At 44.7% G+C, this 288,358-nt stretch overlaps 2 protein-coding genes across 7 annotated transcripts; both read left to right on the top strand.

Moving 5' to 3' along the window:
- The first annotated feature begins 15,217 nt into the window (after nt 1-15,217).
- On the top strand, nt 15,218-34,697 carry TSSC4 (tumor suppressing subtransferable candidate 4). Of its 5 annotated transcripts, none has more exons than XM_030201207.1 (4): nt 15,218-15,357; nt 16,064-16,166; nt 28,683-28,755; nt 32,578-34,697. In XM_030201207.1, the coding sequence occupies exon 4, from the start codon at nt 32,661-32,663 to the stop codon at nt 33,681-33,683; it is 1,023 nt and encodes a 340-aa protein (XP_030057067.1). In that variant the 5' UTR covers nt 15,218-15,357; nt 16,064-16,166; nt 28,683-28,755; nt 32,578-32,660; the 3' UTR covers nt 33,684-34,697. The 5 variants fall into 5 exon arrangements, with proteins under 5 accessions (XP_030057067.1, XP_030057068.1, XP_030057069.1 ...); XM_030201208.1 differs by having other exon boundaries at nt 16,064-16,179; XM_030201209.1 differs by lacking the exon at nt 16,064-16,166.
- Nucleotides 34,698-59,369: 24,672 nt separating this feature from the next.
- ANO9 (anoctamin 9) lies at nt 59,370-274,883 on the top strand. 2 transcript variants are annotated; one of them, XM_030201205.1, is made up of 24 exons: nt 59,370-59,896; nt 141,157-141,225; nt 152,075-152,188; nt 159,340-159,479; nt 159,798-159,856; nt 161,009-161,067; nt 167,173-167,258; nt 168,521-168,655; nt 171,167-171,263; nt 180,523-180,583; nt 189,649-189,731; nt 196,214-196,318; nt 198,537-198,701; nt 203,281-203,317; nt 218,415-218,526; nt 219,345-219,402; nt 219,523-219,620; nt 225,098-225,261; nt 232,879-233,031; nt 234,738-234,885; nt 257,054-257,164; nt 259,546-259,639; nt 260,363-260,475; nt 272,901-274,883. In XM_030201205.1, the coding sequence occupies exons 1-24, from the start codon at nt 59,891-59,893 to the stop codon at nt 272,926-272,928; spliced, it is 2,295 nt and encodes a 764-aa protein (XP_030057065.1). In that variant the 5' UTR covers nt 59,370-59,890; the 3' UTR covers nt 272,929-274,883. The 2 variants fall into 2 exon arrangements, with proteins under 2 accessions (XP_030057065.1, XP_030057066.1); XM_030201206.1 differs by lacking the exon at nt 59,370-59,896 and adding an exon at nt 115,716-115,769.
- The last annotated feature ends 13,475 nt before the right edge of the window (nt 274,884-288,358 follow it).

The following is a 288,358-nucleotide window of genomic DNA, read 5'->3' as shown; positions in this document are numbered from 1 at the left end:
CTTGAGCAAGTGCAAACCTGGTGATGCCAGGTCCCTCCTTTTCTCCCCCCTCCCGCTGGCTCCGTCAAAAAAAAAAAAAAATTTTGGATGTCCTTTAAGGGCGTTTATTTCAACGTTTATATCAGCGTTTATTGCAGCTGCTCACTGGGACACCAGTTCGTTACAGCTCGGAGCGAGAAGCAGGTAATTTTTACCTTTGGTAGCGGGCAGGGGGTTCCCCGATCGGTCTCCATGTGGCTTGTGGCGTCGGAGGGCGAGGGCGCAAAGAATCGCTCCCCGGACCGCGTGTGCGCGTCTAGTGGAGATGCGGGGGTTTCAAAGCCTGAATCGCCTTTTTTTGGGCGTCAGTTTGGAGTCTGGTCAGTGTCCCGGTTCTTCCTCCGGTGCGGTGGTTTTTCCCGCCATAAGCGCCCATCCCCCACTGCCCCCCCCCCCCCCATTTTGGCCGGCCACTCTGCTCGGACGGCTTCTTCTTGGGCCGCCCTCGAAGTGGGAGACGTTAATTCTATGGTCGCCCTTGATTCGGGCGACGGCAAGAAAGTGGCAAAAGTTAAGCGCCGTTCTTCCCGCGCGGCTTCTCGGAGTTTCGCGCCGGACGCCATTTTGGATGTGCAGCATGTTTCTCCCCCGCTCTTGCGAGCGCCGGTTGAGGGTGCATCTAGGGCCGTGGCCCAGGCTGCAGAAGTGCACAGTCTGGGGGGTTTCTCCCCTGAGTTCATTTTGCTGCTGCATCAGGCTTTTCTTATGCAAAATGCTGCCCCTGCTCCCCTGTCTGATAAAGGGGTTGAGGCCTCCGGAAGCAAACGCCCTCTGTGGATTTCCAGGCCCTAGAGGACTCTGTCTCCTCTGATGTAGATGAGGGCAGCGTATCTGAGTTCTCCCAACGGTCCTTTGGGGATTCCTTGGAGGAGACGGATTCCCGCTCGGATGGAGCGGATGACCCCTCTGCAGCACGGATCTTTCGCTCGGAAGATTTGCCCAACCTGTTAGTGCAGGCCATGAGCATTTTGAAGATTTCCACTCCGGAGGACGTCTCTCCCTCAGCCTCTGCTGGCTCTGCCATTATGCTGGGGACGAAGCGCCCGCCTAGAACCTTCCACGTGCATGAAGCCATGCACACCTTGATTTCGGCTCAATGGGATTTCCCAGAAGCGAGCCTTAAAGTGGCTAGGGCTATGTCCCGCCTCTATCCTCTGCCTGAAGGCGAATGGGAGGCCTTTCTTTGGCCTACCATGGATTCCTTAATCACTGCGGTGACTAAGAAAACGGCGTTGCCGGTGGAAGGTGGCACGGCCCTAAAGGACGCCCAAGACAGAAGATTGGAGGCGGCTTTAAAGTCGTCCTTCGAGGCGGCTGCTTTAAGTTTGCAGGCCTCAGTTTGCGGCTCCTATGTGGCCAGGGCGTGCCTGACGATTGTGCAGTGGGCTTCCCCCTTGGATCCTTCCTTGAGGGCTGATTGGCCGGCCCTGGAATCGGGCTTGGCCTACTTGGCAGACTTGCTATATGATGTCTTGAGAGCCTCGGCTAAAGGTATGGCTCAGACAGTCTCTGCTCGGCGCTGGCTTTGGCTGAAGCATTGGTCTGCTGACCACGCCTCTAAGTCTCGCCTGGCTAAGTTGCCTTTTAAAGGCAAGCTGCTCTTTGGGGTCGAGCTGGACAAGATTGTGACCGATCTCGGCACGTCCAAGGGCAAGAGGTTACCGGAGGTCAGGGCTCGGGCCAGTGGTGCCTGCCCCGGTTCCTCCAAAGGACGGTTTCAGTAAGCCCGTCGGTATCGCCCGGGCAAGTCGGGGCTCCTCTGCCCCTTCTTCCTTCAAGAGGAACTTCTCCCCCAAGCAGCATTCCTTTCGCAGAGACCGCCGTCCCGGAGGTGCGTCCTCCGGTCCTCCCCCAGGGTCTCGTACCCAATGACGGGGCCCTGGTCCATGGCCCAGAGCAGATTGGAGGACGCCTATCCTTGTTTCTGGGCGAGTGGACCAGGGTAACTTCAGACGCTTGGGTGCTGGAAGTCATCAGAGACAGCTACAAGCTAGAGTTCTGCCGACCCTTAAGAGACGGGTTTGTGCACTCTCCCTGCAAGTCTCCGGTCAAAGCTGTGGCAGTGCAGCAGACTTTGGACAATCTGATCCGCCTGGGTGCGGTTGTTCCGGTGTCAGAAGATCAGCTTGGCAAGGGACGTTACTCCATTTACTTTGTGGTACCAAACAAAGGAGGTTCTGTGCGGCCTATCCTCGACCTCAAAGGGGTCAATCGGGCCTTGAAAGTTCGACACTTCCGAATGGAGACTCTCTGCTCTGTTATAGCGGCAGTGAAGGCAGGGAGCCCTTCCTGCAGTTCACTGAGGCAGGAGTGTCTATTCGCATGGTGCCTTCCTTCCTGGCCAAGATTGTTTCTCGTTTCCATGTGAATCAGCAGCTCTGCCTACCCTCCTTTCGTAGGGAGGACTACCCAGAGGAGTACTCGGCTCTCAAATATCTAGATGTGAGACGAGTCATCATCAGATACTTGGAAGTGACCAATGATTTCCGGAAGTCGGATCATCTGTTTGTGCTGTTCGCAGGTCCTCGTAAGGGTCTGCAGGCATCGAAGCCTACAGTGGCACGATGGGTCAAGGAAACCATTGCAGCGGCTTATGTGGCCGCGGGGAAGATGCCGCCTATCCAGCTGAAGGCTCACTCCACTAGAGCACAGGCGGCCTCGATGGCAGAGGCCGGGTCCGTCTCCTTGGAAGAGATTTGTAAGGCGGCAACTTGGGCATCGGCTCATATCTTCTCCAGTCATTACCGCTTGACTGTGGCTGCCTGGGCGGAGGCCCGGTTTGGAGCTTCAGTGTTGCAGTCAGGGATTTATATGTCCCGCCCTGGGTGAGTACTGCTTCAGTACATCCCACCAGTCTATGGATTGATCAGCATGATGATATGGAAGGTAAAATTGTGTATCATACCTGATAATTTTCTTTCCATTAATCATAGCTGATCAATCCATAGTCCCTCCCAGATATCTGTACTGTTTATATTCTGATTGCATTTCAGGTTCAAGTTTAGTCTTCAGTTCCTGTTCAGGAGGATCTTCGTGTTCAAGTTTTTTCGATTGAATTCTTCTGGAGTTGAGACGATTTTGTGTTACAGTGAGCTGCTGCATTCCTCTCCCCTCTGTTTTACGGGGCTGGATTGAGACCTAAATTCTGCCGGCGCTCCCTCCCGCTTCGTGCGGCAGTAGGGCAGCCTTATATCCCTCCCGCTTCGGCGGTGTTAGGGTCAGCCAGCTCCTCCCGCGGTTGCGGTCGCAGGATAAGCCAGATCCCCCTGCATCGGCGGGTGTGGTGTCCCTCCCCCGCTCCGTGGGGATGAGCTGGACGGATTCCCCTCCCCCACTTGTGTGGGGATGAGCTGGGTTGATTCCCCTCCCCCGTTTTGGCAGTGGTGAGCTGGGCAGAGTGTCCCTTTGTGGGTGTAATTCTCTAAGTGCTGAGTCCTGCGGATGGAGCTTTGATATCGACATACTGAGGAGTTTCCGGTAGCACATGACCACATATAGGGAGGCAAAAGGATTGCTCTCTATCTCCACCTGCTGGTAGATGGACACAACCCACCAGTCTATGGATTGATCAGCAATGATTAATGGAAAGAAAATTATCAGGTTTGATACATAATTTTACCTTTTTTTTTTTTTTTTTTAATGCGGTAAAAGGGGGCCTCAGTGTGCACCAAAAACACGCACTGATGCCAGCACAGGCCCCCTTTTGCTGCATCTTCATAAAAGGACCCCTTAACTTTTAGTGAATGCTAGCTCTATAGAGCGCTTCTGTTTTGCTACTGCTTCATCGGGAGCTTAGCGATGCTGCCAGTCCTAAAAAAAAAAAAAGGGCATTTTGGTGAAAATACCATTCCATTTAGGATATTCCTGAGTAAATCTAATCTCTAAATATAACATTACCTATTGCCTGGGTCCCTTAATCACTATCCAAACTGTAGTTCTCTGTGTTATCAGTGTTGTATGTAGTAGCAGACTCTTTGAGCGCCATTTTAGCTATTACTTACAACATTGAGAATGCAGACATGAACTTCAGTTTGGAAAGACCAGTGGCGTAGCTACGTGGGGCCTGAGGGGGCCGGGGCCCCCGCAGATTCACCCCAGGACCCCCCCTCCCGGCGAACCCGCCGCTGCCTACCTTTACTTTTGCTGGCGGGGGATCCCACTCCCCGCCAGCCGACGTCTTCTCAGTCCTTCCTGCTCTTCAATTTGTTTGCTGACGTCCTGCACGTAATTGTACGTGCAGGACGTCAGACTCAGAGAACAGCAATTTTTTGTTTCCTTTTGGTAAGGATATTAAAGAGAATTCTAAGGAACTGCTGACTGTCATAATAGTTCATTTCTTTTCCACTTCATCCAGAGTGTGTGAGTGGCCAGGAACACAGACCTGAAACACCTGATGAACTGTTATGGTTGACATGCTTCTGGAGGTCGTTGGTGGTTGAATAGCTCTGGGTCCTTCAGAGCAGAAGTGGCAGAGGACACTCCCATGAGTTAGCTCATGGAAGGCCTTTGAACTTGGACCCTACTTGTCTTGGTAGGGGCAGCGAGACACTATTCAATTCGTATAACTTTATAGTTCATGTCCCCTGTTCCTAAATTCTTGGTCTATTTTATTTTGAAAATCTCTGGCTAGCTCAGTAGCTGTTGGAGAGTTTTCACACCTTGTCAGTGTTGGTGTGTATAGCAAACTGTTTACCAACCTATACACTTTTTTTTTTTTACATTACTATAACCTGTACCAATTTGTTCACATAAAATTGAAATTTAGTTTGCCTGAATTTGGAAAATAGTTATAAAAAGAATATATTTCCATACTATATTATCCTTTGCCATATTTTTCTGCCACTCATTCTTGTCTTCTAAATGCCCTTTTCATTTCACCTAATTCATTATTAAAGCAGGGCCCTGCCTTCTTCCTAGTCAACTGGGGTCATCAAAACACATTTATAAAGAATACAACATGAATAATGAGACACATATCAGATGTACAAATACAGGCAGGAAGGAGAAGACTAATTGTAAGTGCAGCTGCCTGAGAACCAGCAGAACAGGGTTCAATTCCCACTGCAGCTCCTTGTGACTGGGTAAGTTCCTTAACCCTCCACTACAAAATAAGTACCTGTATCTAATATATAAACCGCTTTGATTGTACCACAGAAAGGCAAGAAAACAAATTTCATCCTCTACATTATATATATATATATATATATATAACAGCCAGATAATCCATGAAGGAGACCTTAAATAAAATTAAATTTCAAAAAATGAACAAAGGGTTAATAAGTGAACCAATAAGAAACGCTATACAAGATTACCACTTCATTCTAAATAGTAAAAGCACTTCACCTGGAACAAAGCATTTAACAAGCCAAAAGGTTGCCTTGAGTGAGCTCCCACAGCTCAAGGCACTGTGTAGAAACAGGATGCTAAATGATTCTGTGAACTTAATGTATTAGAAATACAATAATAGCAGCTATGTCCCCAAAGATGCCAAACTGTAATTTACATGGTCATTTAGTAGTGACCTCATATGATGCCCATAAGGAAAAACAAGATGTACATAAGAAAACAAAAAGCCACAATTATTTCTAAGTGAAAGGATCAGCTGGTACCATTTAGAGAATGACATGGAAATGGGGACAAACTTTATCCTCATGACATTCTGTACTTTAAAGGCTACTAATGAATTGGACAGTTATTTATGTTCGAGTGGGGCAGACACCGATGTTTTACTGATAGAACTGAAAAATGAACTGGCAGAACTATTAGTAATATGTAATTTATCTTTAAAATCGAGCATGGTACCAGAAGATTGGAGGGTAGCCTCTGTAACGCCAATATTTTAAAAAGGTTCTAAGGGGGATCTGGGAAATTATAGACCTGTGAGCCTGACGTCGGTGCTGGGCAAAATGGTAGAGACTATTATAAAGAACAAAATTACAGAGAATATTCAAAAGCATGGATTAATGAGACAAAGCCAACATGGATTTAGTGAAGAGAAATCTTGCCTCACCAATCTATTACATTTCTTTGAAGGGGTGAACAAACGTGGATAAAGGCGAGCCGGTTGATATTGTGCATCTGGATTTTCAAAAGGCGTTTGACAAAGTACCTCATGATAGACTCCAGAGGAAACTGGAAAGTCATGAGATAGGAGATAGTGTCTTATTGTGAATTAAAAACTGGTTAAAAGATAGAAAACAGAGAGTAGGGTTAATTGGTCAGTATTCTCAATGGAGAAGGGTAGCTAGTGGGGTTACCCAGGGGTCTGTGCTGGGACCGCTGCTTTTTTTTTTTTTTAATTTAAACAAGAATCTTTATTGAATAAGTAAGACAAAATGTAGATACAGGCACAACAGTAAGCTTCCAGGCCTTAGTACATATTGCAAAACCTGGAACTTGTTTCTTCAATACTCATTCATTGAGTAATAAAACATTCAATATGCTTGGTGTTTTACATATTTTCTTCCCCCTAAACAAACTGCAACAAAACATGTCCACGTTATTGGTCAAAATACCCTCCCATTCCCCCTACCCCTTACAGTGTCTAAGGTAACAACAGTAATTCAACATATCAAATGTTTCTCTATAGCTCATTGCATCTTCGGTATATCCAAAGGTTCCTAGATCTTAGTCCATTTCGACAACTGGTGTCTCTCTTTTGCCATCAGTCTTTCTCTCTCTGCAATGTTCCGCAGTAGGGTCATCCATTGGACAACAGACGGGCTATTTTTTTGCTTCCATGAGCGAGCAATAAGCAAGCTTCCCGCACATAAGCAATGTTTGATTAACACTTGACCAAAATCATTTACCCCCACGATAGTTTTATGAAACAGAAATACAGCAGGGTCATATGGTATCTCAACTCCCACCCAGTATCTAATCCGGGCTTGGACAGCTTTCCAGAAGGCTTTTATTTTGTAACATGTCCACCAGATATGGCCCAATGTACCACGCTGGCCACATCTACGCCAACAAGTCGGGGAAGCTGTTCCAAACATATGATTTAACCTTACCGGGGTCAGATACCAACGGTATAATACTTTTGTTAAATTTTCTTGAACATTAACAGCTGGAGAAATGCGTACGGAACGCCTCTCCATTCTCTGCCACTCCTCAGCTGAGTAACTGACTCCTAATTCTTTCTCCCACAGCATCCTGTGCTTATGACTAACACATGTTATCTCGCAAGTGCCCATAGATCAAAGTAATAAGGCCCCGTGTCCCTTGTTCTCGAACACAGAGTTCTTCTAAAAAGGTCACGTCGCTCATTAAATAGGCACGTTTGCCTTCTGATGACAAAAAATGAATCAATTGAGTGTAGGCATATTGGTCTGTAGAGGATAACCTGTATGTATCTGCCAATTCCTGGAATGATATGAAGGTATCTTTATTAATCAATTGCCCCCATAAATCTAAGCCTTGCTTTTTCCATCTAGTGAAAACTGAGCGTGTGCAGCCTAATGGGAATGCTAAATTACAAACAATAGGTGATAACCGAGAGCAATAGATTCGTTTTAAGCGTTCCATTTTATCCCAGCATTACAAAGTGAACTCAATGATCGGGCTCACCTCCTCCCCCAAGCGACGATGTTTAGGCGGCAACCAGAGTAAGTGGCCTAATTTCAAAGGGCTATGCAGTATATATTGTTCCATCTTTACCCAAAGTTTGTGAGGGGCTTCTTGAAACCATTCCACTGCTGATTTAACCTGAGCCGCTGTATGATATAAGTCCACTTTAGGGATCCCTAAACCACCTTTGGTCTTACGGTCTGTATACATTATGGAGGGGTGGATTCTAGATTTGCCTCCTTTCCAGATGAACTTCTCTAATCGTTTCTGCAAGGAATAAAGCACATGGTCACTAATAGGGAGTGGCAAAGCCTGGAAAAGATACAGTAATCGCGGTAATATATTCATTTTCACTGTGGCTATTCCCCCAAACCAAGATAAACCAAGGGGCTCCCATCTTTCCAAGTCCTCCCTGATGTCTTTCAGTAAAGGAGTATAGTTAGCCTCATTAATGTCTTGCAATTTAGCAGTGAGGAAAACTCCCAAGTATTTAAGACCCTTAGTTACCCACCTCAAAAGATATAATTGCTTACAACGATGATATTGTTCCTCTGTCATACCCCCTGCCATTGCTTCTGTTTTCTCATAATTAATCTTAAATCCTGACACCTGCCCATAAGTTTCCAATTCACTTATAACCTGGGGTATAGAATCTAAAGGCGAGGTAAGGGTCAAAAGGACATCATCTGCAAACAATGCCACCTTTGATTCCCAGTCTTTCACCCTCACTCCCTTTATCCCTGGATGGTTCCTAATAGTCCATGCCAATGGTTCCATTACTAAAGCAAATAAAAGTGGCGATAGAGGGCACCCTTGACGTGTCCCTCTATTCAGCTCAAAGAAGGCGGATATCTGCCCATTAATTTTTACCCCTGCTTTCGGCTGAGTGTATAGTTCTTTAATCCAGTCCCTAAAATTAGAACCAAATCCAAACTGTTGTAGAACCTGGTGCAGGAATGGCCAATGCACCCTATCGAATGCTTTTTCAGCGTCCACACTCGTAGGCAATACGGGGTTTTACTCTGCCGGGCAATATACATAGCATTCAGAGTTCGTCTAATATTGTCCGAGGCCTGTCTATTAGCAACAAACCCCACCTGATCTGGATGTATTAAGGTGGCAGAATTTCTGTTAATCTACTTGCTAATACCTTAGCCAGGATGCGAACATCCACATTAAGTACAGAGATGGGGCGATAAGAAGAGCATTCAGTCATCTCCTTTTTAGGCTTCAGGATCACTGCAATCCATGCCTCTTTCATAGTTGGCGGGATATTATCTCCTTTCACTACAGCATTAAGCACATCTGTCAACACAGGTGCCAAGGGGCAAATGTTTTATAAAATTCAGCCGTATAGCCATCCAATCCCGGTGATTTGGCGGTTTTCAAAGTTTTTATAGCTGCTAGGACCTCACTCATGTCAATAGGGGCATCTAGCATTTGTTGTTGTTCTGGTGTTAAGGCTGGTACAGCCATTTCTTGCAAGTATGATCGAATACTCTCCTCCTGTATATCCCCATCTCCGGTATAAAGCTTAGCATAATATTCATTGAAACGGACTCTAATCTCTGGAGATGTTCGGAGCACTTCTCCTTTGGATCCCTTAATACGATAAATATTATGATCTGCTCTTAGTTTTCGCAATTTAATAGCTAACTGCCTACTTATCTTATTTTTGGTGGTATATGTGTGAAGCTTTAGTCTTTCGTTAATATACTCAAGGTCTTGAGCTAGCAGGGCTTCTAGTTGTATTCTGGCAGCTTGTAAAGCTCTATATATCTTAAGAGAGCCTGTGGCCTTATGTTTACTTTCTAATATTCCAATTTTCTCTCTTAACTGCAAGGTAGCTTGCAACCTCTGTTTCTTAAGCTTTGCAGCAACCTTAATAAAGTGACCTCTGGATACTGCTTTAAGAGCTTCCCACACTATAGCAATTGAGGGCCCTGAGGTTACATTAAAAGACAGGTATTCCTTCAGGACCTTTACATACTCCTGACATACTGCTTCCTGTTTTAACAGTCCATTATTTAATGTCCAGTGCCCTACCCACTGTTTTCCTGTCTGCCAATCTAGTTGTATCACACAAGGAGCATGATCAGATACAGTAATATTATTTATATGCGCTTTTGTGAGTTGATCTCCTAATAGCTTATCAATCAACAAATAGTCAATCCGTGAGTATGTAGAATGTACTGGAGAATAAAAAGAGTAATCACGCTCAGTGGGGTGCATGTCTCTCCAAGAATCAAAAAGTCCCATATCACCAACAAAAGTGTTAAAATGTTTGGCCAAGACTTTGTCATTACCAGAGTTGCGTCCCGATTTATCTACTTCAGGGCAAACAGTGGCATTGAAATCACCACCCAGTATAAGCTGACCTCCCAGCACTGTGTGTATTTGTTTCTTAAGTAATTGAAAGAAAGATGGTTGATTAGTATTTGGCCCATATATAGATCCCAGAGTAACCTCCTGATTTTCAAATGTCCCCCTGAGTAGAAGATATCTGCCCTTTGGATCTCTTTTCACCTGATGGATTTGTATTGGCAGGTCAGACTGGAGCAATATCGCTACCCCTCTTTGTTTCTTATCAGATATATCTGAGGCAAAATAAATCTTAGAGTAATAAACATGTCTAAACAAATATTCATGCGCCCTTTTCAAATGAGTTTCTTGCAACATAACCACCTGGGGTTTATGTCTATTTATCTCTTGCCAAATCAACTGTCGCTTTCTAGGAGCATTTAGGCCTTTGACATTGAGAGTCATAATCTTTAAAGTAACTGCCATAGAGTATACTTAACAGTAAGATAATGAAAATTCATTTGCATATCTAGATATCATCTGCAGACACTCTAGTACCCTTCCCTCCCGTTTCCCCTGAACCCATCCCCCCCCCCTAGCCTCCCATCTCCTTTCCTCCCCTTTCCCTTTCATAGAGTAGCAAACTTCCACCGGAAACAGAATTCCCCAGAGGAGTCTACTCACTCGCTTCCTGGCAAGATCAACCCCCGCAGTATACAACCCAACCACACCACCTCCGCCCAGCCCCGCATGACATCCTCCATATACCCAACAGACTTATCTCCGCCATAAATGTAGAACATAAGGAAATAAAGCAGAAAATGTCAGGCTTTGTGTACTCTTTCAGCATCCTCACTTTAGAGTACAATTACAGTCAGGTGTTGCGCATAGTCAGCCGTTGTTTCTTTGCCTTATTAAAAACTTGTTGCCATTGTCGCACTTTGTCTCTCTTGTCAACAGTAGTCTTCAAGTGTAGTTCAGTAGTCGGTCCCATCATACCCGCTGCTTGTAGAATCTGCTGTGCCGCCTCCGGGGAGCGAACTTTGTGTAGCTTTCCAGTAATAGTAAAGCATACTGCAAAGGGAAAGCCCATCGGTATTTTATGTTATTTTGTCCTAGTACCTCCAGTATCGGTTTCATATTTCGTCTTTGTTGTAAAGTATAGGCTGATAAGTCTTGGAATACCGAAATAGGTGTGTCTTGAAAACACAAATCCTTTTGTTGCCTAGCCAGGCCATATAGATGTTCTTTCTCTGAGTATTTCCAGAAGCGGACTACAATGTCCCTGGGTTTATTAGGGAGCGACTTGCCTAGCGCTCTATGGGCTCGTTCAATTTCTGGGACCTGTTGATCTGGATCTCCATTCAAAATATGCTTACATACTTCATGTACTAGTTTGGGAACATCTTCTTGATCTCCAGCCTCTGGAATGCCTCGAAACCTTAAATTATTTCGTCTCCCTCTGTTCTCGATGTCATCAAGTTTGTACTGTAATTCCTCCATTTGATTAGCAAGTCCACCTCCTTCTCTTTCATTTGGTTCATCAGATCCACGTGTTCGTCCACCCGGCCTTCAAGATCCTCCACTCAATTACCAATTTCCTTGATCTCACCTCGCAAATTTTCAATGCGTTCCACAACGTCTGATTTCATGCGAGCTAAGTCTTTGCGGAGTTCTCGAAGCACTTTGGTGAATTGTGAGTCCTTATTGTTGCCAGTATCTTCGTCGGAGTGATTCGAATCAAAATCTGAGGCCTCCTCTTCCCGAGATGACGCACGACTGTTAGCGGTTTTAGCATTATGGAGGCTACTTCGTACTCCTGCTTTGGCGTCTGCGATTTTCGATTTTTGTGACATTTCTTTCCTGTAAGTACCATTTATATATTCTTCCTGCCTTCGTTTCGCGGTAAAGTCCGCCGGTTATATAGCGAAAAAGTAGCGATTTTAGCGGGGCTGAGTCGGAGCGGCGAGCTCAGGCTGCCATTGAGGTTGCTGACGTCACCGGAAGTCCCGGGACCGCTGCTTTTTAATATATTTATAAATGATCTATAGATGGGAGTAACTAGTGAGGTAATTATTTGCTGATGACACAAAGTTATTCAAAGTTGTTAAATTGCGAAAGGATTGTGAAAAATTACAAGAGGAGACTGGGGCGTCTAAATGGCAGATGACGTTTAATGTGAGCAAGTGCAAAGTGATGCATGTGAGAAAGAGGAACCCAAACTATTAGCTATGTAATGCAAGGTTCCACGTTAGGAGTCACCGACCAACAAAGGGATCTCGGCATCATTGTTGATGATACATTGAAACCCTCTGCTCAGTGTGCTGTGGCGGCTAAGAAAGCAAATAGAATGTTCAGTGGCGTACCAAGGGGGGGTGGTGGGGGCGGTCCGCCCCAGGTGCATGCCGCTGGGGGGGTGCTGCGCACCTGTTGGCTCTGAGTCCGCTCGTTCCCTCCCTGCTATTCCCTCTGCACGGAACAGGTTACTTCCTGTTCCGGGGCAGAGGGAGCAGCAGGGAGGGAACAAGCGGACTCGGAGCTAACAGGCGCGCGGCACCCCCCCAGCAGGTAAAAATGCACCCGGGGGGGGGGGGGGTGCATCGGCGATCCGCCCCGGGTGTCAACCAGGCTAGGAATGCCACTGAGAATGTTAGGTATTATTAGGAAAGGAATGGAAAACAAAAATGAGCAAGTTATAATGCCTTTGTATCGCTGCATGGTGCAACTGCACCTCGAATATTTTGTGCAATTCTGGTCACTGTATCTCAAAAAAGATATAGTGGAATTAGAAAAGGTACAGAGAAGGGCGACAAAAATGATAAAGGGGGTGGAATGACTTCCCTACGAGGAAAGGCTGAGGGGAGATATGATAGAGGTCTATACTACTACTACTATTTAGCATTTCTATAGCGCTACAAGGCGTACGCAGCGCTGCACAAACATAGAAGAAAGACAGTCCCTGCTCAAAGAGCTTACAATCTAATAGACAAAAAATAAATAAAGTAAGCAAATCAAATCAATTAATGTGAACGAGAAGGAAGAGAGGAGGGTAGGTGGAGGCGAGTGGTTACAAGTGGTTACGAGTCAAAAGCAATGTTAAAGAGGTGGGCTTTCAGTCTAGATTTAAAGGTGGCCAAGGATGGGGCAAGACGTAGGGGCTCAGGAAGTTTATTCCAGGCGTAGGGTGCAGCGAGACAGAAGGCGTTGGCAGTAGTGGAGAAGGGAACAGATAAGGATTTATCCATGGAGCGGAGTGCACGGGAAGGGGTGTAGGGAAGGACGAGTGTGGAGAGATACTGGGGAGCAGCAGAGTGAGTACATTTATAGGTTAGTAGAAGTTTGAACAGGATGTGAAAACGGATAGGGAGCCAGTGAAGGGTCTTGAGGAGAGGGGTATTATGAGTAAAGCGACCCTGGCGGAAGATGAGATGGGCAGCAGAGTTTTGAACCGACTGGAGAGGGGAGAGGTGACTAAGTGGGAGGCCAGCAAGAAGCAGATTGCAGTAGTCTAAACGAAGTCTATAACATAATGAGTGGAGTGGAATGGGTTTACATGACTCATTTGTTTACTCCTAAAAATACTAGGAGTAGGGAGCATACAATGAAGCTACAAAGTAGTAAATTTAATACGAATAGGAGAGAATCTTTCTTCACTCAATGTGTAATTAATCTCTGGAATTCGTTGCCAGAGAATGTGGTAAAGGCGGTTAGCTTAGCGGGGTTTTAAAAAAGGTCTTGCCGGCTTCCTAAAGGAAAAGTCCATAGACCATTATTAATTTGACTTGGGGAAAATCCACCGCTTATTTCTGGGATAAGCAGCATGAAATGTATTGAACCTTTTTGGGATCTTGCCAGGTATTTGTGTCCTGGCTTGGCCACTGTTGGAAACAACATGGTGGGCTAGATGAACCTTTGGTGTGGCCCAGTGTGGCAACACCTATGTACTTATGTTTTCATTGGTTGGAAAAACAATCAAAATTGCTAGCCACAACTGACAAAACTTGCATGGGGGATCCAGTGCATTCCTGCTACCAGCAGACCTGAGAAGGCATTTTCTATTGAAGGAAGAATTGTGGAAGACAGGCGAGCAAGACTGAATTCTGAGTTGTAGGGCATATTCCTCCCCCAGTAGCGTATACAGAGTGGGTTATATTTTGTACCCCTGTACATTTTAACAGGGTGCTCTGGGGATAGTAGAAGTCAGCTATTGTTGGGGTTGGAAGGGTAGAAGGTGGTAGTGGGGTTATTATAGCTGCTTGTTGTTACTGTTTTCTATCTATTTGTAGGAGTGGCCTAGTGGTTAGGGTGGTGGGCATTGGTCCTGGGGAACTGAGTTTGATTCCCACTTCAGGCACAGGCAGCTCCTTGTGATTCTGGGCAAGTCACAACCCTCCATTGCCCCATGTGAGCCTGCTATGAGTGGGAAAGCGCGGGGTACAAATGTAACAAAAAAAAAAAAATTGTATTTATTATGGATTTATTTACTGCCTTTTGAAGGAATTCAGTGTATAAGAATAGATCAAATGTGAGCATAGTATACTATTTACAATGACAACACAATAAGTAATAAAACATTTTAATTGATACTGAAGGGTAAAGCAAAGATGGAACATATAGATAGGTAAGAGAGTAAGAAGTGTTATAAAGTAAGGTGACTAATTTAAAGAGTGTTGCACATGAGGTCAGCGAGATGGTAAAATATTATCTCAGCTAGGGTAGAAGTGGATAAACGTATCCTGCTGTAGTATGTGCAGACCAAGTCGCTCCTTCTGTGTGTGAGTGAGACTAACAAGTTAGTTATTTCTTCCATTAAAGGCCTGGTTTCTGAAGTAGAGATAGTCTTGTGTTGCACAGAGCCTTTCAGGAAGTGTATTCCAGTGTGTGTGTGTGTGTGTGTGTGTGTGTGTGTGTGTGTGGGGGGGGGGGGGGGGGGGGGGCTGGCTATTCCGGTTTTTATAAACAGTTGCACGGACTATTCCGTAATAAAAAGATTTAAATACAAAATCATAAGTGTTTGAGGCTTCTGCAGATGAAGACATGAGCTACGGGGCCATTCTCTAGTACAGATCTCATATGGGAGAAGCAAAGGAGAGCAAGAGGATAAGTAGCTTGTATTTTTTTTAATACTGTGAAAATACAGATCCCTCATGACACGGCTCATCGTCCTCGAACTATGGCTAGTACAAAAGCGCATTTCCCCACAGGTTTCCCGTAAAGCAGCTAAACTGGTGTCCTGTATACTTTAGAGCGCTACTGCATCCGTCAACCACCGACGCCTGACCTGTGCGCCGCCGCCGCCGCGCCAGTCTTCTCCTACGCAACTTCCTGTTTCCGGCAAGGCGGGATGAATGCAGAAGATCGAGAGAACAGAAGTTGTATATATCTTAAGGGATGGGATGTTGGGACACCGGAGAAGGAAAGCGTGGGATTGTTAGTGGGTGATCTCAGGTATGACGGGGACGGGGGGGTTGAGGAAGAGGTGCTGTATCGCGGACAAGGAGAGAGGGAAAGCTGGTAGATCATGGGGAGGGGAGGCCGATCCCCCGATATGCGTGTGGGTATTACAGTCGAATGCATCTGCCTTTATCTTTGTTATTATAATAATAGTATTATTTCAAACAGAGCTTAATATATAAAAGTATAATGTTATGCATTTCTATAGGATTGTTCTCAGAAGGGTGGCGTTGGAGTTTAATTATCAAACCTCACTGAGATGTCCTTAGGCAAAAATTGAGAGGCACAAGGCTGAATATTTTCCTAAGATGCTTAATACGCTTGCTTCTTGGATATGAACTTTATACCCCCCCCCCCACCCTTTCCCGCCGCTCTTCTTCTGCCCATCCACAGCTGTTCTACGGGCTGTTGCTCCCTAGCCCACCAAGTCTATCAGTATTCTCTTCCTTTTTTGCCTGATACCTGGAGATTTTGGTATTTCCTGAGATCCGGCAATCTATGCAGATTTGCTGAGAGTTCTCATGTATTGTATTCCTGATGTAACTGTCATATCAATTCGTCCTGATGGTGGCCTAGTGTGTGCTTTGGGTCATCTTCTTCTTCGTACATACGGTACTGTGCAGGGCATGCAGTTTTTTTTTTTTAATTTTTTTTACATTGAGAGTGAACAGTCAGTTTGGTGCTTCTGGGTTTTGTGCAGGTATACTATATAACTTCAGCAACATGGAAGAGGACCGTATCGCCACACAAAGAGCTGCCATCTTGTCTGAGTTGCAAGACATTCAGACAACTACAAAGTGCTTGTAAGTTTGATGGGTGAGTTTTTGAACACTCATGTTGACATGATAAATATCCTGTTACTGGAGAGGTTACAGACTGTTTGGCCTGGCTTTTATTTCTGTACAAAAATATCAAAGTAGGGACATCAAACAGCCTTCCAAGACAAATTCAAAAGGAAACTCCAAAGGTAAACACAAAAGTCAACCTTTATTCGAACATCAAGTTAAACCAGGACTCGACACAGAGGCGTGTTTCAACATGCAATGCCTGCCTCGGGAGTCAAAGCTTATTTGATCACTCCTCTGTAAGATGCTAGCAGGTATTGCAACAAGAAGAAGCAACATGTATGTACATTAGTTCCACTGGTTCTCTCCAAAGACTCTAAGCAGAGGTCAGCTTCCCCCACAGCCCTTGCAGCAGTTGATATGATATATCATTATGAAGTGGATGTGGTAATTTTCTACATTTTTTTTCTTCTTGCACATTGGGAAACTAAATATTGATTGATCAATAATATATACCCCATAATTTCTCAGCTGATCTGGATTCCACACGTATTTAGAGTACCGACATCTGTTGGCTTGAGATTCCCGATACAGGCCAATCAGCTGAAGTACGGCTTGTGTCAAGTCCAGTAGAAGACCATTATCTTTGCACCACTGGTGTTTTGTTCTGTTGGTCATCTCCACTGTTTCCAGTGTAGCATTGAGGGGCGTGTAGTTTTGTTTTTTTGTTTTGTGAACAATCACTGTGCAGCATATGAGGTGGCCAATAGACCAATCAAACAGAAAAGGAAGCATTACCTAAAACAAGTATATTTGCCATGTCTATATTACATTCACATATCTAATGAAGATTATGGCCCACTTGATGTACAAGCAAAACCCCATCACCACGCTTAACCTCCCTACAGGCCCAATCCCAGGACTAGCCAAAGGGACAGCACTGTTGGCCAAAGAAATATCTGCAACAGTGAGCCATGTTTCACTGATCTCCAGGAAATTAACAGCAGATTGTGGAATAAAGTCATGAATCAATATAGTCTCATCTCTCACAGAACCTGTGTTCAACATACCTATCCAAAGTGTGAGGGTTGTGGAAGGTCCACTTCTTTCTGTTGTAAAATTCAGTAAAACAAAGATCTGTTCTGCGCAAAAAAAAAAATTATCTGACTAATAACAGATAGTAATGCCCACTTGACAGGTGGCATATCAAAGTTGAATCATGATTTATGTAGGCAGGCAAAAAATTCAAAAATTATTTTCATGATAGTTTTGCAGCTAGGGATATTTATTTTGTAACCTGACAAACATTTGCTTTTGCCATTTTTAAGCTAAATGAAAGGTTGTTTGTGTTCAAGGATTGTTCTAAATAGACAGTAGCATGAATATATTTGCTTGGGAGAAGACATCGGTCTGTCATCTCTCTTAAGACCACTCTCATTTGAGTATTTTGAGGAATTTTGTTTTCAGTATAACACCAAACTAACTGGTTGAACAGAAAGTACTAGCCTCTTTTGCTTCAGCTTGTATACTCATGGTCACACAGAAACTGGAATATTATAAGGAACTCATGGCCTCAAAAGCTCAGATACTTTGATATATATGTGTGTGTGTGTATGTATATATATATATATATATATATATATATATATATATATATATATACACACACACACACACAGTGCAGTCCGCTTAAGTGCAAGGGTCTGGGACCAAAGAAATACAAGCAGTTAACCGGAGCGTGCACTTAACTGTTGTGACCCAAAGAAACTTGACATCTGATAAACATATGTACAGTACTGTTTATTATACGTACAGTATACAGTCTCCGTTTACTGACGTTAGGCTTACTTGAAGTAATCAGTGATAGTCCTCTGTACACTATTGTGTCTGTGAGTTCCATAGACTACGTCTGCCAGACAGTAAAAACTGTCATAGCACCGACATCCAGTGGCCTCCAGATAGGCCTGCACAGTGTTGAGCCTCTCCAGCGCTCTCGCAAAAGTGACAGGAGGTTGTTGAATTTCGTCAGCATGTGCCTTGCTGCTCATTTCATCATCTGTTTCATCATCAGCCATTGTTGCCTGCGTGTAGGCGCATATCTTGACATCAGTGTTATCAGCTGTTTGTAGATCGTAATCAACAGCTATGTAGTGATGAAACTCCTCTTCAGTAACACCGGCTAGGATGTCAATAGTCTGTTCATCTGACACGTTTGCAACAGCTGCATCTGTTTTGTCCCTCTCCACATCCTTAACAAAGCTTGCCTGCTTGTATCAGTTCACAATGGTTGCCTGTGCAACACGATTCCAGGCTTCTTTCTGCATATGTAGGGAATCCAACAGTGATAGATTACAAGCCATTTCAACATCACGTTTATCTTTGCCAGTCTGGTGATCCATAACGCTCATCAGACAACGTAGCAGAAGAGCCCGATAATGTTTTTTGAAATTGGCTATTATGCCCTGATCCATAGGTTGGATCAGAGAGGTAGTGTTTGATGGCAGGAAGACCACCTTGACGTGTGCAGCACAATTATCACAAAGCAACAAAATCTGATGCTTTTGTGCCCGCATTCTAGTGTCTAACTTCTTTAGCCACTGCTTCCAAATTTCCCCAGTCACCCATGAATTTGCTTTAGCCTCGTATGACACTGGAAGTCGCTTAACATTCTTGAAGCAACGGGGCTGTTTGCTTTTTCCAATGACGAGTGGTTCCAACTTCTCACTCCCATCCATAGTGCAGCAAAGGAGGATCGTCAGTCGTTCAACGTTTTACTTCCTGTAGTTTCGGCTTGTTTGAATGCAAGTGTTCCATGAGGAATCGCTCGCCAGTAGAGACCATTTTCGTCAGCATTGAAAATGTCACGAGGGGCAACCTCGTTCAAGATGGTAGGAAGAACTGAAACAACCCAATTTTCAGCACCAAAGTCATCAGCGTCTTGTTTTTCACCATGCTGTTTCTTGAATTTTATGTTGTTCCTCTCCTTCCATCTTTCCAACCATCCAACAGTGGCTTTGAATTCAGTTAGTCCAAGACTTTCAGCTAGCTGATTAGCTTTCTCCATAAGCAGTGGACCACTGACAGGAAACTGTCTGCTCCTGCCTTGAGAAAACCACGGAAGAAGAGCATCTTCTACATCCTCAGTTTTCCTGCCCGTTTTCGTTTCCTGTGTGGATTTGTATTGTTTTGCCAGTCTTCCAGAAGCTGATCTTTCTGCTTCAAGATACATGAAATTTGACTGAGATTGACACCATATTCTTTAGCAATAGGTGCTTGACTTTGTTTTCTTATTTTTTAAGAACTTCTATTCGTTCAGCCAATGTTAAAGTCTTACGGTTGCGCGATGACGACGACTCCAGTGTACACTCTAACAACTTTCTTTCGCTTATTCTGTCTGTGGCAGTTAAGTGAGATTTCAAATTTACCGGCCCTTTGTCACGTGCCAATTGGCTAACAAATTCTGTGCGCGCGCTTATGTGGCTTCTTTCCTGCAGAGGAGTGGTCTTAAACCACGCATATAAGCGAATCTTGCATTTATCAGTGGTGTCCCCATAGAAATTGTCCCCATAGAAATTGATGGCGCCAAAAATAGGACCGAAGTACAGCATACAATTAAACAGAGCATGCGCTTATCCGACGTGCACTTAAATGGAGTGCAGTGTGTGTGTGTATGCATGTGTATATATATAATATAAAGATGCCCATAGCAATATAATAGGTATCTTATCATTTAGCACATTCTAAATCCATCAGCACACTTATGTAGGAATGTGGTGTGCTCTGAGTTGTGATTATAGCTTTGGACGTGGCAAGTTTACTTTACCCTTAGGGTTGTAATGTAATATAATATGACTCCAGTGGGATTTATTTTGGAAATTGATTGGGCTTCATTGTTGTAATGTGGATTGTTGAGTGGGAGGAGTTCCATATTGTGGGATCCTGTCAGAAAATGGATTTAAAGAGTGTGATGTTATTGACGTTCATGCATAATTACTGAAGAAGACTCCAAAGTTGTATGGCATTTTAGTTGAGGTAGGTGGGTTGTCTTGTTTGTAGTTTTGTATATTTGGAGGGGTTTAACTTACTGATATTGCATATTTTATTTTTAGTTTAGACCCTAGCCCCAGCGCAGTGTGGCGAAACATGGTCCATGTTGGCGTGAGTTTGATTTATGTTGAAATTTAATGAAGATTATATGAATGAAGATGTTTTAAGATTTTCTAATGATTAGTTGAAGATGTTTCATTAAAAATTTTCAAAATCGGACTACTCACCTATGGAAGATTTTTTAATAAACAAATACAGCGCAAGGGTGATGTATACATCTGTTGAAAATAAATATGTTTGGTTTAAAGGCATTTGGTTAGACAGCTCTTCAGTTTAAGTTCAGAGCTGGTTTATAAACCTTTCCTCCCAAATTCTGTATAGGTCACTCGAAGTTAGATGTATAGTTTTGGGTGCAGATTACAGATCTGCACTTAGAGTAATTGGATAAATTTGTGATAATAATTGACCTTAATAAGCACTGATTGACACTAATTACTGGTTACATGCAAATCTGTGATCATGCCTATTTTGTAACCTGTGATTCCAAAAGGGGCATGGGAAGGGGAGGAGCATGGGCAGGTCTAGGAGATTCCCAGGATTTGGGCTGGAATTACAGAATACTTCCAGTTCTGCACCTAACCAACAGTCGTTAGGCTTGAGCATTTACACCAGCCTAAAGTTAGGCACAAAAATGACTGAAGCTAATATTCTATAAAGACAGTTCAACATGGAACTGCCTTACAGAATTTACACTTGGTACCTGTATTTGGGTGTCATTTACAGTGGGTGTCATTTACAGAATCTAGCTCTTTGTGTATTCATTTTCATCAGGGAAAACAAATCTTATAAATTACAAAGAGACCATCAAGAGAAGAACAATAATCGTGTCTATTGAGACATCTAAAGAAGTATATCTCATCTAGACTAAAAAAAAAAAAGAAAAAGTGATTTTTAACCATTGTCTTTAGTTAAAACAATAAAGAATAACTTGGACAACAGCCACACAGTAATGTGGTTGATGGACAACAGAAGAGACAATGAGTAAATCCTTTGATTGGAGCAGCATGGACCTTTTTAATACTTGATAAACTGTCCAAGTGACTAGGGGCCCTGTTTAGTAAGCAGCGCTAAAATGTCTGTTGGTTTGCATTCCTTTTAGTGGTCTCCCAAGTAAAAGCCCAATCCAACCCTGTGTAGTCAGGAACTTACTTTTGGTGGAATTCTGCGCGACGCAGAATTTGCACAGAATTCCCCCTTCTGGCAGAATTTTGGAGTTATGTGCAGAATTTGGCCAGCTGCTGGGATCAAAGAACATAAAAGCTACAGGGCTCCTCACCAGTTCATTTTTCTGCTTTCCACAATTGCCTCTTTCTGCAGCGTCATCTTTTTAGTGCAGGGAACAACTTGGATTCAGGCACAGCATGGCTCTCAGTTTGTTTGAGTCTTGCAGTGCTTGTAGTCTCCCGCTATTCTCATGAGAATGAAAGGAGAGCTCAGCTGGAGAATACAGTTACCCAGTGAGAGCACTAAAAAGAACACGCTGCAGTGAGAGGAAAGCAGATGAGAAGCTCTGAGGCTTTTATATTTTGATCCTGGCAGTTGGCTGCTTTGACTAGGAACTGTCTGCTTCTTTAGTCAGGGGCCTTTGAGCAAACTGGCTACGTGCTTATCAGAAGGTGTGGGAAGGAAGCCAGGCTTACAGACTTCTTGAGTGGGAGAGCAGGCAGGTTATTTGAGGAAGGAGAGTTGAGGCTGGATGACTGGTTTTGGGTCACAGATTAGTTTCTGGCTATATGATTGGTAATGGGATGGGGAGAATAGGCTGGCTTGTGGGGATGATTGCCTGTCTTGGCAACCCTACTACCGGACTGGGAAAATACTGGTGAGGACACAAGCTGAGCATGAACAGGGAGTATTATGTGTGTTGTAGAGTGGGGCGACCAGAGAGCATGGGGATTAGGGCTTCTGGTTTTTCTGGATTTTTATTTATCAATTCATGGAGCCTGAGAGAAGATCTGAGCTGCCACCAGCATCCACTGACTTCGTGAAAGGACTCCAAACCAGGAGAGAGTAGAGGTTGACCAAATGATGAGGCAACTTAGATGTTGCTGAGCTAAGCTAGAGCCGCTAGTTATGTGACTGGTGCAGAAATGCTGGTAGACACTATAATATCAGCAGGATATTTGATGCCTGCAGAGCACTAATACAGATTATTGTTGTGACCCATGAGGCAGGTGGCTCCATCTGCTGAAACACGGCCCGTATCGAGTCCTTCTCCCAGTGCTTTGAATAAAGGATTTGTCCAGCAACATCTCCTGAGTTGGCCCCTCATTTGGTCAAGCTGTACTCTCTCTCCTGGTTTGACTTGCTGTCACGATTGTGGTCGTGACCCCTCTCAGACTCACCTTATTTCCGGCTGTCAGCTTCTGAGCTGGCTTCTGTCTGTTCTTCCTGAGTTAGTTCTGTCTCTGTCACTGCGTGCTGGCTGCTTCCAGCATGGCTCTGATTACTCCACTATACTGCACCTGTGTGTGTTAAGCCTCTCTGTGCATCAGTATGCTTTCTGCCTGTGTTTTGGTTTGTGTTCCTCTTGCCCTCTGGTGGCCAGAACCGGTGGCTGCGATAGACTATCCAGACTTTCTTTCTGGTCCGGTCCGATCCAGATATTCCAGCCCTCCAGACTTGGTTTGAAGTTTGGCAGCTAGCCTCACCCGTAGCTGCCTCATGATTGCTGCAGCTGAGTGTTTATTACCACCTGGAAACCTTCTGAGTTTGCCTTTGCATCGTCTAAGGTCCCTGGTATGTGGGTGTGCTCTGTCCACTTCTGCCTAGTCCAGTTTTATTCCGAGTTCTTGCCTGGTTCTTGTTTGTTTGTGTGTAGTTAGCTTTGGTTTTATTGTTTAGTTCCTAGTCTTGTTTCTGGTCTGCATTTCTTTGTCTTGTGTCTGTGTTGTTTATTAGTGGCTGCTTGGCAGCTTTTAGTCCTGACTCCCTCCTGTCTGTGTTTCTGTCTTAGTGGCTGCCTGGCAGTTTGTAGTCTTGACTCTTGTGTGTTTCCTGCTGGTATCCAGTTCCTGCCCAGTCCGGTAAGTCCTGCCGGCTGCCTACACCCAGGGGCTCAACTCCTGGGGAAGGGTGGTCAAGTGCAGGTGAAGCCTTGCTCCAGTCCTGTGTTCCAGTCCAAGTGTTATTGTCCAGTGTGTTCCTGCTTTGCTTACCCCTGTCTGCAGTCCCTGCTTTGTGTGTGTGTTAGCCCAGTGCTGGTTGGGGTGGTTTTGCCTGCCACTGCCGCTCCTTGGCAGCGGCTCAAGGGCTCACAAACCTAGTTGCTGCTTTGAGACCTGACACTTGCTTCTCTGTAGAGGTTTCCTTCCTGTTTGCTGTAAACTTTGTGAAATTACCGCCATTGTTACTGCAAGAATTAGCAACTCCAAGCTTTCCTCAGGCTCTACAGATTGATAAAGTAAGAGCCCCAATAAGTTATGATGTGTATGATGGGTGTTCTTAGGGGAATTATGCCCTAAAGCCTTAAAAATCCTGTATATTTGAGAAATTACACTTTTGTTTTGCTATTGCATTTTAATTAATTATGGCTCAAGGATAGTAGTTTTATTGCGTTATTGTGACAAAAAGAGTTGCAGAATTTTAAAATTTTGTGTGCAGAATTTTTTTTATGCGGAGAATTCCACCAGGAGTAACTTATAGGCTATAAATAGAGAATATGATTTGTAAGTTGAAGTAAATCAAGGCAGCAATGGGTCAGCATTCAAACAAGACTTCAATGTGACAACTCTATTTCATTATAATAAGAGCACATACTGATTTTGTTACTTCCAACCAGGATACATCGGTCTCATCCTCTGAAAAATCCTTCAGTATGCCCGGTGCATATTTATTTCTGTTTATTGTCCGACAATTATGTGGTAGTGTCATATACTTAGTAAATATAGCGTGAATGATTTTTCTGATGCATTTCATAAGCTTATTTAGTGATTCCCACGACTAATATATTCTTGCAATACTCACACTAAATTACAGTATTACAGTCTCTAATTTAATTAAGGAAAAAATCCAAGCAAGAGAAGTTTTCCACAATAAGCTTCTGATATAATCTAATCTGGAGTTTTGAGTATGGCTGCCGACTAGGGAGGTGGCACTACAGTGTGCTGAGCATCCTTGCTGATCCAGACCTTCCATAGCCGGCGACCCAAGCACCCCAACTCATACATCCCAGTACCAATAGTGTATACGAATGGACGCTCAATAGCAAACAAGTCAGAAATTGTGAGATCATGGATAGAGGAGGAACAATTAGGCTTACTCTTCATCACAGAGAAATGACTATGCAGCAATGACCAGCAGTAAATGACATATGCCCTCCAGGTTTCAAATTGATAGACTTGACAAGAAACCTAAATAAAAAGGTGGGGGTGAGGTACTTGATGCGTGTGTCCCTGGTGCTTTTCCCTTCAAGGAATGGCAGTTCAGCCATCTGACAGCAGGGGGCATTGAACCTGCTGTGTCCCTGGCTGAACTGCAGAACTACTAGGGCAAGATCCAGTCTATTATGGGGAAATGAGGCTGGCTGGCCCAAAGGCAGTGGCTTTAGAATACAGGAAGTTAAAATGAGAGAGCAAGATGAGAGAGGCCCCATGAGGAGCAAGATCCCAATACAGAGATCTTGGCAAGAGAAGTCTCACGAGGAGGAAGGTCCCAATATAGAGACCCAGAGGAGGAAGAACAGGAGCTCAGAGTGTGACCTGCCTGTCTGTATTGTGAGCTATGGTGATTTGGCTGAGAATTACTGTAAGATTGAGTACAAGTTATGCTGTGTGGCTGGGGTAAGCTAGGAGGGCATGTGAATGCTGTAAAGCTGGGACAAGCCAGTAGTTGTGTGGAAACTGGGGAACTGTACTATATAAAAGTATGGGGACATGGGTACTGTTTTGCTAAACTGTGCAAGATTACTGAACCGCTGGTGCTGCTTAACTGACAGAGTGTCTGAGGTCAGGCTTGAGTTTAAAGCTGACTCCCGGCTTAGAAGTGAAGGACTGTGTTTGAGGCGTGGCAACCCGGCAGCCGCAGACTGTGTTTAAGCTGTCTCTAGAGGATGGCTTATGGCTGCTGCTGAACCACAGATGACTAGCCTTGCTGTGACCTGGCCCTGTGAGGTAACAGGACCGAGACTACTTGTTCTGTAAATAATCACCTCTTATGTTGCACTTATACCTCCTCTCTTGCTGTATTATTGCTCCAGTCATGCCCAAAACCCGCTCTGTATCTTACAGTGGGGTAGCAATTATATACAAATCAACATCAAAATAATATCTGAACATAATACACCCGTCTTGGAGATCGTAGCATGCACCATTCAAGATACATCATGCCAAGGACAGCTCTGTAGTATCCTATTCTACCACCCATCTGGTTGCTGGCAAAAAAACATAAAAAGACTTCATGGACTTCATCTCCAACATCTGCACCTCACATTCGAATGTATTACTACTAAGAGACATTAATATTCACCTAGACAATCAAGCAGACTGTGACACTAAACAAGTTTTAGACTTCTTAGATGCCTGGAATTTCAAAATATGTGAGAGCAAACCAATGTACTACAGGGGGCACCTCCTAGATCTCTTCGCATTCAGACTGTCAGACCACAATGACATATGTGTGGAAGATAGCAGCAGAGCACAAATACCTTGGTCTGACCATGGAGACAAACAAACTAGGGTCAAAATCAGTGCAGTCACTTTCTGGGACATAAGTAAAGAATCCATAGAAATACTCAACCCAGAATCAAAGGAATTCATGAGAACATGGGATCTAACTAGTAGGACTATGCTGGACAAGATTGCACCCGAAAAACTCAGGAAGAGAACCTCAAACTGAACAACACTATGGATCAACCAGTAAATACTAAATACCAAATGATTGTGCCATAAATTAGAAAGAAAATGGATCAAGGATACAATGACAAAACAAGAGTACTGGAGAAGAACTAAGATCCTACAACAAAATCATTAAACAAACCAGGAGGAACTACTACGAACTATACATTGGAACAGAACAATCTAACGCATAACTTGGTAAACAAATTGTTCGATATCCGAGCGGTAATATCCACAGTGAAAGACCTTCCAACTGCAACTGTCCTGGCCACACATACTTTGAACAAAAAATTTGAAAATACCAGATCTAACCTGACACACCCCCACATCCCCTAGTGAAGACTATATAGACACTAACAGAACACGAGAGCAGACAGAATATGGATCTTCCTTTCAACCACCATCAAGACATGAGATACTGGATCACACTGTATATTCGATGAATGTCCTGATACCATTCTAAAAACACCACCTGACTGGTACGTGGAGCTACTAACAAAACACCCTGCCTTTCTCCCAGACAGGAGGCTTTTCCCTAGCAGCAAAGGAAACATAATATTAACTCCACTTCTCAAAAACACTAACTACACACCAGTGGCATCCATCCCCCTCCTTGGACCATCACTTTGTGCTCCATAAATCACAATCTGGATTCAGACTGAATAGCACTGAATCTGGCCTTATGTCCTTTTGTGAGTGAAGTAAAAACAGAACTAAGCCTGGGCAGATCTGTCTTAATCTTGTTTTTTTGACATGGTGGACCATGACATAATGCTATATCTGATGGATGTCATATGTGCACAAGTATTGCCATACTGGGACAGACCAAATGTCCATCAAGCCCAGCATCCTGTTTCCAACAGTGGCCAATCCAGATTACAAGTACCTGCAAGGTCCTAAAACAGTGCAGAAATAGTTTGAGGGTTTTCTCAGAACCAGATCCTACCACGTCTAGAAGTCAATGAACATCTCCACATAGTCCCTGATGTGTTGAGTACCTCAGGGATCACCACTATCCCCCATCCTCTCCATTATTCTAATGGCTCCATTAGGCAAGAAACTTGATACTAACGGCTTCAAAGCATACATTTATGCAGATGACATAATGATCCAAATTTCTTTCACAGGAGACATGGGAATAAGAAATTAAATCCAGTCGGGGCTGGATATTTTAGAAACTTAGGCCTCCTATATTCAAATTAAAACTAAACAAAAAGAAGACCCAAGTTCCTATTAATAACAAACCTACACTGCTCGATCAACAAACAAGACCTACAAAATAGACAAATACCCCCGGGAAAGAACCTGAAAATACTGGGTATCCTAATAGACCGCACGTGACACTCAAACAACAGACATCAGCGGTAATCACCAAAGTTTTCCGAACACTCTGGAAATTGAGGAGACAAATCTTTTCTCCACTTATCATTTCAACTTCTGATGCAATCACTGGTGTTATCCCAAATTGACTACTGCAATAGTGTATATACAGGATGTAAAGAATCGTGTCTAAAGAGACTACAAACAGCACAAAATATGGCAGCACGCTTGATATTCAAAGTATCACACAACGCACACAACCCCCCCCCCCACACACACACACAGATACACAAGCGTTCCACTAGCTCCAAGTAAAGGCAGGAGTCCAGTTCATGCCTATCGCCATCAGTTTCAAAATTCCGAGTGGAATTGCCCCAGAGTACATGTGCTAACTAATACCTACCTCTACGAAACCTATCTCTACGAAATACCAAACGGGGAGCAAGAAAGTATCTGTGACTGCACCTACCTATATGCAGAGGTGTGAAATACAAGACCATTTAAATATCAGGATTTCAATACACAGTATCAAAGTAATGGAATGCCCTTCCAACAATCATAAAATGAACAACCTACCTGAACTTCCGCAAGGCCCTCAAGACGCAACTCTTCAACAAGTTCTTGCTAAATAATTATACTCCAAATAACCAAACAAACTTTGGTCCAAGAATCACTCTGTTCTATATGCAATATACTCTTTCTACTCGGTATGTAACTTACTTTCATAACCTGATCTCTCTAGTGTCAAACTACCTGAGACTATGATAGCCTACATACAGGTTCCAGATACTACAATAACCAGGTCCCAGCACAGTCATCTCGCCAACCTGATCACACTGACCAACTTGACAGATCACTTAATGCAACTAACAAGGACAGTTCTCCAATCAACCCTGCATCCCTCTTCCCCTCCAAATATGTAGCTTACTAGGTTTATTAAGATGCTTTACTTTGTGTTTATGTTCGAATGTAATTAGTTCCATGTAATAATCACTGTTACTTGTACCCATATGGTTATAATGAAAGCTGCATTGAACTGGACACGTATTTGGATAATGTGGGGTATAAATACAAAGAAATGGAAATGGAGGGGAAATGGAAATAGAGGTTGGCTTATTTGGGCATCTGAGCCAAAAAGGCATTGTTTTCCCTAGATAGTTTGTTTGTGTATGTAAGATGGGATAACATATGTTTCTAACTTTCTGTGTGCCTCAGATGCCTCTGGTGAACTTATCACCTCTCCTATTTTTTGTGTGTTATGTATTGTGTTCAGGGTGACTGAGCTGAGATCCTTAGTGGATTTAACAGACCCAGAGAAGGGGAAACTTATTCAGTCCCAGGACAAAGTAAGTACACAAGGCTCCTTATCATTTCACTGTATACCCTCCTACCTACCCTTTGTCAGGGGTGGGCAACCACAGTCCTTGAGGGCTACAACCCAGACAGGCTTTCTAGATTTCTATAATATGCATGAGATCGATTTGCATTCAATGGAAGCGGTATGTGCAAATCAATCTCATGCATATTCATTGTGGAAATCTTGAAAACTCTACTGGGTTGTAGACCTTGAGTACCGTGGTTGCCCACCCCTGCTTTATGTAACGGAGAACAGGATCCACTTTTAGGATTCACTGAAACTGACTTAAGCCTGGGTCATTGCAGTGCAGTTTTGCATGAATGGTAACTTTCTGTATGATAGTGTTCTAAAGATCATACGTGTGCTAAATTACCAAGTTTTTCTCTATTCAACTGCACCCTTGATATATATTATAGGAAGGTATTATTTCCAGCAGGTCTTAATTGCAAAGTACCAGCTGCCGCCTACCTTTTTCACCCCCTAAAACCAAGATAAGGACTTACCCCTGGATTCTATACATGGTGCCAAAATTTGCGCATACATCAAAGATGTGTGTTAATTAATTAGCTAACAAGCCATTAACTAGCAATAAATTGATGTCAACAATTATTGTAGTTAATTGGCAGTAATTAGATTTTGCACACACATCTTTCTTTGCTCTGTTCTATAACCCTGCCTGCCTAGATCCCATAGCATGCAACTCAAAATGGTGTGGTAGGAGCATTCCAAAAAATTGCGTGTGGAGTTATAGAAAAGTGTTTTCCGAAGTCCAGTCCTAGAATACTCCTTGCCAGTCAGGTTTTCAGGATATCCACAATGAATATGCATGAAAGATTTGCATATAGTGGAGGCAGTGTATGCAGATCTAATTCATGCATATTCATTGTGGATATCCTGAAAACCTGAGTGGCAAGGGGAACTCCAGGGCCGGACTTGGGAAACACGATTATAGAAAGCCGCCATTCCCATGCCTGAATGCCAGGAGTTGGGTGCCGGCATGTACACCAGATTTGAGCTGGCATAAATACCAGCGCCCAAATTTGGGTGGGGGAATGGGCTCAAAGCACCCTCCATAGAATAGTGTTTTGTGCCAATTTTTCACCATTTACTGAATCTGGTTGTTCCTGACACTTTTTACGTTGCTGGAGCTCTATAGCCTTGTACCAAATGTTGATCAAGATGAACCTCTGGTAGAAGGTATTTTGTTAGTATTTTTGGACTGGATTCTACACCCTTAGACTCTATAGTAGGTTTGGACCAGATACTATAGGTCAATATTAAAATGATAAAAAGATCAAGGTGAGTGGTAATGCTCAGTTTGTCACTTAAAATGTTTTCTCGTGCTGGGTTTTTCTTTTTTGTTTTTTTTAATTGTGCAGTGTTTTGCACTTTTTGTTAAAATGCCTCACATAGGTTTGAATTGGTTCATGTGGTGATCCTTGGAGGTCTAATTTTTTGGGGATAGCTGCAAGGAATATGACTAAAAAAATGTATTGCATAGTGTTAGGATATAAAAGTAGTGCTGCATTATCATTTTTATGTTTGGGGGCTAGGGGTGAATGTAATTTCTAGTTAATCTTTTCATTGATGTTATTGACTTCTATAATCTATCCCCTGTTGCATTGGGTCCATGAATAGATTCACCATGGCCTAGAGCTGTACCAGGGTGTTTTCTTCACCTAAACTGTCTGCAGCAGCATCAGTACTACCATCATTGGTTTTAGTATTAACTAGTAAAAAAGGCCCGTTTCTGGAACGAATGAAACGGGCGCTAGCAAGGTTTTCCTGGGAGTGTGTATGTTTGAGAGAGAGAGCCAGAGCGAATGTGCGGGTGTGTGACAGAGTGAGATTGTCTGTGTGACAGTGTGTGTGTGTGAGAATGAGAGTGTGTGACAGGGCCCCCTCCCCTGTTCCTAATGCCCCTCACCCCGTTCCCTCCCCTCCTTTTCCTCCTCCTTCCCACACTTTGGGTTCCTTAAGGCTTTCAAAAGTCTTATGTACCCCCGTGGCCCTAACGCCCAGTATCCGGATACCCCACCGCTTTTCTCCTCACCCCTCCCCCAAGATGTAATACTTTCACGTACTTCATTTTTTAAAAAAAGTGTCCTATCTACCCTGTGTACAAATGCCCGGCATTCAGATTGTGTTCCTCTCGTAAATTTTCATTTCTTTCATTCATTCAGAACTCCCCCCCCCCCCCCCCCCCCAAACACTTTTGGTTCCTTCAGTCTTTTAAAACTCTCCTATCTACCCTGTGTCCTAATGGCCAGCATTCAGATTGTTCCCAAATGTTCATGTCTTTCAGTGGTTCAGAACTCCCCCCCTCCCCCCATTTAACACTTTCGGTTCCTTCAGTCTTTTAAAACTCTCCTATCAACCCTGTGTCCTAATGGCCAGCACTCAGATTGTTTTGCTTTGCCAAATTGTCTGTCACTGATGTCACTGAGGTCAGAGCATGCCTGCCTAGCAGACCACTTCCGGCAGGCACGGTCCCAAGCACATCCTGTTGGAGGTGAGAATTATTATATAGGATGATGTGCACCATTTTATCCTTAGCGGTATGTGGTCAGGATGAATTTATCATTTTCTTTTTTTTATGCTTCAGTAGTAGCCATCACATGGCTGAAGATGCTAGACAAAACTTTGCAAGAGTAATTTATTCCCCCACCCCACCCCCGCACCTCCCTTAGAGCTATCCAGCAGTTCACCAGCATTGCTGCTGGATTTTAAGCTGGGCTCACAGCAGAGAGTACTCATTAAATAATGTCTACTGTGACACCATTGTGAAACATGGGCTTATTGTTTCTAGTAAGTGTGACATAATTTGTGAGTCTTATTTCCCTCGCTTCTCCAAGAGTTTCAGCAGGATTTACTGGGAACTAGATTGAGGATTTTAAAGACAATTTTATCAGTGAAATTTTGAAGTGATACAGGCTGAATATTACCCACTATGGGCTAGATTTTATATATCGCACCTAAAAAAAATCAGTGCCGAATAAAATATGCCTAGGTGTATTCTATAAACCGCCTAAATTTAGGCACGGTTTATAAAATACGCCCAACACCTGTTTTCTGCAACTATATTTAGTTTCAGCCATTTATGCCAGTGAAAACCTGGTATGCCAATGCCTAAATTGTGTGGAACGGGCATATTTTGTAACAGTGTGCGTAAATTCTAGGAACGCCCATGACCCATTCATGGCCACCCCCCACTTTTCAGATCTGCATCTTAGAATTTATGTGCATCACTTTATAGAATATGCTTAGACATTTGTGTGCGTAAATTTAAATTAACGGCAAGTAGTGTCAATAATTGCTTAAGTTCAATTATCGGCACTGATTGGTTTGTTAAGCTAATTAAGTTACATACACAAATCCAGAATACAACCAGATTTGCACACTCTATATAATCTGGGGATGTATGTAGTTTCCAAATATACGGTTCACAGAATGACTGACATTCATGCTAATTTTAAATGCAGATCTATGAAGGACAGTGAACTATACTGCTATTACTATTAAACATTCATGTAGCGATACATAAGAAATGGTCCCTGTTCTGTGGAGCTTATAATGTGGTCAAGACAGACAAGATCAATAATATTTGGGTTAAAATCAATACACAACTACTTTGTTTGTCTTTAGCTATGAGACTGTGTTGGGAAGTATTACAGGTTGTGTCTGTGATTCTCCTCTACCTTTTACATTTTTGTTTTGGGGGTGGGTTTAGTGATGTCTTGTTTTTGGCACTGGAGTTTAGCTCACATCTTGGTGGTTATGTACTAATTGCTCGCGCTTTTTTTTTTCCCAGGCTTCAAGTTCTCTAGACATTTGGAAATCCTTGTTTGCTGCTGCCAGCCCCAATCCACAAAGTGAAAATTAGTGACAAGAAAGATGGCTGACAAAGGTGAGAGGGAGCCCCCTGAGGATACAGAATATGGGAGACCCCTCCAATTAGACACTGCTTCACTGAGTGATTCTGACCCCGAAGAGGTAGGCCTCCCTGATGATGCTGAAGTGGACACATTCTCTCCAGATGAAGAAGAGGGGGAAATAGTTCATCATTCACTGAATGATGTAGAACATCCCAGCCTCCTTGGCAATACGCAGAAATCTGCAGTGCAACCTTTCCACCTAAAGGGAATGAGCTCAACCTTCTCTTTACGAAGTCAGAATATATTTGACTGCCTTGAAGGGGTGGCACAACGGACTGTGCGTTCTCTGAGCGAGGATAATGTGGTAGATGGGCAATTCAAGCGCCCTCTTCCCCCTGCATCTGTCTTGAATAAGAGTACACAAGGAGGTGTGACACAGGAATGCAAACCTCCAGAAGCAAGAATTTCTCGTGCAGTTCCTGATTATGTAGCGCATCCTGAACGCTGGACCAAATACAGCCTGGAAGAAGTCCCACAGTCCAGTGATCAAACCAATAGGGCGGTAGCCCTGGAGTTCCTTGAAGACTTACAGAACAGAAAGGGAGGAGGAAAAAGCCCAGCTGGTCAAGAGGGCTACACTCCATCTTTCAACCAAGACCCTTCAAGCTGTGGAGTTGGAAGAATCATTTTCGCAAAACCAACTAAGGTAGGCACAGTTGTAAAAAATGAAGAGAAGAAGGATGATTATGAGAGGAAATCCAGATTTAAGGGAGGCTTAAGCGGGAAGTCTCCAAAGAGGGCCAATGAATGGAGAGATGAGGAGGAAGAGGAGACAGGATCAGGTCACTTGGAGTCTCGGAGTGGAAATGAGTTGAAGGATGAAAACACTGGGATTAAAAAAACAAAGGTAACAAATGCTGTGATACAGCCCGTTCAAGAAGTACAGGAGAGAATATCAGACACAGAATTCCACAGCAGCAAAAAGAAGAACAGGAAACATATCAGAGCTAAACCAGATCCAGAAGAAGGAGACTCATCTTGAGAGACAAGACCACTAACAGCTGCATAAAAGTCACAATGGGGCTCATTTTTAAAGCACATAGACTTGCAAAGTTCAGTAGGTTCCTATGTAACTTTGTAAGTCTAAGTGCTTTGAAAATGCACCTCAATGTTACTGAACTTTCCTTATATGTCCTTTGTAAATTATCTTGTATCAGCTAGCACTCATTGCTTGTATACCTAACAAAAATTGATCAGTTCAGAGGCCCTTCTCTGCCATATACATGGAAACTCAGTTTCATAATTTTAAACCATGAACCAATGTAGTGATGATATTCCAGCTCTGGACAGGAGACCTGCACTTTAGCCTCTCTTTACGATGTAGAGCTAATGAGAAGCTGGTGTACAGATACAGACTGTTTACATATAATTTGGAAGATCCAGTTTGATGTGGATCTTCTACACCTCAGGTTGGCTGGAGATGCCGTAGAGGCAATGTTTGCAGTCCCTGGTGGAGGAGAGGGAGTCGGAAGCATTAGCACCACATTTAGAACCCCTAATACAGAGTTCCTGAATGATTCCTGGCTTGTGGTTCTCAGGTTCAGGATAGTTGGTGCAGTAACCCACACTAGGAACGGTGGGGGAAGGTGAACCTATTACAATACAGAAAAATTCACCAGGTAGCTGTGAGTAAATATCCATCGTACCAGAATTCCAATACTGATTCTGTCAGAGTTAGGAAAATAAAAATGTTGTAAAAGGGGAAAAGATGTACCTGTTCAAAAAAGCCCAAACATTAGAAGAAATTCAGCTCAAGAAGGCAAGCTTGAGAAGATGCTTGGCTCAACTCCGTATTAAGTGTGACTGCTATGTAGAAGTAATTGATCCTGTGATTTACAGCTGATTGGTTTTAGCAGTGATCTGAGAATAATCTTTCCTGGGAACTGCCTTTTAGAGATGCAGTTTTTCTTTTGCTTGGTTTTTATTATGTTATGGTTGAATAACTATAGTCTGTCCAATAATATTTTGTGAATAAAAGTCCTTTTGATTCCTGGTATTCAGTTTTCTGTGATTTCAGGTCCTGTGTGGCTCAACTTTCTGGAAATATCCTAGTTAGAAGTCTGCCTGCTTTAAGTTATGGAATCCTAGCTTTACTGTTCCTATTTATTACGTAATCATTACTAATAGGCAAGAGGAAAATCACAATTCAAATCCAAAAATTTATTTTAAGCTGTGAAAGGCAGCACAAAAAGGGAAACTGCTAGTCCATTTATGAGTAACTTCCCTGAAGTATAATAGTGCAGCTGATTTCTGATGCCTTCAGAACATAGAATGGCTTATCAACCTAGTGGTTGATCAGTATACTGCCATGCAGAAGGTCCCCAGTTTAGTTCCAGAATTGGGTCTTCCACTCCCTGTGTGAGATAGAGGACTGCAACTTAACCAGGTTAATTTCCATATCATCATGCTGATCAGTCCATAGACTGGTGGTGGGTTGTGTCCATCTACCAGCAGGTGGAGATAGAGAGCAATCCTTTTGCCTCCCTATATGTGGTCATGTGCTGCCGGAAACTCCTCAGTATGTTCTCTATCTCAGCAGGTGGTGGTCACACACAGCAGCAGCTCTGGCTAGGTCTCCAAGCCTAATTCTTAGGTTTTGTTGAGTACCTGGGGTTGAGGGCTCTTCTTGAGCAAGTGCAAACCTGGTGGTGCCAGGTCCCTCCTTTTCTCCCCCCTCCCGCTGGCTCCGTTAAAAAAAAAAAAATTTTTTTTTGAACGTCCTTTAAGGGCGTTTATTTCAACGTTTATATCAGTGTTTATTACAGCTGCTCACTGGGACACCAGTTCGTTACAGCTCGGAGCGAGAAGCAGGTAATTTTTACCTTTTGTAGCGGGCAGGGGGTTCCCCGATCGGTCTCCACGTGGCTTATGGTGTTGGAGGGCGAGGGCGCGAAGAATCGCTCCCCGGACCAGGTGGGCGCGTCTAGCGGGGATGCAGGGGTTTCAAAGCCTGAATCGCCTTTTTTGGGCGTCAGTTTGGAGTCCGGTCAGTGTCCCGGTTCTTCCTCCGGTGCGGCGGGTTTTCCCGCCATAAGCGCCCATCCCCCGCTGCTCGCCCCCACCATTTTGGCCGGCCACTCTGCTCGGGCTGCCCTCGAGGTGGGAGACGTTAATGCTATGGTCGCCCTTGATTCGGGCGATGGCAAGAAAGCAGCAAAAGTTAAGCGCCGTTCTTCCCGCGCGGCTCCTCGGAGTTTCGCGCCGGACGCCATTTTGGATGCGCAGCATGTTTCTCCCCCACTCTTGCGAGCGCCGGTTGAGGGTGCGTCTAGGGCTGTGGCCCAGGCTGCAGAAGTACACAGTTTGGGTGGTTTCTCCCCTGAGTTCATTTTGCTGCTGCATCAGGCTTTTCTTATGCAAAATGCTGCCCCTGCTCCCCTGTCTGATAAAGGGGATGAGGCCTCCGGAAGCAAATGCCCTCGGGTGGATTTCTAGGCCCTAGAGGACTCGGTCTCCTCTGATGTAGATGAGGGCAGCGTATCTGAGTTCTCCCAACGGTCCTTTGGGGATTCCTTGGAGGAGACGGATTCCCGCTCGGATGGAGCGGATGACCCTTCTGCAGCGCGGATCTTTCGCTCAGAGGATTTGCCCAACCTGTTAGTGCAGGCCATGAGCATTTTGAAGATTTCCACTCCGGAGGACGTCTCTCCCTCAGCCTCTGCTGGCTCTGCCATTATGCTGGGGACGAAGCGCCCGCTTAGAACCTTCCACGTGCATGAAGCCATGCACACCTTGATTTCGGCTCAATGGGATTTCCCAGAAGCGAGCCTTAAAGTGGCTAGGGCTATGTCCCGCCTCTATCCTCTGCCTGAAGGTGAACGGGAGGCCTTTCTTTGGCCTACTGTGGATTCTTTAATCACTGCGGTGACTAAAAACGGCGTTGCCGGTGGAAGGTGGCACGGCCCTAAAGGACGCCCAAGACAGAAGATTGGAGGCGGCTTTAAAGTCGTCCTTCGAGGCAGCTGCTTTAAGTTTGCAGGCCTCAGTTTGCAGCTCCTATGTGGCCAGGGCGTGCCTGACGATTGTGCAGCGGGCTTCCCCCTCGGATCCTTCCTTGAGGGCTGATTGGCCGGCCCTGGAATCGGGCTTGGCCTATTTGACAGACTTGCTGTATGATGTCTTGAGAGCCTCGGCTAAAGGTATGGCTCAGACAGTCTCTGCACGGCGCTGGCTTTGGCTGAAGCATTGGTCTGCTGACCACGCCTCTAAGTCTCGCCTGGCTAAGTTGCCTTTTAAAGGCAAGCTGCTCTTTGGGGTCGACCTGGACAAGATTGTGACCGATCTTGGCACGTCTAAGGGCAAGAGGTTACCGGAGGTCAGGGCTTGAGCCAGTGGTGCCCGCCCTGGTTCCTCTAAAGGACGGTTTCAGGAAGCCCGTCGGTATTGCCCGGGCAAGTCGGGCTCCTCTGCCCCCTCTTCCTTCAAAAGGAACTTCTCCCCCAAGCAGCATTCCTTTCGCAGAGACCGCCGTCCCGGAGGTGCGTCCTCCGGTCCTCCCCCAGGGTCTCGTACCCAATGACAGGGCCCTGGTCCATGGCTCAGAGCAGATTGGAGGACGCCTATCCTCGTTTCTGGGCGAGTGGACCAGGGTAACTTCAGACGCTTGGGTGCTGGAAGTCATCAGAGACGGCTACAAGCTAGAGTTCTGCCGACCCTTAAGAGACGGGTTTGTGCACTCTCCCTGCAAGTCTCCGGTCAAAGCTGTGGCAGTGCAGCAGACGTTGGACAATCTGATCCACCTGGGTGTGGTAGTTCCGGTGCCAGAAGATCAGCTTGGCAAGGGACGTTACTCCATTTACTTTGTGGTACCAAAGAAAGGAGGTTCTGTGCGGCCTATCCTTGACCTCAAAGGGGTCAATCGGGCCTTGAAAGTTCGACACTTCCGAATGGAGACTCTCTGCTCTGTTATAGCGGCAGTGAAGGCAGGGGAGTTCCTGGCATCCTTGGACATCAAGGAAGCTTACTTGCATATTCCCATCTGGCCTCCTCATCAACGCTTTCTGCGTTTTGTAGTCCTGGGCCGACACTTCCAGTTCAGAGCCCTCCCGTTCGGGTTGGCTACTGCTCCGCGGACCTTCTCCAAAGTAATGGTGGTCATCGAGGCCTTCCTACGCAAGGAAGGAGTACAAGTCCATCCTTATCTGGTCGACTGGTTGATCCGAGCCCCCTCTTATGCAGAGTGCGGCAGAGCTTCAGACCGGGTGATTGCTCTTTTGAGCTCCCTGGGGTGGATCATTAACTGGGAGAAAAGCCAGCTGCGCCCGACTCAGTCCCTGGAGTATCTGGGAGTTCGATTCGACACCCAAGTGGGCAGAGTGTTCCTGCCGGACAATCGGATTGTCAAACTTCAGGCTCAGGTGGACCAGTTCCTAGTAGCCTCTCCGCTTCGGGAGTGGGACTATGTGCAGCTGTTGGGCTCTATGACGGCCACGATGGAAGTAGTGCCCTGGGCCAGGGCTCATATGAGACCACTACAACACTCTCTGCTGCAGCGCTGGACTCCGGTGTCGGAGAATCATACTGTGCGCCTTCCCTTGGACCCAGCAGTGCGCAAGGCGCTGAGCTGGTGGCTGAAGACAGACAAGTTGTCTGCAGGGATGCCTCTTTTGACCCCGGAGTGGGTTGTCGTCACGACGGACGCCTCTTTGTCGGGCTGGGGAGCCCACTGCTTGGGAAGGACAGCACAGGGGCTCTGGTCTCCTGCAGAGGCAAAGTGGTCTATCAACCTCCTGGAACTCAGAGCCATTCGGTTGGCGCTTTTGGAGTTCCTCAGTAAGGGTCCTGTCGGACAATGCCACGGCTGTGGCCTATGTCAATCGCCAGGGAGGTACCAAGAGCGCCCCTCTAGCCAAGGAAGCCATGAATCTATGCCAGTGGGCGGAAGCGAACCTGGAACAGCTGTCAGCTGAGTCCTGCGAATGGAGCTTTGATATCGACATACTGAGGAGTTTCCGGCAGCACATGACCACATATAGGGAGGCAAAAGGATTGCTCTCTATCTCCACCTGCTGGTAGATGGACACAACCCACCACCAGTCTATGATCAGCTATGTTTAATGGAAAGAAAATTATCAGGTATGATACATAATTTTACCTTGACGTGCTTCCTGCATGTGTAATATTAACATCTTCTGTAAATAATTCAGGATGGCTAACTCGGCTGGCTTAATGCCTGGTAGAACTTCCCCCAGAAGGTGTCCTCATCTTAAATGTTTTTACATACCAATGCTTTACAGAAGTCCCATGTAGAAATATTTCAACCTGTGTACTTGTGCATAACTGTGAAAATGATTGATTACCTTTGCACCACTGGACATATTTTGAAAAATTGGTGTGGATCAAACACCAAACAGATGATATCATGGGACCCATAAATAGGCTAATACTTTATATGCTTCATGGGGTCAGGGCCTGGACCAGCAGAGCTAGAAGGCTGGCTAGCACTTTAATCCACACATTCACCATGCCACTATCAGTCAACAAAGCAGTCATAAGAACATAAAAGTTGCCCTACTGTGTCAGATTAAAGATACATCTGGCCCAGTATTCTGTTTCCAATAGTGGCCAATCAGCCCACAAGAAGCTAGCAGGAGCCCAGAAAAATAGTTTCAATGCTGCTTACTCCCAGGGATAAGCATGGCCATCCCTGAATCAGCCTTAATAATGGTTTATGGACTTTGTCTCCAGGAGTTTGACCAAACCTTTTTGAAACCCAGCTATATTAACTGCTTTTACCACATGCTCCAGCAGTGAGTTCAGATCTTAAATATATTTTGAGTGGGAAAATATTTTCTTCTATTTGTTTAAAATGTTTTCCTATGGAGCCCTTTTACTAAAGCTTAGTGTGCACTATATGCTAAGAAGCCCATGCGATAAGCTTTAGGTAAAGGGCCCTTATGTGCCTTGGAGCATCCTCTTGTCTGTGTACATTTTGAAAGAGTAAAAATCAAATTTGCATTTACCCGTTGCACTCCATGATGGGGTTTTATAGATCTGTATCAAATCTCCCCTTAGCTGCATCTTCTCCAAGATGAAGACCCCTAACCTCTCTAAAGCTTTTCCTTATATGGGAATCATTCAATGGCCTTAATCATTTTGGTCACCCTTCTCTCTACCTTTTTTCAATTTCACTATATCTTGTTTGAGAGGCAGCAACCAGAATTGTACGCAGTACTCAAGGTGCGTTTTCACCATGGAACAATAAAGAAGCATTATGTTATTCTCTGTTTAACTCCCTCTCTCTGCCCCCCCCCCCCCCACCTCCGGTCTAGTTCCAGAAGGCCAGGGTTTTTTCCCCCTCTTTTCCTTACATGGGTAGGGGCTTTCCCATTGGCTGATAGACAACCTAGGTAGTCAGAGCTGGAACTTCCCTATTAGATAGCCAACCTGGGCTAAAGATATATCCTGCAATACCTTTATCTACAGAGAGCCTCTCTTCTTTTTTCTAAATTTCTGTCACTCTACTTTAGGGCACTTTGTTTTCAGGTCATTTTTTCCTGATTTACTGACTTTTTATGCAAGACCACTGCAAGCTGTGCAGAGATCCAAGGATGGGCACAATGGACTTTGAAATTTACTGTTCCAAATATGCTTTACAATTGATTCCTGACATCTAAGCAACCTCAAACCTGTATACAGAGACGCATCAATCTCAAGTATGCAAGTAAAGCTAAGTGGTTCTATTACCTATACTAAATATTGTAACTGGGTTCCCCTTCCAGGACCCAGCCAGGCTCGACCCTGCTTAGCTTCCTTCTTCACCCGATTGTTGCCTCATTCTCTGGCAACGAATTCGAGTTTAATTACATGAGGATACTGGAGGATGTGCTAACAGTGGTTAGCATAGCTGGGTTTAAAAAAAGGTTTGGACAAGTTCCTGGAGGAAAAGTCCATAGTCTGCTATTGAGATAGACACAGGGAAGCCACTGCTTGTCCGTGGGATTGGTAGAAGGAATCTTGCTACTATTTGGGTTTCCGCCAGGTACTTGTGACCAGGATTTGCCACTGTTGGAAACAGAATACTGGGCTAGATGGACCATTGGTCTGACCTGGTGTGGCTATGTTCTTAAGTACAAGATGACACTCCATGAAACTGACCAGTAAACTGAAAACGAATCATAATTAAACTGTGGAATCTGTTGCCGTACAATGTGGTTAATGTGATAATGTAATGGTTTTCAAAAGTGATTTTTAATAGTTGGAGAAAAAAGTCCATATAAAATTATTTAGCAGGTAGACTTGTGAAACCATTACACATCATTGAAATGAACTATGAGAAACAGATGTACTTCAGGACTGGTCCTTGTGACCTATACTGCCCACTGTTGGAGGCAGGATGCTGGGCTCGATGGACTTTGATCTTATTCAGCATGGCTTTTCTTATGTTCTTATGAAAAGACTGAGAAAACAGTCCAACGTAGTGGAAGAACACTGTGATCCCACGAAGGTGTGAACAAATATCGAAAACAGTGGGAATTGGAGTTGGCTTCCCAGGGACAAATGACGAGAAGTCCAAAATTTCAAATACTTTATTGATGATTGTAGACTCGACATAGTACTGTGGTTCGGCCAGAAGGCCTGCATCAGAAGTCTGATAAAAACATACGTAAAACCATAAGAATAAAATTTAAAACAGCCTTAAAACGTGTATATAGGAATAAAATGATAAAATACATGTATAAAATCATACCAAAAAACTAATTATGTATATAAGAAAATATATAAAAAGATGAACAATATAAGTAACAGGTGATCTAGTGACCCGAACTCCCTCTTCCTTCTAGCGTCACCTTCCAAAGGGTGCCCAGTGCATCCTGGGATGTGCTAGAGGGAGCTTCCCTACCATATATGGGAGTTTCTCCTTTATATGGTAGGGATGCACTGGGAAGTGCATTTTGGAGGTGGCACTGGAAGGAGGAAGGAGTGCTACTCCCTCCTCTGTCATCCTAAGGTACTGGGGGGGGGGGACTACTAGACCACCAGGTGGGGGCTGGAGGTCCTCTCTTCTGTTGGGAATTGGGGGGGGGGGCTGGTCTGAACCTCTGCTGGGGGAAGCACATGCTAGACCACCAGGGCCTCTGTTGGTGGGGGGGGGGGGGGTTGGGGGTCCACCAGACCTCCAGATCCCTGTGCCCTTGTGTTGGGGAGAGGTTGGGGGGCTGGAGGCCCACTGGACCGCCATCCCCCGTGTTGGTGTCTGGGGGCCTGGCAGGTCTTTGCCATTGGAGTGGTCGGGTGTCCAATGGACCCCCAGAACTGTTAGTGGCAGCCTGGGCTCGCACCAGACCCCTCCGATCATCCCGTGCAGGTAAATGCAGGCGCTAATTCAGCGTTAGTGGCCTCTAGTGCCTGCTTTTGATCATCGGGTTGTTCATGTGAAAGGATACTAACTCTTCCACACTGACCAAAAGATTCCTGTAATCGTCTCTGTCATCTTCTAGAGTCCCTTGTCCTGCACTGAGCTGAAAAAAGGTACTTTCCACTCAATTTAGCTACAGCGAGAAGAGGAAGAGTGGCTGCAGCTGAACCCACATTTGAGGGCAATCACAACTCAGTCCTCCACTCATCTCCACTCTCATTCCCACTCCTGCTCCCCAGCAGTCCAAGTGGTTTCTGCAGCAGGCAGGGCTGAATTTACATCTCACATATCTGTAGGACAGTGGTTCCCAAACCTGTCCAGGGGGAACCCCTGCCAGTCAGGTTTTCAGGATATCTGCAATGAATATTTATAAGATTGATTTGCATGTACTTCTTCCATTGTATGCAAATTTCTAAGGTTTGGGAACCATTGCTCTAGGTGCAAGATCTTTAGCACCTTTTCTCTGCCTATGTCTGACCTTTATGATTTTCCATTAAAAAGAATTCTATTTTCCTCTACTGGCAGCAGGCAGGACAGGATGTGCCTAGAGTCCAAACATTTAGAGCAGAGCTTCTCAGACTGTGGGTTGGGACCTCAAATGGGGTCATAAACCTGCCTTTGGGGTCACAACCTAGGTGAGCTCTCCAAAGGTGTTTCATTTTTCTGCACCTCCAGGGAGGCACACTATTTTATTTGGCTGCAATAACGGGGTCACATCCACGAAAAGATTGGGAAGCATTGATTTAGGGAAAAGGGGCCCTGTCAGATGCTCAAAAATCCAGTGCTGTACAAAACAGTGCTGAAATTTTACCACCACAACAGCGCTGAGGAATTACCATGCTCGATGCTAATAGCATGCAAATGATATGCACACTATTAGCTTCAAGCATGAGGAAGTAAAAGCTGGAGGATGGTGCCTGGCACATGCACTGAAGAGATGTGCATCAAGCACAGCTCTTCATGCGAGAGGAGAGGAAGGAAGGAAGAGCAAGAAGTGCCAGCTACAGTGCTTCTTGTAAAGGTATTTTGGAAAAAGGTATCGATTGAAATGATGTGTGACTGAGTTCTGAGCAGTTGCAGTAGCCAATCCACAAGGGCTTCAAAAATAGCAGCACAGGAAATGACCCAAGGAAAAAGGTTCTGGCTTAGTCAAGTGTAGTCCAATTTTAAAAATATGTCATCTTATTTTCCTTTTTTTTTAAATTTCTATTTATTACAAATAAAAGACCTTTTGGTGTTTGGCTTAACAAACAGGAGATCATTATTTGAGAGTGCATAAGTACATAAGTAGTGCCATACTGGGAAAGACCAAAGGTCCATCTAGCCCAGCATCCTGTCACCGACAGTGGCCAATCCAGGTCAAGGGCACCTGGCACGCTCCCCAAACGTAAAAACATTCCAGACAAGTTATACCTAAAAATGCGGAATTTTTCCAAGTCCATTTAATAGCGGTCTATGGACTTGTCCTTTAGGAATCTATCTAACCCCTTTTTAAACTCCGTCAAGCTAACCGCCCGTACCACGTTCTCCGGCAACGAATTCCAGAGTCTAATTACACGTTGGGTGAAGAAAAATTTTCTCCGATTCGTTTTAAATTTACCACACTGTAGCTTCAACTCATGCCCTCTAGTCCTAGTATTTTTGGATAGCGTGAACAGTCGCTTCACATCCACCCGATCCATTCCACTCATTATTTTATACACTTCTATCATATCTCCCCTCAGCCGTCTCTTCTCCAAGCTGAAAAGCCCTAGCCTTCTCAGCCTCTCTTCATAGGAAAGTCGTCCCATCCCCACTATCATTTTCGTCGCCCTTCGCTGTACCTTTTCCAATTCTACTATATCTTTTTTGAGATACGGAGACCAGTACTGAACACAATACTCCAGGTGCGGTCGCACCATGGAGCGATACAACGGCATTATAACATCCGCACACCTGGACTCCATACCCTTCCTAATAACACCCAACATTCTATTCGCTTTCCTAGCCGCAGCAGCACACTGAGCAGAAGGTTTCAGCGTATCATCGACGACGACACCCAGATCCCTTTCTTGATCCGTAACTCCTAACGCGGAACCTTGCAAGACGTAGCTATAATTCGGTTTCCTCTTACCCACATGCATCACTTTGCACTTGTCAACATTGAACTTCATCTGCCACTTGCACGCCCATTCTCCCAGTCTCGCAAGGTCCTCCTGTAATCGTTCACATTCCTCCTGCGACTTGACGACCCTGAATAATTTTGTGTCATCGGCGAATTTAATTACCTCACTAGTTATTCCCATCTCTAGGTCATTTATAAATACATTAAAAAGCAACGGACTGTAGGAGTATTTCCCTGTGTGTCTCACCTTGCGGGCCTTGGCCTGTATAATCCTATGACAGCAAATGGAGGCTGTACACTCTGACCCACACATCTCTGTGTCAGCAAGTAACAGCTTTGCAGCTTGTGGAAAAGTACAGCAGAAGCTCAACACCAAGGACATGCTGTGGGCAAAGCAGGCCCCCTTATCTCCCTGAGAGGCTGGCTCCAGCAAGGCGGGTGAGAAACAGAAAATGCATACCAAAATGTAACAACTTGAAGGTCAAGAACAATGAACTGTTCTTGCCACGCAGTGAACCAAGGAAGATCCAGTTTGGTTCCTGCAGCCACCGGACCAAGAGGCACGGAGGAGAGCGGGAACAAAGAGAAGAGTGAGTAAGAAGCCTTGGAAGAAGGTGGAGGTAAAAAGAAGACCAGTGAGACCTAATAAGGTCCACCAACTGATGAACTGTGTATCTGGAGGAAAGTATCGTGGTTCAGCTGTACCTACCCTGCTTGACCTGTGACCACCTTATCTGCTGCAGAGTTCCCTTCCAGCTGCGACTGAGACTCGCTGTGAATCCAGCTTGAGTCTGTGAGGTGTCCCGTGCCAGCTCCCAAGAGACACGACCCTGAGGTCTGGTGAGAAACACGGAGATTCATTTCCTACTAGTCGGGGGCTAGTTAGTGGTATTTACCTGAGCAGAAGGCTGGTGCTGTCGTACTTGTGATTAGGAGAAGCTGCTAATAACTGTACTACCTCGTAACATAGTGTGACTGATCAGTGGTGTAATTTTACCTGGTAACCAATAAGAATTAGTGTTTAGTAGTGAGACGTATGAGTGTAATTTTTATCAGCCAGTAAGTTTGTAATCAGCCAAAGCTTGCAGATTTCTATTTTGTATACCTTAGCTCTATTTTCTTACCTGACATACTATAATAAATCTAATATATATATATCAGCCTACGGTCTCAGCTACAGTTCTTTCTAACGGAAGTATTTGGCTAGGTTCCAAGGTTCCCACCCCTAGACCTAATTCAGGATTATTTGCTTGCAGATAGTTCTGCTTAGGGGAACCTGGACACAGGTAATTTATTATCTGTGCAATTATCCTACAGATAATGGGGGCGTCGTCCGGGATCTCATAAAGTTGAGAAAGTATTCCGGTTTGTGTGTCTTCAGTGAGAGAGAACTGACAGGCTGGGGATATTTGCCTTCTGTAATTTTTCGTACTGCTTCACTGATTCCTTGCTTTCTGTGTCACTGAACTGTGCTGTTAAAGTATTTCTTAGAGAACTACGAAGAGGGAGGATCTGGTAGCTGAACAGTAAAGCTGCTAGTTAAGATTTACGGCTTAGAGATAGCAGCGAGACATTATTGCAGTCAGCCCAGCCAGCCACGATGACGTCACACACTACTTCGCTCACTAAACTAGAGTTGAATGTTTTTGAGATTCTTATTGACGTTGCCCAAAGCCAAGAACAGAAGAGCTACTCCATTGAGTCATTGCTCTCCCTATTTAGAAAAGAATCTGGTGCCAGCCAAGCAGCATATACCTCAGTTTTGACCAATATTGTGAAAGGCAAGGCTAAGCTTGCTCTAACAGATCTAGCAGAATTAGTTTGCACCCTGCTAGCTATCAAAGAAAATGCTATGAATAACTGTTCCTCGCTACAGGTAGCCCTGCAGCGATCGCAGGAAACAGTGACTGCTCTGACCACAGAAAAGGCTGAATTGCAGCGTTCGTGGGCAGACAGACTGGCTCAGGCGACTGCTGGAGGAGATAGGGAGTCGAGCAGTACCCAAGGTCAGCTAACATGTGTTAATTGCCCAGTACTGAGAGATAAATGTGCAGCTCTAGAAGATCTGAAATCCCAGTGTGAAAAACAAGTTTGTTCCCTACAGTGTGAGCTAAGGCAGAAAGATGCTGTTTTGGGGTCTAAAACACAGCAGCTAGCTGACGTTGAAGAGACTCTTGATTTAAGGTGTCAAGAAGTTGTTAGATTACAATCCTTCCAGCAAGAAGTGAGAGATAGATCTGAGGGTGCTATGTCTGCTCTGCGACGAGAGTTGCAGCAAGAACAGGAGAGGTGCAGCTTTGCTCAAGAGGCATGGTACAGTGCCAAAGAGGAGCAGAATGAAATGTGGGAAGAGAATAAATCTCTCTCGCAGCTGTTGGACAAGGCAATACAGGAGAAAGATTCTTGCGTGCAGACATTAAAGCGATGCCAAGAAGATTTAGATGCCGTGCGTCGAGAAGTGCGAAATATATGTGATGACCCTGAGTCACTGCCCATAGATGGTGATGGGGGGGGAGAGACTGGGGATGCGGATAGGCCCTCTAGCCCTGCACGGGAACCTAACAGTGTTTATGTAAGTCCCAGAAATCCCTCCACAGCTCCTCCCCGGTACAGTTCCCTAACCCCTGAAGCCGTCGACAGTATGCCGGAGCACAGACTCCGCCCTGTCCGGTCACAGGGTACTGTACCACCCAATGACGGCTACAGTACAGCTGCATCTGGGCCACGCCCAGGAAGGTCACAGTACACTGCACCCGATGAGAACACTGGTACAATTACACATATGCTCCGCCCACGAAGGCCACAGCTCTCTGTCCTGCCTGACGGGGACACTGGTGCCCTTGGGCCTGGGTCCCGCCCAGGAAGGTCACAGTCCTCTGCCCTGCATGATGATGTCACCAGTACCAGTGGGCCTGTGCTCCTCCCAGGAAGGTCACAGTCCTCTGACCCACCTGCTGACATCAGCAGCCTACCCACACCACTGTTCTCTTCTCCTGCTGGTGAGCAGCGGTATTACACTCAAACACCCAAAGTTACTCCTTTATCTAGAGATCAGCACAACCAAACCATGAGAACACTTCGCTCCATGATTGTACCTTTTAAAGAGTCTTCAGGGGTAACCATACACGCTCACCTGGATAGCGTGCGTGACCTTTTTGAAGAATTACAGGTTCATGCCGAATCAGATAAAAGAGCTCTACTGAAGTGGACGTTTGCGGCTGAGTGCCAAACATATTTAAAAGCTATTTTAGCCGAGCATAATGACCTATCCACAGTGGAACAGGCCCTGAAGAAGCGGTATGGACAGTTCGCGGATCCCACAGAGGCCAAAAGGGCAGCATATAATATGTGCTGTGGCCCGAATGAGAGTCCACATGAATGGGCCTATCGCCTGAAGGAGGTATTTTACGAAGGGGGGGCGGATCCAGATACCAAAGACCTTGAATTTGGAGATTTTAGGACCCTTTTCGTGAAAGGCCTGCCCAACCACGTGAAAGTGTCTTTAGCAGGTTACAAGAAAGAACCTTTCGCCGTTCTGTTGAAGCGGGCAGAGGAGGTTTTTGATATGTGTCGCACAACACCTGCGGGGGCAACACCCAGACCCGCATCAAAGAACCGCAGCCCGGGGGCCCAACCCAGTGTGTGTGCTGTTACGTCCACACTTTCTCTGGAAAACAAGGGGGCAAACCCACCTGCCCAGTCCCGTGGTGGCAGTAACCAATCACACCAGCCGAAGGACACAGCGCCTCCTACTGCTCACGAGGATCAACCCCATTTTCGGAGGAGGCGTCATAATCAGAGACAGTGGGCTCAGGAGAAGATCAGGAACTTACAGGCACAGCTTGATCAAACGATAGCTAAGCATCAGATTCCCGATCCGGAGGAGAAGATTAGGGCCCTAGAAGGCCAAATAAAAGCACTGCAGGCTAAACAGCAGGGTTCAAATGCTGGAGCCTCGCAATATCCCTCATCTTCTCATAAGAGAGGAAACCCTTACCCAGGGAACAAGGACCAGGTCCCCGGTCCGACAACTCAGACCGGGCCCAGTGTCAAGTCCGTTGAAATCTCGGAACACCCGGAATCTGCAGAAGTAGAAACAGCATGACTAGGCTTGGCTCCGGCGTCACCTGCCAACATGCCCACTGTTCATGTTGATGCTCTATCATCCGTCAGTGAGGAGCCCTCGTTGCCCAAGGCTGATGCCCAGCCCGTGGACCAGGAAAGGCCTCTGTTATGTGATTCTATTAAGGAAACCAGGTACTTGATGGGTAAACTTACTCCTAAAGGTTCCAGATATACCATGGATGTGTTGATTCAACAGACCTTTTCCTGTCCGGGTCTCCTGGATACAGCCTCAGAGGTGACCTTAATTACCCAAGGCCTGTTTCAGAAACTAGAGGAATCCCTAAAGGGGGGTGGGGAGACGCTGCATGTCACCCCATGCAAATTCTCCCTGGAGGCTTATGGCAAACAGAGCATTGGGACTGTAGGTCAGGTGTGGCTTTCCTTACAGCTTGGTGAGATGAGTATCAAACACCCTGCCATAATTACTACCTGTGCGGGCGAAGAATTCTTAATTGGAATTGATCTTCTGAAGAGATTGTGGGTTGATTTGGATTTTCACCATGAGGTTATTTGGGCACAAGTCACTGAGCCCCTTCCATATGGGAAAGTCCAGCAGATGAGCAGAGTCAGCGGCTCCAGCTCCGTGGGACTTCGGGATACCCCAGGTCGAATTAAGTTCCAGAACTCAGCTGACCCGTTCACCTGGGAGCTCCAGTTGCGTGGCGGACCAGGGGGGGACGAACAGAGTGGTGACGTCATCCGCGTCCAGACAGATCGGATAGCTGATATGGTTCTAAATGATGACAACCTGGAGATTATTCTGAATGCCTCGCCTACGGCGGAGAACTCCCCTGATGAAGCTACTGACATGTCGCAAGAGACCCTCGCTTCCATTCCCAGTCCTGATCCTTCTCATCCTCGTAGGTTGACCGACATCCAACAGAGGGGTGATGCTTACACGGTTCCTGTCCAAATAACTGACATCCAAATACTTCAGTCCACGTTGCTGCTGCAAAGCGACGTCTCCTTCATCAGTGACACCTTGTTTTACCGTCTTCGCAAGTCTGTGCCACTTCCCTTCAGTAAGTGTTCTTCCATTTCGGTAGAAATACCTGGACTAGGTACCAGGCCACTAGTGGGAAAGTGCAGTCTTCCTTTGACGGTGGGACAGAAGTCGTTCACCCATCACTTCTCTGTTGTCAAAGGCCTACAACAGCCCTTATGTCTGGGCTCCGATTGCCTTGTGCGACTGGGAGTTTACGTGGACTTGGTGAATCTTGTCCTGTGGAGCAGACTGGACGGCAACCCAGTGGAATCTGAGTCGACGCCTGTGAGCTTAAAGTCTGGGCAAACCATACCCCAGGTCTGTGAAGTAGTCTGTGACAAAGAGGTGACCATCCCGGCAAGAGTGAGGGACTTTTCCATCCAGCTCCGCCTTGCACAGGGACAGCGTCTGTTGGATAAAGTGGTGTTCTTCAACCCTCACTCTTACTTTCGTGACCTAGGGTTGTCCACCGGTGTTCTGCCATGTTTGGAGGTTACAGATGCACCTTTTCACGTGTTGGTCACCAATCCGCAGTCAGAGGAAGTTGTGGTGTCTAAAGGAGACCCTTTTGGATTTTTGGTGGGAGCGTCTTTTCCTGATGTCGAGGTAAGTTTGCCTATTATTGGCAGGTTGCCCTCCATTTGGAACACCTGCCAGGGGGGGGAGACAACTGAATGTCTGTTTACCTCTCCCAGAGGCCTCATATCTGTGGAGTTCATCTGGCCATATGATGCAACGGATTCACAGGTGCAGCTGGAAGACGAATTCTTGATTTTGTCCAGAAGGATGCCTTTACCCCAGAAGTCCAGACTGGTGAATTCTGTTGAAACTTCATCTTTGCAAGAGGAGATAGAGGAGCAAGTGGAGATTCCATCCAACCAGCCTTGCTCAGAGTTTGATGCTATGGTGAAAGAGCAAGTTGAACAGGCTGATGCATGTACTACTGACACAGAGAAGTTGCAGTTGACTGAGTTGCTGTACAAATACAAGGAACTTTTTGCTGTTGACTCATATGACTGTGGCCATACAGACCTGCATGTCACCAGAGTGCCTACAGATCCTAATAGTAAGCCTGTCTTTGTGCGCCAGTACAAGATCCCATTAGCTTCCTACGAATCCGTGCAAGAGATTCTCAATACTTTGGAGGCCAGGGGCATCATTAGGCAATGCAACAGCACATACAACTCCCCTCTGTGGCCTATCCTGAAGAAGAACAACAGCTGGAGAATTGCACTGGACTACCGTCAGCTGAATAAGCGAGTGCCGTTGTCCAGGTGGCCGATGGCTCCGCTGGATCAGAGTCTTGCTACAATTAAAGGGGCTAAGTATTTCACAAGCTTAGACTTGGCATCAGGATTTTGGACCGTACCTGTACATCCACATGATCAGTATAAACTGGCCTTCACCTTTGGGAAGAAACAGTATACGTGGAACAGAACTCCCTTTGGTTTTCTCAATTCACCTGCTGAGTTCAACATCTTCCTCCATAAGGCACTTCCAGATGCTGAAGCTCGAGGAACTGTGGTCTACGTGGATGACATTCTGATCAAGAGCCCTACCTTTCAGGATCATGTGGCAGAGATTGAGCATGTTTTCAGACAGTTGACAGATGCTGGAGCTAAACTAACACTACCCAAAGGACAATGGTGCAGGAAATCGCTGAATTACCTAGGGTATGAAATTTCTGCAGAGGGTCTGAGACCGCAGAAGAAGCGAGTACAGGCCTTACAACAGCTGAAACAACCTACCAATCTCACAGAACTTCGTTCCTTCCTGGGAATATGTAATTACTCCAGACAGTTCATAGAGGAGTATGCAGAGATCACTAGACCCTTGGTCAAGTTATTGAAGAAAGATATGCCCTGGTCTTGGGGTCCAGAGCAGGAATCTGCTATGCAGGAGCTGAAGGAGCAGCTTAGCCGCTTTCCATGCCTCGCGTACCCTGAGGGGGGTCGTGAGTTCTACGTTGACCTGGGTTACTCCAAGCATACCATGAGTGCAGTCTTGTATCAGAAATATGATTCCGACAAGCGGGTCGTGGCCTATGCTAGCAAAGGCCTATCTGATGTGGAAAAGAAGTATTCAGACTGTGAGAAATCCTTGTGGACCACGGTATGGGCTCTGCAGCATTTCAGGAGTTACATCCAAGGTGAGAAGCTAATCGTGGAAACGTGTCATCAGATTGTTAGTTTCCTGGGGAGCGACCGAATCAAATCCGGTCAGGTTTCCAACAGCAGGATAGTATCCTGGACATTGGCTCTCCAAGGATGGCCTTTAGAGGTAAGGTATGCTCAGAAACATCGCAATGTAGTAGCCCAAGGTATGGCGGACCTGCATGACTGTGCAGGCCATGATTCCCTTGCAGGTACTTCTGAAACAGATGTTCCCCCACAGGAGAAAGAACCTCATCTACATCATCTGTATGATGAAAAGATCTGTGAGACCATGCCTAAGGTCTATGTGGATGGTTGTGCCTACCGCCGTGATACAGACCATGAGTTGGTTGCAGGTGTGGGAGTGGTATGGAATCCAGCCATTCCTGAAGAGACTTTGAAGCACAGCTTGGGTTCCCAGACAAACCAGTATGCTGAGATAGTTGCAGCCTTGGTGGCGGTACAGTCTGCAGTTCAGAGAGGACTTAGGGAACTAGTCATATGCACTGATTCAGATTATGTGAGACAGAACTTTGTCTCTCATCTGCCCATTTGGAAGCAGAACAACATGCTAAATTCTAAAGGGAAACCAGTACATCATGGAAATTTGATTCTGGCTCTGGATCAACTGGTACGAGACCATGACATGACCATCTATTGGAAGAAGGTCAAGGGTCATGCAAAAGTTGATAGTCCTGACAAGATAGGGAATGATCTGGCAGACCTACTCGCGAAGGAAGGTGCGCTCACCGGAGAACTATGGCGGTTCTCAGAACCGGATGCATTGGCAGTTCAGGCTGTCACCAGACGGCAAACTAAACAGCTCTGTGAGACTCCAGTGTTCCAGTGGAGCAGTGAAGTCCCATCCTTTGATCTTGTCACGGCTCAGAAATCAGATCCGGTGGTTGGAAGATTTTATGAGTACATCCAGAATCCACAAGAACATCCATTGACAGAAGAGGAGTGTCAAACGGAAGAACTGAGGATACTCTATACATCTAGGGAGAAGTTTGAGATCCGCCAGGACCTGCTTATTCGGACGAGTAAGCATGGCATTGAGCAATGGGTTGTGCCTCAGACGTATCGTGGCATCATGTTGCAACATGCTCATGAGGAACCATGTGCAGGACATAGAGGAGAAAGCATCACCTATGAGACCTTGAAGCAAGTGGCTTATTGGCCCCATATGCGTCAGGATGTGAAGCTGTATACTCGAGGTTGTCTGACCTGTTGTCGTTTCCAGCCATCTTCACCATCCCATCGGGCACCCCTCAGGAAGAAGGGTATTGCTATGCCCTGGTCAGATATCCAGATTGATTGGGTTGGACCGGTGGTTCGATCCACCCGAGGCAACAAGTACATGCTTACTGTCACCTGCCTGTTCACTAAGTGGGTGGAGTGCCTTCCTGCAACCAATTGCACCGCTGAGACTACGGCTACTTTACTACTGAATCATGTGTTCAGCCGGTGGGGCTTGCCAATGCGAGTGGATTCAGACCAAGGATCTCAGTTTACTGCCGAAGTGATCCAACACATGTGGAAGATGCTAGGAGTGAAGAGTAAACTACACATTGCCTACCGACCGCAGTCCTCAGGACAAGTGGAAAGAGCTAATCGTACCATCATCACCATTCTGAAGAAGTATGTGTCATCTTCAGGTAAGGATTGGGACATGAAGTTACCATTGGTCCTCATGGCCATCCGTGCCACACCTCATCGGTCTACAGGAGTGTCACCTTTTGAGATGATGACAGGTAGGGAAATGATATTACCAATTCATTTGCTTTACAGGACTAATGATGTGAACTTGTCCAGTGCTACTTCCTCTCATGAGTACGTCACCCATTTGCGTCAGCATTTGCAAAGTGCCTTTGCCTTTGCCCAAAAGAACTTGGAAAGTAGTGCTAGAGGTAGAAAAGCCTACTATGATCAAGGGACTACCTCCAAAGAATACCAAATTGGCGACAAGGTATTCTATTTCAATTTTGGCAGAAACAAGGTAAAAGAGAAGAAATTTCTGCCCAGTTGGCATGGTCCTTTCCCTATAGTGGAAAAAGCTTCACCTGTGGCTTACCAAATTCGCCTCAGAAAAAATTCTCAAGGTGAAGATAACCTTAAGTGGGTCCACATCAATCAGCTGAGACCATGTCATCCCAGTCATTTGGTTCCAGATACATGCATTGTTGAAATGACCCAAACTAACCATGAAGCAGAATAGCTTCGTTTTCTTTTGTTTTTCAGCTACAGAGGAAAAAAAAACAAAACCTTGAAGATTCGGTGCAGTTGCCAAGCAGATTGATCCTGTTTCCGTTCCTGATGTCGTTCTTCAAGATGTTCCTGACGCTCTGCTTCCTAATCCATTGGTGGTTTTCAACATTCCTTCCCTTTGTCCCTCATGATTTCCATTGTTTAGTCATGACTGTTGGATTTTCTTTTCCCAAGAATCATTCTTCTTGTTGGGGGGGAATTTGTTTGGTTTTATTTTTATTTCAACCAATCCAGTGGTCCTGAAAGTGAAGTTTTGGATGTGTTTGTTTGTTTTTGGGACATTTCATTGACTTTCTTTTTGAACTGTGTCCAATGCTTATGTTTGAAGACTTTCTTCATCAGCACCATTACGTGGACCATTTTGTTCCTGTTTGATGTCTTCTTGATGTGAGATTTACACCTCATCATTCATCATGGTCCACCCTATTGACTTTGGTTTGGACATTATGTCGTTTTACAGTCTAAAGACTCTCATACCATTGACTTTGTTAGACTGTGTGGAGGTCAACCATGAGTAACTCTCCACTATGCAACATCTTAGTTTACATTTTCATATTCTGTACTAATTTGCTGATGCTTTTGCTATGCATTTTATTGTACTGATGATTTAATGTTGATTATAATTCCATGTGTTAAGACATAGCTGCTAACACCCTAAGAGTGTTCTAGTATTAGTAGTTTGCTGTATTAGTATTTTGAAACTACGTTTGAACATTGCATATGATTGTATGAAGTATTTGCTTCTAGTTATCATTGATAGTGTGTTAGTATTGAGTTAATGACATTTACTGTTTTTATGTCCTCAGTCTTGACCATGAGTCTGACTTAACCAGTCTAGCTGTCTTACTAGTTAGATTGGAGAAGGCTTTTACTCCTTTGTAGTAAATTCCATCTCCAAGGGGGGGAATATGTAGGAGTATTTCCCTGTGTGTCTCACCTTGCGGGCCTTGGCCTGTATAATCCTATGACAGCAAATGGAGGCTGTACACTCTGACCCACACATCTCTGTGTCAGCAAGTAACAGCTTTGCAGCTTGTGGAAAAGTACAGCAGAAGCTCAACACCAAGGACATGCTGTGGGCAAAGCAGGCCCCCTTATCTCCCTGAGAGGCTGGCTCCAGCAAGGCGGGTGAGAAACAGAAAATGCATACCAAAATGTAACAACTTGAAGGTCAAGAACAATGAACTGTTCTTGCCACGCAGTGAACCAAGGAAGATCCAGTTTGGTTCCTGCAGCCACCGGACCAAGAGGCACGGAGGAGAGCGGGAACAAAGAGAAGAGTGAGTAAGAAGCCTTGGAAGAAGGTGGAGGTAAAAAGAAGACCAGTGAGACCTAATAAGGTCCACCAACTGATGAACTGTGTATCTGGAGGAAAGTATCGTGGTTCAGCTGTACCTACCCTGCTTGACCTGTGACCACCTTATCTGCTGCAGAGTTCCCTTCCAGCTGCGACTGAGACTCGCTGTGAATCCAGCTTGAGTCTGTGAGGTGTCCCGTGCCAGCTCCCAAGAGACACGACCCTGAGGTCTGGTGAGAAACACGGAGATTCATTTCCTACTAGTCGGGGGCTAGTTAGTGGTATTTACCTGAGCAGAAGGCTGGTGCTGTCGTACTTGTGATTAGGAGAAGCTGCTAATAACTGTACTACCTCGTAACATAGTGTGACTGATCAGTGGTGTAATTTTACCTGGTAACCAATAAGAATTAGTGTTTAGTAGTGAGACGTATGAGTGTAATTTTTATCAGCCAGTAAGTTTGTAATCAGCCAAAGCTTGCAGATTTCTATTTTGTATACCTTAGCTCTATTTTCTTACCTGACATACTATAATAAATCTAATATATATATATCAGCCTACGGTCTCAGCTACAGTTCTTTCTAACGGAAGTATTTGGCTAGGTTCCAAGGTTCCCACCCCTAGACCTAATTCAGGATTATTTGCTTGCAGATAGTTCTGCTTAGGGGAACCTGGACACAGGTAATTTATTATCTGTGCAATTATCCTACAGGACCCAGCACAGACCCCTGCGGGACCCCACTAACTACCCTCCTCCACTGAGAATACTGGCCACGCAATCCTACTCTCTGCTTCCTATCTTTCAACCAGTTCTTAATCCATAATAATACTCTACCTCCGATTCCATGACTCTGCAATTTCTTCAGGAGTCTTTCGTGCGGCACTTTGTCAAACGTGATCAATAGAAATAAAATAAAACAGAAAAGAAAATAAGATGATACCTTTTTTTTATTGGACTAACAATACATTCTTGATTAGTTTTCAAAGGTAACCCTTCTTCATCAGATCAGAAATAAGCAAATGTTGATAAATAACAGTATATATAAGTGAAACATCAAAACATTTCAGTGACAGTCTCACAGGATGAGGGTGGGGTGGGTTAGGGACAGGGAGATATGCACGGTGATGAGGATGACAATGCAGTAGAATTTTATGGTTTATAATGGGCTAAAAACCCCAGATCTTTGATAAATCCTGTCTGGTTGGTGTCAAAATATTTCATCATTCTGACTTCAAAGGTCTTAATTCCTGGATTGTCTTAAAGTTTGAGGGTGAATCTTTTCTCCCTGGCTGGGCTGGCTTGCCGGGCTGCTTCATTGCTTGCTGGGTTACCTAACACCAGCTCTGAGCTAGTGTAAGTTTCTCGGCAGTAAGAGTGCCCTTATTCAAGCAGCAGGAAGAATCTGTAATGTGCATGTTTTCCATGCTAATTGCGGTATCCTCTAGCGCAGTCATTGTTCCCTGTGCCAAAGTCCTCCAAGCATTCAGCGAGAGCAAATGCATGTGCTAGTCCAGCACTAATGGCCTGTAGTGCCCGCATTTGCTTAGGAGCATCGGGGCCAATGTTCCTTCTAAGCTGAGCGCATGAACGATTGATAATATAGTTTAGGAGCATCGCTCACAGATTTTACATGGTTGCTCACCACAAATGGTTTTTGTGCTATATACGGAAATCCATTGGTAATACTGGTGCTGAAAAAAAATGTTGGTTTTTAAAACTTGTTGCTCACACAAAAACAGGCCACTCCTTAGAAGAAACATTGATCGGGGCCTCAGTGGTTCCAGCCCTGCTATGCCAGCTGTCAGCAGAAAAGAGAGTGGGGGACAGGCCAGAGCCATTACCACCCACAGAAACAGTCTTCCCACCCACTGTGCATTGTCCTTCAGTGCCTCTTCTTGCTGCCTCCTCCTCTGTTGGCTTTGCTTTGCAGTCAAAGCCACCATAGATAGTCTTGCAAGACCAGCCCACTGGCAGAGGAGGTAGTAACAGATAAGAAGCACTATTCACTGATTCCTCTTGGAGTGGATCAAGCATGGAAAGGGAGATGATGAAGATGGCACCCTGGCAAAAAAGCCCGGTAACAAAACAGCCCTTGACAAAATGGCCCCTCCAACAAAATAGCCCCCTAGAATAAAATGAAGTGCCATATTCTGGGCATCCTGATCAGGCCCTTTTGTCAGGGGGCTAATTTGTCAAGGGCTATATTATGGGCAGGCCATTTTGACAGTGACTGTTAGGGGCTATTATGTCAGGAACTTTTTTTGTTGGGGCCATTTTGACCGGGTACTGATGAAGATGATTATGATAAAGGCTAACATACAGGTGTGACTGTATTTATATTATAGTGGCGTGCCTAGCGCCACCAAAGAATTAATCCTGTCCTGGCAGCAGGAGACCAGTATGTCTTATCTGCATCTGCTGCCTCTTCTGCACGGCCTGTGTAAGGAGGGTGGAAGGCAGCCAGGGCACTGCCCTGAGCCCCAGGACATAGGAGCACCCAAGCTGCCAGTTGAGGCCCCTTTCTAGGTTTCTTCCCTTGGTTATAGTATATCTTAACACTGGCCTAGTTCTTCTGCTTCAGTTTGAAGTGGGTTCCTAGACTCAGAATCAAGCCAACATGGGAAGAGATGGGTGTACATAAGAAGTGAAACTCTTCCTGTTGTGACATGGTGTCAAAGGGTGGGCCCCCCAAACTTTTATGGAATCCCATTTAATATTACTGGTGAGTGTTTATAGTTTAGAAAATAAGCTTACCTGTCCACTTTTAATTCATGATGCCCCATGCAGGGCAGAAACCTGCAGCCATGTGCAGGGCTGGTCTTAGCAAGTGCGGGGCCCTGTGCAGACCAATTTGGTGGGGCCCTATCCTAGTCCCGCCCCCACCCCACCCTAGCTCCGCCCCAACCTAGCTCCACCCCATTGAAAAGATTATTCCATTTTTAGAACATTTTAAATGTGACTGATGAAGTGACAGGGGAATCCCTAGTAAATTATTTATATTGGGTAACTTGGTTGTTTATGAGACCACCTGCTGTGTAATAGTCAATTTCTTTGCAACCTTCTATTTGCTCTCTAATGCTCTACCTCTACTAAGTGCTTCAAGAAGTAATTTACAGTAACATATAAAAGCAAACTGTATGCCATCAAACAGAAGACTGTGAAGCATCAAAACACAGATAAAATTGCATATAACCCTTTCTAGACTCCAAGAAATGGAGCACTTGTCACATTAAGCTAAAAAACCATCATGCACAAGCTTTGATCTTCTGTAATAGATTCCTTACAACTGATTATATTAACCTGAAAATTAAAATGGCTTACTGGGAAAAGCACGGCAGCATAGTTCTGTTACAGAAAGGTTAATCGTTTGTTCTACCTGAGTGATGAAGTTGCCGTCACAAGCATAAATCATAAGTTTCTTTATTTTTTAAGTCGCACTCACACTGGTACCAGGCGATGGCTCACCTCCGACCACGCTGCAGCTCCTTTTCCCTTCCCGCTCAATGACTCCCGCCCGCCCTTGCAGAAACAGGAAATACCTCATCAGAAGGAGACGGGACATTGAGCGGGAAGGCGGAAGAGAAAAGCTGGGGTGAGCCGTCGTGCCTGCAACTGTCTGTCGGGGCCGTGCCGTCGCTGCAACAGTCATTGTCCTTGGACTGGGAGGCGGGAGCTGACAGCGGGCTCAGCGGGGGAGGGGGCACCGGTGGCGGGAGGCGGAAGCGGAGCGATCATGATGATGCAGTCCGGAGCGAGCGCGGGATCATGATGATGCGGTCCGAGTGAGCGGGGCTCAGAAAGGCAGAGTTGAGGCGCGCCATGCGGGGCCCCCTTAAGCGCGGGGCCCTATGCGGCTGCCTCTGCCTAAGACCGGCCCTGGCCATGTGTCTAATCTGGACCTGGCAACATGGAGCAGCAGCCTGGAGAGGAGCCAGTGAGTGCTTTTTTTTTGTTTAGAAAGGAAGTAGAGGAGAATGGGCAAGTGGGAACAAAACACCTGGGAGAAAGGGAGAGTGTCCAGAGGAGATTTATGCTTTCTGTTCACCTGTGACCTCTCCTCTGGCTATTGTAGGATTGACAGGAAGCTAACGGTCAGACCTGAGGAATCCAAAAGGAAGGAAAAGCAAAATGGAAAGAAAGGAGGTGATGGGAGGGGAAAATAATCTGAAAGGGTGGGGGGGGGGGGGGGGGGGGGCACTACTCAGAGCTGCCACCAAGTTAACCATTCCAGAAGGAAGACTTTTCTTCCTGTCAGGATTTCTGCCAACCTCATCCTACTGCATTATGGGACCTGTAGCACTGATTTCAGTGGGTAGAATCATGGACTACAAATACTACACTGCTCTGGGATGTAAATTAAAAACTAGGACGGACTAAAAGTCGCTCTGTTAGAAATGGGTAACTTAGAAGCTCTAACTACCTGACCCAGAAGAGAAGTGAGAAACATTTGAAAGAGAAGAGATTTTGTTGGGTGGCTGGAAAGGACAAAGGGCAGAAAAGGAGGAAGAAAACAAAGATGTATAAAAGTCATGCAAAGTAGAAAATTTGCCTGGTTAAAAAAATGATCAGGGAAAAAGTAAATGATGCTGTTAAACCTCTGCTGTGCTGCTCCTAAAACAAAAATAAAGTAGATGAAGAAATCACAGGGAGCTTCGGGAAAGTGACGATCTGAAAAGCAGCAGAGTTTTAAAAAGACGCTGGTACAGAGCTTCTTCCGGTCCCTGCAGCTAGTCTCAAGTCTGAAAGCTCGCTGCGCACCTGGGAGGGAGGGAGGAGAGGACAGGGGCAGACACGGAAGTGGCCCTCGGAGAGCAGCCGGCATTGTCACCCCTCACCTGTCCCGGCCGGGGCTCCCTAGATGTGATCGGAGTCGTCGTGGCAGCACAGCCAGCACTCCATCATGCAGGTAAGCAAAATCCGTCTCCCGAATGGACACCGTGTACAGGTCCCATCTTCTGTCTGTTTTGCTCTTACTTTTCTCCCTTCTTAGATGAGGAGGCAGCTAAACCTTTAACTTTTTAATCTTGGCTAGTGAAACTGACCACAAGGTTGAACATTTCCAGGGTAGCCTTTAGGCTGGAACTGTGATGGTTCATATTGTGGTCAGTCCTTTCCTGGTACAGTCGATGATAAGGAGCTTGGGAGAAATGGAATCTAGTTAAGAAATCAGAAGCTGTGTTTGATCACCCCCCCCCCCTTTTTTTTTTTTAAAGTTTATCTTCATGTTTGAAATATCTTTAAAGCTATTATAACTTCTGTTGCTGACCTGTTTCGTTTGGCGAGTTATAATTAGCCTTAGTGATGACTAAAGCAGGTTGAAGTAGTGGTTGCTGAGTTAGTCCACTTTAATGCATGGAAATATAGGTTAAGGCGTTAAAAACAAGAAATACAAGTTACTACCTTTCTGTAGGGCTTAACCTAATGCATTTTGTAACTAGTCTTTGGGAGCTAATATCCCCTTCCACTGAACAACATGAGCAAAAGAAAGCAAAGGGGGAAAAACAGAGGGGAAAAGATGGCTAGGTGCTCAAAAGGTGACAGTAGGGAGGGGGGGGGTTGGTTTTTGTTTTTGCTATAAATAGGCTAGAAAGTTCAGTTAGACCATTCTTAGTTTAAAAATATTTGATCAGTTTTAATTTCAAAGGCTTACATTCTTGGATTGTTTTAAGTTTCCTTTGAATATCTGGATCATAAGGTCATTGATGCAGTTCTCCGATACCAAAAATTGCTCCCTGGCAGAGGTGTCACCTTGTTCTGCTTTTTGTATCATATCTAAAGTCTATGTGGATTGATTTTTGTCTTTAATATCTGGCCTGCTTCTGTAATGTAGCATCCTTCTTCACATTTTCTGAATGGAATAATATATACTACATTAGAGAAGAAGCATTAGTTTTGGACATGGTGCTAGGGATTTTCTAGTATGTGAAAGGTCACTTGTCTTGCATAAAGATGTTTGTTGATGGCTATTTTTGATAGCAACTTGTGGTGTCAGGAAAGTTTATCTTTTTCTGTGGGACAATCAATCTTGAATCTGAATGAAGGACGGAATGTATTAAAAGAGCTTATTTATTTTTAAAATTTGTAGGTTACTATTTCTAATAATTCAATGTGGATAATAAATGATATACTTGGAGGGGCATTTCCAATAGTTCAATAAGTTGGACTTTGGACATTTTGCGCTAACAGGGGGGTGATAAGAAGCAAACACTGGCGCTAGAGGCTGTTAGCGCCATACTAGTGCCGGCGTTTCCATGATCAGAGCCCTCATGCATGTGAAACAACATTCTCAAGAGCTCTGAACGCAACTAGCATGCAAATGCATGATAAGCAGGGCTAAACATATTCATCCCCAATGATCAGCGGCCAGCACACCAAAGATTGGGTCGCTGGCCGTGGGAAACCCAACGCCAGCTCCAATTTGACGTTAGGGTTTGCAGATCATTGGGAAGGAATGGTGAGCCCTGTGCAACATGCATTTGCATGCTGGCAGGCCCCCATTCCCCCCAACAGCAAACCTGCCAGCGACAGGGGCTGGAGGTCCACCAGACCTTCGGTCCCCCTGACGATCCCCCCCCCCAGGCTCAGGGAGGGCTGGAGATCCGGTGGGTCTCCAGCCCCCCCTAACCCCCCCACCAAAAGGTCCCTGGTTGCCTAGTGGGCGACCAACCAAACCCCCCCAGCCACAGGGTGGGCTGGAGGTCTGCTGGACCTCCGGTCCCCCCTGATGACCCCCCCCCCCCAGGTTCAGGGAGGGCTGGAGATCCAGTGGGTCTCCAGCCCCCCCAAACTCCCCCAGCAAAAGGTCCCTGGTGGCCTAGTGGGCGACCAACCAACTCCCCCCCTGGCAATAGGGGGGCTGGAGGTCCGCTGGACCTCTGGTCCCCCGATGATCCCCTCCCCAGGTTCAGGGAGGGCTGGAGATCCAGTAGGTCTCCGGTAGGTCTCCAGCCCCCCCAGTTCCCCAGCAAGGGGTCCCTGGTGGTCCAGTCCCCCCAACCCCCTACCTTGTGTGTTGGAGGGTAGCCTGCCTCCCTCTTCTTCCTGTGACACCACAAAATGGCGGCGCCCAGCCCTGCCCAGTGTATCCTGGGATGCGTTGGGCGGAGCTATACACCATATAAGGGTCAATTCAACCAAGCAGCGGTGAACTATTAATTTAATGTCTGTTCTATCCTACCCTGTCAATAATGGTATTCCTTTCTTTTAAATATTTGATTTATTGTAAACAAGAACGTAAGTATTGCCATACTGGAACAGACCAAAGGTCCATCAAGCTCTGCATCCTGTATCTAACAGTGGCCAATCCAGGTTACAAGTACCTGGCAAGATCCCAAAACAGTAAAATATATTTTATGGTGCTTATCCTAGAAATAAGCAGTGGATTTTTCACCAAGTCCATTTTAATAATGGCCTATAGACTTTTCTTTTGGGAAGATAGCCAAACCTTTTTTAAACCCCGCTAAGCTAACTGCTTTTATTACATTCTCTAGCAATGAATTCCAGAGTTTAATTACACATTGAGTGAAGCAATATTTTCTCCGATTCGTTTTAAATTTACTACTTTATAGCTTCATTGTATGCCCCCTAGTCCTAGTATTTTTGGAAAGTGTAAACAAGCGATTCACATCTACCCATTCCACTCCACTCATTATTTTATAGACCTCTATCATATCTCCCCTCAGCCGTCTTTCCTCCAAGACGAAGAGCCCTAGCTGCTTTAGTCATTCCTCATAGGGAAGTTTTCCCATCCCCTTTATCATTTTTGTTGCCCTTCTCTGTACCTTTTCTAATTCCACTATATCTTTTTTTTGAGATGCAGTGGCCAGAATTGCACACAGTATTTGAGGTACGGTCATACCATGTAGCGAAACAAAGGCATTATAACATCCTCATTTTTGTTTTCCATTCCTTTCCTAGTAATACCTAACATTCTATTTGCTTTCTTAGCCGCTGCCGCACACTGAGCAGAGGGTGTCAACGTTTCATCAACTACATAGAAGAATGTCGATATGTAGTATATCAAGTATTAATAAATTTGAATGTAAAACAAAACACAAAAACAAGGCAAAGAATAAAAATAAAAACATTAAAAAGAATAAATTCACATTACAGGTACAAATAATACATGAGGCTCCTGTCCACATTAATCATTCTCAGCGGGACAGTGGCTTATATTCAGCACCCAAGTTCATTGTTCCAGATTAGAGTAGAATTGATTCACCATTCAGCTTTTTCCTTTTGGTGCATTCACGCTCTGGAATTCTCGTTCTCCTGAGCTTAGGACTGAAATCTTTTATCCCAGATTTAGGGCTTCTCTAATGGCTCATCTGTTTACCCAGGCTTTGGGCAGCATTCCATAAGCTGGTGGACTGCAACTCAATGAGGTGTTCTCCCTCCCCATCTTCCCCTCCCCCCACACCTCCTTTTTGTTCTCTTTTCTATCATTAGTTGGGGGTTCCTTTCTTTATTGTGTTAATATTTTATTTACTATTTGTAAATTGCTTTGATTCTTGTTTTGAAAGGCAGTATATCAAGTTTCAACAACTGGGCAGAGCCACTGAACATTGGCACTAACTGGCCAATTTAAAAGTGAGAAGGAGAGGGGTGTTGCAGAGGTGGAGTTGGGCAGAGTTGCATAAATAGCAGATTATATCTTTGGTTTCTTAGCTATGCAGGTGTCAGCACTAAATATTTGCTGGCATATGCATAACTGTCAGTGGTAGTCTGCATTTGTCACACCTTCTCCTCTTTCACCAAACACTCCCCCCCCCCCCCCCCCCCCACAACATGACTGGAACCTTCCTGAACCCCACCATCATTAGAAGCTTACTTCTGGAATCTCACCACCATTACAAGCCCCCCCTCCAAATCTAAATAGGGCTCCTCTAGGTCTCCCTTAAGCTCTCTGGTGCTTGAGTAGGTCATTGGACCAGGACAAACCCCACTCACTCCTGTCCCTATGTAGTTGCTGCTGTAAAATGGTGGCTGCTACTCTAATAGTAGTCTTGTGGTACCAACACTAGATGTCCGCACTCCCTATACTGTACAGCTACCATGGATTTTTGCAGCCTAAATGCATGACCCTGCATTTCTAGTACTAAATCGTAGCTGTGAAATTCTAAATAATTTTCAAGCATCATTAGTTTCTTCCTCATGTGATGCACACATTCCAGGGTATCTACCCCAGACCTCCACAAATTTGGTTTGAATTTAGCAGCCATCCTAAAAACAGGCACCAGCTATATGAGACCCCTCCCCCGAATGTCTTCTACTCTTTCTCCCCCCCCCCCCCCCAAAGGTGACCATAGCTTCTTTATGACATGAGTTGTTAAGTCTGTTTTTCCATTCTGTATCTATAGGGGGGGCTGCACAGTGCCAGGCAATGGTCCTCTCTACCCATCGCCGACACTCCATGCTGTCAGCAAAATGAGTAACTTAATGGGTAGAGCAGCAAGCTAAGAACCAGGAGAGCACAGTTGAAATCCCACTATGATCTTTTGTGATTTTGGGCAAGTCACTTAACTTTCCATTGCCTCAGGTACAAACTTAGACTGTGAATCCCCTAGGGACAGGGAAAATATCTACTGCACCTGAATGTAACTCACTTTGGAAAAAGGAGTGAGCTATATGCTTAAATTTGTGCTCAGGACCCTTACACCCAGTCCTCTCTCTCTTTCTTTCTCATGTACCAGTCCCAATCCCTTATCTTTAATCAGCTATCCTTCCCATTTCCCAGGCACCTCCTCAGTCAATCACCCTGCACCTCCTTTCCATCTTCCCAGGCACTCAGTCAGCCAACAGCATCTCCAGAAAGAAAGGTGACATGTACCTTACATCCATCACAGCTCTCTCATTAGTTTACATCATGTGGTGCAGAAACTCCTGTGCAAGTCTCACAGTCGAGGCTCATGAAATTTGCACCAGATGATCTTACACTGTGCAGCTTAAAGCTAATGATGGCCATGATGGATGAATGGTCCACGCAGCCTTTCTTTCTTTAGTGGTGGTGATGGCAGTGGCAGTATGAAATCCTGGGAGACAGGGTTCAATTTTTCAGCGTCATGATAACCTGGCACCTAAAGTTTCTCAAGCCATGGCCTACCCTATTGCAGATTTTAGAATGATCTGCAAAGAGGCAAAATTTATGCTTTTACCACTGTGTCTCGACAGGTGAGGTGACAGTTGGTGACAATCAGAATAAAGTTTATTTGTGTTCCTCAAGTCCATCTAAAACAGCTTGCTGTTGTCCCACATGTCAATGTGCTGCCCCTTCACAAAGAGCTGCAAACCGCAATTCTGTGGAATGTCTTGGCAATCTCTGTGCACCCGTGAGCCTGGCTTCATTTTGCTCTTTATGAAACATGACTTTAGTGTTACTGTTACATGAATATGAATACACAGAATAGGGTCGACTCAACCTAATAGGCAGTAAAAACTTGTTGTAACGAAAATGTCATTAATCAAAGATAAGCCTGTAACAGTTTCCTCTTGCTGATTGTATACTCTGTGCTGTCAGAGAGGCGGGTTCAAGGGTGTGTGTGCAGGGAAATGGTAATTCTTGGTAAGTCTGTCCAGCAGTTGTTAGCTTTGAAGTTTGATCAGTAGTTAAAGAACTGGCCTCATCTCCTAGTAGCATCAGGGTAGGATTAACCCTTTGGTGAACCCTAGGCAAATTGAGCTTGGATTGGGAAGAGATGAATAATAAATTCATAAACCAGATCCAATTTAAAGTGTGTTGGGCCTTCTATCTTAATATACATAAGGACATAAAATATGCTATGCTGAGTCAGCAGGGCTGGCTTAACTAAGGAAAATAAGGCCGTTGTCTAGGGTGGCAACTTCAATGAAGCAACAAAGAGCAGCAGAATTCAAGGCAAACCAGTAGGCCTTGAAGCAACATAAATGGAAAGAACCATCAACATGTACATTTATATGCAGGGAGGATATTTTTCAGATAGCCCATTTGTCTGGATAAATGGCCTTTGGAAATCATCCTCATGGAGCAGGTGTAAGTGTGTCTGTGCCTGCAAGGTAGACATGATTTCTGCTGCTTACACTAGTATTTAATAAAGACACGTATGCATCAATGTTGTATCTATAGTACCTATGTAGGCACCAACTTGACCTCTGAAAATCTTGGGGGAGAGGGGCAAAGCTCCTCGAGCTCAGCATCTTGTCTCCAATATTGGCTAGTGGTCACAAGTACCCAGCAGATCCCCAAAAGTTTAACATTCCTACAACCAGGAGCGTAGCCAGACCTCGGCAGGAGGGAGGTCCAGAACCCGAGGTGGGGGGGCACAGTTTAGCCCGCCTCCCCAGCCGCAGACCCCCCACCGACCTTCCCCCATTGCCGTCAGATACCTTTGCTGGGGGGGGGGTCCCCAACCCCTGCCAACTGAAATCTTCTTCAGCGCCGTTCTCGGGCGCCTTCATTGATCTGTTTCTGTGAGTCCTGACTCCTGATGTCCTGCATGTTACGTACACGCAGGATGTCAGGAGTCACTCAGGACTCACAGAAACAGATCAGCGAAGGCGCCGGAGACCGGCACTAAAGAAGACTTCGGCTGGCGAGGGTTCGGGACCTCTACCAGCAAAGGTACCTGGCAGCGGCAGGGGGAATCAAAAGTGGTAGGGGGAGGGGTGGTGTCGGCGGTGGGAGGGGGGGTCGAACGTAGAGGGGGCCAGGGCTAAATCTGTGGGGGCCCATGCCCCTGTGAACCCACCTAGCTACGCCCCTGCCCACAACTAGTATCCTGCACAGTTATGACTGCAGAGGAAACCTGGCAGTGGAGAAGCAGCAGGAAAGATGTACTGCTCACCACTAACTTGTGTCAGCTGAACGACAGCTCACAGGTATGGAGAGATCAGAAGATCTCTGTGGGCAGCTGTGGCTCTGGTTCTCTCCTTTTCCCCTCTTCTTTTTGCCAGCAATCTACTTACCAGGGTAAAAATCTACATTGGGAGCCACTGAATTAGCATGTCTGAAAGGGCCTTCCTAAATGAAAATGAAGGCACTATGGAGCCCTTTACTAAGCTGCATTAGGCACTGATGTGTGTCTAACACAGCTTAAAATAGCAAACCATGGGACATTCACAGGCGCCCATTTTTTCTATTTTTTGTGGGAGAGGGCGTGTCAGGGGGCATTCCTGCAGTAATCAGTTAGTGCAGCTCATTACCACTTACAAAATGGGTGGTGGTAAATTATTTTTATTTGTGACATTTATATCCCACATTATCCCAAACAAGTTTGAGTTCAACGTGGCTTACAATAAACAGTATAGGATACATAACAAAGAATAATGCATAAGAAAGTAATTTGTTGTAAAAATCCAATTTTACAATACAGTATCATAAACATACTGGGATAGCTATGGATGTTTAACATTTAGAAAATCTATTATGAATGAGAAATTGTACATGAAGCAAAACATTAATGATAAATAGAGTAATAAACAATTCAGTTGATAACTGTTTGAGATATGGTTGTTCTTTGTGAGGGTTTGTTAGAATAGGAACGATTTGAGGATTTTGGGGAATCTAGTTTATTCCTGTATATTTCTAATTTTGGGTGGTAAGGAGTTCCACCATTTGGATCCTAGGTAAGTGAAGTCTGCAGAGTGGACAGTTTTTTGTAGATCACTTTTTTGCAATTTGGGAGGTGTAGTCTGAGATAGTTTCTTTCTTTTTTTTTAATTTTACATTTTTATTGAAATATTAATACTGTGGAACAAAACAGCTATTAGCCCATTAACACAAGTTGCCTTCAGCGGCCCACAATGGAGTCATCGCTTACAACAGCCCATAACAGATCCCCATAACCTAATTGTAACAATACACATAGCCTGAGCTCCCCCCATCAACCCCTCCGTTTTATTTCTAATATTCTTTTCCCCTAGAGCCGAACATCCCAATTCCCCCCCCCCATCTCCCCACCACCCCCAAACCACACACCCGCTTCCCTTTTCCCCCCTTCACCCCGGGGGGGGGGGGGGGCACTGTGCCTTGATAACTGTGGCTTAGTAAAAGATCCCCTTAATCACCAGTGCCCTGGGCCAGAGCCTCACCTGGTCCAGTGGTTAAGCCGGCCCTGTCTCTTGATCACTGAGACACCTTAATTAACCTTTCTTTTTTCTTCAGTTTGCTCAGAGCTTGAACAAGGCATTTTCTAGTGGAGGGAGTCATGCAGCCCAAACTACTGTGTTTTATAAATAAATCACAACACAGAGAAAAGCAAATGGGAGGGGAAGGGGTTATGCTAAGGATCAACTATTCATGTGCAAATGGCAACAAAACAAAAGGGAGATCAAGTGAATGAAACAAACATTGCTTATCTTTTAAACTAGGAGAATGACATTTGATTGTGGATTGCTGGAGTTATCAGTGACTCATAGTGTCTTCCATCTGTGGTCTATGCAGGGGCGTAGCCAGACACCCAATTTTGGGTGGGCCTGGGCCCAATTTGGGTGGGCAGAAGAACCCCTCCTCATCCCACAGTTGATGTGGTCTCTCCTTCTCTCACCTGCATGCCTTATGGTCCTCTCAAATATCCTCCCTCTCCTGCATACCTTTTAAATAGCAGATTTTCACCAGCAACGGGCAGCAACTAATACACACTGCTGATGTTGGCTCCATACCCTTCCCTGTTACTGCCTAGGCAAGAATACATCAGAGCGAAGGCTGTGGGGCCGGTGCAAGCAGTATGCATCAGTCACTGCTCACTGCAGGCGAAGATCTGCTATTTACAAGGTATACAGGAGGGACAGTTGTTGGGAGTTTTCGGCTTGTGGGGCTTGGGGATCCCTGCCAGCCACATTATAGCTATGCTGGTACTGGGTGGGCCTGGGCCCACCTAAGCCCACCCTTGGCTACGCCACTGGGTCCATGAGTTACTTGAATGCCAGGAAACTCTGGCCTCTGGGACTATATCAATTCTTAGATCATCAAGGTCCACAAACTGTAGGCTGGACCCTTTTGCAACTTATTTGCCAGGTCAGGTTGCATGGGGTATTATGCCTTTGTTGAAATCTATAGGACAGGTGCTTATCTTGGGACAATTTCTGGACTGTTTAAAACATCTATAGAACTGCTGTGCATGGCTGTGAACTCAGGCCAGGAAGTGATGCTTCTAGGGAAGAGTAACCCAAATTATAGCTCCTTGATGCAAGGCTCCACATCAGGAGTCACCACCTAGAAAAGGATTTAGGTATCATTGGTGATGATATGTTGAAATCCTCTGCTCAGTGTGCAGCGGTGGCTATGAAAACAAATAGGATGTTAGGAATTATTAGGAAAGGAATGGAGACAAAACTGAGAACTATGTATCGCACTGTGGTGAGACTGCACCTCGAATATTGTGTGCAATTCTGGTCATCACATCTAAAAAAAGATATAAGATTAGAAAACGTACAGAGAAGGGTGAAGAAAATAATAAAGGGGATGGAACAACTTCCCTATGAGGAATGACTAAAGCGGCTAGGGCTTTTCACCTTAAAGAAGAGATGGCTGAGGGAGATATGATAGAGGTCTATAAAATACTGAGTGGTGTGAAACAGAAAACATTCACTTGTTTACTTTTTCCCAACAATATAAAAATACAAGGACAAGGGGGCAAGCAATGAAGCTATTATGTAGTAACAAATCAGAGAAAATATTTCTTCACTCAGTGTGTAATTAAACCCTAGAATTTGTTGCCAGAGAATGTGATAAAAGCAGTTAGCTTAGCAGGGTTTAAAAAAAGACTTGGACAAGTTCCTAATAGAAAAGTCCATAAACCATTATTATGATGGACTTGAGAAAATTCATTGCTGTGATAGGCAGCATAAAATCTGTTTTACTCTTTTGGCACCTTGCCAAGGACTTATGACCTGTTTTGGTCACTGTTGGAAACAGGAATTTGGGGCTTGATGAATTTTGGTCTGTCCCAGTATGGTGATGCTTATGTACCTCTGAATCTGCCTGCTGTTCACTGGCAGGAGAAAGTGCCTTCATGTTCTTCCTTTTCTTGCTGATCCCTTTTAACAGCATTGTAAATGTTTGCCTTTCGTTCTGTTCCTTTTGTCTGTAGTTTCGTCTTTGCTCTTATTTGTACCTTTCCCTTCTCCCCATGTATTTGAGATTGTAAGTTGCTTAATTACATTTTTGATTTGGGGTATGTCAAATATATTGAACTTGAAACACATAACTTTATAGAAAGCATTTTAGAGCAGTTTGTAGGTTGTTTACAAAATTTACTTGGGAGGGTTACAAGTTCAATCCATTAGAAGAGAAGTTGTTGACTCTCTGATGTACAAAATGTTTAAAATATTTATATAACAGCTATAGTTCTTTCTTGGCTGCAATTATCCCTAGCTCACTTTTTCTTTTGTACCATTGATATGTACTTTAGAAAAATAGTAACACTTTGAATGATTCAAGTGTAGGCAACTGTGCACGGCAGCTCGATGCCAAAATTTCCTCCATGTGGGATCATCTGGCTGTTAGAGTTGTAGCAGAGCTGGCAGAGCTGCAAAACTCTTTTTGGGTTGTTGACAGGAACGAGCTGCTATTTAAACAGATGCCATTCTGCGGTCCTTCTGGGATCATCTGGCTATTACGGAGTTGGAGCTGGCATTTGGACAGGACCGTGGACACCCTTCGGTGATTGAAAGCAAGTAGCTGCTACTTAAGCAGACTGTGGCTGTGGTAGTGGGCACATGCCTGAAGGGTGTGACCAAAGGGACAAGCCACACCCCTTTGGAGCCCCTTTGGGAGCACTAAGGAACAAGGAGCATCTGTTATCATCTTTTGGCATGGAGAAGAAGAGGAAACAGAGAGGGCAATCTGTGATTGTGCTGGTTAAAGGCCCAATGGACCAATATGTGAGATCGCCATCTGCACTTCCTCTCTTTTAAATGTGTTGCCTGACGGTTTGCTCTTTCTTTGTGAATCAACCCCTCCCTCCAACCAGGGAAAAATCTCTAGGAAAGGATGGCGTCTCCAGTGCAGATGCCTTCACCAGAACAAGCTACCATATAGGATGTATGGCAAGCTGTTTCACCCATAGAGAAAACATTTCAAAGTACTACTACTTTTTTATATAAGTTTTCTCAAGATACTGCTGCCAAATTGGCAGAGTATGAAGGAAGATTAACTAAGCTGGGCCCACAAGTACTTAAAGTTCAGTCATCTGTTACTAGTTTGCAATCAGCTGTTGTGTCTGATGTTAGAGATAGTTTGAGGTACTAGAAATTTGAGACTGCTGAATTTTTCCAATTACTCATTATTTATCACCATTTGAACTCTTCAAAATGTACTTGAAAGATATTTTGCAGTATCCTCAAGGAGACTCTATTGTCTTGGCTAATAGTTTTATGTTCCTAGAGGTGTTTAAGTTACTGATGAAGCAGCTCAGTGTGATCAGGTTTCAAAACCAGACAGTCTGGATGTTTCTCAGTTCTTAGAATCCTTACAGAATATTATTTCCACCTGAGCTACTTTGCTAGTGACATTTCAAACTGAAGCAGAAAAGAGATATTTTGAAATTGTGTTTCTCTAAAAATAAAGTTCCCTTTTGTGGTCAAGCAATAACTATTTTTCCTGATGTTGCACATCAGACACAGAGGAGATGGAAGGCTTTTTTGATTTTACAGCCTAAAGTCTTGGCTGTGGGTGCCACTTTTTTTTTTTTTTTTTACATTTTCCATGTAAATGATTAATCACATATGGAGTGATTAGTTTGTTTTTTTAGAGAACTTTCCTAAAGATAAGCCTGATCTTCAGAGCAATGTTTCCTAGATATTTTCAGTAATGGAGGTAATAGGACTTTAAAACTAGCCAATATTCAGCCCATGCAGGTTGACTAAGGGCCAGATGCACTAAGGTCCTCAGAAGAGCCCTTCCCTTACCGATTCCATAGCGAATCGGTAAGGAACGGCCATGCATCAAGGAAATAGAATGCAAATGAGCTGCTCGTTGTAGCTCATTTGCATTCTCTATTCCCTCAGAAGCCAGTCGGCCGGTCGAGCATGCGCAGAGCAGTCTAGCGTTAATGCTGGCTGTTCTGCGCATGTCAAGGACGTCCTTTATGGATGTCCTTCACTAAAAAGACAAAAAAAAGGACGTCTCTGACGAGCAGCCAAGGACGTTCTTTATGGATGTCCTTCACTAAAACAACTTCCTGGGAATCCCTTTGGCGGAGCAGCAAGAAGCAGGAGAGAGACACGGAGCTTACCAGTATCAGCTAAACACGCTGTGATTGGCTGAGAGAGATCTGGAGGGAGGGACATCCAAAAAGTTTTGATTTGTGTCCTCGCACATCCCGATCCTGGGGGGGGGGGGGGGGGGGGCAAACTGAAAACTGCTTAAGCGTCGCTTGCCTTTGTGCCAGGCTGAAAGAAAATAAAAACCAGCTTTTCTGGGCTGGAAGGTTCATGTGAGAAAGAGACAGACATGGCAGCATCCAGTAACTCCAGCTTGTCAGGCTCCTCAATATCGTCAGGTTAATTTTTATTCTCTTGCCTCTGAACTGTTTTGTCTTTCCTGAATGGTATTTTCTGGCTTATTTCTTAGCTTCTAATCTTCCCATATGCAGGGCTAAATCCTGCAGTGCCCCACGCTCATCATTAGCCTGCAGATTTGTAGATTAGCTTGTAGCCTGTAGATTTGTCCGATGCCCCTCCTCCAGGTCTCTCTCAGCCAATCACAGTGCGTTTAGCTGTCACTGGTGTCAGCTAAACGTGCTATGATTGGCTGAGAGAGAACTGGAGGAGGGGCATAATCGGAAGAGACGTCCAACTAGTTTTTTGATTTGGACGTCCTCGGCACTAGAAGGACACCTATAAAAAAAAAATCTGGGGGAAAAACGTCCCAAGTGCTCGTCAGGGTCGTTCTTTTTTTTTTTTTTTTTGATTTTGTGAAGGACGTCCATGTTAGGCACTTTAGAAGGACAGCCCTGACGAGCACTTGGATGTTGCTAGGCAAAGGTTTCCAGCTGGTTGTTTTGAGTAAAGGATGTCCCTGACGAGCACTTGGACGTTTTTTTTCCTGATTTTTTTTTTTAAATTTATAGAAGTTTTTAGAGCCGAATAAATCCCGCGCAGCCCCAACGAGAGGTACAGACCTATGTTGGGGGCGCTCTGGGGGTGGAGTCAGCACTTGGCCGCTTAAGTGCTGATATTCAGCTCTTAAGGGCTAGATTCTATATATGGTGTCTAAGAAATCCATGTGGTAAATATTTCCAACTAAGTGTGTTCTATAAGCGGTGCCTAGATTTAGGCACAGTATATAGAATATGAATAGTTGATATCCCAGTGCCTAAAACTATGCACCTCCATTTATACCAATGAAAACATGGTGTAAATCCCTGGAACGCCCACAAAACGCCCATTTCCTCACCCATAGCCACATCTCTTTTAAACTACACACATTAGAATTTAGGCTCAGTTCATCAGAATATGCTTAGCGAGTTATGCATGTAAATTCTAATTATTGCCAATTAGTGCTCATTATTGCTTGTTAAGTGCTGTTAACACTGATTAGCTTGTTAAGCCAATTAAGTTACGTGCATTGTTATAGAATATGCTTGGATTTCAGCACAGAACGCTAGAGGCGATATATAGAATCTGGAGGTAAGCAGCCAGGTTTATCACATAAATGGGACAGCATAATAGTCTGTATGTCTTTTGTGCAGTAATCCATGGCCACTTAAGTGATGAATATCAATTTAAGAGGCTATGTTTTAACTGGCTTATAAATAACTGCATGTTTAAAGCCAGAGCCCACACAGGTTCCAGCTTTGAATATCTGGTAACAAAGCTGTGGACGGTGATAGGCCATACGGGGGTCAATAATCAGCTATCTAGTCTGCGCATCCATCTACTCTCTTAGAAATCCTATGTACTTTTCCAAGCTTTCTTGAATTCAGATACAGTCTTTGTCTTCATCTCCTCTACTGGGAGACTGTTCTATGAATTCACCACCCTTTCCATGAAGAAGTATTTCTTCAATTTACTCCTGAGTCTGTCTCCTTTCACCTTCATCCTATGCCCCCTCATTCCAGAGCTTCCTTTCAACTGAAAGAGTCTCATCTCCTGTGCATTTATGCCACCAAGGTATTTATGGGCATCCTATCTGATTTACCACAGGACTTTGAAACAATTCAGGATCGTTTTTTTCATTCTGCAACTATTCCTATGTGGAAGCCATCTGGTCCTAGTGTTTTATTAGTGTATTTATTATTGGACTTTTTCAACGTGTGCAGTTTATTTATTAACTGAAGGGAGCAGTGATCAGTAAGTTTAATCTTTCTAGTCTCTCTCTTCATGTCTTCCCATAAGTCAGTGACAAGGTATACAGCACAATTCAACAGATATTTGGCTGGCTGCAATGAGCAAGGTGATTATAATTGCTATGACAATTCCCTTGAATCAGCCAATCCTCCTCTTTGGGGTAATGGTGTTCTGAATGAAAGAGCTATACTTTTTAACTCCATGGAAGATTCAATTCAATTCTTCTTATCCACTAATATCCCCTTTCCAGGATTCAGTGCGGTTTATATTATAGGTGAGACAAATGCAGATAGTGTTAGTGTAAGGTATGTACATAAGCAAATAAGTAATGCCACACTGGGACAGACCAAAGGTCCATCAAGCCCAGCATCCTGTTTCCAACAGTGGCCAATCCAGGTCACAAATACCTGGCAAGATCCCAAAAAAGCTCAATACGTTTTATGGAATAGCATTACGGGACTGGGATTCAGCAAAATGAGATGAGCCAAAATGCTAAGTAGTTGCTCATTATTTTGTTTGAAATAAAACACATTAAGGAAGGTTTTTTAGCCTATGATGATAATTTGTACTCCAGGATATTAATGCGTTTTGCCTCGTAAAGGAGTCAGATGAGGCTTTTTCCTTCCTTTTTATAAAGTGTATATATATATAAATTAACAAAAAAAATATTGAAAAAATCATCAATATACTTGATTTGGGAGGATTATTGGATGTAGATACCAATATCTCTCCCACATCTTCCTCAGTGAAGACCAAAGCAAAGAATTAATTTAATCTCTCCGCTATGGTCTTGTCTTCCCTGAATTCCCCTTTTACCCCTTGGCCATCTAGCGGCCCATCTGATTCGTTTGCCAGCTTCTTGCTTCTAATATACGTTTTTACTATGTGTTTTTTTTGCCTCCAACGCAATCTTCTTTTCAAAGCCTCTCTTGGCCTTCCTTATTAGGGCGTTTCATTTGACTTGCCATTCCTTATGCTGTTTCCTATTGTTTTCATTTGGATCTTTTTTCAATTTTATGAAGGGTTTTTTTTTTTTTTAGCTCTAATAGCTTCTTTCACCTCACTTTTTAACCATGCTGGCTGTCATTTGGCCTTTCTTCCTCCTTTTTTAATACATGGAATATACCTGGCTTGGGCTTCCAGGATAGGATTTTTGAATAGCATCCACATCTAATGTACATTTTTTAACTTTGCAGCTGCTCTTCTAATTTTTTTTTACACCGTTCTTCTCATTTTATCATAGTCTCCTTTTTGAAAGTTAAATGGATTTCCTATGTGTACTTACTCCAGAGCTTATATCAAATCCGATCATGTTATGATCACTGTTATCAAGCAGACCTAGCACTATTACTTCCCACACTAGATCATGTGCTCCACTAAGGACTAGGTCTAGAATTCTTCCTCCTCTTGTTGACTCCTGAACCAGCTGCTCCATAAAGCAGTCCTTGATTTCATCAAGGAATTTTACCTCTTTAGCTTGCCTTGATGTTACATTTACCCAGTCAATATTGGGGTAATTGAAATTGCCCATTATTATTATGTTCCTCAGTTTGTTAGCCTCTGTAATTTCTGATAACATTTCTACATGTCTGTTCATCCTGCCCAGGTGGATGATAGTACACTCCTGTCACTTCTCGTCCATAGGGATTTTAAGATGTGTTTCTTGTCCTGCAGAATTTTTAGTCTATTTGATTCAAGCCCTCCTTAAGAAATAATGCTACAGCTCCACCAATTCGATCCACCCTATCACTGCAATATAATTTGTATCCTGGTATGACAGTGTTGTACTGGTTGTCCTCCTTCCACCAGGTCTCAGAGATGCCTATTATATCTATTTTTTCATTTAGTGCGATATGTTCTAATTCTCCCATCTTATTTCTTAGGCTTCTGGCATTTGCATATAGACATTTCAAACTATGTTTGTTCCTATTTGCTTCTTGCTCAGCAGTTGACAGTGATAACTTTTGGTCAGTTGCATTCTGAGGTGGCTCATCCTCTTGATGGACAAGTTTCAAATGGTAGAAGCTGGAATGATCAGAAAATTTCCCTCTGGAAGCTGGGTCAGTTGGCAGCTTTGTAATTGTGATGCATTCCTACAGTTGTTTTCTCGTGAGGTAAGATCTCCAGATAGGTTAATTGTGCACATGCCGGTGACAGTAATGAACTTCGCTCATAAGCCAAGGCACATGGAGCAAGATTTAAGTCTCTTAAATTTACTGTTAATGTTTTCTGTGTATTTCCTCCATCAGGTCTCCAGAGTTGCTGCTTCTGTGCTTGCAGTAGCTCAGTAATATCAGCGGATGAGCATGACAGAAAACAGAGATGATCCCTTTCTTGCTGTCCCTTCATTATAACCTATTCCCAGTGTTGGCTGTCAGTATAGTGCCTGTGAGTTGGGAAGGTTCACAGGTCCTGTCCTTCGTCCTGTGTGGACTTCCCTTAGACTGGAAACCCATGCAGAATTCTTGGGTCTTTGAGCGCACATTAATACAGGGTCCTGTGCTAATGTTACCACCATCATTTCTGCTGCTAGTGGGGGAGGGGGAGAAAGTAAATAAAAGAGGGCAATAGGGGTTTACTATTTTGTTATTATCTAGGTTACATGAAGTATTAAGTGTTAAAATAGGGCTATCTAATATAATAATTTGCTCCTGCAATGTTCCAATGAGGCTACCTGGGTTTGTAACCATCTCCTGACGTCACTCTCCCACAGTAGATGCCTGCGTGCCTGATGTCATGAGATGTTACTGTGGTCGCCTCTGTCTCGCTGTCTTCGGACTCTGCCGCTCTCCTCCGCAACCCCACGTCCCTCTCGCTTCCCGCTCAGGTATCGGTGCCGGTCGTTCCATCTTCACTTACCAAGTCAGGGTTATGGCGGCTGCCAGCAGCGGTAAAAGGCGTGCAGCCTAGGCCCTTTTCTCTCTCTCAGCTGTGGTCCCACCCTTGCGGAAACAGGAAATGAGGGCAGGACCACAGCTGAGAGAGAGAAAAGGGCCGAGCCTGCATGCCTTTTACCACTGCTGGCGGCCGCCGTAACCCCAACGAGGTAAGTCAAGATGACTTACAAAATTCGTACGGAGGGGGCCTGGAACTGGAAGGGAGGGAGGAAGGGAGGGATGACAACCCTGGAACTGGGAGGGAGGGGGGACCCAGGAACTGGGAGGGAGAAAGGAAGAGGGAGGGAGGAGATGACCCTGGAACTCAGAGGGAGGGAGGGGACGACCCTGGAACTCGGAGGGAGGGAGGGAGGGGACGACCCTGGAACTCAGAGGGAGGGAGGGGATGACCCTGGAACTCGGAGGGAGGGAGGGGATGACCCTGGAACTCGAAGGGAGGGAGGGGGGGTGGCACACACTCTCAATCTCACAGACACACTCACACCCAGTCTCACTCTCTCTCTGTCACACACACATACACTCACAAACACTTGCACATTCAGTCTCTCGCTCTCTCACACAGTCACTCTCACACACACACTCTCAAACATACACACTCCGAGGAAAACCTTGCTAGTGCCTGTTTCATTTCTTTCAGAAACGTGCCTTTTTTACTAGTATTGTATAAAAGATTAGGAATCACATATTATTTGTTATACTTGCGTGGAAGATGATGTTTTCAGCTAACACCATTTCTTTTCATGTGGATCAGATGTTACCAAATATGTATCTAGCAGAAGTAGTTGTATTTACATTACAGTTACTGTAACTAGTCACGGACAGTCTTGAAGTAATTATTAACCATAGGGTTGATGAGATATGGCCTAATTCCTGCTGGGCCCGTACCTCCCCCTACCCCCTTGCTTCCTTGGAATTTTCACCCAAATTCAAAAGAAAAGTACTTGTGTGCCTTCCATTTGATTATTGCCACAGATTAAGGAACTCTTGAACTTATGCAACTTGTTTTTAGTGCCAGCAAAATATTGCTGGGAAACAGCATGTGAAGACTTGAAACTTCAGTGTAGACAATATCCAACTGGTGGTTACTGTAGGTCAGTGGTCTCCAACATGCAGCTCCTGAAGTTCTCCATTGGGGCCCTCAAAACAGTTGGCTGAAATACTCTCCAAGTTTTGCAAATGTGTCATGTTCAATCTTGACCACTTTGATAGCGCACTATGGGGGTCTTTTAGCATACACTAATGATTAGCACCTTCTAAATGCTAGGGATTTCCATAAGAATATGTGGGTGTCTCTAGCGTTTAGCGCAGTGGCGTAGCTACGTGGGGCCTGGGGGGCCTGGGCCCCCGTAGATTGGGCCCTGGACCCCCTGCCGACAATGTGCTCAACCCCCCCCCCCCCGCCGCCAACCCGCCTACCTTTGCTGGCGGGGGACCCCAACCCCCTGCCAGTCGAGGGCCTCCTCACAAAAGGCTTCCTAGTCCTTCTGTTTCTGACGTGCAGGATGTCAGAAACAGAAGGACTAGGAAGCCTTTTGCGAGGAGGACCTCGGCTGGCGGCGGGTTGGGTCCCCCGCCAGCAAAGGTAGGTAGGTTGGCGGCGGGAGGAGGGTCGAGCGGGTCATCTGGGAGGGGGGTTGACAATAGCTGGCGGGCGGTGTCGGCAGCAATGGGAGAGGGGCGGCAATGGCGGGGGGGGACTAAAATGTGCCCCCTCACCTCGGGCTCTGGACCCCCCCTTCCCGCCGGTCTGGCTATGCTTCTGGTTTAGCGCATGCTTAGTTTTAGCGCACACTAAAAATGCTAGCGTGTCTTTGTAAAAGTACCTGTAAATGCTTGTCAGAAGGCATGCCGATGCCGGAGGCGGTATTCCCACATGTATCTCTTTAGAAAGACAGCAAGTGTGTTAAGCACAGTTCTTCGATTTTTTTTTTTTTTTTTTTTTTACACTCATTTATTGAGAGAGAACTGAGCAGTTAACTCCTGATGAAGGCCTTTGGAGCCGAAACACAGTCTGTGTAGAGTTAACAAACTGGGACTTGTTTTATTAAATATACTTTTTTGACCTGTGGTATCTTGATACATCATTTCCTTCCACTCTCATGTGTTATGATTGGGGTCTGAACCCTTCTCAAACTTACCTCTTTCCTGGGGGTCAGCTTCTTAGCTGGCTTCTGTTTCTTTTCTCTGTCCTTTCTGAGCTGGCTCTGTCTCTCTGTGCTGGCAGCTTCCAGCAGCATGGCTCTAATTGTTTCACTATACTGCACCTGTGTGTGTGTTGCCTGAGTTGCTCTACCTCTCTTTGGGTGTACTGGCTTCAAGTGCTTCACAGTGTTGCATTGGTGTTGGTTGGGCCTCTCTGGGTCAGTGTGCTTTTGCCTAGGTCTAGGGAGTGTGACATCATCAGGGAGGGCCTTGATAAGGAAGTGGTATTGTTTCCTTCAGAGCCTTTGCAACGGTGGTGTTTGCTTTAGGTAGGGTGGTGCAGTGTCCACTTCTGACTTTGTGTCTAGTTTCCCTGCTTGCTTTTGCTAAGGTCCAGGTGAATGTTAGTGCAGTGTGCACTGGTGACTGTGTGTTTAGCTTTCTTGCTTTTCCCTCTTGGTTTTGGAAGCATTGCTGTGTGTAGGGCTTTGGAAGCTCTGTTGCTGATAGAAGTACTTCAGGGTTTGGTGTTGTTAGGAACACTGCAGAGTTTGCTGTTAGAAGTACTTCTGGTGTTTGTGCTATTGGGAGCATTGCAGTCTTTGCTGTTGGTGTTTGGTGCTTTAGAAGCACTTTTGGCTTATGTGTTAGCTTCACTGCTTTTTCCTTGTGGCTCCCCTGTCTTCCCTTTTAGTGCTAGGAGCTCTTCTGGTTGCTTGCCAGAGTAGTGCTTAGGAAGCACCTTGTTAGTTGTATCTAGCTTGCTAGAGCAGTGCTTAGGTAGCTTCTTAGTTTTGGTTTAGCTTATTAGTGTAGAGCTCTGCTTGTAGCTTGGTGCTTAGTAGCACCTGTGTTAGCTTTGTGTTTAGTTCCCTGCTCTGTTAGTTTAGGGCTTAGGAAGTCCCTTTCTTGAGCAGGGCTTAGGAGCTCCTGTTTAGTATAGGGCTTAGGAAGTCCTTTTGTCAGTTTACTGTTAGGAACACTCCTGCTGGTTTAGGACTTGGGAGCACGTAGATCAGTTTAGGTTTAGGAGTACTTCTGTTTCCAGTCCTGGTCCCTCTGTCATCCGGTATCCAGTAAGTCCTGCCGGCTACTCGAACCCAGGAGCTCAACTTCTGGGGGGCTTAGTAGCTAAGCGCAGGTGAAGCTGTGCGGACCAGTCCAATGTGCTCCAGTCCAGTGTGTTCCGGTCCGGTGTGTCCTCCAGTCCGGGGGATTCCAGTCCGGTGTATCCTCCAGTCCGGGGGATTCCAGTCCAGTGTTCCAGTCCATGTGTTCCGGCTCGCTGGGCGGTGCCTGCAGTGCCTGCAGTCCCTGCCGGTGTGCTTGCCCAGTGTTAGTTGGTGGGTTTTGCCTGCTGCTGTCGCTCCTCGGCAGCAGCCCAAGGGCTCACGTTTGCTCCAGAGCCCGGCCCCGCGGGCTCTGAACCTGAGAACCTGACAGCATGGCTATTTCTTCTGGATTACTTTGTGGAAACCTTTGGTTTTCTCTTTGAGTTTTGAAAAAAATGATTGCCATAGGCCAGACATGGATGTAGGTCGGCATATGGCAGGAGTAGGACCACACCTGCACCATATGAAAATACATTCAAGTGTAGGACAGGTCAAAGGTCAGGACTCATATTTAGATGCACAGGTACTGCAGTGGTATGACAAAATATTTAACTTAAGTGTAAGCTTGAAATATTTTGGTGGCCCTCAGAGCTTTCTCATATTCATATTGCGGCCCTTTACCTGAAAAAGGTTGGAGACCACTGCTGTAGGTCAACTTCAAAATAATGCAGCAACCACAGAGAACCAATGCCTGGAGCCTCTATTGGTAGTGTTAGCCTGTAACATAGGAGCCAGCTCAGTGAGTATGTGGGTGCTGAACAAACTCCTTCATTGTGCTTGGGGGGAGAGGTTAATTTATATTATTATTATTTGTTACATTTGTATCCCACATTTTCCCACCTTTTGCAGGCTCAATGTGGCTTACATATAACCGTTAACGGCGTTAGCCGATTACGGTCTGAACAAATACATGGTATGAATGTACCATGTATGAATGAATACAAAGTGATATTGGAATAGAATGAGGTACATGTATGGTAGGTACAGTTGGGGAGAACTTAGAGAGGAAAAGGGGGAAGAAGAGTCAGGTAATGTTCGTTACAGTCTTTGGTTACATTGTGTCGCAAGTGACCAGGTATTTTTATGTTGGGTCAGTGGGGTATGCTCTTCTGAACAGGTCTGTCTTTAGTGCTTTCCGAAAATTTAGGTGGTCGAGCGTAGTTTTTACTGCTTTTGGCAATGCATTCCATAGTTGTGCGCTTAGGTAGGAAAAGCTGGTTGCATAGGTGGATTTGTATTTGAGTTCTTTGCTGCTTGGGTAGTGGAGGTTTAGGCATGATCGTGCAGATTTTGTGGTGTTTCTGATTGGCAGGTCGATTAGGTCTGTCACGTATCCCGGTGCCTTGCCGTAAATAATTTTATGAACAGTCGTGCAGATTTTGAAAGTGATAACGTTCTTTGATTTATAGCCAGTGCAATTTTTCTCTGAATGGTTTGGCGCTGTCAAAATGTGTTTTTCCAAATAAAAGCCTGGCTGCTGTGTTTTGGGCGGTCTGAAGTTTCTTTATGATTTGATACTTGCATCCCGCATAGATTCCATTACAGTAATCTGCGTGGCTTAGTACCATGGACTGTACCAGGTTACGAAATATTTCCCTCGGGAAGAATGGTTTTATGCATTTGAGTTTCCACATTGAGAGAAACATTTTCTTTATGGTGGATTTCGCTTGGGTCTCTAGTGATAGGTTACGGTCAGTTGTTACTCCGAATATTTTCAGGCTGTCTGAGATAGGGAGGGTGTAACCTGGGGTGTTAATGTTTGTGGGTTTGCATGTATTGTATTGGGATGAGATGATGAGACAGTGTGTTTTTTCTATATTGAGTTTTAGTTGGAATGCATTTGCCCATGAGTTCTGATGTTTAAGCTTAGCTTGATTTCGTTGGTGATTTCTGCCAGATCATGTTTGTATGGGATGTATAATGAAATGTCATCAGCATAGATAAATGGGTTGAGGCCTTGGGTGGATAGGGTCTTGGCTAGTGGAGTCGTCATGAGGTTGAAAAGGATCGGTGATAGTTAGTGGTGATCCTTGCGGTACTCCGCAGCCTGGTTTCCACGGTGACTATATGTTTGTTTTTTGGCACCCCCAATCATTTTGAAATGTCAAAACCTATGGCTTATAATATTATGAAACTTAATCCTGAGAAATTTGAGTTTCTTTGGATTAGTTGTCTAATGCTCTACTAACTGTCGATGGTATGTGCTTTCAATTTAAGGAGAATGCTTAATGTGTGGGGGTCATGTTAGATTCAGGACTCTTCACGGATCCACAGAGTACTTTGACAAATCAGGGATCCAGTTATTAGGGCACATTAACCCTTTTCTTGACTAGTATTATTTCAAGGTCATGAATGCTTTGAGTTGATCGTAGGTTGATTAGTACAATGTTTCATTAGTTAGCCTTCCAAAATGAGCTACTGATAAGCAATAACTACTACTGAATGTGGAAACTAGATTGTTGTCTGGATTGAAGAAGAGCAAGCATATCCCTCCAGTATTTAAAGAGTTGAATTAACTCTCACTTTTATTTATAGCTCATGAGATTAGTACTAGTGCTCAAAATCCTTAGGGAGTTGGGTCCCAATTATCTTAAAGACAAACTGCAATATTACATTCTCTCAAGAGGTGCTTCTGAGAATCCAAAGGAAATTTAGGAATCTATTAATTAAACTGCATTATGACATAATCCCCATGTATTCAATATATGACGCTGAAAATTGCGTGTGGGAAATTGGGAATGTGCTCAATTTCCTTGTGCAATTTAATTGAATAATAAACCAATTAGCCTCTATATTTGGGTGCTAATAAATTATTGACACAAATTGGCAACAATTAGAATTAACGTGCACACCTTGCTAGGTGTATTCTATAAAGATGTACGTAAATTAAGAGTGTGTGGATCTGAAAAGGGGTGTGTCCATGGGAGGGGCATGGGCGTTCCAAGAATTTGCATTCACTGTTACAGAACACACCTGATTCATGCCTAATTGAGGCATGGGGAATTACACCAGGTTTCAGTTGGTGTAAATCCTTGCACCTAAAAGTTAGGCATGGCTCCTGGTACTAGGTGCTATTCCATAAATAGTGCCCAACTTGGAGCACTGTTTATAGAATAGCGCTTACCCATAGATTCTATGTAGTGCGACTTGAGTTGTGCGTGCAAGTCCAGTTGTATTCTGGATTTGCACATGCAGCTTAATTGGCTTAAGCCAATCAGCGCTGATAACCGCCACTTAACAAGCAATTATTGACAATAATTGACTTTAATTATTTATGCTCACAACTTGCTTAGCATATTCTATAAAATGGTGCGTGTAAATTCTATCATGTGGATCTCAAAAGTGGGTGTGGTCATGGAAGGAGCATGGACAGGTTGTAGGGGTTCCTAAAATTTACGTGTTATACAATATGTCTGCTCCGTGCCTAATTTAGGCATGAGAATTTACATCAAGTTTTACTTGGCGTAAATGGCCATGCCTACAGTTAGTCACCACTAGGTGTATTCTGTAAACCATCTAAAAAAATACACCTAGGCGTATTCTATAAACTGCGCCTAAAGTTAGGCATGGTTTGTAGAATACTCCTAGGTGTATTTTTTTTTCTGTGCCAGTTTTTTAGGCATGGTGTATACGATCTAGCCCTTAGTACGTATTTTTTCGGTGCTGATTTTTTGGCGACATATATAGAATCTAGTGCAATATTTGCCAATAACACAGCTTAACACTAGTTGGTTTATGTAAGAACATAAGAATATCCATACTGGGTTAGACCAATGGTCCATCTAGCCCAGTATCCTGTTTCCAACAGTGGCCAACCCAGGTCACAAGTACCTGGCAGAAACCCAAATAGTAGCACGATTCCATGCTACCAATCACTGGCCATGGCTTTCCCCGTGTCTATCTCAATAGTAGACTATGGACTTGTCCAAACCTTTTTTAAACCCAGATATACTAACCGCTGTTACCACATTCTCTGGCAAGGAGTTCCAAGCCAGAGTTTAACTATTTGTTGAGTGAAAAAATATTTCCTCCTATTCGTTTTAAAAGTATTACCATGTAATACCACTGCTGACTTGGAAGTAAGGAGAGGGATCAGAAAACAGACCAGGGAAGCATGACATTGGATTGAGCAAGGAATTGTGTAATACCAGGCCCGCAAGTGTAGTGTGTCTGTATAGTTTCCATAGGAAAAGCGGGAGGAGGGTGCAGAAGTAAGTCAATCAGAATAGCAGGGAGGGTAAACTTTCTCCATCACCCCCATCTCTCTCTGTTACAAACACTTTCCATAGACCTAGCCCTACCAGCTTCAACCCTGTTCAGTTGCAACAGAAAAAAAATTAATGTATTTTCAAACCTTGTGATTCTTGATGTAGTTTTATTTTTTTCCTATATATTTTTTCTCTTGATCATTCTTCAGTTTCTTTATGTTTCCAGTTTTCATTTCTCTGGCATTTTCTTATTTTTTCTTTTCTTTCTTTGATTTTTACATTCCTTTTTCTATTATCCATTCTGTTCTTTTGTCTCCTTCTCTAGATTTTTCTGCCTTACTGCCATTTTTCTTTTTCACTTATTTCACTACCTTTTGGTCCTTATTTAACCTGCTCATAATCTTCTATTCCTTTCTTCCCTCATTTTCATACTTCCCATGCTCCTCTCCTCTCCTCTCCTCTCCCAGTACTCACCACTCACCCTTTCCTACTTCTTACATACTGCCCATCGCACACCCTTTACCTTTTTCCTTCATCTCTTTTCTCTTTCATCTGTTTCTGTCTCTCACCATCCTCCTTTCGCCTTTATTTCTTTTTATCCTCCCTTCTCTTTCATACTTCTACCCCATTCTCATCTCTCTTCTTCCTCCCCTTCATACTTTCACATCCTGTTTCCCAGCCTCCTCTCCTATGGCCAGCCTTTGTGCTCCATGCAGATTCAGCAGGAGGAGCGGTGCCTCACACAGCATCAGCTTCTGGAGGTGCATGGGACCAGTTGTGCAGTATTTGCACTGAAATCAATGGGAACCCATGCAGTTTAGGAAGCTGAAGCTGTGTGAAAGGTCCTGCATAGGCGGTCGGTGTCCCAACTGTTTGTGGAGGCTAAAGGGGGCGGGGTTAGGGGTGGGGCCAGGGGTAGAGCTTAAATCCATAATTGTCTGATAACACACAGAAAAAAAAATAAAAATAAGTCACAATTAATATCTTTTATTAAATTTAGATATTAGATATGTATCATGTGTCAAAGAATAAAGTGGTTGCTCAAAGCATATACTAACCACAGTCGCTCAACTGCAAAACACTATGCACAACTTTGTGCAAAAACACACTCAGAACCTTACTGTACCATAAATATTACACTGGGCAGAACCTAATACACCAATATACCACCCATACGGAAAATGCAGACCATCAACAATATGAAACAAGGGATCATAATATCACAATTCTCATGTACAGCCACAAAACACCCTAATTCATGTTTAATGTGGGATAAAATGCCAAAAATAAGTAAATAAATATAAACTTTTAACGTTGAGCTCCTGATTCTCAAAGTGGACATATTCCAAACACTATAGTGAAATAAAATGATCTTTTCTACCTTTGTTGTCTGGTGACTTTGTTTTTCTGATCATGCTGGCCCAGTATCCAATTCTGCTGCTATCTGTCCTCTTAACTCCGTTTCCAGGGCTTCCTTTCCATTTATTTCTTTACTTTCCGCCTTTCTTCTTCATTTCTTGTCCTACATCCGTAAGTAAAAGCTGGGTCCTCCGCAGACTTGACTGTCCAGTGAATCCAGCTTCTGCCTATTTTCTCCATCCATGTGCAGTTTTTCTCCTCTTTCCCTTTCCCTCATCTCATCTCCTTCCTCTCTCTTCCCTCCCCTCCCATCTATGTTCAGCAATTTCTCCTCTCTCCCTGGGCCCAGCCCTCCCATCCATGTCCATCCATGCTCCTCTCTCCCCTGCCCCCTCCATTCATCCATATCCAGCAATTCTCCTCTTCCCCTGAGCCCTGCCCTCCATCCATGTCCCTCTCTCCCCTGCCCCCTCCATTCATCCATATCCAGCAATTCTCCTCTCTCCCTGAGCCCTGCCCTGCCCTCCCATCCATGTTCCTCTCTCCCCTGCCCCCCTCCATTCACCCATATCCAGCAATTCCCCTCTCTCCCTGAGCCCTGCCATCCCATCCATGGCCCTCTCTCCCCTGCCCCAACTGCCCACCCTCTTCTCCTCCCCCCCAAGATTCCTTTCCTTTTTTTTCTTTTAAATTTACCTCCGAAGTCTGGCAGCGCAGCGTCAGTGAAAGCGCTTCTCTTCGCTCAGTGACCCGCCTTCTTCTGACATCATGACATCAGAAGAAGGTGGGACACTGAGCGAAGGGAAGCGCTTTTACTGGGAGCGCTTTCGCTGATGCTGTCGCTGCGCTGCCGGACAGTGGAGGTAAATTTAAAAGAAAAAAAGGAAAGGGATCTTGGGGGAGAGAAGAGGGCGGGCAGTTGGGACGAGCGGTGAGCCCCGGGCAGGCGGAACTGGGTCGTGTGGGCGTCGTCACATGAAACTACAGGTGACGTCATCAGGATCTGATCCTGCGGCTGGGGAGGCTTAGCCTCCCCAAGCCTCGGATACCGGGCGCCTATGACTGGTAGTGCGAACTGCAAAGGAGAATTAGTGCCTCGACATAAACAGTGGAATCTAAACTGGCAGAGGAGGAGGAAGTGACTCGATGTGCAGTGGTTCACTTCCTCCTCCTGCCACACGATTTCTGCAGAGGAGCAGGAGAACTGGCACCAGCTGCTTCGAGTGTACCATGAGAGGGAGGGGAGAGCAAGGTAGGTGTGCCATAGAGAGAGAGAGTGGGAGGGGAGGTAGAAGAAGGTGAATGTGCTAGTGGGACGGTGGGGTTGATTTTTGCCACACTCTTGTATCTGAAGCCAACCTATGTTTGCTATTTATCCAAGATTTAACAAATGGAGTTGCATCCCAATCTGCTAGCTCATTTCCCAATAAAGTTATTGACATTAAATCTGACATGATTTACCATCAGACTATTTTCACCCTATATACTAATATATCTACTACTGGGAAATTGGAACAAGCTGGAGTGTTACACATTCTTACACAGACACTACATGCAGTGGCGTAGGAAGGGGGGGGCGGTGGGGCGGTCCGCCCCGGGTGCACGCCGCTGGGGGGGGGGGGGGGTGTTGGCTCCGCTGGTTCCCTGTCCTCTGTCCCAGAACAGGTTACTTCCTGTTCCGGGGCAGAGAGAGCAGGGAACCATCGGAGCCGACGCAGCTCCCAGCGACGTGCACTCGGGGGTGGATCGGCCCTCTCGCCTGCCCCTCACTTCCTAATTCAATGTAAGAATGCACTCCGGGGGGGGGGGGAGGGTGCGTGCCGAGGGGGGGGGGGGCGCCGTGCTGCACGCGGGGGGGGGTGCGCAGTGGGTACCCGCCCCGGGTGTCAGCCGCCCTCGCTACGGCACTGACTACACGCCAGCAGAATCCTACTTCTCAGTCATACCTGCAGAACATGGACAGACCCTCAACTGATTCAAAATAGGGGGTCATAAAAAACATGCAGATAAAAACTGGAGACCCCCAAGAAAGCCAGATTCTTTAAACAGTGAAAATACTGGTAAAAGGAACAGAAATACATTTTCTTCTGTACTCTGCTAAATACAAAATTGGAAAAGATGTCAATTTCCAAAAAAGTGTAAACAAAAAGGTGGGAATATGAGCCAGGCTATCCAATAATTGGACCTGAAGTTAAGTTTAAAATAAACAAAATGTAATCATATTCAAACAAATAATAATAACACAATTCCACATTAAAAATGACAGAACGTTGTGTTTTGGCTGGATGGCCTACATCAGGAGTCTTGTGGCTGGTTCCCTGCCCTCTGCCCCGGAACAGGTTACTTCCTGTTGTGGGGCAGAAAGAGCAGGGAACTGGTGGAGCCGACGCAGCTCCCAGCGACGTTCACTCGGGGTGGACCGGCCCTCCCCTCCCTCCTGCCCCCTTTCCTACGGTAGTGGTAAGAATGCGCTCCGGGGAGGGGGGGGGGTGCGCGCCGAGGAGGGGTGCACTGTGCTGCACCCGGGGGGGGGGGGGGGGGGGGGGTGCAGCGGCGACCCGCCCCGGGTGTCAGCCGCCCTTGCTACGGCACTGCATCCACAGCCATGATTCACTTTTTTACAGTCCCCCTCCATCCACCTTTTTTTTTTTATAGCCTCCCTGCATCCACAGCTATGATCCACCTTTGTTTCAGCCTCCTCCTTGCACCCACACTTCATCTTTTTTACAGCCCCCCTGCATCCACAGCATTGCTCCTCACCAATCTTTTTTCCAGCTCCCCTCCCTGCACTCACAGCCATTCAACTTTGTTTAGCCCCCTCCTTGCACCCACACTCCAACCACCTTTTTACATCCCCCCTCCATGCATCTACATCCATGGTCCACCCTTTGTTTCAGCCCTCCTCCCTACACCCACACTCCACCCTCCTTTTTTAGAACCGCCCTGCATCCACAACCATGACCCACCTTTGTTTCTGCTTCCCTCCCTGCACCCACACTCCATCCACCATTTTTACAGCTTCCTTCCTTCCCTGCACCCACACGACTCCATCTACTTTTGTTTTCCATGATTGCTTTAACCCTACGGTAGTGGGGATAAAAGGCTAGCTGGCTGGCTGCCCTGCCCCTCCAAGCCTCATGGTGCCCTCCTCGAACCTACCTTAATGCACCCTGGTGATCCATGGGCCTCTTCAAAGCAGAAAAGAACCCCACTCTTTCCTGCCCAATGCCACTGCTCTGCTCAATGCTGCTGCTTCTTCAAACTGACTGCCAAGACTTCAAGCTGCGGCCTTGTGAAACTTAAGTCTCAGCAGCCATTTTGATGAAGCGGCAGTATCAAGCAGAGTAGCGGGCAGAGATGAGTAGGGTTCTTTCCTACCCCAAAGAGGCTACTAGCCACCAGGGCACGCTAAGATAGGGTCATGGAGGGCACCCTGAGGCTTGGGGGGCAGGGCAGTGTGGCCAGCCTTTTATCTCCAATACCATGGTCCATGTTCCCAAGGTAATTGGAGCCCAAGTGAAAATGGAAGAACTCACAAGCCAGTGCAAGCCGAATTAGCACACCACTGTGTGAATGTTTCCTCTCTCACCATTTCCTTCCCCTTGCTCTAGTAGTGTCTTCCTTCCCTCTCCTATCCTGATGTGATCTCTGCCACTGACACTTCCTAGGACCTGTAGCAGTGGCAAAAAAAAAAAATTAAGAAGAGACATGAGGCTATTGGTTCCATGTACACTGCTGCTGACTTTGCTGGTCCAACCCCTTCTGACTTAGACATTCTTTTCTGAGGGGTGGGACCAGCAGATCCATCATCAGCATGCAATGATTCAGTGGCCTCAGGCATCTTTCTGTTCTTTTATGTAGTTCTTGGAAGTGGCAGAGGTGGCCAGGGGCAGGGAGGGAGAATAAGAAAATGCTGGATCTGAGCACTTTTTTGTCCTGACTGCAAATCAAGCTGGAGGCAGCACTGCTATCTACCCAGGTGGGCTGCCAACTAAGATAGCCAGCCATGGGTATCTCTGCTGCCTTTCACTTTGAATTACAGTTTGGGAGGTCACAGTTGGAGCTAGAAAGGTTTGGCCTCCCCAGTCATCATATGTGGGAAACCCATATTGTGCTTGGTTCTTTATGATTGGAGATTTTGGTCTTATTGTGTCCTTATATTCCATCTAGGGGCATAGCCCCCCCCCAATGCTGGCTCAGTCCCCCCCCCCCCCCCCCAAGCGTCCTTGTGGCCACTGCTTCTCTCCTCCCATTCAGTCTTACCCTGTTTCTCTATCCCTCCCCACCCATCCCATATTACCTGGTTCCTTTCTCTCTCCCCTTCCATGTACCCAAGTCAAGCAGCACAATTTTCCTCCCTCCCTTCCTCCTCTTGCAGCTCTGCTGGCCCGCGCTAATAAATAACCCACAGAAGATGTGCGGGACTGCAGCTCTTTGCCTGCTGCTATTGTTTCCTGTGCCTGCCCTGGAAGATTATGTGAGAGGAGGCGGGACCGGCACAGGACATACTTACCAGGCAGAGAGCTGCGGTCCTGCGCGTCGTCTTTGTGTTATTTATTAGTGTGGGCTGGCAGGGCTGCAAGAGGAGGGAGGGAGGGATGAAAATTGTGCTGCTTGACGTCGGTACATGGAATGGGAGAGAGAAAGTAACCGAGTGATACGGGATGGGTGGGGAGGGACAGAGAAACGAGGTAAGACTGGATGGGAGGGGGAAAGAAAGAGAAAAAATAGAGGGGCAGTACTAGATGGGGAGACAAACATGGGGCAATACTGGATAAGGCTGACTACTGCATGGCGAATGGACAGGGGGAGAGAGAGAAAGAGGAACAGGGTTGGATGGGGGGGGGGAAGAGAGATTACACAGGGGCAATGGTGTAGGGGGTAGAGAGGCAGGGGCAGTGCTGCATGCTAGGGGGAGAGAGAAAGACAGGCAATGCTGGATAGAGTGGGAGGGTACGAAGTACAACGGAGGTGATGGATGGCAAGCAAGCCGAGAGAGAGAGGCAATACTAGAAAGAGCAGTGCTGGATGTGAGGAGAGAAAGAGATAAGGACAATGCTGAATGGTGCAGGGGGAGGTGGGAAGGGAGAGAGATGGGGCAATGCTGCATTCCTGGTGCACAGACTGACAGACAGAAGCAGTGCTGGATGGCGGAGCAGAGGAGAGAGACACAGGAGATACTGGATGGTGGAGCAGGGGAGAAAGACACAGGAGATACTGGATGGCAGAGTGGGGAAAGAGAAAGAGAGGGGATGCTGGATTGCAGGGAGGAGAGAGAGATACAGAGAGGGAAAAGATGCTAGGTGGCAGAGAGAGACATAGAGAATGGAGATACTTGATAGACCTTTCTTCCCAAGGACCACCTTTCGCAACCTAGTACAGTCAATGGTGCTGAGTCACCTAGACTACTGCAATGCACTCTACGCTGGTTGTAAAGAGCAAATCATCAAGAAACTTCAAACTGCCCAGAATACTGCAGCCAGACTCATATTTGGAAAAACAAAATATGAAAGTGCAAAACCCCTAAGAGAAAAGCTACACTGGCTTCCACTCAAAGAACGTATTGCGTTCAAGATATGCACTCTCATTCATAAAATCATTCACGGAGATGCCCCAGCCTACATGTTAGACCTAGTAGACCTGCCCCCCAGGAACGCTAAAAGATCATCCCGCACATTCCTGAATCTTCACTTCCCTAGTTGTAAAGGTCTAAAATACAGACTAACGCATGCGTCAAGTTTTTCCTACTTGAGCACGCAGCAATGGAATGCATTGCCGCTTAACCTAAAAACTATTCACGAACTAACCAACTTTCGTAAATCTCTGAAGACCTACCTCTTCAACAAGGCATACCACAATGATCAATAACTGTAAATGTAACACTTCTCCACTTTACCTATACCTGTGGAGGAGTGGCCTAGTGGTTAGGGTGGTGGACTTTGGTCCTGGGGAACTGAGGAACTGAGTTTGATTTCCACTTCAGACACAGGCAGCTCCTTGTGACTCTGGGCAAGTCATTTAGTCCTCCATTGCCCCATGTAAGCCGCATTGAGCCTGCCATGAGTGGGAAAGCGCGGGATACAAATGTAACAAAAATAAAAATACTTGGAATTGTTTTCCTCTCATATCTGTTTGCTTAATCTTACTATGTCATCCATGTTCTCTATGTAATACCAACTGTTATCTAATCTGGTATGGCGAATGCCATAACGATACATTGTAAGCCACATTGAGCCTGCAAATAGCTGGGAAAATGTGGGATACAAATGCAACAAATAAATAAATAGCAGAGGTAGAAAGAGAAGATTCTGGATGGTAGGAGGAAATAGGAAAGAATTATTGAAAGACTGGGAAAGAAGAGGAAGAAGATTGGGAGGGCTAGAGTGAGGGAAAGAAATGGAGAGCTGTAGTAGTCAGTAAAAAGAGAGAGACTGAAATTTGAATTGATAGGCAAAAAAAAAAAAGAAAAAGGAAGACATCTAAAAGGAACAGATCTGGTGTTGGATGTAGTAGAGTAGGTGAAGGAGAGAAAAAAAAAAAGACAACCGGACAAGAGACCTTTGGAAAACAAAAAGAAGACAGGGAAGCAGTAACCAGAGACTGGGGCCAACACCATTAGAAACATTAAATGGCCAGACAGCAAAGGTAGAAAAAATAATTTTATTTTTAATTTAGGATGAAGAATGTGGTAGCTGTGTTAGTTCACTTTAAAAGTTAATAAACAGAACTAAAAGAAAAAAACGTAAAAGAAGGTGACAATTTTTTATTGGATTAAATACATTTTTTGACTAGCTTTCTTAAGCCAAAATCTCTTTCCTAAGTCAAGACAAGCTTACCATAACAGTAGTATACTCGGGGCCGGTGTTAGCATCTCCTTTCTCTCCTTTCTCCTCCCAACCTCTCCCTTCCCCCATCTAGTACCTTCTCTCTCCCCTCCCCTCAGTGAGAGCAACACAAACTCTTCCACTACCAGACACCTGCTCCCAGTGCTTTTTTTTTGTAGGAAAAAAGGTACTGGTACTCATTATGGGTAACCTTAGGGGTGGGATCACTATGGCTCTGCCCCTACAGTAGCCACACCCCTTTTACCAGCCGTGGTGCATATAAACAGGTATCATTGAAAATATTACACCAATATAGGAGAAGAAAAATAACTTGTGTTTTTTTTCCATTATAAATAATTTCTGTAAGCTGTTACAGCTTCAGTATACCCAAAATGACACAAACCAAATTAACATATAGACCATGAATTAGGAGAACAGTCTTGCCAAATCTGAAACACAATATGTTATCAAAATCTCAGAACCTAACAAACAGATCCCTATTCAGACACTTGGCCTTGCAGTCACACATGCAGAACAGAGAGAGCCTCTCTTCAAATTCTTCAAAAATTAACCTGAAATCCTAAGAAGCTAGACTCTGCATGCAGCACAATACCAGAAAAAACAGAAAGAAACACATTGCTATGCATTGCAAAATAAGACAGTAGATGTAAAGTCTCAAATAAGTCACTAAAATAAAAATAAAATGATTTTTTTCTACTTTTGTTGTCTGGTGACTTTGTTTTTCTGATCATGTTGGTCCCAGTCTCTGATTCTGCTGCTCTCTATCTGTTCTCTTAACTCATTTTCCAGGGCTTCCTTTCCATTTATTTCTTTACTTTCCTCCTTTCTTCTTCATTTCTTGCCCTACATCCATAAGTAAAAGCTGGGTCTTCTGCGGACTTGACTGGAGGATGTATAGAGTGGATCCAGCTTTTGCCTATTTTCTCCATCCATGTGCAGTTTTTCTCTTCCCTTTCCCTCATCTCCATCATTTTGCATCTTCTTCCTCTTTCTTCCCTCCCCTCCATCCATATGCATCTCCTTCCTCTCGCTCCCCTCCCGTCCATCCATGTCCAGCATTTCTCCTCTCTCCTCCATCCATGTGCATCTCCGTCCATTGTCTTCTCTCCTCTCTATTCATGTCTAGCATTTCTTCTGCCCTCCCTCTTCTGTCTCCCCTGCCGTCCCCTCCATCCATCCTTCTGTGTCCAGCAACTCTCCTCTCTCCCCTGTCCTCCCCTCTATCCATCCATGTCCAGCAACTCTCCTCTTCTCTTCCCATCCATGTCCAGTGATTTCTCCTCTCTCCACTGCCCTCCCCTCCCATCCATGTCCAATGATTCTCCTTTGCCCCTATCCTCCTCTCCCATCCATATCCAGTGATTCACCCCAGCCCCCACCTGCCCCCCTTTTCAGCCCCCGAGTTCCAGTTCCAACCCTACCCTCTTCTCCCGCAACAGCCCCCTTTTTATTCCTGCCACTCTGCATTTAAATCTGTTTTACCTCAAAGTCAAAGCAGCAGTGGCGGCAGCAATGAAAGAAGCAGGCTTGCCTCAAGCCTTCCCTTCCCTCACAGTGTCCGATCCTCGCAGAAACAGGAAATTACAAAAGAGGCAGGACACACGAGAGGGAAGGAAAGGTTCGAGATAAGCCTGTTTCTTTCACTGCTGCCACCACTTCCGTTTTGACTTTGAGGTAAAATAAAACAGATTTAAATACAGGGCGGCAGGATCAAAAAGAGAGCTGTCGGGAAGCTGAGGGTGGGCAGGTGGGGACCAAGGGCTGCAGCTGTGGCTGGAACTGTGAGCCGCCAGTGGCAATAAGTATGGTTTGTGGCGCCCTCCAGAGGTCGGTGCCCCCCACCTTGCTTACCGGGTTGCGCTGGTCCTGGGTTCAGACTTTAAGAAGGAGATTTTGGCATAAGAAAGTTAAGTCAACAAATGTATTTAGTAGTCAAAATAAAAAGTAGCACCTTATTTTCTTTTTTTCATTTTGGGGTCTGTTTACTAAGCTGCGTTAGTGGGTTCCGCGCAGCATTGCTGACACATCCCTTTCAAAGTGAATGAGCAGTGTCGGCACTAGCGACAGCCACCCATGCTAGCGGCTTAGTAAACCCCAGCGTTTAATTGTTAATTTATAATGTAGCAATTAGAATATGTCAATTTTTGAAATTTGCATCTGTTCTCTTTATATCTGCTCAGTACAGAACGACATGCACCTCTGTTTTTATTTCTTTGGTGTTGCACTGTATGTCTTGATTCTTGGAGTTGTTTAATTTTTTACTTCATATTTCTACTTTTAGTTTGTGGTTACTTATTCTGTACTTGAGGGTCTACTTGCGTTCGTATGTAAAAAAAAAAAGGCCAGGTATTTCTGTGTAGGATTCATTTGTACTAATCCAGCTTGTTTAGTTTTACAATAGGTGTATTGATGTTTTACTGCCCACTGCAATATTTACTGTGTTGAGCGTTCCTAGGTAGAGTTCCTGTTGTGTTACCTCTGTAAGGCCCAGATGATCAAAAGCCCTGCGCTGTTCCAAACAGCGCCCTAAAAATAGCGCCGGGACAGCGCAGGGCTTTTCTGCATTGATGATCAAAGATAATGCATGCAAATCTAAGCAGCGCTATTATCTTTGATTATCATGTTTAAAGTGCGGGAGAATTGTGCCGAGCATGCGCTCAGCACAATCCTCCCGCACTTGTTTGACAGGTCTGGGCTGTCAAAAGCCCAAACCTCTCAAACAGCCTGCCCCGAGGCCTGAACAAAGAGGCCCCCCCCCCCAAACCCCCAGAAAACGTCGTGGCCGCCGCCGGCCAAACCCTCTCCCAACCTCCCACCCAGCGACGGGGAGGGGGGCTGGAGGTCCGGTGGGTCTCCAGCCCCCGAAACCCCCAGAAATCTTTGATCCATCGACGGGGGGGGGGGGGGGGGGGCTGGCGTTGTCCTTAGATTCCCTGGTGGTCTGTGGTGTGCTGTGGTGTCGTGACATCTCCCTGGCCCCGTCCCAGCCCCCCTACCTTGTGTTGGAGGAGGGACGCAGCCTGCCTGCCTCCCTCCTCTTCCAGTCAGTCGACGCCCAAAATGGCAACGCCCAGCACCGCCCACTGCATCCTGGGATGTACTGGGCGGGGCTACAGACCATGTAAGGGAATCGTCGACTGACTGGAAGAGGAGGGAGGCAGGCAGGCTGCGTCCCTCCTCCAACACAAGGTATGGTGGCCGGGAGGGGGTCGGGACGGGGCCAGGGGGGTGTCACGAAACCACAGCACACCACGGACCACCAGGGAATCTAAGGACAACGCTGGGGGGAGGATTTGGGGTGGGCTGGAGGTCCACCGGACCTCCAGCCCCCCCCCCCCCCCCCCGTCGATGGATCAACGATTTCTGGGGGTTTCGGGGGCTGGAGACCCACCAATCCTCCAGCCCCCCCCCCCCCCCCCCGCTGGTGGGTGGGAGGGTAGGACAGCGTTTTTCGGGAGGCGGCGTGGGTTCAGGGGTGCTGGAGAGCCACCGGATCTCCAGCCCTCCGTGAACATGGGGGGGGGGACCGGAGGTCCACCGGACCTCCAGCCCCTCGTTCGCGTTTGCCTTGGGGGGGAAGGGGGGCCTGCCAGCATGCAACTGCATGCTGGACAGGGCTCACCATTCCTCCCCAATGATCCGCAAAATCTAACGCCAGCTCAGAGCTGGCGTTGATTTTGCTGCGGCCAGCGACCCAATCTTTGGCGCGCTGGTCGCTGATCATTGAGGATGAATGCGTTAAGCGCCATTTAGCATGCATTTGCAAGCTAATTGCGCTAGAAGCCCTGTTTAGCATGCATTTGCATGCTACTTGCGCTGAGAGCCCTCGAGTGCGCTGTTTCAGGCCCTCGAGGGCTCTGATCATGGGTCGGCTGCAAACTCTGGCACTAGTATGGCGTTAACAGCTTCTAGCGCCAGAGTTTGCTTTTGATCATGAGGGCCTGAATTAGCAGTGTTATGGTAAAGTAGATTAGCTGTATAGGTCCTGGGGAAACGTTTTCTAGGTTTGGCATTACAGGTACTTCACAATAAGCTTGGAACTACAGAGTGTTTGTTTTTACTGAGGTGACACCAAAATCAGAATTGTTTATTTTTGTTTGGTGAGTTCCTTAAGAAATGCTCCTTTTCTTCTTTACATAAGAACTTAAGAAAAGCCATATTGGAGCAGACTGATGGTCCATCTAGCCCAGTATCCTTCCAGCAGTGGCCAATCCAGGTCATAAGTGCCTGGTAGAATCCTGAGTAACAAGTTTCTATACTGCCAACCCCAGGGATAAGTAGTGACTTTCCTCATCTCCACCTTAATAGCAGTTTATGGACTTTTCCTCCAGGAACTTGTCCAAACCTTTTTTAAAACCCAGATACGCTAACTTCTGTTACCACATTCTCCAACAGCGAGTTCCAGAGCTTAACTATTCATTGAGTGAAAAAATATTTCCTTCTATTCATTTTAAAAGTATTACCATATAACTTCATTGAGTGTCCTGTAGTCTTTATACTTTTTGAAAGAGTAAACAATTCACGTTTACCTGTTCTACTCCATTCAAGATTTCATTGAACTCTATCATATCCCTCCTCAGCCATCTCTTCTCTAAGCTGAAGAGTCCTAACCTCTTAAGCCTTTCCTCATATGAGAGGAGTTCACTCCCCTTAATCATTTTGGTTGCCCCTCTTTGAACCTTTTCTAATTCTGCTATATCTTTTTAGATTTTTTAGTATCATTCTTAGAGGAGGGATTATGGGACTTTATGTGGATGCAAAATATATGTGTAACTTAACAGCATGATGGTCCAGTGTACTGTGTCAGGGGTTGATATTTTTTGTATATTAGATTTTCAGATTACATAATTAAACTGCTACTTCAAAGGTATTTTACCTGTTTTATTAATGCAGCTTTCTTGTAAAGCAAAGTTGAAGGATATATGCCATTGTGGTAATTATTTTGCCAGATACTGCGATGTGTGTTAAGATGTTGACCAGACAGAAGTCTACTATAATGGCAAATTTTAAGTAATGGGATAAAGCTACTATATTTAAAAAGTTATTGTTTCCAAAGTTTCCATAAGTGTGTATGGGGTTATTGTTGATGCAGGACAGGCTGTTTACTTAAGGCTTCTTTTACAAAGCCGCAATAGCGATTCCTACACGGCAAATGAGAGGAAGCCCATAGGAACGGAACTGGTAGCACGGCTTTGTACAAGAGGCCCTTAGAAATTCATTATCAAGTGTACTCTACAGCATTATTTATATATTAAGAACAACTCACACCTATATGCCTAGTGCCCCCATGTTAACTCTGCCCCCCCTAAAAAAAATGTCAGGTCTGGTTATGCCACTGATTCCATCTTAAAACAAATAAATCAAGACTTTGACCACTGGTGTGTACAAATTGCATCACTATCCTGCTTTGTTTGTAATAACTTAATGACTTTGCTTCCTCTTGTTATGTATTAGCATAAGCTCTGCCACCTGCCTGATGTAATTTCTGGCTTAGCTTCTTTCACCTGGCAGTACTCAACAGAAACTTCTGGGCTCTAGGTGGTTTACTACAAAACACCATCAGTGTTATCTTAGCGACTTTCCAGGGGCAGCAGCATCTTCAAAGAAGCCGAAAACCTGCTCTGCCACTTACACACCTGAACTGAGGTCTGAAGCTATGGTATGAATAGCATGATGATCATGACCAGATGAAAGCTGTTTTCTGGTTTTAGAGATCAGTGTTAGAAATAACGAATAAGACAGTGACATAGTACTCGTCAGCAAATCAGGATCTTGTAGGTCATTAAGAGCCAGAGGTACTGATCTGCATTGTTGCGTTACTGTATGTTAATGCAGTTAACACTAGGGCTATGCAGTCCAAAAATGTTTGTGTTGTTCAATTTCCTGTGTTGTTTTGGGAATTTTTGTTCCCTTTCAGGTTTTTTTTTGTTAGCAGCTTGTATGTATTCTTTCAGAAGGAATGTGCACTGTTCCAAAACAGCGTGCCCTACTTGCAAGAGCGTGCACAATGTCTCAATAGTGCATGCATACTATGTGCACTTTGCATCAATAGTGCAAATTCATCCAGGAAAGTGCGCACACTATCCTAAAGCTCTACACTATTTTGGAAGAGTGTACACACATGGAGAGGCATTTTCACTATGATGTTCAGTTGGCGAAAAATGCAAGGCCATAATGGAAGAAATAAATAAGCGTGCTGTGATATTCAAAAATACACCAAAAAAAAGTTTAGAAAGAGGATTCACTAACCCACCCATGCCTCCCCATGGCCATGCCCCCGTTCAGATCCAAACACTAGAATTTTACGTGCATATCTTTATAGAATACACTTAGCAAGATGTATATATAAATTCTAAGTGTTGCCAATTAGCATTGATAATTGATTATTAGCACCCGATTATCTGCACTAATTGGTTCTTCAGTCAATAAAATTGCATGCGGAAATTTGGGCATATGAATGCCATATACAGAATCTGAGGAAATTCTCCCAATGTAATTTGGCCTATTCTGCACATTGTAAGCCACTTTGAGTCCGCACGACTGTGGAAAAAAGTGGGGTATAAATGTTCAAACATAAATAAATCAACTGGTTTTGTTGTATCACGGAAAGGCAGTATATCAAATTCATGACCCTTTACCCATTTACAGGACCTTTCATATTTATTTATTTTTAAAAATCATTTCAGGGGTCAGTGTCATCAGTAGCTTTATTGAAACATAATACACACTATTGATGGCACAAGAGAAAACCTGAAATTCAAGAATGTTTCATGTCATTTCAGATTAAATATAAAAGGGGGAAAAATCTAGTTTTATTAATTCTCCGCTGCAGTTTGAGTGCATGCTTGTGACTTGTTTTTAGATTTTTATCCTTTGTTTATTTATGTTTTTAAAATACTTATAACCCGCATGATCCAAAATATGCTTGGCAGTTTACAACTAAAACAAGACATTTTGACGTGGTCTTTTAGCAGGTTATGTTTGCGTCTGTTCTTGCGGCCGGCGGAGTCCAATCAGGCCAGCAATACTACGCAGACAAACCCTCTCAACTATACCTGAAGAAACTCTGACAGGTGGATTAAAGCCTTTAAAACAAATACCAAAGAACAGAACCAAGAAAGCTTCCTTTGGGGAAAAACACAAGTTTATTCTATTTTCCCAAGATTAGGAAAAATAAGGAATAAATATAGATACAGTATAGAATAGAAAAGAAGAACATATTACAGAAAATGAAATTACAAATGAAAAGCGGGAACAGGACATCCTTTCAAACTCCCTGGCTTGGGAGCCAAAAGAGATGTACACTGCCCACCCTCCTATCTGGAAGAGAAATATTATATAGGATTTGTTTTCCCTTTCAATACATGGAGCACAAGAAGGAGGGAGGGTTTCCTCACCCCCTTAATTAGCATCTTACAGTCAGGCAGGATCTCCTGACAATAAAGAAATATATAGCATCTGTTTATATTTCCTTTTGAAGATGCATTTGGTCTGTTGTCCAAATGTTTTGGACCTCTTCTATTCATCTTTACAGCCTTTTTCACACAAGAATACATTTCTCAGAACCTTTAATTAGTATTTCCCCTATTCTGAAAGAGGAGACAAAAGTTTACTGCTTCCTTATAGAGTTGCTATAGAGGTGTTAGGTTTCTCTTGTCAATAGAACTATTGCTATTGACTCCAGGGATCAGGGAGATAGTGTTTGAATTGTTCTAGGCAGAGAAGGGAATAAGGTGTTACCTGGTCTTCCTCTCATGGTTGTAAAAAAGGTAATTCTCTCCTGGATAGTAGCCTTACTTCAAAGGGCATGGGAAAGAATTCTGTTTCCTGACCATATTCAATGGGAGAGATTGTGGGCAACAGGGCAAGAGGAGGAGTGCAAGCCAGCAGGCTGTCCCCATGATTAGAAGGAAAGAAACCTTCATTTCTCTCTGTCTAACATATGAGACATTAATTTCTGTACATTAAATAATTGGAGGCCTTCCACCTCCTACAACAATCCCCCCCCCCCCCCCTCTGCAATAATATTTTCTTATCCTGTCCTGACTACAGGATTTCTATCTCTCTCTTCTGTCAGCCCTGCCCCCCTTCACCTGGAACTTCCTTTGATCTGCATCCTAAAAGTCTCTCAAAGGCTAATAAACACACTCATGTAAACAGCAAATGGAAAGCAAATGGCAGGAGCTCATTGTCTTTCACTTGCTTGGTCAGAGGAAGGTGGGGGAAGAGGTGGGGGTACTTGCTCCACCTGGCCTGCTTAATATCATTGTAATTTACAGAAAAAAGAGAAATTTCCACTTCTCATCATCTGTACATTAATTCTTAGATATTAGATACTTAGCAGCACTGAAACTGCTTGGTTCAGGCCTTCATAAGTACAAAGTACACCTCCACCAACAGTTATAATTAAAATTATGATGTTTTCTTTTATGATTGTGAATGTTCTTTTTCTTTTATTATTTAAAATGTTGCTGACCTTCATATTTAACTGTTTGATCTCACTCATGAGTTTATAAACTTCTATCACATCCCCTCTCAGTTGCTTCATTTGCTCATTGCATAGCCCTAACTAGCTTAGGGGCCCTTTTACAAAGGTGCGCTGAAAAATGGCCTGCGGTAGTGTATACGCATGTTTTGGGCATGCACAGAATCATTTTTCAGTGCACCTGTAAAAAAAATGCCTTTAAAATTTTTTTTGCCAAAAATGGACGTGCGGCAAAATGAAAATTGCCACGTGTCCATTTTGGGTCTGAGACCTTACCACCAGCCGTTGACCTAGCAGTAAAGTCTCACATGATAACTGGGCGGTAATGACCTATGTGTGTGAAATGCCACTTGGCGCACGTCCAATACGTGTGTCCGAAAATAAAAATTATTTTTTGGACATGCGTATCAGACACGCACCAAAAATGAAATTACCGCAAGAGCCACACGGTAGCTGGGCTGTAACTCCATTTTGGCGTGCGTTGGGCACATGTAGATGATTACGCAGTTTAGTAAGAGGGGCCCCTTAGTCTTTAGTCATGAAAAAGATGCTCCACCCCTTTTTATATAATTGTTATTGCCCTTCTTTATAAGAACATAACAGCCATATTGGATCAGACCAATGGTCCATTTAGCACAGTATCCTGCTTCCAACAGTGGCCAATCCAGGGTAGAAACCCAATTAGTAGCACCATTCCATGCTACCAATCCTTAGGCAAGCAGTTGCTTCCCTTATGTCCATCTCAACAACAGACTATGGACTTTTCCTCCAGGAACTTGCCCAAACCTTTTTAAAACCCAGATGTGCTTAGCTCTGTTACCACATCCTCTGGCAGCGAGTTCCAGAGCTTACTATTCTTTGAGTGAAAAAATATTTCCTCCTATTTGTTTTAAAATTATTTCAATGTATTTTCATCAAGTGTACCCTGGTCTTTGTACTTTTTGAAAGAGTGAAAAATCGATTCACTTTTACCCGTTCACACCACTCAGGATTTTACAGACCTCAATCATATTCCCCTCAGCCGTCCCCTTTCCAAGCTGAAGAGCCCTAATCTCTTTAGCCTTTTCTCATACGGGAGGAGTTCTATCCCCTTTATCATTTTGTTCACTCTTCTTTGAACCTTTTCTTATTCTGCTAAATCTATTTTTGAGATACAGAGAACAGAATTGAAAACAATACTCAAGGTGAGGTCACACTATAGAGTGATTCACTGGCATTACAATTTCCTTGGTCTTATTTTGCATCCCTTTCCAAATAATTCCTAGCATCCAGTTTGCTTTTTTGACTGCCGCCGCACACTGGGCAAAAGATTTCAGCATATTGTCTAGAATGACACACCTAGATTTCTTTAGTGCTGACTCCTAAGGTAGACCCTAGCATTAGATATGATTTGGATTATTGTTCCCAATGTGCATCAGTTTGCATTTTTCCACATAAAATTTCATCTGCCATTTGGATGCCCAGTCTTCTAGTTTCCAAAGGTTTTCCTGCAATTTTTCACAATCTGCATGCATTTTGACAACCTTGAATAGTTTTGTGTCATCTGCAAATTTAATCACCTCACTCATTCTGTTTTCCAGATCATTTATAAATATGTTAAATAGCACTGTCCCCAGTACAGATCCCTTCAGCACTCCACTATTCACCCTCCTCCATTGAGAAAAATGTCCATTTAACCCTACCCTCTGTTTTCTGTCCAGTAACCAGTTCCTAATCCACAGAAGGACATTGCCTACTATCCTGTGACTTTTTAATTTTCTCAGGAGCATCTCATGAGGAACTTTGTCAAAAGCTTTCTGAAAATCTGGATACAGTACATCAACTGGCTCACCTTTGTCCACTTGTTTATTTTCAAAGAAATGAAGCAAATTGGTGACTCTGTCCCATTTAAACCATTTTTGTGTACGTGTTCTGCAATTTTATTCTTTATAATAATTTACACTATTTTTTCCGGCACTGAAGTCAGACTTACTGGATCACCCCTGGAACCCTTTTTATAAATTGGCATCACATTGGCCACCCTCCAATCTTCAGGTACTATGGATGATTTTAGCAACAGGTTGCAGATCACTAACAACAGATCAGCAATTTCATGTTTGAGTTCTTTCATTACCCTGGTTTGTATAGCATCCACTCCAGGTGATTTATCACTCTTTAACTTGTCAATTTGGCTCAGTATGTCTTCCAGGTTTATTGAGGTTTCTTTAAGTTCCTCCACATAGTCAACCTTGAAAACCATTTCCAGTACAGGTAGATCTCTTACATCTTCTTCCGTAAAGACTGAAGTAAAGAATTCATTCAATCTCTCTGTTATGCCCTTGTTCTCCATTTTGCTCCTTCGTGATCTAATGGTCCCACGGATTCCCTCACAGGCTTTCTGCTTCTGATGTACCTGAAAAAGGTGTTCTATGAGTTTTTGTCTCCATGACAAGTTTTCCTTGATATTCTCTTTTAGCCTGCTTTATCTGTGCTTTGCATCTAGCTTGACACTGCTTATGTTGCTTCTTATTTTCTTTATTTGGATCCTTTTTCCATTCTTTGATGGGTGGAGGAGTGGCCTAGTGGTTAGGGTGGTGGACTTTGGTCCTGAGGAACTGAGTTCAATTCCCACTTCAGGCACACGCAGCTCCTTGTGACTCTGGGCAAGTCACTTAACCCTCCATTGCCCCATGTAAGCCGCATTGAGCCTGCCATGAGTGGGAAAGCGCAGGGTACAACTGTAACAAAACAAAAAAATATATATACTTATGGTTCTAGTAGCCTTTCTCACTTCACCTTTTAACCGCCCTGGCTATCATTTGCTCTTCTTTCCACCTTTGTTAATACATAGAATACATCTAGTCTAGGCTACAGTAGATTTCTTTAGTGACTTCACTCCAGATATCAGCTCAAATTTGATCATGTTATGATCACTGTTTCCCAGTGGATCCAACACTGTTACCTTTCGTAGCATGCCCTGCATTCCACTAAGGACTAGATCTAAAATAGTTCCCCTTCTTGTTGGTTCTTGGACCAGTTGCTCTAAGAAGCAGTCATTTATTATATCTAAGAATTTTACCTCCATAGCACTCCCTGATGTAGCATTTGTCCAGTCAATATTGGGGTAATTGAACTCGCCCATTATTATAATGTTGCCAGTTTGCCAGCTTTCCTAATTTCTGTAAACATTTCTTCATCTGTCTGTTCTGTCCCAGGGGATGGTAGTACAGCCCTAGCAATATGCTCTTTCTATTCACACATGGAATTTCTATCTACAAGGATTCCACACTGCTATCTGTTTCATGTAGAATATTTATTTTGTTTGACTCAATTCCCTCTTTAACATATAGCGCCCACCCCTTCTCTAACTTGTTCCACTCTATCATTTCAATATCATTTGTACCTTGATAACATAGAAGGGCATAATCAAACGGGGACGACCATCTCTAAGGACATCCCGGTGAAGGGGCGGGGAAACCTGTATTATCGAAACAAGATGGGCGTCCATCCTTCGTTTCGATAATACGGTCAGGGACGCCCAAATCCCAACATTTAGGTGGTCCTTAGAGACTATCGTCCCCGGTTTTCGGCAATAATGGAAACCGAGGACGCCCATCTCAGAAACGACCAAATCCAAGCCATTTGGTCATGGGAGGAGCCAGCATTTGTAGTGCACTGGTCCCCCTCACATGCCAGGACACCAACCCGGCACCCTAGGGGGCACTGCAGTGGACTTCACAAATTGTTCCCAGGTGCATAGCTCCCTTACCTTGGGAGCTGAGCCCCCCAACCCCCCCCCATAAAACCCACTCCCCCCACAAAACCCACTCCCCACAACTGTACAACACTACCATAGCCCTAAGGGGTGAAGGGGGGTACCTACATGTGGGTACAGAGGGTTTCTGGTGGGTTTTGAAGGGCTCCCATTTACCACCACAAGTGTAACAGGTGGGGGGGATGGGCCTGGGACCGCCTGGCTGAAGTGCACTGCACCCACTAAAACTGCTCCACGGACTTGCATACTGCTGTCAGGGAGCTGGATATGACATTTGAGGCTGGCATAGAGGTTGGCAAAAAGAAATTTTTGAAAGTTTTTTTTTTTTTTAGGGTGGGAGGGGGTTGGCGACCACTGGGGGATTAAGGGGAGGTCATCCGGTCAGTTCGGGCACCTTTTTGAGGCTTGGTCGTGAAAAAAAATGGATCAAGTAAAGTTGGCCAAGTGCTCGTCAGGGATGCCCTTCTTTTTTCCATTATCGGCTGAGGACCCCATCTCTTAAGCACGCCCCAGTCCAGCCTCGCTATGCCTCCGACATGCCCCCGGAAACTTTGGTCGTCCCCACGATGGAAAGCAGTTGAGGGCGCCCAAAATTGGCTTTCGATTATGCCGATCTGGGCAACCCTGAGAGAAGGACGCCCATCTCCCGATTTGTGTCGGAAGATGGGCACCATTCTCTTTCGAAAATAAGCCTGATAGTGTCCCATTGATTGTCCTCCTTCCATCAGGTCTCTGAGATGCCTATTATATCTACCTTTTCATTTAGTGCTATATACTCCAACTCCCCCATCTTATTTTTTAGGCTTCTAGCATTTGTATATAGACACTTCAAATTGTATTTTTTCCTCAGCATCTACAAGCTGCTTTGAAGTTGGAAGGGATAATCTGCATTTTTTGCTCTGTTCTCCCATTAAATATTCCTGGTTTTCTTTCACCATCATTAAAACCTCTCTACTGGGATTCTCTAAATGTCCTGTTTTAATAGTATTCGAGGATACTTCACACTGAACCATGTGCTCCTGGGTGACTGTCAGATTCCCCCCCCCCCCCCCCCCCCCCCGTTTTAGTTTAAAAGCTGCTCTATCTCCTTTCTAAACGTTAGCAGCAGCAGCCTGGTTCCATCCCGGTTAAGATGGAAATCCATCCTTTTGGAACAGGCTCCCCCTTCCCCAGAATATTGTCCAGTTCCTAACAAATCTAAACCTCTCATCCTTGCACCATCGTCTCAACTACACATTGAGACTGCGGAGCTCTGCCTGCCTCTTGGGTCCTGCTTGTGGAATGGGGAGAATTTCTGAATGTGCTACCCTGGATAATCTGGATATCAGCTTTTCTACCTGAGCCTACATTTGGTTTCCAGAACCTCCCTCCCACATTTTCCTATGTCATTGGTTCCCACCTGTACCATGCAGCAGGCTCCTCCCCAGTACTATCTAAAATCTTACCTAGGTGATATATGAGATCCCCTACCTTCACACCAGGCAGACAAGTAGCCAGGAGAGCCTCACTCCCACCAGCCACCCAGCTGTCTACATGCCTAATGATCAAATCACCAACTCCTAACCCTTGCCTCCTGAGAAGAAGCTCCTGGAGACACATCCTCAGTGTGAAAGGATATTGCACCCCCTGGTGGGCAGGTCCTGGCTACAGGATTACTTCCTACTACACCAGAGTGATGCTCTCCTTCTCAGAGACCTACCTCCTTCAAGGCAGCACAGGGGCTGCCAGACTTGAAGTGGAACTTCATTACAACATCCCTGTAGGCCTCCTCTATGTACTTCTATGTCTCCCTCAGCTCCACCAAGTCTGATACCCTAGCCTCAAGAGAACAGACTCATTCTGTGAGAGCTAGGAGCTCTTTGCATCGAGCACACACATATAACCTCTCGCCAACTGGAGATAATCATACATGTGACAATGCAAAAGACTGGATAGCACCCCCCTTGCTGCTGAACTGCTGTCTGCATCTGTCACGGTCACGCCCAGGTTTCAGGCTCTCAGTCATCTCGCCCCCTGGTGGCCAGACCTGGTGGCTGCATTGGATTTTCTGTGTGCTGTTTCCCGTTCCAGACTTCAGCCTAGTCCAGTCCGGATCTTCCGGCCTGCCAGACTTGCTTGGCTTGTTTGAGTCTGCACAGCACGCGTAGCTGCCTTGTGATTGCTGCAGCTTGAATCTCAGCTGCTGCTGGGCTTATTAGCCATTTGGAACCTCTCTGCTTGGCCTTTGCATCGTCTAAGGTCCCTGGTTTGTTGGTGCTTGTTGCACTTCTGCCTAGTCCAGTTTATAGTCTGTATTCTTGTCTGATTCTAGTTTAGTCTTTGTGTAGCTTCTTGTACTGTATTGCTTGTTTCCCAGTCTTGTTTCTTGTTGTATGTCTTTGTCTAGTTCTTGGTTGCCTGTGTTTCTTCCCTGTTTCAGTGACTGCTTCCAGCTTTCAGTTCAGTCTCTTGTCTATCTGTGGTTGTTCCTTGTTTCAGTGGCTGCTTGCAGCTTTCAGTTCTGTCCCTTGTCTGTCTGAGAGTCCTAATCTAGATTTCTGCCTAGCCTCCCTGTGTGCTCTAGTCCCTGTGTGTATCCTGCTGGTTTCCAGTTCCTGCCCTGTCCGGTAAGTCCTGCTGGCCACCTGCACCCAGGGACTCAACTCCTGAGGAATGGTGGTCAAGTGCAGGTGAAGTCTAGCTGGCCCTGTCAGAGTTCTGCCTTATCCCTGTGTGGGATGGTTTTGCCTGCCGCTGCCACTCCTCGGCAGTGGCCCAAGGGCTCACGATCCTAGTTCATCCCCGCGGGGAATCTAACCCGTCACCGCAAGAATTTAACCTCTCCTCAACCAGTCCTGCAAGAATTTTCCTCCTCTCATGTTCTTAAAGAGGAAATTGGTAATGGATTGGGTAGGCTGTTGTTGAGATGGACATGGGGGAAGCCATCTTTAAATCATTTTGAATATCGGGCCCAATATTTTTATGTTTTTTAAAATAATTGTTTAAGATTATGATTATATTTATTTTTAAGCATTACTATTGTATTGCAGGATGGCGCAACGAGTTTATCAAATATGATCCCCCATGCAGACACATAGCTGAAACAGAGCCATTTTTGCTATCTAATAAATGAAATTTTACCCTTCTAACTCCTCCAATTTTTTGACAGCCTTGGTCTTGTCTTGCTTCTGGGATACCTGTGAGAATTTGTCCTTTTCATCATCGTGTTTTCTAATACTGATGATGGACTGTTGGCTATAGTGTTTATTTTAAAAGCACCGTTCATATTTTAGACGTGCATAAACTTGACACCTAGAAGTTCATATTGCATAAATGTCTAAGTCACGATTTTACCAAGCTGAGGTCTACACTTCTAAAGAAGGTGTAGTAACCAAGGGGCATGGTCGGGTGTGTTTTCGGTGGGAATAGAGCGGGCTTAAAAAATGAATGTTTATTCCCTGTTTCAGAAGGGGACTGAACATTTTGACATGGGAATTTCTAGTTGCTACGAAGGACATTTAGGTTTTAGAAAAGTGCTTGTAGTGAGCAACACTCCACTGGAGGGATTAGGAGAGGTCACCTAGAAAATGGGTGGCAGTTAGTGCTCTCATGGTAATTTCTTTTAATGGCTACCGAGTAATGGCAACATTAGTGCATAGATCACTTCAATGAATAACGGACTATCTTACAGAAAATATAGAGAATTAGCAGATAAGTGCAGCAAGATTTAGTATTTAGCATTTGCAGAAATATTTTGCTATGATTACTAACAACGTGTGAATAATGTGATTTTTATGCAATTTGGTGATTACATAGAAGGCCATTGATGAAGAAATAAACAGTAAAAAATTAATAAAATAAGTTTGTTTGTTTTTTTTTTTTTGGGGGGGGGGGGGGGTTCAGGCCAATGATGTCTGTGTCAGTGCTAAAAATGATCCTAATATATGTCAGTGAGCAGCAGACCTCCTGAGGTAATTCTTTTTAATGGCAACATTAGCACATGAAAAAACAAAACAGGAGACAACCTGCTGCAGTATCCAAGCAGACAGTACAAACAGCAGCAGTGATCCAAGGAAAGACGAGACAGCAAAAGTTCACTCAAATGTAACTTTAATGGAAACTAGACCCAAACTGGCCAAGTTTCGGTAACCTTCGTTAGGGGTCACACTGGTTTCCAAATATATTCTCTGGCAAATGCATAAGTATCCAATATATACTGCAATTTTTGCACTGAAAAAGAGTCAGCTCAAATGCAGAGAGGCAGGAACAGCAAACTTTTCACACTGCAACGTGGTTGAGGTAAAAATGTTCTTAGCACATAGCAAAGACCTCTTAGTAAAAGCACTCTTAACTGGCTATGTTTTCTCCAGCTGTATAAACCCGGATATTCAATGCTGGAGCCCAGACATGACCCGCAATGAATGTCTGGGCATATAAAGCTGACAAAGGTCAGAAAAAGCTGAGCACTGCCAGCTGAATATTTATCCCTCTGTGACTATATATATTCCATCTAGAAAGCTTTGATTTAAGCAAGAATCACAGTTGGTTAGACCTACGAAACACACCTGCCACTTGATTTCAACATATAATCAGACATGATTAGGGAAGGCCCAGATCCTGGAATTGTTTGTCATCTGAAATAAGAGGTATTACAGATAATTTGAAGTTTCAATGATGTTTAAATATTTGGGGGCCCTTTTCCTAAGCTGCAGTAAGCCCTAATGCACGCTTACCACAGGTTAAAAATCACTACCATGGGCCATGCTGAGGCGTCCTACGTTAGTTTTGGAATCTGTGCGTGCTTTCCATGCACTATAAAAATGCTTTTTATTTTGTAGCGCTGGGAATGTGTTTAGGGGTGGAGAGTAGGCATGCCCAGTGCTAATCAGTTAGTAAAGCTGGATTATGATTAGCACATGGTGAGTGCGGAAGTTATTACCACCTAGAAAATAATGTCAGTAAGAGCTTCCGTGCTAATGGCCATGTGCTAATTGTGAAATTAGCATGTGGCCATTAATAGGGGAAATAGAAAATGAAGCTATTTTACTGCCCTGCTAAACGTGGCCTCAGCTCAGACACTTTTTAACGCAGCTTAGTAAAAGGGCCCCTTGGTTATTTCAAAGCTATTTTATGCAGGTAAAAGTAGCTTCACTTCCAGAGAAGCAACACAAAGTCCACTGGGGAGTCATCACTGGACTTTATCTTGCTTCTCTGGAAATGAAACTACTTTTACCTGTAGGTAATATTCTGTGGAACCGCCTTCAGGTTTTGTTATTGAAGCCTCTGATGTAGCCCTGGTGAGGGAGAAACAATATTTTTTCGGGCTTTCATAATATGAATAAATTAGACATTTTGGATTTCACCCTTGTGATCTGCTCCAGTCTGGATATTGCAGATCGCCTGCCTATTTGTTTTCTTAAAACTATTTTAGTATTTTTTTTAAACTTACAAAGTTTGTCATCTTTGAAAAATTAATGTTTCTTTACTGTAAGGTTGTATTTACTTCAGTTGATTTTAGACTATGATCCCTGTTTACTAAGCCCTGCTAAGGGCGCTCTAGCATTTTTAGCGTGCGCTAATGATAGCATGCGCTAAACACTAAGCTGCCCATAGAAACATATGAGTAACTCTAGCGTTTAGCACGTGCTAAAAACGCTAGCGCACCTTAGTAAATAGGGCCCTAAAATGATAATCTGAGATTGATTTTTTTTTAATGTAATCAATAGAAATCAAACAAAATAAAACATGGAAAAGATATTAAAAATATAAATAAATAAATAAATAAAAAAAACATGGAAAAGAAAATAAGATGATACCTTTTTTATTGGACATAACTTAATACATTTCTTGATTAGCTTTCGAAGGTTGCCATTCTTCGTCAGATCGGAAATAAGCAAATGTGCTAGCTGACAGTGTATATAAGTGAAAACATTCAAGCATTACTATGACAGTCTGACAGGGTGGTAGGATGGGGGTGGGTACGAGGTATGCATGGGGACATCAAAGCATATCATTGATATTCTAACAGGATGGGTGTGGATAGGTGAGGGGTGGGGTGATCTACAGAGACATACAGCTTTATGGTTTATAATGGGCTAGGAACACCAGATCCTTGTTAAGTCCTTTCTGTTGGGTGTTAAAATATTCAATCATCCTGACTTCAAAGGTCTTACGTTCTTGTATGGACTAACACGGCTACTACACTCCTCTACTTTTTAACGTAATGAAAGTATTATTACTTAGATGTTCACTGTTCATGGCTATATTTCTTGGATAATCTTAATGCTTTAAATTCAATTTAAAGAATGCTTTTTTATATATTCATTGTAGTTTGGTATGCCAGTTGTAAACCATTTAGAACTTATGGCTGAGGTGCTAGGAAAAATAATGGAGTCACTTCTGAAGGAAAAGACAGTTAACTTTCTAGAATCCAATGACTTGCAGGATCTGAGGCAACAAGGCTTTACCAAAGGAAAAACCTGCCAAACGATTTTGATTGATTTCTTTGACTGGGTGACCAAAGAATTGGATAAAAGACAGGCACTAGATGTAATCTACTTGGATTTCAGCAAAGCTTTTGATATGGTTCTTCACAGAAGATTCATGAATAAGTTGCGAGGGCTGAACATAGGGCCCAAAGTGGTAAACTAGATTGGAAACTGGTGGACTGACAGGTAACAGAGGGTGGTGGTAAATGGAATCCACTCTGAGGAAAGGAAGGTGACTAGTAGAGTGCCTCAGGAGTAGGTACTGGGGCTGATATTTGTGAGAGACATTACTGAAGAGTTAGAAGGAAAAGTTTGCCTTTTTGCATATAACATAAAGATAGCCAATAGAGTGGATACCCTGGATGGAGTAGAACCTATGGACAGAGATCTCCAAAAATTAGAAGAATGGTCAAAGGTCTGGCAGTTAAAAATTAATTGTTACCAAATATATCTAATCCAGAAGAACACTTAATTTAATACTACTGAGTCTCGTCCTATTCATCCACTAATCTATACTCAGTATTAAATAATCTTAATGTATAGTTAAAGTGATATATAATGTGCTCAGTTCTATTCTGTTCTTACCATTACATCCCCAAGGGAACATGTGGTAGAATCAGAGGAACCATCATTGCACATTAGGCATTCCTGTGATAGTTCAAGGTATGTACATACGTGCTGCCTCCTGAGGCAGGACAATACACAGACTGTGCAAATATTTTAACCTTCCTCCTCACTACAACATTATAACATTATTATAACAGCTATATAAGTACATAAATTAAAGTAAAAACATTGTTGGTCACAAACACTATACAATGCACAATGCCTAAATGATTATGTGGCTGTTACCTCAATGATGGCCTATTTTTGGCTATTACCTCCTATACATATGTACGAAAATATTATCCGCTATTCAAACAAATCTTCACTGTTAGACAATTGCCATAATCATTATCACTATTTATATATGATGCTGATTCCTTCTTCCCTTAGAGATGTCACCTCATGATAAAAGTGAAAAACATTTGTTATAATCCAACAGCTCATTCCATACACACTCACATAACAATAAGTCCCCTTGATTCTGGCCGAATTTTGCAGTTGCTTCCTCAAAAGGGGAACCTACATACAAATATACGCTTGTTCAAATAACCTTCACCATATACAGTTTTCATAGAGCACTTAAACAAGTAAATGCTAAGCCAAACTACTCACGATTAAAGCATCCAACCTTCTTTCGGTCATGCACCCCGGTGGGTGCCAACAAAACTCCGCCCACACTGAGGGTATTGCATGCTATGTCGCCATCTTCATTCACTTTTTAATCCCTGACTGTTATTGGTCTGTAGCTGTTATTGGTCATATCCTCTCCCCGCCTCCTTTCTGTCACAACCTCTCGATATCTCTGTTTAGACCACGGGGCTCCCCATATAAGAGAACATATCAGTAACATTAAAACCGATAAAGCGGAAGAACCTTTATCGGCGCATTGGAAAGAATATCATCATGCAATAATGGATTTACAATACACAGTATTGTTACAGGTGGTTCTGGACAAGGTTGGATCCTTGGGGGACACATTAATTCATAAAGAGCAACGTTTCATTTTTTCCTGGGACACTTTCAGCCCCGTGGTCTAAACAGAGATATTGAGTGGTTGTAGTATTGGCAGTTCCACTTGGAGTATTGTGTTTTGGAAGCTGTATTTTGCTACGGATGTAAAAAGACTTGAAGCAGTTCAGAGAAAAGTGATGAAAATGGTATGGGGTTTGCCTCACAAGATGTATGAGGAGAGACTTGAGGATCTAAATATGTATACCCTGGAAGAAAAGAGAGAAGGATGATATGATACAGACATTCAAATATTTAAAAGGTATTAATCTACAAGCAAACCTTTTCCAGAGACGGGAAGGTGATAGAACTAGAGGACATGAATTGAGGTAGCAGGAGGCCAACTCAGGAATAATGTCAGTAAGTACTTTTTCATGGAAAGAGTGGTATATTCCTGGAATGCTCTCCCATAGGAGGTGGTGGAGATGAAAACGGTAAAGAAATTAAAAAATATGTGAGATAAATACAAAGGAATACTGTGTATAAGGCATGGAACCAAACAAGTTTAGAGGTGATTAGATGGCAACACCAATAATTAGAAGCACAGCAAGTGCCAGGCAGACTTCTAAGGTCTGTGCCCTGATCGTGGCTGGACAGATTTGGATAGGCTGGGGTGGGGCTTTGACGACAACTTCAGAAGTTGGAGAACAAGGCCAGTGCAGGGCAGACTTCTATTGTCGGTGCCCTGAAAATGGCAAGGACAAATCAAGATCAAGTATACATATGTAATATCACATCATACCTTATGCTATGAGTTTATCTTGCTGGGCAGACTGGATGGACTGTACAGGTTCTTTATCTGCCATCATCTACTATAGTACTATGTTATGTGGCTATTGATAAAATTAAATTAAAATTCATGGATGCATCATTCAAGGCTGTCAGTTCCTGCAGGATTGTGAGTATTACCAAAATGCTGACCTATGCGTTCACATCTCTCCACTTGTATTGAGCTAATCCACTTCCCATAGATGTCATTAGAATGTTTGCATTAACTGCTTGGTAGCATTTTAAGAGTACATAAGTACATAAGTAGTGCCATACTGGGAAAGACCAAAGGTCCATCTAGCCCAGCATCCTGTCACCGACAGTGGCCAATCCAGGTCAAGGGCACCTGGCACGCTCCCCAAACGTAAAAACATTCCAGACAAGTTATACCTAAAAATGAGGAATTTTTCCAGTCCATTTAATAGCGGTCTATGGACTTGTCCTTTAGGAATCTATCTAACCCCTTTTTAAACTCCGTCAAGCTAACCGCCCGTACCACGTTCTCCCGCAATGAATTCCAGAGTCTAATTACACGTTGGGTGAAGAAAAATTTTCTCCGATTCGTTTTAAATTTACCACACTGTAGCTTCAACTCATGCCCTCTAGTCCTAGTATTTTTGGATAGCGTGAACAGTCGCTTCACATCCACCCGATCCATTCCACTCATTATTTTATACACTTCTATCATATCTCCCCTCAGCCGTCTCTTCTCCAAGCTGAAAAGCCCTAGCCTTCTCAGCCTCTCTTCATAGGAAAGTCGTCCCATCCCCACTATCATTTTCGTCGCCCTTCGCTGTACCTTTTCCAATTCTACTATATCTTTTTTGAGATACGGAGACCAGTAGTGAACACAATACTCCAGGTGCGGTCGCACCATGGAGCGATACAACGGCATTATAACATCCGCACACCTGGACTCCATACCCTTCTTAATAACACCCAACATTCTATTCGCTTTCCTAGCCGCAGCAGCACACTGAGCAGAAGGTTTCAGCGGTCTGAGAGTAATCCACAAAGAGATGTGGGAAATGTAACATTTCAACCACCAAAGTACCACTTCCTGGAATGAATATTGCACTTCTGAGTCTTCTCTTTTCAGTGCTTCATGAGTTCATTCTCCAATAGTTTTTGGAGCCTCAGAATCCTTTCAATACCTGAGGGTTAACTGAACTCATGACTATTGCATGCAATGGGCCATTCATGTGAGGTCCATATCTAGGCAGTGGCTGTAACCTTTTCTGTCTCTCTGTATGAGAAGTCTTGGCTTGCAGCACACCTGTTTGGTGAGTGTGTGAGATCCTTCTTACCGCATTGTGGAGAAGAGCTACTGGTTTGACTCTACTGCATGCTGCAACTGTTTTTAATCATTTTTTTACCATTGGGGGGGGGGAGTGTTATCTTAGTCCCGCTATATGTTCTTCACTACAGTTTGTAAACTATATATTATCTTGTGCATTTGACATATGCACTTTTGGCCCTATGTATTGTGGACTCCTGGTGCAAGCACTATCCTTTTCATGGTTCAATACTTCTCTGTTTGTTTTCATGCAAACTGCTGTTAATAAAAGATTTTTAAGAGACATTTCTGGCTACATTAGTGAAACAGCAGGGATGACCAAGTACACACTGGTCCTTGGTCATCTCTGCTGTTTGGCTGCTGCTTTCTGACCTGTGGAGATTGGTCCCTCTTTTTTGCTTCCTGTAGGATCGTCTCACATACAGCCTGGAAATGAGTACCTGCTGTAATGTGTTAATCATCTCAAGGGAAGCAAATAATGTGATGTCCACCTCAAAGTTTGGAATTAGATCTGAGCTTTATAACTTTCCTTTTGAAATCAAAGCTTAAGGTGTGTTACACTCAGGTACGTGAATTATTTCCTTGCCCAAATGGACTCACAATCTAAGTCATACTTGAAGCAATGGCGAGTGAACAAACTTGTCCAAGGTAACAAAGAATATTTGGGGGAGAGAAAGGATTTGAACACTGGCTTCTCTGGTTCACAACCTGCTTCTCTAACCACTAAGCTAGCTCTCCATTCCCACTATGTTGTGATATACCTTGTTAATTAATGCATATTCATTCCTCTGATTGTTCAGAAATTATAGTTCTCTTGTTGAGATGTGCTTACTTACCCTCCTATTTACTAAGCCACGCTAGCGGCTGCTATGTACTAATGCCGACACAGCCCATTCACTTTGAATGGGCTGTGTTGGCATTGCTGAGCAGCTTTTCCGCACAGTTTAGTAAACAAGAGGGTTAGTAGAAGCTTGAATGTTGTGAGTTTTCCACTATTAATTAACATACTAGTTTGAGTTTATTAGACATCTAGATGGCTTGCATTCTAAAAAGAAAAAAAATAGACTAGGAGAGAGGAAAAGAACAAACTAATACCATAAGGAAACGGGGTAGAACTACAATATTATGAAAGGGAAAAAAACATAATGAGGGAGTGAGCTTTTATCCAGACTCAGCTTCAGAAGAGGACGGTCATAAATGTAATGTCTTTTCTTTAATTATATGCATCCTGGAAAAAGAATGTTTTAAAATCAATCTTAAATTCTTGTAGTGTTATACTGTCATGTAAAGTTTGTGGGAGTTTATTCCAGGTTTCTGGGCCCTTCACTGAAAAAATAGCTGCCCTTGTATGTTTGTGAAAAATTTCTCTGAATGAAGGAACCACTAGGTGATGTTGGGTCTCTGATCTCAACGATAGTGCAGGGATATAAGGGGTCAAAAGATGGGATAGGAATTGAGGTGCACCAGTTGATACAATTTTATATAACTAAGAGCAGTGTTTTATAAATCTATGCAGTAAAGGAAGCCATTAAGCTTCCTTTAGGAGTGGAGTGGCATGATCAAATTTTATGATACAGTAATTATTGTATTGGCAGTATTTTGTACAAGCTGCAGACAACGAATATCTTTTTGATGGAGACCATTGTAAAGAACATTGCAGTAATCAAGTCGAGTTATTACAGAAGAATGAACTAGTATATATTAATGTCTTTGGGTAAAGCAAGGATTTGATCGATCTGTCAGAGACGAAAAAAGCAGGTGCGAATTACTGCACTGAGATGTGGTTGAAAAAATAGTTTTTCATCTAAAAGTACTCCTAAAACTTTTACTGTAGCATGTTGAGGGACTGGTACTGATGAAAGCATAACAGAATGTGGTAGAATGGTATTTGGAGAGTTTGAGAAAAGGATACATATGGACTTTTCTGGATTGAGGACAAGCCTATTATTCTGAAGCCACATCGTTAGTTCTATTAGCTTAGAATTAATGTCTGAAGTTATGGTAGAGTCTTGATAATCTATGGATATAGTAATTGAATGTTGTCCATGTATACATAAGTCGTGAAGCCTATGGATTGAGCCAGGAACAGTGTCATGTAAATGTTAAACAAGCATATTGGATAAGATAGAACCCTGTGGTACTCCTGAAGGCAAGAGAAAAGGTGTTGAGGTATCATTTTGGAAATGTACAACATAATGTCAGTCTGAAAGATTGATTAGAACCAATCATGTATTGTGTCACAAAGTCCTAATTGAGATTACCTATCTAGTAGGATATTGTGGTCTACCAGATCAAATGCTGACAATCTAAAGATAACATAATCACAGGGCTATTAATGTCAAGGTGATGGTGGATATGTGGTTAATTCCAAAAGTGTGTTTTCAGTGCACAGAACCCAGTTTGATTGGGGTGAAGAGTATTGGTTTTAAGTAGAAAGGCTTGAAGGTGGATATAAATCATTTTCTCAATGATTTTTATGAGAAATGGTAAATTATCAACTGGGCGATAATTACTGCTTTCTGATGGTTTTGAAATAACTTGTAATTTCAGTCTGATAGCTGCAAGTGATCATTTGAAGGAGAAAAGAACTAAGGTGAGTGTAAAACCATTTCAAAATGTATGCAGTGATGGGATTGGTCGGAGATGTGGTTAAGTTCATTCCTGAAATTATATCTTTTAAATGTGAAACTTACTTATTGGTAGCAAAGATGGTGTTGCTGAGGGTATTTGAACTGTGTTTGTAGTGGATGGAATGTTGGCTAAAAGGGAAGAAACTTTATTATAAAAGTAATTTGCCATCTTCTAACCAATTAGGCTAGGGACAGGCCAGGGGTAGAGCGTGGGTAGAGTGTCTACTTACCCGGTTAGTGGCCATTTTCAGTGTGCTAACCAGCTAAGTAACTGCATAAAGTTAGGACAGCAAAAAGAGTGTCCTAACTTATGCGGCGAAGTTAACTGGGCACTGCTCTGAATATCACCCGGCACACGGTTAATTTCTGAGTGACTGCTGAGACTAGGATATTCGGAGCCTGGGGCCATGCATGTCCCATCATTGAATATTCAGGGTCAGATCAGCCTGCGGCTGTGAGCTGATCAGACATCGCTCACCACCACGGACTGAGTATTGGGCAGAAGATTTTATTTGTTTAACTGGCATCTGAATTTACTAAAACGTCTGTTTTGCTTAAAATTACTTCAAATGTGAAAGAAGGGTGGGAATTGGAAAACGGACCTTGAAATGATGAGCTGAATGGAGGAATGTTAGGAGGTTGATAACGAAAGAAACCTGACCACAAATTGGATCAACAGCCTGAAAATAAAAGCCTAAGATTTCCAAGGAAGAGAAACTGGATGCACCAGATGAGCAGGTTGCCTCCCGCCCTGAGGAACCCCAGGCACTGTGCCAATCCATGTAGAAAGTCAGGTTCAGGAAATTCTACTGGCATGACTGTACAAGTGTTGCCAAAGTAATACACGTGGGGAGTCATTTTTCTAATGCATTTTCTGCATGTAAAGCATGTTTTGCAAGCAGAAAATGACTATTATAAAACTGTAAGTAGTAGGCTTCCGGAGGGGGTGGGGGGTGGGGGGCGTAGTTTGGGTGGAGTGAGGTGAGTTACCATGCACATGCATACTTTATGTACAGTCATAGAGGACACACACACTTTACGTCTGTCTCGGAGCAGGTCTAAACTCTAAGAAGACTGAGGTACAATAGGAGGAAAAGGGGATTGTTTATTTATTCCTTCTACAGCAGTTATCATTTACTCTAAACAACAAGTTTGCAGTCTGGGAGTCTTATTGGATGAAAATTTAACCTTGGATGCATAGATCTCAAGGATGGTTAAGACTTCATTTGCATTACTTAAGGGGTCTTTTACTTAGCCACGGTAGCGTTTTTAGTGCGTGCTAAATGCTAGAGACACCCATAGGAATATATGAGCATCTCTAGTGTTTAACGCATGCTTATCGTACCACGCGCCAAAAATGCTACCATGGCTTAGTAAAAGGTCCACATAGGTCACTTAGGTGTTAGCATTTATTTCTGGGCCAGATTTGGAAGCACTGGTCCATTCATTTGCGGCTGCAAGACTAGATTATTGTAACCAGAGCTGTGATACAACAAACCTTTGACTCCGACACTGTCTCCTTTATTTTTCTACTGTCCAACTCCAACTCTGACTCCTACTGAGATTAGGCTTTAAAGTTTTTGTTCAGGATCTAAAGTACTGGTAAATATCTACCAGTATTTTAGATCCAGGTCAAAAAATGATATATATTTAAGTATAAGTATAAAATTATGAATTTACCTAATATTACAGTGTAAGTTTTTATTTTGAAGCTGGAGTCAGTCAATAGATTTTTAGCAACTCCAACTCTACCCAAAATTGCTTCTGATTCTAACTGTAACTTCACAGCCTGATTGTAACAGTCTTTATGGAGAGGGGTGGCTTTCACAAAAAGCCCTCCATTGATTCAGCTCATGCAAAAGAAAGCTGCTCGGCTGATTTTTTTTTAACAGGTGTGATCTGGTAATTCCATTGTTGAAAGCTCTTCATTGGCTTCCTTTGTCATTTTGCATAGAGTTTAAAACTCTGGGATAGGTTTTCAAAGTCATTTATCCAGTTACCAGGTACTACAAGGTACATAAGTGCCAGTGAGAGGGATATCCAGTGGCACTGTTGGGTTGTTCCACTGAATATTTCCTATGACTATTGAGGCATTATCTGGTTAGTGCCAGGATAGTCTGTGGGCAGAGCTTGGTCTGAGCCAAAGATTGCTTACCTGGTTGACAGTGATATTCATACCATTAACCAGATAATTAACTGGCTAACGTTAGCACAACAAAAAGACTGTCATAACTTTATCAATAAATCGATTTTTCACTCTTTCAAAAAGTACAAAGACCAGGGGACACTCAATGAAATTACATGAAAATACTTTTAAAACAAATAGGAGGAAATATATTTTTACTCAATGAATAGTTAAGCTCTGGAACATGTTACGGGAGGATGTAGTAACAGCAGTTAGTGTATCTGGGTTTAAAAAAAGTTTGGGCAAATTCTTGGAGGAAAAGTCCATAGTCTGCTATTGAGACAGACATGGAGAAGCCACTGCTTGCCCCAGGATTGGTAGCATGGAATGTTGCTACTGTTTAAGATTCTATATGGAATGTTGCTGCTATTTGGGTTTCTGCCTGGATTGACCACTGTTGGAAGCAGGATATAGGGCTAGATGGACCATTGGTCTGACCCAGTATGGCTATTCTTATGTTCAGCATTTCTGGGTCAACACTGAAACCAGATATTCAGTGCTGACCAGTATCTGGGTACTAGTGCTGAAAATCCATTTTCATTTTAACCGTGGTAGCTGGCATGTTTCCTAAATGCTAACCACCACGGTTAAATATTGGGTAGCCTACGTTTAGTTCATAAATTGCTATATTTGTGTAGTAATATTTATTTAAAGGATAATCTTGTTTCTTACATGTCTTTTAAAATCTTGCGATCCTTGCTGCAGAATTTATTAGCACTTCCTTTAGAGGGATGCATGGGAACATGATCTGGTCCCCATCCCCACCCCCCATCCTCAGTCAATTCTTCCATCCCCACCCCATCCAATCATATTGGTACCAACCCCTCACTATCCCCACAGTTTTCTTTCCCATCCTTGTACCCATCCACATTTAAAAGATCTTGTAAATTCAAACAAAACATAAAATGTGTCCTATAATTTGTTAAAATTTAACACAAAACAATAGGCATTACTTTGTTACATATGCAAGAAACCCATAGTCTTATGATTAAAATTGTTTTCTTAAATATCAAAGTCCATAATGTTCTTGCAGTCCATCATTTCAAACTATGTAAAAATAATGAACCATCTACAGAGCCAGAGCTCAGTTCCATTCCACACAGTGGCGTACCAAGGGGGGGCGGTGGAGGCGGTCCGCCCCGGGTGCACACCGCTGGGGGGTGCCGTGGCGCGCGCATGTCAGCTCCGAGTTCGCTATCTTCGCTCGTTCACTGCAGCTCCCTCTGCCCTGGAACAGGTTACTTCCTGTTCCGGGGCAGAGGGAGCTGCAGCGAACGAGCGAAGTTATCGAACTTGGAGCCGACAGGCGTGCGCCGCGGCACCCCCCCCCAGCGGCGTGCACTCGGGGGGGGGGGGGGGGTGTCATTTAGCCGGGGGGGGGGGGGCGCATCGGCGTTCCGCCCCGGGTGCCATCCAGGCTAGGAATGCCACTGATTCCACATTCTTCGATTGTTTTTCCTGTAACTGAAAAAGAACGTTCTGATGACGTGCTGGTGATAGGAGTTCCAAGCACAAGTGTGCACAGGGACTTGATCTGGTCCCTATCCCCATCCATCCCATCAGTTTGGATGCATCCCCACCCCATCCCCATCATATTGCTATTGGTCCCTCACCATCCCCATGGATTTTCCATTGTCTCCATCTCTGTGCACATCTGTAACTGCCATCTAAACTAAAATTGCAGTTTACCAGAGGAGGTGCTTTTATATATGATGGACCTAAATTGTGAAACAAGGTGCCCTTACAAATTCAAAAAGAAAGGGAGTATTTGTGATTTTTGCAAACATCTGAAGGCTTGGGGGGGGGGGGGGGGGCGCAATTCCATAACTGGAGGAGTGGCCTAATGGTTAGTGCAGCGGGCTTTGATACTGGCAACCTGGATTCGATTCCCACTGCACCTCCTTGTGACCTTAAGCAAGTCTCTTAAACCTCTATTGCCCCAAGTACAAAAACTTAGATTGTGAGCCCTCCTAGGGACAGAGAAAGTATCTGCATATAATATGTACAGCACTGTGTACTACTACTACTACAAATCATTTCTATAGCGCTACCAGTCGTACGCATCTAGTAGCTTTATAGAAATGATTAGTAGTAGTAGTAGCCATGAGGTAGACATGCCAGTGCTGACTACAGAATGCCAATTTTATAATGGCATCTGTGCACCAAAATGCCATTATAGAATAATGGTGTAATTTCGCATTCATATGCCTAGAATTAGGTGCAATATATGTAGTAGAGGATCAAAAAAGTACAATATGTTGCAATAATTATAGCGAGTAAGTCTCATATGTACTTAACGGCTGGTGTCACTTCACTCCCTCGGTGAACCTCTTGCCGTATCAATATTATAATCATAGACTTTTACCCCCAACCTACCAATACCTCAATTCTTCACTTTTTATTCTTTTATTCTTAACATTATATAAAAAATTCAGGCAATGTGTTACTTATCTTGACTTATTCTCAAACGGGTGTGCTCACAGAATTAGGTGCAGACAGAATAAAGGGTCATGGACTTGATATACCACAGTTCTGTGGTACAACTGAAGCAGTTTACACATTCTGTGTAGATGCTTTTCCTATCTTTAGTGGGCTCATAATTTAAGTTTTTGTAGCCGGGGCAATGGAAGTTTAAATGACTTGAGCAGGATTACAAGGAGTAGCAGTGGGAATTGAACCCAGTTCCCCAGGCTCTCAGTTCATTACACTAATGATTAGGCTACTCCTCTACTCCAGTTACAGCAGGTGAATGGCAGGTATAAATGTTCACACATAACTATTACCTGACCTGCATGTAACTTATAGTATTCTAAAGCTTACGTGAGTAACTTGGGGACACACCCATGCCTTTCTCATGCTCCGCACATGTGTACACCCACCTTGCAATTATGCACTAATGCACCTATGTGCTATTTCATAAAATAATATGTAGTGCAGATACAGATGTAAGTGCAAATTATCTTGTCACTTATGGTGCATATAACTACATGAGCACAGTTACAGAATTACATTTTTGGTATTTTGTCAAGTGTTTATGTTTATTAGGAGATTTGCTAAAAAGGCCTTAGATGCACAGTAAATCAAGGTGATACACAATATATAAAAACCATAGAAGAAAACTGAACAGAACTTCATTAAAATAGCACAGAGAATCACATCCACAACCTCAGAAAAAGAGTCTGCCTATCAGTGACTTTGTTTGTATTGTCAACTAACTCACACAAAAGCTGAGACTTCAATGCTTTCTTGAAATTAGTAAAAGATGGTTCTGATCTTAATACCCATGGAAGTTTGTTCCATAAGAAAGGGGACAAAAATAAAAAGCACTTTTTCATGTAGAGACCCAGTGTGCTTGATTTGGGTTAGGGAGGATCAACCTGTGATCATTCAATGACCTAAGCATACGAGAAGGGGTGTAGGGTAGTAAGTCTGACTAGATATTCAGGGAGGCCAATATGTAGGGGCTTATGTGTCAAAGATAGAATTTTAAACTGTATTCTTACATTTATAGGCAACCAGTGAAGCTGTTGAAACAGAGAAGTAATATGATCTTGCCTTACACAGGCATAGTAACATTGTAAGTGACGGAAGATAAAGACCTGAACAGTCCATCCAGTCTGCCCAACAGTCACATCGTTATCAGTCTAAGTTTAAATCAACAATGAACGTGATATTATATACTTAATCATGGTCTTTCTTTGGTGTTTCTGGAACATAGACCATAGAAGTCCGCCCGGCTCTGCCCTTATGTTCCAACTACCGGATTTGCCATCAAATCTCACTCCAGCCTATCTGAATCTGTCTTCTCATTTGCGGGACACAATCCATAAAAGTCATCCCGGCACTGTCCTCACATTCCAAATATTTGGAGTTTCCGTCGAAGCTCTCTCCAGCCTATACTAAACCAGATTGCTATATGTGATACTTGAACCGTACAAGCCAGTCCAGCACTGGCCTTTAGTGTTTGAATTCTCTTGAGCTCACATTTGGAAATACCTGCATAAACTACAGCAATCTGAAAATGGTAATGGAGTTCAAACATGCATGGGATATGCATAGAGGAATCCTGTGCAGAAGGAATGGATCCTCAGAAGCTTAGCTGAAATTGGGTGGTGGAGCAGGTGGGGGGAAGAGGGGGTTGTGGCTGGGAGGCGAGGATAGGGGAGGGCAGACTTATACGGTCTGTACCAGAGCCGGTGATGGGAGGCAGGACTGGTGGTTGGGAGGCGGGAAATACTGCTGGGCAGACTTATATGGTCTGTGCCCTGAAAAGGACAGGTACAAATTCAACTCAAGGTAAGGTATACACATATGAGTTTGTCTTGGGCAGACTGGATGGACCATGCAGGTCTTTTTCTGCCGTCATCTACTATGTAATCAAGACGAAAACCGATAAAAGCATGGAAGTAGGTATGTAATGATGGAAAATCCAAAAAGCTTTGGACAGCTCTTATTTTTTGAAGAGCATAAAAACTGAATTTCAACACTGATGAGATTTACAAAGAGAAGCTGAGTCTGGAGTCAATAATAACCCCAAGATATTTGAACAGTGCCACTGGTTGTGTACCTGTGGGAGGAGTGAGATGTCTAGATATCCAACAAAGTGTAGTCTTTTGTGGGTCAAGGACTAAGCGATGTTCTCTTAACCACAATGAAATTTCACCCAGACAGTTTTGAAGTGCAGAAATATCAGGGTTGTGTGCTGTAGTATAGTGTATCAAAAGGATATCGTCTGCGTAAAAATATGTGCTTGAGTTAAGTTTTAAATTTTGAAGAGGGAGAAGGAAATTGTTATGATTGTATTTCTGATTTATTTTTAAAATTGTAATTGTACATGTACTGTGACTTTTATAAGTACATAAGTATTGCCAAAGGTCCATCGAGCCCAGCATCCTGTTTCCAACAGTGGCCAATCCAGGTCACAAATACCTGGCAAGACCCCAAAAATGTTCAAAACATTTTATACTGCTTATCCCAGAAATAGTGGATTTTCCCCAGTCCATTTAATAACGGTCTATGGACTTTTCCTTTAGGAAGCCATCCAAACCTTTTTTAAACACCGCTAAGCTAACCGCCTTTACCACATTCTCTGGCAATGAATTCCAGAGTTTACTCGTTGAGTGAAGAAATAGTTTCTCCGATTCGTTTTAAATTTACTACATTGTAGCCTCATCGCATGCCCCCTAGTCCTAGTATTTTTGGAAAGCGTGAACAGACGCTTCACATCTACCCGTTCAACTCCACTCATTATTTTATAGACCTCTATCATATCTCCCCTAAGCCGCCTTTTCTCTAAGCTGAAGAGCCCTAGCCCGCTTTAGCCTTTCCTCATAGGAAAGTCGTCCCATCCCCTTTATCATTTTCATCGCCCTTCTCTGCACCTTTTCTAATTCCACTGTATCTTTTTTGAGATGTGGTGACCAGAATTGAATACAATATTCAAGGTGCGATCGCACCATGGAGCGATACAAAGGCATTATAACATCCTCATTTTTGTTTTCCATTCCTTTCCTAATAATTCCTAACATTCTATTTGCTTTCTTAGCCGCAGCAGCACAGTGAGCAGAAGGTTTCAAAGTATCATCGACGACGACACTTAGATCCCTTTCTTGGTCCGTGACTCCTAACATGGAACCTTGCATGACGTAGCTGTAATTCGGGTTCCTCTTTCCCACATGCATCACTTTGCACTTGCTCACATCAAACGTCATCTGCCATTTAGACGCCCAGTCTCCCAGTCTCGTAAGGTCCTCTTGTAATTTTTCACAATCCTCCCGCGATTTAACGACTTTGAATAACTTTGTGTCATCAGCAAATTTAATTACCTCACTAGTTACTCCCATCTCGAGGTCATTTATATATATATTAAAAAGCAGCGGTCTGAGCACAGACCCCTGGGGAACCCCACTAATTACCCTTCTCCATTGAAAATACTGACCATTTAACCCTACTCTCTGTTTTCTATCTTTTAGTCAGTTTTTAATCCACAGTAGAACACTATCTCCTATCCCATGACTCTCCAATTTCCTTTGGAGTCTTTCATGAGGTACTTTGTCAAACACCTTCTGAAAATCCAGATACACAGTATCAACTGGCTCTCCTTTATCCACATGTTTGTTCACCCCTTCAAACAAATGTAGTAGATTGGTGAGGCAAGATTTCCCTTCACTTATTTAGTAGTGTAACTCACAACATTTTTGAAGATGCAAGCTATCAAGATACCCAAGGTACTTTGATAGCTTACATTTCTTGATATGAAGGTACCCAAAGAGAAAAGACACTCCCAAATCACTAATGTTGAAACACATACCAGGAAACGTAGATGGAAAGCAATGGCCACAAATGCTCACAGTCTAAGCAATAAAGTTCATAACCTTCAAGCCCTGATGTTGGAGGCAGACTGAGACGTTATTGGAATCACGGAGACGTGGCTCAATGGTTCTCATGAATGGGATGCAAACATACCAGGCTATAATCTATTTAGGAAGGATAGAGATGGTCGTAAAGGTGGAGGAATAGTTCTGTATGTGAGAAATTATATCGCAGCGACTGAAATGACAGGGACCAGGGGAAAGGAAGAAGCTATATGGATCACCTTAAAAAGAGATGATAGAACCTCTATCCACGTGGGTGTTGTCTACAGACCCCCGACATAATAGGAGGAACTAGATAAAGATCTGATCGCAGATATTCAAAAATTGGGAAAGACGAGAGAGGTGCTGTTGCTGGGAGATTTCAATCTGCCGGATGTAGATTGGAAGGTTCCATCTGCAGAATTGGAAAGAAGTAGAGAGATCGTGGATGCTTTTCAAAGTGCTCTGCTCAGACAAATGGTTACGGAATCCATGAAGGAGGGAATGACGCTGGATCTGGTGCTCTCAAATGGGGATAGTGTGTCAAATGTCCGAGTGGGTGCCCACCTGGGCAGCAGTGACCATCAAACAGTTTGGCTTGATATGACAGCTGAAGTGGAGGGCGGCCACTCAAAACTCAAAGTCCTGGATTTCAAGCATGCTGACTTTAGTAAAATGGGGAAATACCTGAGGAAGGAGTTGATGGGCTGGGAGGACGAAAAATAAGTGGAAGGACAGTGGTCCAGGCTGAAAGAAGCTATAAATAGGGCCACAAACCTTTATGTAAGGAGAGTAAATAAAAGCAAGAGAAAAAGGAAACCAATATGGTTCTCCAAGCAAGTGGCTGCGAAAATAAAGGCTAAAGAGTTGGCGTTCCTGAAATACAGAAAAACTCAAGAAGAGGAACACGGAGAGGAATACCAGATGAAACTGAAAGAGAGAGATACATCTGGCGAAAGCGCAAGCGGAAGAACAAATGGCTAGAAAGGTAAGGAGGGGTGACAAAAATTTCTTCAGGTATATTAGTGAAAGGAGGAAGACTAAAAAGGGAATTGTGAGACTGAAAGATGCTGCGAACCGCTATATAGATAATGATGAAGAAAAAGCAAATTTACTAAACAGATACGTTTGTTCTGTTTTCACAGAAGAAAATCCTGGAGCAGGACCACGATTGACTGGCAAAAGTACATATGAGAATGGAGAGGATATAGCACCATTCATGGAAGAGAGTGTGTATGAACAACTTAAAAATCTAAAGGTGGACAAAGCCATGGGACTGGACAGGATCCACCCCAGATATTGAGGGAGCTCAGAGAGGTTCTGGTGGGTCCTCTTAAAGATTTGCTTAATAAATCCTTGGAGACTGGAGAGGTTCCATGGGAGTGGAGAACGGCGGATGTGGTCCCTGTTCACAAAAGTGGTGATAGGGAAGAAGCTGGAAACTACAGGCCGGTAAGCCTCACTTCGGTTATTGGAAAAGTAATGGAACTGATGCTGAAGGAAAGGATAGTGAATTTTCTGGAAGCCAATAAGTTGCAAGATCCGAGACAACATGGTTTTACCAAAGGTAAATCGTGCCAAACGAATGTCATTGAATTCTTTGATTGGGTGACCGGGAATTGAATCATGGACATGCTATAGACATAATCTACTTAGATTTCAGCAAAGCTTTTGACACGGTTCCCCACAGGAGGCTCTTAAATAAACTAGACAGGCTGAAGATAGAACCCGAAGTGGTAAACTGGTTGACGGACAGACGCCAGAGGGTGGTGGTAAATGGAATTCGATCGGATGAGGGAAAGGTGAGCAGTGGAGTGCCTCAGGGATCGGTGCTGGGGCTGATTCTGTTCAGTATATTTGTGAGTGACATTGCCGAAGGGTTAGAAGGTAAAGTTTGCCTTTTTGCAGTCGATACTAAAATTTGTAACAGAGTGGACACCCAGGAGGGAGTGGAAAACATGAAAAAGGATCTGCGGAAGCTAGAAGAATGGTCTAAGGTTTGGCAATTAAAATTCAATGTGAAGAAATGCAAAGTGATGCACTTAGGGAGTAGAAATCCACGAGAGACGTTTGTGTTAGGCGGTGAGACTCTGATATGTACAGACAGGGAGAGGGATCTTGGGGTGATAGGATCTGAAGGCAACAAAACAGTGTGACAAGGCGGTGGCCGTAGCTAGAAGGTTGCTAGGCTGTATAGAGAGAGGTGTGACCAGCAGAAGAAAAGAGGTGTTGATGCCCCTGTAGAAGTCGTTGGTGAGGCCCCACCTGGAGTATTGTGTTCAGTTTTGGAGGCCGTATCTTGCTAAGGATGTAAAAAGAATTGAAGTGATGCAAAGAAAAGCTACAAAAAAGGTATGGGATTTGCATTACAAGACGTATGAGGAGAGACTTGCTGACCTGAACATGTATACCCTGGAAGTAAGGAGAAACGGGTGATATGATACAGACATTCAAATATTTGAAAGGTATTAATCCGCAAATGAACCGTCTCCGTAGATGGGAAGGCAGTAGAACTAGAGGACATGAAATGAGATTGAAATGGGGCAGACTCAAGAAAAATGTCAGGAAGTATTTTTTCACGGAGAGAGTGGTGGATGCTTGAAATGCCCTCCCGCAGGAGGTGGAGATGAAAACGGTAACGGAATTCAAAAATGCATGGGATAAACATTAAAAAATCCTGTTCAGAAGGAATGGATCCTCAGAAGCTTAGCAAAGATTGGGTGGCAGAGCCGGTGGGGGGAGGCGGGGTTAGTGGTTGGGAGGCGGGGCTAGTGCTGGGCAGACTTCTATGGTCTGTGCTCTGAAAATGGCAGCTACAAATCAAAGTCAGGTACACACATAAAGTAGCACATATGAGTTTATCTTGTTGGGCAGACTGGATGGACCGTACAGGTCTTTCTTTTCCATCATCTACTATGTTACTATCCAGCTCATTTTCGAAAGAGATCGCCGGCCATCTTCCGACACAAATCGGGAGATGGCCGGCGAACTCCTGATCCCGGCCAAATCGGTATAATTGAAAGCCGAAATTGGCCGGCGCCAACTGCTTTTTCATCGCGGAGCCGGCCAACCTTCAAGGGAGGGTACAGAAGGCGGGATGGGAGGCGGAGTGGGGGCGTGGTTATGAGATGGCTGACTTCACCCCATAATGGAAAAAAGATGGCCGGCTCAAACGAGCATTTTGCCGGCTGGACTTAGTCCATTTATTTTTAGGACCGAGTCACAAAAAAGCGCCCCAACTGACCAGATGACCACCGGAGGAAATCTGGGATCACCTCCCCTTACTCCCCCAGTGGTCACCAACCCCCTCCCACCCAAAAAACAAAAACAAAAACATTTTGTGCCAGCCTGAAATGTCATACCCAGCTCCCTGACAGCAGTATGCAGGTCCCTGGAGCAGTATTTAGTTGGTGCAGTGCACTTCAGGCAGGTGGACCCAGGCCCATCCCCCCCTACCTGTTCTTGTAGTGGTTAATGTTGAGCCCTCCAAAAACCCCCAAAACCCACTGTACCATAGTAACATAGTAACATAGTAGATGACGGCAGAAAAAGACCTGCATGGTCCATCTAGTCTGCCCACGATAAACTCATATGTGTATACCTTACCTTGATTTGTACCTGTCTTTTTCAGGGCACAGACCGTATAAGTCTGTCCAGCAGTATTTCCCTCCTCCCAACCACCAGTCCCGCCTCCCATCACCGGCTCTGGCACAGACCCCGTATAAGTCTGCCCTCCCCTATCCTAGCCTCTCAACCACCAACCCCTCTTCCCCCCGCCACCCAATTTCAGCTAAGCTTCTGTGGATCCATTCCTTCTGCACAGGATTCCTTTATGCCTATCCCAAGCATGTTTGAATTCCGTTACCGTTTTCATCTCCACCACCTCCCGCAGGAGGGCATTCCAAGCGTTCACCACCCTCTCTGTGAAGAAATACTTCCTGACATCTTTCCTGAGTCTGCCCCCCTTCAATCTCATTTCATGTCCTCTCGTTCTACCGCCTTCCCATCTCCGGAAAAGATTCGTTTGCAGATTAATACCCTTCAAATATTTGAACTTCTGTATCATATCACCCCTGTTCCTCCTTTCCTCCAGAGTATACATGTTCAGGTCAGCAAGTCTCTCTTCATACGTCTTGGAACGCAACTCCCATACCATCCTCATAGCTTTTCTTTGTACCGCTTCCATTATTTTAACATCCTTCGCAAGGTACGGCCTCCAAAACTGAACACAATACTCCAGGTGGGGCCTCACCAACATCTTATACAGGGGCATTAAAACCTCCTTTCTTCTGCTGGTCACACCTCTCTCTATACAGCCTAGCAACCTTCTCGCTACGGCCACCGCCTTGTCACATTGTTTCATCGCCTTCAGGTCCTCAGATACTATCACCCCAAGATCCCTCTCCCCGTCCGTGTCTATCAGGCTCTCCCCACCTAACACATACGCCTCCCTTGGATTTCTACTCCCTAAGTGCATCAATTTGCATTTCTTCGCATTGAATTTTAATTGCCAAACGTTAGACCATTTTTCCAGCTTCTTCAGATCTTTTTTCATGTTTTCCACTCCCTCCCGGGTGTCCACTCTGTTGCAAATCTTGGTGTCATCCGCAAAAAGGCAAACTTTACCTTGTAACCCTTCGGCAATGTCACTCACAAATATATTGAACAGAATTGGCCCCAGCACCGATCCCTGAGGCACTCCACTACTCACCTTTCCCTCCTCCGAGCGAACTCCATTTACCACCACCCTCTGGCGTCTGCCCGTCAACCAGTTCCTAATCCAGTTCACCACTTCGGGTCCTATCTTCAGCCCTTCTAGTTTATTCAAGAGCCTCCTGTGGGGAACCGTGTCAAAAGCCTTGCTGAAATCTAAGTAGATGACGTCCATAGCACGTCCTTGATTTAATTCTCCTGTCACCCAGTCAAAGAATTCAATGAGATTCGTTTGGCACGAATTCCCTTTGGTGAAACCATGTTGTCTCGGATCTTGCAACTTATTGGCTTCCAGGAAATTCACTATCCTTTCCTTCAGCATGGCTTCCATTACTTTTCCAATAACCGAAGTGAGGCTTACCGGCCTGTAGTTTCCAGCTTCTTCCCTATCCCCACTTTTGTGAAGAGGGACCACCTCCGCCGTTCTCCAATCCATCGGAACCTCTCCCGTCTCCAAGGATTTATTAAACAATTCTTTAAGAGGACCCGCCAGAACCTCTCTGAGCTCCCTCAGTATTCTGGGGTGGATCCCGTCCGGCCCCATGGCTTTGTCCACCTTTAGCTTTCCAAGTTGTTCATACACACTCTCTTCCGTGAACGGTGCTCTATCCACTTCATTCTCAGGTGTACTTTTGCCAGTCCCTCTCGGTCCTTCCCCAGGATTTTCTTCAGTAAAAACAGAACAAAAGTATCTATTTAGCAAATTGGCTTTTTCTTCATCATTTTCTACATAGCGTTTTGCTGTATCTTTTAGTCTCACAATCCCCTTTTTAGTCTTTCTCCTTTCACTAATATACCTGAAGAAGTTTTTGTCTCCCCTCCGTACATTTCTAGCCATTTGTTCTTCCGCTTGCGCCTTCGCCAGACGTATCTCTCTCTTGGCTTCTTTCAGTTTCATCCGGTATTCCTCCCACATGTAGGTGCCCCCCTTCACCCCTTAGGGCTATAGTAATGGTGTAGAGTTGTGGGGTTTGGAGGGCTCAGCACCCAAGGTAAGGGAGCTATGCACCTGGGAGCTATTTTTATTTTTTAATTTTGAAGTGCCCCCTAGGGTGCCCGGTTGGTGTCCTGGCATGTCAGGGGGGGCCAGTGCACTACAAATGCTGGCTCCTCCCATGCCCAAATGTCTTGCATTTCACCAGGTTTGAGATGGCCGGGCCCGGTTTCCATTATGGCTGAAAAACGAAGCCGGCCATCTCCTCTAAACCCGGCGATCGATTTAGCCGGCCCCAACCGTATTTTGATAATATGCTTGGCTCTGCCCCCTTGCGGCACCGGCCCCGAAGATGGCTGGCGCCGTTCGATTATGCCCCTCATTGTTACTATGTTAAGTTCAGTAACTACATCTGAGATGGTTCTGTATTTCCTGCTAGTAACTAAAAGGGAATATGCTCATACGGGTTAATACTTTAAGCTGTTAACATGGAATTGTTAATGTAATGCCATCTCACTGTGGCACACCTATAGAATGTATCCTTTCTCCATATATTTACTTTTATGGATAAAAATAGACATTTATAGAAGCTATTAATCTTGGGGTCAACTTAAAATAGTTTGAAAACTGATGGATCAGTTTGGAGATTTATTTGTGGGATTCTCATAGCCATATCAAGCCTGTCTGTAATTCACAGGCATCTTCCTCAGAATAGCTGGTCAGTCCTATGCAGAGTAAATTATCACCTCAGGCAGACCACTACAGCATGTGCTTGATCCCATGACCTAGGTGGCAATTAAAATCTACCTACTTGGATCCACAGGGCTGGGGAGAATAGGGAGAAGGACAGCGCAAAATGGCAACATCTGTGTTTGTCTGAAGGAGCTGTGGTGTCTTTTCTTTTGTGGTTTCTGGACCTTGTTGCTTTTCAACAATATAGGCAAGAGGAAGAGCTGTTGATAGTTATGTGCTCTGCAGCCAGAGCCTGAGAGAAGTTCTGACAGGAAGGAACACCATCAATTGGAGGGGATGAGTCCCAAGGAGGACAGACTTCCCTCTCCTCCTACTGTGGAGGTTTATAAGCAAGGAAGCAGGGGCAATGGAAGTCATATTTTGCTCAACAAAACATAATTCCTAGTTACAACACCCCCATACAGCCAGACCTTCTACCCCAATTTCACAATTGATGGATCCACTAACCCTATCTCAGAAAACTTGAAGGTCGTTGGGGTCGTCATAGATCAAAAACTAACTTTTGAAACACAAGCTGAAAATGTGGTATCCAAGATGTTTCAAATGATGTGGAAACTAAGGAGAATCAGAAGCTATTTCCTCAAGAAGACATTTTGCATACTAGTGCAAACCACAGTACTCATGCACATAGATTACTGCAGCGGTTTATAAGGAGGATGCAAGGTAAAAGTTCTGCAAAAACTACAAACGGCACAAAATACAGCTGGAAGACTATCTTCAGAAAACTGTGGTTTGAAAGAGCTATCTCACTTCTGTAAGCCCTGCACTGGATCCTGATAAAAGCACGCATCGCTTTCAAACTCTGCACCTGATAATCCATGGGGCAGCCCCAGCATACATGATCATATTGATCAACTTACCGCTGAGAAACAAAACCAGAGGTGAGAAATTACCTGACACTTCACTACCCAAAATGCTAGAAACTCATCTATAAATCAGTGCATGCAGCAGGAATCACCTATCAGTGCACCAAAAGGTGAAACTTGCTACCTACACAAACGTCTAAATTGCTTAAACCCTACCTGTTTAGAAAATTCTATCCAGAAGAGACCACCTATGATCTTCTAACTCCAGAAATGATTAACTCCAAGACATAATAATGCAAAAGCACCCAAAATGTTAATGTAATCTTTTAATCCTGTAAGCCACATTGAACCAATTCACTTTGGAAAATGTGGGGTACAAATATGGTTATAAATAAATAAATAAATATGTTAGTATTTATTAAGGATAGGACGACCTTAAAGCTTTGAAAAAGATAGAAAAAGCGATGGCCAGAGCCAGAAGGATGCTTGGGTGCATAAAGAGAGGCATTACCAGCAGGAAAAAGGAGGTGATAGTGCCGTTATATAAGTCTCTGGTGAGGCCTCATTTGGAGTACTGCGTGCAGTTCTGGAGACCGCACCTATGGAACGATATAAACAGGATGGAATCGGTCCAGAGGGCGGCTACGAAATTAGTAAGCGGTCTTGAATGCAAAAATTATAGGGACAGGCTTATGAACCTCAACATGTATACGCTGGAAGAGAGGAGGGAGAGAGGAGACATGATAGAGATGTTTAAATATCTCAAGGGCATTTATGTACAGGAAGAGAGCCTTTTTCAAATGAAGGAGAGCTCTGGAATGAGGGGGCATATGACAAAGTTAAGAGGGAATAGGCTTAGGAGTAATCTAAGGAAGTATTATTTCACAGAAAGGGTGGTGGAGGCGTGGAATGGCCTCCCGGTGGAGGTGGTGGAGTTGAGGACTGTTCCAGAATTTAAAAAGGCATGGGATAAGCATGTGGGATCGCTTAGGAACAGGAAGAATTAGGGGTTACAGAGGATGGGCAGACTGAATGGGTCATATGGCCTTTATCTGCCGTCATGTTTCTATGTTTCTATGATCAATTCATTGCAAAATGAAAGCTATTCAACATATCTCTCAGAGTAGAAATTTGCACTTCTTACATTTTTTATAGTTGGATTAATTTTTGCCTAAAGTTTTTGCTTAGGTATAAGACTGAGATTCTAAAACTGAATCTATGTTCAGACTTATTACCCCAGATTACTAAAGCTTATTATATTCCAACACCTAAGGTTAGGAAACACGAGGCAAGTTATCCTGGAGATTTGATGCTACCTGCTGATAATTTGAATATTTCTGATATGGGGTTATATTGATTCTGCTACACAAATTGCTTCCTTTGTGTTAAGGCAGGGGTAGGCAACCTCAGTCCTCGAGGGCCGCTACCCAGATGATTTTCAGAATTTCCCCAATGAATATGCATGAGATCTCAACCTCTTCCTCTCTTCTACTGTTATGGAGAAGGGTCCATTTCTGCTCTTCCTCAGTCCTCCATGACACTCCTGACTCTAGAGAAGCATTGAAAATATCAGCCAGCGGAGCCACAATAACTTCCCTAAGTTCCTTCAGTATCCATCCAGCCCCATCGCTTTGTCCACCTTTAGTTAGGTCCTCATGAACGCAGTCCTCTGAAAATCATTCAGTCTACCACACTTCCATTCCTATTTGTGTTTGTCTTCTGTGACCCTACTCCAGGCCCTTCATCTATGAACACAGAACAGAAATATTTGTTAAGCAGTTCCACCTCATCCTTATTAGCTTCTACACATTCCTCCCTTCACCTTTGAGTCTCGCAATACCATTTTTGCATTTCCTGAGTTGACTCCTGGGATTCTGCTCACTGATGTGACTCCTTGCTGATTTTTGAATTGACATCATTGATGCTTTTCTTAGAATTCTTATGCTTTGTAGGCTGTTTACTAGCATCATTTTTGTAAGACTCAATAAGACAATGGAGAAAAACCATTAGAAGTGACTGGACTAGTGACAATATTGCACCACAGAAAATATGAGTTTGATTCTGGACCCAGCTCCTGATCATCACGCTGGCAGAGGCCATTTTGTAGTGATTTTATACAGGTGCCAGGGAGGCTAACTGTCATAGTACAACATTGTTGCACTTGTACTGGACTCTGAAGGGAGCCATAGCCTGTGCCTCGCTGCTGAGGACCATCACTATGACAGTCTGGCAAAGAGGTATGGGAGGAGGGATCTCAACAGGAAAGAATTCCTGGTATTCCTGGTGACCTATCAATGAACGCTCCTAGTACCCAAGAAAGAGTCAGAAGGAACCCAGAAGAAAACTTAAATGTTTTCAAATTACACATATATTCAGTGATGCGATAAAGAAGTGACTACAAAATTTAAAGCAGAAGAAATACATAGGAAAATGTATTAGGATATCCTATCGATGCTATTGATTGGCAAATCTTCTGGTCGAAAACACCATGTCCAACTGTATCTGCCACTATTACACAATCTTCCTATTTTTAAAACTGGAAAAGCTATCCTCAGAATCTGTTCCATCCAAATGTTGGTCCTGCAGTAAATCCCCCAGGGATTTACCACATATGCAATTCCACTGCTCTAATGTTCACTTGTTTTGGGAAGGAATCTGGACCAGAATCCTAGAAATCATTCCTAGAGAACACCCTAAACCCATCTCCTACAACAATGTTGTGCTCAGATCTTCATGTCCTGATATCATTCCTGATAAATTGGACAAGCTATTCAGTGTCATGCTAGCTTTGGCATCACATTAGCTAGTTTTTCACTGGAAAGACAACACTAAATTAAATACCTATGAATGGTGATCACACATATGTGCAGTTTGTAAATACGAAGCTGTTAATGCTATTCGCATTCGTAATATTTCCATTCTCAGAAACTTTGGTCACCGCTAGATGGCTATTGCAATAAGCCAGACATCAACATTAATTAGCCTAATACTCAATCAGCATAAGTTTGCTACTTTATGTGGTTCTTTATATTGTTTACGTTTTGTAAATGCATTTCTTTTTTTTCTGCTTTTTCAAGTTCTCTATACTTTTCCTGAGCAAAGGGGATTAGCACCAACACTTTACTCAAACTTTGTAATCTGTCGGAGTATCTGGCTTTGTATTGCCACAAATGTTTTCATACTGTGCATCGGTTATGCATGCATGGTCTTTTTAAAGACCACGTCATTTCCACCCAGCAGCACAATCTTATCCTTATTCCCATATCATCAGACACCTGGGGCAGGCACGTTTTGTGCCAAAACACGGTGTCATGTAAAGTCTTGATTATTGATTTTATGTTATTGTGCACTGTTTTATACATATCACAGCAATACATTTTTAATCTAATTGATCCCAGAGTACTGATAGAACTGAAAAATGAGCTTGCGGAGCTATTGTTAGTAATATGTAATTTATCCTTAAAATCGAGTGTGGTACCAGAAGATTGGAGGGTGGCCAACGTAACGCCGATCCTTAAAAAAGGTTCCAGAGGAGATCTGGGAAATTATAGACCGGTGAGTCTGATGTCGCTGCCGGGCAAAATGGTAGAGACTATTATTAAGAACAAAATTACAGAGCATATTCAAAAGCATGGATTAATGAGACAAAGAGGGGCATAATCGAACGCGAACGCCCATCTCCATGGGCGCCTATCTCTGTGGGCGCCCATCTCCGTAGGCGGGACAAACCATATTTTCGAAAAAAGATGGGCGCCCATCTTTTTTTCGATAATACGGGTTGTGCGGGGCAAATGCCTAGGATTTGGGCGTTTTTGAGCTGGGTGCTATCGTTTTTTAGCGATAATGGAAACCAAAGGCGCCCATCTCAAAAACGAATAAATCCAAGGTATTGGGTCATGGGAGGGGCCAGGATTCGTAGTGCACTGGTCCCCCTCACATGCCAGGACACCAACTGGGCACCCTAGGGGGCACTTTTACAAATTAAAAAAAAAAAAAAAGAGCTCCCAGGTGCATAGCATCCTTCCCTTGTGTGCTGAGCCCCCCAAATCCCACCCCAATCCCACTGCCCACATGTCTTCACCATTACCATAGCCCTAAGGTGTGAAGGGGGGCACCTACATGTGGGTACAGTGGGTTTTGGGGTTTTTTGGAGGGCTCAGCATTAAGCACCACAAGTGTAACAGGTAGGGGGGGATGGGCCTGGGTCCACCTGCCTGAAGTCCACTGCACCCACTAACAACAGCTCCAGGGACCTGCATACTGCTGTCAGGGAGCTGGGTATGACATTTGAGGCTGACATACAGGCTGGAAAAAAATGTTTTTCAACTTCTTTTTTTTTTTGGTGGGAGGGGGTTAGTGACCACAGGGGGAGTCAGGGGTGGTCAACCCCGATTCCCTTTGGTGGTATTCTGGTCATTTAGGGCACTTTTTTGGGACTTGTTCATGAAAAAAAGTGCCCTAAATTTGCGCTAAAAAGACCCTTTTTTTCGATTATCGGCCGAAGGCGCCCATCTCTCCTCAGCTGATAACCACACCCCAGTCCCGCCTTCACCACACCTCCGACACGCCCCCATCAACTTTGGCTGTTTCTGCGACGGAGTGCAGTTGAAGGTGCCCAAAATTGGCTTTTGATTATACCGATTTGGGCGCCTTTGCGAGATGGGTGCCCATCTCCTGATTTGGGTTGCAATATGGGCGCCCATCACTTTCGAAAATAAGCTGGAAAGTCAACATGGATTTAGTGAAGGGAAATCTTGCCTCACCAATCTACTACATTTCTTTGAAGGGATGAACAAACATGTGGATAAAGGTGAGCCGGTTGATATAGAGGGGCATAATCGAATGAAAACGTCTATCTCCATGGGCGTTTATCTCCGAGAACGGGTCCGTGAAGGGGCGGACCGAACCGTATTTTGGGAAAAAATAGACGTCCATGTTTTATTCGACAATTTGTGAGCTGGGCGTTTTTGTTTTTCAGCGATAATGGAAAATGAAAGCGCCCAGCTCAAAAACGAATAAATCCAAGGCATTTGTTCGTGGGAGGGGCCAGGAGTCGTAGTGCACTGGTCCCCCTCACATGCCAGGACACCAACCGGGCACCCTAGGGGGCACTTTTACAAAAACAAAAAAAAAGGTAAAAGAGCTCCCAGGTGCATAGCATCCTTCCCTTGGGTGTTGAGCCCCCCAAATCCCCCTCAAAACCCACCACCCACAAGTCTACACCATTACTAAAGCCCTAAGGGGTGAAGGGGGGCACCTACATGTGGGTACAGTGGGTTTGGGGGGCGGTGTGGAGGGCTCCCATTTACCAGCACAAGTGTAACAGGTGGGGGGGATGGGCCTGGGTCTACCTGCCTGACGTCCACTGCACCCCCTAATAACTGCTCCAGTGACCTGCATACTGCTGCCAGGGAGGTGGGTATGACATTTGAGGGTGAACATAAAAAGTTGTGAAACGGCATATTTTTGTGGTGGGAGGGGGTTTGTGACCACTGGGGGAGTCAGGGGAGGTCATCCCCGACTCCCTCCAGTGGTCATCTGGTCATTTAGGGCACTTTTTGGGGCCCTATTCATGGAAAAACAGGGTCCAGGAAAAGTGCCCTAAATTCTCGCTAAAAACGCATATTTTTTTTCCATTATCGGCGAAAGGCGCCTATCTCTGATCGGCTGATAACCACGCCCCAGTTCCGCCTTCACCACGCCTTTGACACGCCCCCATCAACTTTGTCCGCATCCGCGACGGAGTGCAGTTGAAAACGTCCAAATTCGGCTTTCGATTATACCGCTTTATTCATTTTTGTGAGATAAACGTCTATCTCCCGATTTGGGTCGCAATATAGGCGTTTTTCTTTTTCAATTATAAGCTGGATAGTGTATCTGGATTTTCAGAAGGCGTTTGACAAAGTACCTCATGAAAGACTCCAGAGGAAATTGGAGAGACTGGGGCGTCTAAAAGGCAGATGACGTTTAATGTGAGCAAGTGCAAAGTGATGCATGTAGGAAAGAGGAACCCGAATTATAGCTAGGGCTCTTCAGCTTGGAGAAAAGGCGGCTGAGGGGAGATATGATAGAGGTCTATAAAATAATGAGTGGAGTTGAACGGGTAGATGTGAAGCGCCTGTTTACGCTGTCCAAAAATACTAGTGTCAGCATTAGTTGTCTAGGTATGGTCCTGGGTCCAGTCCGTAGAGGCAGTGGGTTCCCAACAATCCACAATCCACACGGGTTTGGATATACATAGAAAATATATTGTATTTACATATATAGGCTCATAGCACTTAGTTCAGATAAATATTGCAATGCTGTATTTGTGGGTGTGTTTAGATGGGAATCAATGAGAGAAAAGTAAAGATAGGGGTGTTCAGAGGAAAAAAGAGAGAGAGCTTTGGGGTAGGACTGAAGGAGAAGAGGGGAGCAGAGCCAGGTACTCTGGGGCTTAAGATGGGGGTATGCAGGGAAAGAAAAAGAAAAAAGCAGAGCCATGTGCTCTGGTGGCGAAAGATGGGGGTGTGTAGAGAAAGAGGAAGAAGGGAGCAGAGCCATGTGCTCTGACTTTTATATACCTAACAGGACCAGAGAAGGATCAAATAACTTCTTTCCTTTCCAGCCTTTGCTATCAGCTATTTCCTTTGCAAACTCCAGTTTAATTTCTTGATGTAAGGAAGGTGAGCATTTTCACAGGTTTTAATCTTTGAAGTCCCTAGTTTTTGAGACTCTCTGCCTGGCTTTCATTGTTCTCAGAGAGCCCTGTTCCCAGATGCCCAGAGAGGACAAAGGTGTGTTAATTAGGGGTAGTTGAGAAACAAAAGGGCTAGCAGCCAGCTGGGCAACATTTGGTCCATCTGCCATCCTCAGGGATTCCTGAGGGAGGGGGGAGTTATCAGAAGCTGGTTTCATAGTAATCGAAGTATGTTCAGCAATCCTGACATCTCAGAAGTCCTGACAACTAGGACTAGGGGGCATACGATGAAGCTATAATGTAGTAAATTTAAAACGAATAGGAGAAAATATTTCTTCACTCAACGTGTAATTAAACTCTGGAATTTGTTGCCAGAGAATGTGGTAAAGGCAGTTAGCTTAGCGGAGTTTAAAAAAGGTTTGGACGGCTTCCTACAGGAAAAGTCCTTAGACCGTTATTAAATGGACTTGGGGAAAATCCACTATTTCTGGAATAAGCAGTATAAAATGTTTTGTACTTTTTTGAGATCTTGCCAGGTATTTGTGACCTGGATTGGCCACTGTTGGAAACAGGATGCTGGGCTTGATGGACCTTTGGTCTTTCCCAGTATGGCAATACTTATGTACTTATATATGTACTTATGTACTTATGATCCTGAGGTTTGTCTAGCCTTCCTCTGTTCCCCAATTTTTTGTGTACCACTATACTTTTCATAACGTGAAATCGATAAAAAGATCTTTTTTTTAAACACCTTTTATTCTGATACATTCTGCCCTTTAAGATTTCTCTGGCAGTGATAGGGTTTGTGATCGTTTCATGACTGGAAGATACACCATTTTATAACTCATTTCCATGTTCTGCAGGGTAATAAGACTGCTAATGTTTTTTTTCTTTTCCAGGAGAACGATGGCAATGTGTTGACACCCTGGAGGGAGAACCTGCTGCTGTTAACAGAGCTTCAAGAAGCTGTGAGTTTCCACCCTCTTCTCCTTGTTTCTCTAATTCTTTCTCTAATTTTATTCTCTCCTGCCCATTCTGCTTGACTTCTCAGCTTCCTTTTATCTGCCTACTTTCTTTTCACTCTTCCCACCTCAGTATGATGATGAGGACTTTGAAACTGATCACTATCAGGGCTGCCGAGAGGGGGGGGGCAGGGGGGACAAAATTCCCCCTCCAAGGGGGGCCCAGCGCTGGAGTCTCTCTCCTTCTCCTGCTCCCAGGCTGTCGGCGCTGCAGTCCCCAGTCTCACCTGTCCGCCCTCGTCTCCATCGATAGCCCCCCTCTGTCCGCCACTGTGACCGGGCCCCCTGCATTCAAATCGGCAGCGCCTCACCTCCATGTGAAGGTGGCAGATCGCCTCCCTTCGGGCCCTCCCTCACTGTGCCCCACCCTCACAGAAACAGGAAGTGACAAGGGTGGGACACAGTGAGGGAAGGCCCGAAAGGATGCGATCTGCTTCTTTCATAGAGGTGAGGCACTGCCGATTTGAATGCAGGGGGCATGGTCACGGTGGCAGACAGAGGGGGGCTATCGATGGAGCTGAGGGCAGTCAGGTGAGACCGGGGACTGCAGCGCCGGCAGCCTGGGAGCAGGAGAGGGAGGTGACAGTGGTTGGGGGAGGGGTGGCGGCGGCCCCAGGGGCGGCTTTGCCCTGGGCCTGGCTCAGTCTCTCAGTGGCCCTGATCACTATAATCAACCACAGACTGGTCCAAAGGTCACTGAAGGGATAAAATACCTTGCGATTTCAAAATTGAACTATAATGACATTACATTCTTGCCCGGATTAGCAGGAGTTTACAGCTATCCATGTAATATAAACTGGGATATAATGTAATTTTAGCATTTCAGTTTACTTAGCCCAAGTACAGTTGTGGGATGATTATGAGAAGTTCAATTAAAAAAAAAAATACTGTACAATAAATCAATAGTACAACACAGATAATAACAAATTCTCTACACGTATCAAGCAAAATAGACATACTCAGATTCTATAAAATTGATCAATAAGGCGGTCACGTGACGCTATGGTGGAGAGAGGACGTGAGTGATCTTCTCTCCGCTGCCTGCCTGCTCTTTTTAGTGCCTGCAAAAGAATCAATCTCCCCCATATTGCAAAAAACTATAGAGGAAGACTGTGCAAGTGTACCCGGTGAGTTGGAACAGCGGGGACCCCGATCATGGCAACGAAATCGGCCCAGAAAGAACGACAACGGGGAAAGACGCCGGAGTACAAGATGGCGGCGTCTCCTCCCGATACAGCTTCCTCTGTATCGTCTGCTTGGGTAGCGGAGATTACATCCGAGCTGACAGTGGTAATGGAAACACTTTTAGATCGGCGCCTTGCCCCGCTGGATCAAAAGCTTGATCAAAAGCTGGAACAGCTAAACGCTAAATTAGAAGATTTAACTAAAGAATGTGTAGCGTTCCAGAATAAAACTAGCGAGGTGGAAGAAAGAATGGCGGGAGTAGAAAACACTCAGCAGGACTTGCACAAAAAAACTGTCTGACCTGGAATCCAAGCTTGAAGATTTGGAGAATCGCTCCAGGCGGAATAATATCCGTCTGGTGGGACTGCCTGAAGCCCTGGGGGGGAGGCAATTGGAGAGATTCCTTGAACAATGGCTGACGGAAAGCATTGAGTTCCCTGCAGCTCTCGGTCCTCTAAGAATAGAGCGAGCTCACCGGCTGGGGGTAAGACAGACGGAAAATGCTAAACCATGGGTGATAATATGTCGGGTGTTAAATTTCATGCACAAGCAGCATATATTACAAGCAGCACGGTCAACTAATTCCTTGACTTATGAGAATAAAAAGGTTCTCTGTTTTCAAGATTATTCTGCGGGAATGGCAGCAAAAAGGAGGTCATTTTCACCAGTATGCTCAAAGCTCTTTGATCTGAAAGTTCGTTTTACCTTACAATATCCTGCTACCTTGAGAATAACACATCAGGGTAAAATGAGATCCTTTACGTCTCAAAAGGAAGCGAAAGATTTTGTGGACAGACTGGAACAGCTAGAGCCATCTACATCAGCAGATACAGTGCCTGCATGAGCCAGCGAGGAACTATAAAAGAACTGACAGAGTTCATCTCAATACTCCTTAAAAGGGTTACACTTCAGGCAGCACAGCTTGTGAGCTGGGGAAGAACAAGTTAAGGATAACTTGAACAGTTACCGGAACAAGGAAGAAATCTTTAAAGTTACTGATGGACGTTCACTTATGTTATGGACACTGTTAAGAATTCTGTTTTGGGAGCACTGTGGGTGAGTTATTGATGGGGATTCCAGACGTATAGAATAAAGTATGTTATGGTGGAGATCCTGCAGAATGAAAGGAGGCAAGGAATCTAGAGAGTTTAATTGTAGATATGGGGAGATAAAGGGACACTGGGGAGTGTAGGGGAATGTAGAGCTGTATGATAGAGGAGTAGATGGGTAAGCGTTAAAAAGTGACGGTTTCCTAAGGGGAAGCACATGTCGGGCGGGTATAGAAGGGAAAGCAAAAGGGGGAGGGGGAGAGGAAGGGGGAGGGGATTAGGGGAAGGTTTAAAGGAAAGGAAGGAAAACAAAGGAAAACTGCGAGGACAAATGGAATGTGTGTGGATGATGGGGCTGAATGTGACTGGTATATTTCATACTGCATTCTTTATTTTTGCCAATAAAACTGATGCTTGGTAAGAAAGGGGGGTGCCTAAGGCTGGGATGGCACCTCTCAATTAGTATGACTCACTATTGGTTGATCTTGACTGCTTCTCTTAAGAAAGATGATTAAGCTAGTAACATGGAACGTGGGAGGTATACATTCACCTATTAAAAGATCTAAAATCCTGCAGTACCTCCAAAGAATAGGAGCTGATGTGGCCCTTTTGCAGGAGACACATCTCAGTGATCAGGAACACACAAAGTTAGCTAAATGGTGGGTGGGAGACTGTATAGCTTCATCTGCGGTGGGCAATAAAGGAGGAGTAGCTATGGAAAGGGGTGGCGTCACAAATTCAAAATGTGCATAAAGCTCCAGAAGGGCGCTTTATTTTCTGTAATGTTACCATTGCTAGGTGGCAGATAATTTTAGGTAGCATATATGCCCCAAACACACTAGACCTTAAATTTTATAAACGAGTACTCCAGACCCTCACTAAGATGGCACCACTCCTTATGACGCTGGGGGGTGATTTTAATATGACGTGGGACCCGCAGATTGATAGATCCCATCCACATCTGAAAAAAGGGGCAATCAGCACTAGAGGACTGCCCGATATGTGTGATACATTAGACCTTATAGATGTTTGGCGTACATTACATCCGACAGAAAGGGAATATACTCACCTGTCTAGGGCCCATCAAACCCAGTCAAGGATTGATTATTTGCTGATATCACGTCAGACTTTTACAGACATTACTGACGCTGTTATTGGCCCCTGTGTGATCTCAGATCACGCCGCAGTTTGGATGACTTGGCAAGTGGGAGATAATACTATGCAAAAAATAAGGGTTGGGCGTTTCCCAGTTATCTTTATAAAGATTCTAAATTTCGGGAATTCCTTATTGCTAAATGGGAAGAATACAGACATCTCAATGAAGGGTCAGTGGGAGACTCGTCGATATTCTGGGAAGCAGCGAAGGCGGTCCTAAGAGGGGAGATTATTAGCTACGTCAGCCACTATAAAAAAGCTCGAGATCGAGAACTACTGCGCTTGGAAAAGCAATTAATAGGTTTGAGAAAACAATATGGTAAGACTCCGTCCCCTGGGGTGCGAAAAGAGTTGATGTTGGTTCAAGCAGCGGTAAACTCCCTGATACACGAGAGGGCGGTAAAATCACAGGTGTATTATCGGTTCCAGCTGTATAAACATGGCAGTAAGGGGGGTAAACTGCTAGCTAAAGTAATAGCCTCACAGTATGTTTCTAGGCATATAGTGGCTGTTAAAGATAAGGATGGGAAGTTACAACATAAAGATGGGGAGATAAGGGAAGCCTTTCATAGTTATTTTAAACAACTTTATAGAGCATGAGGCAGCCAGGGCCTGCAAAGCGATATGTATTTACAAAATATAGAAGCCCCCCCTGTTAACACAAGCAGAGATTCAATATTTGAATGACCCTATAAATTGTGACGAAGTGACTTGGGCAATCAGCCAAAGTAGATTAGGAAAGACACCCGGGGCAGATGGCTTCAAACCTGAATTCTATAAATTGATGGGCGATCAAATTGTCCCCACACTGACCAAGGTATTTAATGAATGGGTGGCAAAGGGAGGGCTACCGGACGGCCTCAATTTAGCCCAGATAGTGGTATTACCTAAACCGAACAGAGATGGAATGTTGTTATCTTCCTACCGACCTATATCCCTGTTAAACTTCGAGGTAAAATTGATTGCAAAAATATTGGCTAACAGGTTAGGAAGGGTATTACCAAACCTTGTTCATGAAGCACAGGTGGGCTTTGTTCACGGCCATTCGGTTACTAAAAATTTGCGTAGTATCTTGATGGCATTGGAAACGTTAAGGAATTCTGCTGAACACGAATTATTGATCAGCTTCGATGCTGAAAAGGCGTTCGATCGTGTAGAATGGCCCTTTTTATTTTCTGTCCTCACTAAATACGGATTTACTGGTTGGTTTGTGCAAGCAATTCAAGCCTTGTATACCTCTCCTTGAGTACGGGTCTTGGTAAATGGAACGTGATCAGAGAATTTTGAGATTAGTCGAGGAACCAGACAAGGATGCCCACTGTCACCGTTACTCTTTGCTCTTTATCTAGATCCTTTAATCCGGGATGTAATTTTGAGTAGGACTATTAGAGGAATATCGATTGGACAGGCGGAGTTTAAAATCGCGGCATTCACCGATGATTTATTAATGACTCTTACTAGTCCTCGTAAGTCCCTTGCGGATCTCTTAGAAGTTTTTGCAGAATTTGGAGATTACTCCGGTTTTAAGCTTAATCTAGAAAAGTCGGAGGCTTTGGCTATTCCTTTGACTACCCGATTTCTTTGGAAAGAAGATTTTCCTTTGAGATGGGCAGAGGGCTCGTTTCGGTATTTGGGAGTCCTTCTGACGGCTCAGATGGAGGACATATACAAGTTGAATGTCACTCGGTTGCTTAATCACACTGCGCAACAGCTGGAAACCTGGAGGGCCTTACCTTTGCCGTTGATAGGTCGGGTTAGCCTTATTCGAATGGTAATTCTACCCAGGTGGTTATATGTCCTGCAGGTTTTGCCGTTGAACTTACTTCAAAAAGACATTAAACAATTCTATCAATTAGTGGGGCGGTTCTGTTGGGCAAGAAAGAAAGCTAAGCTCAAGATGCACTTTTTGCTGGGGGCCTGGCAACAAGGAGGATTGGGTCTCCCTAATTTGCAATATTACAACCTTGCTAGTTTAATGCGGGTGGTGAGAGATTGGGTTTTCTCTTCACACACACATACACCTCTGGAGTTGGAGAAAGCTTATTTTAGCCCCTATGACTTAATCACCCTACTGCGTATAGAAAACATTTCACTGCCACAGAGGTTGAAACATTGTATACTTTTATTGCCTTTACAAGCAGCTTGGAGAGGTTTGGCAAAGAAGCTGGGGGGTAACCCGAGTGTATCAGAACTGTTGTCTATAAGGGGAAATCCGATGTTCCCACCAGGGTTGGAAAATCCGGTCTTTATACAATGGGAGGAAAAAGGCCTTGTATGTTTGAAAACAATCTTAGATGAAGAAGGGAGATTAAAACCTCTAGAACAACTCACACTAGAGGGAGACTGGAGGCACATTTTTAGCTATGGTCAGATGAAACATTATATTCAATCCTTGGATGGGGAGGCGCTAAAACTTCATTTAGTTGAGAAAATTCGGAAATTTTTTGATGATATCTCCGATGAAGCCCCATCAATCTCACAGCTTCAGAGGACGTTGTGGACCCTGACGCCGCGAGTGGGGTTGATTCAGCTCCGTCGGCGGAGGGAGGCAGATACGGGAGCGGATTTATCTAACTGGGATGTTGAAGCCTACATTAAAAGTATTCCCCGACTAATCAGTGGAGCCAATTACAGGGAATGTGCATTCAGGGTGTTACACAGAGCTTATATCACACAAGCCCAATTGTCTCGAATGGGAGGAATCCTTACACCAAAATGCTTGAAATGTAATCTTGTGGAGAACACTTTTTACTATGCATTTTGGGAATGTTTAATGATTCAGAGCTACTGGCGGAAGGTAGTAAATTTTATGACTTGACTGATATCACGTAGAATAGTGGGTACTCCCCTGCAATTGATATTGGACTGCCCAAGTGCATTTCGGGGCTTAACAGCAGATGAGACACTTCTATGTCGTAAGTTGTGTCTGGTGGCAAGATAATGCATATTACAATCTTGGACTTCAGATAAACCTCCTGACTATTGGCATTGGCAAAACCAGACACACCAACTGATGACATGGGAAGCAAGGGAGGCTAAAGGTTCATGCAGCCGTAAGGCGCGTTTTCTAAAGCTTTGGGGGACAGTGTTAGACACATTAACTCAAAGAGGACGGAGTCTTGTACTTAACACGTTATAACTGAGAAGCAGTCAAAGATACACATTTATGACCTTATTTTTATAAGCACACATTCGATGGGAATCAAGGTGGGAGAGGGTAGTGGGGGAGATAAAGGGATAGGGAGGGGGAGGGAAGGAGTGTTCACTTGCTAATTTGTTATAAAAAGTTCCTTTGAGCGTTGGTTTAATTGGAAGGTGAAAACACTAAGATGCGGGTTGTGTACCATGTTCAATACGGCCGACAATCTTTGTTTGGCACACTTAATAAGACCAAAGGTTGATGTATACTCATAAATTGCGTGTAATCTGCTGGAATACAGGTAGATACAATACAGTGCATAGACTGATGAAAAACTGGCTATTAGAATACCTGTTCGCTTAGTCATAAGTTCGCAATAGTTTTACTATATAAAGGTCTAAAGACTATATAGGACACAGTTTAATAGTTATTAGGGAATATGGTTTACATACTGTCCATGTAACAGCGAGCAGATGAGGATAGTAGCTACACAATTGATGATTGTATGGAGCTTCTTGTATTGATTGCACGAAATTTCAAATATTTACCTGAGGTTAAGATCCATAATGTGTATGAGAATTCCATGTACAGTCACTACTAAAGCAATGCGTAAATGACATGGGGGCATCCCTTATATCAAAGAGGGGGATGGGGATAAAATGTGAAAAGTGGTTGGCACTCTGTAATAGGTTAACAAAAACTTTCTCTGTGAGCATTTATATCTGTGAGGCTGTATATAAATGGACAATAGAGTGTATTTTATTGAAGTGTCATTAATAAAAATGTTGTATAAATAAAAATTGATCAATAATAAATTCGACGGGCGTATGAGTCAAAAAGTATAAGCAATGATACTTTGGGAAGAGGCATGTCTTAAGCCTATGTCTGAAAGAGACAGACGATGGTGCCAGACATATTGCTTTAGGCAGTTCATTCCAGTTAACTGGGGCTAAGACGTGAACAGTATGATTTCAAATAGACTTTAGAAGAGTAATTTTATAAAGATCACCTAGGTTTGGAGGGCAAACAGGCACCTATTTTTAGCTTATTTTATAAAGACACATAAAGGGCAGTTCTATAACATTTACATGCCAATTATGTACCTCAATATATAAAATACTGACATTTTCACACCTAAGTGTACACTTCCCTGTGAAAATGACAGTAGGACACCTAGTTGGTATTCTATAGATACATACCTGAATAATGTGTATTTCTAAGGGGGCGTTCATATGGTTAGGCCATAGGCAGGGCTATCATTTAAGCAGCCAAGGTACAGAATATTGTAAGATGCCATTGTGCCTGCTATATTTCGATGCCCTCATTTATGCCAGTTCTATGCACCTAAATGTAGACAGCTGATAACAGGTTTACACACCTCAGTAACGCAGGTGAGAGACTATTTTGTATAGACATGTGGGCAACCTCAGTGACCTATTTACACCTGCCATAGAGCTGATATAAAAGAGAACTCCTAAATGTAGCAGGCACACAGACAGCTTACAATACTATAGTCCATCCATGTGAATGCCCCCTTACAAATATACACTATCGCTATCCCACTCATTTTCTAACCTGGCACTTAAAGCTAGGTGCTAATTCCATGCATAAATTATGTTTAAAGCGATTTTTATTGAGCTTTGAAAAAGAAAGCAAATATACAATGCAATCTAAATAAAATATGACAGATCAGAAAGAAGTCATAACAATATAATTGCTGTTTTTGTTAACAAACTCAAGCTATAGTCCAATAATACCACCCTCCCCTTCCCCTCTATGCCCCAAACAGCCAAACAATATTGATCAGGAATTCCATAAATCAGTGATTTAGGGGTCCTTTTACTAAGCTGCGGTAAAAGGGGGCCTGCGCCTTAGGAATAAAGGTATTCCAGAAAGGTTCCCAGGTGGCTTGAAACAGCACTCCAGTTGAGGAAGACGTCTTTCCAAAGAAAGAATCACCATAAGTTTTGTGCATAAGTTTTGTAGGTGCTGCTGGAAAAAAACCATTGGAGCCAAATCATTTTTAAGATGAGCAAAATGTACCATTAATAGAAGGACAGAAAGCCCTTCATTAGAGGTTTAGGCTTTGGGAGAGCTCCAAACAGCAAATGAGGAGTCTGCAAAAGAGGAACTTTCCAAATGTTAGCATGCATAAACTATCGAATACTAGCACTTAATGTGCATCATTGTTGTAGTTACACTCATAAGTATTAGTTGGCAACAGAATTTGGACACCCAAATGCCTTTAAAAAATGAATGCTTAGGGATCCTTTTACTATGATGTGCTATCAAATTTAGCACATGCTAAATGATTAAGACACCCATAGGAATATAATGGGTGTCTTATCATTTAGCACGTATTAATCATTAGCACACCTTAATAAAAGAACCCCTTAGTGCGCTGTATCTAGACACCTAACTTGTGGTGGCCAGTTATAGAATTGCCCCCTATGCCATTTCACTAAAATCGTGCCAGACGTGAGGAGAAGAGAGAGCAGTGTAGCAGCACCGGAGACCAGTGCTGGATGAAGGCTTTAGCTGGCGGGGGTTGGGGACCCCCGCCAGCCAAGATATATACAGCAGTGGCAGTGGGTAGGGAGCGGCAGGGCTGTGAGGCAGTGGAGGGGGGGGGGGGTGGCGGACCAAAATGTGCCCCCCCCCCACCTTGGGCTCTGGACCCCTCCCACCTCCAGTTCTGGCTATGCATCTGGGTACACCTGCCTCCTTTTCTCTTTCCACATGTTCTTGTACTCAAACCCTGGGGTAATTTTATAAAACAGGAAAAACCTCCACGAATAGAGTATACCACATATAAAACAGTAGAGGAAAAAAAGAAGAGAAGCCTCTTGCAGATGATATCCAAGGAACTTTTATTCCAAAAATCTTCAGCGGTCTAGGAATTGGTATTGTCATATGTATTACTAGTTTTATTGACTGGAGACCTTTGTTTGACGATTCTTCTGGGAATACATATGACAATACCAACTCCTACACCCCTGATGCAGGCCAGAAGGGCCGAAACACGAGTCATGTCGGGTCTCTTTTAATGTTCCTGAAGATTTTTGGAATAAAAGTTCCTCAGACACCATCTGCGAGAGGATCCTCCTCTTTTTTTTCCTCTACTGTTTTATGTGGTAATTTAATAAAAGCCCTTTTTCAGATAATTCTACAAAGAAGGCACAAGAGAACAGGTAAATGCCAAGAATATCAGCATATATATGAATATGTGTACAAAAATGCCAGTGCTCCAGTTGTGCGCTATTCTATACAATGGCCCCTAAATGCAATGGCCCATAGTTTAAAAGTAGAATTCACTGGGTGGAATCTTGGGTGGAGGATGGGTGGAGCACATAGTTAACTATAATTTATGCTCATTTCTTACAATCTAGGCACAAACATTTACACCAGCTCTATAGCTGTTGTAAGCACTATTCCCTCTAAGCTGAGTGGGTGTTCTCCACCTACAGTCTTGCCCATGGGAGGTGCTGTTTCACTATCACATTTTCAATAGTGAGAGACTCCAATGAACCTGCCTGTCCCTAGCAATTGAAAACAAAATATTGAAGCACCACCCCCTACTGGCAGCAATGCAGTTGGAGGGCTCCCACTCAGCTTAGAGGGAACAGTGGTTATAAGTGGTTACGCCTAAATTCTACATATGTTTTTTACCTGGTAGGCTAGTATTCAAGCATGGAAAGTAGGCGACTACTTTTTTTTATAGAACAGACCTCAAATACACACCCTTTTATAGAATTTTCCTCAATGTGCGTAAAAAGGCCTTTACATTCAAAATGTCTTCTTGCGGATGGTAGTTGTAATTTAGGAGCTTTGGATGAGTACAACAAACAGTTCAGTGAACATGTAACTCCACTAAATCACTCAGATAAGATGGAGGTAACCCGAGGAGTGGCCTAGTGGTTAGGGTGGTGGACTTTGGTCTTGGGGAACTGAGGAACTGATTTCAATTCCCACTTCAGGCACAGGCAGCTCCTTGTGACTCTGGGGCAAGTCACGTAACCCTCCATTGCCCCATGTAAGCCGCATTGAGCCTGCCATGAGTGGGAAAGCACGGGGTACTAATGTAACAAAAAAGAAAAAATACTTTAAATTGCTTTCTGGCATTGTGAAGGAGTGAGTGATATAGAGACATTTTGACAGGACCTTGAATGGATTGCTTAAGCTGAGATCTTCTTTCATGCAGTCAGAAACATTCACTGATCTTGAGCTCTCACAGTATTCTCTTTCCTTCTTTTTGTCATTTGAACAGTCTATGAAATGGGATTTTGTCTTGGTTTGTGATCTTGAAATGAACAACATCAAATTGGACAACAAGCGGGCAATGTTCCTCGCACAGCTGGAAATGAAAAGGTTTAAGATAAAGGTGAGACGTGCCTGCAACCAGACATCTCTAGTGGTGTGAAGCTTGGAGGTTAATGCCTGGTTTGGCACAGGCAGGCTGCAGTCCCATAATCAAGTGTCTGTAATGTGTTGCAAAAGCTCCCATTGAAATGGGTTAAAGGGACTTGAATTTAGCTCATGCTGTTTCAGTAGTAGTTCAAGGTGGGTTACATTCAGGTGCAGTAGGTATTTCTATCTCTCCTGAGGGCTTATAATATAAGGTGTAGATATTTAAAGTACTTAACTGAGCAGGACAGGCTTCTGCCAAGTAAAATTGCAGTAACCAGGGCAAACCCAGAAATTCAACTTAGAGAATGACATGGGACGGGGACCCGCAGTAACGACGGGGACAGAGCCCACGGGGACAGGGTGGGGATGGGGACAGAGCCCACAAGGATGGGGACAAGCTTTATCCCTATGTCATTTTCTACTTTGAAGCCTGTTAATAAACTGAACTGTTATTTATGTTTGAGTGATACAGACAACGATGTTTTGATGTTTTGGAAAAACAAGCAAACATGCTGGCCACAACTAGCAAACTTTGCATGGGGGATGCTGTACATTCTGCTACCAGCACATCATCTAAGAAGACATCTTCTATTGAAGGAAGGATTGTGGAAGACAGGAGAGTTAGATAGTGCTTCATAGGGCATACAGAACAGGTTGTATTTTGTACCCCTGGACATTTTAACAGGGTGGATTAGGATTCCTTGGGGTAGTAGAAATCAGCTATTGCTGGGGTTGGGGAAGGGTAGAGGGTGGTGGTGAGGAGGGTTATTATAGCTGCTCATTGTTATTATTGTTTTCTATTTGTAATTTATATACAACAGTTGCACAGCATATTGTTCCTTTTATACTGTAATAAAAAGATTTAAATATAAAATCATAATTGTTCAAGGCTTCTGCAGATGAGGACAGAGCCCATGGGGATGGAGCAGGGACGGGGAGGAGACCGGGACAGAACTTGCAGGGATGGAGACAGAACCCACGGGGACGGGGCAGGGATGGGGACAAACTCCCCATGTCATTCTCTAATTCAGCTGCACTTACCTGGATAGTAAATATCTGGGCAGATGACCGCAATACTATCTAGTTAGTGCTCAGCAATCTGGGAGTTCTTTTCCATCTTCCACCTTCTATATTTTTATGTACTTTGTAAACCGCTGTGACCTGTTAGCTATAGCGGTATAGCAAATTTTTAATAAAGCATAAACCGTAAAGTAACTGGGAATGTTGAACCACACAAAGAGCAGTCCTGGAAATGGTACTGGGTGTGGAACTCAATATTGGCTGTTCGAAGATTAGGCTCAGCAGTGAATATTTGGGTATTCAGGTCAAGCTCAGCCTGTAGTAGTCGTTACCTTTAAATCACTGAGGGGGGGATGCATCAAAGTCCTCGTTAGAGCCATTCCATAGCGAATTCCATAATGAATCAGAACGGAACGGCTATGCACGAAGGAAAGGGAATGCAAATGAGCTGCTCGTTGCAGCTCACTTGCATTCTCTAACCCTTCGTTAAAACCGTCGATAATCGGCATGTAAAGCATGTGCAGAGCATTCAAGCGTTATGCTGGCTGCTCTGCGCATGCCACAAACGTCAGAAAAACAAAAAAACAAACACGTCCTTTATGGAAGACCTTGCCGCCCCCTCCCCCCCCCGCCCGAGGTCGCCGCTGCTCCCTGCTCCCCCCTGCATTAACAGCTGATCGCTGATCATAACTTTAGGCAGCCCCGGCCCCACTCCCTCTCTCTCTTCCTTCCTCTCTTTCTCCTCAGCTCCACCTCCCGCCATCCTCTTCAGCTAGGAGAAGAGATGACTGAGAGGAGATGTGATAGAGGTCTATATATTAATTAGTAGAATGGAACAGGTAGGCGTGATTTGCTTGTTTACTATTTCCAAAAGTACTAGAACTAGGGGGCATGCAATGAAGCTACAAAGTAGTAAATTTAAAACGAATTGGAGAAAATATTTCTTCATTCGACGTGTAATTAAACTCTGGAATTCGTTGCCTGAGAATGTAGTAAAAGCAGTTTCCTTAGCAGGGTTTAAAAACAGGTTTGGCTATCTTCCTAAAAGAAAAGTCCATAAACCATTATTAAAACGACTTGGGGAAAATCCACTGCTTATTTCTAGGATAAGCAGCATAAAATGTGTTGTACTTTTTTGGGATCTTGCTAGGTACTTGTGAAGTGGATTGGCCACTGTTGGCAACAGGATGCTGGTCTTGATGGACCTTTGGTCTGTTCCAGTATGGCAATACTTATATTCTTACGTATTTTAAGGATTTTTTTTTTTTTTTTTTTTTGGAGGTCCTGCACTAATTTTTCCATTAGTGTGTGGGACCTGCAAAGAATTAATGCAGGAACACTTACCACCTCCTGTTTAGGAGACACTAAATGCTCCTGCATTAACACTGAGTTATTCAGATATCATCCACTAATGTGAATGTGCTAACTGGATAATGCTTCCATGCGCATTCTCCACCCATGACATGACCCCTCCTGAAAAAAAAAAGTGTGATTAGCGCACGCTGACAGGCAGATTACTGTAAAACACTGTAACATGTTTTCCGGTAAGCCTTTTTTACTGCAGTGGCACCACTTAGCTGCTTAACATCTATATAAATAAAATCCCCCCTCAGACGTTCTGAAGCTCACTCCATCTGTCCTGAACTCCTGTCCTCCTGGTAGGCTAGGCTATTCGAACTACTCACCCTCAGGCTCAGCCACGCCCATCTGGGCCGTAGGCCACGCCCCATCTGCACATAAAAAGCACCCTCAACGTTCTAAAGCACACTCTGAGGCTTCAACAGTTCGTATGTTCGAAGCTCTGTAACCATTTTTAAGCACACTACATCTCTGCCCCGCCCTGACCTATCAGAGAAGGGAGGAGTGTCACAGCTGCACCGCTCTGACCTATCAAAGGGAACTGAAAAAGGAAAAGGGAGGAGCATCACACCGAATGACGAACCTATCAGAGGGAAGTCAAATAGAAGAAGGGAGGAGCGTCAGAGGCCAAGGGGACGGCCGTTTCTACATAGGTTTCCTTGCTTTCTTTTCAGTGTATTGCAGCTGCAGCCACTTAGGTAAGTCTAGCAAGCCTGTCAGCTACTGAATACAGAAAGCAAAAGATAGCATGTGGGAACTTGCTCCATTTTGTTCTCTGGAATGCAGTGATTATTATACAAATGGTCTTGCTTTTATTATTTTGGTAGGGGCTGCCTTCATGACTGTCCACAATCCCCCCAGTCCTGACACCTGACAGGGGGGACAGGGAAGGACACTCACTGTCTCACATAAGCACTCGCACACACTCATTCTCACATACACACACGCTCTGTCACAGACACACTCACACCCACTCTCTGTCACACACACACACTTGCACATTCTCACTCTCACATAGTCACTCTCACAGACACTCACTCAAACATACACACTCCGCGCAAAACCTTCCTAGCGCCCATTTCATTTCAGCCAGAAACGGGCCTTTTTTACTAGTTTGTATATAAGTGTCAATCTTCAGTTGCTAAGCACTGGAACCACCACCGAGTGATCACCACAGCTTAAAATGGTGTACCATGGGACACTCTGAGGTGTCCTGTGGTAATTTTCAAATCTGCCTACACTGACCATGTGCTAAAACATATTTTAAAATTTTTCTTGAAGGGGGTGTGTCTGGGAGGTGGAAAGTGGGCGTTCCTGCACTAACTGATTAGCACAGGGTTACAGTATATGAGCCCTTACCACCTATAAAATGGGTGCACAGGCAGTAATTTTTGTAATGGCCGCATGCTAAAGGAAACATTATCTCATGGTCATTAAGTCAAAAAATGGAGAATTGGCCATTTTACTGCCTTAGCGCATGGGGAAAACCCATACAAGGGTACACTAAGGCCACTTTTTGTCACAGCTTAGTAAAAGGCCCCCATGCAATTCTATAAAGGGGAGTCTATCACAAGCTTATTCTATAAAGAAAAGTAGGCTCTCACCACCCACAGTTCCCTCTAACGCCGGAGCCCTTACCACTGCAGTTCCCTCTAACCCCAGAGCTCTTACCACGCACAGTTCCCTCTAACCATGGAGCTGTTACCACCCACAGTTCCTCAAACCCCAGAGATGTCACCGCCCACAGTTCCCTCTAACTCCAGAGGTAAATTAGATGGGCCCTTCCACACACACGTGCTCCCTCCCCTCCCCTCCCAACCACACACCACAAATATCTTCCTGGAGATATTTTTTTAAGAACATAAGAAGGGATTTTTTTCACCTACCCCACATCTTCTCCCTCTCCTCTGTGGCGTCCCAGCATCTGTGCTCCTGACTCTGAACTCCGTCCCTCCGCTATGTCGGTACAGGTGTCCTCGGCGCCTGTAGTGATTCATTCTCGCTGCTTGCACCAGCCCCACAGGCTTCCATCTGCCATTTCCCGGCCTCGCTGATGTCATTGCATGTTTCCTGTCTGGTGGAACAAGGCAGATGGAAGCCTGTGGGGCCAGGTCAAGCAGTGAGAATGAATTGCTGCAGGTGCCGAGCACCTATACCAACACTGGGGAGGGAAGGGGTTCAGAGACCGGAGTGCGGATGCCGGAACACTGTGGAGGAGAGGGGGGAAGAGAGCAGTGTGGCGCTGCATCTCGGTGGGCCTGAACCAAGATTGAGTGGGCCTGTGCCTACCCAGGCCCACCCGTAGCTATCTCACCGCCCATAGTTCCCTCTAACCCCAGAGCCCTTACTCCCCCCCCCCCCCCCGCAGTTCCCACTAACCCTAGAGCCCTTACCCCACCCAGTTCTTTCTAAACCCAGAGCTCTCACTGCCCACAGTTCCCCTCTAACCCCAGAGCCCTTGCTTAACGCAGTTCCCACTAACCCTTTACCCCCCCGCAGTTCCCTCTAATCCCAGAGCTCTCACAGCTGTATCCCTCAAGCCCAGATGCACCACACATAAGTGTTTACTGTTGTTTTTTCATAGAAATATCTTTATTATGATCATAAGCAAAAATAAAGGCATATAGCACAGCACTGATATTCACAATACAGCACTGCAAATAACAAAGCAAGCTCTGGAGCACTGACAAATACATTTTGAATATAACCCTCCCTTCCTTCACAGACCCCTCAAAAACTCCCCCCAACTCCCCTTATATTCCCCCCCCCCCCCCCCCCGATCCCCTCCTAACAGAGAGAATGCAAAACCTAGGAGGTTTTAATAAAACAATATAAACCTCACAAGTTTGCTGTTGTTTTCAATACTGATTGCAGTTGTTTTGTTCTGACTAATATGGCGGCAAGCTCTGCCCACTGGCTTCAGCCTAGATAATGGGCCAGATAGGCTCATGTCATCTCCTGTCATTAAACCTCCTTGTTTGTGTAGATAAGCATATAAATTCTAGAGATATGCATTTTCACACTAAAGGGGAAGTTATCATGGGCTACCATTAAGATGTGTTATTTTACCATTAACTCATGCTATTTTAGCACAGGTCCCATTTTATTCAATGAGACCTAGTTACTAATAAGTGGAGTTAACAGTAAAATAACCCATCAATGGTAGACTGGGTTGATAACTTCTCCCTTAATTTAACAAAAAACTGTCTCTAGAAATTGAGATCACTGCTATATGTAATAAAAGTGATCCAAGTATATGGAAATTGAGCCTATAATTAGAAGAAAGTCTTAGATTAACTGGCAGTATATTCCAGGCTTTTGTAGCCTGATACACAAAAGAAGAAATGAAACATTTATTGGATTTCATCCCCTTACAATCTGGGAAATGTAATATTAATTTACTACATAATAAATGTCTATTGGCAAATGGAAAATGGATTCAATTATACAAGTATGAAGGTGCATAAGTCAGAGTGGTCATAGCTGTGGGGCTCCCACTTACTGCTTATTTCTAGGATAAGCAGCGTAAAATCTCTTTAACTCTTTTGGGGTCTTGCCAGGTAATTGTGACCTGGATTGGCCACTGTTGGAAATAGAATGCTGGGCTTGATGGACCTTTGGTCTGTCCCAGTATGGCATGTTCTTATGTAGGTTTGCTCTTAGGCATTGGTGGAATGAGGCATTATGACATCACAATATCAGCTCTGGTTGCCAGAGACTGAAAGGGAGGAAGTTATCAATGTGGGCTACCGTTAAGATGTGCTATTTTGCTATTTTAGCACAGGTCTCATTTTATTCAATTAGACCTAGTTAGTAGTAACTGGAGTTAACAGAAGCCCACGTTGAGATAACTTCCCCCCTAAGTTCCATTTAGAATACTAGCAAAATCTGGTATATACGCACCTAGTATTTAGTTGCTCACACTTACACGAGCCACCTAAGTGTGGCACAGATGTGCATATATGCTAGTATTCTAAACATTTGTGCATGCTACACATACGTAAGTTTAGCGTTTAAGTTATAGAACTACTCATATCTTGGTGACTCGTCTAATTTAGGTAGATATTCAGCAGTGTTGCCAAAATATACTATGATTTGAAAATATCTTAGGGCTTCTTTTACAAAGCCATGCTACCAATTCCTGGTATGGCAAAAGAGAGGAAGTCCATCCAATTCCTATGGGCTTCCTCTCATTTGCCGCATGGGAATCGCTAGCACGGCTTTGTAAAGGAAGCCCTAAGTTAGATACTACAAATTATATATTGACCACAGAGCTGAATATTAACCTCCTTTCTATTGCCTCCCTACCCTTTCAGATTAAAGAGGACTTGTTGAAAATTTACAATCTCATTTTAAACTGACTTATCCTCGTCTTGGATTGTGCTGCCAAGTTTGGGTTTCAACAAAAAGTCACCAATTTATCCAAAAGTTACATTTTAATGATAAAATGTGGTGTCATGTTTTAGTTATCACAATGTAAAAGTCATCAGTTACATTAGTCAAAGGAGGAGCAAATTTGTAATTTACTTCTTCACAGCCCAGAAGTGTCCTAATGCCATCATAAACTACTTGCGGAGCATGATGCGCTAATCACCATAATCCTGAGATGTAGATAGTTATGAATCATGATCCACCATGAGGCAGCATAGCAATGAATAGAAGAAGGCCCAAAAATAAAGAAACCCAGTAGTGCAGGGGGCTCTCTGACAGACTTCTCAAATCTCCCTTTCTTTATCCTTGCAACAGAAAATTCAAGATAAGAAAAAGGCATTTTACGGGATCAGTGCTCCGCCTGATATTTTCCAAAAGTATGTGCGGCTCCTGAGGAATCCGGACAAAGGTGTTGAACATCGCAACGAACTAGACCAAGTGTCTGTGACAACCAGGTGGGGACTGTCCTCTGCTGTGTGATTGTAGTATTTCTGTTTTGGGACCATCTGAAGATTTGTGATGCAAAAGCACAGAAAAGACAGATGGCTCTCTTGAAAGCAGACCCATTTTGTCAGTCGTGTGTGTGTGTGTTTTATTGAAAACTAACTGTAATTCCTGGGTACTACTTTGTTGTTTCTGATCACTTGTTTGCCTGTTTAGAAATGGTTTGTGCAAAAATCTTGGTTGATGGCCAAATCAATCTGCCATATTTTTGAGAGCTAATATGCTCACTTCATGCTCGCTCTCTCTCTCTCTCTCTCATTCTCTTTCAGAATACGAATTGTCCATTTTATTCTGAACAAAATTGAAATAAACTCTGATAATAAGCCAGGTAATGTAGCTAAGGAAACCTTTTTTTCATCAGCAATGAGGAAAAGAGGGTACAATCTTAGGAGGAGGTTTCAACACGGGAATGTGCTCCAGTGGTTATTTGGTCATTTGGTCACTTATTCATGATTGAAACGGGTCTAACCAAAAAGTCTTAATTTGGCCCTAGTTGTTTTCATTTTATTCCATTACAAGCAAAAAAAGCCCGTTTCTCCAAAAATGAAACGGGGCCTAGGAAGGCTATCGTCTAAGCGATTTTTCCTCTCTCCCCTCCATGTCCAGCGATTCTCCCATCCCATCTCTGTCCAGTGATTCTCCTCTGCCCCAGCCCCCACCAGCCCCCCCTTTTAAGCACCCCAGTTCAACCCCAGCCCTCACCTGCCTGCCCTCTTCTCCCACAACAGCCCCCCTTTCCTTCCTGCTGCCCTTCCTTTAAAAGTTTTACCTGAAGTTGCAGCGACGTCGGTGAAAACGGCAGGCTCAACTTGTCTTGTCTCCAGCTCTCCCTTTCCTTCCTTCTCAGTGTCCCACCCTCCTCTGACTTAATTTCCTCTTTCTGCGAGGGCGGGACACTCAGAGGGAAGGGATGCTGGAGGCGAGCCGATTACGTAGTAGCTCATTTGCATGCGGTTACGAACCCAGCTAGCCAGTCATTCAGGGACGCAGATTGACCAATTATTATATAGAGAGATTGCAGAAAAATATCTATCTTTTGGTGCCGCCCATGTCCTGTCCAAAACATGCCCTCAACACGACCCCTTGAAATTAGGATGAAGCAAAGCGTCTAAAATCGAGGTATCAAAAATTGCAACTTGGACGTTACTGAGAGAAAAACGTCCTTCTGCCACTTTATTATGTTTTTTTGGATATTTATTTGTTTTGAAAATGAGCCCCTTTGGCTCCTAAATTAAGATGAAAATAAGGCACACATTGTGGAGCCTAATTTAGGAGCATAAATTTAGGAGCTCAGCTTTTTTAGAATATTGGACATAATATTGTACTGTATTCCTATTTTTATACCTCCCTCTCCCCACCCCTCCTGGTGTGGACTGGTGCATCACTAGACATTACTGTAACCCTAATAACAAGGGAGGAAAAAGGGTAGAAGATTACAGCCCTCTGCATGTTACTAATTATTTTGTTCCTTTGTTTTTAGAGATTCTGGAGGACCTGATAAAACAAAAGGTTTTTGAGACGGCATTTCCACTGCATGATGTAAGGAATCTTGAATATCAGTCTTTGATGTGGCCCGGGCTTGATTCTATATTTGTTTGAGGTGTAAATTGGAAGATGGACAAAATTTTGACAAAAAGAAATTGCAAACCCTAATTAGAGTAGCAATTGTCTATCCAGGCTTCCCAGCTGATGTCCTTCCTCTGTGGTTTCTTACCACTTCATGTAGATAGGCATATAAATTCTAGGGATGTGCATTTTTTTTTTCATGTGTACTGTATAGCATGTGCTAACATGAGATAGCATGTACTGCTTCATGTTGGCATGTGGTATTTCATCTTAGCACAAACTAAAAAGAAATGAAAATTTTATCCCAGCATATCTCTGATAAATTCTTGTATTGAAGCCAACACCTGCTGGCTTGTTCTTCATGTCTTTCATCTGATTTCTCAACTCTTTTCCTGCTACTGCCCTCCGTATCTGTGATAAGTGTCTCCACATCTGGTTGGAATGCTGGCTGCACTATCAGGCCATTTCAGGATTGGTCCTTGCAAAACCATCTCTTATTCCAACACCCATGCTGGCTTCCATTTCTTACTCTCTAGTTCTGCAATAATAGACACCGCTGTCAGAATTAAAGAAGCTGTTGTCCAAATTATCTGGCCTCCTCATGCCCATTGAGGTATGGGTTTAACCACTGCCTGTTCTTGAAGGTTATTCCAACCTGGCACATTCATATCACTATTGTTTAGGGTTAGACAAACATGAATAGGTTATAGAAATTCCATCGAAAGAGGTAAGTGGCCATAGACCTAGGAGGGGTAATTTTTTTAAGAGATCACCTAACTTGTGCAGCATGTATGTGCATAAGATACACCAGTTTTCTAAAGGAAAGTATTGCACATACTTTATCTTTGAAAATTACCCCATGGAAAGTGCATGTGCCACATAGTTCGCACCAATTTCCTGGTGTATTTTACTTGCATATGCATGTATTTTGCAAAGTATGGAACTCTTTTACTAAGCCACGGTAGGCACTAGCGTGTGCCTACCGTGTAGCAAAAAGTATTGCCGCAGGACATGCGAGGCATCCTGTGGTAGTGTGCTTATCAGTGTGCGCTTATCCCATGCTAAAAAATAGTTTTTATTTTTTGGCACAGGAGGCGTGTCTGAGGGTGGAGAGTAGGTGCGCCCTGCGCTAATTAGGTAGCGTGGGTACATTTCTGCGATTAGCATGGAGTTAGCACAGAAGCCCTTACTGTCTACAAATTAGGTAGCAGTAAGGGCTCCTGTGGTAATGGCCACATGCTAATTAACTTCCTGAGCCCCTACGCCAAGCCCCCTCCCTACCCATCTTCAAATCCTTGCTCAAAGCCCACCTCTTCAATATTGCCTTCAGCACCTAACCTTCATACCTTTCAGGAAATCTAGACTGCCCCAATTTGACTGCCCCTACTTGACTGACTGTACATTTGTCCATTAGATTGTAAGCTCTTTGAGCAGTGACTATCCTTCTATGTTAAATTGTACAGCGCTGTGTAACCCTAGTAGCGCTTCAGAAATGTTAAATAGTAGTATTAGTAGTAATTAGAAAATTAGCATGTAGCCATTAATGAAAAAAAAATTTGAATTCGGCCACAGCACGAAGGAAACCCACACGCTAAACACATCACCAGCCACTTTGTAGTGCAGCTTAGCAAAAAGGCCCCTATTTGTGTAAATGATAATTCCTTCCCAACCCTGTTCCTGGGAACAGCTCTGCTCAGGCTATATGCATGTTTTTATTTGCATAGATCATGGGAAATTTTAAATATATTTTCACACGTAGATCACTGTTTTAACAGCAGAAATGTGCTGATAAAATTGCCCCATTATGTAAGTGCATGAAAGTAGGAGCTAGGAAAACAAGGCATCTACTTTTATACAATATGTTCAGGATGTATTCCAGGGGGATAGGCAGAGGGTGGGGGGAGGGGGGTAGAATAGGCACTTATACACATACATGCATAGACACCGAATTTTGCCCGTGCATACATACAGAGAGTTACTCCTTTCTCAGAGCAGGTGTAACTCTCTGCAGCAGCTTTTGGGATGCAATTGTAGAAAACCACATAGGCACGTGTGTTGCCTTTTTAAAATGATGCAGTATATATGTCTCAGTGCCTTCACAGCCTAGAAGTCCTGTTATAAAATTACCCTCTGGAAGATCAATTTTCAGAGCTGTTTGCACAAGTAGACAGTGGTTTACCTGGGTAAGTTGGCCTATCTGAAAATTGTTCTGAGAACTACCAAGAATATAGTACAACACAATACAAAAACTTGTACTCTGTTAGATAGCTTCTGGCTGATATTCAGCGCTATTTAGCTGGCCAGGAATGGCTCCTAACTGGTTCAATAGCATTTAGCCAGCTAACCGCAAATATTCAGCGGGAGATAGCCAGTTATTTCCACTGAATATTTATGTTAGCGCTTAGGGCTAGATTCTATATATGGGGCCGGAAAATTCCACGTGGAAAATATATGCCTAGGCTCATTCTGTAAAGTATGCCTAAATTTTATAGAATAGGCTTAAATTTTCACGCGGTATATAGAATATACCGAGCGCCTCTCCACACAACCAAATATAGTTGGCCGGCTTCAACTGCTTTCCGTTGCAGGGCCGGCCAAAGTTAAAGGGGGCGTGTCGGCAGGGTATGGAAGGCGGGACACTTGGCTGGCTTCACTTGGTCCATTTATTTTTAGGACCAAGCCTCAAAAATGTGCCCCAACTGACCAGATGACCACCGGAGGGCATCAGGGATCACCTCCCCTTAATCCCCCAGTGGTCACCAACCCCCTCCCACCCAAAAAAAAAAAAATTACACATTTTTGTGCCAGCCTCTATGCCAGCCTCAAATGTCATACCCAGCTCCATGACAGCAGTATGCAGGTCCCTGGAGCAGTTTTTATTGGGTGCAGTGCACTTCAGGCAGGCAGACCCAGGCCCACCCCCCCCCTACCTGTTACACTTGTGGTGGTAAATGGGAGCCCTCCAAAACCCAGCTGAAACCCACTGTACCCACATCTAGGTGCCCCCCTTTACACTTGAAGGGCTATGGTAGTGTTGTACAGTTGTGGGGAGTGGGTTTTGGAGGGGCTCAGCACCCAAGGTAAGGGAGCTATGCACCTGAGATCAATTTGTGAAGTCCACTGCAGTGCCCCCTAGGGTACCTGGTTGGTGTCCTGGCATGTGAAGGGGACCAGTGCACTATAAATGCTGGCTCCTCCCACAACCAAAGGGCTTGGATTTGGCCGGGTTTGAGATGGGCGTCCTCGGTTTCCATTATCAGCAAAAAACAATGACGGCCATCTCTAATGCCGGCGATCTCTAACGCCGTCCCAAATGTTGAGATTTGGCTGGCCCCGACCGTATTATCAAAACGAAAGATGGCTGGCCATCTTGTTTCGATAATACAGTCAGGTATGGCACTTTACGGGGCCGGCCTTAGAGATGGCCGCCCAAATAGATGGCCGGCCCCGTTCAATTATGCCCCTCCACGTGACTTAGAATTTAGGTGCACCACGTTACAGAATACATTTAGCGAGTTGTGCACGTAACTCTTAATGCCAATTAGTGCTGATAATTGCTTGTTAACATCCAGTTAACAGCACTGATTATCTAGTTAACCAATTTGTTATAGAATACGCTTCAATTTCCGCACAGAAATTAAGGTGCCATATAGAATCCCGGGGATATCATGTGATAGTCATGAATATTCAAGTGCTGTCCGGCTAAGTTTAGTGGCCAAATCGGACCGTATAAATAGCAGTCCTATCTTTGGCCACTATAAACTTAACCAGGCTGCGCTATTAAAATAGTTGATGAAGTTTAAGTCGGCCAAAAAAAAAAAAGGATATTCAATACCAGCTACTGGAAATGGCCTAACATTGAATATCCAGGCTCAGCGCTGATCACAGCACTTATGTGGGCTGCCTCCCGCGGTCTGAATATCGGGCCCCTTCCAGTTCACAGAATTAACATCAAGAAAAACTAATAACCACTAGGAATTACAAAACAAAAATTATGCATGGGATTCAGAGTACATTAGAAAGAGGGGTTTCTTTGATTTTGGTTAGGCGCTGCGTATGCCTTGTAGCGCTATAGAAATGCTAAATAGTAGTAGTAGTAGCTAGAACAAGAGTTCTAAACGCAGTCTCAGACACCCCCCCCAGCCAGTCAGTTTTTCAGGATATCCACAATGAATATGCATGAGATAAATTTGCATGCATTACCTGAATGCTATGCATATCTCTTTCATGCATATTCATTGTGGATATCCTGAAAACCTGACTGGCTGGGTGTGTTCCGAGGACTGGGTTGAGAACCACTGGGCTAGAGAAATAAAACAGCAGAATATTTGGCATTTTCAAAAGTACGTGTACTATTTTACTTCCCTCCACTATTTGCACAAAGAACAGGTATAAAGTCACCTGGTGCTTTTAATACCTGTACTTTATACTAGCTAGATTTCAAAGGGAAATTGCCTGCAAATTAACTGCAAAATACATGTGATTCAGATCAAACATTGAATTACTTGGCAATCTCTGCTTCTGAAGGAGAGGGGGCACAGGTTGGCCTGAATAACTGACACCAAATAAGTATCTTGGTAGACCTAGGATGTCAAGGTAAGAAAAATTGGAATATATTTCTGGAAAGGAAGTCTATAGCTTAGAGTTCCCTTCCAGCAATTTTAACATCCCAATTTTCATACCTGGCATGAATGAATCGTGCTCATAGGAAAATAAGAAATTTAATATTACATTCACCTATTGGACATGGAAGCCCAGCATCCTGTCTACAACAGTAACCAGTCCAGGATGCTAGGAAGAAGGACCAAACAAAGCCTAATTGCAGATGAATGAGTCTATTTTGTGTGTAATAGGTGCAAGTTGGCGCCTTGGGGGGCAGTCAGTAGGTCATTTGCCTACTAGGCCCGCGACATAAATTCGAAACTCACACTGGGATTTTTGTCAGGTAGCTGGCCTCTAGACAACTCAGTTAACCTTCCACTTTTGGGCGGTAAAGGAGGACCTAGCCTTAGCCGGGCAAGAAAGTGTATCGCAAGTGACGACCCCCATAAGTTGTTTATAACTTTTTACTTGCCTACAGGGCACTATGTTTAGCTACCTTTTAATAGCTGCAAGAGATCAATGATATTGAAATCAATTAGAAACGGGTTCTACTACTACTACTACTACTTAACACTTCTAAAGCGCTGCTAGAGTTACAAAGAAGGACAGTCCCTGCTCAAAGGAGCTTACAATCTAATGGACAAAATGTGCAGTCAATCAAATTGGGGCAGTCTAAATTTCCTGAATAGAGGTAAAATGGTTAGGTGCCGAAGGCAACATTGAAGAGGTGGGCTTTGAGCAAGGATTTGAAGATGGGGAGGGAAGGGGGCTTGGCGTATGGGCTCAGGAAGTTTATTCCAAGCATAGGAAGAGGCGAGGCAGAAAGGGCGGAGCCTGGAGTTGGCGGTGGTGGAGAAGGGTACAGAGAGGAGGGATTTGTCCTGTGAGCGGAGGTTTTGGGTAGGAGTGTAAGGGGAGATAAGGGTAGAGAGGTAATGAGGGGCTGCAGATTGAGTGCCTTTGTAGGTTAGTAGGAGAAGCTTGAACTGTATGCGGTACCTGATCGGAAGCCAGTGAAGTGACTTGAGGAGAGGGGTTCTACTTAATTGAGATGTGTCTGTAGCACCATGACTGTGCAACTATGTAATTCTGTGGATGTGAACAATACGGAGAGGAGAAATTTAAGAGGGTGATGCCTTTGAAGTTTGTTCTTGCAATAACCTGATCAGGAGCAGCTGTTTTATCTACCTGGTAGGGTGTTCACACTGCGCTGTGGATTAAGAGTTGTTGCATGCTGCTTTTATAAATCTGGAAGAGGAGGGTGTATATGTGAACTCAAGGATAATTTTTGAAGATACATTTGCCCAAGATAGCTCTAAAGGATGCATCCACACAGGCAATTTTAATGTTTTACCTGTGTGAGTGCATCTGCTTGGAGATCGCCTCAGGGCTTGTACTTGTTGGCAGTAGGCAAGCTGATCTTGAGTAATTTGTTACTGGAATGCAATATGGTGACTAAGTACCTGATATTTACAGCTGAAGGATGGTCTGGGGAAAAATCTAAAGAAGGAATGGGCTCGATGGAGAGATGTGTTTTACACACAACCCATCGCAGAGATCAGGTAAGCCAGCCACCCACCCCTACGTTCTACAGGAAAGACCGTTTCAGTTTATGGAATGTGAAGTTACTGGTATATAGAAGACGCTTTTTTCCATCTTAAGTCCTTCAGTTAGGTAACTAATGTAGAATGAACTGGGTTCAGGATCTGAGCCAAAGATGAGAAATCCTGCAAAGTAATGGAACCACTAATTCAACATAATAACAGATTAATAGAGGCATTTTCAATATGACGTCCAAATCCGATTTTGGATGTTTTGCAAAAAAACAGCCAAAAATCCAATGCCAAACATGATCATTTTCAAACCAGAAAAATATCTATCTTTTTGGTTTGAAAACATTTTTGTGCTCAGTGCATCTTTCTTTAAGTGCCATTTTCAAACAAAGAAACATCCAAGAGAAAAACACACAAAAACAAGCCATTGGGATATCTGGGGGTCAGCAGTCTTACTAGACTGGCCACACAGACATCCAAGCAGAGCAGTTGGGCAGCCTAGGGGCACTGCAGTGGACTTCACATAAAAGGTCCAAGGTACACATCTTACCATTACCCCCTTATATTGTATGGTGAGCCCTCTAGGTATAGCAAAAAATGTATTGCACCTAATTGTACACTACTACAATAGCTCTTAAGCTTGCAGGTGTCACCTATATGTAGTTTTTGAAGGGCTCACACTTTCTACCACAAGTGTACCAGTTAGGGTGGGATATGGGCCTGGGTCCCCTTTTCTACAGTGCACTTCACTGACCACTAGGCTACTCCAGGGATCTGCACTGCTTGCTGTTCTAAGAGGAATGGCCATTACATCTGCAGCCTTCATAAAGCCTGGTACATACTGTCACTTTCACCTCTTGGTGGGGGAGAGGAGGTCAGTGTCCGCTGGGGGATTAAGGGGAGGGGTCATGCCTTTATCCCTCCAGTGGTTATCTGGTCAGTTTGGGCACCTTTTTGGCACTTAGTCATTATTGAAACAGGTCTAGCTAAAATCATTCTATTTTTATGCCCTGGATGTTTTTATAATGTTCTATTATCACAGAAAAATGTCCAAATTGTAAGCCCCCTTGAGATTTAGATGAACCGAATAGAAAAACATCTTAAAAATTAGTTTTGAAAATAGTGATTTGGACATTTTTGTGAAAAAAGGTCCATCTGCCACTTTGTGCCATTTTTTGGACATTTTGAAAATGAACCCCTAAATCATCTTCTGTAGAATTTAAATATATTGTGGATGCTGCATTTACCTGCCTTCTCATTCTGCTTTGTAGGAATTATTTTGGAGAGAAGGTGGCCTTATATTTTGCCTGGCTAGGCTGGTATACTATTATGCTGCTCCCTGCTGCTCTCGTGGGTTCGATTGTCTTTTTGTATGGCCTAGTTCACTTTCACTCAAGTCAGATCAGGTCAGTAGCTCTAATATGTACTATTTTAATGGGAAAAGTAGTAGGCGGTATGATTAGCAAATGAGAGTGTATTGATTGTGATGTGACGTGACAAAGCATGGAAAATCAAATTGGGTTCATATGGTTGCATGGATGAATTATCGCATTTGCTGTCCAATTAGAATAATAGGCAAATGGATGAAAAGATGAATGAGTGACTATAGCCAGACAGTAGATTTTGGGTGGGCCTAGTCAAGAAGTGGGTGGGCACCAAGTGTTCTCCTCCACCCCCCCCCCCCCCCCCCCATGCGATGAGGCCAGTATCAGCAGCTTACGAAGCTTAGACTGCTGAAGTGGAGAGCAGTGTTGTCAGCACCATCAGGGGGAGGTCTTCAGCTGGCGGAGCTTGGGATCCCCACTAGCTAGCATTAAATATATGCTGCTGTTGGGTGGGCCTGAGCCCTAAGTGGATGGGCCCCGGCCCACCCAGGCCCACCTGTGGCTACGCCACTGACTGTAGCAGGAGGTCAACTGATAGAAAAAGTGATTAAAGAAGATCAAAGAATTTGATGGGAATTTGTGTGTGATTGAGCCAATATGAAAGTCACTGAATAATTGCCAATGTTCATAACGAGTTACTCCTTTCTCAAAGCAGGTATAACTTTCTGCAGCATATTTCAGGGATACAATTGTAGAAAGTCAAATATGTGCATGCATTGCCTTTTTTAAAAAAGTGTAACATATATGTCTACGTGCCTTCACAGTCTAGAAGTCCCGTTATAAAATTACTCTCTAGAACAGCAATTTTCAGAGCCTTTTGCACAAATAGACAGTGGTTTACTTGGAGAAGTTGACCTGTCTGAAAATTGTTTTCAGAGCAATCAAAAAGTATACCTGGGATTCAGAGCACATAGAAAGAGACATTCCTTTTGGTTTCTTTAGGCTAAAGAAATAAAACAGCATTTTCAAAAGTACATGTACTGTATTACTTCCCTCCAGTAGCTGCATAAAGAACAGAATCAAACTTGCCTGGTGCTTTTAATACACATACTTTAGACTAGCTACATTTCAAAGGGACAATGCCTTTGCACTGTCCAGATTCAATGCAGTAGAATTTAGGTCTTTTTTTATTTTTTGTAAGTCTTGCATTAATCTTTCCATTAGCTTGTGGGACTTGCAGAAAATTAATGTGGGAGCACGCTAACTGCTCCCATGTTAACTCAGTGTTAGCCTCTGAAAAGAATTTGTAAACATTACCATGAAAAACAACACCAATTTAGAAAAGATGTAGAGGTCTGAATATAGACATAAAACGTCTAGAGCCTGTGACATATTTTACAAATGCAGGGCTGAATGTAAAACTGACATATCTCTGCCCCCAGACCAAGACGTTGCAATGCCTGTGAAATATATATGGCACATGAATGGCTGTGTCTCAAAATGTTGCATTGTGAAACATATAAATAGAGAAGTATATCCAAAGGTGTCCATGAAGCTGAAAATGGGCCACATAACCCGGACCATCATGCCTTGCCCCTACAGGACAAGTATATAGTATCCATGAGGTCCCTGCGGTGTCCCTGCCTATGGCAGCGGTACAAAGCATATAGAGCATGTAAAACATTTAGCACTGCTCCGGGGTGCAAAACCTTTAGCACTACAAAACGTTTAGCACTGCTCTGAGGTATAAAACATTTTGTGCTGCTGAGGGGTGCAAAACATTTACCAGCTGGTTTTGTAAAATGGCAGGCATAGATGCTTTACAGCCCTGAACATTTAGAACTACCAGCATTTTACAATCTGAGGCATTGGAATAGTTCTCCATCACACAATGACATATACATTCAATAAGAATTACTATCTCCTCATCAATATAATACAGACAATGGCATATTCATACAATAATAATTACCATCTCTTCTCTAATACAATAAACTCAATGTCATATACATACAATATGAATAAACTGTGCTTTCCTCATTACTATTCTCATGTGGGATCAGAAAAATTCACAAATAATCCCAATAAAAGTACTATCCAAAAAGCTCACATACTTTCTACTCCTTCCTTTTTGTACATAATCTTCAGACGCATCACACTGCCAGTGCCATGCTGTAATCTGTAGTCTCCAACAAAACAAATGGGGAAAAAGAGCAGAGGAATAGGTCTAATGCTAATGCCAGCAGAAGTATGAAAGTTTAGAAGTTTATTAAAGCCACAATCCAAAACAGCCATTTAACATAATCCAATCCAAATATTTCTGAAAAACAAATAGTAAAATAATCATGATTCTATGAAGAGTTTCTTTTAAATGCCCATTATGTTTTGGCAACAAGCCTACATCAGGGGCTCTTATATTCCTGAGACAATACATTGGAAAGAGATGGGCAATGATGGACAGCCTGAGGTTATCTTGTTTTTAGGTGGTGATTGTTATGGTGTTGGGTTGCTAAAGCTGATCGAGATGAAAGGCTGAGTATAGAAGGATGACAGACATTGAACACTTACCATCTTTTTTCCAACTTGTACTAGTAAAGAGATCTGTGAGGCAAACACTACCATAATGTGTCCACTGTGTGACCAGAAGTGCCCATATTGGCAGTTATCAGACACATGTACCTATGCCAAGGTAAGTACTGTGACTAGAAAATGCTCACTACAAGGCTTCCCATAACTCACTGCTGTTATTAAGTATTGCAGCAACTTAATAACAGCTGCCTTCAAAGAGCACTGGCTATCAGTATGTTTCTCTTTAGAGTGCCAAATGTATTTCTTCAGGGAATTCCTTCTGCCCAGGCTTTAAGGCCATGAGCATTTCCTACACACCCGCCCTTAACAGAGATGAGATTGGTTGGGACGCAGGGAAGTGTTGCCATCAAGCTAAAGATTACTTGTTTTTTAGATGTTTAATTAGGACCTGTTTCAACAGGCCTTTGTCATGTGATTAGCTGATAGGATCTTCACTGCTCAAAGCGATGTACTTATTTGTACCTGGGGCAATGTAGGGTTAAGTGACTTGCTCAGAGTCACAAGGAGCTGCAGTGGGAATCAAGCCTAGATCCCCAGGATCAAAGTCCGCTGCACTAACCACTAGGGATACTCCTCCACTCATATAGTCCTTGTAGCAACTTCCTTAGCATGTTGCACTAGTTGAAGTTTCTGAACACTTCTCAATGGTAGCCCCATATAAAGGGTATTACAGTAGCCTCAACAACCAATAACCAATGAGTTAAATTTACTGTAGTCCGAGCTTTAACAACTGGTGCAAAAGAAATTGCTGAAAGTGAACATCCATATGCTGAGATATATTCAAGATAACACCTTGACTGTGAGCCTGAGTGCTAAGAGTAGCCCTATTAGGCATTTGTATCCCAAGCCCTTGATGTACCAATCCACAGAACCTCTGACATACAGGGCTGGTGTTAGAAATTCAGGGGCCCAGGACAGAAACCGGGGAGGGGTCCCAAAAGCTGGTCTTCAGCTTATACCTCCTTTAGTTTGAAACACCTCACATGGTCAAACAAAGTCACAGGATCTCAAAAAAACAATATAACAAATATAGAATAGATCCCTATATATAAAAAAAAACAAAAATTCAAAATATTTGTGTGGACCATCAAAAGGTGAGCTACTCCATTTTCTCCTTTGAATGCAAACAAATGCACACATAGATCGCCACACCATTTATCCTCACTGGTACTTTTTTTTCAACCATACTCTTATATAAAAAATGTTTCTCTTACAAATACTTTTTAATAACAGTGTCCATCATTTGTGCAAAATCTTCAATAAGTACTTATCTTAGGCAGATGAAATCTTCACCTAAATATAGGTTCAATAGCTTTTATTCATTGGGGAGCCTTGCAGCACAGAAACTATTCCAATATTCCGACATAGCACCACATTTCATCATCCAGGCTACATCAGGGAATAATGAATAGCTCTTTAAGGGGTGACTTGAGAATATCAGAAGTGCCGATCAAATGATAAAAGATAAACTCATTATTCCCTGATGTAGCCGGGATGGTGAAACCAGAAGTGTAGCCAGGTGGGGCGCAGGGGGAGCGGTCGCTCCCCTAAACAGGTGTTTAAAAGAATGGCGCCTATGCCCTCAACCCTTCTTCTCCTCAGGCGCGTCCGTCCCGCCTACTCTAAGTAACTTCCTGTTTTCTGCAGAGGCGGGACGGACGCACCTGAGGAGAAGGTCCGACGCTGACAGGCTCAGGCTGACTCTGTGAATCGCCGGTGCACAAGGGAGAGAGAACGCTTCCGGAACTAAAAGTAACTCATGCAGACGGGAGAGACGGGCAGATAGGAAAGGATTACACTCGGGAGGGAGCAGAAAAAAAATATTTATTGGGTTGAGGGCATAGGCGCCATTCTTTTAAACACCTGTTTAGGTGCACGAGGGAGAGAGAACGCTTCCGGAACTAAAAGTGACTCATGCAGACGTGAGAGACAGGCAGAAGAGGGGGTGAAGCCAATTTCAGTAACCCCGCGCACCGTTCAGTTAAAAAAAATAAGCAAGGAGGAGGAGATAAGGACACAGGGGCACAACTGGAAAGGGGGGAGTAGATAGGGACACAGAGTGGGCACTACTGGAAAGAGGGAAGTAGATAGGGACACAGAGGGGCACTACTGGAAAGGGGGGGGGGAGATAGGGACACAGAGAGGGCACTACTGGAAAAGGGGGAGGAGATAGGGACACAAAGGACACTACTGGAAAGCAGGGAGATAGGGACACAGAGGGGCACTACTGGAAAGGGGGGAGTAGATAGGGACACAGAGTGGGCACTACTGGAAAGGAGGGGAGATAGGGACACAGAGGGGCACTACTGGAAAGGGGAGGAGATAGGGACACAGAGGGCACTACTGGAAAGGGGGAGGAGGAGATAGGGACACAGGGCACTACTTGAAAGGGGGAGGAGATAGGGACACAGAGAAGGAACTACTGGAAAGGGAGAGGAGGAGATAGGGACACAGAGAGGCACTACTGGGAAGGGGGGAGTAGATAGGGACACAGAGAGGGCACTACTGGAAAGGGGGAGGAGGAGATAGGGACACAGAGAGGGCACTACTGGAAAGGGGGGAGTAGATAGGGACACAGAGAGGGCACTACTGGAAGGGGGATATGGGGTCAATGGTGAAAAAGGGGTGAGATGGGGACAAATAGGTAATGCTGGAAAAGGGGGAAGATGGTAACAGGGGTAATGCTGGGAAGATGGGGACACAGGACAATGTTAGAAAAAGGGAGAGGTGGGGACACCAGGATGGCAGATGCTAGAAAGGGGGAGATGAGCAGACCATGTAGGCTTGTGCTGAAAAGGGGGGGAGATGGGGACACAGAAAGGGCAGATGCTAAACCTGGGGGCAGGATAGGGACAAGGGACACAGAAGGGAGATGCTGGACAAGACAGATAGTGGTGCAGAGGAAAAAAGGATGGTGCAATTGGAGACAGATGTAGAGAAGGAAAGGAAGAAGATGAGGCGAGAGAAGAAATGGAAAAGCAACCTGGAAAAGAATTTGTAAGGCTGACTCATAGAACATGGAAAAAAAGACTGGGACCAGCCAAATTCCCAGACAACAAAGGTAGAAAAAAAGGACTGAGATGTACCTGCTTTGTAAAATGTACACGAGAAAATGCATTTCTGTCTCTTTTTTTTTTTTTACCACTATTGCACTGTTTAGTCTGGCTTCCTGGGGGGGGGGGGGGGGGGGTCTCTATTTCAATTTTTTGTTGTTGGGTGTTGTTTTTTGTGGCTCCCTATTCTGCATTAGATTGGTAGCATGGAATGTTGTCACAATTTTGGTTTCTGCCAGGTGCTTGTGACCTGGGTTGGCTACATTGGAAACAGGATACTGGGCTAGATGGACCATTGGTGTGAACCCCCCGCACCCCTCTTCTTCCAACCTGACCCCCCCCCCCCAACACATCCCCCTCCCCCTCCTCCAGCACACCAATTGCTTGGGTGCAGTGGCGGGAATCTCAGACACCACAGACAGAGGGGAGGGGGCCTGACACCAGAGAGACACAGGAAGGGAGGTATCTCTGTCACACACACACTCTCTCTCTCACATACAATGTCTTTCTGACTCTCACTCTCACACACTCTGTCTCACACTGTATCACATTCACTCTCTATGTGTCACACAGTCAGTCACACACTCGCTTGGTCTCATACACTCACTCTCACAGAGAATCTGTGTCTCACACACACTCTCTCTCTTGCACACACACACACACACACACACACTCTCTCTCACACTGTGTCTCACATACGCACTTGCACACACTCTCATTCTCACACACACACTCTCTCACAGACACACTCACACCCAGACTCACTCTCTCTCTCACACACACACACTCACACTTTCACTCTGTCTCTCACACAGTCACTCTCACATACACTCTCCCAAACATACACACTTTGAGGAAAACCTTGCTAGTGCCCATTTCATTTGTGTCAGAAACGGGCCTTTTTTTTACTAGTGTTATATAGATAAGGGTCTGTCCATGTTCTGAATGTGTGACTGAGGTGAAGGATTCTTCTAGCATGTAGTATCTGTGTAGGAATGTGTAACAGTGCAGCTTGTTCCAGTTTCCCAATAGTAGGTATATTGGTGCTCCAGAGCCCAGTGTAATATATATATATAGCATTGTCTTGTGATAGGTGGGTTAGGACTGTTATGGTGTGGTAAGTTTTGTGTTCTAGGGCAGTTCTGGAATACCCCCTTGCCAGTCAGGTTTTCAGGATATCCACAATAAATATGCATGGCATTAATTTGCATATACTGCCTCCATTACATGCAAATCTTTTTCATGTAGATTCATTGTGGATAGCCTGAAAACCTGAATGGCAAGGGGGTACTCCAGGACCACCTAGGGAAACACTTCTTAAGGTCCCACTGTAATATTTCTAGCACTGTCTTTTCATAGATGGGTTAGGGCTGTTATGGTGTGGTAAGTTTTCAGTATAGGTTTTGGGTGTCTTTTTGCAGGGGTTTGTGTTATTTCACAAAGTGTCTAGCCCTATTTGAAAGTAGGCTCTGGGGCAAGGGCCCTTGTCACCCAAAATAAAAATGCGCAAGACTAGTGTTCTTCACATCCTGTAGAGTCACCACACAAACAAAAGTCCATCTTGATTTAAACAAGGTGTCTAGCAGTGGAAGGACTGGGTATGCTATTCCTAAGGTGATGGTCACAATTTGAATATTTTTATTTGAAGTTAAGAAGACAGGTTGCCTGCTCTGGCCAGTCCAGGGACCTCTTCTGTGTCCTGCCTCCTGATGTAACTTACTGTTTCCTTGTAGGCAGGATGTAACAGAGACAGTCTGTATTAATCGTTGCCCGCCACAGCCCCTGAGCAACAACACAGACACTGCTGTCTAGCTGACACCAACCAGCACCTATTTTATAAAAGTCTGCTCCCCCTGAGATCAAAACCTGGCTACGCCTCTGGGTGAAACATGACACTATGTCGGAATAGTGGAATAGTTTCAGTGCAGCATGTGATGCTAAAAACCCAATGGCGTAGCTAGGTGGGGCGCCAGGGGAAGCGGCCGCTCCCCCAAATGGAGTTCTGCTGGCACCGGGGCCTATTTTTTTCTCCTCGTGTTCCATTGAAAATGTGCGCCAGTGCCGGCAGAAGTCCACTCTTGCGCCGCTTTCGCTCCCCCCGCACCATCAACCTGGCTCTACTTCTGTAAAAACCTTCTTCTTTCCAAAGACTGCAATATAATATTCACCATTCATCGATCTCCTAATGAACTCTGGAACATTTAATTTAACTCAGACTATAACCATACCATATATTGCTTTATAACACTGTAGCTAACCAATAAGAATGTATTCAGCTAATGTCCTACCTTTAAATCTGTAACCAAATATTTAGGGTTCAGTGTGGTTTATATCAATGGAGCTTGTTCCATTGCTATAAACCACACTGAACCCTAAATATTTGGTATTAGTGGTATATAAGATCTAAATTGAATTGAATTGAATGCCTCCCCAATGAATAAAAGTTATTGAATCTATATGTAGCTGAAGTTGAAGATTTCATCTGCCTGTGATAAGTACTTATTGAAGGATTTGCACAAATGATGGACAGTGTTATTAAGAAGTATTTGTAAGAGAAAAATTTTTTTATATAGAGTATGGTTGAAAAAAGGACAGATGGGGATAAATGGTGTGGCGATCTATGTGTGCATTTGTTTGCATTCATAGGAGAAAATTGGAGTAGCCCACCTTCTGATGGTCCACAAAAATATTTTGAAAATTTGTTTTTATATAGGGCTCTCTTCTATATTTGTTATATTGGTTCCTTTAGCTTGAGGCAGGTTGGGACCCCTATGGTATAGGGGCCCAGGGCAATTTCCCTGTTGGCCACCCCCTAATGCCGCCCTGCTGATGTACTATGGTTTCATTTCAGCGTATTCAGTATCATCTAGCCCATTGGTTTAGCACATTCTTATCCAACCCCTTCCTGCCCCCCCTCCAACCCGGAATCAGGCCCCAACATAAAATAGAACTGTGGGTCATTTATTTTACGCAATAATTTTTTTCAAGTTTTTATATAGCTTGACTCAGGGGCGTAGCCACGGGTGGGCCTGGACGGGCCCAGGCCCAGCCACTTTCCCTCCAGGCCCGCCCATCCAACATCCTGCTGCTGTCGCTGCCTTTTCTTCCGCGGCTCAGCTGGGTCCGGGAAGCAGCGTTCAGCAGCGTTGCCTGCCTGCCTTTTAAAATAATTCGTCTCCCCAGGCTCCGCTGCATTTACTTCTTCGCCCATCGCAAAGCGCTGCCGTTCGCACAGGCAGCTCCACTTCCCTTTGCCGCATCAATCTGGCCCTAAGTATCCACTACAGGAAGTGGATCAGAGAGGGCCGGATAGATGCAGCAAAGGGGAGCGGAGCTGCCTGTGCGAAAGGCAGCGCTTTGCGACAGGCGAAAAAGTAAATGCAGTGGAGCCTGAGGAGACAAATTATTTTAAAAGGCAGGCAATGCTGCTGAACGCTGCTTCCCGCCACGGTGGTGACTGGCGCAGGGATGAGACTTCTCAAGCTTTGGGGGCCTCCAGAAGATTCTTCAGCTGGCAGGGCCCGGAGATCCCCGCCAGCCCAGGTATTTATCTTTACGGGAGGGGGATGGACAGAGAGGAAATATGTGGGTTATGCCCACCCAGTCCACCCCCAGGCCCACCCAAAAAATGAGGTCTGGCTAGGCTACTGGCTTGACTATTATCACTGGTCTTTTCTTGTGTACATTTTTGTAACTGTCCAGTATAAGGGAGATTTTTGTTTTCTGGTAATTCACACAAAGATGACATCTCATCCAGAATTTTGGGATAACCTCACCCAGTGATTTCTTATAGATGTTAAAAGCATAGGAAAAAGAATAGAACCTGTGGTACCCCACAAATAAGTGTGCTATAAAAGATAGAGGCAGATGGAAAAGGAGACCTGAACAAATTGCTCCCTGTTCTGCAGTATCATGGTATAGGCTTCCTGGCCAGGCCAAGGCAACATAGAAATCTTTATTTCCATAAATAATAGATCCATCTCATAAACTGAGGTTACAGACTAACTGATCAAATTAGTCATTAGTTGCAGGTTTCTGTGTTTTTGAATGGTTATATTTAACCAGCAGAAGGGGATTTTTCACTCCTAATCAGGTTATAATTCAGCCACATTGAAATTTGCAATGCAAAATAATTTGCTTTCAGAATTTCTGCCAAGTGCTGTCTGGGGTTCCAGTTTTGTTTTTTAGGCAGTAGGGGGAGAAAGGGTTGGACAGTAGACAATGACCTCCATCGCAGGTGCTCATAAGTTTTAAAATGCTGGTGGGAATCCACGTACTATACTGTACACCTGGGACAGATCTACGGGGTCCTTTTACTAAGAGGCACCGAAAAATGGCCTGCGCTGGTGTAGATACGTGTATTGGATGTGCGCAAGTCCATTTTTCAGCGCACCTGCAAAAAAGGCCTTTTTTTGGTCAAAAATGGGCGTGCAGCAAAATGAAAATTGGCGCGCATCCATTTTGGGCCTGAGACCTTACCGCCACCCATTGACTTAGCGGTAAGGTCTCAAGTGTTAACTGGGTGGTAACTGTCAGTGTGCGTACAATGCTGATTACAACCCAGTTAGTGCCGCTCACCGAATGCACGTAAAAAATGAAATTACCACCGGGCCATGCACTAGCCGGGCAGTAGTTCAAAACTGACGCACATAGGATGCACGTACACGCCTACATGGCTTAGTAAAAGGGCCTCTAAGGCACTTCAGCCATTTTGGGACGGATTCTTTAAAGTTGCATGCCCAAATTTCCAGCTAGCACCATAAAATAAGTTATAGCATAGTGCCCATTGCACACCTAAATTAATTGTTAAATTAAGCACCAGTTGGCATTAAGTACCAATAATAGCCCTTTAGTGGTGTTAATTGGTCTAGTTGGCACTAATTTCTAGTTAGAAGCATAACTACACTTAGGCGTTATTCTAGAAATTTAACACCTAAATGTTATAGGGCGCAGCTACCAAGGAAGCGTACACATGGGTGAGTCAGGGGTGTGTCTTGCAGCTGCACACGAATGTTATACAATATTATCACTTACACATGCAAATGCCTGCCTTAGGCTTAACCATTTACACCAGCCTTTGACATGGCGTAAGTGCTTCTGACTAAAGTTAGGCTCACAAATGCCGGCTTACGCTGTATTCTACAATGGCAGTTTCATGCACAATTGCCATTATAGAATTGGCGCTTACCCCCGGATTCTATATAGTGTGCCTAGAGATCCGCACCGAAATCAGCGCAGATTCTATAACAATGCATGTAACTTAACAAGCTAATGAACGCTGGTAACAGCATTTAAGCAATAATGAGCACTAACTGGCACTGATTAGAATTTAGGCACACAAGTCGCTAAGCATATTCTGTAACGATGTGCGCCAAACTTCTAATGCGTGTGCGCAAAAAGGGGCTTGGTTGTGGGTGAGGAAATGGGCATTTCATGGGTGTTTTGAAATTTGCGCACCTAATTATAGAATATGACCCAGTGTGCCTAAATCTAAGTGCTTCGTTTTACGCCACATTTTCACTGGTGTAAATGAATGCACGTAAATTTAGGCACTGACATATCAACTAAGCTCTACAATTGGCGCCTAAATTTAGTCACAGATTATAGAATATGCTTAGTCAGCACTGATTTCAGCACCGAATATTTAGGTGCCATATATAGAATCTCCCCCTTAGCAGCCATATTTTCGCTCCTGATGTTTGGTGCACTTTCTTAAATCTACCCCTCTGTGTCTGTGGGAAGTGTCCTTGAGGAATCAGGCCATTGGTGTGTTTGCAGTCAGACACAGGCAGAAATCTTTTTTTGGCATGTCCAATGAAATAGCTCTTATTTGAGCCTGATTACAGATACATGTGGCTAAGTGTCACCATTGCTTCTGCACAGTCAGGCTTAGCCATATTTGCAGTTCATAGTGATGACCTCAGCACTTCTATTTTTTGGTAGGATTCAGTATTTTTCACTTAGTTTGTTTCTTTTTTTTCCTTACTACCAGTTTCCCTTTTATAGCTTAATTTTGGACTACTTTCACTATGTCACCCCTCTACTGAACAATCAAGCTATCTTCATTGCTGTAAATAGAGGGATGGTCAGTCATGGGACACTGAGAAACTAAAGATATTAGTAGATATTAGGGTTGTACTCTATAGATATTAGGGTATACTAGATATTAGAGTTGTACTCTATTGATTTTAGGGTATACTAGATATTAGGTATTCTATAGTCCTTCTCTGTTTCACATCCTCTCTCCTTGCTGCTCTATTGAATCTGGAAATCACTCCTTTTGTCCCCATTTATTTCTCTTTCAAGGTGACTCACCTGTTTGACAACGAAGGGACTGTCTTCTTTGCAATGTTCATGGCTCTTTGGGGTAAGATGTTAATGTCTGGATTCCTCTACAGTGGTAGACTGATGGAACATCATTCATGCTACATGGTTTTCTTCATATTGGGGGTAATTTTATAAAGAAATGCCCTTATAAAATTACCCCGGTAGTTAACGTGACCCATATACCACGGGTGGATTTTGGGCAGAATCAGGACTTACATGTAATGCTTATGAAATACACATGTGCATGCATTCTTTACATGTGAACATTTAAGCCTATTCCTGAGCTTCAGTGTAGGCACAATTTCTGATGCTTGACTCCTTAGGGCCCTTTTACCAAACTGTGGTAAGTGTTTATGTGGGTCATTCATGCATGTTAAGGCCATTTTTATACATGAGTAAAATATCTAAATGTCTGATTTTTTTTTTCTATCAATGGCTCACACTAAATTTCCCATTAGCGCACAAGCTCCTGCCACCACCTATTTTGTAGGAAGTAAGGGCACATGAGCTAACCTCGCACTAATCTGCTAGTGCATGGCAATGTAGTTTACTCTCTGCCCCCACACGTGCCCCCAGTGCTAAAAAAGAAAAACTATTTGTTAGCTTGTGGATGCCAAAATTACCGCGGGACACCTGAGCACACCCTGCGGTAAGGCATTTTAAGCTGCATTATTGCTTACTGCAACTTGATAAAAGGACACCATAGGATTTTATAAACCTTTTCTGTGGGTAACACTGATATTCACGCACAAAAGAATTCTTATAAAATTAGGTCATAACTAAAATTATGCATGGTGTAAGCTGACGTCTACTTGTAGAGCTAGCATTCATGGGGCGGAGTTGCAATTTGGTTGTGCCCCCCTTTAATCACTTTGAACTGAGTGTGACTAGAAAAGGATCCTTTTCGATTGCTGGGTCTTTCAAATGGAATAGTTTGCCAGCTGGATTGAAACATGAGACCATCTGTTGTCATTTAAGCATCAGTTGAAGGCACATTTGATGTATCTGGCTTTTCATGCTACTGCTGGTCAAATATATGGTTGTGCCTCATTCGGCCGCTGAGAGATAAAGCCGGGCCAAGGGCAGAGCTGGACCACTGCAAGCCACCCCTGTCACACACTTGCACAGCTGCCCCCCACTCACACCGCTGCTCCAGCCCACCCCCTTACCTTTCTGTCTTTGCCTCCAAGGAGGGGGGGGGGGGCCTGGGCCTGGCACCAGCAAGCCGCTTCCTGCCTGTCTGCTCCCAGGGTCTTTCCTTTCCTGCTCCTGTCCATGCTGGGAGCCATGCTGGGAGTCAGGACCCAGATGATTGCTTTAATGCGATATCACGCTAATGCAATCATCTGGGTCCTGGGCAGAACACAAGAGTACGGGAAGACAGACCTGAAAGCAGGCAGCAAGAAGAAGGAGGCCAGGCCCAGGGAAATTTGTTCCCCCTGCCCCCCCAACCTCTCGGCGGCCCTGGTGCCTCAGATATGCCTGTTGCTGCTTATGTACTATGAAGTAGGTTTAGTTTTGATTTGTGGAAATCTTATGTTTTTTTCTTTGTATGTTTTATGTGTGTATATTGAACCTTGCCCTGGATAAGGGAAGGTTATAAATAAGAAATCTACTTCTTCATCTACTCACATATACACATAAAGTATGTGTTAGGTTTGCACCTGTCCTCAAGCAGGTGTAATACTTGTGCCTTCAATCTACTCTAGGTGCAATTTCTGCAGGATTTGTGCTAGGTTAGAGCAGTGGGCTGAGAATCAGGGGAGCCTGGTTCAAATCCCGCTCTAGTGCCTCAGGTAGATCCAAATGTAACTTGCCTTAGAAAAAGGCATAAACTAAGGGGTCATTTCAATAACAGGCGCTAAAACCAAGGCACCCAATATTCTATAACAGCGTGTTTGCCTACCAAATCTGTTATACAATGCTAGCTATGTTGCCAGTTACATGTCCAACTTTAAGTGCGACCACTTATACCTTGTCTATGGCTGGTGTAAATGGTCATGCCTAAATGTGACAGTTGCATATGTAAATGTGGATATTCTGTAAAATGCACATAGGAATAGTGGGAATGCCCATGTTCTCTCTATGCCTGTCCCTTGGGATTACCCCCTTTGCAGCTACATTGCAAAGCACTTGCAGAACATTATAGAATTGTGCCCAAGTGCACCTTCATGCCTAACTGCCATTTCACTCCTGTTTTGGTGCTTATAACCCCCTAAATGCTTAAATAAATGAATAAAATAAATAAATCCATTCCCAAATATGAAACGTATGCCCTTTCTTGTCTTTATGTGTACTTTTTCAAAGGTAATTTTATAAGTGATATTTTATTGAAATAATTCTATAAAGTGGCACCTACAGGTAGGTGCCACTTACACATATCAAAGGTGTAATCAAATTGACAGGCGCCTATGTGCACTAGGCATTATTCTATAAGGTAGCGCCTAAGTGCCACAGCATCTAATTGCAAGAGGGGCGTACACATGCACAGATCATGGATGGGCAATGGGCATGTCTTCCAGTTGGATATGTAGTTTATAGGATACGTGGTACACTTAGGCAAGCCAGCTGACGCCTGCCATTGACATGCTCATAAGAACATAAGAGTAGTCATACTGGGTCAGACTAATGGTCCATCTAGCCCGGTATCCTGTTTTCCAAACAGTGGCCGTCAGGTCACAAGTACCTGTCAGAAACCCAAATCATTGCAACACTTCATACTATAAATCCCATGGCAAGCAGTTGCTTCCCATGTCTGTCTCAATAACAGACTATGGACTTTTCCTCCAGGAATTTGTCCAAACCTGTTTTAAACCCAGATACACTAACCACTATTACCACATCCTCCAGTGATGAGTTCAAAGATGTCATTTACGAAGGAATTCATGATGTTCTTCATGGCTTTGGAGGAAATGCCAGTGCTGGGATGAACCTGCTTCAGCACTTTATACACGTAGATAGCGTAGCTCACCTTCCTGCTTCTCTTGCACTTTTTGCTGTCCATTTTCTGGGTCTTGCTCATGGCTTTCTTAGATCCCTGTTTGAGCGCGGGAGCAGATTTGGCTGGTTCAGGCATGGCAACAAGCTCAATGGGAATTTCACTACCTAGACAAGGCAAACTGGTGTAAGAGGATGCGCCTATTCATAGGTGCACCAAGGCCAACCTTACGCTAGTATTCTATAATGTAAGCTTGGTGCCAGGATACTGTTATAGAATTGGCACTGAGCACAAGGCATTGGGGCACCTAGATGGAGGTGCCAAGATATAGAATTGCCCTGTATGTGTGTATGCTTGCAGATATATGTGAAAAAGCCTTCATACAATTACTTTCATACACATCAGTTTGCTCAGATTGAATGGAGATTTTCTTTCTCAGAGGTGGGGGTGGAGAGTGGATAAAGTTTACATCAGGGTTATCCAACTTTGGTTCTCAAGGGCCGCAATCCAGTAGGATTTTCAGGATTTCCCCAATGAAATATGCAGAAGATCTATTTGCATGCACTGCCTCCATGTATGCAAATAGATCTCATGCATATTCATTGGGGAAATCCTGAAAACCCGAGAGCAGAGATTGAACTCCCCTGGTTTACATGCATATTTTAGAAAATGTATGCCTATGGATGTATATTAAGCAAAGACATATGTGCCTACTAAAAAGCAGGTAGAAATGTACATGTATACATTTCATAGGATCTTTTTCAAAATGGAAGTATGGGCATAATTTTGTTTTGAGAATTTGCTGGTATCTGTCTTAGAGGAAACCTGAATCATGTTGAAGCTATCTGGAGGATGTATGAAAGCAGAGGGGGGAGTATTCAGCCTATGGTGTAAGCAGCTTGCAAAAATTAAAGAATATACAATACAATAGCTGATACAATATAAACAATGATGCAGTGTTACAACAAATAAATGACATATCTCTCTCTCGAATGAACAAATAATGTTTACAAAAGAATGTATGTTTAAAAAATCAAATAATAAAAAAATGAATGGAATGTATTTTAAGAGAAATGTATGGACCAACCTGTTGTTGAGAAATAGATGACAAAAATCTCCAAAGTAGCATCTTTTTCAATGCAAAAAAACATTAAAGAAGGGTCTATAAAAGATACACCATAGGGTTAAGGATACATACACATTTGCTACATGTCCATTTGTAAATAGGGGTAACTAAAAATGAAACATCAGATTTTGTCATCTATTTGTCAACAAGTTGGTCCATATACATTTCTCTTAAAATATGTTCCATTCATTTTTTATTATTTGATATTTTTTAAACATACATTCTTTTGTAAACATTATTTGTTCATTCGAGAGAGAGATATGTCATTTATTTGTTGTAACACTGCATCATTGTTTATATTGTATCAGCTATTGTATTGTATATTCTTTAATTTTTATGTTTTTTATATATGTTTATTTATATTCTTTTAGACTCCTGAGGCAGGCCATAGGCCGAAACATGGTGCCGTGTTGAAGCTTTTTTTATCAATAAATTTTCTTAGAAGTATCAAGGTTGTCCCTCTTGTTTCTGGAGTCCATGGTCAATTTCCCACTTGTTTTCTGCTGCTGTTATTTCCCGTGGGATTTCAAAGTTCTCCACTTCAGTGGATTTCTACTGGATCTCAAAAATATCTCACCATCAGCTCTAGATGAATATGAGGAAAAGCAGACTCCTCATCTCCTCAACACCCCCATTCCACCATTGGTTTGAAGCCTCATCCTTATTTGATTTCTCCTTCTTCCATCTCTCTCCTCCCTTTTTAGGGTCTAGGGGCAGGGTGAGGCAGAGCTCCTGCTTATTTCACCTCTAGATCAAGACCAGCCTTGATCCCTTCTCACAAGTAACTTCTAAGTACCTCAAAGATGTCTGGGACATATTAAGTGTAATTTTTCCTTCTAGCTGTCATTCTTTTGTAAACATTATTTGTTCATTCAAGAGAGAGAGAGATAATATGTAATTTATTTGTTGTAACATTGCATCATTGTTTATATTGGGAAGCAAAGCTAGTGCTGGGCAGACTTCTATGGTCTGTGCCCTGAAAATGGCAAGGACAAATCAAGGTCAGGTATACATTTAAAGTATGGGGGCTACATTTGCCCCTACAATGGCTAATCTTTTCATGGCAAGCTTCGAGGAGAGGTGGATCTACCCCTCGAGATTCTTCCAGCACGTACAGTGCTGGAAGAGATTCATTGATGATATTTTTTGTATCTGGACAGGCTCTATAGAGACATTACAACAATTTGTAAGCTTCTTGAATCAATGCCACCCTAAGATAAAGTTTGAAATGGCTTGTGATAAACAGCACATCTCATTTTTGGATGTTTGGATTGAACAGCAAACCGATGGCTTTATGACCACAGTTTTTTCAAAACCTACCGATAGGAACTCTCTGTTGCATTTTTCCAGCATGCATCCTTCACATATGAAACAGAATATTCCGTTTGCACAATTTCTTAGGCACCGTCGAATTTGTTCATCTGACCAAGAATTCAAACAAAGCACCAAATTATTAAGTCATCGATTGATGCAGAAGGGTTACCCCAAACACATTGTCAGAAAGGCAGCAAAAAGAGCATGGCATAACCCAAGAGAATCGCTCTTGCATTATAAAGCAATTCAGCAGCAAAAAGAGCATGGCATAACCCAAGAGAATCGCTCTTGCATTATAAAGCAATTCAGCAGCAAGAGGACATTCTACCATTCGTCATAAAATACAATACCCACACCACCAGTTTGAGTCGGATAATAAGGAAACATTTTGAAATATTAAAAACACAGCCGGTTCTAGCAAAAGCAAATATTCTATTTTCTTACCAAAGAGGCAGCAATTTAGGAGATATGCTTAGCTTTAATGATGTTTGGAGCCAGAGGAAGGATAACAGCAAGAAAGGGTTTCACAAAAAATGTGGCCGATGTTCTGTATGTCACATAATGATGGAGGGAGATGGTTTCACGCATCCAAAGACAGGAAAGAAGTGCATTTTTCGATCTATGACCTCATGTGATACTTCAGGGGTGGTATAATTGATTATATGCCCCTGTAACCTGATATATATAGGTCAGACAATAAGACCATTAAGGATACGGCTGATGGAACACCGCTCTTGTTTAAAGCTTTTAAAATGAGAAGCCCTGATGGTAACTCATTGCGAAGAAGCGGGCCATGTGTTTGATAATTTAAAATGCACGGTTTGGGAGTATTTACAACCAACTCAGAGAAGGGGTGATCAGAGACGTCGATTACAACAAATAGAGCAGAAATGGATTTTCTATTTTAAGACAACTGAACCAGATGGAATGAACATCATGGTTGAATGGGCAGCATTCTTTTGACCCATGATGATTATGTTGTTGTTGATTGGTTAATTCTTTAAAAAATGACGTATGGGTGGATGCAGTCCTGGAATTGGCCAAAAAGTAGGGAGGAGCGTATCTCACTGATTGATAAATGGAGGCGTCTGGTAACCAGTAATGTTCCTCGTCTTCGGAGTGCAGCAGAAGCGACACAGGAGTATATGTGTCCATGAGCAGCAACAGATGAGAAATATGTGAATCTTTACAAGAATATCGAACCCCTGAAGCAGCAATAGCGAAACGGGGATTCCCTGTTGGGTAAAGACGGGTGTGACAGAGCCAGCTTTAAGAGAATTAAGTTAAGTGATTGGCAGTAGTCACACATTATTTGATTGTAAAGTTATGTACAGATGTTATTCCTGTGAGTTGTGGATACATTAATTGCTCTGCAGTCCCCTTTGAATATATTGAACATTGTGGAGTTTTTTCTGGTGAAATGATGGTGCGCCGGGCCCACGCCTTATAGTCGGTTAAGTTCTGGCGGGCTGGGTGGCAATACTGAAGCCTTTTTCTCCACCTAAAATTATAAATTAAGAACAGAATAAGAATTGATCTTATCTGGACTTGAGTTTTTCCTGTATCCATTGTGACACATAGCAAGTGTGAAGCTGTGTTTCTGAGTTTCAAATTGACAATAATACATTTAAAGTATCACATATAATGAGTTTATCTTGTTGGGCAGACTGGCTGGGCCATACAGGTCTTTATCTGCCGTCATCTACTATGTTACTATCAGGCTCATTTTCAAAAGAGATAAGACGTCCAAAAAGTGACGTAAGTCAGCATTTGGATGTTTATCTCACAGAAACGTCCAAATCAGTATTATCAAAACCTCTTTTTGGACATCTTTCTCTGAAGTCTGTCAGAAGGACATCCAAATCTCAAGGGGGCGTGCCAGGAGCGTGTTTAAGGTGGGACTTGGGCGTTCCTAAGACATGGATGTCTTCCAGCAATAATGGAACAAAACAAAGACCTGTTTTTATAATGAATAGCTGCAGTGGGAATTGAACCCACTTCCCCAGGATCAAAGTCTGCTGCACTAACCACTAGGCTACTCCTCTACTCCACACAAGAGGTGCCCCAAATGACCAGATGACCACTGGAGGGACTAGGGGATCACCTCCCCTTACTCCCCCAAATCACAAAATATTTTTCCAAACAGTATATTCAAAAGGAAAAGATGGACTTTTTTTTTTTTTTTTTAAGAAAATGACCTTTCCTGTTCTGATTTTGGACGTTTTACAAAAAAAACATCCAAATTCAGATTTAGATATCAAAAATGCCCCTTGTGTATTTGACTTGCCCAAAGTCACAAGGAGCAGCAGTGGGAATTAAACCCATGTTGCCAGGATCAAAGCCTGCTGCACTAACCATTAAGCTACTCCTCCTCTGTTTTGGACATCTTGCATTTGGATGTCTTTTGTTCGAAAATGGACCAAAATAAAGGACGTCCAAATCACAGGACGTCCATAGTATTTTCGAACACAAAAGATAGACGTCCATCTTTTTTGAAAATGACCTTCTTTCCTGTTCAGAATTTGGACATCTTTGTAAAACATCCAAATTCTGATTTAGACTTTGCTTTCGAAAATGCCCCTCCATGTATATTGTTCTTTAATTTTTATGTTTTTTATATATGTTTGTTTATATTCTTGTAGACTCCTGAGGCGGACCATAGGCCGAAACGCAGTGCTGTGTCGAGTCCTTTTATCAATAAATATTCTTAGAAGTATTAAGGTTGTCCCTCTCATTTCTGGAGTCCATGGTCGATTTCCCACTTGTTTTCTGCTGGTGAGACATTTGAGATCATGGCTCAGAACAGTGGTGATTTTCTTCAAAGTCATGCCAGGGCACTGACTTGAAAACATTTTGAATTTGATTCCTTTTCCTTGTGGCAGCTGGGGTGGAAGGCTGACCCCCTCCCCATAGTGTTATAGGTGTGATCCTGTTGGATACTGCACAAAGAACCATGGTTCAATGTGTCACCTAATATCTTACTGGATAGAGTCTTCTTCAGAAATAATTGGTTGCAAAAATCTTGAGTGTTACAAAGTTTTGGGACTGCTGTTGTCTGCTGGTCCAATAAAACCATTTGTACCTTCAGCTTTGCTGAGGGTGTCTTTACTGAACGGAAGAATATTTGATTAATGTTACCAACCCTGAGTTTTGATGGTATAGTAATTTATTTATTTATTTGGATTATGTCCTCATGTTGCATAGCGATAAAATGATAAATTGAAAAATGTAAATCCTGTGGAGGAAAACAATCAAAAATACTTCAAAACATCAAAAGATGTCTTCATATGATGTAACTTTGTACAACTAATGAGTAAAAACACCACAAATGCCATTTCCTCTTCTAATCTTGTAGCAAAAATACTTTAATTGAAGCACATTCATAAATCCAATATATAATATTCAAACCATTTGTTGGATTCTAACAGGGTCCTCTTCATTTTTTGATAGTGATAAAATGGTAACATAATATCTCATTTCTTTATCCTTTAACAACTTGATTAGTATTAAATTGGTGGAATCAAGAACTGAGCAAAGGGCCAAGGGCAAAGGTTTGAGCAAGGTGGGGGCAGCCAAGAAAGGTACAAAAGCTTGACTTGACAGTATGGCTGCAAAGGTCTCAACTTTCTCATCTTTCCCAATCCTTACCCCATATTGAAGGAGACAGCTCCCTAGAGAGTCTGTTTGCCATTCTATACTGTACTGTGCTCTTTGATTTAACCCACAGCCACTGTGTTCCTGGAACTTTGGAAGCGGCAAAGAGCTAAAGACGTCTTCTGGTGGAACTTGTACAGCTGGGATGAAGATGAGGTAATAAGATTATTTGCGTTTTCATATTTCATAATATATCTCCTAATATGCTTTTTTCCCCATATGACAAAGTGAGCAAGGGCGAACCATGGGACCAGGTAAGACAAGCCATACACCCTCAACAAGTTATGCTGAAAATAAATATTTATTAAAGGTATCTGGTAAGGGCTCCTGTTCACTTCACAGGAAATGAGAAATCAATGCTCAACTAGTTATGTAAATATAACAATCTCCTCAGGTGGCTTGCTCCTACAGGGCCACAGTACATATGAATGTCTTTCTCTCAGCAGCAGTTCTTACTGGCCTGGTTCCTGGATCCAGCAATACCAGCACAGTTTCTAAGAGTCACATAAGTTTGGTCTGCAGCCGGCCAGGTGAAAACACAATCTTTTCATGATTCTAAGCTGAACTTGGCCTACCTGAACATAGTGGTTGCAGTTTCTCCACTTCAGGGTGGATTCATCTGCAGTGGGCATCCTGGTGTTTTATACTTCCTGGACCATGCCCTCCTGGTTCCACCCCTTGTGTCACTTCCCTCTTGGGCAGGATTCTGGAGTTTTAAGGTGACTCTGACACTGTGAGAGAGTGTTCTTAAAGAGAAGTGGCAGCGTCCCATAGACTCTCTCACAGCCCAATAAAATCCCACCTACCACATATGTATGTGGAGGTCTCTTCCTGTTTGTTTCTCTCTTACGTTGTGTAAAGAACATTGGCATCTATGTGTCTTTATAAAATAGAGTAGAAAAGGCACCTGTGTGGCTTTCACATATAACATGGGTATCTAGATTTTAGCAAAGCCTTTGACACAGTTACACATAGACCACAAATAAACTGAGTGTCCTCGGTGTGGGCCTTAAAGTGACTTACTGGGTTAGGAACAGGTTGAGTGGAAGAAGGTAGTGGTAAATGGAGCTCATTCTGAAGAAAAGGATGCTACCAGTAGTGTGCCGCAAGGTTTGGTTCTTGGGCCGTTTTAAAAAAAAACATTTTTGTAAGCGATATTGCTGAGGGCTGTCTGGTAAGGATTGCCTATTTGCAGATGATACCAAAATCTGCAATAGTATAGACACATCTGATGGAGTGGATGACATGAGGAAGGACTTAGTGAAGTTAGAGGAATGGCCTGGAATTTGCCATCTAAGATTTCATGCTAAAAAAGGCAGGGTTATGCATTTTGGCTGCAAACACCCGAGGGAACAGTACAGTTTAATTGGTGAAGAACTTTTGTGCATGAGAGGAGTGGGACTTAGGTGTGATCATATGGATTGATCTTAAGGTGGCCAAACAGATAGAAAAGGTGATGGTGAAAGCTAGAAGGATTTTTAGGTGTATAGGGAGAGAAATGGCCAGTAGGAAAAAGGAGGTGATGATGCCTCTGTATAAGACTCTGGCGAGACCTCATTTAGAATATTGTGTACAATTCTGGAGACAGCACATTCAAAAAGATATAAACAGGATGGAGTTGTCTAGAGGGTGGCTACTAAAATGGTCAGTGGTCTTCGTCATAAAGCATATGGGGACAGACTTAAAGATCTCAATATATGCATACTTCAGAAGAAAGACAGGAGAGGGGAGATATGATAGAGGCATAAATGCACAGGAAGTGAGTCTCTTTCAATTGAAAGGAAGCTCTGGAACAAGGGGGCATAGGATAAAGGTGAAAGGGGATAGATTCAGAAGTAACCTGAGGAAATGCTTCTTCACGGAAAGGAAGGTGAATTTGTTAACCGGCCTCCCTGTGGAAATGGAGATGAAAACAGTATCTGAATTCAAGAGAGCTTTGAACAAGTACTTAGGATCTCTAAGGGAGTGATGGGGTGGGGGTGGGGGGAAGGGGAATGGGACTTGATATACCACCTTTCTGTGGTTTTTGCAACTACATTCAAAGCGGTTTATGTAGTATATACAGGTACTTATTTGTACCTGGGGCAATAGAGGGTTAAGTGACTTGCCCAGAGTCACAAGGAGCTGCAGTGGGAATTGAAGGCAGTTCCCCAAAATCAAAGTCCGCTGCACTAACCACTAGGCTACTCCTCCACTAGGGAGAGTAGATGGCATGGATGGGCAGACTGGATAGGCCATGTGGTCTTTATCTGTCTACATTTGTCTCTGTTTCTATATATGCACAAAGTGCCTTTATTAAATTACCCTGTATCAGAATAATTCTACAGGGCAGGCGTTAACAATTATGCACTGACTTTGCATAAATGTTTAGAATGCCAGCATACAAGTGTGTATGTGTGCACATATTTTACTTATTTATTTATTAGGATTTATTTACCGCCTTTTTGAAGAAATTCACTCAAGATGGTGTAAAGTAAGAATAAATCAAACATGAGCAACAGACAATTACAGCAGTAAAAATATTCAAATAACAATACAGAGTATGGCATAGTATACTACTTACAATGTCAACACAATACATAATAGAATATTTTAGTAGACAGCGTAAGGTTTAAGCAAAGATGGAACAGATAGGTAAGAGAGTAAGAGGAGTTAGAGAATAAGGTGACTAATTTGAAGAAAGGTGCAAATGAGGTCAGAGAAACGGTTAAATATTATTTCATTTAGGGTAGGTAGTGGATAAACCTGTCCTGCTGCAGTATGTTATGGTAGTTAGTGGGGTTCTGCAGGGGTCTGTGCTGGGACCACTGCTTTTTAACATATTTAGAAATGATCTAGATATGGGAATAACTAGTGAGGTAATTAAATTTGCCGATGACACAAAGTTATTCAAAGTTGTTAAATCACAAGAGGATTGTGAAATATTGCAAGACGACCTTACAAGACTGGGAGATTGAGCATCCAATTGGAAGATGATGTTTAATGTGAGCAAGTGATGCATGTGGGAAAGAGGAATCTGAACTATAGCTACGTGATTCAAGGTTCCATGTTAGGAGTCGCCGACCAAGAAAAGATCTAGGAGTCATCGTTGATGATACGTTGGAACCATCTGCTCAGTGTTCTGTGGCAGCAAAGAAAGCAAATAGAATGTTACGTATTATTTATTTATTTTATTTATTTGTTACATTTGTACCCCACATTTTTCCACCTATTTGCAGGCTCAATGTGGCTTACATAGTGTCTTGAGGCAATAGCCACCTACGATGAAGAAACAAATAGTGAAGTTATTTACAGTGAAATTAGATATGAACAGACACATCAGGGAATCATAGAGAGGGAGGTTATATATCAATCATAAAGTTCAATACAAGTTTGGATATCTTTGTGTTGCTGGATTTAGGTAGTTAAGTTGGGTCAGTGGGATATGCTTTTCCGAACAGGTACGTCTTTAGTAATTTCCAGAAGTTGAGGTGGTCGTACATAGTCCTCATGGTTTTTGGGAGTACATTCAGAGTCTTGTGCCTATAAATGAGAAGCTGGATCCATGAATTGATTGTCTTGTCCGCAAGAAAAGTGAGCCCTTAGGTCCCGTAAGGCCCCGAAGGACCTCAAAGGACAGCCGTGCAACCCCAAGTCTTCACCCGCGGCGACCGCCGTTCACCAAGGGTTGAGCCCCCAGCTGCAGGCGGTCAACGGGACTTCAGGAGCTGCGGGGTTGACGGACTGACCTGGACTGGAACCAGGAGAGAAGCGGGCAGATGGAATAGAGAGTCCACAAACAGGCAGCAGATCTGGGCAGGCAGCTAACAACGTGGTCAGAGTCGGGCCAGAGGTCAAGGCAGGCAGTAAACAATGTAGTCAGAGTCAGGCAAGAGGTCAAGGCAGGCAGCTAGCAGAGAAAACCAGGAAACAGTCCAAAATCAGCAACACCAGGAAATCAACGGAACACAGGAACCACGGAGACTGGCCTCGGGTAACAGAACCTGAAGCAACCACCTACCTCAGACTCATTTCTTAAATACTGTTCGGCAGTCAGCCGCCCAGCCCCTGTAGACATAGCCGGCCAATCAGAACTTGGCTATCGACGGAACTCTTCTGATTGGCTCTGACCGACCTCCCAGGCGGGTCTATCGTGCTGGCCTTCCAGTCTAACTCCTCTGAGGCGGAGCTTGGGGTTCCCGCGCCCAAGAATGAAGGGAACGCCGGCCATCGTGCCTCGGCGCCATTTCCCTTACTGGCGCAAACACAGCCCCCGTAGCCGGCAATCGATAGTCCGGCAACCATGATCGCCGGCCTCGGCCCCGGACTGGGCAGCCATCACCCCGGCGAGCCCCGGCTCCCCTCCGCGGAGGAGCAGCCGGAGGGAGCGACGAATGTGACATTGATTTGTACTTGAGACCTTTGCAATTAGGGTAGCGGAGATTTAAATAAGAATATGATGATCTGATTGAGTTTCTAGTTGACAGGTCTATGAGGTTAGACATATAATCTGGGACATCACCATATATAATTTTAGGAAAGGAATGGAAAATAAAAACAAGGATGTTATAATGCTTTTGTACCACTCCATGGTGTGACCGCTCCTTAAATACTCTGCAATTCTGGTCACCACATCTCAAAAAAGATATAGTGGAATTAAAAAAGGCACAAAGAAGGGCAACTAAAATGATAAAGGGGATGGGACGACTTCCCTATGAGGAAAGGCTGAAATGACTTGGGCTCTTCAGCTTGGAGAAAAGACAGCTGAGGGGAGATATGATAGAGGTATATAAAATAATGAGTGGAGTGGAACGGGTAGACGTGAATAGCTTGTTTACTCTCTCCAAAAATACTAGGACTAGGGGGGCACGCAATCAAGCTACAAAGTAGTAAATTTAAAACAAATCAGAGAAAATATTTCTTCACTCAACATGTAATTAAACCTGGAATGTGGTAAAAGCAGTTAGCTTTGCGAGGTTTAAAAAGGTTTGGATAGCTTCCTAAAAGAAAAGTCTATAAGCCATTATTAAAATGGAAAAATCCACTGCTTATTTCTGGGATAAGCAGCATAAAACGTACTGTTTTGGGATCACCAGGTACTTGTGACCTGGATTTGCCACTGTTGGAAACAGGATGCTGGGCTTGATGGATCTTCAGTCTGTCCCAGTATGGCAACACTTACTTGTGTACTTATATGTGCAGTCCGTGTCACTCCTTGTTTGTGTGTGTGTGTGTGAGACTAACAAGTTAGTTACTTCTTCCATTAAATGCCTGGTTGAAGAACTTTAACCTGCTTCCTGAAGTAGAGATAGTCTTGTGTAACGTGGAGCCTTTCAGGGAGTGCAGGGAGTGCATTCTAGAGAGTGGGGGCTACTCTGGAGAAGACTCACTTGTGGGTATCACATCGTGCAATGTCTTTTGGAGAGGGTATGGTTAGTGTTAGTACTTGAGAGGACCTTAGTGTCCTTGGAGGTGTGTAGAGGATCATCCTATTCAGGCATGATATGCATAAACGCTAATACACTGCCTAAGTGCTATTCTGGAACTAACGGGGAATTCTATAAATAGTGCCTAAAATTAGGCACTGATTCTGCACCCAAATTTCAGCACAGAAACACGTGCCAGGTGCCGAAACGGGGCAGAAATGGAAAATCGGCATGGAAATACACCTATGTGTCCAGTTATAAGATGGCATCTAAGTCTATCTGCATGCAAGCGCATAGGGGGGATGTAGGTGTATGGACGGATCAGGGGCATTCTAGAACATTGTGCACAATATTATAGAATACCACGGATGCGCGCCCAAATTGTGCACCTGGTTTCAGTTGGTGTAAGTCCTCATGCCCAAAGCTGGGCATGGAATTCAGCGACCAATAGTATTTTATAAAGAGTGCTTGTCCTATTTGCATGTGTTCATTTTATCTCTATATCTCTGTCTGCTTTTATATATTACAAATTACCATCTGAAATGTATGTATTTCTAGTACCGCATTACAGCTTTCCGCCTGGGGTGTTTTCTCTCTGTAATGGGAGAGATTCTTTATATGGCGCCTAAAGAATTGCCATGGAAATCAATGCCAACTAAGCCTATTCTATAAGCAGTGCCTAGATTTAGGCACGGAATATAGAATACACTTAGTTGATATCCCAGCACCTAAAACTACATGCATTCATTTACACCAATGAAAATGTGGTGTGAATCCCGGCACGTAGATTTAGGCGGACTAGGCCATATTCTATAACTATACGCGTAAATTTCAGAATGCCCACGAAACGCCCATAACTGTGTTACAGAATGCGCTTAGCAAATTGTGCATGTAAATTCTAATTATTACCAATTAGTATTCATTATTGCTTGTTAAGAGCTGTTATCAATGCTGCTTAGCTTGTTAAGCCAATTAAGTTACGCACATTGTTATAGAATACGCTTGTATTTTGGCGCGGCTCTCTAGGCACGCTATATAGAATTCAGGGGAATTTGTATGGCAGATATGTCCTAAACCCTGGTATTACCTCAGTATACACCTAAGTATGGCATGCATGCTTTTTTTGTGTACCTCTCATCAAATGCATTTACAAGTTAGCATCTCTACCTTTGCATCCATGCATTCAGTAGACTTAACATGCTTCTGTTTGCCCTGGAATGCAATTCTCTGCAGGAGGAGTTGGCTCTGGAGATAATAAATGATCCAGACTGCACACCGCAGAAGTATGAGCACTCATATTTGCACAGTACCCTCGTTCTTCTTGGGGTCGCCATTATGGTATGTATCTTTTCATTACATTACATATCTATATGTATGTGTGTATTGGGTAGTTAGCACATGTTGGTTTGTGTGAATATTTGCAAATTATCTGAGTTGGGGTATATCCCCACAAACAAACCTTATGAAGTGTATGTGTATTTACTAAGGGATTTCTCCCATTTGGTGGATAATATTTAAGGAACCTTCTTTTTGTTTTTTTTCTCATATGAAGCACTGTAGGGATTGTTTGTTGCCCTTCCTGAGGTGATATCAGAACTTTCATATAATGTTTTTTTGCATGTTGAGTTCTGAGGTAAACATCGTAACTCTGCTCTGCACCAACTATACTTTCCATGTGGCCCTTTTACAAAGCAGCGGTAAGCCGGAACTACCGCCAGCCCAGTGGTAGTTTCACTCCTATCATGTGGCATTTCTGGTTACCCAGCAGTAATTGGGCAGTATCATATGCTGGCCGGTTACCACCGGGTTAGCACTGGAGCCCTTACCACCATCTCAATGAGTGGCAGTGAGTGCTCCCCCCTGCATGGCCATGCAGTAAGTGCAATCTTACCGCATGGCCATTTCTTTTTTTGGCTTTTTTACCCGCTGTGGTAAAAAGGGCCTCAGCGCGTGGCAAAAATAGCCACCACAGCTAGCACAAGGCCCCCTATATTCTCATGGTTATTGTTGCTCTCTGCCTTGAATGTTCTGGAAAAGGTTCCTATTTATTTATTTACCATCTTTCTGATGAAATTCATCCAAGTCAGTGTACCTGAAGAATAAGTTGGACATAGACAAGAGACAATTACAACAGTAAAAATATTGATATAACATTACACATTATAGCACAATATGTTACTTACAATGTCAACACAATACATATTAAAATATCTTAATAGACAGCATAGGGGGTAAGAAGAGGGAGCATATAGACAGTTTATTTAGAAATTCATTTTGACCGGGGGGGGGGGGGGGGGGGGGGGGGGTACACTGGTGAACAGGCATGTGATTGGGTGCGTTTACAGTGAGATCATCCAGTAAATTTGATTTGTGTGGTCTTTGCTAATGGGGTTGATATTCAAAGTGATTTAACCAGCCAGAAACAGTTCCTAGCCAGTTAAATCGCTTGTTTGGGGGCTATCAGCTGATATTCAGTGGCACTTAACCAGTTAGTGCCACTGAATATTGCCACAGACTGCTAAACTGAATGCCGGCTATTTTGTGGGCGGTCCATGGGCAGACTCGGCACTTATATGGTTAACTGCCAATATTCAGCACTTAACTGGCTAAGTTAAGCAGTCAAATTGGTCCACATCAAAGTCAGTCCTATCTTTATGTGGTGTCGCTTATGAGTATCAACCCCATCACTAATAATAAAAGTTTTTCTGTGTAATCATAATCCTTAGATCTAGACAGTTTACGACAAACAGCTTAATAAAACTTAAACAAAGCTACAAGAAACAACTGTCAGATTTTCTTGAGTACAGGACTAGAAGTGCAATGAAAATGACTTTGGGGGGAAGTTATCAATATGGGCCAGGGGCGTAGCCAGAAAACAGATTTTTGGGTGGGCCTAGGCAAGAACTGGGTGGGCACCAAGTGTTCTCTCCCCCCCCCCCCCCCCCCCCCCAAAAAAAATATCTCAGCTGGTGAGAAAATGCTTCTTTTCACCTTGGCAGTCTGCAGCAGGCATGCACTGAAAACTGAGCATGTGCAGGTGCCAGTAGCATGGAGAGTACTGTTTTTGTTACCATCAGGGGGAAGCCTTCAGCTGGCAGAGCTTGGGATCCCCACCAGCTAAAATGGATGGACCGTGCAGGTCTTTTTCTGCCGTCATCTACTATGTTACTATGTTTTTTTATGCTACTGTTGGGTGGGCCTGAGCTCTAAGTGGCCCACCTGTGGCTGCGCCACTGATATGGGCTACTATTAAGTTGGGTTACTTTATCACGAGCCGTGTTAATTTAGCACAGGGTCCCTTTGATTCATTAGTTTATTCTTTAGTATTTTCAATGTATACAGTTCTCAGAGATATGTTCTAACTATTTAAAGGTGCTAATTTCACATTAGCTGTGAGTAGAACTTCCATTGTCCCTCTTTGCCCATCCCAGTAGTTAATTCTATGCCGTACGAAGGTGGATGGACGCAGTGTACCATTAGCGTCTTTCAACATTGTCACTATGAACAAAGATAGTTTACAGATATGTCTTTGGTCCTTTCATGTGTCTCCACACAGATTGCGATTCTGATTGGCATTGCCCAATCCATTGTGATCTACCGTGTGGTAATGACAGTATTCTTCACGAAGGCTGACTCCGAATTCATCCGTGACCGAGCCAACACAGTGGCAGTCCTGACTGGAGCTATAGTACATTACTTAACCATTGTCATCATGACCAAGGTATGGATTAAGCCCTTGTAAATAACACACTGAATCTTGTATTTTTCATCGTACATATTCATCTTCTTTAATCTTTGCTGTTTGTAACGTCTTCTGGGCAGACATTTTAAATTTCAACTTCAATGCAAAATGCAAGTCCAAATCTTGCTTTCTTCCTTGTGTGTATAGGTAGCTTGTCACCCATGAAAATAAGTGTTGGGTTGGGGGCACTAGATGAAGCAGGAATTTAGATGGATATCAGAGAACAGAGTTAATGTAGATCTATAATAATTACATTGTCAGACAAAAATTATATCTACTATCTAATCTCTCAAAATTACATCTAACAGGACATAGCATGAACTCTGTCCTAAAGTGCTAATTTTACTAGTTTTTAAAATGTTTAACTATTCACCTGCAAAACTCTTGAACTCCTGAAAGCTGTTATCCATTGAATCCTTTGCATAGAGGAGTAGCCTAATGGTGGTCTGGGAACTGGGTTTGATTCCCACTGCAGCTCGTTGTGACTCTGGGCAAGTCATTTAACTCCTCCGCTGCCCTAGGTACAAAATAAGTAATCCCCTGAATTCTATAAATGGTGCTAGAAATTGTGCATGTGTCCAATTTGTGCATTGCAATTTAATTGAATAATGAGCTAATTAACGGCAATAATTGGGTCTTAACAATCATCATTGCTAATTGGCATTAATTAAAATTTATGTGCATAAATTTACATGGTCAGATCCGTGCATAAAATGTATGCGCCTATCCAAAATGGGAGCACAGCCATGAGAGGGTCATGAGAAAATCAGGGGCATTCCCACAATTTCTGAGTGCTGTTATACAATAAAGGGGATTTGTGCCTAATTTAGGCATTGGGATTTGCACCAGGGTTTCGTTGGTGTACATGCTCTTGCCTAGAAATAATCGCGGTTCCCAGTGTTAAATGCTGTTTTTTTCAGTGCCGATTTTTTTTAGGCACCATTTATTAAATTTAGACCAATATGTAAACCGCTTTGATTGTAACTACAGAAATGTGATATATCAGATCCCATCCCCTTTCCTTACATAACATCTCTCTTTTTCTTACATTTGTACCCCATGCTTTCCCACTCATAGCAGGTTCAATGCGGCTTACATATTATATACAGGTACTTATTTGTACCTGGGGCAATGGAGGGTTAAGTGACTTGCCCAGAGTCACAAGGAGCTGCCTGTGCCTGCAGTGGGAATTGAACCCAGTTCCCCAGGACCAAAGTCCACCACTCTAACCACTAGGCCACTCCTCCACTCCTTATTGGTTTCTAAGGAGCTGCCTAGTTTTAGCTACCAAGAACATGCACTATTGACAGTATTTTAATCATTTACATGTGAAAATATTTTCTGATAAAATACCAACCAACATAAAAGTATGTGTATTGTTAGCATGCTATGTTCTTACACTGTGGTTATGTACATGACTTATGTTTGAGCCAGAGCGTCGAGACACAGCAGGACCGCCCCCTCACCTGGGCCGCGCTTCTCCCTCCCCCACTCGGGCCACTGTCCCTGCCCCTGCACCTTCCTGTGTCTGCTCCTCTCTTGGTCTGTCGTCTCCTGCTCCTGTGTGCTGGGACCTGAGTTATCATGTTAACGAAGAAATGCAAAGTGATGCATTTAGGAAGTAGAAATCCACGGGAGACGTATGTGTTAGGCGGTGAGAGTCTGATATGTACGGGCGGGGAGAGGGATCTTGGGGTGATAGTATCTGAGGATCTGAAGGCAAAATTCGCCCTTTCCTCTCTGAGCATACCACCAGAACTCTCGTCCATGCTCTCATTACCTCTCGCCTTGATTACTGCAACTTACTCCTCACCGGCCTCCCACTCAGCCATCTATCCCCCCTTCTATCCGTTCAGAACGCTGCTGCACGTCTTATATTCCGCCAAAACCGATATACTCATATCACCCCTCTCCTTAAATCACTTCATTGGCTTCCGATCAGATACCGCATACAATTCAAGCTCCTCCTCCTTACCTACAAATGCACTCAGTCTGCGGCTCCTCACTACCTCTCCACCCTCATCTCCCCCTATGCTCCCGCCCGCAACCTCCGCTCACAGGACAAAGCCCTTCTCTCAGTACCCTTCTCCACCACTGCCAACTCCAGGCTCCGCCCATTCTGCCTTGCCTCACCCTATGCCTGGAACAATCTTCCTTTACCCATACGCCATGCCCCCTCCCTACCCATCTTCAAATCTCTGCTCAAAACTCACCTCTTCAATGCTGCCTTCGGCGCCTAACCGCTCGAGAAATATAAAATGCCCAATCCATCCACCCTATCAGATTAACTGTTCACTCGTCCTCTAGCTTGTTCACTTGTCTTTAGATTGTTCTCTTGTCTTTTAGATTGTAAGCTCTTTGAGCAGGGACTGTCCTTTCAATGTTTGAATTGTACAGCGCTGCGTAACCCTAGTAGCGCTTTAGAAATGTTTGTTATTAGTAGTAGTAGTTAGTAGTGAAGGCGACGAAACAGTGTGACAAGGCGGTGGCCATAGCCAGAAGGTTGCTAGGCTGTATAGAGAGAGGTGTGACCAGCAAAAGAAAAGAGGTGTTGATGCCTCTGTATAAGTCGTTGGTGAGGCCCCACCTAGAGTATTGTGTTCAGTTCTGGAGGCCGTACCTTGCTAAGGATGTAAAAAAAATGGAAGTGGTGCAAAGAAAAGCTACGAAAATGGTATGGGATTTGCATTACAAGACGTATGAGGAGAGACTTGCGGACCTGAACATGTATACCCTGGAGGAAAGGAGAAACAGGGGTGATATGATACAGACGTTCAAATATTTGAAAGGTATTAATCCGCAAACGAACCTTTTCCGGAGATGGGAAGGCAGTAGAACGAGAGGACATGATATGAGAGTGAAGGGGGGCAGACTCAAGAAAAATGTCAGGAAGTATTTTTTCACGGAGAGAGTGGTAGATACTTGAAATGCCCTCCCGCGGGAGGTGGTGGAGATGAAAACGGTAGCGGAATTCAAGCATGCGTGGGATAAACATAAAGGAATCCTGTGCAGAAGGAATGGATCCTCAGAAGCTTAGCCGAGATTGGGAGGCGGGGCTGGTGTTTGGGTGGTGAGGCTAGTTCTGGGCAAGACTTCTACGGTCTGTGTCCTGAAAATGGGGCTAGTTCTGGGCAAGACTTCTACGATCTGTGTCCTGAAAATGGCAGATACAAATCAAGGTAAGGTACACAAGAAGTAGCACATATGAGTTTATCTTGTTGGGCAGACTAGACGGACTGTGCAGGTCTTTTTCTGCCGTCATCTACTATGTTACTATGTAATTAGGTTAATCTGAGTTTTCCCTTACTCGCGGTGCTGGCATCCCCGTATACTCAAAACAAACGGGGATGACAGCTGTGCTGGGAAGGGGAAAGTCAGACTGTCCTAATTGGCTTCATTGCTTACAATGGACTAGATAGGCTCACTTTCACTCCTGTTTATTAAACCTCCTTGGGAAGGACACCACCAGCAGGCTGCAGCTAGCTTCCATTGGCTGATGATGCAGGAACGTCTCTTTCCTGTGGCCTGCCCCCCTTCAGAGGTAACTTCCTTCTTCCGCAAGGGTGGGTCGCAACAGAAGGAAGCAGTGTTGCCAGGTGGGCGGTTTTACCGCCCAATTGGGCGGTTTTCCGCGACCCGCTGCGGGAAATTTTTGCCCGCGGCGGGTTGCGGTTTTTTGGGCTGCTTTTTGGGCTTCAGGGCGGTTTTTTGGGCGGCTTTTTCGGCCGCGGGGGGCGGGGTTAGTGACGTTTTGGGCGGGGCCGATGACGTGGGAGGCGGGGCCGATGACGTGGGAGGCGGGGCCGGTGACGGGGAGGCGGGGCCGGTGACGGCGGGGGTGATGACGCGGGGGTGGGGGTGTCAGGGGCGGGGTTTGAGTTTGGGCGGGTTTTGGGCGGTTTTTATGCTGGATTGGGTGGGAAAAAAATTTTCCACCTGGCAACACTGGAAGGAAGTTAAGTTCCAGAATCAGTTGGACCTCAGGTGACATTACCTTTCCATACAGCTTCTTGTCTACTCCTCCCTAGCAGTGGTGGAAGTCAGGGTCCCCGCACCTGAATCTTCCTGGAATCGTCCAGGCTCTGAGGGGACAGGCGAGTCCCCACTCCTGACTCTTCAGGTCCCAGACTGGGCTAATCCACATTCCTCTCTTTGATGGATTAGAGAGTACTGCAGTTTGGAGGAGATCACTTATTTTTAGTCCCTTTTCACATGGAACGAGCAGGAGTTCTCAGCCAAACACTGGTCCCTCATTTTTAAGGTGCCCATGCCAAGGATCAGAAACCAAAGACAATTACCCTCCCTCTGAGCTGGATATTTACATGAGCCAGGTTTTCCCTCCAAGGACTGTCTCTTCCCCTCCCTGTCAGTTGGGATGGAAGGCACAGTCCCTATTCTGGAAATAGCAGGGTTATGAAAAAGTCAGAATTGCTTTCTTCTAGTAGAACAGTGAAAGTTTTGGTGCTGTTGCATAGGCAGAACCGTAGCTGCCTCTACCCTTGTGTTAAAGCTCTTTTTATTTTCTTGCGTTCTTATTTATTTTGCTTCTGTTTTGTAGGTGAACAGGGTAGTGGCAATGCACCTTTCCTCATTAGGTGAGTAGGTCCACACTTTTTATTAAATCTGCTTTTTCTTAGTTGATGAAAAAGGGGTAAATTTTCAACAAGGTATCTGATGGTTAAGTTATACATATACTCAAAAGCTCATCTAGAACAAGGCAATTTTCAAACACATAAATACACTGAGTTTGAAAATTGGGTTATGTTGGTAATGTCATACTGCTAACATACCTAACTTCACACCACTGCACCCTTACCTTTTGAAAATATAGGGTATGAAGAGCTTTGTTTGAGGAGGCTCCAGACCTTGAAGAATGCTGCAATGCATTTAGGTATAGCAATAATAAACCGGGGTGCTTGATGCAAAATGTTTAAGGGACATGTACTAAAAGATTCCAAAGTCACTATAATAAATGCATGTATATGGAGCGAAAGACATCACACTAATTATTTAGGAAAAATTCTCAGAATTGTAACTCACCCAAGCAAAGTGCTTACCAAAAGTGAAAAATACTCTTAGAGGGTGGAGAAGTTTCTCAATCATTGAATTTCTCCATTTATTTTTGTTTTTAATTTCAAGCACCCCTTGTGCCCCAATATTTTTTCTTTCTGGTACACATATATATTACAATCAAACAGTGTAAAATATCAATCACAACTTTCACAAATCACTTAATCTAATATAATAATTTGCTCCTCCAACATTCCAATGTGTCTCACTGGGATTGTAACCACCTGCTGATGTCACTCCTTTAACGTTCTCCGTCCCCCCTCCCTCCCAGTTCCATGGGACCCTGGAACTGGGAGGGAGGGACTGAGGGTCAGAGGGAGGGGGGACCCTGGAAATGGGAGGGAGGGAGAGGGGCTTGGAAATGGGAGGGAGGTGGAGGGGGCAGGGCATAGAGGACGTTGCCTGCATATGGATGAATGCAGGGGAGAGAGCATAATGCAGGGCAGGGAGGGGACCCTGAAACTCGGAGGGAGGCAGGGAGGGGACGACCCTGGAACTCGGAGGCAGGGAGGGAGGGGATGACCCTGGAACTCGGAGGCAGGGAGGGGGACAACAACCCTGGAACTTGGAGGGCGGGAGGGAAGGGGGACCCTGGCACACACACTCATGCTCATACACACACACTCTTTCTCTCACAGATACACTTGCACCCAGTCTCAATCTCTCTCTGTCACACACACACACACACTCGCACATTCACTCTCTCTCTCTCACAGTCACTCTCTCAAACATACACACTCCGAGGAAAACCTTACTAGCGCCCACTTCATTTGTGTCAGAAACGGGCCTTTTTTACTAGTATTTTATATGTCCCCCACATTTGTGGAAAGCACACACATATATACGTGATATACTTCACAATATTACTTGATGTTAGTTTCAGTATCAGTGAGAGATAGCTTAGGGGCCCTTTTACTAAGCTGTGTAAGCACCTACGCATGCCCTATGTGTGCCAAAATAGAGTTACCGCCCGACTACCATGTGGCTCTTGCGGTAATTTCATTTTCGGTACGCGTCCAATACAAGCGTCTGAAAAATATTTTTTATTTTTGGACAAGTGTAATGGACACGCGCCAGGTGGCATTTGACATGCGTAGGTCATTACCACTCGGATTCTTTACCACTAGGTCAGTGGCTGGTGGTAAGGTCTCAGACCCAAAATGTATGCGCAGCAATTTTGATTTTCCATATCATCATGCTGATCAATCCATAGACTGGTGGGTTGTGTCCATCTACCAGCAGGTGGAGATAGAGAGCAATCCTTTTGCCTCCCTATATGTGGTCATGTGCTGCCGGAAACTCCTCAGTATGTTCTCTATCTCAGCAGGTAGTGGTCACACACAGCAGCAGCTCTGGCTAGGTCTCCAAGCCTAATTTTTAGGTTTTGTTGAGTACCTGGGGTTGAGGGCTCTTCTTGAGCAAGTGCAAACCTGGTGGCGCCAGGTCCCTCCTTTTCTCCCCCCTCCCGCTGGCTCCATTAAAAAAAAAAAAATTTTGGACATCCTTAAAGGCGTTTATTTCGACGTTTATTTAAACGTTTATTGCAGCTACTCACTGGGACACCAGGTCGTTACAGCTCGGAGCGAGAAGCAGGTAATTTTTACCTTTTTATAGCGGGCAGGGGGTTCCCCGATCGATCTCCACGTGGCCTATGGTGTCGGAGGGCGAGGGCGCGAAGAATCGCTCCCCGGACCGCGTGTGCGCTTCTAGCGGGGATGCGGGGGTCTTAAAGTCTGATTCGCCCTTGTTGGGTGTCAGTGCGGAGGCCGGTCAGTGTCCCGGGTCTTCCTCCGGTGCGGCGGTTTTTCCCGCCATAAACACCCATCCCCCGCCGCTCGCCTCCGCCATCTTGGCCGGCCACGCTGCTCGGACGGCTTCTTCTTGGGCCGCCCTTGAGCTGGGAGACGTTAATGCCATGGCCGCCCTTGATTTGGGCGACGGCAGAAAAGTGGCTAAAGTTAAGCGTCGTTCTTCCCGCGCGGCTCCTTCGCGGAGTGTCGCGCCGGACGCCATCTTGGATGCGCAGCATGTTTCTCCCCCGCTCTTGCGAGCGCCGGTTGAGGGTGCGTCTAGGGCTGTGGCCCAGGCTGCTGAAGTGCATAGTCTGGGGGGTTTCTCCCCCGAGTTTATTTTGCTGCTGCATCAGGCCTTCCTTATGCAAAACGCTGCCCCTTCTCCCTTATCCGATAAAGGGGTTGAGGCCCCCGGAAGTAAACGCCCTCGGGTGGATTCCCAGGCCTTAGAGGACTCTGTTTCCTCTGATGTAGATGAGGGCAGCGTATCTGAGTTCTCCCAACGGTCCTTTGGGGATTCCTTGGAGGAGACGGATTCCCGCTCGGATGGAGCGGATGACCCCTCTGCAGCGCGGATCTTTCGCTCAGAGGATTTGCCCAACCTGTTAGTGCAGGCCATGAGCATTTTGAAGATTTCCTCTCCAGAGGACATCTCTCCCTCAGCCCCTGTTGGCTCCGCCATTATGCTGGGGACGAAGCGCCCGCCTAGAACCTTCCACGTGCACGCTGCCATGCACACCTTAATTTCAGCTCATTGGGATGTCCCGGAAGCGAGCCTCAAAGTGGCTAGGGCTATGTCCCGCCTCTATCCTTTGCCTGAAAGTGAACGGGAGGCCTTTCTTTGGCCTACCGTGGATTCTTTAATCACTGCGGTGACTAAGAAAACGGCGTTGCCGGTGGAAGGTGGCACGGCACTGAAGGACGCCCAAGACAGAAGATTAGAGGCGGCCTTAAGGTCGTCCTTCGAGGCGGCTGCTTTAAGTTTGCAGGCCTCAGTTTGTGGCTCCTATGTGGCCAGGGCGTGCCTCACGATTGTGCAGCGGGCTTCCCCCTCGGATCCTTCCTTGAGGGCTGATTGGCCGGCCCTGGAATCGGGCTTGGCTTATTTGGCAGACTTACTGTATGATGTCTTGAGAGCCTCGGCTAAAGGTATGGCTCAGACAGTCTCTGCGCGGCGGTGGCTTTGGCTGAAACGCCTCTAAGTCAGGCCTGGCTAAGTTGCCTTTTAAAGGCAAGCTGCTCTTTGGGGTCGAGCTGGACAAGATTGTGACCGATCTCGGCAAGTCTAAGGGCAAGAGGTTACCAGAGGTCAAGGACGGTTTCAGGAAGCCCGTCGGTACCGCCCGGGCAAGTCGGGCTCCTCTGCCCCCTCTTCCTTCAAAAGGAATTTCTCCCCCAAGCAGCATTCCTTTCGCAGAGGCCGCCGTCCCGGAGGTGCGCCCTCCGGTCCTCCCCCAGGGTCTCGTACCCAATGACGGGGTCCTGGTCCATGGCCCAGTGCAGATTGGAGGACGCCTGTCCTCGTTTCTGGGCGAGTGGACCAGGGTAACTTCAGACGCTTGGGTGCTGGAAGTCATCAGAGACGGCTACAAGCTAGAGTTCTGCTGACCCTTAAGAGACTGGTTTGTACTCTCTCCCTGCAAGTCTCCGGTCAAAGCTGTGGCAGTGCAGCAGACCTTGAACAATCTGATCCGCCTGGGTGCGGTCGTTCCGGTGCCAGAAGATCAGCTTGGCAAGGGACGTTACTCCATTTACTTTGTGGTACCAAAGAAAGGAGGTTCTGTACGGCCTATCCTCGACCTCAAAGGGGTCAATCGGGCCTTGAAAGTTCGGCACTTTCGCATGGAGACTCTCCGCTCTGTTATAGCGGCAGTGAAGGCAGGGGAGTTCCTGGCATCCTTGGACATCAAGGAAGCGTACTTGCATATTCCCATCTGGCCTCCTCATCAACGCTTTCTGCAGTCCTGGGCCGACACTTCCAGTTCAGAGCCCTCCCGTTCGGGTTGGCTACTGCTCCGCGGACCTTCTCCAAAGTAATGGTGGTCATCGCGGCCTTCCTGCGAAAGGAAGGAGTACAAGTCCATCCTTATCTGGACGACTGGTTGATCCGAGCCCCCTCTTATGCAGAGTGCGGCAAGGCTGTGGACCGGGTGATTGCTCTTTTGAGCTCCCTGGGATGGATCATCAACTGGGAGAAAAGCCAGCTGCGCCCGACTCAGTCCCTGGAGTATCTGGGAGTTCGATTCGACACCCAAGTGGGCAGAGTGTTCCTGCCGGACAATCGGATTGTCAAACTTCAGGCTCAGGTGGACCAGTTCCTAGTAGCCTCTCCGCTTCGGGCGTGGGACTATGTGCAGCTGTTGGGCTCTATGACGGCCACGATGGAAGTAGTGCCCTGGGCCAGGGCTCATATGAGACCACTACAACACTCTCTGCTGCAGCGCTGGACTCCGGTGTCGGAGAATCATACTGTGCGCCTTCCCTTGGACCCAGCAGTGCGCAAGGCGCTGAGCTGGTGGCTGAAGACAGACAAGTTGTCTGCAGGGATGCCTCTGGTGACCCCGGAGTGGATTGTCGTCACGACGGATGCCTCTTTGACGGGCTGGGGAGCCCACTGCATGGGAAGGACAGCGCAGGGCTCTGGTCTCCTGCAGAGGCAAAGTGGTCTATCAACCTCCTGGAACTCAGAGCCATTCGGTTGGCGCTTTTGGAGTTCCTCCCGGTACTGGCGTTGAAGCCAGTACGGGTCCTGTCGGACAATTCCACGGCTGTGGCCTATGTCAACCACCAGGGAGGTACCAAGAGCGCCACTCTAGCCAAGGAAGCCATGAATCTATGCCAGTGGGCGGAAGCGAACCTGGAACAGCTATCAGCGGCCCACATTGCCGGAGTCATGAATGTCAAGGCGGACTTTCTCAGTCGCCATACCTTGGATCCTGGAGAGTGGCAGTTATCGGCTCAGGCGTTCTTGGACATCACGAAGCGCTGGGGCCAGCCGAGCCTAGATCTGATGGCGTCATTGGCCAATTGCCAAGTGCCGCGCTTTTTCAGCAGAGGACGGGACCCTCGATCTCTGGGAGTAGATGCTCTTCTCCAACAGTGGCCGACACAAGAGCTTCTCTATGTGTTCCCGCCCTGGCCCATGTTGGGCAGGGTACTAGACCGGGTGGCAAAGCATCCGGGCCGGATAATCCTGGTGGGTCCGGACTGGCCCAGACGTCCCTGGTATGCGGACTTGATCAGGCTCTCAGTGGACGACCCTCTGCGGCTGCCAGTGGAGCAGGGCCTGTTGCATCAGGGTCCCGTGGTGATGGAGGATCCCTCCCCCTTTGGTCTTACGGCCTGGCTATTGAGCGGCAGCGTCTGAGGAAGAAGGGCTTCTCAGACAAGGTCATCGCCACTATGCTGAGAGCGAGGAAGCGCTCTACTTCTACTGCTTACGCCAGGGTTTGGCGTACCTTTGCAGCGTGGTGTGAAGCAGGCTCACTTTCTCCCTTCACTGCTCCAATTTCTTCAGTGCTGGCGTTCCTGCAAGAAGGTCTGGAGAAAGGCCTGTCGCTCAGTTCCCTTAAAGTCCAGGTAGCGGCTCTGGCTTGCTTCAGGGGCCGCCTGAAGGGTGCTTCCCTGGCTTCGCAGCCAGATGTGGTACGTTTTCTCAAGGGAGTTAATCACCTGCGCCCTCCTCTGCACTCAGTGGTGCCTGCGTGGAATCTCAACCTGGTGCTAAGAGCCTTGCAGAAGCCGCCTTTTGAACCCTTGTCGAGGGCATCTCTGAAAGACCTGACGTTGAAAGCAGTCTTTTTGGTGGCTATCACTTCAGCCAGAAGAGTTTCCGAGCTCCAGGCACTCTCATGTCGAGAGCCTTTTCTGCAGTTCACTGAGGCAGGAGTGACTATTCGCACAGTGCCTTCCTTCCTGCCCAAGATTGTTTCTCACTTCCATGTGAATCAGCAGCTCTGTCTCCCTTCCTTTCGTAGGGAGGACTACCCAGAGGAATACTCTGCTCTCAAATATCTGGATGTGAGACGAGTCATCATCAGATACTTGGAAGTGACCAATGATTTCCGGAATTCGGATCATCTGTTTGTCCTGTTTGCAGGTCCTCGTAAGGGTCTGCAGGCTGCTAAGCCTACAGTGGCAAGATGGGTCAAGGAAGCCATTGCAGCGGCTTATGTGGCCGCGGGGAAGGTGCCGCCTATCCAGCTGAAGGCTCACTCCACTAGAGCTCAGGCGGCCTCGATGGCAGAGGCCGGGTCCGTCTCCTTGGAAGAGATTTGCAAGGCGGCAACTTGGGCATCTGCCCATACCTTCTCCAGGCATTACCGCTTGACTGTGGCTGCTCGGGCGGAGGCCCGGTTTGGAGCTTCAGTGTTGCGGTCAGGGATTTCAATGTCCCGCCCTGGGTGAGTACTGCTTCGGTACATCCCACCAGTCTATGGATTGATCAGCATGATGATATGGAAGGTAAAATTATGTATCATACCTGATAATTTTCTTTCCATTAATCATAGCTGATCAATCCATAGCCCCTCCCAGATATCTGTACTGTTTATATTCTGGTTGCATTTCAGATTCAAGTTTAGTCTTCAGTTCCTGTTCAGGAGGACTTCGTGTTCAAGTTTTTTCAATTGGATTCTTCAAGAGTTGAGACGAGTTTGTGTTACAGTGAGCTGCTGCATTCCTCTCCCCTCCGTTTTACGGGGCTGGATTGAGACATAAATTCTGCCGGTGCTTCCTCCCGCTTCGTGCGGCTGTAGGGCAGCTTTGTACCCCTCCCGCTTCGGCGGTGTTAGGGTCAGTCAGCTCCTCCCGCGGTTGCAGGATAAGCCAGATCCCCCCGCATCGGCGGGTGTGGTGTCCCTCCCCCGCTCCGCGGGGATGAGCTGGACGGATTCCCCTCCCCCACTTGTGTGGGGATGAGCTGGGTTAATTCCCCTCCCCCGTTTCGGCGGTGGTGAGCTGGGCAGAGTGTCCCTTTGTGGGTGTAATTCTCTAAGTGCTGAGTCCTGCGGATGGAGCTTGGATATCGACATACTGAGGAGTTTCCGGCAGCACATGACCACATATAGGGAGGCAAAAGGATTGCTCTCTATCTCCACCTGCTGGTAGATGGACACAACCCACCAGTCTATGGATTGATCAGCTATGATTAATGGAAAGAAAATTATCAGGTATGATACATAATTTTACCTTGCCGCACGTCCATTTTCGGCAAAAAACGCCCTTTTTCACAGGCTCGCTGAAAAATGGATTGGCGCGCACCCAAGACCCGTGCCTACACTATCACAATCCATTTGTAAAAGGACACCTTAATGACTAAATAACACTTATCTCAGGGCTGTCGGGTGAACTCGCCACACCCGGTAGCCATTGTAGTATGACGCTTCAACAAAAATCCTCCAGAACTCCTCTATGCACCAGTGGCTTGTACTGGCAGTGTCTCTCCTAATGTCCATGACATGACACTACCAGCACAAACCTCTGGTGCATAGAGGAACTCCGGAGGATTTTTTTTGAAATATCATACTACAATGTCTGCTGGGTGTGGCACTTTCAAAATTCATGGCAATGTTGTTGCTAAGTGTTGCTTGCTCCTCCACTCCAAGTATCCCTGCTTGGCCCGACCCTGAAGGTAATATAAATTTTTTTAAAAAATCACAGATTGACGAGACTCCAGAGTGTGGTGCATGCAGCTCACAAGAGTGAGACAGATGGCATGAGCCAGCCCAGGCGCCCGATGCAGCCAATTGGAAGAGTCAGCCGGTATCATAACCTCCCAGCCACAGCCCCTGCCCCTACCTTAAAATCCTGTCTGCTGTAGTCAAGGAAGACTGAAGGGCAGGACTGTTCAGGGAAGACGTTCTGGTGCAGGTTGCAGGCAGCCTATGAGTGGTGCTGCTACTGCCCAGGTGAAGACTGCAGCAGACAGGATTTTAAGGTACGGGGTGGGGGGGGGACACACACCATCTTTAAAAAAAAAAAAAATTCAGCACCCCCAATTATTTTGAAAAGTTGGCTCCTATGACACTGTGTCTCACACTGTATGGTCCAACCCTCATTCTTGCTTCAGTCGGCAACCAGTGCAATTGTAAATAGAACTGAGTAATATGATCATGCTTTCTTAATGAGAAAATTAGTCTCACTACTGTATCAATCTATGCAATTGATATTTAGGAGTACCCAACAACTGAAGATAACAGTAATCAAGTTTAGATAAAACTAAAGACTGCACCAGCAACCTAAATTGAGAAATCTAAAAAAATCTCCTAATCTTGTTGGAATAGTACAGGAAGTCAGGCACCATATGGGTTACTCTTTTTGTAAGAGTAGCCTAATGGTTAGAGCAGTGAACCAAGCACCAAGTGAGCCTTGTTTAAACTCTACTACAGCTTCTTGCAATCTTGGGCAAGTCACTTAATCTTCCATTGCTTCAATTACAAACTCAGATTGTGAGCCTTCCAGGGACAGAAATAGTCCTACCATTGATCTTCTGCTCTTAGGTACATCTGTTAAACCTGTTCTTTCCACAACATAGGGGTTTCTCATTGATTCCCAGCTTACATTTTCAACCCATATCTCCTTAATTGTCAAATCTTGTTTCTTCACTCGCAGACAGTTCCAGTTTGCAAAATTTTTTTTTAAACAGTGTGCCAATTTTAGTTAGCTTTGCTAATTCAATACACTAGGTAGTATATTTTCAAAAGATTATTAATCTTTCTACAACAGCAATTTCATTTAGAGTCCAGTCACAAAAATGAGTAATGATAAAACTTGTAAATTTGCACATTTTTTGAGCATGATACTTTCCATGGTCTGATTCTCTCGTTATTCTCATCCAACATCGATTACTGTAACATTATCTTTGCTGGAATCACCCAGACTTCCATCAAGAAACTTCAGACACTACAAAACACAGCTATCAGAGTTCTCTGCCATGCTGGGAACTTGATAGTCAGGCTCATTTTTGAAAGAGATGGACATCCAAAAAGTGACACATATCGGCATTTGGATGTCCATCTCACAGAAACGTCCAAATCAGTATAATCAAAACCGCATTTTGGACGTCTTTCTCAGAAGTCCGTCGGAAGGATGTCCAAATCTCAAGAGGGCGTATCGGAGGTGTATTCAAGGTGGGACTTGGGCGTTCCTAAGAATTGGACGTCTGAGCCATAATGGAACAAAGCAAAAACGTCCAGCACTAAAACTTGGACGTTTTGAGCTAGACCTGTTTTTGCTATGAATAAGGCACAAAAAGGTGCCCAAATGACCAGATGACCACTGAAGGGAATCAGGGATGACCTCCCCTTACTCCCCTAGTGGTCAGTAACCCCCTCCCATCCCCCAAAAGTGTGTTGAAGAACATTACTTGGCAGCCTCTCTGCCAGCCTCAGATGTCATACTCAGGTCCATGACAGCAACATGCAGGTCCCTGGAGTAGTTTAGTGCACTTCAGAAGGTGGACCCAGGCCCATACCCCACTACATGTTACACTTATGGAGGAAACTGTGAGCCCTCCAAAACCCACCAGAAACCCACGGTACCCACATATAGGTGCCCCCTTCACCTGTAAGGGCTATGGTAGTGGTGTACAGTTGGGGTTAGTGGGTTTTGGGGGGCTCAGCACCCAAGGTAAGGGAGCTGTGTACCTGGGAGCATTTTATGAAGTCCACTTCAGTGGCCCCTAGGGTGCCTGATTGCTGTCCTGGCATGTCAGGGGGACCAGTCTACTAAAAATGCTGGCTCCTCCCACGTCCAAATGGCTTGACTTTGGACGTTTTAGACATGGACTTTTTTTTTCCGAAAATGGCCAAAAATCAAAGATGTCCAAATCGCAAAACATCCAAATCCAAAGACGTCCATGATATTTTTGAACACAAAAGATGGACGTCCATCTTTTTCGAAAATTACCTTCTCCCCGCTTCGGAATTTGGACGTCTTTGTAAAACGTCCAAATTCGGACTTAGATGTTTCTTTCGAAAATGCCCCTCAGTGTGTCCCATCTTCTCAAGGATCACAACTGGCTTTTGGTTGCTTATCGGGTACAATACAAGATTCTTTTGTTAGCATTTCAGGCCTTTTGTGTTGGGCTGCCTCCGTATCTCTCCTTCTCCCCTTCCCGTGTGTTACGTTCCCTGAATGATGATCAAATGGTTTTGCCCGGTCCAAGATTAGCTCAGCATTAGAGCTCTAGGCATAGTGCCTTCTATTTCCTCACTCTGGCCTCCTGGAACAGTCTCCTGTTAGAAATAAGAGCAGAATTATCCTTATCTAAATTGAAAGTAGCCATTAAGACCTGGCTGTTTAAGCGAACCTTTGACAGACAATAGTGACAGTGCCAGTCATGGGGGGTCTATATTTTTTCTATTTCCTCTCCTCTGTCCCTCCCTCCCTCCCTTCTCTGAGTGGAGAAGTAGCCTAGTGGTTAGTGCAGCGGACTTTGATTCTTGGGAACTGGGTTCAATTCCCACTGCAGCTCCTTATGACTCTAGGCAAGTCACTTAACCCTCCATTGCCCCTGGTACAAATAAGTACCTGTATATACTATGTAAACCGCTTTGAAGGTAGTTGCAAAAATCACAGAAAGGCAGTATATGAAGTTCCATTCCCTTTCCCCTTTCTCTCTCTTTTCTTTCTTTCCTTAATCTGTGTTTAATTGGTATACTTTTCTATCTACATTATGGAGTTCTTTTCTTGCTATTTTTTAGTCTGTAAACCTCTTGGTTCTGTTTTCAATTACAGCGGTGTAGCAAAAGTGAATAAAGAATAATAAAGAATGTACACGCTTAAATTTAGGCCAATCCATTCTGTCCGTCCATGCCATCTACTTTCCTGTCACTCCCTTAGAGATCCTATGTACTTGTCCCAAACTGTCTTGAATTCAGGTACTGTTTTCACCTCCACCACTTCCACTGGGAAGCCATTCCACGAATTCACCACCCTTTCCATGTAGAAGTATTTCCTCAAGTTACTTCTGAGTTTATCCCTTTTCACCTTCATCTTACGCCTCCTCTTTCTAGAGCTTCCTTTCAATTGAAAGAGACTTTTCTCCTGTTCATTTATGCCGTATAGGTATTTAAATGTCTCTATCATATCTCCCCTATGTTGAAGACCATTAACCATTTTAGTAGCCACCCTTTGGACCAACTCCATCCTGTTTATATCTTTTTGAAGGTGTAGACTTCTGAATTGTACACAATATTCTAGATGAGATCTCACCAGAGTCTTATCCAGGGTTGTTATCACCTCCTCTCTCCTACTCAGGTGGATGACCTATACAGAATCCAGGGGTACATGGATATTTACCCAGACTTAGCAAAGGAATTCTCAGGGGCAGGGTTGGGAACAGGTTAGCATATTTGTGCATACTTTTGAAATTAGGTGCATATGTGCCTAAATTAATCTGGAAAACGTGGCTGTGCCAAACAGCAGACATAAATATAACTCCTTATGGAAGGCATAGCCAGACAATGGGAGGGGGGCCAGAACCCAAGGTGGGGGGCACATTTTGTAATGCCCTTCCGCCGCCACTTCCACCTCCCCACTGCCTTCCTGCCACCGTTTCTGCATGGGCGTAGTTTGACTGTTTCATTTGGGGGGGGGCAAAGGATGGGGCGGACCATATTAGCATATTCATTTGTGTATATATATATATATATATATTCAAATGAATACGCTAATATGGAGGAAGGAAGGGAAAAAGAGCTGGCTTTTTTGGGGAATAACCATAATGAATATGTATGAGATATCAAGCCAGCTCTTTCTCCCTTCCTTCCTTCTTTCCTCCTTACCCAGCACTCCCTCTTCCTCTCCAGTAGTATTTCCCCACCCCCTTTCCCATACCATAAGTTCAGCAGTTCCCGATGCCTAAGAAAAATTAGAAGCTCAGTAGAGGTCCAAGTAACTGAAGCTCCCAGAGATGTAATCAGGATCCATTCATTCTGATTAGGCTGTCCCGTTACAACACAGCCAACCCACTCCCTAGGCATGCCTGAGAGGTTGTCGGATTCTATTAGACATTACAAAGTGCTTACATTCAGAACCCAGCTGCAAGGTCATAGTTTCAAGTCTGGAATGCACCTTGTATAAATCTGGCACTTCCTTTACCCTGCTGGATTTACAAAGAAAGTACACTCTCTGCAGGTTTTGTGACCCCCCCAGACAAGAAGATGATCTTTGAAAAGCTTCAGATCCAAACAGTACTGCAATTGTCAGCAATACCCAGGGGCTGAGTCACAAAAGTGCATGCTAATATTTAGTTTACATCTAATAGCGATGCAGAATGTGCAACTGCTAAAAAAGAAATGGGCTGAAATCAAGCATAGGAAAATAAGTGAACGGCGACGGCTGCGCGGGGGAGTGGAAACTGATTTCAAATGTCTTCCTTACAGTGGATGAGATAGGCTGGCTCACTTCCATTCCACTCCCGGTCACAGCGACGAACGGGCGGGCAGTGCTGCGGTAGTAAAAGCAACAAAGAGGCAGGTTCGACTCCGTCCTTCACTTCCCTGCCCTCTCAGCGTCCCGCCCGCCCGAAAGGAAATGACATCAGAGGAAGGCGGGACGCAGAGGGCAGGGAAGTGAAGGACAGAGTAGAACCTGCCTCCTTGTTGCTTTTACTACTGCAGCGCTGCCTGCCTGTTCGTCGCTGTGACTTCGGGTAAACGTCGCTGTTCCAGTCGTCGTTTGGGGGGGCAATGCCCCCCCTTTTCCCCCAGTCTACACCCATGCATTTTTGCCTCTTGTTGCCGCTTCCGCCCTCCCCACTGCTGCTGCAAAGGTACCTTGGCTGGCGGGGGTCCCAAACCCCCGCCAGCTAAAGCATTTTTCCCGCACTGGTCTCACATTGCCTAGCACCCTGTTCTGTTTTCAATTCCTGTGCATGCTCATTTAATGAGTAGGTTCAAGGTGGATAACAAATATTGCAGTAGATATTTCCCTGTCTCTGGAGGGCTCATCATTTAAAATAACAGAATAGTGTGGAATATGAACCTGGGTGCCCCGGATTAAAGTCCACTGCAGTGACCACTAAGCTGCCTCTCTGCCCTGCAGGGATATCTGTGTGATCATTTTGAACAAATGCAGGCACAGGCAGCTCCTTGTGACTCTGGGCAAGTCACTTAACCCTCCATTGCCCCAGGTACAAATAAGTACCTGTATATAATATGCAGTGGCATATGAAGGGGGGGCGGTCCGGGGCAGAGGGAGCATGAAAACGAACGAAGCTGACCGGCGCGCGGCACCTCCCCAGCGGTGTGCACCCGGGGGTGGGTTCTTTCACCGGGGTGGGGGGTGTCCTTTCGCCAGGGGGGGGGCTGCAACGGGGGGGGGGGACTGCACCCGGGGGTGGGGCGCATCAGCGATCCGCCCCGGGTGTCAGCCCCTCTAGGAATGCCACTGATAATATGTAAGCCGCATTGAACCTGCTATGAGTGAGAAAGCGCGGGGTACAAATGTAAGAAAAAAAATCCTCGTGTGTCCATAATTTGGGCATTTTATTTTGGAAAATGTCTGTTCATTTTGGATGTGCTCACGTATTTTTGAACGGGAAACACCAATGTTTTTCCTGTTTGAAAATGTCTTTGAGATGGGCTTTTTTTTAATGTTATGAGCAGGACTTCCCAATTCTGGCTTGGGCATCCTTTCGAAAATGCCCCTCCACATGTCTAACATGGAAACTTATGCTAAGATTACTTATCAGCAGTTGCTTAGGAAATACAGTTCATGTATTGCACTGTTTTGATAGATTTATATTGCAAATAGGATTAAGGAGGCTTCAAATAACTTCAGAAAATTACATAGGAAAGAGGAGGGGGTGGAGCATCTTAGAGTCAGTCCAGAGCATAAGAGATTGCATGCCTTGTGCTGAACCTTTGAAGTAGATGAGTAGCCTAATGGTTAGTGCAGTGGGCTGAGAACCTGGGGAACTTAGTTTGATTCCCACTGCAGCTCTTGTGACCCTGGACGTCACTTAACCCTCCATTGCCCCAGGTACAACCATAGAGTGTGAGCCCACTAGGGACAGAAAAAGTAACTGCATATGTAAACCGCTTTGGTTGTACCTACAGGAGAAAGGCGGTATATCAAATCCATTACACTTTACCCCTTACCCCTTTACTGTTGCTGCTCCAAGACAGATCTGAGAGAAAGGTAAGAGAGAATACCGTAACAGGGCAAGAATGGGAGAAGAGGGGAGAGGAGAGCACCTCTTTCCTTCCCCCTTCCTCCCACCACATTGTCTATGGACCCTCAGGAAGGAAATCTGACCCTTCTCATAACATCCTAAGGGGCCCTATCCTAAGCTATGTAAGCGCCTACGTGCGCCCACCACACCAGCTCAGGCCACTTTTTGGCACACTGTAGTAAAAGGACCCCTAAGATTTTAGCTACTACTGAAAAGGTGGGAGTTAAATCCTACATAAATAAAATAATTGGAGACGTTTTGTCTGACCATTTCTTTTTGACCAGACAAAACATTTTCCAATCAGATGGGCGAGGGGCAGAGGCTTAAATTTTGAAAAGCCAAGATTTGTCCATGTAATTCCCAAGGCTATCTGGACAAATCTTTTGAATATTCATCTCTGTCTTTTTATGATCATTCCTCTCTCTCAATATTTGTAGCATAAAGGACCAGTTGCTGTATTTGTCTTGCAGAAAACTGGATTCTTTGCAGTCTCTGGTACCTTTTATAGCTTAGCATCGGAATTATCCAAAAATGATAGTTCAGCTCTCAAAACCACACTGGTGTCATCCTTACATTTGGATTTCACTTTCTTTACTAGATTTCCTGGTCTTATACTCCATGAAACCTTTTCTGTCTTCTCCTCTACAGAAAAGCCGAGAACTTTCACAGAGCGTGAGAACAACTTCACTGTAAAAGTCTTCACCTTCCAGTTTTTCACCCACTTCTCATCTCTAATTTATGTGGCTTTTTTCTTGGGCAGGTAAGTAGTGGATTTCTGTTCTTTTCTTGCTTAGTGACTGGATTGCTCATATTGTGTTTCTTACTTCTTTAACACAAAGTTCTAGCAGCCGCATGGATTCTCTGCAGGCCCTTAACACTTTTAATTGGGTTAACAAAAAATGACCCAAGGATGCTGAATGTGAGCTTTAGAGACTATGGGGGGTCTTTTACAAAGGCGCGCTAGCATTTTTAGCATGCGCTAAGTGCTAGAGACACCCATAGGAATATATGGGTGTCTCTAGTGTTTAGCGCATGCTTATTTTTAGCACATGGTAAAAATACTAGTGTGCCTTTTTAAAAGAGGCCCTATAAGATGTCTTTCCTCTAGAGGTAGACTTGAAAATGCATCGGTAGTATCTTTAGATAATTCCAGTGTTTGTTCACTAAAAGACATTGCAATCTGAAAAGAATTTTGCATCTCTTTTGTTTAATACATATTTCTGTATGTTTTTCTTTTATCTGTATGTAGACTTTAGCAACCTGGCTGTACCTCTCTAATGCCTGCACTGTCTTCTTGCATCTTTCTCGTCTCCTTTTGTTGTCTTTCTTGTGTTGCTTTCTCCATACTGTCTGTGTGACAGGGGCGGAGGGACAGTGATCTGGGCCCCTGGGCAAGAAGGGTCACGGGCCCCTTAACCATCTATCAAAAGTGACTAAACTAAATGGAGGCTAGGGGAGGTTGGGGCTCCTACTGCTCTGGGCCCTACCTCAATTGTCAGTCTGCTCCTGCTGTGTGACATATAGAGATATGGAGCCCTTGTTGCCTACAAATTTCAATGCTGCTCCTTTCTTTCTCAGGATCAATGGGCGTCCTGGTAACTATGTGAGGATAGCGGGTCAGTGGAGACTGGAGGAGGTGAGTCCATACAGGGAGCTACCATCAAAGAGTTTTTTGGAACTCTAGCGAGGCTTCACAATGGACAACTGGCCCTGAAAAGAGAGACCTTCCATAACATTTACTCCTCCTTCTTTCCAGTGCCACCCGAGTGGCTGCATCACAGATCTCTTCATCCAGATGGCTGTCATTATGGTGCTGAAACAGACCTTGAGTAACTGTGTGGAATTCCTTACTCCGTAAGTCCAATAAACCTGCAATCCCTTCCCTTCAGTTTGCAGTATTTTCTGGTATGAAAAATATTAAGCATAAAAATAAAGTTCCATAGGGCAGAGCAGAGTATCCCTGAACCAGCCTGAATATCTTTTTATTTTTATTTGACTGTATTTTTTATTTTGCAATATGAGAAAAAATGACCTGGGTCAATTATCTGTAGATTTCACTTGTACTTCCAGTGTCATGCTTTATTCCTGTTCACAATTAGCAATTCACTCGCTCATGTAAACAGCTTGCATTTGTCTCACTGTGGCTTCCATCCTGAATTGTCATACTCCAGTGGTTTGATATTCAAAGTTATATAACCAGCTACAAACGGCTCCTGGCTGGTTAAATCACCACTTTGGGACTAACTGCTAATTTTCAGCAGCACTTAACTGGTCAGTGCTAATAAAAATAACCAGCATGTGGCTGATTAAGTGCCAATATTTATTTATTTATTTCATTTGTACCCCGCGCTTTCCCACTCAAAGCAGGTTCAATGCGGCTTACATAGTAATTGGGATTACAAAGTATTGGTGGAGAGAAATAAGTTGAGTATTATCGGAGTAATAAAAGAAATAGGAATGTAGGAATGCAGGGATGAGGGGAGTAGGAGAAGTATGAGCAAGGGTAAGTGAGCAATTGGAGGGTAGATGAGGCGGAGGGGAGTGGGCAAGAGTGAAGGGAATAGGAGAGGTGTGAGTAAGGGTAGGTGAGCATTGGGGGAGGGGTCGAAGAGGCGAAAGGGGATAGAACAGAGGATAAGCAGGGGAAAATGAGGTGGGAGATGTAGTCTAGGTCGTTTCATTGTCTCCTGGATACTTAACCAGGGTAACCACATAAATAGGACTGCATAAAAATCAGTCCTACATAGCAAGTTAAGTGCTGAATATTGCACTTAACCGACTAAATATTAGCCAACTTGGGAAACTCATTAATTCAATTCTGGTACCCAGACATGGCTTGACATCGAATTTCTGGGTTTAATGCCAGCAGCAATCAGCAAAACGCTGATCACCGTTGGCTGAATATTGGGCCCAAAATGTTGAAAAAAAAATCCTACTTGAATCTGTCTCCCTGCTTTTTTAGAAACAGTGCCCTGAGAGGTGCACTGTTGGCACTTGTCTAGTGAAAAGCAAAGTTGACAGTCTTTACCTACCACAGAAGCACCACTATTCACTATTCACTTTTGTTCTCTTGCACCTACACTAGACATAGCAACATGGTAATATAATGCAAGACAGTGGTTAAAAGATCAGTTAACTTTTTCACAATCACTCTTGCAAGAATACACTATCCTGTACGCATACACTCAGGCTTTTGTACTCTTACCCATCATTCAGACACACACATCACTAAACCTATAAAACAAAACAAAGGATACCGAAAATCAGACAAAGCAATATTTATTACAAAGGAAGAAACACTTTTTTGAAGATTATTTTTGCCCAGTCTCAGGAGGAGGGTGGAGACCAGGGCAACATGCTTCTTATTCAATTCAATTCTTGTATACTGCTAATATCCCCTTTCCAGGGTTCAGTGTGGTTTACATTCTAGGTGAGACAAAAGCAGACATCGTTAGCATGAGGTATGAGAAACATTAGAGACCATTGGTGTAATGCATGAGACTAAAAACATTACAGGAAAAGATAATGGATGATAGTAGAAGTCGTGATGGATTATTATGAAGCAGTGTTTGGAAAGAGAAAGGTTTTTAGCCTCTTCTTGAAGTTGAGGTAGCTGTTTTCTGTTCTGATGGGAATAGGTAGAGAGTTCCATATTTTGACTCCAAGTACAGAGCTGAAAATCTTCTGATTTCAAATTGTCTTTTGAAGTGGTGATGTTAGCATTAGTTGTTGTTTCAGTGTATTAGACTGGAGCAGATGTAGCAAAGCAGACTTAGCAGTTCAGAGGTGAAGCCCTGTAAGATTTGAAAAACTAAACATGCCGCTTTGAACCTGAGTCTTTCTGCTACGGGAAGCCAGTGCAGTTTGTTAAGATGAGTTGAAACACTAGTATATCTATTCAATCTGTATATTATGGCTTGAAAAGGGACAGCCACTGCCTCCATCTGCTTCCAGAGGTGGTTTATGAGCATATCCAGAACAGGCCAAAAGGGAATAAAAAGGCAATCCTTCTGGATGCCTGCCAGACAAATCAGCAAACATCAGTTTGAAAGCAGGAAAGAAGACAGCACATAGTTATTCCTTCATTGAGGTAAGACATGAGAGCCCACACATATTCCGCAGCCTGGTACAATCAATGGTGCTAAGCCACCTAGATTACTGCAATACAATCTATGCCGGATGCAAAGAACAAATCATCAAGAAACTCCAAACTGCCCAAAACATAGCAACAAGACTCATATTTGGAAATACGAAAGCGCCAAACCCCTAAGAGAAAAACTACACTGGCTACCACTTAAAGAACGTATTGCATTCAAAATTTGCACTCTGGTTCATAAAATCATCCACGGCGAGGCCCCGGTCTGCATGTCAGACCTCATAGACTTACCAACCAGGAATACAAAACGTTCAGCATGCACATTCCTAAATCTTCATTACCCCAGCTGCAAAGGACTAAAATATAAATCAACATATGCATCCAGCTTTTCCTAAATACGTACGCAACTATGGAATGCACTACCACACGCCATAAAAACAATGCACGACCTAACAAATTTCTGAAAATCACTAAAAACCAACCTGTTCAATAAGGCATACCACAACGATCCATCCTAAATACCAAACAACGAAACTTATACCAGAACTGGACTTAACCGAACTCTCTATACCTGACTGCTTCATCTAATTTGTCACTAATGAACTTTAACACAATACCACTTTATTTCTCATTCCAATAATGAATTCTCAATACTTGATTGCTTAATCTACTCTGTCACTTATGAACTTTAACGCAATACCACTTTGTATTTCTCATTCAGGAATTGGCGATCACCATTACCGAATAATGTAAGCCACATTGAGCCTGCAAATAGGTGGGAAAATGTGGGATACAAATGCAACAAATAAATAACATATTCAACCTTCTGTTTATTGATTTTCATTCTGGTAGTTCTTCGTTGACTGGGTTACAGATTGAGGCAATTAAATGGCCAGAACCAGAATTTGATGACATTTCAATTAACGAAGTTCATTGTCAAGCGAAAGTCAAGTAATCCTGTTTTTAACAATTAACTCAGGTGCTATTTTTCATTTGCTGAAGTGCTTTTTGATATTGGGGACCTAATTGGAATAGCGTCATCATTTCAGCCCTGCATGAAGTTGCCCCTGTTAAACCAAAGAGAGATAGAAACGCGTCCTCAGTTTCATGTTATTTGGTTTATACCATGGCTTCCTGAGGAAAACACATTGGTTTGGAGAGCAGAAAGATTTTGGCAGAAAAATATGGAAACTGATGCTAAGGCTATTTATCAGCAGGAAATACCGTTCGTGTATTGGAGAGGCTCGAAGGAAGTAGGATTAAAGAGGCGAAGACCCATCAAGTCAGCCTATCCATACCAAATGCTAAACTCTACAATCCCTTCCTCTTCCTGTGCTTGCTCCCTCTACTAGATTCCCCCTCTTCTTGATTTAAGATACAGTTCTCATCTCCACCACCTGAACTGGGAGGCCATTCCAAACATCCACCACCCTTTTTGTAAAGAAATGTATCCCTAGATTACTACCGAGTCTAATTAAATAGTTCTTTACAGAAAGTGTGGTGGATGAGTGGAATGGCCTCCCTATTTTACATGACTTATTCAACCTATCTCAATATAATCTAAATCCAGCACAAGATCACTGATCAGAGTCTTGTTGAAACACTAGAATTTTCAGCTTTTTCCTAAACTCCAGGTAATCACTACTACTACTACTATTTAACATTTCTAAAGCGCTACTAGGGTTACGCAGCGCTATACAATTTAACATAGAAGGACAGTCCCTGCTCAAAGAGCTTACCATCTAAAGGACAAATGTACAGTCAGTCAAGTAGGGGCAGTCAAATTGGTGCAGTCCAGATTTCCTGAAAGGTATAAAGGTTAGATATCGAAAGCGACATTGAAGAGGTGGGCTTTGAGCAAGGATTTGAAGATGGGTAGGGAGGGGGCTTGGCTTAAGGGCTCAGGAAGTTTATTCCAAGCATAGGGTGAAGCGAGTCAGAATGGGCGGAGCCTGGAGTTGGCGGTGGTGGAGAAGGGTACTGAGAGGAGGAATTTGTCCTGTGAGCGGAGGTTTCGGGCGGGAATGTAAGGGGAAATTAGGGTAGAGAAGTAATGAGGGGCTTCAGACTGCAGCTTTCAGAAGTCTGAACCTTGGGGATGGAATTTTAGAAGCTAGAAGTATTATAGGTTGCCACTAGCCTAGCAGTTCTTACCTGGTGGGGCAGGAGGGGGGCTAACACAAATTCTTTCCTAATGGTCTTAAAGCTCTCATTTGCAATTCTGGGACAAGAACCATGCCCAAGTAGCCAGGTCCTTCATCATATAGAGTTCACAAAATCAAAATATACATCTTGTATCTTACATGCACAGTAATTCTTAGGAGGTGTAAAAAAACAAATAAAGAGAAGAAAAATTTGCTTCTGGACACTACAACCTATTGGGAATTGAGCTCCAAAATGTAGAGCCTTAAATGACGATGGTGGAAAACCATAGTATAGTGCAGTACAATAGTCAAGTTCTCAAAGGCCTGGTGATTACAATATAGTTTGAATAGGTCATATGGTCCTTATCTACTGTCATTTTCTCTGTTTCAATGTGTTATTTAAATGAGTCAGGCTATTTAAGATCGATTTGTCTTTATTTTGTGGTGTTTGTGATATTTTTTATGTATGAGAGGTTGTGATCCACTGAGATCCATGATATGATGAATTAGCTGGGACTATAACTGCTGGTAGATAAATAAATGAAAAGTAATTTTGGATGTTTACTTGCGTCATTACCCACTTTTCTGCTGCTTATGGAATGAAATACTAGAGTTAAATACATTGAATTGGATGTCTTTTATTGCATTACAGTTTTCCATTATAATGTTGTTTTTGTTTGTTTTCTGTTGCCTGATGCTTGAAGCTAATTATATTATGAGTTACAAATTAGTTCTTGACTTAAGGAAAGTGATTATAGTAACTCTCTGAATCTGCACTTGGTAATTTAAAGAATATATGAGCAGATATCAGTTAATACATTTCATAATATTTTTCTGATAAGTTCTGTAAATTTGGATTTACAGCTCCTCCTGCTACTACAGAATTGGGCCTCCAGATTTCTCTAGTAAATTCCTAAAAACTTGGTCCACAGCACTTTCATCTGTTCTGGTCCTAGCCTCCACCTCTCCTTAGGTGTTTCTAGTTGCCATTGTTCCAAATGGTGTGGTAATGGACAAGAGCCTATCCAGGTGTAGGCAGAAAGGTTTGTGTACTAATTCATTCAGGTCTCTCTCTCTCTCTCTTTGTGAAGATATTTCAAATATAAGTACCGGACTTTCCGTGACAGACCGAAGAAGAAGGATAGAGTTCACACAGAAGAAGCACTTCTGGATAAATACAAAGAAGACTGGAAACGTAATTACCGCCTGAGTGAGGTGAACGTCTTCAGCCTCTTTGATGAATTTCTGGAAATGGGTGAGTGAGATCTGAGCCTGGGACTCCCACAGACACATAAAGAAGGAGAGTTTGCATCAGAGTTTTATGTGTTTTCTCTCTCTCTCTCTCTCTCTTAAGCTGCTTCATCTTTCCTTCTCTCTCCTTCTTTGCTCCAACGTCATAGGCACTGGAATGAGGTGGGCCACTGGGTCCATGATCCTGTCAATATTTTGTCCAGCAGATTGAGAGCTTGGGAGGGATTGGGGTGGGGGCTGGAACTTGAAGGTATTCTATTGCCACTGCTCATGTTAGTCACTGTACCCCTGAATCTAGCAGTTCATGTTAGCTGGGAATGTCTTCAAAGTGTTCCAAGACTGATGGCTCATGAGCACTTCCTCCCAATATTCAAACTTATATTTAAATCTGTTTATTAACATTCCAGGTTGAAGACAAAAACCACAACAGAAAATAATTCAAGTGCACATGAGGCAACATAGCCATCTACTACATATATCGTGTCCCTTTTAATTCTCTATTCCCATATTGAACAGAGGACACTTCATTTCCAACACTTCACACAATACAACAGCTTCCAATAGTCCACACAGATACACGACTATACCTGCATATATATAACAGCAAAACATTTGTCTTGTCAGCGAGAACTGTACAAATTTTTATATATATAATTCCCCCCCAACCCCTCCCCACCCATATCCCTGGCATCACATTGTGAGTGGCAGTACTCATGGATCAGTAATTTAATATATAACGTCTTCCCTTATGTGGTAGAGTTAACCACAGTGGTTCCCATCTGGCCGTGAATTGAGCACCAGGATCGCTATCCCATTTTTTAACCCCACATCTATCCACTCTCATTTGTTGTATCATTTGAGTTCTCCATATCTGCAATGAGGGGCCCGACGGGAAGAGCCAGACCCTTAAAATGCTATTAATGCCACATATTCTGCACCATTTTTAATAATCTCTGCCAAAATTTACCTATCAAGGGGCAGGACCAAAACATATGCCCCAAAGAGGCCATACTAGTCCCACATTTCAGACATGCCCCTGACCCACCTATATTTGCCAACATTGCCCGTTTCGGTGAGATATGTAGTCTCATTATAAAGCGATACATCTTTTCTCGTTGGTACACAGATAACCTTAGCGAGTATATCCCCTTGATATATGAGCGACATAAGTCAGTTGTGATTACACAACCTAAGTCGGCCCCCCAATTCTTGCTCAAGCATTCTTAGTTTATTTCAGGCATTGTATCCTTCAATTGTTGATGATGGAATCTCAGTGGGACTGATTGTTGTGACCCTAATGAATAACTTTCTGTCAGGACATCAATTACATCTTCTGTCAGATCCGTCCACAATAAGGAGGAGATGTAGTGTTGTAATTGATAATAGGCAAAGTAATGACCAGGGGAGATCCCGTATTGTTTTTGTAAGTCACTGAATGATTTAATATGGCCCTCTTCATTAATAGTCTGGGCTATATATATAATACCCTTTTTTTGCCCATAGCCCAAATATACTACTCCCCCACCCCGGTGGGAAGGCCAGATTCTGCCAAAGAGAAAGCAGTGGTGTGACCCTGACCGAAAAATTATGTCTTTTGCATATCCATCTCCAGGCTGCTCTCATTGACTTTAATAATGGATGACGCTGGAAGGCTCCCCCCGGTAGTCGTCCTCCGGAGTGCAATAACTGACTAAAGTGAAAATCTGGAAATAAGGATGTCTCTAGCTTTGTTAATGAGAATTCTGAGGTTCCCCTATACCAATCGTTAATATGTCGCATGGAGCGTGAGATTTCGTATACTTAAAAGTCCCATTCCCCCACTGTCTTTTGGGGTTATCAGAGTTTCCATCGTTAATCTGGGTCTTTTCTCTTTCCATAGAAATGTCTGTATCAGCTTGTCCACTATCCTCTTATTATTCCTTAATAAATACAACGGTAATTGTTGAAAGACATATAGCTACTTTGGAATTAAGATCATATTGATCAGCGCAATCCAACCCCACAATGAGAGGGGCAGATCCTGCCATATCATAAGCTTCCTTCTGGTCATCTCTATCAGGGGACCTACATTGGCTGTATATAGCTGCGTTATGTCTCTAGTGATCTGTACCCCTAGATATTGCAGAGTCCCCTCAGCCCATCGGAGAGGAAATTTACCTTTCCACTGCTGAATTAACTCATCATCTAAGGCTAACATGCATGATTTCTGTAAATTTAATGAAAACCCAGATATTTCCCCATATTCTGCTATTATTTCTAAAGCCTTCTCTAAAGAATTCTGAGGATCAGCCAACAGGAGCATTATATCATCCGCATAAGCCAACGCTACCTTTGTTTCCATCCCCACCGTGATTCCTGCAACTTCTCTGGTTTTGTTCAGCAACCTAATCAATGGTTCTAAGGAGAGATCAAAAAGAAATGGGGATAGAAGGCATCCCTGCCGGGTTCCTCTCTGTATTGCTAGATTCTTTGACCGTCCCCCATTAACCAATAGTTGGGCAAACATGCCCGAATATAATGTCTGTATAGCCGCCAGCACCCACTCTGGTAGACCCACCCAGTCCAGGACCTTTAAACAGATAACTCCAGATCACCTGATCAAAGGCTTTGGCCGCATCTAGGCTAACCAACATTGCCTTCTCCCCCTGCCAGTTACTATGTGCCATGGAAAGTAAAATCCTCCGAACATGCCATACAGAATGACGATTAGGCATAAATCCCACCTGTGAAGTGTCTATCAATTCTGCCATGTATGGTGACAATCTGTTAGCCAGCGTTTTTGCCAAAATCTTAATATCTACATTAATAAGGGAGATAGGCCTGTAGGACTCCGGTTCATCCACAGGCTTACCCGGTTTAGGCAACAGCGCTATCAGTGCAGTGTTTGCATGTGTTGGTAGCCTGCCCTCCTGGACAACCATGTTATAATATTCAAATAAATCCCCTATCAGATTAGGCTGCTTGAGCTTGTAAAATTCACCCGAGTACCCGTCGATACCCAGCGCCGAATTGGCTTTCAGTCTTTTAATGGTTTGCTGTAATTCTGTGATTTGTAAAGGTATCTCGATTGCCTCTATAGCTGATTCCGGCAACCTGAGCATGGCCGCTTTGGCCAAAAAATTCCCAATATCTACCTCTCATGGGGCGTTCCTTGCGCTATACATTTTTTGGAAGTGATCATATAAGATTTGCTTCACTTCCTCTGGTTTATTAGTTATCTTCCCTTGTTTATCCCGCAGCACTGTAATTGCTCGAGTGCTCTCCCTTGAGGACACCAGTCTCGCCAGCATGCCCCCTGTGCGGTTGCCAAACCGATTACGTCGATACTTTTGGCATATCATCCATCGTTGAGTCTGCTCTTGCAACAAAGTGTTTAGTGTTATCTGCAGGGATGAATACTGCTCCCTATTAACCCTAGTGGGGAATTGCCTTGCCCTGCTAAGGCTGTGCTGCAGATTCAAAATACTGGAGGCTACCTTTTTTCATCTAGCGGCCACATACAAAATGAGTTCTCCCCTCAATACCACCTTCGCCGTGCACCAGAACAATTTGGGGTCGACTCTATGTTGAACATTGTTACCCACATATGTCTCCCATTTATTCCGTACAAACTCTTGAAAATCTGGATCTTTAACTAGGTAGTTGGGGAACCTTCATCTCTGTGTTGTTTGAAACCCACTTGCAGCCTCCAGCCTCACCCATACCGGAGCATGATCTGACACCACTGCTTGCTCCAATTGCGCATCTGTCACCGACGAGAATAAAGATGCTGACATCAGGATATAATCCAACCGTGCCCAAGTCTCATGCACTCTTGATCTATGGGTATAGTCTCTCTCCCCCATTTGCAACAACCTCCACACATCAACTAGGCCCATGGTGTCTGTCAGTGCCTCTAGAGCCCCTTTTTCATGCCCTCCCAGGGACCTGCCACTTCTTGCCCCGGTATAGTCCAGCCTCGGATCCTTAAGGGTGTTCATGTCTCCCACCATTACAATATTATCCTGCTGAAATGGTAGCAGTGTTTTCAATAAGTTCGGGAAGAATTGTTTTTCAAAGGGTGTTGGGGCAAATACATTTAGCAAATATATTTCTCTCCCCTGGAGCCACAGCTTGACTAATAGAAACCTTCCATTCGTGTCTCTGAAGATAACCTCTGATTTCTGCGCTAATCTTTTATGCAACAAAATTGCCACACCTCCCCATCAAGCCCCTGATGATGCAAAATGGACTTGACCAACCCTTGCCCGCTTTAATTTGTTATGCTCTTCATCAGACAACCGCGTTTCCTGCAAGCACGCTATGTCAGCTTGCAGCCGCCTTAAATGTGTTAATATCTTGTGTCGCTTGATGGGAGAAGTGATTCCACCCACATTCCAAGAAATCAAGTTACAACTAGCCGTGATCCCAGTAGCTGTGCTCTTTCAAATTTCCCAGATACTTCCAGACCTGGGAGCCCAGCCCGCCTCCCGGGACTTTAGTACTTATGACCTCATACCACACATTTGCCTTATTCATCCATAACTGACCAGTAAATTTACCATTAACCCCCCACCCATCTTCCCATTCCCCTACCTCCCCTCCCCCCACCCCCACTATCCCTACCCCAACCCCCTCCCCTCTCCTACCCATTGAACTGCTATCCCTTTAGATGGGAATATTCTCATCAAAGGTGAGACCACGACATGCAGAGGTCCCCGCCCCCCTCAGCCCCCCCTTCTCCACTCAGTGTACTTATAACTTTTAGCCCTCCATACATACAAATCTCTTCTTCACCGGTGCTCCGGTGAAATACAGTTAGTTTTTTGCCAGCCCCACTCTCGAGGAATGTATATGTCATTCAAAGTCAAGTGGGTTCTTCCTCTTTTCTTTAGTTCTCGGTTTATGAACTGTGAGGCCAGCTGATCCGACGTAAAGAGAACCCATGTTCCCTGCTGAAAAATTTTTAACGTGGCTGGATAGATCAGCATAAACCTCTCCTTCCGCTTTACCAGCTCTGTGCATATCGGATGGAATTTCTTTGTTCGGTCTTGCAGGCTTGTAGAGTAATCCTGGAAGATGCGCACCGGGGCCTCAGCGTACCTCAAAGCCTCTCGATTCTGGGAGATATCCCCTCAATATCTCCTCCTTATGTAGGTAATTAAGTATTTTTATAATCACCACTCTAGGCCGCTGACCATTCTGAGGGGCGCGCCACAATCGGTGCACACGCTCGATACAAAGCGGACCTCTGCTATCTGACAATGCAAATTCTTTTGAGAGCCAATCTTCCAACAGAGGGCCAAGATTTCTTTCTTGGACGCTTTCCGGGATGCCAACCAGATGGAGATTATTTCTTCATGCTCTGTTTTTTAGGTCATCTAGTTTCTCCGTCTGGCTTGCCAGCTTATCTTTTAGCTCTGTTAGTTCCGGCTCCCAGCTCTTCCAGCTGTCTTCTAGATCAGAAACTCGTTTCTCCGCCTCCATGTTTCGACTTGCGATGCCCCCTAACCGCCCATCAAATTTCCCGAATCGGCCTTCCAGCGAGACAAAACGAGGCTCCAAAGCGCTTCCCACAGCCGTAACCAACTGTTCCAATTGTCGGGCGGAGAACTCTGCTTCACAGCAGGGAGACGCGGCCGCCATCTTAGTTTCAGCGCCGGGCCCAGTCAGTTTTTCTTTTTCGTTTTTGTTGCCCTTTCTGGTGCTAGCTAGCGGCATCGGGGCAAAATAATGTTCCATGCACCTTCGCCCACTTTTCTTTAGCGCTGGCAGTAATTATAAGAGGGTCTGATGAGGCTCAGAAGCCAAAGTAGAGCAGGTCCCTCGGAGCAGCACAGAATTCACTGCTGCTGCTTCCACCGCATCATGTGGTTCCCCATATTCAAACTTATTAACTAGCCAGAAGCAGCTTCTGACTGATTAAATAGTGTTTAAGCGCCTAAACACGGATATTCAGCGGGAGATATCACGTGACATAGCCAGTTAGGTGTGAATATACAGCACCTAACCAACCATGTTGAGCGGTTAAAATAGGCCGCTTAAATAGCTGGCCTATCTTTGCCAAAAAGTTAACTGGTTAGCGGTTGCCAAAATAAACCTAGATATTCAATGCTGGTCGCCAGATACGTCTTGACATTGAATATCCACCACCGGCTGAATATCAGGCCTTTTGTAACTCCTCCGGTCAATATTCAGTCCGGGGTTATCAGTGTTTTTTCAAATTCTGGCTGCTGGGGGCTGATTTATAATGGATATTCAACACCAGGCCATACTTGGGTCCCAGCCCTGAATATTCGGTTGATTAGTGGCAGCTGAAAGTTATCTGGGTTCTGCCAGTGTTCCATACTGGTACCCAAATTGCCAGCTGAGCAGATTAGGTCAGCCTTTTCTGTGGCCCAGCTTGCCCAGATCCAGGCACCAGTTCTAAATGTCAGCGGCGCCCAGATAGCTTCCAACTCTGCCCGCCTTTGGACTGCCCCAGCACTGCATGGATAGTGCCAAGATGGTCTAAGCCAGAGTTCCTCAAATCCAGCCCTCAAGGTCCACAACCCAGCCTGGTTTCCAGGATGTCCACAATGAGTATATATGAGATCTGTTTGCATCCATTGCTTCCATTGCAAGCAAATAGATCTCATACATATCCATTGTGGAAATTCTGAAAGCCAGGCTGGGTTGTGGATCTCAAGGACTGTATTTGAGGATCCCTGATCTAAGCACTATCTGATTAAGGTTACAGACCCTACAGAATGCTGCCATATGGTGTGAGGTAATGCTTGAAAATTTCACCACGTAACTCCTTTCTATATTCACTATCACTGGATTCTGATCAAATATAGGATTGATTATAAGCTGCTAGTACTAGCCCAAAAGCATGACAGAAACATATTCCCTCATATTTAGCACCAGTGGTTATTCTCTGTATTCCTGGAAGTGTTATGCTCTTTAAATGACCACGGAATGGTCATCCCTCCTGTTGCTAAAGTCCGTTGGGAGGTGATGAGAGAATGCCTTCTTTTGGCTATTTCCTAGCCTATGGGATCATTTCCCAATTTCTATACAAGCAGAACCCTCCTTAATTAAATTTAATGGTTTATTACAGATGTATTTTTTTTTACTCAGTCCTTGGGGGTTCCTGGGGTTTAAAGGTGCTGATAGAGCTCAGCCTGCAAAAATTACAAGAAGTGTTTCATAGGACTATGTTGTCTTGTTGCCTGCTGTTTTGGTATGAATGTGTAGGTTTTTCTTATCTACATATGGAGTTCTTTTCATAATTTTATGTTTTGTAATTTTTATTTTTCATTGTAAACTGCTGAGACCTGCTGAAGCTAAGTGGTATTGCAAGTTTTAATACATATAAATGTAAATAATGAATGCTGCTAAATATCTGGCCATGATTTAGTAAGGAGCTGCTCCTGCCTGGTTTACTTCCTTTGTACATCGACCCCTCTGTCTTTAAATGCAATTGAAAACAATAGATTGCATGATTCATATAGAAGTGTATGGTGGGCATTTGTTGAGAACTGAAGGGGTAGGTTGGCTGAACCATTTTCTGCAAGGGTATCCTGTGATGCATAGACAAGTATTACTGGAAGTCTGTGCATGATCTGTGATCTGTGTTTTCATTATGAATTTCCCATAGTGATCCAGTACAGTTTCACCACTATATTTGTGGCTGCCTTCCCTCTGGCTCCTCTACTCGCTCTCCTGAATAATATCCTTGAAATTCGTCTGGATGCCATCAAGATGGTGAGACTGCAGAGACGCATGGTGCCCAGGAAGGCAAACGACATTGGTAAGATGAGGCAGAGGAAAAAGGGTAATTTCTGGGAAAGATATTTACCACCCAGCGAAAGGGACACTGGGCATGATTCCCATTACCCATCAGTTCTCAGGTCAATCGCTTATTAATAACCATTGGAGCCGGCTCTGTGGGTGCTTGAGCACCCCCAATATTGAGAAAATTCCTTGTATGTGTCCAGGGAGGGGTTATTTCCATTGGGATTAGCACCCCCAATAATTTTGAAAAGTTGGCTCCTATGTTAATAACTAGTAAAAAAAGGCCCATTTCTGACACAATTGAAACGGGCGCTAGCAAGGTTTTCCTTGGAGTGTGTATGTTTGAGAGAGTGTCTGTGTGAGAGAGAGAGTGAATCTGCGAGTGTGTGTGTGTGTGACAGAGAGAGTGAGACTTCTTGCTTCTATGAGAATTGAATTTCACCATTTAGAACCCAAATAAATGAATTGGTCTGAGAGATTTAGTGCAAGGATAATAATTAAGAGATATGCATTTTTTTTTTACCACTGTCGAGCATTACCAAATGTAGTTGGTTAAACCAACTGTTAGTTCTGTACTGTGATGGTAACAGAAGCTAGTTTGCCTTAGGTGGAGGGTGTTAGTTTTATTTCCAAAATGTCCATGAGTCGTGTGGCCAAGAGACATCTTGCCTCACCAATCTGCTACATTATTTTGAAGGTATGAATAAATATGTGAATGAAGGTGAGCCAGCTGATGTACTTCATCCGGACTCCGAGAAAGTTCCCAAGTCCCTCATGAGAGACTCCTCAGGAGTCAGTTCTGTGGGTGCTTCAGCATCCCCAATATTGAACGTGAAGTTTAGTGTGAAGCGGTTCAGTCTCTGGTAACCAGAGCTAATATTGTGATGTCATAATACTCATTCCACCAGTGCCTAAGAGCCAACCTCACCAGTGATGTCACAATGGCTCGATTTTCCCTATACTTGACTCACTTTTATTACTTATAGCAGTGATCTCAATTTCTAGAGACATTTTTTTATCTTTAATTTTAGGGGCAGTTCTATAACTGGACACCCCCTTTTAGGTGCCCTGGTGCTGCACGATGAGATCCTATTCTGCCTATTCTGTAACGGTATCTGGGCACCCATAATACCATTACAGAGTACTAGCATAACCTGGCAACAGTGCACCTAACATTTAGGCACCCACTTGTCATAGCTGCAGGTGCTTACTTGCAGCAAGAATGTGTGTGACTTACTCAAGGAGGCTTGATGAACAGGAGAAGGAGTGATGTCACAAAGCTGAAGCTGCTCCACCCAAGGAGGTTTTCATTCTCCCCAATGCAGCTGCCATCTTGGTACACCCAAAACAATGTAATTGATAGGGTGACAAGCTCCACCTACTGGTTTCAGCCCAGATAATGGGCCAAGCATAGTCCTGCCATCTTCTGTTCATCAAACCTCCTTGGATTTACTGTATTCTGTAATTTGTATGTGTAATTGAAACCACGCCCATGCCCCTCCTACATTCCGCCCATGTAAATGCCCCCTTGCATTTATGTGCTATGCCACTTATGTGCACCCTTCTTTCCACGATAAAGCTACCCTCTTTACCCAGCCTCACAGTTCCATTTCTATTCATCAGTTTTCTCAGTGATAAGACTATTACAAAGCAAGTCTTAGCTCAGGATGTTACTGGCTGTGCCCTGATTACCTGTTCCCTATGCTTTCTGTCATGCTGTAGGCATCTGGCTCCAGGTTCTGGAAGGCATTGGTGTTCTAGCTGTCATTTGCAATGGCCTAGTGATTGCCATCACATCTGACTTTATCCCCCGCCTTGTCTACAAGTACACGTATGGCCCATGTGCTGAAGGCAATAACACCAACCTAGAGTAAGTCTGCTACTTACCTGACTGTCTTACCTCTTTCTTTGTTCTTAATGCTTTCTCTTTACCCACCATTTTGCACTTCAATGAAAATTTGTGACCCCCAGGCAAAATGTTGCTGGCAGCCCTACCGCTGCCCCACTCCTATGAAGCCTCAGTGTTAGCAGTAGGAGGCATTGCAGAGCAACACCATACTTTTAACAGTGTTGCTGCAGGGCTTTCCAACATCTATCTGCAATAAAATTAGTTGACTAGTGTCCTGGGCAGCTGAAGAGACGCTTATCTCCTGCTGCCCAGGGCTAAGTCTCCTTAGAATCTTGGCTGTCAGATGTATTCTAGATGAGAGTACACTATGGAGTCTGGCTCCTGTCCAGTTAAATAGCCTAAAGGTGACTAAGCGCTAATATTCAGTGTGAGATAGCCGGCTATCTCGGCTGAATATTAGCGCTTAGCAGCTAGCTGGATGCCATAGCCAGTTAGTGCCGAAATCCAGCAGCTGGCTAGCTACGTTTGGAGGCCAAATCGGGCCATGTGAATAGCAGGCCTGTCTTTGGCCAGTTTAAACTTAACAGGCCAGTGATGAATATTGATTAAGTTTAAACTGCCAAAAATAAACTGGATATTCAATGTTGGTCACCAGAAACAGCCTGGCATTGAATATTCGGGCTCGCTGCCAACCGCAGGAGTTAGCCGGGCTGCCTCCCGCGGTCTGAGTATGTCGTTGCCTGAAAGCAAAAGCATCCTATATGCAATGTTTGCATGAGATAAGACAGATATATATTTCAATATCATGCTTCTTGAATGCTGAACTGTTGTTTTGATACTTTACTATGTTACTGTTCAAAAATGAAATTTTGATATATTATTGGTGATTTATACTAAGCACATTAAACTTCTCATTTTCTCTGTTTCACATCAAGTGCGTGCACAACACTTTTGCTTTCAGGTGATGATGTACAAATCTAAAAATAGTACTGGGTGAATAAATGACATCAGATATACAAAAGCCACTACCAATAAAGCCAATACCTATAAATACAATAAACAGAGAAAAAGATCCCAGTGACATCATGGATCATTAAAAATCATGGGTCATTAAAAAAACAAAACTGTGTTCACATTTGGGCAACAACATACAATTTTCTGTATTCTTAATGTATGTTTTCTTTTTCTGGTGATTGTTTCATATAATGTCTATAATGATCAAAATATAACTATTTCAAGAGTTGTTCTGCATATGAGAATTCTGTCAACTTCTATAGTAATTTCATATGACATCTATAATGTTGAACAGTTTCATTCAGAGCTTAAAGAGGGTAAGCTTGTAAGGGGGGGGCTAGTTAAGGGGCCATTTAAGACCCCTATGCTGAGCCTATTTTATAAAGATAAGTAGGTGCCAGTTCAAAATTGTCATGTTAACCCACAGTGCTGTCTTTACTTGACCAGGGGCATAGCTATGGGGAGGCATTAGTTGACACAGGCCTCCCAGTCTCGGCTCAGGCTCCCTCCCCATCAGGTATACAGGCTTCCTGGATTCTCTGTCACTCCCATGCCCACCTCCACCTTTTCACTTCTCCCTTCTGTCCACCCCTTCATGGTCCAATATCAGACTTGCCAAGTCTCCTGTATTTAGTGGGTCATCTCCCGCTGAAATGCTGCTACTCTGCCACCACCACACCGCTGCACCGCTGCTGCTTCTCCCGATGAGCAGCAGTGGCAGAAAAACAACAAAAACAAGCATGGAGCCACAGCCTTCAGGCATGCACTATCAGATCTGCCAGTCCTCTGCCCCAGAATGGGAAGTTGACATCATTGGGGGCAGAGGACCAGCAGAGCCGACACTGGGCCTGTCGATGTTGAGTCTCGGAACCAAAAACCCAACGCCTCACCCATACAAATTCCCCAACTAGTTTCTTAGCACCACCGGCCTGATAAGTACCAAAAACGACTATAAACAAGGGAAGCTTCTCACATTACCAAAGTTTATTCTTACCCAAGAACATGAAAAATAAGAAATAATAGAAAATTAGGAGCAGCACATAAGAAACAGGGTAGTGAGGGAACATAGACAAAAGGGGGGAGCCATGGAAATGGTCGCATATTCCTTAGTCTAATGAGATAGACTTAAGGAAAATTTTCATCGACTCCCCCTTCCTTTCAGAGCAGGCATTTATACAGGGTTTCTCAGTACAAAGAACTGTTTTTTTTCAGGAATACATCATACAGGAATACGTCATGCAGGATATGCCATTTGTTACAATTGCCAAAAGGTACATAAAAAATATTGCATTTCCTTAAAAGATACATTTCAGTCCTTTTGTTAAATAAACACATCCCTAATAAAACAATCTTTATCTTACTTCAAAGGAGTCAGTTCTCACAGACCCTACCCCTGCAATATGTCATTCCATATCATCATGCTGATCAATCCATAGACTGGTGGGTTGTGTCCATCTACCAGCAGGTGGAGATAGAGAGCAATCCTTTTGCCTCCCTATATGTGGTTTTGTGCTGCCGGAAACTCCTCAGTATGTTCTCTATCTCAGCAGGTGGTGGTCACACACAGCAGCAGCTCTGGCTAGGCCTCCAAGCCTAATTTTTAGGTTTTGTTGAGTACCTGGGGTTGAGGGCTCTTCTTGAGCAAGTGCAAACCTGGTGGCGCCAGGTCCCTTCTTTTCTCCCCCCTCCCGCTGGCTCCGTTAAAAAAAAAAAAAAAAATTTTGAACGTCCTTAAGGGCGTTTATTTCGACGTTTATTTAAACGTTTATTGCAGCTACTCACTGGGACACCAGGTCGTTACAGCTCGGAGCGAGAAGCAGGTAATTTTTACCTTTTTATAGCGGGCAGGGGGTTCCCCGATTGATCTCCACATGGCCTATGGCGTCGGAGGGCGAGGGCGCGAAGAATCGCTCCCTGGACCGCGTGTGCGCTTTTAGCGGGGATGCGGGGGTTTTAAAGTCTGATTCGCCCTTGTTGGGTGTCAGTTTGGAGGCCGGTCAGTGTCCCAGGTCTTCCTCCGGCGCGGCGGTTTTTCCCGCCATAAACGCCCATCCCCCGCTGCTCGCCTCCGCCATCTTGGCCGGCCACTCTGCTCGGACGGCTTCTTCTTGGGCCGCCCTTGAGCTGGGAGACGTTCATGCCATGGCCGCCCTTCATTTGGGCGACGGCAAAAAAGCGGCTAAAGTTAAGCGCCGTTCTTCCCGCGCGGCTCCTTCGCGGAGTGTCGCGCCGGACGCCATCTTGGATGCGCAGCATGGTTCTCCCCCGCTCTTGCGAGCGCCGGTTGAGGGTGCGTCTAGGGCTGTGGCCCAGGCTGCTGAATTGCACAGTTTGGGGGGTTTCTCCCCCGAGTTTATTTTGCTGCTGCATCAGGCCTTCCTTATGCAGAACGCTGCCCCTTCTCCCTTGTCCGATAAAGGGGTTGAGGCCCCCGGAAGTAAACGCCGTCGGGTGGATGCCCAGGCCTTAGAGGACGCTGTTTCCTCTGATGTAGATGAGGGCAGCGTATCTGAGTTCTCCCAACGGTCCTTTGGGGATTCCTTGGAGGAGACGGATTCCCGCTCGGATGGAGCGGATGACCCCTCTGCAGCACGGATCTTTCGCTCAGAGGATTTGCCCAACCTGTTAATGCAGGCCATGAGCATCTTGAAGATTTCCTCTCCGGAGGACGTATCTCCCTCAGCCCCTGTTGGCTCCGCCATTATGCTGGGGACGAAGCGCCCGCCTAGAACCTTCCACGTGCATGATGCCATGCACACCTTAATTTCGGCTCAATGGGATGTCCCGGAAGCGAGCCTCAAAGTGGCTAGGGCTATGTCCCGCCTCTATCCTTTGCCTGAAAGTGAGCGTGAGGCCTTTATTTGGCCTACCGTGGATTCTTTAATCACTGCGGTGACTAAGAAAACGGCGTTTCCGGTGGAAGGTGGCACGGCCCTAAAGGACGCCCAAGACAGAAGATTGGAAGCGGCTTTAAGGTCGTCCTTCGAGGTGGCTGCCTTAAGTTTGCAGGCCTCAGTTTGCGGCTCCTATGTGGCCAGGGCGTGCCTGACGATGGTGCAGCGGGCTTCCCCCTCGGATCCTTCCTTGAGGGCTGACTGGCCGGCCCTGGAATCGGGCTTGGCTTATTTGTCAGACTTACTGTATGATGTCTTGAGAGCCTCGGCTAAAGGCATGGCTCAGACAGTCTCTGCGTGGCGCTGGCTTTGGCTGAAACATTGGTCTGCGGACCACGCCTCTAAGTTCCGCCTGGCTAAGTTGCCTTTTAAAGGCAAGCTGCTCTTTGGGGTCGAGCTGGACAAAATCGTGACCAATCTCGGCACGTCTAAGGGCAAGAGGTTACCAGAGGTCAGGGCTCGGGCCAGTGCTCGCCCCGGTATCTCCAGAGGACGGTTTCAAGAAGCCCGTCGGTACCGCCCGGGCAAGTCGGGCTCCTCTGCCCCCTCTTCCTTCAAAAGGAACTTCTCCCCCAAGCAGCATTCCTTTCGCAGAGACCGCCGTCCCGGAGGTACGCCCTCCGGTCCTCCCCCAGGGTCTCGTACCCAATGACGGGGTCCTGGTCCGTGGCCCAGTGCAGATTGGAGGATGCCTGTCCTCGTTTCTGGGCGAGTGGACCAAAGTAACTTCAGACGCTTGGGTGCTGGAAGTCATCAGAGACGGCTACAAGCTAGAGTTCTGCTGACCCTTAAGAGACTGGTTTGTACTCTCTCCCTGCAAGTCTCCGGTCAAAGCTGTGGCAGTGCAGCAGACCTTGAACAATCTGATCCGCCTGGGTGCGGTCGTTCCGGTGCCAGAAAATCAGACTGGCAAGGGACGTTACTCCATTTACTTTGTGGTACCAAAGAAAGGAGGTTCTGTACGGCCTATCCTCGACCTCAAAGGGGTCAATCGGGCCTTGAAAGTGCGGCACTTTCACATGGAGACTCTCCGCTCTGTTATAGCGGCAGTGAAGGCAGGAGAGTTCTTGGCTTCCTTGGACATCAAGAAAGTGTACCTGCATATTCCCATCTGGCCTGCTCATCAACGCTTTCTGCGTTTTGCAGTCCTGGGCCGACACTTCCAGTTCAGAGCCCTCCCTTTCGGGTTGGCTACTGCTCCGCGGACCTTCTCCAAAGTAATGGTGGTCATCGCGGCCTTCCTGTGAAAGGAAGGAGTACAAGTCCATCCTTATCTGGACGACTGGTTGATCCGAGCCCCCTCTTATGCAGAGTGCGGCAAAGCTGTGGACCGGGTGGTTGCTCTTTTGAGCTCCCTGGGGTGGATCATCAACTGGGAGAAGAGCCAGCTGCGCCCGACTCAGTCCCTGGAGTATCTGGGAGTTCGATTCGACACCCAAGTGGGCAGAGTGTTCCTGCCAGACAATCGGATTGTCAAGCTTCAGGCTCAGGTGGACCAGTTCCTAGTAGCCTCTCCTATTCGGGCTTGGGACTATGTGCAGCTGTTGGGCTCTATGACGGCCACGATGGAAGTAGTGCCCTGGGCCAGGGCTCATATGACACCACTACAACACTCTCTGCTGCAGCGCTGGACTCCGATGTCGGAGGATTATGCTGTGCGCCTTCCCTTGGACCCAGCAGTGCGCAAGGCGCTGAGCTGGTGGATGCAGACAGACCAGTTGTCTGCGGGAATGCCTCTGGTGACCCCGGAGTGGATTGTCGTCACGACGGACGCCTCTTTGTCGGGCTGGGGAGCCCACTGCTTGGGAAGGACAGCGCAGGGGCTCTGGTCTCCTGCAGAGGCAAAGTGGTCTATCAACCTCCTGGAACTCAGAGCCATTCGGTTGGCGCTTTTGGAGTTCATCCCGGTACTGGCGTTGAAGCCAGTACGGGTCCTGTCGGACAATGCCACTGCTGTGGCCTATGTCAACCGCCAGGGAGGTACCAAGAGCGCCCCTCTAGCCAAGGAGGCTATGAGTCTATGCCAGTGGGCGGAAGCGAACCTGGAACAGCTGTCAGCGGCCCACATTGCCGGAGTCATGAATGTCAAGGCGGACTTTCTCAGTCGCCATACCTTGGAGCCCGGAGAGTGGCAGTTATCTGCTCAGGCGTTCTTGGACATCACGAAGCGCTGGGACCAGCCGAGCCTAGATCTGATGGCGTCATCGGCCAATTGCCAAGTGCCGCGCTTTTTCAGCAGAGGACGGGACCCTCGATCCCTGGGAGTAGATGCTCTTCTCCAGCAGTGGCCGACACAAGAGCTTCTCTATGTGTTCCCGCCCTGGCCCATGTTGGGCAGGGTGCTAGACCGGGTGGCAAAGCATCCGGGCCGGATAATCCTGGTGGGTCCGGACTGGCCCAGACGTCCCTGGTATGCGGACTTGATCAGGCTCTCAGTCGACGATCCTCTGTGGCTGCCAGTGGAGCAGGGCCTGTTACATCAGGGTCCCGTGGTGATGGAGGATCCCTCCCCCTTTGGTCTTACGGCCTGGCTATTGAGCGGCAGCGTCTGAGAAAGAAGGGCTTCTCAGACAAGGTCATCGCCACTATGCTGAGAGCGAGGAAGCGCTCTACTTCTACTGCTTACGCCAGGGTTTGGCGTATCTTTGCAGCGTGGTGTGAAGCAGGCTCACTTTCTCCCTTCACTGCTCCAATTTCTTCAGTGTTGGCGTTCCTGCAAGAAGGTCTGGAGAAAGGCCTGTCGCTCAGTTCCCTTAAAGTCCAGGTAGCGGCTCTGGCTTGCTTCAGGGGCCGCCTGAAGGGTGTTTCCCTGGCTTCGCAGCCAGATGTGGTGCGCTTTCTCAAGGGAGTTAATCACCTGCGCCCTCCTCTGCACTCAGTGGTGCCTGCGTGGAATCTCAACCTAGTGCTAAGAGCATTGCAGAAGCCACTTTTGAACCCTTGTCGAGGGCATCTCTGAAAGACCTGACGTTGAAAGCAGTCTTTTTGGTGGCTATCACTTCAGCCAGAAGAGTTTCCGAGCTCCAGGCACTCTCATGTCGAGAGCCTTTTCTGCAGTTCACTGAGGCAGGAGTGACTATTCGCACAGTGCCTTCCTTCCTGCCCAAGATTGTTTCTCGCTTCCATGTGAATCAGCAGCTCTGTCTCCCTTCCTTTCGTAGGGAGGACTACCCAGAGGAATACTCTGCTCTCAAATATCTGGATGTGAGACGTGTCATCATCAGATACTTGGAAGTGACCAATGATTTCCGGAAATCGGATCATCTGTTTGTCCTGTTTGCAGGTCCTCGTAAGGGTCTGCAGGCTGCTAAGCCTACAGTGGCAAGATGGGTCAAGGAAGCCATTGCAGCGGCTTATGTGGCCGCGGGGAAGGTGCCGCCTATCCAGCTGAAGGCTCACTCCACTAGAGCTCAGGCGGCCTCGATGGCAGAGGCCGGGTCCATCTCCTTGGAAGAGATTTGCAAGGCGGCAACTTGGGCTTCGGCCCATACCTTCTTCAGGCATTACCGCTTGACTGTGGCTGCTCGGGCGGAGGCCCGGTTTGGAGCTTCAGTGTTGCGGTCAGGGATTTCTTTGTCCCGCCCTGGGTGAGTACTGCTTCGGTACATCCCACCAGTCTATGGATTGATCAGCATGATGATATGGAAGGTAAAATTATGTATCATACCTGATAATTTTCTTTCCATTAATCATAGCTGATCAATCCATAGCCCCTCCCAGATATCTGTACTGTTTATATTCTGGTTGCATTTCAGGTTCAAGTTTAGTCTTCAGTTCCTGTTCAGGAGGACTTCGTGTTCAAGTTTTTCAATGAATTCTTCAAGAGTTGAGACGAATTTGTGTTACAGTGAGCTGCTGCATTCCTTTCCCCTCCGTTTTACGGGGCTGGATTGAGACTTAAATTCTGCTGGCGCTCCCTCCCGCTTCGTGCGGCAGTAGGGCAGCTTTGTGCCCCTCCCGCTTCGGCGGTGTTAGGGTCAGTCAGCTCCTCCCGCGGTTGCGGTTGCAGGATAAGCCAGATCCCCCCGCATTGGCGGGTGTGGTGTCCCTCCCCCGCTCCGCGGGGATGAGCTGGACGGATTCCCCTCCCCCACTTGTGTGGGGATGAGCTGGGTTAATTCCCCTCCCCCGCTTCGGCGGTGGTGAGCTGGGCAGAGTATCCCTTCGTGGGTGTAATTCTCTAAGTGCTGAGTCCTGCGGATGGAGCTTGGATATCGACATACTGAGGAGTTTCCGGCAGCACATGACCACATATAGGGAGGCAAAAGGATTGCTCTCTATCTCCACCTGCTGGTAGATGGACACAACCCACCAGTCTATGGATTGATCAGCTATGATTAATGGAAAGAAAATTATCAGGTATGATACATAATTTTACCTTCTCCTTTCCTTTCCTGTCCTGACTACAGAATCTTGTCTCTCTCCTCTGCCAGGTGCCCTGCCCCTGTCACATGGAAATTAGTTCTGCAGTCTAAGAGGCAGATGCAGCAACCAAACGTAAAAAAAAATCAAAATTGTTAAAGTCCCTAACGATTTTAAAAAAACGAAGAATGCACCAAAAAAAAAAGTCACACATGCTCAAATCGGTTTTGAAACGTACAATGTATCAAAGAATCACAATACACATCGGTAATCGGCCCCTAAATCATGTGCAGAGCAGCCAAGCGTTTTGCTGGCTGCTCTGCACATGCTGCAAACGTAAAAACAAACAAAAAAAAAGCCACAACACATACACGTGGCTACCCGGTCAGCAAGATCCAAAAACAAAGGATCAGGAGGGGGCAAGGGCGCTCGTCCGGAGCGTCCTGTATGGACACAAGAACAGGAAGGGAGGGGGACCGGAGTTGCTAGAATTCCGCTTTCTCGTGTGTGTGTGTGGGGGGGGGGAAGTGGCGGACAGTGGGGAGCAGCGGGGGGAGGGGGGGCATTGCCGTCCATACAGGACGCTCCTGATGAGCGCCCTTGCCCCCTCCCGATCCTTTTTTTATTTTTTTTATTTGATGTGTTTTCTGATGTCCTTTGGACCAATCACAGCGCTTTTAGCTCTGCTAATGCGCTGGGATTGGCTCAAAGTTTCACTTTACGATTTTTTCTGGCACAGAGCTGTCCTAACGAGAGGTCCAGACCTCTCGTTAGATTTCCTGCCTTTTTCCTGCGTAAAGGCAATCGGAAAAGGTTAGTGCATCTCGTTTCAATGGGGTTTTTACACTAATTGCTCATCTCCATTCCGTTTTCGTTAGCCGCTAGCTTCCTCGGTAAAAGCCCTTTGATGCATGCAACGGATCAAATTTTCCTCGTTGGAGGGTCATTAAAGGCTCATTAAGCTTTAGTGCATCTGCCTCTAAAAGTCTCCAATTAGCCTCCTTGAACACACTGATCGGAAACAGTGACTTGCATGACTCAGGGCCAGATGCACTAAACTTAACGAGCCATTAACCTAGCAAGTAGTAAACCCTGGCATGCACTGAAGACTTTTTTCCGACAATGGTAGCAAATAACGAAAACGGAATGCAGATGAGCAACTTGTGTAGAAACCCTACTGTAATGAGATGCACTAACCTTTTCCGATTGCCTTAACGCTGGAAAATCTAACAAGAGGTCTGTACCTCTCGTTGGGGCTACGCAGGATTGAAAAACTGCAACAAAAGTAACAAAACAAAATAGCGCTCTGCTTTAAAAAAAACGTCCATGTTTGCCGTCATTCCCCCCCCCCCCCCCCCCCCCCCCGCAATAATAGAAAGGTCTTTTTTTGGCAGTGCTTCACTCAGTTGAGAGATCTGGAAGTCTCTGAGCCAATCACAGTGCATTTAGCTTGGCTGAACGTGTTGTGATTGGCTCAGGGACTTCCAGGTCTCAGCTGAGTGAAGCACTGCCAGAAAAGATTATTTTATTATTGCAGAGGGGAATGATGGCCAAAATGGACGTTTTTTTTGAATGGGCGTCCTCAACTGCACTGTCCTCTGGATTGAGCCGCATCGGAGGGGGTGAGCAGGGAGGCATATTTGGCATGCGCAGAGCAGCCAGCATAACGCTTGGCTGTTCTGCGTATGCTCGACCGGCCGATTGGCCGACTGTTTAACGGAGTAGAGAATGCAAGTGAGCTACAACGAGCAGCTCATTTGCATTCCTTTTCCTTAATGCATGCCCGTTCCTTACCGATTCGCTAAGGGAATCGGTAAGGGAAGGGCTCTAACGATTGTTTAGTGCATCTGGCTCTCATTGTCTTACAATTACCTGGCCAGAGGAAGGGGGGGTGGGGTACTTGCTAGTTATGTGAATACGAAATTACCTTGTTTATTTCATTTGTAATCCACAGAAAAAAAGGGGTTTCCACACCTTACCGTCTGTAGATTAAGATTAGTTCTTTATATTAAATATTAGCAGCACTGGAACTGCATGGTCTAGGCCTTCATAAGTGCACCTCCACCAATAAGCCCCATACTTGTTTTTGTTGTTTTGCTGCTGCCACTGCTGCTTCTCCCGATGAGTAGTAGCGGCCGCAGCAAACAGAAGATACTGGGGGGCAGGGTGAGGGGGAAAGAGGTGTGGAGTGAGTGGTAGAAGATGCTGAATGGAGAGAGGGGAGGAAAAATATAGAAGAGTGGGGACGCTGGCTGGAAGAGGGTGGGGAGAGAGAGATGAAGAAAGATAGGGAGAGAAAGAAAGGACATGCTGGATGGGAAAGGACTGGAGAGAGAGAAGATGCTGGATAGAAGCATGGGGAGAAAGGGGGAGACTCAATCGTGCAGTAACCTGGCTGCTGCATTCTGGATAGTCTGCAATGTCTGCATCATGGATTTACTTATTCTCAGGTACAGAGCATTACAGAAATCTATCAAAGAAATCACCAGACTTTTGACCACCAACCTAAAATCAGTTCTCGTTAGCATTGGTTTAAGCCTGGTCATTAGATGTAATTGAAAAAACGCAGACTTTACCACATTCAAAATTTGATCTTGCATTGATAGCTGTGAATCAAAAATGTTGGATTACCAGCCAAAATTCTGTGACGACTACATGTCATTCAAAACATTTTGACCTGTACTCTCTGAAGAGAAAGTTCCCAACTTGCATGACCATGGCCTTCAAGGTACTGAACAGCCAGTGAACTACATTTTTATTGGACAGACTTGAATAGTTGGTATTTAGGAGGAGTTTCAGCTTAGCCAAGGGCCAGCTGCTGGATAGACCTCACTCAGAAGGGTGAAAAAAACTGTCATCAGAGGCCAAGCTTTTTCTTCAGTGGTTCAGTGGCATTCCTATGTCCGCTGCCACCCAGAGCGGATTGCCACTGTGCACCCCCTAGGCGCATCACCTCCCCCCCCCCACCACCACACACATCACCTCCTGGGGGTGCAGGGAGCATTCGCATGGCTGTCGGCTCTGCCGGTTCCCTGCCCCGGAACAGGAAGTAATGTCAGAGGGAACAGGGAACCGGCAGAGCCGACAGCATCGCAGCTGCTCCCTGCACCCCCTTCACTCAAGGCGGACTGCCCCCACTGCCTTGCCCTTGGTACACCACTGCAGTGGTTTCTAAATTATGGAAGTACTTTCCAGTGAGATATAAGCAGAGACAGACTTGATGTTGTTTTGAAAACAATTAAAAACCCACCCAGCCAATATTCAAAGTGATTTAACTGGCTGGAAATGTCTGCCGCCGATTGTTTGCGGCTATCCAGCCATTTTCAGCAGCACTTAACCAGTTATCTTCACTGAAAATGACCGGTTAGCACTGAATTCAAAAGCAGCTAAATTATGGGCACCTATTTATGGATACCTACCGAGGGAGGGTGGAATAAAAGGTATAACTCTAGAGGGTCAGGCTATGGGTTTCATACTGCGGAGATTATAGATGTGTTTCATCAGATTATTTTGTGAATGTTTGTTTTATTGTTATGAATGTTGAAATTTAAAAAATTTGGAAACCACTTTGAATGATTTTTCAGAAAAGTGGTATATGAGTGTTTTATAAATAAATACATGGCCGCTGTTTTGCAAATGCGAAATTTTGCTGTAGTCTTGCTCAGGAAGCATCCTATAGTTTCAGTCTGCTGTATTGAGACAATATACATGTGACTGAACCTGAAAAATGAAAATATGTATTAAGACATAAAATTATGGGGTTGATCTTCAGCAGGACTTATCTATTAGGAATGAGTCCTACCCAGCTAATTCCCATTAACTAGGTCCATACCTGGATTATCAGCAGCATAATCCGGATCTGGGTATGTTCTGCTCTCTTTCCTAATAAGCTTTCTGTACTCAGGAGATTAGCATGCAGATAACCAAAGTACAGAATATCACTGTGAAGACTCAGAACTCTTGAACCAAAATCTTCTTTAATGCAATTCAAACAAAGGGAAATAACTTACAGTTAAATGTGCTGGACAAGAGTCTCTGCCTTGCAGACTGGAAGTCTGTTCTCACCAGCTCACCATGTATACCAGGGGAGATAGGCAGGGCCACTGAGAGACTGAGCTGGGCCTCCAGGATCGTCACTGCCACCGCACCCCCAGGATCATCACTGCCACTGCTGCCACCACTCCCTCAGGATTGTTGCCACCCTCTCACGCTGCCACAACTGTAAATACCTTGGCTGGCGGGGATCCTGAGGCCCCACCAGCAGAAGGCTTCCTCCAGTATTGTTGTTCTTCACTCTGCCGCATGGCCTGCCCCATGGCTGCTTTTTCTCTCACATCGCACATGCTCGGTTTCAAAACCGAGCATGCGCAGCCTGAGGGGTAATCAGTCACTCGGTAGGCAATGCAGCAGAGTGAAGAAGAGCAGCACTGGAAGAAGATCTCTTCTGCTGGCGGGGCCTAGAGGGGACCCCCCACCAGCCTCTGCTCCTCTGGGTCCTCCCTAGCCTCCAAGAGGGGCCCGGCGCCGGAGTTTTCTCTCTCCTGCTCCTGTCAGGATGCGATCACCCCGGTCCCGTCAGGAGCAGGAGAGAGAGAGAGGCCCCGGCGCTGGGACCCTCTTGGAGGCCCTGGCCCAGGGAATGTTGCCCCCCTCCCCCCCCCTTGGTGGCCCTGGAGATAGGAATAAATGCTGTGAATACTTTTAAACTGATAAAAACTTGGTTATTTGCATCGTTTCCTGCTTCTTCTGAAGAAATCTTTTTCGACGCATCTGTGTTTCCCTCGATACATCGGGGTATACATTGATTTTTAATCCCTTGAAAGTCTTTTCACGATATTTATAAAATAATTTTAATATCCAAAGTTTGTCCGGAGACAAAGCAACCATAGCCACTAATGTAGCTGGTGTTACTTGATCTGTATCTGAGGATTCTAACAGAGCTGATACATCAAGAGGTTGATTTTCTAATATATGTTGGTTCCTAGGTGGGAGATAGAAAACTTGTGCAAATGGAGGTATATTCTCCTCATTTATCTGAAGAATTTCTTTGAAGTATAGTTTTAACATCTCCCTTGGAGCCATCGTAGTCAAATAAGGAAAGTTTATAAATCGTAAATTATTACTCCTAGAAAGATTTTCCAATATCTCTGCTTTCCTTCTTAAATTAGTTAGATCTTTTAACATGGTATTTTGAACTTCTTGCAATTGTTGTATATCTTTCGCCTGTTTTTCAACTTGTATATTCAACTGTTTTACTTTATCTTCCACTCTTTCAGTATCTTGTCTGACTTTTTGTATTTGAGGTATTAATACCTTACCCAAATCAACAATAAGTGTCCAAAGGCAGTCCAACGTTACTTCGGGAGGTTTAGTTTGCAAAAGTGCAAATGAAAAAGTTCCTACCTCTGATTGTAAGGAAATACCTGCCACACCAGAGACATTTTGTTCCTCCGTCGTTGTTTCAGCCATCATTATCGGTACTACTCCTTCGTGATCTTCTTTTGCCCCCAATCTTCCTTCTTCTATCTCCCCTTCCGGGATTAGAATCGGAGACGCCATAACTGGAGGGCCGAACCCACGAGGCACAGGAGGAGGAGGAGGTGTTTGAACGTCAGGGCTTAGAGAAACTTCCAGCTCTAAGGTTTCCTGCGCACCTTCAACAAGCGCAGGAGACAACAGCGAGCCGCTCACCGGCGTACTAGCGTCTGGAGCCCGCTGGAGAAAAGAATCGATCGGGCCACTTCGAGTCAGTGTTCCAAGCCGTTGGGAGGCTAAGGCAGCGGCTTTCCCCCTTCTCTTGGGCATTCTGAGGAATAACTGTGGGTAAAGCACCTCAGTCTTGAAAAAGGTAAATTCAGCAGGAGCTCTTAAATGCGTCCGTTCTACTCGGCGGCCATTTTGAACTCCCCATTTTGAACGATTCAAATGGGAGCAACTTTCTTTTTAAAATTTCCGTGCAAATGTTTAGTTACCTACCGGTCTGAAAAATTTGTGTTTTATGATTCCTCCCAACTAGAGACATTTATTACATCTAGAAGGACAGTTGGATTAACTTCTCCAACTAGTAATAATGTTTGAAATTAAAAGTAGTGTCTAACTTACGTCCGCCTACTCTTTGTAATTGATTTTATTTTTTTGCCTGTTATATCTTCAACAATAATTGCATTTTGAACTCCTCAATGTGGACTTATATTGGTTTGAGGAGACTCTTATAAAATAGTATGTTTTTTCCTGACATTGTAACCTCATTTTGCCAATTTTCTTATCAAGTTTGTGTACTTGTAAAATTTGAAATTCAATAAATAAATAATAATAAAAAAAAAAAACTTGGTTATTTGCAGTAGCCTGAAAGGGGAGTATGCAACAGGTACAGCAAAGTTAGCTTACAGTTCTTAGAAAACCATGCTGCAGTTGCACTCTCAACCCCAAAAAGAAGGGGTGGGCTGCAGCCCACATATACAGGGACAAGGCCAGCCAATAGGAAAAGACCGACAAGGCATAGGGAACAGGGACAGTCCTATCCTACTTAAACAGCACATATAAACAACAAACACCCTGCCTCCTTGAATATGGGGGCAGAATAGAGTAGTGAAGGGGTGGTACTAAGGTGGAGTTTGTACTTACCTGGTTAGCTGCAGTATTCAGTCTGTTAACCAGATACCTATCCAGATAAAGGCTAGTTATCCAGGTACCAATCTGAATATCGCCAGTAGTTGAATAAATGCTGGTGGCCATTTTATACCTTGCCAGTCTCCAGGTACGACCCAGTGCTGAATATCCAGAAATAAAAAACCCACAGTGGGCAGCATTAAAAAAAAAAACCAAAAAACAGTAACCAATGTGGACTGAATACTACCCACTGTATATTGGTTGCACAAATTTTAATGGAGTATGTTTTATTACCCATGTTGTGCTGTAATTAATAGTCACTGAGGATTTTTTTCCCATTTACTATAATTAAGGGTGCAACACATTTATTGATGGTAATTTTTGCATATCAAAAATCTATATGTTAAACATTTTTTCCCAGACATAGGTAGGATAAGTTTATAACAAGCCACCTAACTTGTATGGTGGGTATTTAAAAGGTTATACAACTGAGAAGTAGGACCAGTGCCAGGCAGGCCTCTATGATGTGTGACCTGAAAATAGCAGGGATAGATCAAGGATAAGTGTGTGTTTTGTGTGTTGCATTTATATCACATTCTCTGAGTGTATCTCGAAAGAAGACACCTTAAGGTTGATAGCAAGTAAAATGTTGTCAGTTTGCAACTTTGTTAGATTGTTGGTTTAATCAAGGATTGACAACAAATATGACTATGCTATTGTAGATAAAAAAGCAGATGAGAGAAAGAGAGAAAAAAGGTGAAATAGAAAGATCACAGCAGATATAGATATAGGGGAGAAAAGTAAGAAGACAGGGAAAGTGAAGAAACAAGAGACTTGAAATCCTGAAAAAGATGTAGAAGAAAACCAATCTGAGGAAGTGGTAAGGAGAGAACAGGACCAACCTAAATGGAAAAACAAAATGATCAGAAAAACAGTTACCGGGGTGACGTCACGCTCCGCAATGGAGGTCTAGAAGCGGAGCTCCCGAACTACAGCCTGAAAAAATGAAGCATACAGCTATAATCTGAGCCCTTGAGCAACCCGAAGCAGCACATTAGAAAGGCGAAAAGCCAGTGCTAACGGGGATGTCGAGCGCTAAAGCGAAAACGCCGGATTTAAACACCTTTGCCTACCATCAGCGGGAGTCGGCGCCCACAATGCAGGCCGAAGATCCAGGCGCGAGTGAGAACGCCATGCGATCGCGGTCACCGCCACCTCAGAAAGAGCGAGGAGAAGAAGGAGATAGCGAGATCCCCCCAGATAAATGGGAACAACTCAAATCCTGGTTCCAAGATATTAAATCAGAAATGAAAGAGATGCGCAAGGAATTTGCGCAACTCGGCGTGGAACTTTGAGGAGAAATTACTGAGCTGGGAAATAGAGTCACCGAGGCTGAAGCAGGGCTAGAAGAACATGCAGTCTCCCTAAATGATATTGAAAACCGCATGCTGGAACAGCAATCGGACCTACGTTTTCTCACCGACAAAGTAGAAGATTTGGAAAACAGGAGTCGGAGATCTAATATCAGAATACGAGGCCTACCAGAACTGCCAGAACACAACAACTGTGAGCAGGTGGTAAAGGCCCTGGCAGCCCAGATTCTGACCACGCCGGAATAAACAGTTTCTCCCGATGATATACGAATAGAACGCGCTCACCGGGCGTTGGGCCCAAGCCAGACCAATGTGCCCAAAGACATCGTAGCATGCTTCTCTGACTTTAAAATCAAGGAAGACCTCATGCATAAAGCAAGGATGAATGGCCTGATCTTATGGAACACCTACCTGCTAGAACTGTTCCAGGACATATCACCTACCACCCTTAAACGCAGAAGAGCGCTATGACTACTCACTGAACACCTACGAGCGGAGGGAATCAAATACAAATGGCAGCACCCCTTTGCCTTGGTATTTTATAAAGCAGGCAAACAATGCAGAATAGTCTCGCTGGAAGAGGCCCGAGAACACATGGAACAGGGAACATCGGCAGAATCAGCACACCCAAACAACTCAACAAGCGCCCCAAAGGCTAACAAAGCGAAATGGCAACGAGTCTCGCAGGGGCGAGGGCATCTGAGAAAGCAACAATCAGGCCACACAGGGGCCAATCCCCGCTGATGGATTATAAAAGACGGGGCTTGTAAATCTTTGTGAGCGGCAACATTTGAAAGGGCTGCAATACTATTTGACTGAGGGACAGACGAAAACAACTGGCTGGTAATGTTCATGGGTTATAAATCACTATCCTACCAGACATGTCTCATCCGGTGAGAAGGGCATGTTATACATGGTTATCGGGGAAGAGGGGAGGGGGCGGGCAGTAGGGGATGGGAGGGGAGTACCAGGGGTGATAATGCATGTAGAGACGCAATTGATCATGGCCGATAACTGAAATGTGTACACTGAATGTGAGAGGGCTTAATTCGCCCATAAAGCGAAAGCTAATGTTCAAAGATATGATGCGCTTAAATGCTGATGTGGTTTGCGTACAAGAAACCCATTTGAAAAAATGTCATGAGAAGCTAGTTTGCCATGGACGGTACCCCATTATTAAATTTTCATCTTGCATAGACACACCTAAAAAAAGAGGGGTGCTGATCACGTTTTGGGCATCTCGTCCATGGCAAATCCTAAAAACCATAAGTGATAAAGAAGGTAGATTTTTGATGAGGGTGGTCTCTCTCTGCAACAGTCAGTACACCATTCTAAACGTATATGCCCCCAATCAGGGCTAGGGGCCATTCTGGGAGCGGATAGAACAACTATTGCAGCAGCATCAACAGGGCCACCTACTCATGGGGGGAGACCTTAATGTCACTATACATCTGCCCACAGACAATTCTACAGGTTCAGCAACAAACACAAAAGCAGATAGGAAGCTGCTGAAAATGCTAATGGCCCGATGGGGATTGATAGATATATGGCGGGAGAAACATGGAACTGAGAAAGACTACACATATTATTCCTCTATAAGTCATATTCCAGAATAGATGGATGGATGGGAGATATCAATATAGCGAATAAGACACAGGAAATATATATAGAGCCGCGCACATGGTCTGACCATTCCCCAGTAGTGTTGGTAATTAAAGTGGGGCCCATATTTGAAGGCCCGAGATACTGGCGCCTGGATGAAGCCCTATTACATGATGAGAAAAATATCCTGGAGGTAGAAAAGTATATTATTAAATATCTTAAATTCAATGATGTAGGCGAGATCCGGGCAGCAAGCTTATGGGAAGGTCTTAAAGCAGTGATCAGAGGACAACTAATAGCGCTACGCACCCATATACAAAAAACTCGCACAGAACAGGAAAATAATATTAGAAAGGAACTTAGAAGGGTAAAACAGAGTCATAAAGAACGCCCAACAGACATTAAGGGGGCAGAGAAGCTGCTCCAACTGAGATTAAAACTTAACGAACTTCAATTGGAAAGTCTAGCTGCACAATTACAACATGCCCAACAAGAACACTTTGAATTTGGGGATAAGGCAGGTAGACTACTGGCCAATAAACTCAAAAAACAAGCCCAGCGAAACCATGTAGGGGGGATACAGAATGCAGATGGGGAATATGTCACGCAGATAGAACAAATACAGAAAGCCTTCCTAGACTACTAAACGTCACTATATGAGAAAGAACCAATACTAGGGCCAGTAAGAATGGAACAATACCTACAGGATAGCGGCATTCCACAATTGAGAGAAGGAGGAAGTGAATCCTTGTCAACCCCCATAACGCTTGAAGAACTCAATGGGCAATAGCAGATAGTGCACATGGTAAAGCCCCGGGACCTGCTGGGTACCCTATCAGATTCTATAAACTATTTGCAAAACACCTAGCACCAGTCCTACTGAGACTATTTAATGAACTAGGAGAGGCCCAAGAACTCCCACAGTTGTGGAGACTAGCAGCAGTCACTTTACTTTTAAAACCAGGAAAAGACCCCAAACAATGCAGTTCCTATCGCCCGATATCCCTACTCAATGTAGACTATAAACTCTTTACAAAAATACTGTCCCACAGATTACAAAAACAGCAGTGGCGTTCCTAGCTTGGATGGCACCCGGGGCAGATCGCCGATGCGCGCCCCCCCCCCCTCGCCTGTGAAATGACACCTTCCCCCCCTCCCGGCGAAATGACACCCCCCGGGCGCACACCGCTGGGGGGGGGGGGTGCCGCGGTGCGTGCCAGTGGCCTCCGACTTCGCTAACTTCGCTGGTTCGCTGCAGCTCCCTCTGCCCCGGAACAGGAAGTAGCCTGTTCCAGGGCAGAGGGAGCTGCAGCGAACGAGCGAAGTTAGCGAAGTCGGAGCCCACAGGCGCGCTGTGGCACCCCCCAGTGGCATGCACCCGGGGCGGACCGCCCCCCCCCCCCGCCTCCCCCCTTGGTACGCCACTGAAAAGCAGATACCATATTTAGTATACGAAGACCAAGCGGGTTTCATAACAGGGCGACAAACATTTGACAACATTCAAAGTCTTATCCATGCTATTCAATATGCGCAAGATGACCAAATACCGGCACTGCTGCTTTCCATTGACGCAGAAAAAGCGTTTGACCGAGTTGACTGGACATTCTTGTTTGCAGTATTGCGGCAGGTGGGGATCACGGGACGATATATGCTATGGCTACAGCTATTATACAAAGGCCCGATAGCGGCGTTAAAAATGAATGGGTCATATACAGACACATTCCCACTAGGGCGGGGAACTCGGCAGGGGTGTACCCTCTCCCCGCTCCTTTTTGCTCTATCTCTTGAACCGTTAGCATGTATATTGAGGAGCGATGAGGAAGTATGGGGAGTGGTGAGAGGACGAAAAGAGCAAAAACTTATGATATTCGCAGATGATATACTGCTGACCCTCACGCAGCCCGCAATGTCAGTACAAAAGGTAATAGACCATATGACATATTATGGGGCGATGTCGGGATTTAAGCCCAACCTAACCAAATCCGTCCTGTTAAATATCACAGTACCGGATGCAGAGCTACCGAGCCTGTGGGCAGCATTCCCCTTTGTCTGGGCACAAAAATCCATCAAATACTTGGGAATACAGATAACTCCCGAAATAGAAGGGCTCTTTCAGGCTAACTTTCCCCAAAAGATAGATGAACTCTTTCAAGATCTAGATAGGTGGGAAGGTCTCAACACATCATGGAAAGGCTGCATCCATGCCATTAAGATGATGCTGCTCCCCAAGCTACTATACCTGTTTCTAGCTTTACCTATCCCAATCCCTATGTCTTTCTTTGCACTAATACACAGAAAGATGTTTCGGTACATATGGAGGAGACGCCCACCGCGAGTGCGAAGAGCCATGATGTACCAGACAACTGAGCGGGGAGGTATGGGAGTACCCAACTTTTACCTATATTATCAAGCAGCGCAATTAAGAACTTTGGCAGAGTGGGCCCCCGGGGCAGTAAAGAAATGGATACATTGGGAGAGAGCATGGATAGGCAGATATGCACTAGAAGACATTTTATGGATACCAGGAGGAGAGCTGGTACACATAATACAGAGGCTACCTCTAGGCCTAAAACACCCACTCCAGACATGGCTTCAGATTAGAAGGTGCATGTTTCCAGAAAGGACACACTACCGACAAACGGCAATAAGGTGGGCGGAGGGCTTCCCGTTAGGGAGATCAGAAAAGGTATTTGACCACTGGGCTAAAGCAGGCCTACACACGTTAGGCCAAGTCTGGGCAGAGGGGAACTTGATCAGCTTCTCTGAACTCCAGGAAGAATATGGGCTGACAGAGAGAGACCCTGTATACTACTGCTGCCTGCGCAGTTTCATTAGAAGGCGCGCACAAGATGAACTAGAATTAGAAGAAACAACCCTAGAATTAGCGATGCGTAAGGGAGGGGGCAGAGGTAGCATATCCCGGATATATCTTGCACAGTTGGGAAGGACTGATCCACAGGTGACCTATCATAAGAAATGGGAGAAGGCGTTACAAACCACATATCCCAGGACAACATGGATGGGTAACTAAAAATATCTACTTAAAGCGTCTCCAGCACAATCTATAAACGAAAATGGGTTCAAAATATTATACTGGTGGTATTATATCCCAGACAGGCTACAAAAGATATATCCAGGGTCCTCGGGACAATGGTGGCGAGAGTGTGGCCATAGGGGCACATTCTACCATATATGGTGGGAGTGTGAGAAAGTAAAAGTGTTCTGGGATGGGGTGGTGGAGCTGGTAAATACTGTGTTGCAACAACCGTACCCAAAAGGGGCAGAACACTGTCTACTTCACTTCAGACCTTGAACAATACCTAGTGGACAACACAGATTGGCTACCCAATACTTTGCAGCGGCCAAGCTAGCGCTGGCACGAGCCTGGAAACAAGTAGAAGCACCAGACCTACACATAGTGACTCAAAAAGTAGACTTTCTATACCAGATGTCAAAACTGACGGCCAAGCGGAAAGGCTCCATAATGGTCTTCACAAAAATATGGTCATTGTACGAACAATTTCAAGAACAGGAACCGACACCACTGGACTGAGGGGGGGGGGGGGGGGGGGGGGGGGGGAGGGAGGGAGGGAGGGAGGGTAGGTCAAGGGACCAAGGGGAAGAAACTATTTGCAGATATATGTAATTGGCTTGATACGTCTGTACAATGTTGTATTATCAATAAAATAATTTTGGGGAAAAAAAAAAAGAAAAACAGTTACCTTCTGGCATGGTAGGGTTACCATATGGCTCCAGAAAAAGGAGGATGGATTGAGCCAGCCGGGTTTTACTTCCATTGCTTTCAATTGCTGGCTCAATCCGTCCTCCTTTTTCTGGAGCCATATGGTAACCCTACCTACATGTGACATTTACACACACAGCTCATGTATAGCACATGCTATTCCATCTTACAGTTACAAAATATCAAATCCATGCTCATTGATTATGTCACCATCTGATATGTTTAAAAAGTATATGACTGAGGTTCTGAAACTTCCATTGGACTAGGAATATGGCTCCAGAAAAAGGAGAACAGATTGAGCCAGTCTGAATTTTACTTCCATTGCTTTCAATGGAAGCAAAACCCGGACTGGATCAATGTGTCCTCCTTTTTCCAGTGTCATATGGTAACCCTAGGCATGGGGCCTTTCTTACAATATGAGCCCTGGCATCTGCTTGCAGGATAGGACCACAAAACAAAAGTTGGCTCTGGGTGCCGCTACCCCTTGATCAGACCCTGCTTGTCACATTTGCTTTTCCTCACTGCTTTCATTAAGGATACCTTTCAGGCAATCTGGTGTAGTCTGTTTGGTAATTTTCTGTTTGCCTCCACAGCTGCCTGACAGGTTACATAAACCACAGCCTATCGGTATTTCACATCCAGGACTTTGAGCAGCACACCAACGCCTTCAAACCCCAACAGTTTCAGGATGTTGTTGATTGCAGGTATGCTATTAGAAGGGTCTTATCACAATGATTCTCACTAAGGTTAGTGGGCATAGAAGCAATGACGGCTATGAATTTAGCAGGGAAACTAAGGAACTCTCTTTGCTCTGCAAGTTTCTGTTTCATCCTCCCCCTTGTGAAAGAGAGGGGGTAAAAGCTGGCTTATTCGACTTTGTTCTGCTCTATCTACTTCTGGCTCATCCTCCCCACATGTTCCTTGCAGGCTGCATGTGAGGGGAGGGTTGGGACTGGAGCATGGAGCAGAGGCCTGTCGGTTTCTTGAGATTCAAACACTGTCCAAGAGAGATTAGACAGAGCATTCCAGTGTTTCCCCTGTGATCCAGCAGTGTATGCAAATTGCTTTTTATTAATTAATTTTATTGATTTATATTCAATTATTTGCAACAATATCCTAGATGAATTCCAAAATATCATACATAATAAGAAATAACACCAAAACTAGAGTACCACCAACTCCCAAATTCCCAGTCTCTGGTAAAATGCTTAGAGTGTCTGGGTCTGATCATGACTGAGCTGGAAGAAGATAGCACGCAGAGGAAAGAAACCCTGGCTATTTGTGATTTTAGGTGCATGGTTGTAGATCTCAGCGCTGGTTCCGACCGAGCTGGAAGCCTAAAGGAGCAGGTGGAATCTGCTGGCTGCAAAACACAATTGTCGACCAAACAGAGTAGTATGAGATGCTGAACCTGATCTAGGGCAGAGAGTAGGGCAAATAATGTGATCAAAGTGTTTCCCACAGAATTCTATAAAATTAAGCCACAGGGGAATAAATAGCCATGAGCAGCTTTGTCTGTCAATGCTGGTTGGGAATAGGGATGCTGGAGTGTTCATCATTGAGCCATTGGTTCATAGCTCAATAATGACACCTAGTGGCCACGTTAAGGCCCATGATTGCAGGATTCTAGAAGGTGTCCTGGTGCATATACACTGGACACCCACTGAGGACTGCTGTAGTAATGACTGGATGAAAGTAAGTCGAGACTTGTAGTGTTACCATAAGGCTCCAGAAAAAGGAGAACAGATTGAGCCAGTCTGGGTTTTACTTCCATTGCTTTCAATGGAAGCAAAACCCAGACTGGATCAACGTGTCTTCCTTTTTCTGGAGCCAAATGATAACGACTTGAGAGAGAGTATAAAGTAAGGTGAAACCATCCTCAGATTTAATGGATGAAGGATAATTGTAAATGAAGGTTCAGGGTACCAGTTCCTGGACCTGGTTCTTAGTGGGGTAGGAAGGGGAGGGCAGTGGGGCGGTCTGCCCCGGGTGCACGCCGCTGGGGGGTTGTCGGCTCCACTGGTTCCCTGAGCAGGGAACCAGCGGAGCCAACGCAGCTTCCAGCGACATGCACTCGGGGCGGTTCGGGCCTCCCGCCCATCCCTTGCCGCTTTCCCTCGTAAGTACGCGCTCCGGAGGGAGGAGGGTGCGCTGTGCTGCACCCGGGGGAGGGGGGGGGTGCAGCGGCGACCCGCCCCAGGTGTCAGCTGACCTCGCTACAGCACTGCTGGTTCTGACTGAGTTGAAGACCCAAAGCCACAAGAAGAAAGTACTAAAGAGTAAATACTAACACATGCACACCAGTTGTTCCTTCCCTCCACTAGACAGTGCATGCTGAAATTCCAGATGTCTACTGTGAGCACAGTCCTGAACATACACCTAGGTTCTCAAACCAGTCCTCGAGACACACCTGGCCAGTCAGGTTTTCAGGATACCCACAATGAATATGCATAAGAGAGATTTACATAGAATGAAGGTAGTGCATGCAGATCTCTCTCATGCATATACTGTTGCAAAGAAAATAAAAACAGATTCAGCTATTTCATAACTCCTGGAAAAAGAAACTGCCCTGACCTGCTTTCACTGGTTAATTCTACAAGAGTGTCCTGTTTGTAATCATATTGTAGAAATAACATTTCTTGGACTCATCTAACTTCCCCAGTGCTTTCTACACAGCTTTGGAAAGCAGAAATGGCCTCTTTGGATTTAGGGCTGTCATGGAGTCACTGCCTTTGTAGGATTAACAGGTTCTGAATATAATTATTGAACTGGAGTGACTACTGAGTGATGGGACTAAATGAAAGGAGACAAGGCTGAAGAGGTGGGGGGAAGGGTGGTGGGGGGAGGGAGGTGGTGTTTATGTTCATTATAAGAATATACAGTGACATTGTAAGAACCTCAAGCAATTTGCTTTACATGCAGTTTTGTGTTCGCATTACAGGCTTGTTCCAATAAAAATTACAATTAAAAAAAAACCGGGTTCTGAATATGGTTTAACAAGCAGGAAAGGCAAAAAGGAGTTACTTTGTTTTTAGAAATAAGTAGTAGTAGTAGTTGCGACATGCTTGCGTTTTTCATCTGGCAGGTATCGAGATTACCGAAATTCTGATGACTACAGCTTCTCTGTGCAGTTCTGGCATATTTTTGCAGCCCGTCTGGCTTTTGTGATTTTGTTTGAGGTAAGTACATTAGATCCCTGTAGCTGACTGACTGCATGCCACCCATGAGACCTGCCCAAAACGGAACAAATATTCTAGGCCCAGCAGTACCTGGGGAAGGGGCTCCTGTCCTGGGACACCTGATACTATATGTAATATCTGGAAGTTTAAGGGTGGAGCAGCAGCCTAGGAGATTTAGACCCTGAGAAATTTACTGATGACAACTTTTGAGGGACTGGAGAATGGATGAGAGAATGGCATAAAGTGGGGGTGAAAATACAGCACTTTGAGCTCCTGTTGTGATCCCTGCAACACAGAGACTGCACACATTGGTTGCAGATCTTGCCAGGTACTTGGACCTGGATTGGCCACTGTTGGAATCAGGATACTAGGCTTGATGGATCTTCGGTCTGTCCCTGTATAGTAATTATTATTTTATTATTATTAATTGTTACATATGTATCCCACATTTTCCTACCTCTTTGCAGTCTCAATGTGGTTTACATTGTACACACGAACCTTATTCTACCACAACATTACTGTATTTGTTCATACCGGAATTGGCCGACGCCTTTACGGTACTGACACATTAGGGAATCGTAGAGAGTTATTATATGTAATGCTTATGTACTTATGCAGAGAAGCTTGTCTTTCTACTTGTGGGATTACTATAGGTTTCTGATCAATGATGAACGTGCTGTAATATTTTATTGTCCTGTTTTTCTGTCTTCTTTTTTCCCTCAGCACGTTGCTGTGTGTATCAAGTTCATCGCTGCCTGGTTTGTGCCAGATATTCCCCAGTCTGTAAAAAATAAAGATTTAAGTGCTAAACATGCAGAACTGCTAGATCATCTTAGGTAGGTATGAGAAAAGGACAAAGAATCTTCCAGAATCTGGAAAGTGCCTTTTGGGAGATTACTTTTCAGAGAGGAGATATCTGTATAACTTTATACAGATAAGATATTCACACATGGAGACATTTCATAACAAAGTATGTAAAATGTCCTGGCAAGTGCCTAGTGGAGGTGGTTTTCTAATATTTATATTTTACAAAGGCATCTGTGCACTGTTGGGACTTGATATGGGACCTCTTTACAAAGGCAAACAGGCAGAATGTTGTCTTTATAACATAGTCTGTCAGACTAATCCCTATAGTGCACAAATTCTCATATACATCTCCACCTGCTCTTAAGAAGGGTAATTGTGTACTTGGACTCTCTGTGTGTACTCATGTATTTTATGAGGGTGTGCATTTAATTGAAATGATGTGGGAAATGTCACCTGAAGCAGAGGAGGAGTTTCAAGATGGCGACATGTCGACCTCATAGTTAACTTTCTCCTGTGCGCATTGCAAGTAAAGATTGAATTTCTTCTTTAAAAAATGCCTCATACCAAACGAAAAGGTATGGTTAGAACCGCCGCCTCATCGGTTAGAACCTCCTCACCTTTGCAACGTAGCATTGAAAGCTTTACCGTGAGGACGCCAGACCAAAATGCCGGGAGGTGCCCTGCTGTCCCTTTGGGAGGAGACCTTCGGGACCTAGGGCTGGATGTTAGCTTATCCCCCCCACCGGTTCTCAATCCACCGCCTCCACCCGTAGCACCTCTCTCCCAGTCGGAGATTCCTTCATTGGAAGTCGATGTTATAGGAACTCTGGAAGGAGGCACTGAGGAGAGTCGAACTAACGGAGGTTTGGGATCTCTGGACCCACAAACTCAGCCTAGAGCTTTACTAACAAAACCGGAGACGGTTACATTTGAGAGCATTTGGGAAGCTCTCCAACAACTTGATACCAAACTGACCAACTCTACAGCAGAGATTGCTACCTTAGTGAGTACTATTGATTTATTTTCCAAATCCTTAGACGCTATTAAAAAAGACTCCTATAATCAAACGGTTGAACTTAAGGAAGAGGTGAAAAAATTACAAGAATTTTCAATAGTGTCTATAAAGATAAAAATCTTATTCACAGAAAAATCAAATAGATTGAAAATTATAATCGGAGCTTGAACTTACGCCTCTTACATTTTCCTAAATTCATGGGAACTACTCCTCTGGATGCATTTAAGAAATATCTGACAGAAAATTTGAAATATTCCCAAGAACTTATTCCTCCAGTAAATCGAGTATATTATATTTCAAATAAGAAAAAAACAGATACAGAAATAGATATGGAGTCACAGACAAAGAGAAAAAAGGATCAAGAAAAACTGAATTTGACTGATATTCTTGAATCATCTGCCTCTGGAATTTTGGACTGCATGACTTTAATTGTGTTCTTTATATTCGAACAAGATTTAGAAGCGGCCAAACGCTTATTTTTTTTTAATTCACAACTCTTGTTCTATGGTGAAAAGATTTGGATATATATGGATGTCACAAAACAAACCCAGGATAGAAGAAGAGCCTTCTTAAATGTTAGAAAGGATGTCTTGGCAATAGGGGCTTAATTTTATCTTAATTACCCTTGTAAATGCATAATAAAATACTTACAGGCAGATGATCAAAAGCAAATGCCAACGCTAGAGGCTGTTAGTGCCATACTAGTGCCAGCGTTTGCTACCGCCCCGTGATCAGAGCCCTCGAGCGCGTGAAACAACGCACTCAAGGGCTAAGTAGCTTGCAAATGCATGCTAATCAGCGCTTAACGCATTCATCCCCAATGATCAGCGACCAGTGCGCCAAAGATTGGGTTGCTGGCTGCGACAAACCCTAAGCCAGCTCCGAGCTGGTGTTAGGGTTTGCAGATCATTGGGGAGGAATGGTGAGCCCTGTCCAGCATGTATTTGCATGCTGGCAAGCCCCCATTCCCCCCTGTACAGCAAACCTGCCAGTGAGGGCAGTTGAGGACATCCAAAATTTGGACGTCCTCAACTGCCCTGTCGCTATACCTCCGACATCCCCTTGAAATTTGGCCGTCCCTATAACAGGGCAGTTGAGGACGTCCATCTTCCAATTTAAAGATGGACGTCCTCTTTTCATTGGTCTCCAGCCCAGACCTGTCAAACAAGTGCAGGAGAATTGTGCTGAGCGCATGCTCAGGCACAATTCTCCCGCACTTCTAACCCATAATCAGAGATAATTGCGCTGCTTAAATATGCATGCATTATCTCTGATCATAAGTCTAATAGCGCCCCATGCTGTTCCAGCGCTATTTTAGAGCGCTGTTTGGAACAGATCCAGAACATTTAAGAATTTTTGTAAATGATAAAAGGTTGGGAGCAGTTTGATATCAATGATTGAGATTGAGTTATTGAAATATGTCTGTGATAAGTGTTAAGCAATATTCATGACTTATATCTAAAGTTTATCTCCTGAGCAATGTTTTTTGCTGTAAATTGCAGAAATGTTTGTTTGTTTTGCTCGTCAAGTATTACACTTGTAAAGTTAATTTGTAAAATTGCAAAAATAAAAAAAAAAGAAATGATGTGAGAAATGTCAACAACATTTACCATGTTGTTTTGTATTATTTTTAACCCAAAATGACAGGAAAAATAAAATCCCTGGTGTTCTCTCTGTGGCATCAATAGCGTGCGCTGTTGCTGAATGGTATGAGCTGGGTATCAGTACATTAGGTCCTTTTACTAAGCTGCGGCCAAAAGTGGCCATAGTATGACCTTTTGTAGGTCTTTTTCATGTGATAAGGCCATTAACATTAACATTTGGACTTATATTCTGCTATCACCTTTCAGTTCTAAGCGGGTCACAGATGCCAGAAGAGACCAGAGCCAGACCCCTGGGAATGACATGAACCACTTAGAAATTAACAGAGCCAGCAGTGAAAAGGGTGATTTTTGAATATTTGTATTAATGGCCACATTCTAATAATTTGATATGGTACCATGTTTCGGCAGAAACGTGCCTGCCTCAGGGGTCTCTTAAAAGTATTGTTTTGTAAAAATGACAGTCACAAATGAATACATCTGTTGTAAAAACAACAGACAAGAATGAGTCTGCCTGCTGAGCCTCTCTCCCATGTCTGGTTTCTAGCTACTCCTCCCCCAAAGCTGTGCTGGGTCAAAGGGATTTTTTGCTGGAAGCACAGAGTCTTTGAAAACAGACTCATTCGTGACTGTTATTTGTACAACAGAAGACATATTCAATTGTGACTATCATTTTTACAACACAGTACTTTGAAGAGACTCCTGAGGCATGGTACCATTTTGAGTCATAATCTAGAGTCATCAATAATAGTCTTAATTTCATATCTGGTGTTCCTTGGTCTGTGTTTGAAGTGCCTAGATCCATTTCCCACACCTGCTCCCTGCTGCCTGCTTTTCTGTGGGATTCTGGTGTTCCTTCTACATCTGCAGTTTGTCTGTACACTCTAATCTTGCCATTAGCACAGGAGCCCTTACCAGCACCTGTTTAATTGGCGATAAGGACTTGCACACTAATCTTGTGCTAATCAGTGCACAGTAATGCAGCTGTGGTAACTGAGTAGTGCAGACATGCCTACTCTCTGCCCCGTAGACACACCCCTGTGGTAAAATTTAAAAAATGTTTTTAATGTGCCGGTAGCATGCACACATGTCCAAAGTATCGCAGGACGCCACAGCGTGCCCTATGGTACGCCATGTTAAGCAGCGGTAAGCACGCGTTAATTCTTACCACAGCTTGGTAAAAGGGCCCCTGTGTTCCTTATGTTAGAAAACTAACATTAAGACAACCATATTACATGGCCGTCCAAATCCTGAGTTTATAAGAGTAGGGTATGGATGTCTAAAACTGCAGTATGTCCTTATGGCAAGCGGGCATGGTCTGGGTCTGTTTTGGGTGGGAGGGGTGGCTTAATGGTTAGCGTTGCAGGCTTTGATCTTGGCCACCTCAGGACCACCCAGAAGGAGAGTCCCGACACCTCCATGTCTGAGTGGAGGAGTACCCTAGTGGTTAGTGCAGTGGATTTTGATCCTGGGGAACTGAGTTTGATTCCCACTACAGCTCCTTGTGACTCTGGGCAAGTCACTTTAACCCTCCATTGCCCCTGGTACAAAATAAGTACCTGAATATATGTAAACTGCTTTGAATGTATTTGCAAAAACCTCAGAAAGGCGGTATATCAAGTCCCATTTCCCTTTCCAATCCTCACCCTCTCCCACCCCCGTAGCAGCGCTTGCATTTAATGCTGTCGGCACTGCTCCTGCACCTCACAGTTTTCCACCCCCGCGGCAGTGTTTACACTTTGCTATTGGCGCTGCCTGACAGCAACTCACAGATGCGGCACCAACGTCCTGCTCTGGGGCCTTCCCTCTGCCATGCTGATGCAACTTCCTGTTTACGCAGGGTGGGACGCAGCAGAGGGAAGACCCCGGAGCAGGATGTTGGCGCCGCATCTGAGAGTTGCTGTCAGGCAGCGCTGATAGCAAAGTGTAAGTCCTGCCGCAGGGGTGGCAGGTTGTGAGGTGCAAGAGCAGCACCGACAGCATTAAATGCAAGCGCTGTGGTGGGGGTGGGAGAGGGTGAGGAAGATAGTGTGGTGCTGGCCCTGCAAGGGGAGGAGGCTGATGGGAAGGGAGAGGTGCTGGACTTGCGGGGGAGGGGGAGGAAAACAGTGGGGTGCTGGTCCTGCAAGGGGAGTGGGCTGAAGGGAAGGGAGAGGTGCTGGACTTGTTGGGGGAGGGGTAATGAATATGCAGAGGTGCTGCCCTGGGAGAGCAGGGGCCTGAAGGGAAGAGAAAGGTGCTGGACTTGCGAGGGGCAGGGGGTTGGAGGGAAGCGAGAGAGGTACTGGACTTGCAGGGGGAGGTTGGAGGGAAGCGAGAGAGGTACTGGATTTGCAAGGGGAGGTTGGAGGGAAGGGGAGAGGTGCTAGATATGCAGGGGGGGTTGGAGGGAAAGTGGAGAGGTGCTGGATGTATAGAGGGTTGAAGTTGTCATGTCCCCTACCTCAACACAAGCGGCGTTCTCGAGCTGCGCAGGGTCCCGTCAACACGCACACTTGACTGGCACAGCCCTGAGCCATGTGTGTGTAGTTCTTCTCTGGCTGCAGGCTCCTTGATTGCTTTGCTTCCATGCATCTGGCTCTGCTCCCTCTCTGCCTGGCTTCCCTTGCTTCTCTCCTATTGGTCTTCCGGTTCCTCCTTCCCTTGCTCTTGTCCTTGGCTGTGCTCCTTCTCCCTGCTGATGTCAGACGCCAGCACTTTATCAGCTGAGCTCTTCCTGGACTCCATGCTTCGGCTTCTACTTTGGTAGGTGTTACTTGCTCAGTAGTGTGCTTCTTCTCTACTTTGTCCCTCATTGCTGACTTTGCCTGTGCCTGGATTACTCTCTTGCCTGCTGCCTGCCTACTGACTTTGCCTGTACCTGGATTACTCTCTTGACCTGCTGCCTGCCTATTGACTTTACCTGTGCCTGGATTACTCTCTTGCCTGTTGTTTGCTTATTGACATTGCCTATACCTGGATCACTCCCCTGCCTGCTGCCTGCTGCCTGCCTGTTGACATTGCCTGTTCCTGGATTACTCCCTTGCCTGCTGCCTGCCTATTGACTTTGCCTGTACCTGAATCACTCTCTTGACTGCTGCCTGTCTGGCTGTTACATTCACCACCCCGCTCCCTGCTCCGTCTCGTAAGTCCTGCAGGCCACCCGCACCTAGGGGCTCAACCTCTGGGGAACGGCAGTCAGCGCAGGTAAAACCCAGGGTTGTCCGGCCGCCAAGTGGAACCTGGTCCGAGTACCGGGCTCAGCAGCGCTCTACTTGGTACAAGAACTCACAAGTCTGAAGTGGAGAGGTGCTGGACATGTAGGAGGGCTGGATGAAAGGGAGATAGGTGCAAAACATGTAGGAGGAGCTGGATGAAAGGGAGAGAGGTGCTGGATATACAGGGGATGGCTGAAGGGAAAGGAGAGAGATGTGGACCTGTAAGGAGGGCTGGAGCAAAGGGAGAAAGTTGCTGGACCTATGGGAAGGGTTAGAGGGAAGGGAGAAAGATGCTGGACAAAGGGATAAAGGAAGAGGGGGTCAATTGCTGAACCCACAGTGGGAGAAATAGCCAGATGCATAAGGGGAAGGAAAGAGAGAGGAAGAGAAGCTGGTTGGGGTATGATCAGAGAGGAGAGGGACACATTGGTATGGAGGAGGGAGAAAGGGAACATAGGGAGGTGTACAGATACAGAAGGGAGATGATGGGCATGGGACAGGGACACAAATGTGAGATGCTGTATGGGGATGGCATAAGGGCACAGAGGAGCAATGCCTGACAAGGGGGGGGGGGAAGGGGGATATGGAATAGAGATACAATGCTGGACACTGGAGAGGGGGGTATATGGACACGGGGGGAGAATAGGAACACAGAAGGGATATGCTGGACATGGGGTGCATAGGTGCACAGAGGAATGATGATGGATGAGGGGATATGAACACAGGGGAGATACTAGAAAAGGAAATATAGAAAAACAGAGATGGGAGATGGATGATGGACATGGAGAAAGAAGAAATGTCAGACAGGAGACTCTGGCAAGTGAGTTAAGAGAAGACAGAGGGAAGCAGAAACCAGAGACTGGGACCAATATGATTTGAAAAATAAAATGACCAGACAACAAAAATGTACAAAAAATTATTTTATTTTCAATGTTGTGAATATAATATGTTGGAAATGCATATCTTGCCAGAGTTGATGTTAAACATGACTGGGGTCTAGGACGGAAATCTAGGAAAGTCCATTACCAGGCTGCGCCTTCAGCTTCCAGCAGGAGGGCTTTCTCTGGCCAGGGAATCAAGCACAGTTGCCCTAGTTGCAACCCCTAACACCATGCATGTGCCATCTTTATATTTTGCACAGGAAATGCCTTTCTTTCTTGTTTCTCTGGTGTTGTACTACATTCAAGGTTTGGTTTCTTGGGGTTTCTGTTTAATTTATTTCTAGAGTTTGTGGTCACTTATTCTGTATCTGGCATTTGTGTTCTCTGTGTGTGACTGAGGTATTCTGTTAGCACAAAGTTTCTATGTAGCATTCTGTAGTAATTTGGCTTGTTCAGCTTTCCTGATAAATGTATTTGTATTTTAGGGCCCCACTATAATATTTAAGGCACTTCCTTTTCATAGGTAGGATCCTTGTTTTTGGAAGTTAGTGTTGGCATGGTAGATTTGCTCTAGGTTCTGAGTACTTTTGTTTTATAGATTTTTTAAAATTAATTTATAATATGTTATTGAGATTACACTAGAAACCAAAATTTCTTTGTTTGATGAGTTTTATGGGAAAATGTCCTTGCTGTGCTCAGTATCCATTGTTGGTGGAAGGCCAGGAGGTTCTGTGGATGCAGCATGTGTTTGGCTTCAATACCATATGTGTGTTGGAGGACCATGGCTCAATGGGGTTGAAGAGTGCAGTGTATTGTACTCAGTGCTTTTTTTGTAGAAAAAAAGGTGCCGGTACTCATTATGGGCAGGGTCACCACATATGGCTCCACCCCGATGATAGCCACACCCACATTAGCCACACCCATTGTACCAGCCATGGCGCATATAAACAGGCATCATTGAAAATATACTAGTATAGGAGAAAAACAATAACTTGTGATTTTTTTTTTATTATAAATAATTTCTGTAAGATGTTACAGCTCCAGTATGCCCAGTGCAAAAACAGCAGATGTAAATTCTCAAATTGGACAAATTCCAAACACTAAAATGAAAATAAAATGATTTTTTTTCTACCTTTGTTGTCTGGTGACTGTTTTCTATCCATACTGGTCCAAGTGTCTGATTCTGCTGCTCTCTATCTGTTCTCTTAACTCCGTTTCCAGGGCTTCCTTTCCATTTATTTCTTTACTTTCCTCCTTCCATGTCCAGCATTTCTCCTCTCTCCCCGCCAACCCCTCCATCCATCCATGTCCAGCAATTCTCCTCTATCTCCTGTTCTGCTCTCCTCTCCATCCATTTCCAGCATTTCTCCTTCCTCCCCTGCCATCCCATCCATGTGCATCTCCTTCCTATCTTCCCTCCCCTCCATCCATGTCCAGCATGTCTCCTCTCTCCCCTGCCCTCCCCTCCTCTCCTATCCAAGTCCAGCAATTCTCTCTTCCCTGCCTTCCCCTTCAATTCATGTCCAGCAAGTCTCCATTCTCCTCTCTCCTCTGCCCAGCAATTCTCCATTCTCCTCTCTCCCCTGCCCAGCAATTCTCCATTCTCCTCTCTCCCCTGCCCTGCCATCCCATCCAATCCATGTCCAGAATGATTCTCCTCTCTCCCCTCCCCTCCATGTCCAGCAATTCTCCTCTCTCCCCTGCCCTCCTCTCCTATCCCCTCCTATCCAAGTCCAGCAATTCTCTCTTCCCTGCCTTCCCCTCCCATCCATGTCCAGCAATTCTCCATTCTTCTCTCTCCCCTTCCCTCCCCTGCCCTGACATCCCATCCAATCCATGTCCAGAATGATTTTCCTCCCTCCCCTCCATGTCCAGCGATTCTCTTTTGCCCCCTATCCTCCCCCTCCCTTCCATGTCCAGTGACTCGCCCCAGCCTCCACCTGCCCCTGAGATCATTCAAACCCCAGCCCCATTTGCCCAGCCCCCCCAGCCCCACTTGCCCACACACACCCCCCAGCCCTACTTGCCCACACACACCCCAGTCCCACTTGCCCACACACACACCCCCAGCCTCACTTGCCCACACACACACCCCCAGCCTCACTTGCCCACACACACACCCCAGCTCCACTTGCCCACACACACACCCCAGCCTCACTTGCCCACACACACACCCCAGCTCCACTTGCCCACACACACACACCCAGCCCTACTTGCCAACACACACCCCAGTCCCACTTGCCCACACACACACCCCCAGCCCTACTTGCCCACACACCCCCCAGCCCCACTTGCCCACCCTCCCCTGCCCGCTCCCTTCCGTTTGCTCCTGGCTGTGTTCCCTGCCTTACAAAACTTTTCTTTTTTACCAGTCGCGAACCGGCAGCCTGAAGACTGAAGAAAGCAAACAGCAGGCAGGCTCGCCTCCTTGCATCCCTGCATTCTCAGTGCTTCCCGCCCTCGAGGAAAGGAAATGACATCAGAGGAGGGTGGGACGTGCTGAGAATGCAAGGAAATGAAGCGACGCGATGCAAGGAGGCGAGCCTGCCTGCTGTTTGCTTTCTTCAGGCTGCCGGTTCGCGACTTCGGTAAAAAAGAAATGTTTTACAAGGCAAAGATCACGGCCAGGTGCAAACAGCAGGGAGCGGACAGGTGAGCCCTCGGACTCAGAAAAAAGGTGCTGGTACGCCGTACCAGCGTGTACCGGCACAAAAAAAGCACTGATTGTACTTCCCTTAGCTCTCAATTGGCCTGCAGCCACTGAAGTCTGCACTGCAACCCTCATTGAAGTTATGGGGAGTGAGGTAGAGGTCGAGCATGGAGTGGGATAGGGACAGAACATGGGTGCATCAGGTTGCTGTTTTTCTCTCTCAAAAAAGTTGGCAACTTTAGTGCCCACCTATCCAACCTGTTGGCCCACCCAAAAATTGCCTTCTGGCTACACCACTGGGCAAGTCACTTATTTTTATTTATTTTTTATTTGTTACATTTATATCCCACATTTTCCCACCTATTTGTAGGTTCAATGTGGCTTATATAGTACCGGAGAAGTGTTACAGACTCTGGTGTAAACAAATACAAAGTGATGTTGTGGTAAGATAAAGTTCATGTGGCACAGCCACACTAAGGAATCGTACAGCGGAAGAGTTGTGTGCGTTCCACAGTTGTGTGCTTATGTAGGAAAAACTGGACGCATAAGTTGATTTGTATTTGAGTCCTTTGCACATTTAGGTACGTTTGTGTTGATTCGGATGTGTTTCTAGTTGGTAGGTCGATCAAGTCTGTCATGTATCCCGGAGCTTCACTGTAGATAATTTTGTGAGCCAGAGTGCAGATTTTGAAAGCAATGCATTCTTTGATTGGGAGCCAGTGTAGTTTTTCGCGAAGGGGTTTTGCAGTTTCAAATTGTGTTTTTCCGAAGATAAGCCTAGCTGCAGGGTTTTGAGCAGTCTGAAGTTTCTTTAAGGTTTTGCATCCCGCATAAATTTCATTGCAGTAGTCTACATGGCTTAGTACCATTGATTGTATCCAGTTGCGAAATGTTTCCCTCGGGAAGAATTGTTTCACGCGTTTGAGTTTCCACATTGAGTGGAACATTTTCTTTGTTAAACTTCCATTGCCCCAGGTACAAAAGCTTAGATTGTGAGCCCTCTAGGGATGGAGAAAGTACCTGTATATAATGTGTACAGCACTGTGTACATCTAGTAGTACTATGGAAATGATTATTGATTGTTAGGGATGTTGTTATTTAGACCTGGTACTTGGCCTGTCCAAAGTTACAGAAAAGTGCTCTGATTGAGTAGTAGTCCACTGGAAGGATTAAGGTAATTCACCTGTTTAATTTCTGAGTGATTGCAGGCCCGTTCCTTCCCCAAATGTGAAACTAGCAAGGGATATCAGGCTATATATGATAGCTTCAGGAACTATGGACATTCATGGTACTAAAATATATATTTTTTAATTAACTTCTTAATAGGCTTCCATGCAGAGCTGAGGAGTAGTCTAATGGTTAGTGCAGCAGGCTGAGAATCAAGGGATCCAGGTTTAGATAGTACTTCAACTATTTCTGATTTGTTTTTGTTTTTTATTTATTTATTTTTGTAACTTTGAGTCCTCCATGGACAGAAAAATACCTACTATACCTGAATGTATAAGAAAACTGCAACACAGGCACAGCAAACGGGAAGGAACCTGTGACAGGGCAGTTGAGGACGTCCAAAATTGGATGTTTCTGCAATGGGCAGTTAAGGACATCCAAAATTGGATGTTTCTATAAGAAAGACGTCTTTCTCATAGAAGCATCCAATTTTGGAGTCCTTAACTGCCCATTGCAGAAACGTCCAAATTTTGGACATCCTCAACTGCCCCGTCGCTATACCTCCGACACTCCTTGAAATTTGGCCGTCCCTGCAACAGGGCAGTTGAGGACGTCCATCTTCCGATTTAAAGATGGACGTCCTCTTTTCATTGGTCTCCAGCCCAGACCTGTCAAACAAGTGCGGGAGGATTGTGCTGAGCGCATGCTCAGGCACAATTCTCCCGCACTTCTACTCCATAATCAGAGATAATTGCGCTGCTTAAATTTGCATGCATTATCTCTGATCATAGGTCTAATAGCGCCCAATGTTGTTCCATCGCTATTTTAGAGCGCTGTTTGGAACAGCGCGGGGCTTTTGATCATCTGCCTGTCAGTTTGGGAAGCAGCAACAGAGAAAGATGGATACATACTGGAAATCAGCTTCCACCCCCACTGCTCATGCTGCATTTATTCCCAGGCAGTGGTGTACCAAGGGCGGGAAGGTGGGGGCGGTCCCTCCGGGGTGCACGCTGCAAGGGGGTGCAGGGAGCAGCCACACGGCTGTCGGCTCCACCGGTTCTTCTCCCTCTGTCGTTACTTGCTCTCCTGGGGCAGGGAACCGGCAGAGCCAACAGCTACGTCCCAGGAGGCAAGAGCGATGCACTTGTGTGTGTGGGGGGGGGGGGGGGGGGGGGTTTTGAAGGTGATGCCTGGGGAGGGTGTCATGATTCACGCGGGGGGGGGGGGGGGGGGGGGGTGATTGGCTGGGTTAGGACAAGAAGGACTTTCAGTTTTGTAAGTGTAATGTCTCTCATGAACAGTATGGGTCAATTTTCAGAGGCATCCAGCTGCTAAGAACTTCAAAACCTTTCAAAACTGTTTGGCATGGACAAGATAAATTAAGCTGAAGTTGATTGAATTGTGGGTAGTCCTCGGGTGGGGTTAGATCAGGGGAAGTGGCAGTTAGCACTGGTTTCCAGGTACCTGAGGGTGTGTTGTTTGTTTGTTTGTTTTTTAACAGCAAGGGGACATCAGGGGTTGATGGGAGGGAAATCAGGGTGGGGGCTTCCTTGAGAGAACTGCAAGTGCAGGTAAATTCAGCCACACAGAGACTGACACCTTACGTAAGACAGCTAAGGTTTAAGCAAGCTTATTGGGGGTAATTTTCTGTCTAAAACCAAGCCAAGGAGGTTCAGCTGAATTTAACTAGCAAAAGGAGGTTCTCAACATTTTCTGAAAATCCATCTGTTAGCACAGTAGAATGTAAGGAGGTGTTAAGAGGGTAAGAAACAAGCACCAAATCACCTGGTCATTACAGCTTTAATCAATCGATTTATTTCTTATTCGCCTTTCCATTGAAAAAAGCTCAGCGTAAGATTACAACAGTAAATTACAAAGCTATCAAGCAGTGGGCAGAATTGAACATAATTACTTCTAAATGTTGTTTCTGGTTTATCTTCCAGTGTCATCGACCATTCAATACAGGTATAATGCATGGAAGAAGAGGAGGAGGATGGTGAGGTCAAGGCAGAACCAAGTCTTGAAGCTCAGGTGGGCTGTGCCCCAGGGTCGCTGGCAGACCTATATTTCTCGGAAACAGCAGCAACGAAAAATCCCCCCACTCGCTCTCCTTCAATTTTTATTTTAGTTGACGAAATCCATGTGAAGTGCTGACATAGCTGGTAGCTGTGCTGGCGGACCTGCTGAAAGAGAATTGGGACAGCCTGCAGGTAGATGACATGAGAGAGAACAAAGCCAAGAACTTTCAAGGAATTTACCATTTTCAACTGACAAGAAATTTAATTAAATATGAATGTTGTTCTGAGTGAAGTCATATTCTGATATGGGGTTGAGCTCTTTGGTACCTTCGTGTTTAATCACACTGGCATAAAAAGATAAACTTTATGGCATCAGCATTGGATCATGTGGTGTACAAAAGTGGGTTTCTCAGTGCTTGCCCACCCATTGATCAGTTCCATGGCCATGTCCTCGGATGCTTTAGCATTATCAGTCACTGGAAAACTTTGCCTTTTATTTTAACTTGAAAAGACAGTTTAACTTTGGCATCTATTTAATAAAGACCGAGAACTCAATAATATAACCTGTTACTTAATCAGCATTTTTGACTAAGCAGAGGCCTACTGAGGCAGTTTCCTGAGCTTCCATTCTTTACCCTCCTCCCTCTACTGTAGCCAGATTTGACACTCACAGGCACTGGTGGCAGGGTCCCCTGGATTGCCCCTGACTAGGGGTGGGTCTGGTCCCTTCTGCTCTTTTTTCAGTACCTACAGCAACAGAAAGTAAAATCGGCATCAGTGAGCCAGTGCACGCTCACAAGGCTTTTATCCCATATGGAAACCCATGCAATTGCTGGGCCACCACAGGGCCTGTGAGTGTGTGCCAGCTCAATGGCCCCACACTGACTTAAAGTTCCTATTGCTGCAGGCACAGGCTGAGGATTACAATTGGCAGCAGGCCCAAATGGTGGAATGGCACCTTCCAAATTGGGCAGCATAGGCAATTGAAAATCCAAGCCTGCCTTTCTGTACTCCAAACCCATCCACACAAAATCTGTAACAAAGAACAGTTAATGAAAAACATATTGTGTAAGTTATATATTCCATCTGTTCACTTGCCTGCACAAAGGGCTGCTGCATTTTGACCACTTGCTGCATGGAGTGAGGTGGGGGAAGGGCAAGTGGCTGACAGGTCCACTAAATATTTTTTGTACAGTAAAATATGTGTTAACTTAAAAATATTTTCACTATTTTAAAAACAGCATTTTGACCCAGCTGATGAAAGATACAGCTAGGCTGATGTATCAGCTCCATTCTCAACCTTTACCACCTCAAATAACTGTAAGAGTGAATGATCCAAAAACATCTCATTCAAGACCCAAACATTGCACTTCCTGGCTCTAACATTCCTCAGACGCTGGACTGCCATCAACCGAGTTAGAGTATCTACAGGTTGATGTGCATCTCTTCTCCATAAATGGAAAATTAAGGACAAGACACAGTGCAACTGTGAACATGCAACTTATACTAAGGCCCATATAGAGCCAGTGAAGCCCAACACTGCTACTTCAGTGGAGATATAGTGGAACTAATGCCCTGAGCCCTCTCGTGACTGGAAAACTGTTCCAGAGATGATATTTCCTGACCATATCACCATATGCATGGAAGAAAAATTGCTCTCAAAGGATGAATACAATGCTAAGACTTAATGCCATATACCCACCCAAAATCTGGTTGGCGAAGGTTACAGTTCTGCTTGTCTAGTCTCTCCTCCCGGGCCCCGCCTCCTTGTCATAATGAATAGACTACTCGAGTCATAGTTCACCCTGTCACATGTATGGGTTTGCAGCTCTGTTTTCTTGATTTTTCTAAGAAAATCTGAACTACAGATCCATGCATGCAACTTAACGGAGATTTATTTTATTTTATTTGCTGCATTTATATCCCACATTTTCCCACCTATTTGCAGGCTCAATGTGGCTTACAATATAAAATAACAATCACATTGATGGGATAAGGAGATCAGGTAGGAAAGCCAGTGCTGGGCAGACTTCTATGGTCTGTGCACTGATCGAGGCTTAATAGATTTGGATGGGCTGGAGTGGATCTTTTCGGGGGCTTTGACAACAACTTCAGAAATTTTAGAACAAGGCCAGTGTCGGGCAGACTTCTATAGTCTATGCCCTAAAAATGGCAAGGATAAATCAAGATCAGGTATACATATGATGTATCACTTCATATCGTATGCAATGAGTTTATCTTATTGGGCAGACTGGATGGACCATGCAGGTCTTTATCTGTCGTCATCTACTATGTTACTATATGTAAATTCACCGTGTTTAGTGCCTCCCCCTCATATAAAATAAACCAAAAGAAAATGATTCCAAAGTATCAGAGAATGGGACCCATAGATCACATTTCTTAGCTAATTCTTTAACCAGCAAACCCTTGGCTTCTGAAATGTCATAACTGAGACCAACAGCACTGGCAGGAAATTGCACTAGCTTTAAGGCCATGGAAATTCTCACGTTGCAAAGCAAATCTCCTCATTTACTGGGTAACTCTCACTAAAGCATGATCAAAAAGTAGGAGAGGCAGATCTCCCTACATTATTACTTATCTTTTTTACAATATTCCACAGGGATTCACTATTCAATTCTGCTTAAAGAGAAACTACGGTGGAAAATTATCCTATAGGTTGAAAATAGCTGCAGTGACAAGAAGATGCAAACATGTATGTGACCTGCATGCAGGTGTGTTCAGGGCCATAACTTGAGGGGAGCATGAAGTACATGTGTAGATTATAAATGATCATGTACATATGTACTTCACACATACATGTTTATCTGTGATTGGGGCAAGTTGGATAGAGGCATAGATCTATTTTATAAAGACATATAGGTGTTTATGCATCTTTATAAAATAACCCCCAAATAGTCATCTACTGGGATTTCCAACCTGGGGGGGTCTTTTACAAAGCATCGATAAGCCCAATGCCGAATGCTAAATTGGGACTACCGCCAGCCCAATGCAGCCACCAGCGGTAGTTCCGCCCTGAGTGTGCGCCATTTCTGGGGGAAAAAGAAAACTCCAGGAAATGGCTTGCACGGCAGTAACCCGGTGGTAATCTGGCATTGCCACGCACTGCTCGGTTACCACTGGGTTACCACGGGAGCCCTTATCACTACCTTAGTGGGTAGCGGTAAGGGCTCCCCGCCAAATGGCCATGCGGTAAGAGTTCTCTTCCGGCATGACCATGTGTGTCTGGAGGCTTTTTACATGCTGTGATAAAAAGAGCCCTGGCACATGGGAAAAATGGCTCCCGCCACTAGCGCAGGGCCCTTTTTCCCCACAGCTTGTTAAAAGGACCCCTAGGTGACTTATTATAAAATTACTCTCCACAAAAGTGGAGAATGCGGGAATTAGCCCAGCTAATTCCAGCAGATGGCCCTAAACCCGGATAATCAATGCCGGGCCATTTCCAATGACTGGCATGGAATATCCGGTTAATTTTGGGCTGGTTTGATGATAACCAGCTAAGTCAATATTCAGGCCAAAGATATTCCACTTTAACTTGTGATAAACCCAATTTAAAAATTGGCAGATAACCAGTTATATCATAGGAAATAACCAGCTAGCCACTAACTGGGGATATTCAGTGGGGGATAACTGGTTATCCCCTACTGAATATCAGCAGATAGCCGGTTAAGCGCTATTTAACCAGTCAGCAGTCGTTCTGGCCTGTTAAATAGTGCTGAATATCAGTCGGGAAGAATTTAACATGAGTTGAAGAACCATATCCATCATTTCAGAGATGTTATCAGAATGGAAGTGTCAGCTATCTCCACTGAACGTTCAGAAATAGCTTATCAAAGCCATTTCCTCTCATCTAAAGTCTTATATTGCTTGTACTCTGATCATCGTAGACTCATTCTTACACTGTATGATAAAATTGAGTCACAGCAGCGATAACATTTTTATAGGCATTACAGAGCCTGCCCTGAATTATGATGAATTCCCTTAACGTCTGCCTCTAATTTTAAACAACTGATAGTTGATTGAAACAAATTTTAAAAGGCATTCTTTTTTCAGACTTTGTTTCTGAAGTAGTATAGCTGAGTTTAGTAACCATTTGCCCAAATTTAAAGGATAGCTCCATTAATAACTATTAGCTGTGTGGGCATGGAGAATGCCATCCCTTATTGCTGCAGTGAACAACAGCAAATTAATTAACTGGATATGTCTTCCAACCAACCTGGATTAGCCACTGTCAGAGACAGGATACTGGGCTCACTGGACCATGGGCGTGATGCAGTATGGCAGTTCCTATGGTCTTTCATGGGAAATCAAACTTGGAACTCAGCGCATGCCAAAAGATAGCCATTGCACTGCATCGGCCCATTTGGGTTAACCTAGATCAGGTAGTGACTGAATGTACAGATCAGTACCTGTAATCCTGGAACTGAAAACATCTCATACTTAAAGTGACATGGGATTTTCAGATTAAATTGTTTAATCATGGGTTGCCCACAAGCGCTCAACAGCAGGCAGGAGACAGTTTGCACAATTTTTCTCTGGGCCCGATATTCAGCGCTGTTTAACCGGCCAGGAATGACTCTTGGCTCCTGACTGGTTAAATAGTGCTCAGTCGGCTAAGCGCTAATATTCCGTGCTAGATAGCCGGTTATCTGTGCTGAAATTAGCGCACAGGAACAGATTCTATATATGGCGCTTAGATTTCCACGCGGAATACATGCATAACTTAATTGGCATAGCAAGCCAATCAGTGTTTTTAGCAGCACTTAACAAGCAATAATGAGCACTAATTGGCAATTATCACAATTTATGCACAGAAATCACTAAGCATATTCTATAATGAACTGCATTTAAATTGTAAAACATGCCGTTCAAAATAAACGCGCATAGTTTTAAAGGGGCGTGTTTATGGGCACTTCATGGGTGTTCCAAAATTTCCATGCATAATTACAGAATACAGGTCAGTGTGTCTAAATCTACATGTGCAGATTTACACCAGGTTTTTATTGACGTAAATGGATGCACATAGATTTAGGCACTACGGTATCGACTAAACGTATTTTATTTATTTATTTGTTACATTTGTATCCCACATTTTCCCACCTATTTGCAGGCTCAGTGTGGCTTACATAGTACCCCACACCGGAGTTTGCAGACTCCGGTGTAAACAAATACGTGGAGGGGCATAATCGAACGGAAACGCCTATCTCCATGGGCGTTTATCTCTGAGAACGGGTCCGTGAAGGGGCGGGCCGAACCGTATTTTCGAAAAAATGGACGTTTTTGAGCTGGGCGTTTGTTTTTTTTTAGTGATAATGGAAACTAAAAACGCCCAGCTGAAAAACGTCCTAATCCGAGCCATTTGGTCGTGGGAGGGGCCAGGATTGGTAGTACACTAGCCCCCCTGATATGCCAGGACACCAACTGGGCACCCTAGGTCAGTGCGGTGGACTTCAGAAAAAGCTCCCACATGCATAGCTCCCTTACCACGGGTGCTGAGCTCCCAACCCCCCTCCCCCAAAACCCACTACCCACAAATGTACAACACTACCATAGCTCTTAGGGGTGAAGGGGGCACCTACATGTGGGTACAGTGGGTTTTGGAGGCCTCCCATTTACCAGCACAAGTGTTACAGGTGGGTGGGGGGGATGGGCCTGGGTCCACCTGGCTGAAGTGCACTGCAGTACCCACTAAAAGTGCTCCAGGGACCTGCATACACGCAGGCCTCTAGGACTGGTTGCTGCTATATAACATTTGCACACCAGTTGACACCTGAAAACTAATCTCTCCGAAAACGTCCTTTATTGGAATAACCGCGTTTACTCACAGTTAACTGCAGATCAGAGGTTGTGCCCCACTGGCAACGAGTCTCCCTGGTACTGAGATGAGCAGTAGGTCAGAGCTGGCAGAATGCTGTACAATGCCCTCTTTCAGCCACATTCAAGGTAAGAACTAAGTTCTCTAACGTGGCTAACCACAGGAAAGGGAACTAAAACTGGCTTACAAAAATGGCCACTACCGCATGGACTACAACAGGAAACACAACAGGGCACACTCTGACCCAGTAGGCAGGAGGAAATGCACCATGGGAGAAGAGCCTACCAACTACCAACATCGTGAGACTGTAACACAAGCTAATGAAATCACGGAGCCCAATACCCTACACCCACCACAATGCAATGCTGATGTGACCCTGTAGTGCACCCGAGAGCCACATCTGACCCAGGGAAAGGCTGTGATAGGATCGAACACATTCTGCTGTCATGGAGATGGGTATGGCATTTGAGGCTGGCATACAGGCTGGAAAAAAAGTTTTTAAAGTGGGTTTTTTTTGGTGGGAGGGGGTTAGTGACCACTGGGGGAGTCCGGGGATGTCATCCCCGATTCCCTCCAGTGATCATCTAGGCAGTTGGAGCACTTTTTTGGGACTTGTTCGTTAAAAAAAAGTGACCCAAAATCGCGGTAAAAATGCTTTTTTTTTTCGATTATCAGCTAAAGACGCCCATCTCTCCTCGGCTGATAACCACGCCCCAGTTCCGCCTCCACCATGACTCCAACATGCCCCCGTCAACTTTATTCGTTTCTGCGACGGAGTGCAGTTGGAAACGCCCAAAATCGGCTTTCGATTATACCGATTTGGGCGCCTTTGCGAGACAAACGTCTATCTCCCGATTTAGGTCGCACTATAGGCGTTTTTCTCTTTCGAAAATAAGCTGGAAAGTGATGTTGAGATAAGATTAAGTTCATGTGGTACAACCACTATAGGGAATCATACAACGGAAGAGTTGTGTTATGTCCATTACGTGTTTTAGTTTTGTTGTGTTGCAGAGGTCAGGCATTTATGTTGGATTGGTAGGGTATGCCTTTTTAAACAGATGAGTTTTTAGTGTTCTCCGGAAGTGTAGGTTGTCATACGTAGTTTTCAAGGTTTTTGGTAATGAATTCCACAATTGTGTGCTTATGTAGGAAAAACTGGATGCGTAAGTTGATTTGTATTTGAGTCCTTTGCAGCTTGGGTAGTGCAGGTTTAGGTAGGTTCGTATGGATTGGGATGTGTTTCTAGTTGGTAGGTCGATCAGGTCTGTCATGTATCCTGGGGCTTCACCGTAGATAATTTTGTGAACCAGTGTGCAGATTTTGAAAGCAATGCGTTCTTTGATTGGGAGCCAGTGTAGTTTTTCGTGGAGGGGTTTTCAACTATCAAATCGTGCTTTAAGGTTTGTTCTTTACATCCCACATAAATTCCATTGCAGTAGTCTAGATGGCTTAGTACCATTGATTGTATCAGGTTGCGAAATGTTTCCCTCGGGAAGAATTGTTTCACGCATATTCTGTAACCTGCACCCAAATCTTATTGAATATACTTAGTTCTGCCTTGTTACTATTTTTGCTTCTTGCCTTTCTCTCCTTATCTTAGATTGTAAGCTGCCCAGATACATTAAAAGCAGGAAACCGGCCAAAGAGTCGGTTGGGCCGCTGGACGAAAATGGTGTTAAAGGGGCGATCAAGGAGGACAAAGCCGTAGCGGAGAAATTAAATGAATTCTTTGCTTCGGTCTTCACCGAGGAGGATTTGGGGGGGACACCGGTGCCGGAAAGAATATTTGAAGCGGGGGAGTCGGAGAAACTAAACAAATTCTCTGTAACCTTGGAGGATGTAATGGGTCAGTTCAGCAAGCTGAAGAGTAGTAAATCACCGGGACCTGATGGTATTCATCCCAGAGTATTAATAGAACTAAAAAATGAACTTGCGGAGCTACTGTTAGAAATATGCAATCTGTCCCTAAAATCGAGTGTAGTACCGGAAGACTGGAGGGTAGCCAATGTTACTCCGATTTTTAAGAAGGGTTCCAGAGGAGATCCGGGAAATTATAGACCGGTGAGTCTGACGTCGGTGCCGGGCAAGATGGTGGAGGCTATTATTAAGAATAAAATTGCAGAGCATATACAAAAACATGGACTAATGAGACAAAGTCAGCACGGATTTAGTGAAGGGAAGTCTTGCCTCACCAATCTAATGCATTTTTTTGAGGGGGTAAGCAAACATGTGGACAATGGGGAGCCGGTTGATATTGTATATCTGGATTTTCAGAAGGCGTTTGACAAAGTGCCGCACGAAAGACTCCTGAAGAAATTGCAGAGTCATGGAATCGGAGGTAGGGTATTATTATGGATTAAGAACTGGTTGAAAGATAGGAAGCAGACAGTAGGATTGCGTGGCCAGTATTCTCAGTGGAGGAGGGTAGTTAGTGGGGTCCCGCAGGGGTCTGTGCTGGGTCCGTTGCTTTTTAATGTATTTATAAATGACCTAGAGATGGGAATAACTAGTGAGGTAATTAAATTCGCCGATGACACAAAATTATTCAGGGTCGTCAAGTCGCAGGAGGAATGTGAACGATTACAGGAGGACCTTGCGAGACTGGGAGAATGGGCGTGCAAGTGGCAGATGAAGTTCAATGTTGACAAGTGCAAAGTGATGCATGTGGGTAAGAGGAACCCGAATTATAGCTACGTCTTGCAAGGTTCCGCGTTAGGAGTTACGGATCAAGAAAGGGATCTGGGTGTCGTCGTCGATGATACGCTGAAACCTTCTGCTCAGTGTGCTGCTGCGGCTAGGAAAGCAAATAGAATGTTGGGTGTTATTAGGAAGGGTATGGAGTCCAGGTGTGCGGATGTTATAATGCCGTTGTATCGCTCCATGGTGCGACCGCACCTGGAGTATTGTGTTCAGTACTGGTCTCCGTATCTCAAAAAAGATATAGTAGAATTGGAAAAGGTACAGCGAAGGGCGACGAAAATGATAGTGGGGATGGGACGACTTTCCTATGAAGAGAGGCTGAGAAGGCTAGGGCTTTTCAGCTTGGAGAAGAGACGGCTGAGGGGAGATATGATAGAAGTGTATAAAATAATGAGTGGAATGGATCGGGTGGATGTGAAGCGACTGTTCACGCTATCCAAAAATACTAGGACTAGAGGGCATGAGTTGAAGCTACAGTGTGGTAAATTTAAAACGAATCGGAGAAAATTTTTCTTCACCCAACGTGTAATTAGACTCTGGAATTCGTTACCGGAGAACGTGGTACGGGCGGTTAGCTTGACGGAGTTTAAAAAGGGGTTAGATAGATTCCTAAAGGACAAGTCCATAGACCGCTATTAAATGGACTTGGAAAAATTCCGCATTTTTAGGTATAACTTGTCTGGAATGTTTTTACGTTTGGGGAGCGTGCCAGGTGCCCTTGACCTGGATTGGCCACTGTCGGTGACAGGATGCTGGGCTAGATGGACCTTTGGTCTTTCCCAGTATGGCACTACTTATGTACTTATGTACTCCCATAGAGCGGGATAGTAAATAACTAATAAACTTGAAACTTGAGGTGCCATATATAGAATCTGGCCCATAGCGGCTAACAGGCTATATCGCAAATATTCAAGCGTTGGCTGGCTAGGTTTAGCAGGCAAAACAGACTGCATAAATAGCAGTCCTATCTTTGCCCGCTATTAACTTAACCAGCCAGTGCTGAATATTCACATAGCCAGATACGTTAGAGCAGGCCAACAAGACCCCAAGTATTCAATGCCGATTACCGGAAAAAACCTGTCATTTAATATCCGGGATCAGCATTGCCAGCGACAGCTAACCAAACAACCTGCTGCCGGCTGAATGTCAGGGAGTCTGTATCTAAATATGAATGTTTTGTATGCATAAAGTAATGTGTATAAAATCATCTTCTTATATTGTTGGGGGATTTTTTTTCTTATAATTCAGTTTTGTACAATAAATATTTTTAAGAAAACAAATTTGGTCTTACATTTTAGAATGAGTGGGGTTTTTTTTTTGTAAATTTCTTAAAGGGGGTAAGAGAGAACATTAAAGAAGGATGCTGACCAGTATTTTGATCCTTTTTAGATGTCAGCAGTAGGTTGTATTACACAAAAAGTACCTGCTACAGTCTTCTGTATTCTAGATGTAACCTAGTATCAACCCAACAAAATGCAAAAACATGTTGTGTCTCTATAGTAACCCAGATCTAGACAGACATCCCTAGAGAGAACGTCTTTGATTTCAGGCTAACCAGCATTCTTATTGCACTCTTTTTTTTTTTTTAACTGTTTTTATTAACAGGAGAGGAGCATTACATAACATTAACATGCATCAAAATAACCACATCTCTCTTCAACCCATACAGAAACAATGGTAAAATAGTAAATCATGAAACATTGAGATGCTGAACGTCTGTAACACGTATCATACTGACTATGTCCCACAGACTTCCAAATACCATACAGGTCATGCTCTCCCCCAGTTTTCATTTTACATGCCCCCCACCCTTGCACTCTCTCTTCCTCCCCCCTCTTCCCTCTCTTGAAGCTGAACCTGACCCCTAACCATTAGAACTGTACCTTATTTGTTAACTAGTTGCGACAAGCAATCCTGACATCTCCGCCAAATGTTAATGTAGACTTGTGCGCGTATACGAGTGTGTGTCCTCTTTTGAGGGGGACCAAATATGGTAACCCTACATTAGAGAGGAACTGGCAGTAATGCAGGTGATAGCAATATTCAGTGCTGAGTCCCGCATAGATAAGCAGCTGAAATTAGGACAGCTCAAAAGCAGAGGGGAGGGAGAGAAGAGAGAGGAAGACATGTTGGACCATAGATGGGGGCAGGAAGAAGACAGATGGGACAAGCAGATATCAGACTACAAGGGATGGGGAGAAATAAGGAGAGAGGGAGGAGGTGGTGGGCTAAAGGCGGGAGGCAGAGGGAGGAGAGAAAGAAACTGGGAATGGTAGAACCAAGGGGGGTTGTCAAGCTGATGAGTGAGAGGAGGATAGTGCGTACAGAATGCAGAAATGTGGTAATGGAGAGTAGATGAAAGACAGAAGGGAATAGGAGGTTGGAGAAGGAGAGATGGGACATAGGAGAGCTAGAGGGTGAGAGAAGAAGACAGAAAATAGCTGACTGTAATGTAAATGGCTATGTGAATATTTAGCACTGGCCAGTTAAATTAATAACAGTTTGCGAGATCAAGGTTTATTTCCGTTCCCCACATTCAAAGGGGTCAGATACAAATTGATCCATGTAATGGGTTTTGTTTACAGCTCAGCACAATGCTGGAATTCATTACATAAGAACATAAAAATAACCATATTGGGTCAGACTAATGGTCCATCTAGCCCAGTATCCTGTTTCCAGCAGTGGTCAATCCAGGTCAAACATACCTGGCAGAAACCCAATTAGTAGCAACATTCCATGCTAGCAATCCTGGGGCAAGCAGTGGCTTCCCCATGCCCATCTCAATAACAGGCTATATAGACTTTTCCTCCAGAAACTTTTCCAAGCTTTTTTTTAAATCCAGATATCTTTTTTGAGATGCTGTGACCAAAACTGAACACAGTATTTGAGGTGTGGTCTCACCATGGAGTGATAGAAAGGCATCATAACCGTAACTCGCCTTGAGCTAGTACTGAAAAAGGTGTGAGCAAAATCTAAATAAATAATAACGTCCTCATTTTTGTTTTCCATTCCTTTCCTAATAATTCCTAATATTTTATTTACTTTCTTAGCCACCGCTGCACATTGAGCAGAGGGTTGCAACATATCATCAATGATTACACCTAGTTCTTCTTCCTAGGTAGTAACTTCTAGTGTGAAACCTTGCATCACGAAGCTATAGTTTTGGTTCCTCTTGCCTACATGCATCACTTTGAACTTTTTCATCTGTCATCTACTATGCTACTGTGCTTGTCAGCTGATTGTTATTGAAGGAAAGTTACTACAGTAAAGCCTTTGTACACGCAAACTGATGCGATAAACAGAGTTTTCTTGGAGACACGCTTCCGGGATGTCTCCAATCTCATCTCTGTTCTCCTCCTCCCCCCTTCTTCCCTCCCCTTCTCGTGTGCCCTGTGGAATGCCCGCTCTGTGTGCAACAAACTTTCCTTCACCCACGATCTCTTCATCTCCCGCTCCCTTCAACTGCTCGCCCTAACTGAAACCTGGCTCACCCCCGACGACTCGGCCTCAGTCGCTGCCCTATGCCATGGAGGTTATCTTTTCTCCCACAATCCCTGCCCAGTTGGCCGCGGAGGAGGTGTTGGGTTACTACTTTCGCCCGCTTGTAGTTTTCAACCCCTCCTACTACCGCAATCTCACTGCTTCTCATCCTTTGAAGTTCACTCCATCCGTCTATTCTACCCGCTTCCACTCAGAGTTGCAGTCATTTACCACCCCCCTGATAAGTCCCTCCCCTCCTTCCTTACCGACTTTGATGCATGGCTCTCCATTTTTCTTGAACCCTCATCTCCGTCCCTCATTCTTGGAGACTTTAACATACACGCTGACGACACATCAGACTCTTATGCCTCTCAGTTCCTCACTCTGACATCCTCCTTCAACCTCCAGCTGAGCTCCACCACCCCCACTCACCGAACTGGCCACTGTCTTGACCTCATCCTCTCCTCTACCTGCTCACCCTCCAATTTCTTCTCCTCAGATCTTCCTCTCTCAGATCATCACCTGATCACCTTCACACTTCATCACCCTCCCCCTCAGTCCCGCCCTACACTAACCACTGCTTTCAGGAATCTCCAGGCCGTTTCCCTCCCCCCCCTTATCCTCTAGTATCTCTAATCTCCTTCCCTCCATCATGTCCTCCGAGTCTGTCGATAAGGCTGTCTCCGCTTACAATGCCACTCTCTCATCTGCTCTGGATACCCTTGCATCATCCATCTCCCGTCCCACAAGGCGAACTAATCCCCAGCCTTGGCTAACCCCCTGCATCCGATACCTTCGATCCTGCGCCCGATCTGCTGAACGCCTCTGGAGGAAATCTCACACCCATTCAGACTTCATTCATTACAAATTCATGCTATCCTCCTTCCAGTCCTCCCTATTCCTTGCCAAACAGGACTATTACACCCAACTAACTAATTCCCTCAGCTCCAACCCTCGTCGTCTCTTCACCACCATTAACTCCCTCCTTAAAGTGCCCTCCGCCCCCCCCCCCACCCCCTCACTCTCTCTTCAATCACTGGCTGACTACTTCCACGATAAGGTACAGAAAATCAACCTCAAATTTACTACCAAACCACCTCCTCCTTTAACCCACTCCCTCAACCAACCAACCCAGGCCTCCTTCTCCTCTTTCCCTAATATCACCGAAGAGGAAACTGCCCACCTTATTTCCTCCTTGAAATGCACCACCTGCTCCTCTGACCCTATCCCCACCAACCTACTTAACACCATCTCTCCTACCGTCACCCCCTCCATCTGCCATATCCTCAACCTCTCTCTCTCCACTGCAACCGTCCCTGACACCTTCAAGCATGCTGTAGTCACACCACTCCTCAAAAAAACATCACTTGACCCTACCTGTCCCTCCAACTATCGCCCCATCTCCCTCCTACCCTTCCTCTCCAAGATACTTGAATGTGCAGTTCACAGCCGCTGCCTTGATTTTCTCTCCTCTCATGCCATCCTCGATCTGCTTCAATCTGGCTTTCGCCCTCTACACTCGACAGAAATGGCACTCACTAAAGTCTGTAATGACCTGTTCCTTGCCAAATCCAAAGGTCATTACTCCATCCTCATCCTCCTCGACCTATCCGCCGCTTTTGACACTGTCAATCATAATTTACTTCTTGCCACACTGTCTTCATTTGGGTTCCAGGGCTCTGTACTCTCCTGGTTCTCCTCTTATCTTTCCCACCGTACCTTCAGAGTACACTCTCATGGATCTTCCTCCACCCCCATCCTGCTCTCTGTTGGAGTTCCTCAGGGATCTGTCCTTGGACCCCTTCTTTTTTCAATCTACATCTCTTCCCTGGGCTCGCTGATCTTATCTCATGGTTTCCAATATCATCTCTATGCCGACGACACCCAGCTTTATCTCTCCACACCAGACATCACTGCGGAAACCCAAGCCAAAGTATCAGCCTGCTTATCCGACGTTGCTGCCTGGATGTCCAACCGCCACCTGAAACTGAACATGTCCAAGACAGAGCTTATTGTCTTTCCACCCAAACCCACCTCTCAGTGGCGTAGCCAGACATGACATTTTGGGTGGGCCCAGAGCTAATATGGGTGGGCACCATGGGGTTGATATTCAACTGCTGGCAGGCTGTGCAGTTAAAGCCTGCTGCCAGTGCTGAACCAGGAAATTCAATGTTGCGCCCTATCCAGCAATCAGCATTGAATTTCTAGTTTTATTTTTGGCTGCTGGAACTTAAAACGGTTAACAGATATTCAGCGCTAAATGGTTAAGGTCCTATCTTTAGACAGGACTGCTATTTATGCAGTACTATTTAACTGCTTAACTCAGCACTGACCATCGGCACTAACTGGCTAAAACGGGCAACATAGCTGGTTAGCCGCTATGTGCTAGCCGCAAATATTTAGCGGAGATTACTGGCTATCTTCTGCTGAATATTTGTGGTTAGCCAGTTAAATGATATTTAAGTGGTCAGTGGCTGTTGCTGACTGGTTAAATAGCACTGAATATTGTGGGGGTATGTATATATAAATTGGGGGGGGGGGTATCAAACATATAAATTGCGAGTGACCGTACTCACCGCAAATGCGCAGTAGAGACCGAACATTCAAGGAGCAACACTCCAAACCCCGCCTCCACCAGCAGCTCCTGTACCGAACGTAATGCAGCCAATAGGGAGGGAAGGAGGGGCGTGGAAAACGGAAGAGGACGTAATGCAGCCAATAGGGAGGGAAGGAGGGGGCGTGGAAATCGGAGGAGGACATAATGCAGCCAATAGGGAGGGGAGGAGGGGGCGTGGAAATCGGAGGAGAACATAATGCAGCCAATAGGGAGGGGAGGGGGCGTGGAAAACGGAAGAGGACGTAATGCAGCCAATAGGGAGGGGAGGGGGCATGGAAAACGAAGGAGGACGTAATGCAGCCAATAAGGAGGGAAGGAGGGGGCGTGGAAATTGGAGGAGGACGTAATGCAGCCAATAGGGAGGGGAGGGGGCGTGGAAAACGGAGGAAGATGTAATGCAGCCAATAGGGAGGGGGCGTGGAAATCGGATGAGGACGTAATGCAGCCAATAGGGAGGGGAGGGGGCGTGGAAATCGGAGGAGGACGTAATGCAGCCAATATGGAGGGGAGGGGGTGGAAATTGACTACAAGGAGACACTGAACTTCCACTGCCACACAGCTCCAACAACTGAGTACAAGGAGACACTGAACCTCCACTGACACACAGCTCCAACAACTGAGTAGAAGGAGACACTGAACCTCCACTGCCACAAAGCTGCAACAACTGAGTACAAGGAGACACTGAACCTCCACTGACACACAGCTCCAACAACTGACTACAAGGAGACACTGAACCTCCACTGCCACAAAGCT

The sequence above is a fragment of the Microcaecilia unicolor genome, chromosome 4 (genome assembly GCF_901765095.1).
Source record: "Microcaecilia unicolor chromosome 4, aMicUni1.1, whole genome shotgun sequence".
In the NCBI taxonomy this organism is placed as follows: domain Eukaryota; kingdom Metazoa; phylum Chordata; class Amphibia; order Gymnophiona; family Siphonopidae; genus Microcaecilia; species Microcaecilia unicolor.
Note: the sequence above shows the minus strand (reverse complement) of the source record. Positions and strands in the feature narration are given on the sequence as shown.

Coding starts and splice junctions, on each gene's coding strand:
- TSSC4 (XM_030201212.1), top strand. CDS start 32,661: ATGGCTGACAAAGGTGAGAGGGAGCCCCCTGAGGATACAGAATATGGG.
- ANO9 (XM_030201205.1), top strand. Junction 152,189..159,339: donor TGAAAAGGTTTAAGATAAAG/GTGAGACGTGCC, acceptor TCCTTGCAACAG/AAAATTCAAGATAAGAAAAA. Junction 189,732..196,213: donor ACAGCTGGGATGAAGATGAG/GTAATAAGATTA, acceptor AATTCTCTGCAG/GAGGAGTTGGCTCTGGAGAT.